General features: G+C 33.2%; 2 protein-coding genes across 2 annotated transcripts; one reads left to right on the top strand and one right to left on the bottom strand.

Moving 5' to 3' along the window:
- Positions 1 to 12643: 12643 nt before the first annotated feature.
- LOC126889302 (uncharacterized) lies at positions 12644 to 72120 on the bottom strand. Its single transcript, XM_050657449.1, has 2 exons — positions 72078 to 72120; positions 12644 to 14098 (listed from the first exon to the last, which is right to left on the bottom strand). The coding sequence occupies exon 2, from the start codon at positions 13706 to 13708 to the stop codon at positions 12719 to 12721; it is 990 nt and encodes a 329-aa protein (XP_050513406.1). The 5' UTR covers positions 13709 to 14098; positions 72078 to 72120; the 3' UTR covers positions 12644 to 12718.
- A 33755-nt stretch (positions 72121 to 105875) lies between these two features.
- Positions 105876 to 270183, top strand: LOC114331529 (putative glucosylceramidase 3). The gene is made up of 10 exons (XM_028281122.2): positions 105876 to 106106; positions 133560 to 133854; positions 179626 to 179790; positions 185189 to 185360; positions 191252 to 191533; positions 207791 to 207904; positions 208944 to 209088; positions 218804 to 218877; positions 236969 to 237246; positions 270047 to 270183. The coding sequence occupies exons 1-10, from the start codon at positions 106052 to 106054 to the stop codon at positions 270144 to 270146; spliced, it is 1680 nt and encodes a 559-aa protein (XP_028136923.1). The 5' UTR covers positions 105876 to 106051; the 3' UTR covers positions 270147 to 270183.
- The last annotated feature ends 18175 nt before the right edge of the window (positions 270184 to 288358 follow it).

Genomic DNA, 288358 nt, shown 5'->3' with positions numbered 1-288358 from the left:
GAGTGTTTAGGTATAGGGAATGCTATATAAAAATGAAAGAGTATCACAAATACAAAATTTTAAAAAAATAAAATATAGGGTGATCCATTTAAAGAAATTAAGAAAATCGTAATTTGGTGTTGTAGTTCACCCTGTATACAAATAGTTGTCAATGGTTTCAATTTAACTTAACATAAAAACTACAGTGTATTGTTAATCTTATTATGTAAAACAAATTATTGTTTACGAATTACTTCTTTATATACATGGTGTTAATCTCATAGGGATTTCGAAATAAAAATGGTCATAACTTCTTAAATACTCTGTATAGTAATGCAAAACCCTATATTATATGAACAAGAATTATGAGAGGAATATAAATATGAAAAAATATATAGGACGTCCCATTTAAAAAATTATATGTTTGATATACCACGCAGTTATTGATCACCCTGTAGAAATGGACATATGTTCCAAGCCTAGACAATATCATTGCCTACATTTTTTCTAAATAACTTTTTTCGATATTCTATACCATAATGGAATTATCGACCGATCCCGCACTAAAAACTCACCCTGTATGTTTCTATTTTGTTTTTGGTTATGCTGAATCCGAATATGGCATTACAATTTGAAAATTCTTATACAGAAGCTCTTATACAGTATGTTTGCGTAGGTAGGAACCACATCGAAAACTTTTTTATTATCAATTTTACGAAAAAAAGTTATTCTTCATAAAATACTTTGGATAGTCTAAAATCTAAAACTCCACCACCAGATATCAAATTTTATCATTTTTATACGAGTTATGTCAAAAATATGAATTTTTTTAAAGAGTAAATTACCCTTTTATTCTAGAATATTAAAAAATGCTATTATAAAAGTTGTTTGAAATAAAAAACTATGTTTTACTATACAATTACATTGTTCTAATCGAAAAAAAAAATCAATTTTTTCTCAAATTACGGACACCCATTATCATTTTATTACAATTATTGTAACTATTTTATTATCAATTTTAAGAAAAAAAGTTGTTCTTCATAAAATGCTCTACCTGGTCTAAAATCTATGATACAACAATCAGATATTAAACTTTTTCAGTTTTATACGAGGTATGTAAAAAATATTAATTTTTCTTAAAAGTGCCTTTATTGTTCACAATATTTTAATTAGAAGGATGTAGTTAAACACTGAAACATATTTTTTAATTTTAAACAACTTTTCTTCATAACAATTTTCGATTTTGTGAAATATAAAGGTACTTTACTCTTGAGTGAAATTCATATTTTTTGACATACCTCGTATAAAATTAACAAAACTTTATATTTTATGGTTGCATTTTAGATTATATACGATGCAGAGTATTTTATAAAGAATAACTTTTTTTCGTAAGACTGATAATACAAAAGTTATCAATAGGTTCCAAGTTACGCAGACATACTGTATAAGAGCTAAAAAAAATTTTTTTTCCGCAAATCGCCAGGAAATTTTGACATTCCTGTCAAAATTTCTTGAAGAAAAAGTCAGGACTTCCTTACTGTAAGGAAATGTCATTTCCTTACTGTAAGGAAATGATATTTCCGTACAGTTGTTAGTGTTCTACATAAATCCATAAAACGTCTGTATGCATTTTCGTACTTTTCTCTTGATTTCTTTGGCTATAATTCTAATGAAGCAGTATTCACTGCCTCAACCAGCTCTGGAGGAGTCCCAGGAATGGAAATTTCATCATCACTTATCATTTTACTTTCGAGAACACCAGCAATTAAATTTATAAGCGTCAAGTTTGACAATTCAACCTCAATACGTTTCCATAGTAACCCAAGTAATTTTATTAGGAATTTCAAAGCACCATTTATTTGGGAATAAAATTATCGCGTTTATTTAAATCAATCAATATCTGTCGAATTTTAAACGATTTGCGGAAAAATAGTATGTTTACCTCGTAGGAAAAGCCACATTCCTGGACTCTGTGTTGCTAAGTCTCGGCTTGCGCCTCGACTTAGCAATCTTCACAGTCGTCCAGGAATGTTAAGCTTTTCCTACCCGGTAAACAATGTACTATTGTTGAACATTTATTATTGCTGAAGCTTATTATTAAATGTATTTAAGATAAGTTTTACAGAAAAAAGTTTTGATTACTTTGTATAAACATTTTTTTAGCTGGTAATTCTCGGTTTTTGTATTACATTTTTGTTATCTTTCTTAATTTTCTCAAAAAGAAATAGTTTATTTCACATTTAACGTAAAATAATTTAGTGCATTTTAAAGACTACATCATGAGCTTTAAAAAAACACCTATAAAACTGTAATCGATCTGTTGAAAAATGGGTAATACCGTCTTAAAGTGGTGTTAATTCTGTAAAACTATGAAGTTTTCAAAAATTATATTTTTTGAGACGTTTTTTCATTTGAACTAAATTTTTGAGATTTTTTTTGAATGTAACATCGTTTAGTTACGATTGAAAGGTAAGTTGTGCAAAATTGAGAGTTTTATAAAAAAAATTGTATTAGTTACACATTTTTAAATCATTTTTAAACAAAATTCATGTAAGTCTCAATTTCAGCCCTCACCGTGCTTATGCCCATTCAGTTTGTTTCTTTTTATTATAACTCTAAGATAGCTTAATTAATCTTCTGTCATGTTCAATTTGTAAAATTTCATTTGATCGATTAGGTAAAGAATTACATTAAAATAACCGTGCCCTTCGCCGTACGCTACTTTACAGTGCGCCAATGTTTGCGAGAAGGGCGACTTTAGCGTTATAAATAAAAAATTATAGAAGCTACAGATTTAATTTTAGAAAAATTTTTGTATAAGGTTTTTTTGTAAAATTTTCTGAATTTTTCAATGGCCAAGTCAGTTTTTTTCAAGAATTTATATTTTCGGAGTTATTTAAAAAAATATATCTTCGCAGTTCATTTGTTTAATAAAAAATGAAGCACCCACTTCACGATTAGAACTTTTTGATATATTGTTTATTAAATATTTTTTAATGAAATTACAAAAAGTTCTATCTTGTTTGATTTTTCCCGAAGTGAAAATCTATATTATGCCCTCGCCTACTAGATCATTTGAGAGATAATGCTATAAAGGCGACCATTAATAACGCTTAACGTGGAATCCAAAAATATTACATTTAACTTCATACATTTAATTTATAAATAACTTTGAAAAAAAAAACTGATACAAGAATAAAAAACCGCAAAACGCCGTAAAAATGAGTGGCGCAAACAATATTCCAGCTACAAAGAGCTGATATGAATATTAGGTACGTAGTGCGAAAAAATATTTTCATTTTGGTGAAAAATAAAATTCTAGTTTTATTTTAAAACTTGTTTCCATAATAATTGCTAAATTTGAAATAAAACGCGCCACAAAACAGTTTCAACACTCAAAAAAATTTAGTTCGTAATATTGATTAACAGTGATTACTGAATACTATTTCGTTGTCACAACAATTTAATTTGTTGTTTCAACGAACTTTTAGACATTGACGAATGTATTTGGTTATTGTCACAATGATTGAATAATAATTGTAAGAATAACTAGAGTACATTAATCAATAACACTCAATTTATTCAGCCAATAACTTAGTTTCGTATATTTAATAAATGCTGTTAATTCTGGCAGAAACTCACGTTCTTGATTTCGTAGATGACAAGCAATTACCTTGGTTTATCGTGACAACGTACATATTTCATTAAAACAATGTACAAATGTTGTTAATATAGAGTAATATATGATTATTTAATAGATGTAAATTAATTGTTGTGACAACGAATGCATTAATCAATCTACTACTGCATTTAATACCCACAATCAATGCGTTCATTGTGACAATAATCATAGTTGTGGAGACAATAAATGTTTTGCTTGACCATTTGAAAGTTAACGGCTTTTCCTTATCGTGATACCCCTAGCTTCTCTATGTTACCGAAGTGCCGAATAATAATTGCATTTCGTTTTCAAGTGTAGTCCGTAGTAGAAGGAAGTTTTTGTGTGTCCATTATCGTGAAATTTTGGTCGAATTATTTTTAAATGTATTCATTTTTTTCGAATCCTGAGAAAATTAATTATTATTCTTGAAAATTTAAATGCAAAATAAAATATTACAGTATTATCGAGGGTCTGAAGTCCCTGAGAACCTCTATAATGATTATTTTAATAAGTCACAGGGGTAAAAAAGACAAAATTTAGTATGATTTTTAATTTCAAATAGGCATACCATTCAACAGAAACTTTTTGTTTATTCTAAGGGACTTTCTGCCCTCGGTAATAATGTAATATTTTATTCTGCGTTTAAATTTTTCAAAAATACTTATTAGTTTTCTCAGAATTCCAAAATAAAATGAATACGTTTAAAAAGAATTGGATCAAAATTTTGCACCTGCGCTCTTAAATAGGACTAAAGTGTTATACATTTGTGAAATCACTATTTCAAACGCTTTTAAATAAGCTGTCACATGACGTACTTTCCCATTAAAAAAAATCAAAGTTACGCCGCGCTTGTCACCTGAAGAGGGATCGTGTAAAATTCGAAACATGGATGTTATAATATACTTTGATTATTTTAAAAATCGACCTGTCCGAGCGTCTTGCTTATGTGTTAAAAATAAATAAGTTAATAGGGGGTGGGGGGAGTGTAACACTTATTCCAGTACACTGTATAAGTTAAATCATATGAAAAATCACACAGTGTAAAGTCCTTTAGGTTAAGGACAAAAAAGGGGGATTTAAAAAATTATTATTAATCAATTAATATCATACATTGGGCTATTGCATTCAGTAATTATTAATATAAAATACGTTCATAGTAGGAATGAACTAAACTGATTGTAAGAATGAATAGAATTGCTTGTAAGAAAAACCGTATTTATTGTGGGAATGAACGGAATTAATTGTAACAATAAACGGAAATAATTGTAGAAATAAACGAAATACGTTAGGAGAAATAACACTGTTATTGACACAACGAATAGTCTTCGTCGGTCAATTAACGACGTTGTTGTTTCAATAAATAGTGTTCGTTGACTCAGTGAACAGAGTTCGTAATATCAATAAATAGTATTTGTTGACTCAGTGAACAGAGTTCGTAATACCAATAAAGTGATATTATGGTATACATAATGAATGTTCATCCATTCAATAAACGTAATACATTGGCTCAACGAACGAAAATAATGAATTGATGAACATCGTTTTGTTGTCCCAATAAAACCAAGAATTGGACAAATTTTAAGTATTGCGTTTGTTGTCTGAATTAACATTTTTATTGATATTACGTACCTTTTTCGTTGAGTGAAAATATACACTCTATCAAAGTTACTCTTTTGTGGCGCGCTTTACTTAAAATTTAGCAAATATATTATGGAAACATCTTTTAAAATAAAACTAGAATTTTATTTTTCACCAAAATGAAAATATATTTTCGCGCCACGTACCTAATATTCATATTAGCTCCTTTGTAGCCGGAATATTGTATGCGCCACTCATTTTTACGGAATTTAGCGGTTTTTTATTCTTGTAACATTTAGACAAATTTATTTATGTTTGACATACGTTATACGTACATACGTCATATGTCAAATTTTCTTTTCCTTGTCATAAACATTTAAAGCTCTCAGAAATAATCTTATAAGTAGCGGAGTGCAATTAGAACGAAAACATGCATTGTTTCGGAATAATTCAAACAAGCTTATATTTTTCTAAAACTTTTTGAAGATATTCTTCTTTAGCGGCGAATCGATTGAGGGTAAAATTGTACATCAACCACGCGCCTGCGCACACTGACAGTATGTAGTTCTGACAGTATGTAGTTCATTGCTAATCTTTCAAGATAGGTATGTATGTATCTGTAACCGTGCAAATAAGTCATTAAAAGAATATATTAGTGGTTTTAGGAAATGTATTATTTATTATACCTAATTCTTGTGTTTTTGGATTTGTGTTTCCCTGTAGTAAAATAATAAAATATGTAGGCATAACATTTTTACAGTTTGTCGCCGTGTTGTGTAATTATATCCGAAACTTACGTATCAATTCAAGTGGCTCGATGGCGTAGTTGGCAGAGCGGTGGGACAGAGAACGGAAGCACACGGAAGGTCGCGGGTTCTAATCCTGGACGATTCATACTTTTTTTATTTTTCGTTATTTTAATAAAAAATTTTTGAAAGTGGTAGATAAGAAAGTTAGTTTAATTTTTAAATAAAATACAAATAACCTGTTAAGTATATTTACTTCGTTTAAATTACCTATATAATAGAAGAATATCTTCTTACGTGCGTACAAAGTACACATACATTCTTTTTTTGTTAGTTTATATACATATTAATTAAAGTAAAAAGTTCTACTCGCAGATTTGGCCGCTAATTATTTATTAATTGTTTAAACAATAACAATTTTTTTTTAATAATTTTAAAAATATCATTGAATTCCTCATTTTACTTTTATCAATTATGTTTCTATTTTGTTTTTGGTTATGCTGAATCCGAATATGGCATTACAATTTGAAAATTTTTATACAGAAGCTCTTATACAGTATGTTTGCGTAGCTAGGAACCACATGGAAAACTTTTTTATTATCAATTTTACAAAAAGAAGTTATTCTTCATAAAATAATCTGGATAATCAAAAATCTAAAACTTAACCAACAGATATCAAATTTTATCAAGTTTATACGAGGTATGTCAAAAATATGAATTTCTTTAAAGAGTAAAGTACCTTTTTATTCCAGAATATCAAAAAATGCTATTATGAAAAGTTGTTTGAAATTAAAAACTATGTTTTAATATACAATTACATTATTCTAATCGAAAAATATATTTCAATTTTTTCTCAAACTACGGATACCCATCATCATTCTATTACAATTATTGTAACTATTTTATTATCAATTTTACGAAAAGAAGTTATTCTTCATAAAACGCTCTACCTGGTCTAAAATCTATGATACAACCATCAGATATCAAACTTTTTCAGTTTTATACGAGGTATGTAAAAAATATGAATTTTTCTTAAGAGTCAAGTGCCTTTATTATTCACAATATTTTAATTAGAAGGATGTAGTTGAACACTGAAATATATTTTTTAAATCCAAACAACTTTTCTTTATAACAATTTTCGATATTGTGAAATATAAAGGTACTTTACTCTTGAGTGAAATTCATATTTTTTGACATACCTCGTATAAAATTAATAAAATTTTATATTTGATGGTTGCATCTTAGATAATATACGATAAAGAGTATTTTATAAAGAATAACTTTTTTTTGTAAGACTGATAATAAAAAAGTTATCAATAGGTCCCAAGTTACGCAGACATACTGTATAAAGGCTAAAAAAAATTTTTTTGTTGAACATTTATTATTGTTGAAGCTTATTATTAAACGTATTTTAGATAAGTTTTACAGAAAAAAGTTTTGATCACTTTGAATAAACATTTTTTTAGATGGTAATTTTCGGTTTTTGTATTACATTTTTGTTATCTTTTTTAATTTTCCCAAAAATAAATAGTTTATTTCATCTGTAATGTAAAATAATTTAGTGAATTTTAAAGAGTACATCCTGAGCTTTAAAAAAACACCTATAAAGCTGTAATAGATCTGTTGAAAATTTAGTAATACCGTCTTAAAATGGTGTTAATTATGTAAAACTATAAAGTTTTGAAAAATTGCATTTTTGAGACGTCGTATCATTTGAATTAAATTTTTGAGATTTTTTTGAATGAAACATCATTTAGTAAGACGATTGAAAGGTAAGTTGTGCAAAATTGAGAGTTTTATAAGAAAAATTGTATTAGTTACACACTTTTAAATCATTTTTAAACAAAATTCATGTCTTATTTTCAGCCCACACCGTACTTATGCCCATACATTTTGTTTCTTTTTATTATAACCCTAAGATAGCTAAATTACTCTTCTTATATGTTCAAGTTGTAAAATTTCATTTGATTGATTAGTTAAAAAATTACATTAAAATAACTCAGCCGTGCACTTCGTAGTACGCTAGTTTACAGTGCGCCAATGTTTGTGAGAATTGCGACTTTAGCGTTATAAATAAAAAATTATAGAAGCTACAGATTTAATTTTAGAAAAATTTTTATATAAGTTTTTTTTGTAGAATTTTCTGAATTTTTTAATGGCAAGTTAGTTTTTTTTTTAATTTATATTTTCGGAGTTATTTAAAAAAAAACCTCTATTTTCGCAGTCCATTTGTTTAATAAAAAATGAAGCACCCACTTCTCGAGTAGAACTTTTTGATATGTTGTTTATTAAACATTTCTTAATGAAATTACAAAAAGTTTTATCTTGTTTGATTTTTCCGAATTGAAAATCTATATGCACTCCCCTAAAGTTTTTTTTAAATACCTGCTACTACATGCGGAAAACATTTAATGTAATTTCCGTGTGTTCAATAAAAACGTTGTTTTCGTTTTTGTGAGAAGTTTTTACACAAAAACTTTTGCACCTCCAAAGCAGTTTTTCGATTCTAAGCTCCAGATATTTATACTCTGTCGAGCTACAGGTAGCTGGTTAGCGAAAACAACAATGGCGTGCATGTGTAGCTTATATAAGAATTTGTTGTGTACTGATATTTAAAATAAAAATATCTGATTCTTCCCAGTATAAGCAAAACACTGGTTTTAGAGTAATAATGCATATATGTATAAATGTCAACGGAAATCTGATTGTTTTACATATAGTCCAGGGCGCATTTGTTTTGAGATGGACGTTGAGAGGTGACTCAAATTGTGGCTTTTTTGGTGACTTTTTTGCAGAAATTGCTTGAAAATAACTCAAATAATAATATTTAAGTTATCCTCCCACTCAGAATGGTCCGGAACATTGTTTAAATAATCAAAATGTCAAAATATGAAGGAAAAATTCGATTTTTTTATTGGTTTTTTGATTATAACTTTAAAACTTTTCATTTTTGAGAAAAGTTGTACTAACATAAAAGTTGCGCAATTAAATTTCCTACAATATAGAATTGGTTACAAATTTAAAAAATAGTCACCCTTGTTGCAAAATAGCAATAATTGTGAAAAAAAAACATACAAAAACAAATATTCGGATTTTACGTTTTTCAACCATTTATGCTACACTTAGGACCTTCATATTTTACCCAGAAAAACTGGTATATTACAAATGATATATTAAAACAACACTGTAAATTTCATTAAGATCGGTTTAATAGATTTTGCAAAATAAATTTTGCAATCTAGCTTTCGCAAAAAAAATTCATTATTTTAAAATGTTGCAGGACTGAAAATAAAGCAGACAGCAAGTTGAATTTTTTTTGCTTATAGAAGTGTATTGTACCTTTCATTTGCAATTTGCAAAATTAAAATCGATTAATTACCACGGCGTCAGGGAATTTTTTAAATAAACATTAATTTTTGGTGCTACGCGCAGGACAGCGGTATTCGATCCCCACAAGTTGATTTTCACCAAAATTTCTTCCAATCTTTATCTAATATATTATTTTCTTACTCTATATTTTGTTGTATTTTAATATTTTAATTCCACAAAAATCAAACTAATTTTATTATTGTTTGTGAAATATTGTTTAAACAATTGCATATGTTTAAAAATAATAAACTTTTATTCTCTAAGTTAAAATATATGAACAAAGAAAGTTTTTGCTAAAAAAAAGTGTTATTTCAAAGGATAGAGTATGTGTTTTTATTTTGAAATAAACAAATTTATTTATTCATATCGAAATGTAATAAAAATTAAAATGTATCAATCATTATCAAAGGTCATTGGAATGACAATTAAAGCAAACTATCCGCTGTCCCGCGCGTAGCACTAATAATTAATGTTTATTTAAAAAAAATTGCTGACACCGCGGTAGTTAATCTATTTTAATTTTGCAAATTGCAAATTAAAGGAACAGTATACTTCTATATGCAAAAAAAAATTCAACTTGCTGTCTGCTTTATTTTCAGTCCTGTAACATTTTTAAAAAATGAATTTTTTTGTGAAAGCTGGATTTCAAAATTTATTTTGCAAAATCTATTAAACCGATCTTAATGAAATTCACAGTATTGTTTTACTGTATCATAAGGTTTTTCGAGGTGAAATGTGAAGGTCCTAAGTGTAGCATAAATGGTTGAAAAACGTAAAATGCGAATACTTGTTTTTGTAAGGTTTTTTCGCAATTATTGCTATTTTGCAACAAGGGTGACTATTTTTTAAATTTTTAACCAATTCTATATTGCAGGAAATTTAATTACGCAACTTTTATGTCAATACAACTTTTCTCGGAAATGAATACTTTTAAATTTATAATCAAAAAACGAAGAAAAATTTTTTTTCCTTCATTTTTTGACATTTTGATTATTTAAACAATGTTCCGGATCTTTTTGAGAGGGAGGATAACTCAAATATTATTATTTGAGCTATTATCAAGCAATTTCTGCAAAAAAATTTGAGTCACCTCTCAACGTCCAAATGTACTAATATTTTTACAGATGCGCCCTGGTCTAATATACGTACTAGTTGCAATACCCCAAAAAAATACATATAGGTACTTTTTTGAATTCTACGTCTCAGACTGTGGTTAAAATAATAGTGACTCTGAAACCTATTAGGTAGTCTAAGATCCGAATAGGACGTCGAAATGTACCCATCTGCTTGCCGGATGAAACATTTTTTTTTATTAAATTTCATACATATACAAATATTTCTGGCATGGGTTGCTAATCAAAATCGTGTCATAGCTATCCTTAAGGGAGGGCGTAGGGGTTGAAATCAACATTTCAAGCAAATTTTGTGATTTTTTTGAAAGTATGATAAAATTATTTTTTTTTTTAATTAAATAAGCGTATTCAGTATAATTCAAAGAAAACTCAAAAAAAAGTTCAAGGAAAAATATTGAAAAATAAGCCAACGGTGGCAAATTTTTAAAGACACCTCGAAAAAAAAATGGATTTTGCGGTAGACATCCGAACTTATCAGTGAATCATGGTAAACAAAAAATTCAAAAAGATTTTATTAGCTTCGATGTTTATTAAGATAACTCTGTCGAGTTTTTTTAGTTATAACTATTTTTGACTTTTTGGTATCACTCAGAAATCAAAACAACGAAATTTTTTGCACAAAAAACGGCAAAAACCAACATATTTATTATTAGAGAGCGGAATATATGCAACACAACATTACCAAAATATGCGCATATACAGGGTGATGCAAATAAAGGGCCTATTAGAAATATCTCGAGAACTAAAGGCAACAGAATCATGAAAATTTGAATAAAGGGGTTTTGAAGGATGATCTATTAAATGAAAATATTTTTATCTCCTTGCAACTTCCGGTTATACCGGAAGTTGCTTATAACTTCGTTTTTTTTAATGGGACACCCTATATATTTTTACATTTTTGGGTTCTCTTTGATGTCTTCTTTCTTAAAATATCAGGTGTTGTAATATTATACAGGGTATTTTAAAAGATAATTACGTTTTTATATTAATTTCGTAGCAAAATTAACACCCTGTAGAATTGTAGTAGTTTGACATCTAAAACTCTACTTACGTTCAAATGATTTTTAATATACTCTACTATTGTTAAGAATCATTAGTATAGCTAAATTTTTAATTTTAGTATACAGGGTTGGTCGAAACTCGGAATGAGTATTTACTGAGTTTTCTTAAATGGAACACCCTGTATTTTAGTATTGTAATGAAATGATATTTTATGGTACTTTTTTATTTCTTAATCATTCCCTATACCTAACTGCTTTAATTTGTGCTTAATTGTTAATCGCACCAACAATCTTAACTACGTAGGTATTTTGATAGCTAAACCATTATTGGTAATTTTAAGGACCAGTCTGGATTAATATGTATTTATTTCTGAAAAATTATTTGGGATTGAGTATTTTTACGGCCAACCTAATAAAATTTTACGTATTTCTTCTTGCAATTAATGTTTAGTTTGAATCACCAATAACTCACAAATTAAAGCAGTTAGGTATAGGGAATGCATAAGAAATAAAAAAGTACTATAAAATATCATTTCACTACAATACAAAAATACAGGGTGTTCTATTTAAGAAAACTCAGAAAATACTCACTCCGAGTTTCGACCAACCCTGTATACTAAAATTAAAAATTTAGCTATACTAATGATTCTTAACAATAGTAGAGTATATTTAAAATCATTTGAACGTAAGTAGAGTTTTAGATGTAAAACTACTACAATTCTACAGGGTGTGAATGTTGCTACGAAATTAATAAAAAAACGTAATTATCTTGTAAAGTACCCTGTATAATATTACCAAACCTCATATTTTAAGAAAGAAGACATCGAAGAGAATCCAAAATGTAAAAATATACAGGGTGTCCCGTTTAAAAAACGAAGTTATAAGCAACTTCCGGTATAACCGGAAGTTGCAAAGAGATGAAAATATTTTCATTTAATAGATCATCCTTCAAAACCCCTTTATTCTAATTTTCATGATTCTGTTACCTTTAGTTCTCGAGATATTTCTAATAGGCCAGTTATCTGCCTCACCCTATAAATATATGCATTACTTTTACTACAAATATGCAGGTATTTTTTCTAAGTTTGTCTAAATATGCAAATGCATATTAAAAATACTCAAAAATAAAACAATATATTAAATATAAACATTTATGTTTGAAAAATTCAACCTACATTTATGTTTAATACATATTTATTTTTCACATAAAAACAAATGAAATGACACACAAAAACTGATATTATAATTAAATTAAGAATCTAAATTATAGTATGAATTTATAATCAAATATTTTTCAAAATTTTCAACTAGCAACTTTTGCCTTCTATCACTAAAAACGTGTGTGGACACAGAAAAAGTTCGTTCTACATCTACTGATGTTATAAGACAATATTTTAATTTAGGCAGTAAACTAATTTGCCAAGTCGTAAGATCTTCAGAAAAGTTGCCTTCAAAAATACTAACAACTTTCCTCAAACAATCGAAGCCCTCATTTTTTTCTAAAACATTTTTTAATTTATTTCTAATTGTAATCCCTGTATTTCCGGGAATTTTTTGACAATGAGCAGAAAAAGTGTTAACAAGATTACCCGAATCACTTAATTGTAAATTCCTTTGTTCTAATGACTTTATTAGATCTGGTAAAAAACTAAAATTAACTTTTATGAACATAAGTTCTTTAGCAATTTGTACGTTACTTAAAAGTTCTTGACTTTCAGTTACACACTGCGAGTCATTTTGAATATCTAAAACAACGTCTTTTATGGCATCAAAATGATTTGCGTAGAAAATTGCTGCTTTAATCCATGTTCCCCATCTTGTAATTACGGGCTCTGGAGGCAAGTTTACACCTGGTAATTTTTCTTTATACATTTGCACACGTAAAGGTGCTTTCAAAAATACTTTTTTAACGTTTGAAATTAATTTATTGACTAAATCAAATTCACCTCTAAGAACTTCTGCTATTCTGTTTATGCCAGGTAGAAGACAAGTGACGTGTACCATATTTGGGTAAAATATTTTCAAATTTTGTTCTACCTTTACCATATACGGAGCGGCATCTGATAAAAATATTAAAAAATGTTCACTTTTTATTTCTGTTGGCAAAAAGAAAGCAGAGAGTGTTTGCTGAATGAAACGGCTTACAGTCACATTATTGGTTTTCTCCAGTTGTTCTGCAGCTATTAAATAAGGTTTCCCTGGTTCATCCTCTTTTAAGGCGCCGATTATAAGATGCACCATATATCGACCACATGCATCTATACTTTCATCGACAATTATCGCTTAAAGAAACTTGAATTTCCTCAATTACTCCATCATACAATGCATTCACATTGCCCTTTCTTAGCGTTGCCTCGTTAGGAATATTGAAGTTACAATATTTTTGCAAAAATTGCCTAAAATGTATATTTTGTAATTTTTTTAACGGAATGTTTGCTGCCAACAAAGCTTTACACAGGTCTTGATTAAACAAACGTTTTTCTTTTTTTTTTATTCATCTTGATCTTGAACATTTTGAAGAGATGTATGAATGGACTGCTGAACGGGTCCTAATTCAATCTTTTTTAGCTTCAACTTATGAGTAGCAGTTTTTAAATGTTGGTCGACTTGAAACTTCTTCTCACAGAAAATCTGTAAAAGAACAAAAATGTTCAAGCACCAAAAAGAATCAATTTTCATACGAGAAGCTGAAGAACAAAAGCGGAATTGTCTACAATTTGATGGATTTTTGTATTTTGATGCTTCTCTCTATGTCCGTCTTTATAGAAGTAAAAGCGAATTTGTCGAATAAAAACACTCTTTCCAGAAAAATTTCTTTTGTGGGACATGACGCTTTTGTTTGTCAGTTCCTCATTTAAAAAATGAAATGTGAAAATGAATGTAATTTACGATTTTGGAACAGGCCTTGCAAAATACTTTGTCTCCACTTAGCTTTAACTCGGGAAAACACTTTATCCAAACACTTTTTTGAATGGTAGACATATTTAAATTTAATATATACCAATCACTTCAAAAACACTAAATACGATACAACGTTTACTTTAAACAAATGTTGGCCGGAAACTGACAAAATAAATATTAGACCCTTAAAAGCAGGTAGGTACCTACGATTTGCTACGCTAATAAAATAATATTTTTCTGGGAACACCCATAATTGTTAAATTCAGGTAGTAATGGGAAAGTCCAGATAGATAATAATGAGCAATAGATAAAGAACGAGCTCGTTCATATCGAAGTTATAAAATTCCAACTAAGAGAGGAAAATTTTAAACTTTTATATAATTTATTTTTAAAATATGCAAAATAAAAGTGTTTAGCTTAAATATGCAATGTTGTGTTTGTTGTCTGAAAATATGCAATATATGCATCTATATGCACTTTGCATATATTCCGCTCTCTATTTATTATTGTTAAATAAAAAATAAGCATAAAACAAATAATACATCGATAGCGTTACCTCAAGGAATGTCTAAAGAAAATATACATAAACAAAATTCCAGGTGGGTCGGTCAAGTAGTTTTTGAGTTATAATGTATATAGCCTATGAAAAAAGCAGTTTTGAGGAAAAAGCGTTTAAAGTGTTGTCAACTTTAATTTTTAATTTCTTTGTTGTCTGTCAAATCGTAAAATCGTCCCGCACACGGGAATATCTTTTTGAATCGCGGAGTAAATTACCAAAGAAAATGAGAACAGCTATTGACCGTTGTTCATTACGTTCAAGCGTGCTGACGCGAACCTGCTGCAAATCGAGTCGAAGATAGGGATAATCAACACTATCTCTCTACCTTCGACTCGCTTTGCAGCATCTTTGCGCCAGCGCGCTTGAGCGTAGTGAGAAGCGGTCAACAGCTGTTCTCATTTTCTTTTGTAAATTACCCCGCGATTCAAAAATATATTCCGGTGTGCATCACTTTACGAGACAGACAGAAAAAAATTGAAAATAAAAGTTGACAATACTTTAAAAGCGTTTTTCTCAAAACCTGTAGACATTGTAACTCAAAAACTACTTGACCAACTCGCCTGTACATATTTTCTTTAGACATTCTTTAAGGTAACACTGTCGAGATAATTTTTGTTTTACGCTTATATTTTGTTTAACACTAATAAATATGTTGATTTTCACCCTTTTTTCTGTAAAAAATTTAGTTGTTGTGACTCCTGAGTGATACTAAAAAGTAAAAGATAATTAAAACTAAGAGAAACTTGACATCGTTACCTCGAGAAACTCATAAGCTAATAAAATCTATTTGAATTTTTTATTTACCATGATCCAATGAGAAATTCTGATGTCCACCGCAAAATTCATTGTTTTTTTGAGGTCTTTAAAAATTTGCCACCGCTGGATTATTTTTCAATATTTTTCTTGAATTTTATTTTGAATATTCTTTGAATTATACTTAACATATTTATTTAATTTAAAAATAAAACTATTCTCTAACACATTCAAAAAAATTCACAAAAATGTGATTAAAATGTTAATTTCAACCCCTACGCCCCCCCTTAAGGATAGCTGTGACACGATTTTGATAGGCAACCCATTCTGCTCGTGTTTGTCTATGTATCAAATTTAATAAAAAAATGTTTCATCCGGCAAACAGATGGGTACATTTCCTTCTCCTATTCGGATCCCGTACTATACAGGGTGTAACAAAAATACAGGTCATAAATTAAACCACATATTCTGGGACCACAAATAGTTCGAATGAACCTAACTTACCTTAGTACAAATATGCACATAAAAGAAGTTACAGCCCTTTGAAGTTACAAAATGAAAATCGATTTTTTTGAATATATCGAGAACCATTAGAGATTTTTTGTTGAAAATGGACATGTGGCATTCTTATGGAAAGAACATGTTAACGAAAAATTATAGTGAAATTTGTGCACCCCATAAAAATTTTATGGGGGTTTTGTTCCCTTAAACCTCCCCAAACTTTTGTGTCCGTTCCAAATAAATTATTATTGTGGTGCCATTAGTTAAATTCAATATTTTTAATACTTTTTTGCCTCTTAGTATTTTTTCGATAAGGCAGTTTTTATCGAGTTGCGGCTTCTTTTTTAATATGTTTACATAAAAATTTTATGAGGGTTTTGTTCCTTTAAACCCCCAAATGTTTGTGTACGTTCCAATTAAACTATTACTGCGGTACATTTAGTTGAACACAGTGTTTTTAAAACTATTATTCCTCTTTGTATTTTTTTGATAAAGCATATTTTATCGAGATGTGGCTTCTTTTTTAATATGGTTCAAAATATACTTAAAAATGTAAATCATAAATAAATTTTCATATTGTTACCAAGTCTCCATAATCGTACTTTACCATATACAAATATGTGGTGGATTTGACAAATATTTAAATATCTCGATAAAAACTGACTTTTGGAAAAAGTACTAAGAGACAAAAAAGTTTTTAAAAACTTGTGTTTAGCTAATGGCGCTACAATAATAATTAAATTGGAACGTACACAAAAGTTTGGGGGGGTTGAAAAGAATTAAACCCCCATAAAAATTTTATGGGGTGTCCAAATTTCATTATCATTTTTTCTTAAAATACTACTGGCATAAGAATACCACATGTCCATTTTCAATAAAAAATCTCTAATAGTTTTCGATATATTGGAAAAAAGCGATTTTCATTTTGTAACTTCAAAGGGCTGTAACTTTTTTTCCGTGCACATTTGTACTAAGGTAAGTTAGGTTCAATCGAAATATTTTTGGTCCCAGAATATGCGATTAAATTTATGACCTGTATTTTTGTTACACCCTGTATAAAACATATTAACATTCTGGTGATGGGTTTACATATTGAGCTAAATAATTACTTCCCTGTAAAAAAATATTTAAAAACTTATAATAGTATGGTATAGTTAGACCCAAACCCAAACATCCAAAGTGAAAGTTATCCTCCAACACCAAATTGTTCTATATGGTCCACATAATGTTCAGAAAAAAGTCACACCATTTTGAGCGTCGGGTTTGGGGGGAGAGGGGGAGAAATCTGCAAATTCGTACTTTTTTAGGTTTTTCGTCAATATTTCTAAAACTAAGCGGTTTAGCATGAACAACCCTCTACACAAAATTGTTCTACATTAAATTTGAAATAAAAAAGGCCCTATGCATAACCCTTCTAAAATGTACGGTTCCAAAGTTACGGAGGTAGTATAATATAATTGGTCCAAAAAAAGGCCTAACCCAGACATCCAAAGTAAAAGTTTTCCTTCAACACCAAATTGTTCTATATGGTCCACATATTGTTCAGTAAAAAGTTACACCATTTTGAGCGTTCGGTTTGGTGGGGAGATGGGGGAGAAGTCGGTAAATTAGTAGTTCTTTTACGTTTTTCGTCAATATTTCTAAAACTGTACTTTAGCGTAAGGAATGTATTATAGAAAAATATTCTACATAAAATTTAAAACAAAAAAGGTTCGATACATAATTGTTATAAAATCAGCGGTTCCAGAGTTACGGAGGGTGAAAAGTGGAGGTTTTCGGTACTTTTTATATTTACCGATTTCTCCCCCCTCTCCCCCCCAAACCCGACGCTAAAAATGGTGTGACTTTTTTCTGAACATTATGTGGACCATATAGAACTATTTGGTGTTGGAGGATAACTTTCACTTTGAATGTCTGGGTTTTTGGTATAGTTATATCATAAATATTGCCCAAAAAATATAAAAAGTTTCGAAAACCTCGACTTTTCACCCTCCGTAACTCTGGAACCGTTGATTTTATAACAATTATGTATAGAACATTTTTTGTTTTAAATTGCATGTAGAACATTTATGTATATAACATTGTTTACGCTAAAGTATAGTTTTAGAAATATTAACGAAAAACTTAAAAAAACTACTAATTTACCGGCTTCTCTCCCATCTCCCTCCCAAACCGGACGCTCAAAATGGTCTAACTTTTTACTGAACGATATGTGGACCATATAGAACATTTTGGTGTTGGAGGAAAACTTTTACTTTGGATCTTTGGGTTAGGCCTTTTTTTGGACCAGTTATACTATACTACCTCCGTAACTTTGGAACCATTCATTTTAGAAAGATTATGAATAGGATCTTTTTTATTTAAAATTTAATGTAGAACAATTTTGTATAGAAGATTGTTCATGCTAAACCGCATAGTTTTAGAAATATTGGCGAAAAACTTAAAAAACTACGAATTTACCGATTTCTCCCCCCTCTCCCCCCCAAACCCGACGCTCAAAATGGTGTGACTTTTTTTGGAGATTGTGTGGACCATATAGAACAATTTGGTGTTGAAGGATAACTTTCACTTTGGATGTCTGGGTTATGCCATCTTTTGGATCAACTATACTATACTATAATCGGAGAGTATATTTACGAGTATTTATCTAGGTCACACGATCAAACTAGGCAAATAGAACCAAACGGCAGAAATAACTAGAAGAATCCGAATGACTTGCGCAGCAGTAGGAAGACTCTGTGTTGTGTTGAAAAACAAAAAGATACCAATAAACCTAAAGAAAAGTGTATTCAACAGTTGTATTCTACCAGTTATGACCTATGAAATGGAGACGATGACACTTACAGAGGTATCAGCCAATAGATTGAGAACGACACGGAGGGCGTAGAACGAGTTATATTAGAAATATAATAGCTATGAGGGAACTTATACGAAATGAGAACGTGCGAAGCAGGACGAAGGTGGAAGATGCAATTGGAAGAACTGCGCAAATGAAATGGAACTTGGTAGGACTTTTAATAAATATACCTTTTATAAAGGATTTTACTTGTTTTGTGTATAAAAATTGCTTTAGATTTTAATAAAATCAATTTCGAGTAAATATATTATGATAAAATAAAAATAAAAATGTATACCATTTTTATTCTTGTAGAAGTCTTGGAGGTGTTACCAGGAAAGTGTACCAATAAGTTTTCAATTTAAAAATCTTTTAGTAATATTTTTAATATTTTCACTATTAATAATTTACTATTAGGATTGAAAACTACTTCGTCTTTCAATGCCAGATGGCGCTAGCCACCTACTATCATCACTTCAGTTGCAATGGGTGGGAAAACCTCTCGATACGAATCAGTTAAAATATGGAGAACAGTGCCTACGTTCCTTCCGATGAAGGCTCCAATAAGAGCCGAAAATCGCGGTTCAAGGGACTGGACTGCACTCCGTATTCTAATTGAAAAGTAAGATTGTTTTGCCTTCGCATTGCAACTGAATAAAAATGGTATACATTTTTATTTTTATTTTTATTTTTATTTTTATTTTATAGTCGTATTACTCCGTAGAGTAACTAGGTGCATTTTTCCGTTGGAACTTTACCAGCTGCAGACGGGGGATGTGAATTGCATAGTGTAGAATTCCTTCCCTCTCGTCTTCACTGCAGCATTCATTTGACTTGCAAATTGTAGAAGTCTTGGAGGTGTTACCAGGAAAGTGTACCAATAAGTTTTCAATTTAAAAATCTTTTAGTAATATTTTTAATATTTCCAATATTAATAATTTACTATTAGGATTGAAAACTACTTCGTCTATATTATGATAAATTTACAGGGTGGGAAAAAGAAAACAGTCCATCTCGATATTTGGCAGTAGTTATTAGATTTTAAGGAACTGCCGAAATAGGTCGATTTTTATTTTTATATTACAACTTTTTGGCATATATTTCATACTATTGACGTCATCCATCTGAGCGCGATGAAGTAATCGATGATTTTTTTTAAAGGGGAACAGGGCCGTGTGGTAGCTCATTTGTAAGGGTGTTCAATTATATATTCAGTTATATAAATATTAATATCATTATTTATACAGGGTGACCAAAAAAATAATTTTTGCATTAAATTAATTGACGCAAAAAGAAGAATGTATTTAATTTATTTAACTCAAAACACATTGTGCTGTTGTCAGAAAATAAAAAAATAGTTATTTTATAAATAAACATTTCTTTTTGCGTAATATAAGTCACAAACATCCTCCCACACCTACCTCTTGGCAGTTTGAACCTCTTGGTAGTTTGAACGTTTAATTTAAGCGAAAATAAATGTTTATTTGTGAAATAAACATTTTTTTCTCTGATTTCTGAGAGCAGTAAAATGTATATTGAGTTAAATAAATTACATATATTCTTCTTTTTGCGTCAATTAATTTAATTTAAAAAAAATTGCCACCCTGTATAAATAATGATACATGTTAATAATGCTTATATTACTGAATAGAGAATTGAACACCCTTTCAGACCAGCTACCACACGAACCCTATTCCTATTTAAAAAAATAGTAATGAAATATATATCAAAAATTTTTATTTAAAAATAAAAATCCGCTGTTTTCGCATTTCTTTAAAATCAAATTACTACTGCCAAATATCGAGATGGACTGTTTTTGGCCCATCCTGTGTAATAAAATATATTAAGTCAACATTGTGTCAATAACTTTACTTAAATGTTCTCTCAACACGAATATACATATAATTTGTAATCATAAGAACACAATGATTTTCTGACCCAGCTTTATTAAGTCGTCAACGTGATTGACACCTAACTCAGTATTGTAATTAATTAAATTACATTCCTGGAAAAAAGAGCCTCAAAATAGAATAGAACCAGTCAAGAGTAAGGAACAGCACAAGAAATTAGTTAATTCAGAATAATACGAGAGCGGAAATAAATTTTGATTGTCTGAGAAGTAGGTTACTTTCAATGAAATTGTGGTTTTGAATGCGAATATTGAATTGTTGCATTGTTTGATATAGTAGAATAGGGTGGGATAAAAGAATAACAGGAAAGCGTTAGATAAAACCATTCGATTTGCTGATAAGTTACACAATTGAATTTTAATTTAGTTTGTAAACGGTTTCTAAATATTCATTAAGAGAATTTATTATTAAAAGTCAGCAGAATAAAACAAAAATTGATCAAAGTTCAAATATAAGTATCAAAAACATATTAAATAGGATGAGTAATAAAATAGTACCAAAGAAATTAAAAGGGAAAATTTCCTATTTCTTTAGGAGCCGTGTCCGTATTCAGACGTTAGCCGTCATGAAGGCTGTTCCAAAGCTTATTAACAAATTATGCGTCAGATGGCCCAAAACCGGGGATTTTAGACAAGAAAAAGTAAAATATGAAACTTGATGGAAAAACGCTACAACTTATATATCAATTATTTATTTCCGTGCCTTACGTGTCTAATAGCCTAGAATACCTAGCTACTGGCCTTCACCCAAGCGACTCGGGTCCAATTCCTGCCGTTGCAATTTTTATTTGTTTTTAAAATTGATATTTTGATTTGAAAAATAATTATTTTCTGATAATACCACGTTTTTATTATTTATAGGACACTATATAAAAAAGTCTGTATGTCTTTTTAGAATCGTAAACTATGCATCTGATCATATTATTATGATTAACCTTAATAAGCAAATTTGTTTTATATTTACCCCTAAAAATTCTTGAGTTGGTAGGACCCCCCCTTTTCACTTAGATTGATCGTACCAACTCAGGAATCTTCAGGGGTTCATGTACAACAAATTAGCGTTTTAAGATCTTCTTCTTCTTCTTCTTCTTCTTCTTTTATATAGGAAGTACTGCCTGTTTTTCTTCAACGGTGCCTTTTATTCTGTCCCTAAGTTGTCATTCCACCTTTTCCTTGGGCGTCCTATACTTCTCCTGCCTAACGGTGACTTGTCCCTGGCTATTCTTACTATCCTTGATTTAGACATCCTGCTTATGTGCTCATTCCACTCTTCTTTTCTGTTCTTTACCCAGGTATTTACATTGTCTACCCCACATATGCGTCTGATTTCCTCAGTTCTTACCCTATCCTGTAGTCCTTTTCCAGCAATCCTTCTTAAGATCTTCATCTCGTTGGTTTCCAGATGTCTTCGTGTTTTGCTTGTATCTGGTCTTGTTTCGGCCGTGTAAGTCATAACTGATGAGATGTAAGTCAGAATAGATGGACAACTTACAGAACCTGTAGATATAGGCAGCGGAATAAGACAGGGAGACTCATTGAGTCCTCTGCTTTTCAATTTAATCATGGATGAAATCATCAAAAACGTCAACAAAAGAAGAGGATATAGAATGGGAAACAAAGAAGTAAAAATACTCTGCTACGCAGACGACGCAATATTGATAGCCCAAGATGAAGATAGTCTGCAAAGATTAGTCCACAGATTTAACATAAGAGCAAAAGAATTCAATATGACAATTTCATCTCAAAAAACTAAAACTTTAGTAATCAGTAAAGAACCAATCAGATGCAAAATAGAAATTGATGGTATCAGTATTGAACAAGTAATGGAAGTAAAATACCTTGGAATTACATTGTCAAGTTACGGAGACCTAGACAAAGAAGTGAGAAATCAAGTACAAAAAGCAAATAGATTGGCAGGATGCCTTAATAACACTATATGGCGAAACCGACATATTAACACTGAGATGAAGTCAAGAATTTATAAAGCCAGTGTAAGACCAATAATGACATATGCATCAGAAACAAGACCCGATACAGCCACAACACAAAGACTACTGGAAACGGCAGAGATGAGAGTACTGAGAAGAATTACAGGAAATACACTGAGAGATCGAAAGAGGAACGAAGATATTAGAAGACAATGTAACGTACAGTGTATAAACGAATGGACACTAAATAGAAAAAAAGAATGGAACAACCATATAACCAGAATGGGGGAGACACGTGTGGTCAAAATAGCACGAGATAAATCACCAATCGGCAGAAGAAGTATCGGCCGACCGCGCAAAAGATAGAGCGACAACCTTCCATAGAGGTATCAATCCGCCAATGAACAAGCAGAATTGCTTATAAAGAGGAAGAAGAAGAAGAAGAAGAAGTCATAACTGGCCTAATAACTGACTTATATATTCGGGCCTTTGTTTCCAATCTTAGGTGTTTGTTTTTCCAAATTGTGTCGTTTAGGCATCCGGCCGTTCTACTGGCTTTAATTATTTGGTATTTTACCTCTTCTTCGATATTGTTGTCAGCTGATAGATTAATTCCCAGATATTTTAAAGTCATTACTTGTTGTATATAATGTTGTATATAATTTGATTATCTAACCCCAATTTGCATCCTATTGGTTCTTTGGCAATTACTAAGCGTTTTGTTTTTTGGGCTGATATTTTCATATTCATTACTTTTGCGTTAATATTGAACTCGTGCAATAATCTTTGTAGGTCGTCTTCGCACTCTGCTACTAACACGGTGTCATCAGCGTAACAGAGTATTTTTACCTCTCTATTGCCCATTTTGTACCCTCTTTTTTCTTCACTTGTTTTATTATTGCATCCAAGATTATGTTAAAGAGTAGAGGGCTTAGAGAATCTCCTTGCCTGATTCTTGTGTTTGTTTCTATGGGTTCTGTTATTATTCCATTGACTTTCATTTCTATTTTATTTCTTACATATATGTTTTCTATCAGTTTTATGATATCCAGTGGTAAATTTTTCTCATATAGTAGGTGTATCACATCTTTTAATTGGATTCTATCAAACGCTTCCTCTAGGTCTATGAAACAGAAAAAGGCTAGTTTGTTATATTCTAATGATTCCTCCGCTATTTGTCTTTTCACAAAAACTGCATCGTTACATGATCTTCCACTTCTAAATCCTTGTTGTTCATCCGATACATTTATGCACGCCATTATTTTCTCCAAAGTATTTTTGTTGTGAGTTTCAGTATAGTGCTCAGTAAATTTATCCCTCTATAGTTACTGGGTTTTTAGATCAGATCTAGTTTTAAGATCAATCATAATAATATGATCAAATGCATAGTTTAGGATTATACAAAAGACATACAGACTTTTTTATATTGTGTCGTATAAATAATAAAAACGTGGTATTATCAAAAAATACTTGTTTTTCAAATCAAAGTGTCAATTTTAAAAAGAATTCCAACGGCAGGAGTTGAACCCGTGTTGCTTGGGTGAAAGCCAGTAGCTATACAAAATTCACAATCAAGATGCAGTAGAAATAAACGAACCAAGACACTTCAATGTTACGAGGAGCATTCTCGAATCATGATTTACAATATATAAACTTTGTAAATCATGATTTGAGATTTATACACTTTATATACATTGAAAATCATAATTTGGGAGTGCTCCTCGTAACATTGAACTGACTTGGATTGTTTATTTCTACTGCATCTTAATTGTGAATTTAGTATAGGTATTCTAGGCTATTATACATGTACGTCACGGAGATGAATATTTGACATAAAAGTTTTAGCGTTTTTCTATCAGGTTTCATATTTTACCTTTTCTTGTATAAAATCCCCGGTTTTGGGCCAGCTGACACATCATTTGTTAATAAGCTTTGGAACATCTAACTAAATAGAAAGAAAACAGCCATGCTAAAATGCTCCGGTCAAATTTGACACTACCTCCCGGGATTTTGGTTTATAATGTTATTCAATAATAAGAATATTATAAGGTCCATAAAGAAATATTTCAAAAAATATTATTTGTCCCCTTGGTGGTGAATTTTTTTTGCCGATCAGTATATATAAAATCAATCTCGCAACCTTTTCTAATTTTCCAATAAATTTTCTACAGACAATCGCATAAATAACTTTATGAGTCACTACCAGATTGTCTTATACATAGTATAACCTCCTATAGAAATGTTTACAGCTTTGGCAGACATTATCCTTAAAATCTTTCCCATCCCGACTATTCAAAACCGCACCCCCGCATCAAAAGAATTATCGTGCAACACGTTACTGGCTGGAGAACGTTGAACGAACGGGAGAATAATGTTCAATTCAACAGGCTGCCTGCCACGTCCCAGACAACGTCCTAATACGATTTCTGGGTTGTTAAATTTCCTTCTCCGTCATAGATGTGGTTTGAGAGAAAGTAAAGGGCACTTTAGTGGTAAATCACGTCATACCCTTAATAATTTATACACTCTGAGGACGAGTATAATATATGTATGAATGAAGGTAAAACTATTTGCGAAACTATTAGCTGAAATTAATATGAGATCGCTAACCAATAAAAAATATAAAATTGAATAAATACATATGCATTTTTATTGCATTTTTGTATTTTTGAAAGAACATTAACATTTTGGACTTTTAAAATATATCATAAATTATAATATTTATTTTTCTGACGAAAATGATGACGAAAATGACGAAAAGCTAGAGAATTTTGGAACCCAGAAAAAATAAAGCCGGGTCCAGACTATGTAACAAAACATGTTAAATAACAAAGCTTTGTAACTTGTTACAGAATTTTAAATAAAATAGTTTTAAAACGCAGTGTTGCATAACATTTTTCTAGTTATATAGCATGTTTTATTTTATCCAACAGATGTCGGTAAACATCAAAGAAAGTTATAAAACATTGTTGTAAAACCGCACCGCGAAAGTCAGCGAACCATCGGAGTCATATTATCGCCTTGTTCGTTCTTGACTGATTTTGCTAGATTTTTCTTTGCTCTGTTCACGTAGAGTTATTTACGCTATGGAACTGTCGAAAGAACTGACTACTCATTTAATTGAGCTATTTCATGAGCAACGAGTATTATGGGATTGCTACGGGATGAGTAACATTTATTGATTTTAACAAGATGAAACATGAAAAGGGAATAGAATTTTGACAAGATGTTGATATGTCATATAAGGGGATGATGTTACACAATGAAAACATGGCCACGGTCGCTCAAGTCTCAGAGATCTAAGGAAGGGGATTCTTAAGGGATATTATAAGGGATATTATTAGCATAAAAAAAATAGAAAAATCAAAATAAAAATGTAAAAAAAAATAAAATAAAATATTGGGCGCCACTGGTTACCTAAAGGGAACCAAAAATTATACAAAAAATAGAAATAAAGCAAAGAAAGATAAATCAAAATAAAACAGAAAAACATAGTCAAATAAAAAATAAATTTCTTCACAAAAAGAAAACTTCTTAACTTCTACTTGCTTGTAAAAAACGATGGTACCAACAGTGGTACAAAGATATCGCGTTCGCTTAAAACGGCGAAAACGCTGTGGTCTGTAGATTGTTTAAGTCATGATGGGGTAAACACTAACTAAACACAATTACTTCTGCAATATAATTGCAGGAAAAAACTTAACTGGAACTTCACTACTAACTTTGCCGGTAACCGCATATTGGCGGCCCGAGGCCCGGCAAGACAGCTCTCTCCTGAACTCTACTCCATGACCTCTACAACAGAACTCCTCTAACAGAACTGCTTAACTCGATCTCTTCAAACTTCAATCTCTAAAAATCAACGCCCTCTCAAAACCAGAAGTCTTCACTCCCATCAAGAACTCCATAACCAATTACAGAATCAAAACACTCAATAAATTTAATCTTTGCCAACAAGATAGCGAGAAAATGATAATCAGAACATCCCACAGATGCTATGACTTTTCTTCCTAGCCAATAAAGAAAACGCTTTTTTTCCATAAACAGATCTCTGTTTCTCATCGAAATCGCTGACTCAATTATAACGGCCAAATCTTGAGAACTCGGGCACTTGACGATTTTATCAACATTCTCCAGACTTCAGTCTGAAAAAACCATTAAAATTCCCTGATGGCAAAAGATAACGTATAAAAAACAATATCGGATGATCCAATTCACCGCTAAAAATCCTAAGAACGGTACGATCAACAAAAACACACATCATGAGAGGAAATAATAATTTATCGACTCGATCAGTGTGAGAACGAAAATAACTCACAAATCCAATTCCACGCAATAACCCGGTCCCAACGATTATGATATATAGGGTATAACAGTGGCGGCCCGTGAGGTAGTGCCATAGAGCCATGGCACTACCTTGCTAACTGTGCAGAAACATATTTTTTATCTTAAAAACATTTTAATGTTTGTTTATTTTTTTTGTGAATATTTCTCTTTATTTTTATAAATTATATCAAATCTGGCAACTGTGTAGCGCAATGCAAATCTACCGACTCTGGCCACCCACAGCTGACCGGATAAAGGATGAAAATCATAAAAATCCCAGTGCCGAACGGCATAGTGGCTCGTGAGAAAAGAGAAAGATTGTATGAGCATCCTGTGTAAGTGACAGAGAGAGAGAGCGGTATTGCACTTTTAACATACGTTTAAATTGGGGTCTCCGTGCCAGGCTCGAAATCTCGAAAAGGAAGTTAGTGGATCTTAAGATACAATGTAGGGATGGCGGTTTTTGACAAAACACCGGTTTTCGGTTATACCGGTTTTTTTTTCTTACGGTTTAACCTGGCGGTTATAACCGACCAAAAAAACCGGTTTTTGGAAAAACCGGTTTTCGGTTTTTTTAATCCAATAGGTTACAAAGTTACATTTACAATACACTTTAGTTTGCGATACTCCATTAGACTCGATATCAATATGATCAAAATTAGTACATACTATCGAAAGTCGAAAGAACATATTACTTTTAACACGTTTGTATATTTGTAGAATAGGTACATTTTAACTCATTTAATACTTCCTGTATGAGTGTATCGTTTTGAAAACGTAGCGAAATTCTTGGAGATTCATATTCGTAATCAGTAATTCGATATTCATAGTCAGAGCATTATTTTTGATAATCAGAAAAAGTCATTCACCCACTTTCAATGTCAAGAGTTAAGTGTGAAAAATAGATGATGTTTGCGTCTAATTCAACCAGATCACTTCTTATGTAAATATTATGATTACAAATACCTTTTCAAGGAAATATTATAATAAAACTTAATAATTTTTCTGGCTGATGTGAGATTGCACTTTCAGTTTGCTGCTGTATTTTATAAAATATAATAAAATTTGAATTATGGTTTTGTTTGGAATAATTACTTAAAAATAATATTTATGATTGGGATCCAAAATAATATCTAACCTAATCCTAATCAACGTAAAAACCTAATAACCGGTTTTTACTTTAAAAAGAAAAACCGGTTATAACCGGGAGAAAAAAACAACCGGTAAAACCGGTTATTGCGAAGTAAAAAAACCGGTTTTAGGTTTAAACCGGTAGGTTTTTCCCATCCCTAATACAATGTTTTAGATCTACATATTTCTAGTTTCTTTACGCGTTCGCTTGACGCTATTGTGTTTATTGTCTACTACTGTATTGTATATTTGTGTTTATACCCTACTATATTTTTTAATTTGTAATTATTAGTTAGTGCGTTGTGATCGTGGGTGTCGTAGGTATAAAAATAATATTTTGATTATTTTCTACGTTTAATTTATTTATTGACAATGAATCAAATTAGTATATTAAAAAACTCTTTTGGTGGCTTTTCGTTAGAAAAAAAACTACAAATTAAAGAACTCGGTCGGCCTTTACCCGATTTAAAAATTGAAAAACAAAGTGGAAATGGACAAAAACTTCGCTGTCGTAAGTTTAATAAAATTATTTATGATAAAAATAGCTGGTTGTGTGGTTGCGAACAAACTAATAAACTCTTCTATTTTGTATGCGTTTTGTTTGGAGGTGACGAGACTTGGGCAAACAAAGGCACCGATGATCTTGTACATATATGGGAGAAATTGAAATCCCATGAAAAATCTAAAGTGCACATGAATAACGTGTTTAGCTTTTCAATGCTTGGTAAGTTAAATATAAAAACCCAATTAAATTCAGCTTATCGTGATACTCTAATTAAACATAATGAACAGGTAGATAAGAATCGATATTTTTTTTTATTTATATTTTATATCCTTTTTGACCATATCGTAAAACCGCCACAAAAAATTTAGGCAGCTGCCCGGATTCTGGCACTACCTTCCTAAAGTTATACGAGCCGCCACTGGGGTATAACGAAAGTGTTACAAATGTAAACTGGATCATAATTGCAAATAACTTCGGTACCATTATAAAGAGAAATAGAGAACACGACGAATGGACTGCAATAGCCGTAATAGTGAAAATAGATACAGAAACTGTAGCTAAAACTAATGCAAGTACAAGTATAACTCAGGCCAACAGAGGAAAAGCAGTAGATACGAAATCTGAGGAAGCATACGCGGTAATGAAACAACTATCAAGTGACATAAAAAAGCCAGATGACTTTGATATGCATATATGTATATGGTGAAAGGTAGTTCCTGGTAGGGTTTCAACATGTTCCCGGAGGTTATATCTTTTAACATCGGCGTTTAGCCTGTTCAATATTGCTTTAACCTAATGTAGATCGAATTATAAATGCAACCATTGTTTGGTTCTGGGGCTATTTAGCAAGTATTCAAGTAAGTAAACATAACCACATTTTTAAAATTTTTTTTCAAAATTTCCACCGTCTTTCAATTTTAATAGTGGGATTACTTATTTTATTGTAGATTCACTGATGATGGACTGATATGTCCGAAAACGTTCTGAATTGGACACATTTTATTCAATCTATTGGGATTTATAAATTTTAATAAATATACCAATTACATAGAAGTGGTTTTTACTTCAGGTTAGAGTTTTTTAAATAATATTCCCTACAGAGCAGAGTCTTCAGACATAGAACCTGTAACATTCACTTCATTCGCTACACAGATGCAGACTGCTTCATCAGCTACTCCAACAGGCACTCTATCATACAGTACATCTGAGCCTTTCCATTCCGTCCACTACACCTATTCTGCATCAATTCAAACATACACTGACACTCAATAATGAACAGGTGCAGAAGATAATACTGAGGAATTAAATTTTACAGAAATGTTAATTCCTCTCTGAAACAATGAATAAAAAGTTTAAAAAATATACTTACTTTGATGCTGTCTCTTAAACAGTCGATGAGAGAGTCACAAACTTCTGGCACAATATTCGAAATACTTTCTTAGAATATTTAAATAAATAGCTTAAACTTTGGTAGGAATCTCCACTTGCTAAGAGTCTTATTGTAACTGCTAATCTTTCTCTTACTGGAATTGCATCTCGAAATGTTGTGTCTCCACTGCCTATTTTATGGCCGATTTCATTTATAAGAAATTCAAAATCAGAACTTTTCATTCTTAAGAAGTTTTTAAAACTGCCATCACATTTAATGTCTCCTGTCGATGGATCTATGTCACCTCTTTTCAGATCAGCTAAAAAAGCTGTACCACTAACTCGAGTTGCTAATGAAGGCCGCACCCAAAATCTTCGTTTAACATGCCAGCGTCGTCTCCACAATATTACACAAGCTGCTGCTGCTATGACGACATCATCTATATATGACGCAATTTTATATACTGCCTAACCTACCAGCTATCCAACTAAAATGCTGCAAAAGTTATGCGCACTTTGTTGTTTTATTTTTTGTTATATAGTCTGGATGCTCATGCTATATTATAACAAGTTACAGAACAACTTGTTGTACAACTTTGTTATTAACATGTTTTGTTACATAGCCTGGACCGGCTTAAGGCGTACACTAACAGTGAGCATAAAGAACACCACAGCAAATATCAGTTTTAACGGAACAACTTCTAAGGAGATCAATGAACCGAAACAAAGACGTGAAACAAGGTGACTCTATCTCACCGACACTATTTACCCTGATAATGGAAGTAATAATAAAGAGGAAACACTTTGCAAACACAAACATTGTTATAGATCAACTTCAACTAGCAGCATATGCAGATGATCTAGTCATCATGGCGAAGACGAGGATGACACTTATACAAGCAGTTGAAAAATTAGATAAGGAAGTGAGAAGAATAGGGCTAGAGATAAATCAGCACAAAACAAAATATATGACTATAGGGAAGAACGACACAACAACTCAAAAATATCTAATAACACAAAACCATAAATTTTAAATTGTATCCAACTTTAGCTACTTGTTCATTGTGCTCTATGAGGGAGGTCTATGTCCATCAGTGGACGCAAAGGGCTGGATGATGATTAGCTACTTGAGAGTAACAATAGGGAAAACCGGAAAAAAGATAACACAGGAAAAAATTCTGAAAGCAAAAAATACATGGAATAAACAGACATCTACTTAGAAGCAAGACTCTAAAAGTAAGAGAACAAAAATAAACCTATATAATACCTTAATAAGACCTGTTGTTACATATAGGATGGGAACAACAGCTATTAACAAGAAATAGCAAAGTAGCCTTCTGCAATCTGAAATAAAAATAATGAGGACAATAATGGGCCCCAAACAAGAGAGAGAGAGAGAGAGAGAGAGAGAGAGAGAGAGAGAGAGAGAGAGAGAGAGAGAGAGAGAGAGAGAGAAATAAGAATAAGAAAAATGCCGAAATTGAAGAAGACTTAAAGAGAGAAAACATAGTCAGATACACAAAACCTTTTCGCTTAGGATAGAATGGATAGGATGTATACAGAGACGCTCACTATCAAATATGTTGAGAAGGTTAACTAACTGGACACCACTCTGGCGCAGGTGTAGAGAAAGACCAAAAATAAGATGGCTAGATGATGTATAAGAAGACATAAGAGTAACTAATGTAAAAGACTGGAAAGTTCAGTTCAAGGATAGGAAGAAATGGAAAAGAGTCACGACAGCAGCAAAGACACACAGCAAGCTATAAAATGACAGAGGAGTAATCCACCTTACCCAAGAATAGGATTTTGAAGGCCATAGCGTTAGCTATAATCCCTAGGGATTGTAGTGCTTTAGGATTGAATGAATATAGTTTTCTATACTGATGGACAGATCAATAAGTAACGGCATCAGAAACACATGTAGGTGGACAGCATAAATTAATGAATGAAATTTTAAAAGGAAGGATGTAACAGTTGCCTTAGTATAATAAAAGAAAATTAAATGACTAGAATGGCTCTAAATAAGGCAACAATCAGAATATAAAGCACAATTCGAAATAGAAAAAGATTAAATGATAATATTGATGAAAGCTGAGACAGATGAGAACACTCTCAGCGCGATAGGTGCCACGTTTGCTCACTCCGGACACACCATAGAAGGTTTGACGCTGTGTACGCGTAATCCAAAAAAGTCTCTACGTTGTTTCGTAACCGTCAACGAAACATGAATGCACTAATACACACCAGAGACCAAGTAACTGTCAAAACTGTGGATCTCCTGAGCTCAACTTGCTCGAAAGAAGGCGAAGACTGTCCTATTGTCCTATTGTCCTCCTATTGTAAGAAAATTAGAAAAAAAACTGACTAGACTATTGAAAAATTCAGGAAATTTTACAAAAAAAAACCTTTTACAAAGATTTTTGTAAAATTAAATCCATAGTTTGTATAATGTTTAATTTATAACGCTAAATTCACCCTTCTCACAAACATTGGCGCACTGTAAACTAGCGTTCGGCGAAGTGCACGGTTGAGTTATTTTAATGTAATTCTTTTACTCATGGATCAAAGGAAATTTTACAAATTGAATATGAAAGAAGAACAATTAAGCTATCTTATGGTTATAATAAAAAGAAATAAAATGTATGGGCATATGTACAGTGTGGGCGGAAAGTGAGACTTACATGAATTGTGTTTAAGAATTATTTAAAAATGTGTAACTAATACAATTTTACTTATAGACCTGGATCCCGCATACACAAAAAAAATAGATTAATAGCAAGCTGAAAATTTGTTAGTAGCTTAACGGTGTCTTGTCGGACAAACTTTAATGTACGGAAAAACTGGAACAGGGGAAGTTTTAATTGTGGAACAGTTTATAAATTTAGAACGTCAGATTACGAAAACGTTCCATGTATTTTGTCGGACAGAACTTCCAATTGATTTGTTACCATTTCATTCAACACTCGTGCAAAAATCAGACTGGTGTTTATCACCAACTGAGCATTTTAATGAGTGGAACACGAAGAACATATTATCAAATGACAAGAATCATTTTGGTTAGTAATAGCAGTCTGATTTTTGCATGAGAGTGTAATGAAAGGCTAACAAATCAATTGGATGTTCTGTCCGACAAAATACCTTGAACTTTTCCATAATCTGACGTTCTAAATTTTTAAACTGTTCCACAATTAAAACTTCCTCTTATCCAGTGTTCCCATACATCAAAGTTTGTCCGACTAGACACCGATAAGATATTAACAAATTTTCAGCTTGCTATTAATTAACTTTTTTTGGTACGCGGGATCCAGGTCTATTATAAAACTCCCAAATTTGCACAACCTACAATTCATACATCTTAATAAACGAGATTTCATTCAAAAAAATCTCAAAAATTTAATTCAAATGATACGGCGTCTCAAAAAATGTAATTTTTGAAAACTTCGTAGTTTTACAGAATTACCACTTTAAGGCGGTATTACTAAACTTTAAACAGATTTATTACAATTTTATGGGTTTTTTTAAGCTTAGAATATAATCTTTAAAACACACTAATAGACTAGGAGCCGCTATAGGTGAAATTTCTTAATCAGTTTAGGCACGACGGGACCCTATAAGTTAAATAGTAGAACCTAAAAGAAAACGTTTGAGCACTGTGCCGTCACTTTTCAGTGACACATGCGTCGACAGTGGCGCATCAAACTTTCCACTTATGGACGGGATACATAAATTAAAAAATACCCTCCCTTATTACCAGAATTTAATTTTTTTCATTTTTTTTAAGTTCTATGTGATTAAGACATAAGATTCATCGTAATTTTAACCCACTACCCCCCTTCTCCCTGCCCCCACCATCAAAAACTTTATTTTTCAATATTATTTTGTTTTTGGTGGGATGCAATCAATTTTACAATTTCAAAAAATTCACAAGCATAGTTAAGGCTTTTATAAAACACGTCTATTTTTATAGACCTGTAGGTTGAGTGTACATAACCTCAAAAAATTTTTAAATTTTTTTTTTTTTTGGAAAAAAGTATATAACTTTTTTTTGGGGATAGCTGCAGATCTAATTTTTTCTTAGTCTTATGTATTTTATCAAACACTATATTTCTAATTTTTTTCAGATTTTTCTTTAACGCTGGTCACCTTTAAAAATCCAAAAAACTGTTTTTTAAGGGGGTTTTGGGGGGTTTGAACGTGTTTTTCTGATTTTTAAATATTCTAAAGGACTCACTTATTTCAAGTTACATATAACCTATAAAATCAAAATTTATTTGATATATTATGAAGTCTATAAAATAGGGAAAATCCCCCAAAACCCCCCAAAAAACAGTTTATCGGATTTTTGAAGGTGGGGAGCCTTACAGAAAAATCTGAAAAAAATTAAAAATATAGTGTTTGATAAAACACACAAAATGAAGAAAAAATTAGACCTGTAGCTATTCCTCAAAAAAAGTTATACGCTTTTTTGAAAAAAGAATTGTTTTTTAATTTTTTGAGGTTATGTACACTTTGCCTATGGGTCCATAAAAAATAGGCATGTTTTATAAAATCCTTAGCTATGCTTGTGAATTTTTTGAAATTTTAAAATTGATTGCATCCCACCAAAAAAAAAATAAAAACGAAAAATGAAGTTTTTGATGGTGGGGGTAGGGGGAAGGGGGTGGTGGGTTAAAATTACGCTGAATTTTATGTGTTAATCACATAGAACTTAAAAAAATAAAAAAATAAATTCTGTTAGTAAGGGAGGGTAACTTTTAATTTATTTATCCCGTCCAGAAGTGGAAAGTTTGATGCGCCACTGTCGACGCATGTGCCACTGAAAAGTGACGGCACAGTGTTCAAACGTTTTCTTTTAGGTTCTACTATTTAAGTTATAGGGTCCCATCGTGCCTAAAATGATTAAGAAATTTCACCTATAGCGGCTCTTAGTCTATAAGTTATTTTACTTTAGAAATGAAATAAACAATTCCTTTTTGAGAAAATTAAGAAAGATAAAAAATGTAACACAAAAACCGAAAATTACCTGCTAAAAAAATGTTTATACAAAGTGATCAAAACTTTTTTCTCTAAAACTTACCTAAAATACATTTAATAATAGCTTCAATAATAATTAATGTTCAACAAAAAAATTTTTTTGTGCTCTTATAGAGTATAACTTTATAACTTTTGTATTATCAGTTTTACGAAAAAAAAAATTATGCTTTATAAAATACTCTGCATCGTATAGAATCTAAGATGCAACCATAAGATATCAAATTTTATTAATGTTATACGAGGTATGTCAAAAAATCAAAATGAATTTCACTCAAGAGTAAAGTACCTTTAAATTTTACAATATCGAAAACTGTTATTAAGAAAAGTTGTTTGTGTTTCAATGTTTAATTACATTCCTCTAATTTAAATATTGTGCACATTCTACCGCATACTTTTAAGCCATACGGACGTGTCTAGTAGTAATCGTATTTGGTTTAATAGCTTGTTAATTAGTTCTAGTTTTTTCTTTTTGTTTTGGTGATTGTTTAAAAATAAATACATAAATTGTGTGTTTTTAAATAAATAGACCCCGTAATGGGGGATAAAAATCTAAAGACGTCCTCTTTGACGAAAGAAATTGATATGGACGTGTCTAGTGGAAATAGTGTATTGGAAACTAGTGGTGAAACAACTCAGGAAAAAGATGATTTGCAGTCCAAGGAAAAGGAGATAAAGCATTTTAATTTGCAGTCAGATAAGTACAATTTAAATAATATCTGGGTATATATTGAAAGAATTGGTGATTTAAGTAATTTATCAAGATTACACCCCATGGTTTTAGGGGATTTATTATTTAAAAAGTTAAAATTTACTCACATACAGCAAATACGCAGTATTGGGAAGAATAGGATAAAAGTCTTATTAAATTCTCGTTTAGATGCTAACAACTTAGTAAATAATAAGTCTCTAAAAGAACATAATTTGCGAGCTTATATACCAAATCACTTGTTAGAAGTGAAAGGGTTGGTAAGAGACGTGGATACGACGTTTGACGTTAATTATCTTTTAGAGAATATTGAATGCACGTCAAAAGTTTTAAATATATACAGAACAAAACGCAGGATTCAAAAAGAAAGTACAATAGAATATGTAGATAAGAAAACTGTAGTCATTACTTTTGAGGGAAATATTCTACCCAGTTTCGTTGCTTTCAATCGTGTTTATTTTCCTGTTGAGCATTTTGTTGGTAGGGTTGTTCAATGTTACCGGTGCCTCAAATTTGGGCACGTCTCTAAGCAGTGTAAAAGCTCACAGGAATCCTGTATACAGTGTGGTGAAATAAAAAATCCAGATCATAAATGTGAGAAAAGTATGTTTTGCATTCACTGTAAAAATAGTAACCATGTAACAATATCTAAAAACTGCCCTTTTTATGAAAAGCAGAAGAAAATCAAGAACATTATGATAGAGCAAAAAACTACCTTTTTAGAAGCAAAATTATATTGCGAAAATTCATTCTCCGGCCAAATCAGTCACAATCCTTTTTCTGTTCTTTCAAGTTATGATAAAGAATTTCCCACACTCCCTGTAAATAACAATAATGTTTCTTTAAATCGGCCTAATATAAGTATGAAACAAACCCAATTTTCAACACACCGTCAAACTATTTCTAGTAGTGAAAACCTTCCTACAGCAAAGAAAAGAAAAGCCAACACCCCTCCTATGCAATCACCAGCACATCAACCACTTTTTCCATTCACATTTGGACCTTCACAACCCTTACCTCCTAACCCATACAAACCAAACTATGGAAAAACTGACAACAAAAATGAATTAGCTAAATGTGTGTCATCTTTTATAATCAATCTTTTAAGTAACATTCGTACATTGGAAGACATAAAAACAATAGACGATAAAACAATAATTTCAGGTTTAGAACAAGTATTGGATAAAGTAGATAATAGTAAATTTTAATGTCTCTTAAAAATACTTTTAAAATAAGTCAATGGAATGCTAGATCTGCGGTTGCCAATAAAGGTAGCTTAATGAATTATTTAAACAAAGAAAAAATAGATATTCTCCTCTTAAGTGAAACATGGTTTAAAAGAAATTTGCAGTATCGATTTAATGGTTACAATCTTATCAGAAATGATCGCCAAGATGGTTTTGGCGGTGTGGGTATATTAATTCATAATTCAATTTCTTTTAGTGAATTCAACTTAAATTGTAATTTTAATAAGGATATTCAAGTTTGTGGTACAAAGATTAAATATGAAAAATGTGAATTAAGCATATTATCTATATACAGATCACCTAAAAGTAAGAGCACAGTAGATGATTGGAAAAATATTTTTTCGGAAGTCAGTAAACCAGCAATTATAGGTGGAGACTTCAACGCACATCATGCAATCTGGGGATCGACTTTTAATGACGCAGTTGGAAAACAACTCATAACAGTTGCAGATGACTTGGATTATATAGTAATGAATAATGGTCAACCAACTATTTGTACCCGACCTGACCAAAATACTTCAGCCATTGATGTAACTTTTGTTTCGCCTGAACTAACTAGTAAAATAAACTGGTCCGTCTATCCTGACACTTTAGGTTCAAACCATTTTATCATCAACATGGAAATAAATTGCCAGAATAAAAATGAGGAGATTAATCCCGCGAGCAAGTGGAACGTAAAAAAGGCCAACTGGTATTTATATACATCTTGTGTAGAACAATTTTTTGATAAGCAATACCAAATGGAAAATATATCAGAAAAATACAATTTCTTAATAGATGGGATCAACCAGGCAGCAGAAATTTCAATTCCACGGTACAAACCTTTTAAAAACAAAATTCGAACCCCTCCCCCCTGGTGGAATAGAGATTGTGACAAAATCATCAGTGAGAGACAAGAATCACTTTCAAATTATAAACACAATTCGAATTTTGAGAACTATTTGAAATGCCAAGAGACCATAGCAAACGGTAAGAAAAAACTGAAAGCAATCGCAAAACAAAGTTGGAAAAATTTTGTCTCCACCCTTAACAAAAATACTCCATCATCATCCTTATGGAATCAAGCCAGGAAAATAAACAGAAAACCAATATCGAATACAAAATGCTTTGACAGTACATTAGAGGAAGAATTTTTTGACCAGATAGCACCACCATCTGTTAAACCACGAGAAATTATAATACCTACTACAAAAAATAATGAAAAGGAATTTTTACTAGAACCATTTAAAATTGCTGAGTTAGAATATGCACTCAAAAACAGATGCAACACAAGCCCAGGACTAGACAATATTAAATATCCTATGATTCAATTTCTTCCTAAAATTGCTAAACTCTTTTTATTAGATATATTTAACGACATAATTATTAATAATTCAGTTATTTATGAATTTAAAGAAGTAATTATTATTCCTATTCTCAAACCAGGTAAAAATTCCAACTTAGCAGATTCGTACAGACCCATTTCCCTTATGTCTTGTTTACTAAAAACATTAGAACGAATGATCAAACATAGACTAGAATGGTGGTTAGATAGGAATAACTTACTTCCAGAATTTCAATTTGGATACAAAAAAGGATGTGGTTCTATAGACGCTATTGCTACATTAGTAACAGACATTCAGGATACATTTACCAATAATACATATCTACCTACAATATGTTTAGATATAGAAGGTGCATATAATAGTGTGTGTCTTGACATCCTAATGGAAAGAATGATTAGAAATTTTCACATACCAGCTGCATTAGCGAAAACCATACTCAACTTTTACACTTGCAGAAAAATTTATCTGAGATCTAATAATAATAGACTGATAGGTCCTCGATATAATAACCTAGGACTTCCACAGGGGTCAGTTTTAAGCCCTCTATTATTTAATCTGTATACAGCTGACTTGCACAATATTTCAATGGTAAATAACAGCTTTAATATAATACAATATGCTGATGATTTTCTGATATACTCATCTTCCAAATCATACGAAAAGTGCATACAAATTTTAGGAAAAATGGACGACTTCTCTAATAGCTGGTTCAAAGAAAATGGATTTGAAATAGCACCGAGCAAATCCAGTATATGTATTTTCACGAGACATAATCTCCCAAAAATAGACAAAATAACAGTAAGCAGTCGTGAGTATAATTTCTGTGCCTCAATTAAATATTTAGGGATGATTCTTGACCGTAAATTAACTTGGAAGCTACACATCGAATTCATGTTAAACAGATGCAACAAGGGATTAAATTTCCTTAAAGCAATTTCTAAAACTTGGTGGGGAGCCGATGTAGAAACGGCATTGCTTTTTTATCGATCGTACATAAGATCAATCATCGATTATGGATGTGTTTTGTATGGTTCAGCAGCTAAGTATATCTTGGGAAAAATAGATGTGTTTCAAAATACAATATTACGTATTTGCCTGGGTACTATGAAGTCAACTCCAACCAATTCATTATATGTTGAATCTCTCGAATTTCCATTGAGATATAGAAGACAATATCTTAGTCAAAAATTTCTGATTAATATTTGTCATAGAAACCCCTCTCTCTACTCCAATATTAGCAAACTTAATAATGCAGATTTAATAAATAAATATTGGATCCACAAGAACTCCCCTCCACTTTGTGAGGCTTTTAGGAATCTCTCATATTCTGATTACACCAACTCACATACATATAACAGCTCAAACTTTGAAGATTTTGATGCTTTTTTTCAAACTATTACGGTAATTAAACCAAGGTACCATGTAAATACTGCAATCAGCTTCAATATTTTAAGAAATTTATTAGAAAACTGGCCCGAATCAACAGTTATTTACACAGATGCATCAAAGTCTTCTTTTGGCACTGGATGCGCTTTTTATATCCCCTCAAAAAGTATAGAAAACATGTTTACACTGGATCATAATTTTTCAATTTTTACTGCTGAAGCCATAGCAATTTATGAAGCACTAAAGTATTTTAAGAGTTCCAATGACAGCTCCGCAACAATTTCGTCTGATTCTTTGTCGGTTCTTTTAGCCATTGAGACCATGTTTTTACCCAGTAAAAACACAAATATTTACATTCTTCTAATTAAAAAAATTATTTTTGAATTACACCATGAGCAAAGAACAGTTAGATTTTTGTGGATTAAAGCTCACATAGGACTCGAGTATAATGAGCATGTAGATATATTAGCTAAGAAAGCCATTGCTTCTGGTGTGAAAACAGATTATAAGCTCTGCATTCCAGATTTATTTATAAAAATCAAGAATGATCTAAAGAAACAGTGGAAACAAGAATATTATGAATATAGTCAACACTCCAAGTCACAATATGCACTGATACAACCCACAATCCCGAGTGAATTTTGGTTTAAAAATTACTCTGTCCCACGTAGATACATTACATCTATTATCAGAATGAGATCTGGACACGCGTGTTATCCAGCCCATCTAGCAAAACTTAGAATTTTAAGTTCCAATTTATGTGAAGATTGTCAAAAAGAAGCAGATTTAAACCATATTTTCTTTGAATGTACAAAATATATACAACAAACTGATGACTTAATAAAAAATTTAATCAAACATAAAATCCTTCCTCCCTATAACATTTGCTACCTTTTGTCATTAAATAATAAAACCGTATATGACTATTTAACAGAATTCATTTCAAAAAGTAACCTTCACTTGTGAGCACAGTTAAACTAGTAACCTTTGTTTTACCCCATTTGTTTAAAACCTTCTTTCCGTGACCCAGTCTAGTTTGTGTATTAATTTAATGTCTTGGTGGGTCCCTAGACGAGAAGCGAGTAACCATGTTATTCCTTACTGATAATCAAATAGGTATAGCGATAATTACTTTCTTTTCTTTGCTTTAGGAAGAACTTAAAAAAGTTGTGACTGGCTGAATGGCAAAAGCCTATGCCAAAAAAAAAAAAAAAAAAAATATTGTGCACTATACGGGCACTTAACTGTTAAACGAAATTCATATTTTATACATACCTCGTATAAAATTAAAAAAGTTTGATATCTGATGGTTGTATCTTAGATTTTAGACCAGATAGAGCATTTTATGAAGAATAGATTTTTTTCGTAAAATTGATAATAAAATAGTTATCATAGTTGAAATAAAATGATATAGCGTAATTTGAGAAAAAATTGAAAAAACATTTTTCCAATTAGAAAGATGTAATTGTATTTAAAATATAGTTTTTAATTCCAAATAACTTTTTATAATATAAATTTTTAATATTCTGGAATATAAGGTACTTTACTCTTTAACGAAATTCATATTTTTCACATACCTCGTATAAAATTGATAAAATTTGAGATCTAATGGTTGAGTTTTAGATTTTAGACTATGCAGAACATTTGATGGAGAATAACTTTTTTTCGTAAAATTGATAATAAAAAAGTTTTGCATGTGGTTCCTAGCTACGCAGACATATTTTATAAGAGCTTCTGTATAATAATTTTGAAATTGTAATGCCATATTCGGATTCAGCATAATCAAAAACAAAATAGAAATATATTTGATCAAAGTAAAATAATAATTTCAACGATATTTTTCAAATTATTTATACAAAACAATTATTGTTATTGTTTAAACAATTAATAAACAATTAGCGGCACAATCTGTGAGTAGAATTTTTTACTTTAACATGTATATACACTAACAAAAAGTTTTAGAAAAATATGAGCTTGTTTGACTTATTCCGAAACAATGCATGTTTTCGTCCTATCTTGACTCCCCTATATAACGACTGGCTAAGATTAAAAACAAAAGTCGAGGATATCTCAACAAAAATTGCCTAAACACAAAAGGAGCTTCGCAGGTCATATTGCTAGACAAAAAGTCCAACGTTGGAATGTCACAATACAATATCGAAGACCTTACGAAGTTAGACGACCAAGAGGAAAACCACCACCGATGAGGTGGGTAAATGACATAAAAATAATAGCCGGAACAAATTAAAAGTATGTTGCTCAGAATAGAGATCGATGGAAGGCGTTGGAAGAGGCATATGTCCATAAATGGACGATAAAAGGCTAAGAAGAAGATCTACATTAACTACCTGAAGAATGACAAAACGGTCACAGTGTTTGACTATGCCGAATTACTGGTCCGACTTGATGCTGAATTGCAAAAAAATGAGGCACTGGTACAATGGTGCTCCAATAAAGGTACCGGCTCCTTCCGTCGTCTTCATGGCCAAATTTTTTGAATTGGGCTACGAACTGCTACCCGATCCACCGTATTCTCCAAATTTGGCCCCGTGTAACTTATTTCTGTTTTCCAAACTTGAAAAATGCACTAACCGCACAGAAATTTAAGACGAATGAGGATGTCATCGGCGCCACAGAAGCCTATTTTTCGACCTCGAGAAAACGTACTGTTCAAGCGGGTTAAAACAGTTGGAGAAACAGTAAAGTGTATCACGCTAAAAGGAGGCAATGTTGAGAAATAAATCGCCACTTTTCCAAAAATTTCGTTTTTCTTCTGTAAGCTAAGTATTTGTCGGATCTCTCTAGTACACATTATCTCTTGTGTTTGTATTTTGAAGTATAAATACATCGATGGTTAAGAGCGCAGATATAGTATGTCCAAATACCTGAATTGTTGAGGAGAACGTTTTGACGTGTTCGCGTTACTTTTTGTTTGATACTGGGTGTTATACCGAAATATCATAATGTTTGCGTAATAAGTTCGGGTATCATTATTAGCTTAATGTAGATATTTTTTAAAATATTATGTATTATTCGGTTTAAAAATATTTTTTTTGAAAATGTGTATGGACATACAACATAAGGGTTCTTACTGTTTGGACATACAACATGTGTAACCTAGATTAATAAAATAATTAGTTTGGTAAAGTTCTCTTTATTCTATGCTATATTTGTTAAAACAAAAAGTGGGTACAAAACAGTAAAACAAAAAAGCAGTATATTTTATTCAGAATCATCTTCTTCATCTTCAGGGGTCCGCCAAGGTACAAGATCTTTATTTTTCTTGATGTCGGAAGACTTTCAAAATACGTTTTATAAACTGTTGGTATGATCTCCTTATTTAGTAAATACAATAAGTCTTTCTTTTTTGCCTCAGATATGAAAAGTCTTTTTTGATATTTGACTTTTAGCTGGACATCTGTCCATGCAACTTGTATAATTTGTTTAGTATGTCTAACTCTAACAATTGTTCATTAGTCAATGAATTATATTGAATAACAAATGGCCTTGTTTATTCGAATTGGAACCACTTAACCTGGAGCCATTTTAGTGCATCACCTAACGTATTTTTCTTATTTTGTATTCTAAGGGAAGCAAGATTCTGCAGGTCATAAAAATATGAATAGTTCAGTCTATCTACTTCGTAGGGTTTTGATTTGTGTCCTGCTAATCACAAGTGCCCATTCTTCGGTCGTAAATATCTTTTTGTGCTTACGAGCACGTTCAATTTTTACATGAACTGAGTCAGCTTCCAAATTAGAATGGCCAGGTTCCATAAACTTTAGGTCGATCTTTTTAAGATTGCCAATCTTTGCAACAGCGTATAGCATCGAAGCACAAAAAAACTGGTTGCGATTTTGCCTACCACATGTGTCTGCGAAAGTGGCTACATGTTTAACGGTTTCTGGCAAACTATACAGGTATTTTAAAAGGCACGTACCTATTTGTGAAGCACCTTTGAAACCCTGGGTTTCATCTTATACATAGCAGTGACTACTCTGATCAAATGAGTCATAAATGGTAAAATTAAAAACTGAAAGTTTTCGTTTGTAATAAATCTGAGAATCTGCAGAAAATGGCACAGTCAAAATTGCTTTTAAGTCAAACGTGATCGCTCTATAATTGACTCCTTTTACTTTAATGGCTATCTTCTTGTCTGCTTTTTTCATTGTCACAGCTTCTTCTTCCCTTTGCTTATGGAGTTTCCAATTATTTTCCAAAGAAGATTTGTCTGAGGCATTATAATAAATATTGCATGTAAGAACATTGATCCTTTTTGAGAATGTGGAAGGACAGCTGTGGAAAAGCACAAATATTGCATGTCCGGACAAACAATATTTACAGCCATGATAAGTTTGATCGCGTGAGCACTAATATTGTATGTCCAAAATATACTATGTTTATGCACTTCCAACGGACATAATATATTTGTGCAAGTCGGTTTTTAGTACAAATGGGATATATACTATATTTTGGTAAGGCAGTTTAACCCATTTACAATCATTCTGGACTTACAATAATTATGCAGAACATTCATATGACCCTACTGAATATATTCTTATGCTGTTATCTTAACATCAGCAAAAAGTAGACATATTATATCTGCGCTTTTAACCATCGATATATTAATTATATATCTATAATATAATAAGCGAGTCTTCTACAGCTGTCGTCGCTTCTCGCATCCTAATTTTCAGCGTTTTCTGTCGAGGCAATCTTCAGTTTTTAGGTCTCTGGCGGTCATTGCATCTTCGACATCTTCTCTCCAGGATCGTCTTAGACTACCTCGTTTTCTTCTAGTGGGTGGAGTCCATTTTTCTATTTTTTCGGCCATCTATTTTCGGGCATTCTCTGAAGGTGTCCATACCAGTTAAGTCTTTTGGTTTCGATTGTGTCTATTATATCTAGATCAATTTCCATTTGTCTCCTAATATCTTCGTTTCTCACCCTATCAAGTCTAGTGAGTCGGCAACATTGTCTCCAATAGTTCATTTCCATGGCCCTAATTTTTGACTTGTTTCTTTGGTTGATTTCCCAGAGTTCAGCGCCGTACAACCCAATACTTTCTATTATTGTTTTATACGTTCTTCTTTTATTTTCTTTTGTTATTTTATTACTCCACAATAGTCCGTGTAGCTGTCTGGTGGCTGATCTTGCTTGGCCAATCCTGGAATGTATTTTATCGTTACTCCTTGCTTTTGAAGTTATTTGGACTCCTAAGTATTTGAAGACTTCTGTTGGGTTTATAGTTCCCATTTCAATTTGTAGGCGTTCTGGTGTTTCTCCTAAAACTGAGTAGTCTGTTTTTTGTATATTAATTGTAAGGCCCCACTTATTGTCTTCCAGTTTTCTGAGCATATAGTCTATATCACTCTCGTCTTCAACTAGAATGGCTTGGTCTTCAGCGAAGTGTATTATGTATAATCTATCATCATCGATTGGCATGCCCGTATTGCAACACTTTCTTCTCCTTAGTGAGAGTGCCTAATTTAAATATATTTTAAAGAGTGTAGTTGCTATGCAGCAGCCCTGCTTTAGGCCCTTACTAATAGGAATTTCTGTCGTTAATTTGTTTTCAGTTTTAATGTTTACCGTCATATTTTTGTAAAGCTGTTGTACTGCTTGTATATTTTTTTGCTTATTCCTTGTTTTTTCATTAATATCCAGAGCATTGAAAGTGGTACATTATCGTATGCCTTTGTCAGATCAATAAAAACTATATGGGTGGAAAGGTTGTGGGCTAATCTTTTCTCAATAACCTGCTTTAGAGAAAATATGCTGTCCATACAGGATCTGCCTGCACGAAAGCCATTTTGTTCTTCTACATCTCTTTTTCAATTTTATTTTTTATTATTTTTCCATAGAGTCTTGAGAGGGGTTTATGATACATTAATTAAAAAAACAAATTCATGCATACGAAAAGTCAAGGATTTAAAAGAGAGCATAAATTACATTCCTAAAGAAAAAACACACACGATAAAAAAGTTCAGTATGTAGCACCTTGCACAACACTAAATTATTGTATTCCGACAAAGTTTCGAAACTAAGCAGTAATCTGTTCATTAAAATGTTCCTTCGTTATGAAGTTTGTTTGAAACGTTAACAAAACAGTCACAACTTTGAAGCATTTCTGCACTCTGCATGCGATGACAAAGCCAATGCTGGTTGCAGTTTCGTCGCGTATTTCTGAAATTATTTTGAGACCTTAATATAAAAGCTTGAGTTCGAGCTTCTGGATTTAACTGGAAGTTTCTCTGTGTTCTCATAATTGTATAATTGTTTTTAATGGTCAGAACTGTCAGACCAAAAAGGGGAAGTTAGATTTTATAATTAATTTAGTAATAACAAGGTGAAATACTATAAAATTAAGTAATTTTTGTAGCCCAGTAACTGCAAATGTCAAATTACTGGAATGATATATATGACATATGTCAATATGGTTGACAAATTATGTCAATAATATAGATAGCCCTTAACCACGGTTATTAGACTTTATTACGGTTGTCTTGTCCGACGGTGGTGGGGAGACTTATATTTTTGACTTTACGTCACAAGAGTTTACATTCCCATATTTTTAAATGATTTTCGATCATTAAATGTGTGTTATTGTGTATATATGTGTATTATTTGTGTTATTATGAAATAATTAGACAAATAGTACACATTTTATCTTATACCGGGTGGTGAATCGTAAAAAGGGCCATAGGAAACTCAATGTAAAATTCTGAATTGTTGAATTCCTGCTTCCCTAATTATTTTACATCAAAAGTCATGAGAGAATACTTGTAGAGAATTAAAATCTGTATTAAAATCAAAAGTTAAAATTGTTCTACGATTTAAATGCATTCCAAAATTTTGAAAAATATGATACATTTGCCACAATAGGTATGCGTGTAAAAGTAAGGCCACACGTTACTATTTAACTGACAGTGCTCACACCATTGACTGAATAAAAAATCTCTATTATTAATCCTTTCTCCGCAACTGACGGTATCTTATCAACTGTATTGTTTTTAAACAATAGATGATAAAATAAAAATATTGACAGTTCAAAAATATGAACATTATTGCATTGTGTGTGGCCTAAGTTTGGGCTGAAAACTAAAATGTATTAAATTTTTACAAAATTTTGGAATATGTTTAATTACGTAGACCAATTTTAACAGTTATTTCCAATACAGATTTCAATCCTCTACAAATAGTTTCTAATGTCTTTTGATGTACAATAATTATTAGGGAAGCTGGAATTCAACAGTTCAGAATTTTACATTGAGTTAATGCAAAATTTTGACGTATGTCAAAATTCTCAGTGTGTTTTAATTGTATTCATTTTTTTCGAATCCTGAGAAAACTAATAAATATTTTTGAATAATTTGAACTCAGAATGAAAGACTACATTATTACCGAGGGCTGAAAGTCCCTGAAAACTTCTATAATGTTTATTTTAATAAGTTACAGGGCTGAAAATAAAAGAGAAGTGTGATATTTAATTTCAAATATATCATTCAATAGAATCTGCTTGTTTATTCTAAGGGGCTTTCCGCCCTGGGTAATAATGTAATCTTGCATCCTGCGTGTAAATTTTTCTAAAATACTTGGTTTTCTCAGAATTCGAAAAAAATCATATTACGATTCAAATGACAGTAAACTCTCGTGACGTAATCTCACCCTTAATGTTCATTGGTTAGTCGATTTAGGCAACCGTAGTAATGTCTAAGAACCGTGGCCCTTAACTACTGACATGGATGTTTCAGGACGTAGATTCTGACATGCGGTATATCACACCCACACCGTTACCTATTCTCTCTTGTTTTCAATATAAATTTACCTTATGTCACTGTGTTTGTTTTTTACATCAACTACGGAATAATTCTTCACACTGATGTAAAATAAAATGCTGTTCGAAATGAAATAAACTTTATTTTTTCAAGAAAATTATGAACGCATGCATATTATTAACAAAACGCTGTAGGTTCTTACAAAATCCTATTAAGGATATATATAGGATATATATTATAAAGGATATATCCCCTATACTAAGGATTTCCACAGTTTTCACTGTATTCCTTCACTCAACCGTTCTCTCCAGCTCTTTCTGTCTTGCCAGTCCCCTTCCTATAGATTTTTTCTCTCCATTGCTTCGTCTACTTCATCTCTGAAGGATCTTCGGGGTCTACCTCTCTTCCTTTTTTATATCGGGCTTCACTCTGTTATTCGGTTTATCCACCGCTTTTGGTCTGCTCTTCTGACATGTCCCTACCAGGTTAATCTCTTCTGTTCGGTGTAGTCTATTATGTCTGAGTTCACTCCCATTCTTCTCTTAATCTCTATGTTATTTATTCTATCTCTCCTTGTTACTCTGCAGGTTCTCCTTAGGAATTCCATCTCTGTTGCTCTTATTTTTCAACTTACCCGTTTTTTGGTTTTAGGACCTAATCTTCGCGACCCAATAGATCCTCATAACGCTCGAGTAAGTGCAAATTTAGCATACCTTCTTCTTAAATTTCCGCTCCTATTGGAGATTGGAAATCATTCTGGCAATTATAATTTTGTTGGTTACGCGCCGGAATAGTTCAATTGAGCTGCATCCAAACCATTCACGGAGATTGCGAAGCCACGAGATTTTACGTCTTCCTACGCTTCTTCTGCCCTTTATTTTGCCCTGCATTATATTCCTTAATAGTTCGTACTTTTCACCTCTCATGATGTGCCCCAAGTATTCCAACTTCCTGATTTTTATGGAATTTAAAACTTCGCATTGTTTTACTAGTTGTTCGAGCACTTGTGCGTTTGTTTTACGATCTGTCCATGATATTTTCAGAATACGTCTATAACACCACATTTCGAATGCTTCCAGATTTTTAATGTTGGATTGTTTTAGTGTCCATGCCTCAACCCCATACAAAAGGATGGAGAAAATATAACAACGAAGCATTCTTATCCGGAGCGTTATATTAATATTGCGATTACAGGAAAGTTTCCTCATTCTGTTAAAAATGGATCTTGCAATTTCAATGCGGCATCTTATTTCTTTTGCCTGATCAGTATCTTCTGTGATCCATGCTCCAAGGTATTTGTACGAAGATATTTGCTCGATTTCTGTATTATCCAGTACTAGTCTAACTCTGTTATTTTGTGCTTTTGTAAATACCATGAACTTGGATCTCTTCAAATTTATTTTTAGTCCGTAATCATTGCAATATATATTTAGTTGTTGAGCAAGGTGTTGCAATTCTTCCATTGTTCCCGCTAGAAGTACGGTATCGTCAGCATATCTTATATTATTAAGTGGCTCACCGTTTATTATTAGGCCCTCATTGACTTCGGCCAACGCTAATTCTGAGATGGCTTCACTATATCAATTAAATAACAATGGTGATAAAATACACCCTTGGCGCACCCCACGGCGAATCTGGATATCCTCAGTCAGTTCATTTTCAACTTTCACTTTTGCTGTTTGCTTCCTCTACTGTCAATGTTTATATTAAACAAAATTTCTTTGAGACGATTATGTTGCACTTTGTCAAATGCCTTCTCAAAATCAATGAAACAGGCATATACTTCCTGATTCATATCTAGGCATCTCTGCGAAAGAACACTTACTACAAACAGTGCGTCCCGTGTTCCCAGACCTTTCCTAAATCCCATTTGTGTATCACTTATGCCTTCGTCTAATTTCTTATGTATTCTATTGTGAATCACTTTTAAAAACAATTTCAAGACATGACTCATTAAGGCTATGGTGTAATGTTCATTGCACTCCTTTGCATTGGCTTTTTTGGGTAGCAGTATAAATGTCGATTGGAGCTATTCTTTAGGTATTATACCTGTTATATATGGTGTTAAATAAATCCAAAAGAAGGTCAATAGATTCAGTATCCAAAATTTTGAGTAATTCGAAAGGAACTTTATCAGGCCCGGGAGATTTACTACTTTTAGCTTGTTTCATTGCATATTCGACTTCTTCTCGTTTAATGTCAGGTCCAGTATCATCTTTAAATTTTTTTGGTGCTTCTGTTCTGTCTTTGTCTTTAAAAAGCTGTACTATATATTGTGTCCATCTCTGCATTTTCTGGTTTATATCTGTCATAAGTACACCACTTTCATCTCTTAGTTGCCTAGTTTGAAGTGTTTTTTTCATTCCTGTTAGTTCTCTAATTCTTTTATGCATGTTAAAAAAGTCATATTTTTTCTCAAATTCTTCCAGTTCTTGGCACTGCTCATGTAACATTCTCTCTTTAAATTCTTTTATTTTCTTTTTAATTAATCTATCGGTTACATTATATTTAATTGGATTTTTTGTTTTGAATGATTTTCTTTCATTCATTAATAATATTGTCTCTTCAGTCATCCAGTCTTTATGTTTTCTTTTCTTTGGTTTTAAGTTTTCACTCGCTGTTTTAATTACTGCTTGTTTTATATTTTCCCATTTCTGATCAATGTTATAGCTACTTTTATTCAGCTCTTGGGCAATATGTAAATTTTTAGTAAGAGTTTTTACAGTTTGTTCCGTTGTCTGTGGTTCCCTTAATCTCTTAACATCAATTCTACTTTGCGTGGGTTTTTTAATCAGCTTTAATTTGATTCGCAATATGACTACTATGGGGTTATGGTCTGAACCGATATCTGCTCCAGGGTAAGTTTTGGCAGAAAGTATAGAATTACGAAATCTTTTTCTAATGAGGACAAAGTCAATTTGATTTCGGATTGTTCTATTGGTTGTGTCTCCGGGAGATTTCCATGTATACAATCTTTTTTTTGGTAGCTTAAAGAGTGTGTTAGCTATTACAAATTCTTCCATCTGACAGAATTGTATTAAACGGTCACCACGTTCATTTCTATTTCCTAGACCATATTCACCCACATATCCATCCACTCTTCCCTGGCCAACTTTGGCATTGAAGTCGCCCATTACTATTGTAGTGTGATGTCTCTTCATTGACTTTAAGACTTGTTACAAATCATGGTAAAATAGTTCAATTTCTTCTTCCTCTTTATCTGCAGTCGGAACATAAACTTGAATAAAATTCAAGCATACCTGTCCCCCTACTATTACAAGAATTTGCAAATATGCAATTGTAAAATAGAAAATAATATATCCGTTGAAACAAGAAAATTCTTTGTTTTGGTTACGTGTTAGTGTCGATTCATTAAAAACCAAATAAGAAAATTGCTATCAGGTCAAAAGCATCAGTGGCCGTAATTTAATTAGCAGTTACGGTTTATGCCATTAACACGCAATCGCTTTAAAAGTATTAAAAGTTTTTTGTAACTCAAAGAGCGCTTTACAATTGACTGAAAGTGTAATTGATTTTATTGATTCCTTAAATTAAATTTCAAATAAATTTCTCTCTCTTTGTATGTCAGTTTGTAAATTGTATATTTTTATTTTCTTTTGTTAATCCTTTAAGAGCAGGACGGTTTAATGGGCATTGTTAACGATGGGTTTTGTCCACGTTTTACCATTTATAAATCTAACTACTGCTTTTAATTATAATTTCGTATAGTAGTATACAAGGGTGGTAGAATCAAAACTCACTTTCTCCAAAGTTTTATCACAAAACACTATAAATTTATTAAAGATAAACCCTAAGTTTCATATTACACAATTTGACCACATAAATTGGTATCTATTACATAATGACAGAAATTCAACTTTCGTCTGTAATAAAATAATTAATTTTTGTATTTTTAGAAACCGGAAATATTTACATTTTCAGGGATTGCTGTTTCTTACTCTTTTTTTGCCACTAATTTCTGTCCTCGTGTTTTTTTCACGTAAACCGTTCTCTCACAATTCTTTTGTCACACAGTCCTTCCATGTTCTTTTAGGTTTTCCTCCACTTCTCTTTCCATCAACTTCTAACAGCTCTATTCTGTGTCTCGCATAGTTTTTACTTCTACATCTCACGTGGCATGTAGAAACTGCACTGCAGTCCACTGCAGTCTTTGCTCTTGTATCTTTTTTGAGACTTCAGTCACCCCAACACTCTTGTATATCTTTATTTCAGTAATTATCCGATTTTTCTATTACAGAGTACCCCACTTATTCGCTTTCAGTTAAACTGGTCTATATCCCGTGGGCAATCCCTCGATTCACTGTACCATTTTCCGTTACGTAGGAGCCAAGGAAACATTGAAGACATGTGGGGAACAATTAAAAATACTGTCCTGGAGGCAGTAAATCAAACTGTACAAAAAAAAACAGTAGACAAAAAAAGCATAGATGACAAATGAAATATCACAAATTATGGAGAGGAGACGGATGGTAAAAAACAAAAACCTAACAAGATACAAAGGACTCAACAGGAAAATTGAGAAAAAGATAAATGTAGTTAAGGAAGAATGGATGAAAGAAAAATGTAAAGAGGTAGAAGATCTGCAAAGGGAGCATAAAGATAGAGAACTACACAAAAAGGTTAAAGGAATCGCTGGAATATGGAAACCCAAATATTAATCTACTGTAACAAACAAAAAAAACCAAATGGAATTAGACCCTGAAAACAGAAAGAAATATGGGAACAATATCTTAAATATTTGTTTGGTGATCAGAGAACAGAAGAGCCTCCACAAATAGAAACAAATGGAAAACTAAATATTCTAAACGAAGAAGTTATGCGGGCAATAAAAGACGCAAAGAACAACAAGGCACCCGGCGAAGATCTAACAACAGCCGAACATTTTAAACACCTAAGTGATAATGCTGTCAGGAAATTAACCTACCTCTTTAACATTATATATGAACATGGCACTCTATCACATGACTGGCTAACATCCACATGTAGCTCTTCCTAAAAAACAAAAAGCAAGGAAATGTGAAGACCATCGAACTGCATCCCTACTGAATCATGTCGCTAAGATTTTTAGGCGAGTAATTTATAACCGCATTCACAATAATTGTGAAGAATACCTGAGTCGTTCTCAATATGGTTTTAGAAATGATACACGCACCAGAGAAGCAATTATGGGATTGACACAAATGGCATTAAGGTATCTCGAGGTTTAAAAACAGCTGTATGTGTGCTTTGTCGATTATAGAAAGGCCTTCGACCGCATTAGACACGAAAAATTGATCGAGATGCTAAAAGAAGTAGGGTTGCACGGACACGACAAAGCTATAATAAATAAGTAATACATACTGGAACCACACAGCATGCGTTCGAACAAACAACGAAAACAACAATTACGTAAACATAGAACGAGGAGTGCGTCAAGGGTACATTCTGTCCCCTCTATTATGCCGAACATATTTTATCATGAGAGCTTCTCTTGAAGATCGCTCTGAAGGTGCCAGAGTCAATGGAATCATTATTAGAGAGTTTTTAGACCCTCTAATTTTTGACGTACGTTAAACGTAAAACGTTATACTTGTCATGCGCATTTAGTAATAAATAAGGGATAACGTGTTTACTTAAAATAGTTTTCGAATCCTTTCAGAAAATACGGTCACAGGTTAACGTTAATTGAGATTTGGCAAACTTAACCTATAAAACGGCAGTTGTATGCTATACCTAACCTATGTTATTCAATTATTTGCCATAATGGAAGAAAATGTATTACGACGTTCACCAAAGACAATTTACTACTAAGAACACACAACATACATCCTAAGTTAGTGTCAGATTTTTCAAGAAATAGTGTAATTTAGAATTGTTCTACCAGGTTTGCCAAGCAGTTTATATTCAATTATATTATACGTTTATTACCTGATAGTTTTTAAGAAAAACAAATTTTGATTACAATTTTATACATCGTTACTATATTTTTTACTCTAGTTGTCTTTGTTTTAGCTCATATGACTTTTTTTTGTTTTTTATGATTTTGATATATGAAATTTGGTAAGCTTACAAATACGTAATCCCTTAATAACGTGTACCTTATTTCTACCTAAATAAGGGGATACCTTATCCACTAATAAAGTAATACGATATTTTTCTGTTAATGCGCATGAGCATAATAACGTATAGCGTTTAACGTTACTGAAATAAGGGGCTTAAAAACTCTCTATTAACAATGTAAGATATGCCGATGGCACCGTACTATTAGCGGAAACAGAAGACCAACTAAAAATATTAATGAACATACTATCAGAAGAAAGTCACAGACTGGGCTTGTATATTGACAACCATTCAACATGTGAACATCTCAATTTGGGGTCAGATGGTACCCTGGGCGTAATATATATGATATTTTGTACATCCATGTTTAATTTCAAAATTATAGTCAATATTTCCATGACTGATCAAGTTTAATGGGTTTTTGCCCTAATATTTTTTATTGTGGTGGTTAGAATGTCAGCATCTTGTCAGCACTAATGATGATCTGTTATCAGATTGAAAACTAATTCTGCTTGTGATGCGGCCTATTTTAGAGAATTTTAATAAATATACCTTTTATAAAGGATTTTACATGTTTTTTGTCATATATGGTATACAGCGAGCTAAATGGAAACCTTTTCCCTCATGGATTTGCAATTCTATATCCTCCCAACCACATATGCTCAGTTTTCGACCTGCTAGCCTTAAGTCTAGAGATGGGAAAACCTACCGGTTTTAACCTAAAACCGGTTTTTTTACTTCGCAATAACCGGTTTTACCGGTTTTTTGTCCCGGTTATAACCGGTTTTTTCTTTTTAAAGTAAAAACCGGTTATTAGGTTTTTACGGTGATTAGGATTAGGTTAGGTATTATTTTGGATCCCAATCATAATTATTATTCTCAAGTAATTATTCCAAACAAAACCATAATTCAAATTTTATTTTATAAATTATACAAATATACAAACGTGTTAAAAGAAATACATACATAATAAATTTTTTTGATAGTAGTAAAAATAAAAGATAAATTATTTAAAGTAAAAATATTGCATTATCCAATTTATTTTTGGGTAAAATATTTATGTTGATATTATTTTTTTTAAATATCATTTGAAAGACTCTGGGAAATTTTTTATAAATTGAAATAAATGGTTGGGTTAAATTGTATATTATGTATATATTAATCTTACGCTATATTATATTTAATAATAATCAATAAATATATAATAATAATAAAATAATAAATAAATTTAATAATTAATAGAATAAAATGGATTAATTAAAAATTGTGTTTTATTTATATTGATATTGATGTTCTTCGATAGTACTAATTTTGATCATATTGATATCGAGTATCGAGTCGAGTGGAGTATCGCAAACTAAAGTGCATTGTAAATGTAACATTGTTACCTCTTGCAATAAAAAACCGAAAACCGGTTTTTGGAAAAACCGGTTTTTTTGGGCAGGTTATAACCGCCAGGTTAAACCGTAAGCAAAAAAAACGGTATAACCGAAAACCGGTGTTTTGTCAAACATACTTAAGTCATCCCGCTTCGACAGCTCTTCTCAAACCCTCCAACTTCACATTCAACGTGTCTTTGCTCTCCTCTACTAACACTATATCACTTTACTCCGAGATATCTAGGTATACGTAAATATCGTTTTCACCCATGGCCATTTTGCATATCGAATTCTGCATATCCTCCGGAATATTTATACCTCTCACTTGTCTAGACTTAACTGCATACTAATCATTTGAGAAGGTTTCTGCAGTTTTTGGAAACTGATTCAGCATCTGATCTAGGTGGCCTCGAGTGGAATATACATCAGATACTTAAGCTTCGCCAATACATTATTGTTATTTTGATGCTAAAACCTGATCTGTTAAGTTTAGTGTCTGGACTAGGGGATTCATCGCTAGACAGAACCATAGTAGACTAATCGAGTCTACTTAGAATAGGCCTTGATTGGTTGCAATATTTTTCGTCTTAGTTTTGTTTTCACCAAGTATTTATGTATATTACTGTAATAAAATTAGTTCTAAGAGAAAAGAACTATACAAACAAATAATTTTTATCAAAAATTGATAGCTGATAAAACTAAACAAACACTGATGTCATTGATTAGACAAATAGGGTGGTTAAATCTGCACCGAATAGCATCGAATCAAACAATTGAAGCTAGTAGAAATAAAATATATTGTAATAATATTAAACAGTGAAGGCAAAATTATAGTTAATATTCATTTATACTATAGAACTACGCGGTTTAAAAAACATAAACAATACATTTGGATCAATGTCAAAAAATGATATAAATGCAGGTCAACGAAGAAGCTTCAGCAACTAAGTTTAGTTCAGCATTACTTAATGGTTTTGTAAGCAATAATCGTTGCCGCAGGTTAGTGTTAACGTGGCTGAAAAATATAAATTACCAGAGAACGGCAGTTGTCGTCAGTGGCGCACAATACCCCTACATGCGACACTATATATACACTAAATTTTCGATTTTCTAAATTTGACTAAATTGAAAATCGTACCAAATCCCATCTTAAAGTTTAGGAAAAGACTCGTCAATCCATATGTCAACTCTCCATTTTGGTCCAAGGGTGTGGTCTGTTTTTCGTTCTCGTCCCTAAAACTCTCAAAAATTTCAATAATTTAAATCCGACCTTTGCGGATTCTGATAGCACCTATCATTACTTTTCCGACGCATGTCTAATATTGAAAATCGGTTATACGATTCAAAAGTTACCGAGCTCAGAAGTATGACTCAATTTTTATTTAAAAATGTTTGTGGATATTATATTGTTTTATAATTTTTTTGTGGGAAAAATTTAGTAAATAAATTTATATCAGAGACCACGAAATTATAGATTTTCATCGCCTTGTATATGACCAAAGATTGTAATAGGATAATTTAGTTGATATCAGTGTTTCCGCGAAAAAGTGAAATCGTTAAGAAGGTGGTTTTTCTTAATGGGTTTTTGAACGGACTTAAATAATGGTGCGGTCAGATTAGACAATACCGTTTATTTCGCTTTGCAATGGACAATAAGAAGAAGGTTAAGCGGTAAACAAATTTATTGCGTTTAGAATGTAAGGTTTTTTGTTTAGCAGTTTGAAACAACGAAAGTAATTTGATGTCTCCGAGAATTTAACAAAATGGAAAGTTTTATACAAATTAAATTGGTTCTTGAAAAATGATAATATGGGTAGTGGGTAGAAAGGATGTTTTGTGATTGGTGGGAAATGATGGATGAAAGGGATGAGAGTGTTGAGTCTGATTTTGACGAGAGAAAAAATAGGCACTGTGAAATGAATATCTGAAGACAGCAGTCCAGTTTTTGAAAAGTGAGAAGTCAGTGTAAAGTGATGAAGTTGGCCTTTGCGAGGAGAATCAAGTTGAAACGAAATCGTTGACCGAGTTGAGAAGTTAATTTTCCTGGGACCGAGGAAGATTCCTGTTTCTATCTAGAACGAGTAGCCGATTGGTATCTATTTGCACAAGATATCGAGCAGAAAGGAAACTGAGTCGAGAATTCGAGCGAGTCCTGTTTGTTTGTTTGTGAAGCAGTTTGGACGAGAGGGACCTTTCGCAACATCTTAAGAGTACGTGTGGGAGAATCGAGGACGACGCAATCAGGGAAAAGAAGTAGAGAAGAAACAAAAAGTTAGTCAAATCATTTGTGAAACGGAGAGGGTTTGTTTATATCCACACCATATTTGCTTAATTTTTGTATTGAACAGTTCTACATATAACATAATTAGTCATTCCAAATTTTAAAGAAGAAATAAGTACTCAATTCAAAAGGAGAAAAGTAAAATTTATTAAATTTTGTAAAAATAAATAACGAATTATTTAAATAATTTTTTTTTTTTGTTAAAACAGAGGAGATATCAGAACTAAAGTTTAATTTATTAGATGATAAATAGCTGCAACAAATCTAAATTTTTAGCATTTTTTAAAATCTTATGTTTATGGTATATTGGATAAATAAATAATATTTTTTAACATTTATATGATATTGAGAGTGTTTAATTTTCCTGTTTTGTCCTGGATGGAGTAAGCAACTAGCGATACCAAAAGCCACAAACCAAAGGTAAAGCATCAAAAATAAAATAGCCCTGAGAAAAAGTTTATTAGAAAATTTAATTTAAATTTTGTTTTGTTTTACATAAGCAGTAATTAAAATAATTGAGTAATTAATTAAATTAAGAATTTGCTCATCAATCTCATAAAAGAGAGAAATACAGAGCATAACAGTATGTATGTGGAAAAGTTACACCGATCTCAATTTTTTTATGTGTTTCAAGAAAAGGTCAGGGCCGATTCAGAACCAGTGTATTTTGTGACTTTTGACCACCCAAAAGCCAGTTATAGGGCTTGGTAGATACAAAATTGCACATTTTTTGGGCATATATATCTTAGGTTCAAGGAAAGTTTTTAAATGGTGCCTAAGCGGTTAGGATCAGACATACACACGGCTCATTATAGCCGAAAAACTGAAAAACCAAACTTTGAAAATTTTTGTTTTTTGACAATTACTCAAAATTGCAACTTACGAATTACGCCAATAACTGAGTGTTTGTAGGATGACTCTAGACGCGTCTAACGCTGTGTACCTAATATCTGGGAAAATTAGAATTTTAAAGTTATAGGCTTCATAAATATGATCAAATCCATTTCTTATGGGGAAAACGGTTTTCCAAGTTCAATAATTCCTGTAATACCTTCAGTTATCATACTTGACCTTGGATGCATCACTATGCATACTACTTGTCAATACGTTTCAAACTCATGTGTAGTGATAAAAATGGGTTAAGCCGTTTAGAAGTTATTAAGCTACAAAATATAATCAAATTAACGATTATTCCCGAAATGGTTTATGTAGTTGTAGTGGTTACGACGCTAAATTTGATCTGGCAACGGGCAATCTGAGTTCATTAACCGGCCATCCCAATATTTTTTTTTTCAATCTATTTCGAATAGAAAAAAATCTAGTGTACATTCGATGGATACTAGATCATTTTGCAGATAATGCTACACCGGCGATCATTTATGAAGCTTAACGTGTAATCGATAAAAATTGCATTCAACTTTATACATTTAATTTATAAAAAAACTTTGAAAAACTCCTGATACAAGAATATAAAACCGCTAAACGCCGTAAAAATGAGTGGCGCATACAATATTCCAGCTACACAAGATATGATATGAATATTACGTGGCTCGAAAATATATTTTCATGTTGATGCAAAATCAAATTTTAGTTTTATTTTAAAAGATTTTTCCATAATATTTGCTAAATTTGAAGTAATCGCGCACAAAAGAGTTTCAAAATTCAAACTGTATCAAAGTTACTCTTTTGTGGCGCGTTTTACTACAAATTTAGCAAATATTATGGAAAAATCTTTTAAATAAAACTAAAATTTTATTTTGCATCAAAATGAAAATACATTTCCGAGCCACGAAATATTCATATCAGATCTTTTGTAGCTGGAATATTGTAGGAGCCACTTGTTTTTTCGGCGTTTAGCGGTTTTTTATTCTTTTAACTACATAGAGATGTAATAAGGTGTTCCATCCTTTTTAAAAAACTAAAAATTTCCCTTTACCTTCTAGCCCTCTATCTTTCTGTCGAGTATCAGTTGCTGAAAAGTGTATCGTTCTCCTCGTAATATGTGCCCCGAGTATGCAGTATTCTTACTTTTAACATTAAACATAACATTTCTTACGTTTTAACATAACTTCATCAACTAGATTAATTCCAACTAAATTTTTTCCGTAAACAGAATTAAAAAATTGTTTGACAACTCAAAGAGCCCCAATTTTAATTCCATATTTAGCAGGCTTGTTGAGAATTTAAAATTTGAATGGATAACTACCGATGAAAGCAATAAATGTAAGAGACCTCTGTGAGAGGTGCTAGTTTATGGCTTTGCTTTCTTTCTGGCCTGATATAGAAATAAATAAATCTTAAAATTTCTTTAAATCTGTTACGACCCATGGCTGTAGAGTACATATAGGCCTGGAAAGGAGATTGTATTGATTCCATAAACAATATTTATCCTCCTTCGATTTACGAGATCGTTCGTTCAAAAATAATATATCAATAAATTCCCTTATTACAGAAAAGAGCTTCCCGAATACCTATACCGTTTCGGAAACCAAACTGTTAGTCACCAGTTATCCCCGCTAAAGATTGTACCTATATGTGAGAATGCAATATACAGGGTGTCCCGGAAAATAGTGCGTTCCTTTAAGGTATGGATAGAATACACAATTTAGAACAAAAAAGTCCTATACCATTTTTTTCTAAAGTTAACCGTTTCCAAAAAAAAGATTACATTGGTTTCCATATACCTGAATTTTAATCTTCAGAAAATTAAATAATCTGGCAACATGTTACGCACTGGTGAATAAGAACTCGTTTGTGTCTTACAGTATTTAAAATAATCCAACCTAATACTTACTATTTTTGTTTACTATAATTTTTTTTTAATTCAGTTGAAATATGGCATAATTTTAAACGAATTATACTTACATATTTTAAGATGAAAACACATATTTTAACTGAACCACCACTTTTGCGAACACATGAATTCATAGGGTAACACTCACTTATACGACAAGAAATTCCAGCAAAACATTTTGAAAGAATTTTAGTAGGTATTATGCCTCTCCATTTATTGATCTGCCATAAATAAACAACATAATATCATAATATTACTCATGAACACATGATTCAAAAACATTTTCGGCGTTGACACTAAACAGGATTCTTCTAAATTATCTGTTTACTAAACATGCGACTATTTACGTTTAGATTTTTGTACTTCACAGAGTTGCCAGATTTGAATTTGCCTTCCAAAATGTTTTATAGTTTTTTGGTCAAACGGTTGAATTTAGAAAGAAATGTTATAAGAGTTTTTTGTTCTACATGGTGCCTTCTACCTATACCTTTAAGGAACGCACTATTTTTCTGGACACCCTGTATAACCTGGAATTTATATATTACAAGTTAATAATATATAGCTATATAAAAAATATATTAATTATTTAAAATTATTTATTATTAAATAATAAAATTAATAAACATTAAATAATTTATTATTAAATTTATAAAAAATATATTATAAATTATAACACTTGTAAAGGAAGTAAATAAAATGTAAAACATTTCAGTATCCTCGCAAGTCGACCTTTTCCTATGCTCCCCGAAACCGGGAATTAAATAACCCAAGCGGATTATAGTATAACCTAAAAACTCGAATGTCTCCAAAAGGCAACAGAATAACATTTATGAGGAATGACTAAAACCTTAAATCATAATAAATAATAATTTTAAAAGAAAATATTTACAAAAAACCAAAACCCGGCTTACTTAAGACTCTGTTTCGGCCGTGCGTCGGAGGAGTAAGGGAAGATTTCCTTATTTTTAATGTTTTTTATTTACATTTCCTGTTCATGTCTGGCTATTTAGCTATAATGCAGTTCTGCCATTTATTTCCAACTGTGGACTGTTTGATAAAAATTCTTCATAGCGTTTTTGAGATTTACGTAATTTCCCGTATCATTTTTCGGGTCGCTTAGAATTATAATATTTTTTCCTTGGGCAGTCAATGAGGTTATTTGGCTCCGAATTCCATCCTACTACATCTATTTACTTGATTTTTTTAAAGTAAGTAGAAGACACCTCAAGAAACAAAGTCTACCCTATGCCGATGTGTGCTTTTATCTAGGGGTGGTTTCCACCCCTTCTCGGGGGTAGACATTTTTTTGGCTAAAATAACCACGGAAGTACCCAGAGGACCCAATTCTAAGGAAAAACTGTGCTATATTTTTTTGAAAACTGAATATTTTTGAGTTATGTGGTTGAAAATTGGCCGTTTTCATTCAAAAATGACACCTTTTCGGACGGTTTTTTTCGAATACCTTAAAAACTATGCAGATTATAAAAAACAGAGAGATTCGTTCCTACATAAATCTTCTACTTATAATACAAAAAGAGATATGGTAGGTGAGAAGAGTTTGTTTGTCTGGTGCATGCTCAAATCGGTGTATTTAACTTGAAATAAAAGAGAAACGGTAGATTTTAGGTGTATAATGCTACCAATACCTTTTGTAACGATTGAAAAGACCTTAAAATGGGGCGATATTAAATGTCGATTACATTCACATTAAGCGAGATATGTTGCAGAAAATTGATGACTAATGCATTTAAAAGAAAAATCAGAAGTATGTTTAATTCCTCATCCATCAGAATTTAAATGCATCGTATTCCTTCTATAATACGTTTTTATATTGATATTTATATGTTCAAAAATTGGTCGGGGTTAAAATCAATAGTTTTTGAAAAAAAATCAGATCAAATTATAGAGCGCATTTTTAAATTTTCTTAAAAATCTTCCTTTTTCTCCATGTAACTTGAAAATGGTACGAGATACGAAAAAACGATAACGCAAAAAATGTAGGGTTTTATCTATTCTATGTCATATTATGTATAAGTTTTTAGTTTGTGAAAACTGTCATTATAGATAGCAGTGCGTGAAGTGTTTAAAGTGTGCGTGAAGTAACAATGTATTTTAAATGGGACTTACTTTTTCGCACTGTTTTTGACACACTTTCATATAATCGAATATCCTAACTTTCGCGTTGTCATGGTGATGACATAATGAGCAATAAATTACTACAAAACTTTTGACAGTTATGTGGTTTGAAAGAAGTTAGAATTTTTAAATGCCAAAGTTCTAAAAATTGTAGAATAGAAATAAATTCCAGTGACGAAGAGTTACAGTTTTTTTATTTGTTCATATAAATATATAAATTCGGGTTCAAAACATCCTCGGACGTTGTTCGATGCCTTGTTGCCAATATCTTCTATCATTGCAGTTTTCATCTTCTAATCCTCGTACACTCATTGATCGTCTTACTCCTTGTATCCATGTCGTTCTTGGCCTTCCTCTTTTTCTGTTTTCTGTGGGTATCGATTTCATAATTTTCTTTGGAAGTCTTACATCCCCCATTCTCTGAACATGTCCGTACCACGTTAATTGATTCTTCTCAATGCATTCTACAACCGTTTCCTGTAAATTCATTCTTCGCTTTACTTCCTCATATCTAACCCGGTCCAATCTCGATGTTCTATTTGCTTTTCTTAGGGCGTCCATCTCAGTAGCTTCTATTTTTCGTTTTAGGTGTTCCTTTATTCTCCATGTTTCGGATCCGTATACCAATGTGCTCTTAATCATGGTGTTGTATATTCGCATTTTTCTTTGTTTCCCTATCTCGGTACTCCACAAAACTCCGTTCAATGATTTAATTGTCGTTCTTGCTTTATTTATTCTGCTCTTAATTTCTGCATCGTCAGTACCTTCCTTGTTGAAATTAATGCCCAAATACTTATATTTATCACAGCTAGTTATTTTCTGATTATTGTCCAATATCATATAAGTTGAATCCTCATCTAGGCATAAATATTGTGTTTTTCTACATTCACCTGCAATCCCCATTTTTCGTATTCTTCAATTTGCGAGTCATATATTCCAAATCTTCTTTATCGTTTGCACATATTATCTGATCGTCTGCAAACTGAAGGGTGTACAGGCAGGTGTTGTCGTCGATTTGAATGCCCATTCCACTGCATTTTCTTTTCCATATATTGCAAGGGCTTTGGCGATATAAATCTTAAACAGACTCGGTGATACGCAACATCCTTGTCGTAGACCTTTGTTGACTGTAAACAAATCTGTTATTTTGTTTCCTAATTTGACTGCAGATTTCATGTCACTGTATAAATTTTGGACAGCTTTTATGAGAGTAAAGTTAATGTTGGAGTTTTGCAGTACTTCCCATAGTTTCGGTATCGGTATATTGTCTTATGCTTTTTGTAAATCTATAAAAAGTAGGTGTATTGGCCTATTCCGTTCTAATTTTTTTGTAGATGATTTGTTTTAACGAAAATACGTTATCCGTACAGGACCTTCCAGCTCTAAACCCGCATTGTTCTTCTTCTTCGTATCCTGATCTTGTTCGATCAGTTCTCTTAAAATTGTTGTATATACTCTGCTTATGGTATTTGTTACTGATATTCCGCGATAATTGCTACATTTTAGTTTATTGCCCTTTTTATGAATCGATGATATTTAAGCTATTTTCCAGTCACTGGTTACATTTTCGCCATTGATGTACTTTGTAAATACATATGCCAGAGATTCGAAAAGTTTTTTATTTCCATTTTTCAGTAGTTCGGCATTGATTCCACCTGGACCCGGAGATCTTCCATTTTTTAGTTGTTTATTAATTGTTCATCATAGATAAAATATTGTATGAAACTGTGCGTGAAGAACTTTTTGCGAACTTACGCGATGTATAGCACTCACTCCGTTGTCGCTCGTGCTCTAAACATCGCGTGCGTTCGCAAAAAGCATACTTCACGAACTGTTTCATAAATAACTATTGTTGGACAAAAATTTTGTTTTTATTTTTCATTAATTATTATTTCTCTCATCATTTTCAAGTTACATGTAGAAAAAGGAAGATTTTTAAGAAAATTTAAAAATGCGCTGTATAAATTGATTTAATTTTTTTTTGAAAAACCATTCATTTCAACCCGTCCAAATTTTTGAACATAGAAATAACACTATAATAAAATGTATTGTAGACCTAAAATGATGCATTAAAATTCTGGTGGATGAGGGGTTAAATATACTTCTCATTTTTTCTTAAAATACATTAGTCACCAATTTTTTTGCAGCATATATCGCTTAGTTTATATGTAATCGACCTTTAATATTGCTCATTTTAAAGGTCTTTTCAAGCACTACAAAAGGTATTGGTAGCATTATACACCTAAAATCGACCGTTTCTCTGTTATGTGAAGTTGAATACACCGATTGGAGCATGCACCAAAAAAAGAAACCATTTTCACCTACCATATCTCTTTTTGTATTATAACTAGAATATTTATGAAAGAACTAACCTCTTTGTTTTCTATAAGCTACAAAAACGTTTTATATAATTTGTTTGTTAGATGCACAATTTTTAAGGTATTCGCAAAAAACCGTTCGAAAAGGTGTTATGTTTCAATGAAAATGGCCAATTTTCAACCACGAATAACTCATAAAGTATTGAGTTTTCAAAAAAAAATTAGGTTCTCTAGCCACTTCCGTGATTAATTTAATCAAGCAATTTTCCACCCCCAAGATAAAAGCACACATGGGCATAGGATAGACTTTAAAATAGGAGATAAGTAGAGGCTATTCCCAAAATTTCATTAAAATTCATGCAGTAGGATAGAATTCGGAGGTAATATCCTATTCTTGTTCCCATTGACTGGCGTATGCTATTTCTTCATGGATCTATTTCTTGTTCAACTTTATTTTTTTTTTAATTCTAATATTAAATTTTAATTTCCTTTCCCAAAATTTTCATTTTCTTCTTTAACTTTTTTATTTCATTTGCATATGATTTTTAATCTTCCCTCATTTGTTTAATCTAATATTTTATATCTGTTTTCATCTATTACATAAGTTTTAGTATTTTTTAAATACTTCCATCACTTATTTTAGTGTGTCTCTTATTGTTTTGGGATATCTGTAATGTTGAATCTCTCTTTTTCCGTTATGAATTTCTGAATGGTCATATGATTTTATGGTTTTTCACGTGATATGTGGTGTTAAAATTTTAAAGTTATATACGTTAAGTGATCCCTGCGCGCTGTGCGTGAGAGACTTTTCAAAATAATGATCCTAGCCCTGCACATGATTACGATTGTGTGAATTATTATAAGGCCCGCTTCGGCAAGCCGTCCCCAGATTGACCATTTGCTTGTAATAACAAGCTATGGAATATTAGCCGATAGGCAACCAATTATACATTCCCCGTATTTATTTGAATGACAAGTACGGCAGATAAACAATCTGCCGAGCGGTGATCTGCAAACGGCAACAAGACACGTACCTATAGACCAGGGCGCATATGTAAAAATATTAGTAACATTAATTTGGACGTTGAGAGGTGAGAGGTGACTCATATTTGTTTGCAGAAATTGCTTGAAAATAACTCATATAATAATATTTGAGTTATCCTCCCACTCAAAAAGGTCCGGAACATTGTTTAAATAATCAAAATGTCAAAAAATGAAGGAAAAATTCGATTTTTTTCTTAATTTTTTGAATATAACTTTAAAAGTATTTATTTTCGAGAAAAGTTGCACCGACATAAAAGTTGCGTAATTAAATTTCCTACACTATAGGATTAGTTAAAAATTTTAAAAATTGTCCCCCTTTTTGCAAAATAGCAATAATTGCGAAAAAATCATAAAAAACAAGTATTCGCATTTTACACTTAGGACCTTCATAATTTTACCCAGAAAAACTATATCATATAATAAAACAATACATTTTTTCAAAATGTTGCAGAACTGAAAATAAAGCAGACAGCAAGTTAAATTTATTTTTACGTATAGAAGAACACTGTACCTTTCTTCTATATGTAAAAAAAAATCAACTTGCTATCTGCTTTATTGTCAATACTGCAACATTTTGAAAAAATTAATTTTTTTTGCAAAAGCTGGATTGCAAAATTTATTTTGCAAAATGTATTGAATCGATCTTAATGAAATTTACAGCATTGTTTTATTATTATCATAAAGGTTTTCGGGTTAACATATGAAGGTCGTAAGTGTAGCATAAATGGTTGAAAAACGTAAAATGCGAACTTATTTTTTATGTTTTTTTGGCAATTATTGCTGTTTTGCAACAAGGATGACACTTTTAAAAATTTTAGGAATCCAACCAATCCTATATTGTAGGAAATTTATTACGCAACTTTTATGTCAGTGTAACTTTTCTCAGAAGTGAATATTTTGAAAGTTAAAATCAAAAAACGAAGAAAAAATCGAAGTTTTTCTTCATTTTTTGACATTTTGATTATTTAAACCATATTCCGGACCTTTTTGAGTGGAAGGATAACTCAATTATTATTTTCAAAGAATTTTCAGAATATCTATTAGACAAGTTTATTAAAAATTATCCATCATTCTTTAATCAAATAAAATAAGAAAATGGAATAACAGTTTTATATGCTGATCTAAATATTTTCGGAAGGTGGGATAAGTTACAAAATATGTTTAATTTTATATACTGCAATTCATTAGGTTCCCGAAATTAATTCCCGAAATTAATAAATTATTGTGCTCAAATGTGGGCAAATTTTGCCTCAAATGAACGGGATTTCTCTTGTCTCAAAAGAGTCAAAACGTATTGTCGAAACACCATGAAACAAGAGAGAATGTCAAATTTGTCTCAAATGTCAATAGAAAAAAACTTTTAAAACCTCTCCAAAACAATAATAAATTTTACAATGATGTTATAACCCATTTTGCTACTTCGAAATTACATAGACCAGAGTTAATTTATAAACAGGTTTAGGTTCTAAATTATAGGAAAAAACAAAAAAAAACAAAAAAAATAAAAAAAAATAAAAAAAACAAAAACCAAAATCTTCTATGAAATTGAAGCCGTTAATTAGATGGCATACCTATCTGAGGAGACATAACCTTGCCGACCCTGCTCCTAAAGCCACGAGCCGCCACTGTTACTGAAAGCACATTGAAAAAACAAACAGAGTCATGTCTATACATAAATAAGGACAAAGAATTGTACAACATATATTCTGAATATATAATGGGAATAATACTAGGAGGAACGGAGTAATCACGATAGTAGACAAAAAAATTAGTAACCTGCGATATGGGTATGACATATACTATACCTCGTTTTTTAAATAGAAGGAGAAATACTTGTTTGTAATTGGTCCAACCACAGGCATGTTTACTCCACTAAATTATAAGTGTCACTAATTATTATGTCAATATTGACATTTATGATAGTTTGACACTAATGACATTTAAATTTCATAGGTTAATTAAGTTCTGTCGGTGATTTTTTGTGCTTCTACCATATTCTTTTAATTTTTATATTTTTAGTCTGCTTTTACATAAAAAAACAGTTGTTTTTAGAACTTTTTGGCGACGTATTATTATAATATAATATTTATGGATTACCATCGAAGACCGACATGATCAACCAAAAAAGAAGTTGGATCTGGTTATTTTTGTAGTGACATTATTGGGTGTGAATCTGTCGTTTAAGTTTACTCCTCCTATTTAAAAAATGAACCATAGCAGCGAATGGCGAATGACGTCGAAATAAGTGCAATCATCGAACAAAGCATTCTCACTTCAGATCAACATCGGAAAAACAAATATATTGATCGTAGACAGATTAAGAGGATGGGTACGTATTATAGGCTGCCATGCTATTCAAATGGGGATTCATTTTTTTCGAATCCTGAGAAAACTAATAAGTATTTTTGAAAAATTTAAACGCAGAATGAAAGATTATGTTATTGGCGAGGGCCTACAGTCCCTGAGAACTTCTATAATGTTTATGTTAATATGTTACAGGGGTGAAAACCTAAGAGAAAATTTAGTGTGATATTTAATTTAAAATATCTCATTCAACATAAACTTTTTATTTATTCTAAGGGACTTTCGGCCCTCGGTAATAATATAGTCTTTCATTCTCCGTTTAAATTTTTTAAAAATATTTATTGGTTTTTTCAGGATTCGAAAAAAATGAACACAATGTCCGTGGTAATATTTCCAAATCTATCTTTGTCATACAACGCACTCGAATAGAATATTGTCAGCATACTGTCAGTCAGACAGTGACAATCAGTGACAATTTTAAATATTTGACATGGCATCGGGAATATTTTGAGTTGTTGATTAAATAATATTGATATATAGTGTATTTGATATAAATAATTGATTTAAGACGTGAACTTAATAAAAAGTTGAAAGATGAAGTAGTTTTCAATCCTAATAGCAATATTAATAATATTTAAAAATATTAAAATATTACTAAAAATTTTTAAATTGAAAACTTATTGGTCCATTTCTTGGTATCACCTCCAAGGCTTCTAAAATTTGCAAGCCAGATGGATGCTGAGGCGAAGAAGACAAGAGGGAATTCAAAAAACTTACAAAAAATTTATTGTGTATTATTTGTGGAAGATTCAAGCAGAGAATACATCAGGATAATATATTCTGTGATCCAAGTATTTTTTTGTTAAAGATGTTCAAAATTGTAAGCGTTCCATAGTAACAATATATTATTAAAAAATCACTTTAACACTTTTCCTCTTTTCTCGATTGAGTATTAGTTTTTGTTGTATATATAAATTATTATAATCACTGAATACATAGTTGGTGAAAAAATTATCACATTTATTAACTGAATTAATAATTTGCAATTATAAAAATAACAGTTATCCAAGAACATTCAAGAGCCATCTCTTTAAATTAATGATGACATTTTCAAGTAGAATGACATTCTAGTAATATTTACATATCCATACCAGTGTGAATTTTACTACACGTAATTTGCCGTGTAAAGACAGAAAAAGTAGGGATACCCATAAAATATTTGCGAATTATGTACCGATGGCCTTAAATAATAATCTACTGCACATACACTAAGTGGCAAATTCCAAGGTATTAGACAGATTTATATACTTGGGCTTCCTTATAACCAACAATGGTGATAGCTCCTCCGAAATCTAGCAATGACATTTACCAAACAGCTATATTAATTAAAATATCGAAATACTGAACAACGATAATGATACATAAATGAAGCGTAAAAATGTCAATTACAAAAATAAAAATTAAAAAATAATCATTTAAAAATGGTTAACAAATTGCATATAAACACAAAAAAAATTGATAAATGGACGATTGTGATTCTCACTAGATAGCTATATGAAAATGGAATTAACTAAAGTTATTCGAAATATTTAAAAACAGATTGGTTAACACTCGAAAAGGGCTTAGCAACCCTAATTCTTAAATGAGTTATAAGAGGCAAAGGCGATATATTTTACCCAAAAAAAACCTATTAAAGGCTCACACTTTGCGTGAGAATCGTATCTATCGATAGCAACACATGTGTTTCTGAGAAAAACACGGCGATAAAGATTCTAAAATCTACAGGCAGTTAAGTCAAAAACCGTGAAGCGATGAAAACTAAATTAAAATCTACACTGGGAAAAATACACGCTACAAATTTACACAAGATCACATTTTTACGTTAAACGATATAATAAAAAATAAAAGATTATCTAGGAAGAAAAAGACGTACCTCAGTTTCCTTGATATGGAGAAAGCATTCGATCAAGTACCTAGATCAAAAGTATGTAAAAGTCTGAAGAACAGAAATATACCAGAGAAACTTATACGGGTAACTAAATCAATATACAGAGACACTAAAAACCATGTGATAAGTAAAAATATGATCTCCGACCAGTTCAGAACAACTGAACGTGTAAGACAAGGGGAAAGCTTGAGCCCGTTATTGTTTATTACGTTTATGGACGGTATAATAAAAGAAACAAAAACAAAAGTCAGACCACTACACATAGGGTATAGAAATCTGAAAAGCAAAGAGATAGCAGATTGCACATTTGCCGACGATGTAGTAATTTTAGCAGCGACTGAAGACGAGTTACAAAGAAGCGTAAAAACATGGAACACAGTTTTAAAAAAGTATGGTATGACTATGAACAAAGAAAAATCGAAGGTAATGGTAATAGCCAAAGAAAGAGAGGATGTACTGTACACGTTCAGATAGATGATACAGAGATTAGACCGGTACAATCATTTGAGTACTTGGGAGTAACCATTGAAGAAACAGGTAAACAGGGAGCTGAGATTAATAAAAGAATTGATAAAGTGAATAGACTGTACCACGCAATAGGAAAAACAATCATTAACAAGATAGAGGTATGGAAACATACGAAAATAAAGGTATTTAAGGCTATATACAGACCATTACTTACACATGGATGTGAATCCTGGTACTAAATAGACAACAAAAAAGTAAGATACAGGCAGCAGAAATGAGGTTTCTGCGCAGTGTTCAAGGAGTCACTAGAAGGGATAGGGTAAGGAATAACTACATAAGAGAAGGACTGAAAATCGAGGCAATGATGGAGTATGTTGAAAAAAGACAATTAAGTTGGTGGGGGCATTTACAACGACTACAGAAAGAAGTACCAGTTAAAAAGATATGGGCAACGAAGGTGCAGAGAAAAAGAAGTTGAGGAAGACCGAGAGAGACATGGAACGGAGTGATGGCATGGATTCTTGACAAAAAAGGAATACCATGGAATGAAGCAAAGGCTATGGCACAGGACAGAAAGCAATGGAAGAGATTTGTGCACATTTAACAGAGCACACGTTAATACCTACACCCTAGAGGGTAGAAGGTCTAAAGACTATATATAATACGTAACAACAACAACAACCACAACAACAAAAACAACAACAAACACCAAGCTCAGGTTGGACAATAGCCTGATTTTTTCCCATTACTACATAAGCAGGTGAAACATGGACTCTCAAAATAATCGATAGAATTTCGATCGAAGCCTTCGAGATGTGATTCGATAGAAGAATTCTACGCATGTATTAAAAAGAACACAGAATTAAACTGTAAATTTGCGGCGAAGAGCTTAATATAAAAGACAGGCTATTACATTAATGAAATCGAGCATACCTAAATTACTTCGGCCACATAGCCACAAAAATGGGACTATGGAACTATTAGTAGGAGAAGGAAAGATAAAACGTGAAGACCAGGAGAAAGATGTCCAACACGATGTGCAGACCAAATGACGACTTTGGTGGAACTCTAAATTTATTGTAAAATATTTCAATAAACAAATACAGTGGAACCTCGGTAAGTCAGATTAATCGGGACCGCGGCCGATCATAGTTAGCCGGAAAATATTGTAAAAATTAATAAAATACATATAAATAATAAACAAATACACATTATAAAAAATAAAAAAAAATAAAAAATAAAAAATGAATAACCATTTTCAATTTAATTAACACATTATAATTGCAAAAACATAAAATACATGTGCACAGTACATCTAAATTACGTACAGTTGTATACAGTATTGTTTATTCGTTGGTAAAAAACTCAGTCAAATTGAAAAAATGTTTGTTTTTTTTTATGAAAATCGGTCCCGGTTAGCCGGACTTCCGGGTTATCGGAGGCCGACTTATCGGGTTTCTACTGTAATGAGAAATGGATCACTCTTTAAAAGCACTATTGTAAGCTCTTGCCCTTTACTTTAGTAACTTTGTAAACCTGGAAATTTTTTGCTCGTAATTCCCACAAAAATTGGAATTTATTTTAAAAATTGCAAGCCGAAATTCCTACTTCAAGAAATACATAATATTATTTACAACGACTATTGTTAACAATAAAAAGAAAACAGTCAATTTTACACTTACCACAATTCCAGTAAAGCAGTAGATTTTATTTCATTTCTAATTATTTAGTCCTGCAATAAAAACAAAGTATATTTATTAAAAAAATAGAGAGACATGAATTATTATGCAAAATAAATTACGAAAGATTAAAATATTCTATTCACAATAAGTGACTAAAAAGATTCCGAGAAAATACTTATTTTTAGTTATAAATATTTTTGGAAAATTTTTTTTAATTTTGAACAAAATCTATCTGATGAATCTAGGGGAGCCCAAGAGGGGATTTTTTCAGTTACTCGAGCGCGTCAGATTATCACATAAGAGAAACCTTGTACCCTGCAGATGTACCTCTACCATATATTGGCTCTTAACACAGGGAAGTTCGTTAAAGGGAGCCCGAAAAAAAACTATCCTTGAAAATACTGAAAATTGTCATATTAATATAAGTTAAGTTATGTACATGCAAAAGAGTGTATTTTTCCAAAATCTGACGATTTCAGCGGGGCGTAAGGAGATGGGTGAGTCAAAAAGTTTCACAAGAATAAAGCGAATATCTCGCGAAATGAACATGAGATCGAAAAACTAAAAAATAGGTCTTTAATATTTTTTCTACGAACGTGCAAAAATGTCTACTTTCGCGCACGCATTTTAGTTTAGAAAGTTTCACTTTTCGGCACGCGTATTACTTTTCCGCACGCGTGTTACTTTTCCGCACGCGGTTTTTACTTTTCCGCACGCGTGTTAATTTAGATATGTTAATATGGCCTTAAAGTAATTATAATACATGCAATAAACTAATAATTAGATATTATTTACTAATTTACTTCAAATATATCTTATTGTGTTCCTGTTTTAATGAAATTAACGCGACAATTCGATGAACTAAAGTTATTTTGACATAATATTCGAAAGTCAAATCGGTAGACAATAACAGTCGTTTTGAATCATCGTTATGGAAACCAAGATCGTCGTCATGCTAACTAATTATATTGAAAGTTTGGTTTTGACAACCTTGTCAAAGAATTAATTTGTGTATGTATTTTCATATTAATTAAATTAATTGATTAAGACTTGGTACTTTTTTAAAGACTCTTAGAAAAAATATTGTTCCTAACTCTTGCACAGAAAATAGGAAAAGAAGAAATATACACACCCACCATAGGAAAATATAGTCTGCATGAAACAACGAATGAAAATGGTCACCTCTTAATAGATTTTGCAAAAGAAAAAAACATGATCGTTATGAGCACGTACTTTCAACACAAAAGAATATATCAAGGAACATGGAGATCACCAGATGGAAAAACCATAAATCAAATAGATCATGTGCTCATCGAAAAAGACATGGAAAAATGTATAAAGAACATAAGAACATATAGAGGACCGGATGCAGACACAGATCACTTTATAGTCGGAATACAACTTAAACAGGTTATACCAGTTCTTAGAAATCAACAGAAAAAAAGGTACAAAGTAACTAAACCTATTAGACTACTGTCAGAAGAAGAACAAAGTAAATATGAAAGACTAGTCACTAGAGAACTGGAAAATATTGCAAAAAATGAAAACATCGAACAAAAATGGACGCAAATAAAAGTATGTATGACCAAAGCAGCGCAAGTCAGTAATAGAAATATAAAAGATGGATTCAAAGAATGGTTTGATGAAGAATGTAAAATAGAACTGGATGAAAGAAATAAGTTAAGACTCAAAATGATGCAAGTGAAAACACCAGAGATGGAGATACAATACAACGAACAAAGAAAACGAACTAAAAGAATCATAAGAGCAAAGAAAAGAAAGTACAACGAAGATAAATTGAAATGCATAGAAGAAAACTATAAAAATGGAGAAGTCAGGAACTTATATCAAGGAGTAAAAAATGAGAAAAAGGGGTTCCAAAGAAAACCTGTACACTACAAAAGCAAAAATGGAAGGAATTTAGTAAGCGACGAAGAAATACTGAGCAGATGGAGAGAATACTTCGAAGAGCTTCTAAATGAAATTCCCACAACAGAATATGCAGAAGAAGAAGAAGAAGGACCGAATGAAAATATTGATCAAGAAGAAATACAGGAAAGACCGCCTAATGAAAAAGAAATAAAAGAAATAATAGAAAAACTAAAGAAAAACAAGAGCCCAGGTAAGGATGAAATAACAGCTGAAATGTTTAAATATGGAGGACCAGTACTAATTAAGCATTTGGAAAAGCTGATAAAAGAAATTTGGGAACAAGAACACATACCAAAAGAATGGACTGAAGCCACACTGTGTCCAATTCACAAAAAAGGCGACAAAAGTTTATGCCATAATTACAGGGGAGTAGCCCTACTAAACGTTGCATATAAAATACTTGCAGTACATATAAAAGACAAGATAACACAAAAGATAGATAATGACATAGGAGAATATCAATGTGGATTCAGAAGAGGACGCAGCACGGTGGATCAAATTTTCCTGCTGCGTGAGATACAAGCGGAAAGCTACGAATACGGAAAATCTACAATGGCCCTATTCATTGACTTTAAACAAGCTTTTGACAGAGTTAAACGAAAAGAAATATACAAAGCACTATGTGAAATTGGAATTAGTAAAAAATTAATAAAGATGGTAAAAATTACACTCAGAGAAACAGAGAACAGGGTTAAAATAAATGGAAAGGAAACAGATAAGTTTAGGGTCGGTGAAGGGGTACGACAAGGAGACCCACTGTCATCACTGTTGTTTAGTATCCTTCTTGAAATAGTCATCAGAGAAGCCGAAATTAACAGGACAGGACTTGTATACCAACGAAAACACCAATGCTTGGCATTCGCTGATGACATAGTAATGATAGCCAGAAGCAAACAAGAATTAAAAGAAATACTAAAAAGACTAGAGGCGATAGGAAGAAAGAAAGGGATATACATAAACGAAGAAAAGACTAAATATATGGAATGGACAGAACGAGAATACACACAAGGACAATACCTGACAATAAACACAGAGGCAAAAATATATAAATTCGAGGAAGTAGAGAGATTCCAATATCTAGGAGCGACATTCACTAGGAGACCAAATATAAAAGAAGAAATCCAAGCGAGAATTATGGCTGGCAATCGTTGTATCTTTGCTCTAAACAACTTATTGAGAAATAAGAACATATCTAGAGGGGCTAAGATAAGAATATACAAGACAGTGATAAGACCTATAGTCTTGTATGCCAGTGAAACATGGACGATGAACAAATCCGAGCAAGTCATGCTTAAAGTATGGGAAAGAAAAGTCCTAAGAAAAATATTTGGCGGAAAGATATGGAATGGAATGTGGATAAGAAGACCAAATGTGGAATTGGAGAGGATGTATGGTGAACCAAACATAGTAGGGATCGTAAAATCACAAAGACTGAGATGGTTGGGACATATCCAAAGGATGCCAAACACGAGACTTCCCAAAAAAATACTAACGGGAGGAATAGGAGGAAAGAAGAAGAAAGGTAGACCGAAAACCAGATGGAAGAAAGATGTTGAAAAAGACATAGAAGAACTGAAAATCACAAATTGGAAAAATAAAGCAGCAAATAGGAGAGATTGGAAAGGAATAGTAAACCAAGCCATGGGCCTTCTAGGCCTGGAGAGCTAAACTATATATATATAACTCTTGCAGAAAGTCTCTTTTCCGCACTCGACTGCTTGCCGAACTCCCGCTTCGCGTCGTTCGGCAAACTGCAGTCGCGTGCGGAAAAGAATGACTTTCTGCACTTGTTAGGAAAATAACTATTTCAAAACTCTATCGAATGATAGACATGACACCTCACGGAGGGGGGTAAATTTAAAATTTTAAGTACAAAACCAGCGATATTTCGCAAAATGAACATCAGATCGAAAAACTGCAATATACACACACGTATTCAATATATTTGAAAAATCTATCGAATGGCAGCAAACACGATCCCCCACGGAGATGAAGTGGGGGGTTACTTTAAAATCTTAAATGGGACCCAAAATTTTTATTTCAGATTTGGATTCTTTACGTAAAAATAAGCAACTTATATTCGAGACAATTTTTCGAATTATGGATAGATGGCGCTATAATCTAAAAACATGATTGTTGGAAATAGAAAATTAAATTAAAAAATGGAAAGTCCCTACTGAAATGGAAAATTTACTTAATGGTTTTACTTAATTTTTGGTTTTTGGACCTAATAATCACAACCCAATAGGTCCCCAAACACTCGAGTGACTGCAAACTTAGCATACTTTGCTCCCCTACCATTAATGAAAAAGCAAAATCAATAGAAATTACCAGTGAAAAAAATGTATTACATAATTCTTTACTCTGCTATATGATTTAATTTGAAAGAAGACTACTGTATGAAACTCAGACATACAGAAAACAAACAAATGTTTGGCATCCGTACAAAACTAGCTTAAGCAACAGATTTATACCAATTTATTCAACTTTTAATTTTGTGTGATTTATTATATTTTTAAAACTATGCACGCGTCTTACTTTGATTTTATCATTTAATTTAGTATAATTTCAAACAACGTAGTTTATTTATTTTATCAAACAAAGTTTTATTTTCATAAATCCCCACAGACCCTCGTGAATATAGATGTGAAAACTTTTGAGCTCCTGCTTTTTACCCATTCTCTTTTATTTGCAGTAAATAACTTTTCTACTTCCGGATATCATAAAAATATTAGTATTTTAGACACGTTTGAACCGGCTGAAATTCTATATTATAATATTTATATATTTAAAATCAAAGAAAGATTTATTTAAATCTAGCTCAATGGCTACAATGGCGATGGAAATAATCTGCTGGAAAAAATTTAAGCAACACTAAGAGGTTCTAACAACACACAGTGAGAAGTCCCTTTGTTATTATTTTTAACGTCTAATTAAAATGTTCCATTATTTCTACCTATTATAAAGCAATAATCATCATCATTATGGCATCTGCACTCTAAGCGGAGTGATTGCCGCTCTTTTTGGCCTCTTCCGATTCAGTTGTCATGGGGAATGAGTCCACATTAACATTTTGGTTTTACAATTTATTGTGTGACTTGGAGCCTTCTACATCTAGAATATTTCTAAATTCGTTCCTATTTTTACGTATGATTTTCCATTCTTTAACTCCCATTTTCTTAAGGTCCGCAATTATCTGGTTCTTCTGAGATCTGCTCTGAGAAAGTGCTTCTGAATTTCTTCTTTCTATATGTCCCATCCATCTCAGTCTCTCTGTCGTCAGAGCAGCTGTAGATATAATAAAGTTAGTGATGATGATATCCAACCTCCGATCGGAAGACGACACTTAAAAAGAAGAAGAGGGAGATATCCAGACTTAGCCATAAGGCTTACACTCCCTCTAAGGGGAAAACTGACTCATCCCAGATACCTATGGTATCAAAAGGATTGAGCTCTGGTGGGACTCTTTCCGTGTTATGGAGCCCTAGGTGACTTGTTATGCAGGTGCATCTCCCAAAATTTTTTGGGAGAAGAGGGGGATATTGTCATTATTGTTATTATTAAACCGTCAACAAACCTCCAGTCTTCTTTGCTAGTTTACTAAAAGCAGCTGCTGAAGCAAATTTTAAGCTTGATATTATAAGTGTTTTTCAATAAGTTGACATAATATGACAAATCTGTTTGTTGAGCCATTACTGAAATTGATATTTTTGGGTTCTAGTCTATGATATGTTATCATAGACATGAGTCTATGAATAGTTTCAATATACTCAGCTCTGCGTTTGGAGAAATGACCACTATTATGCAGCTTCCAGAACTAGGCTAGCAGTATTTCCAAATAATTGCACACAACTTGTGAAAGCCTTATAAAAAGTGTTGTAACTGTAACCTAATTCACGAAAATCAGCCATGCATTCCAGAATTGAATATTGTCGATTAAATCCATATGTCATTATCCAATTACGAAAAAGCCGTATAATTATGTGATTAAAATTCCTTCCTTTTTTTAGTTTTGTGTCGACACGAATCTGTTTTTATCACTGATCGCCTTCCTATTGGGGAACCGTCTGTCTCCGTCTTTACTAACTACTCTATCTCTTGTCATTCGGCTTATGTGGTCGTTCCATTCTACTCTTCTGGTTCTTACAGAGTTTTTAATATCTCCACCTTGCACCTCCGTCGTATATCTGTACTTCTAACTCTGTTAGACCAGGGCGCATCTGTAAAAATTTTAGTACAGTTTGATGTTGAGAGGTGACTCATATCTTTTTCCAGAAATTGCTTGAAAATAACTCATGTAATAATATTTAAGTTATACTTCCACTCAAATAGTTTCGGAACATTGTTTAAATAATCAAAATGTCAAAAAATGAAGGAAAAATTCGATTTTTTTTCTTCGTTTTTTGATTATAACTTTAAAAGTGTTTATTTCCTGGAAAAGTTGCACTGACATAAAAGTTGCGGAATTGAATTTTCTACAATATAGAATTAGTTTTAAATTTTGAAAATTGTCACCCTTGTTGTAAAATAGCAATAATTGCGAAAAAAATATACGAAAACCAGTATTTGAATTTTACGTTTTTTAACCATTTATGCTATACGTAGGACCTTAATGTTCTACCCAGAAAAACTTTATATCATAAAACCATGCGGTAAATTTCATTAAGATCGGTTGAATAGATCTTGCAAAACAAATTTTGAAATCCAGCTTTCGCAAAATATGTTCATTTTTTTAAAATGTTGCAGGATTGAAACTAAAGCAGACGGCAAGTTGAATTTTTTTCTGCATGTAGAAGAATAAAGTAGCTTTCATTTTGAATTTTCAAAATTAAAATACCACGACGTTAACTACCACGACGTCAAGAATTTTTTTAAATAAACATTAATTTTTGGTGCTACGCGCAGGACAGCGGATATGTTTGCTCTGATTGGACATTCCACTGAAAGATACTGATTGATAAATTTTAATTTTTAGTACATTTCGATATAAATAAATAAATTTGTCTATTGCAAAATAAAAAGACATACTCTGTCCTTTGAAATAACCCTTTTTTAGCAAAAATTTTCTTTTTTCATATATTTTAACTTAGACAATAAAAGTTTAATATTTTTAAACATATGCAATTGTTTAAACAATATTTCACAAAGAATAACGAAATTAGTTTGATTTTTGTGAAATTAAAATATTAAAATACAACAAAATATAGAGCAAGAAAATAATATATTAGATAAAGATTGGAAGAAATTTTGGTGGAAATCAACTTGTGTGAATCGAACACCGCTGTCCTGCGCGTACCACCAAAAATTAATCTCTATTTAAAAAAAAATTCTGACTCCGTGGTATTTAACTGATTTTAATTTTGCAAATTACGAATGAAAGCTACAGTATTCTTCTATACGGAAAACAAATTTCAACTTGTTATCTTCTTTATTTTGAGTCCTGCAACATTTTGAAAAAATGATTTTTTTTTTTTTTGAGAAAGCTGGATTGAAAAATTTATTTTGCAAAATCTACTGAACCGGTCTTAATTAAATTTACAGTGTTGTTTTATTATATCATAGAGCTTTTCTGGATAAAATATAAAGGTCCTAAGTCTAGCATAAATGTTTAAAAAACGTAAAATGCAAATCCTTGTTTTTTTAAGGTTTTTTCGCAATTATTGCTATTTTGCAACAAGGGTGACAACTTTTAAAAATTTTATCTAAGGTTGGAAATTTAATTACGCAACTTTTCTGTTTATGCAACTTTTCTCGGAAGTGAATACTTTTAAAGTTATAATCAAAAAATGAAGAAAAAATCGAATTTTTCCTTCATTTTTTGATATTTTGATTATTTAAACAATGTTCCAGACCATTTTGAGTGGGAAGATAAGTCAAATATTAGTATATGAGTTAATTTCAAGCAATTTCTGCAAAACAATATGAGTCACGTACCAACGTCCATCTCAAAACAGATGCGCCCTGGACTATGTCTCATAGTGTCTTACCATCGATGATTCGAAGAGTTTGATCTCTGCTATTTCTAGCAATCCTTTTGTCCTCTCTGTATGGTCGTGTTTGTGCCACATATGCCAGTATTGTTCTGCTGACTGTTTTGTAAATTCTACCTTTTATTTCTTTCCAAATATTTTTATTCCTCCATATCATTTCATTCAGGAAACCTGTTGCTCTGTTTGTTCTATTCACTTCCACTTCTGTTCCTTTTTTAGCTGGATAGTATGATGCCTAGATATTTAAACTCCATCACTCGTTCTATTATCGGCCTTTCTTAGTGTGTGTACTTTCGGATTTCTTTGACTGTGGACTTAATCCATTAGCCCAACTAAAACTACTCTTTTTTGATAATAATAAAAAATAACTATTTTTGAATAGTAATAACCTATTTGATAAAAATGATTTACAAAAATATAAGTACTTCTCTATTTTAGTGATAGCTTTGTTCCTCTTCTATTCTTTTTTTTTCCTCTTTTTATATTTTTTTGTTGTATTTATTTATATATGCCTTTCTTAATTACGATTATTTTCAATGGCTTTGTATAAGTTTCTTCACAGTAATAATATTCTGTATCGAGCATCGAAACAAAACGGACGTGTTGGTTCTCCGTGTTTACAAAGAATTTTTCAGTGCTGCAAATAAATTTATTAATAAACAATTGAAATAGATAAGACACATCATTTTCGAAGCGTCGAGGTGAATGAGGATGTCTTTTTTCGCGTGTTATTAATAAAATCGAAAGCGATAAAATACCAATTAGTGATAAAGTGATCAGTCAATGAAATGAAAAAAATTACCAGATTTTCGACAGTCTGAGTAAGTAGTTAATTTTTATTTGCTAATTATTTTTGTTAAACATTTAAAATTTTTGAATAGAGATTCCATATAAAACTGTGCTCGTGACTCAGTGTAAAATGTAAATTCACGTAGAAACACAATAAAATGTTTCTACAACCAGATTTATCCCAATCGCAAAATGAAGCGATATCATTACAGCAGGATAATGTGCTGTTTCAAGAAAATTATCAACGTTCACAAAATGAACAAATGCTATTTAGCAGTTGGAAATTATCTGAGGCCGAGAAGAACAAGGCCTTGGAAACAACTCATCAACTACAAAACCAGCTAATTAACAAGCAAAAAATGTTTGATGAATTAAATGAAAAATATACACTGCTCGAGAAAAAACTGTCTAACAATATCGATAAAGAGACGGTTGACTATCATACAGACAAAGATGATCTTGCACAGAAAACAGAGTGGATTCGTGCGAAAAACAGGAAAAAGAGGAAAATGGACACTTCCCTAACACCACCACGAGAAGAATATAACAACACAAAAAGTCCTGAAAAGCCTAAAATAATTAAGAAACCCCCACCGATTATAGTAGAAGGGGAGAACAACTTTAACGATCTTCATGATATGGTACTTAGCTATCAAAATGCTCAAATAAAAGTCATCTTGTCGTTGATAACTATAAAAATTAATGTACAAAAAGAGGAAGATTTTAAACTGCTTACCGCAGCATTAAATGATAAGAAATATTCATGGCATTCGAATGTAGCTTCGATTAGCTTGTAGCCACGTCTCCTCATTTCTTGGACAGTATTAGTAGGTTTTACAGAATGATGTAATCCAGTAGCCATTACTTTAATAGGCCCATTTTGCTTGTTTTCATAGGAATGCATTCCTATGAAAACAAGCAAAATGGGCCTATTAAAGTAATGGCTACTGGATTACATCATTCTGTAAAACCTACTAATACTGTCCAAGAAATGAGGAGACGTGGCTACAAGCTAATCGAAGCTACACCCACGCTAAAGTATAATACTAAACAACCTTTTAATATGTTCATATTATCATTTAGACACGATGAAAATACCGATAAAATATTCGGAATTTCTGACATATTACAAGTTACAGTTCAGATTTTGCCGTTAAGAAAATCCAGACTCGTGCCTCAATGCAAAATATGCCAAGCTTTTGGTCATACGGAGAAATATTGCTCAAAGCAACCACGATGTGTTGATGTACCGGGAAGCACCTGATTATCGATTGTGATAAACCTAAAAATGCCCAACCAAAATGTGTCCACTGTGGAGAAAGTCATCTTGCAAACTACAGAGGATGCATGGTAGCAAAAGAAATGCAAAAGTTAAAAGACAATCGAAATAAGAGAACTACAATACCTAAACAACCACAAAGGGTGCAGCAGCAGAATCCGATATACAAAACCAACGAAAACAAAAAAACCTACAGCCAAGCTGCTAGAGGTAATACAGAAATTGAAAGTGCTAACCCAAAACACAGTTCTAACATTGAGAGCACTCTCCAACAAATACTGGAAACATTGACCAAAATGGATGAGCGCATTACTAGATTAGAATATAGCACCAAAGGAGCTATTCCTAAGAATTTTAATGTCAAATAGTCTGAGGATAATGAAATGGAATGCAAATGGACTACTGCAGCATCAACAAGAACTGCAGGCTGTCCTAGACATTGAAAAAATTGACATTTGTCTCATTTCTGAAACACACTTTACAAATGAAACCTACATTCATTTTAAAGGATTTAAAGTATACCATACCTTACATCCGGACAATACAGCCAGAGGTGGTAGTGCTATCATAATAAAAGAAACAATTATACATCATCAAGAAATATGCTACAAAACAGAAATGTTCCAAGCTACTTCAGTAAGTGTTAAAACAAAATCTTTTGAGCTTATCGTTACCGCTGTCAACTCTCCACCAAAACATAACTTCAAAAAAGATCAATATCTAGAATTTTTTAATAGACGTGGCAAAAGATTTATAATTGGTGGTGATTTTAATGCCAAGCACACCCATTGGGGTTCTAGGTTAATTACAACAAAGGGGAAGGAACTCTTACAGCCAGTTAAGCAGTTAAAATGTGAAACACTTTCAACAGGTAAACTGACGTATTGGCCTACTGATCCCAACAAAATTCCAGACCTGATAGATTTTTTTATAACTAGAAATATTTCTGTTAATTATTTACATTTTGAAGAAGCTTGGGACATGAACTCCGATCATTCACCCATCCTTCTCACAGTGAGCGATACTGTTATTCAAAGCCAGCCACCTCCTTAACTGACTAATAGGCTAATAGATTAGCGGAGTTTTCAGCTTCATTTAGAAGAAACAATCAATCTGAAAGTTTCACTAAAAACTAGATATGAACTTAATGAAGAAACGGAATGTTTTGTTAAACAAGTTCAACAAGCCGCTTGGAATAACTCACCTGAACTGATTCATAGAGTTAAAGATAATAATTACCCTAAAGAAATTAGAAAGCTAATCGAAGAGAAAAGAAAACTCAGAAGGATCTGGTAACGCTCTAGAGCTCCATCTGATAAAACAAAATTAAATAATGCTATACAACAGCTTAAAAGAGAAATTATAAAAAATAAAAACGAATCAATTAGTAACTATCTAAGAGAATTGACAAATGATAGCACAACTGATTATTCCCTCTGGAGAGCCACTAAGAAATTAAAACGACCAATAATGCAAAATTCCCCACTAAGAAATACAGATGGAAGCTGGGCAAAAAGTAATTTAGAGAAGGCTAATATATTTGCTGAATATCTCGAAGAAACATTCCAGCCAAATGAAGGTGATAACACACTGCAATGGGAAAATGTCACACAGGAAGAAGGTGAAATTAAACTAGTCACCCCAAAGGAAGTGGCCAACGAAATTAAATCAAACATCAATCCCAGGAAAGCATCTGGGTTTGACTTAATTACTGGGGAAATCTTAAAACAACTTCCTAGAAAAGCCCTAGTAAAACTGACATATCTCATAAATGCCTCGTTCAGATTAAGATATATTCCCAAGATATGGAAAGTGGCTGAGGTCATAATGATCCTTAAACTTGGAAAACAACGAAATAGAGTATCATCGTACAGACCGATTTTATTGCTACCCGTAATTTCAAAGCTGTACGAGAAGCTTTTGCTGAAAATGTTGAAACCTCTCATAGATGCTAAGGCTCTAATTCCATCACACCAGTTTGGGTTTCGAGAAAGTCATTCAACTATCGACCAAGTCCATAGAATAACGGATATAATAGAGAGGTCGCTGGAAGGAAAGAAAGTTTGCTCCGCTGTCTTCCTCGACGTGGCGCAAGCTTTTGATAAGGTATGGCACGAAGGACTTAAGTACAAATTAAGCAGGATTTTGCCAAGACAATACACATAATTATTGGAATCTTATATATCAGAGAGAGTTTTTAGGCTTAAGCAAGAAGAAGCCTACTCGGAACTAAAGGAAATCAATGCAGGGGTACCACAAGGTAGTGTGATAGGACCGGTCCTATACCTATTATACACTAGTGATATCCCTGAAGTAGATCATAACACAATAGCTACCTTTGCTGATGACACTGCCGTCTTAGCCGTAGGCGAAGACCATGAAGAAGCAGCAAGAAAACTACAAATATCTGTTAACAGACTTAACAAGTGGACTAAACGCTGGCGAATTAAATTAAACGAAATGAAGTCAGTGCATATAAATTTTACAAACAAGAAAAATCAATACATTCCTGTTAACGTAAATAATACTCAGATACCATATGCCGATACCGCAAAGTATTTGGGTATTACACTAGACGCTAGGCTACGCTGGAGGGCCCATGTTAAAAAGAAACGAGAACAGCTTAACATGAAGTATAAAAAAATGTATTGGCTATTGGGAAGACAATCCACTCTCTCGATCTACAATGAAATACTTTTGTATAAACAGATTATAAAACCTATATGGACATATGGCATCCAACTATTGGGCTGCGCTAGCAATACAAATTTAATTATCATTCAACGATTCCAAAGCAAAGTGCTAAGGAGCATTGTCAACGCTCCATGGTACTATAGGAAGAGTGACCTCCATAGGGACTTAGACATGGATACTGTTAACAAGACCATAGAAAAATTTGCCAAGAGTCACGAACAACGACTCCTTCAACACGTCAATGTTGAGGCCATCCAGCTCCTCGACAACACGGATCTAGCTAGAAGACTCAAGAGGAAGAAACCCTTCGAGCTTCGAGTTAGTTAAGTGAAAAATAGTGCACGGTGCAAGTGATGGTACAAGTTAACATTTGTGCAATATATTAACAGAACTTAAGGGGTACTATCGAGTTTGTCCTTAGTCTTAAGTTTTTTAGTAGTAATTTAGGTTAGAAATAAGTTGCTCATTGATCACATTATTTGATCAGATTGTAATGCTCTTAATCATCTTATTAGTGTTTAATAAATAAATAAAAAAACAGTAATAATGGAAATCGTAAAAAAAATTTGTGTTATGATGATATTACATATTTAAATAGAGTTTTTGTAAAACAAATACAGGTACTTTCGTTATTGTTATAGAGTGTCACATATTCCTGTAAAATACGGAATGAAACCTTATCAAAAAGTATACGAAACCATTTTCTGCTTTTAAAGAACATCATCGTTGCGACTTGCATAAACCACCTGTTAGAACACAAAGTTTATTCAGAAACTTCACAACAATATCCTAGACAGAAAAGCTCTTAGCTCTATAGAGATATATAGAATTTCAGATGCAATAGTGCATACTTTCAATATAATGTTGCAGTAAATTTATACATCATAAAATTTCATATCACAAGAGAATAATGTTTTTGTCCATAACAACTAGAGGTGGAAAAAGTTTATCAGTTTATTTGGATACGTTATAAAAGCCAGGTTACAAAATTCGATAATAAATATGTAAAAAAATGTTAATTTAGTAAAATCGTTTATAAGAGGTGTATATTTATTAATTAAATGTCCCTTAAAGATCTACATCACAATACCAGAACGTTTTTGATATAAAAAGGGTCGTCGTCAGTGCTGAACAGGATTCGAATATGCGTAGCCACCAAAATAAATATATTTGGGTAAAAACCCCTTAAAAGTATTACAAGTATAAGAAATTAACATTGTTGACTTTAAATATCAGTCGCAGTTGAAATTATCCTAGATTTAGCACTAGGCATCATAGGACTCCAAACAGATCTTGAACAAATCATGGGAACACGATATTGATGTTCACAACGTGTTTGTAGACTTTAAACAGGCATACGACTTAGTCAAGAGGGACAAACTATACTATATATTGGCTGAATTGGCAATGCCACACAAGCTAACAAGACTTAATAAAGCCACAATGGATGAAACTCAGGCATGTGTACGAATACAAAACCACCGGACAGACTTTTTCATAATTTCGCAGGGACCAAAGCAGGGAGATGGGCTGGTCCCAACATTGTTTAACCTGGCAATGGAGTATGCGGTTAGGCAAATGCAAACTGGACGGGGAAACCTACTGAACGGTTCAACCGACCGCTTATCAGTTAAAAACACAAACAAAAATGCTAGGTCTGGAAATTAACAACGAAAAAACATAAATAATGACTCAGACGAGAAGAAATATAGTCCCACAAAACATTGTACATGAAGATGACATTGAAACGGTTGGAAAATTTACATATCTGGAAGTAGAAATATATGCCGACGGATCAGAAGATGGAGAAATACGGAAGAGAATAACGCAGGCAAATAGAGCTTATTTTGCCCTCTTCCATATATTTCGATCTAAAAATATCCACTGGAATATAAAGATGAGAATCTATAAAACTTTAATTTGACCAAAAACATGGCAGTGAAGCCTGGGTCCTGAAAGAAACATCCAAAAACAAACTCGACACATTCGAAAGGAAAGTACTGAGTAGGATATAGAATACTAAGACCTGTGAGGGAAAACGTAATTTTCAGAAGTCGATACAACAACGAACTTTATCAACTTTATAAGGAAGCACCCCTGTCGGACCTCATTAGAATAAAAAATTGCAATGGGCCGGACATGTGATAATAATGGGAGAGGATAGGCTACCAAAAAGAGCACTGAATGCTAGAATGCAGGGAAAGAGACCGGTTAGAAAGCCAAGAAAGCGCTGGGAAGACACAGTAAACAGTGACGCACAAGCCCTTTTAGGAGTCCGTGTATGGAGAAGATCAGCCACAGACAAGCAAGGGTGGAGGCAAAAAATAAAGGAGGCAATGCCCAATTTGGGCTGTAGTGCCGTAGAAGAAGATCATAGGACTCCCCACGTGGGTTGAATTCGTCCTGAGGTTATGTCCTCATTTTAAAGACCGTAGTTAAGAACCTCAAGACAACTTCTGACAATTTCAACCATCACTGATATTTTTAATCGCAACAATGTAAATTTCTTTTAATTTTAATACTTTTAAGGATTTACCCAATTACTTTTTATTTTGGTGGTCCAGCATGTTCGCTTTTCAGATCAAAAACGTTCTACTATTGTGATGTAGTTCTTGAAGGGACTCTTAATGAATTAACATAATACCTTTTATAAAGGATTATAAGATCTGAAGCTATTTCCTTGTGGCATTTTTATGATTAATTATTTAGATGGAAAATAAGCCACCATTAAATTAAAAAAATAGTTTTATTAACGTTTCGACGCCCAAATCGGGTGTCGTGCACACTTACATATAATCAAATATCCTTAACTTTTGCGTTGTCATGGTGATGACAATATGAGCAATGACTTACAACAAAATTTTTGGCAGTTTTGTGGTTTGAAAGTAGTTAGGATTTTTAAATGTCAAAGTTTTAAAAATTGTAGAATAGAAATGAATTCCAGTGACGAATAGTTACAGATTATTTATTTGTTTATCGTAAATAAAATATGGTATGAAACTGTGCATGAAGTCCTTTTTGCGAACTTACGCGATATATAGCACTCGCCCGTTGTCGCTCGTGTTCTAAATATCGCGTGCCTTCGCAAAAAGCATACTTCACGAACTGTTTCATAAATAACTAAAACTATTATCTACTCTATGTCATATTATGTATAAGTTTTTAGTTGGTGAAAACTGTCATTATAGATAGTAGTGCGTGAAGGATTTAAAGTGTGCGTGAAGTAACAATGTATTTTAAATGGGATTTACTTTTTCGCACTGTTTTTAACTTTCGCGTTGTCATGGTGACAATCCTTAACTTTCGCGTTGACAATATGAGCAATGAATTACAACAAAAGTTTTGACAGTTTTGTGGTTTGAAAGTAGTTAGAATTTTTAAATGTCAAAGTTCTTAAAATTGTAGAATAGAAATGAATTCCAGTGACGAAGAGTTACAGCTTTTTTTATTTGTTTATCGTAGATAAAATATTGTATGTAAACTAGGCGTGAAGTACTTTTTGCGAAGCATACTTCACGAACTATTTCAGAAATAACTATTTTCTACAACCGTGTTAAAAATGCAATTTTTAGCACTCCATACGAGCGTTAAAAATGCTACTTGAAGGCACTATTTAAGGCACCTTAATGGCACTTTAAAATATTTTTAAGGCACTGCCGTTCGTATAGACAATTTTGATGTAATGTCAAAAAAATATAAAAATGGAATTTCAGTCAAGTTCAAGTAAAAGCTTTTGTAGAAAATTGTCCTGTAATTACATTTGTAGAAAAAATATTGTATGGTATGCGTGTTAAAAAGTACATTTTTAAGGCACTCATGTGAATTGCAGAAGTCGCTATCGCTCATTCTGCAAACTTTCACATGCGTGCCTTAAACGTGTACTTTTAACACTTATATCATAAGTAATTATTTTCTACAACCCTTTAATAGCGTGCTCATTATTCTCTATTTTTTCATAGATAATAGCACCCATTACTGTACCCTGAGTAATAATTCATTACTCACGGGCTGAAGTTACTCACGGGTCATTACTCACGGGCTGAAGTTAGATTCAATTGGCGCATGCCAATTTTAATACTAATTGTATATAAACTGCAAATAAAATTACTTAAACTTGTTTATTTAATACAATAATTATTGTAATTTATACCAATAATTAACTTCGAAACAAATTTTTTAAAGGAATTTTAACTGTAACAATGTCAGTATATTTTTTACGTTTATATCTTGTTTACTAAAAATTTTGACGTTTATCATTTAATTTAGTGACAGTGACATTAGCGCATTTTGTTTATCTTAATCGGAATTTATAACTAATATTGTGTTTATTTTTCAAGTTATATTGTGTTAAATATGTTATAACATATTATATATAGTAATATATTATTATATTATACAGAGAGAGTCTGTAAAGTGGAATAAATTCAATATCTCAAATACTAATTGTTTTTTTGGAAAATGCTCAGACCCGTCGATTAGTATTTCAAATTGTCCTTTTTGACATTCAATAAAAATGTATACAGGGTGTCCCAATTTAGAGATATGACGTCATCGTCGATTTTCTTAAATGGCAACACTGTCATTTTGATAGCTAATTTGATAGGGTTTGTAAAGTTATACATAACTGCAAAATATCAAATTTTTATTCTCTACCATTTACAAGATAATAGAAAATAACAAAGTTATATCTGTAATTTGGAATATATTCAATAATTAAAATACTAACTGTTTTTTTGAAAAATGCTCAGACCCGTCGATTAGTATATCAAATTGTCATTCTTGACATATAATAATAATGTATACAGGGTGTCCCAATTTAGAGATATGACGTCATCGTTGATTTTCTTAAATGGCAACACTATCATTTTGATAGCTATTTTGATAGCGTGTGTAAAGTTATACACATCTGAAAAATTTCAAAATTTTATTCCCTACCATTTACAAGATAATAAAAAATAACAAAGTTATGAAGAACAAGAAGTAATCAAATAATAATTGAATTTATTTATTTCAATTAAGCAAATGCTCATAACGTTGCCCATTGACAATTTGACAATAATTGAGGGCAACATTATGGGCCGGTTGTTCGAACGCTAATCAACAATGATCATTATTAAATATTTAATTACTGTCACCAAAACTGTCAATGTCAACTTTGTTTGGGTTGCTGAAAACATAATTAATTACAGTTATGAGATTTATTATTAATTATGTTAATAATTATTGTTATATTAATTGATTATAGTCTCAGAATTGTAATTAATTATGTTTTGACAACCCAAACAAAGTTGACATTGACAGTAATTAATTATTTGATAATGATCATTGTTGATTAGCGTTCGAACAACCGGCCCTAAGGGCTGGTTGTTCGAACGCTAATCAACAATGATCATTATCAAATATTTAATTACTGTCACCAAAACTGTCAATGTCAACTTTGTTTGGGTTGCTGAAAACATAATTAATTACAATTATGAGATTTATTATTAATTATGTTAATAATTATTGTTATATTAATTGATTATAGTCTCAGAATTGTAATTAATTATGTTTTAGCAACCCAAACAAAGTTGACATTGACAGTAATTAATTATTTGATAATGATCATTGTTGATTAGCGTTCGAACAACCGGCCCTAAGAGTTTTTGCTTAATTTATTGAAATAATTAAATTCAATTATTAGTTGATTACTTCTTTTTCATAACTTTGTTATTTTTTATTATCATCTAAATGGTAGAGAATAGAAATTTGAAATTTTGCAGTTGTGTATAACTTTACACACCCTATCAAAATAGCTATCAAAATGACAGTGTTGCCATTTAAGAAAATCAACAATGACGTCATATCTCTAAATTAGGACACCCTGTATACATTTTTATTATATGTCAAAAAGGACAATTTGATATACTAATCGACGGGTCTGAGCATTTTTCAAAAAAACAGTTAGTATTTTAATTATTGAATATATTCCAAATTACAGATATAACTTTGTTATTTTCTATTATCTTGTAAATGGTAGAGAATAAAAATTTGATATTTTGCAGTTATGTATAACTTTACAAACCCTATCAAATTAGCTATCAAAATAACAGTGTTGCCATTTAAGAAAATCGACGATGACGTCATATCTCTAAATTGGGACACCCTGTATACATTATTATTGAATGTCAAAAAGGACAATTTGAAATACTAATCGACGGGTCTGAGCATTTTCCAAAAAAACAATTAGTATTTGAGATATTGAATTTATTCCACTTTACAGACTCTCTCTGTATATAGTTAAATGTAAAGATACATTATAACTAAATATATTAAATACGTCCATCGACAACAGCCATTTCCTATTTATTAGATTCACTGACAGTAGGTACAAATTTAAGCTTATAATTTTTCGAAAACGAATGGAACTTATATTGACTATTTCTAGTTCTATTTTTACAATAAATAATAATTTAGTAATAGTGATCAACCAATTATTCAGCCACTTACTAGGGGTAAATATTATTTAGGTATTTTTGTAAATTATTATAATTTAAATCTCGAGTAGTTGATAATTAAATTTTTTACTAATTAAAATAAAAAAAAAGGTAGAAAAGCTCGCATTCTGCTCGCATGTATTGGCTATTACTCACTCTGATGAATTACGACACTCGCCTACGGCTCGTGTTGCAAACTTCATCATCGTGAGTAATAGCCATCATTACATGCTCGTTGAATAATATACTAATTTTCTATTCTCATAGTATAATATATCAATTATGATTTCACTACCTGTATCATAATGAACTTCATTATGATACAGGTTTTCATTACGATACAGATTTTTAATCAATAGAATCGCGATATGACATTCGCAATGAAGGTGACACACGCGCAGTGACCAATGGTGAGTCAAATATGCTTTTTCTCATGAGGATCTTTCGGTGCGTCACAGTTTTTCGATTTCTTTCTAACGCATTAAATTGTATGTGACAGAAAAAAACGCACGTCGGTGATTACATTTCGTCGATGACATTTATAACATTTATTTTAGTTGTCAATAGATGGCGCTATAATCGAAAAAACAATTATTTACTAATTATATAGTATATCTACGAATATAATCTGTACAATTTATAAGACTATACAAATCAAAGGAAATACCATTTTATAAATGCAATAAACTCAATTGACTTGTTTTTATGCCAAATTACAAATAAAATATTACAGGCAGCAAGACTTGCATGTCTTCCACCATGTAATCAAGTCACACTACAGCTCAGATATTACCTGGGGCATTTTGAGAATATTTAAAACATCCATGCTTTATTTGGCATTTTAAGCTGATGTTTCCTTAACGGACCATGTTTATAGGGCTCTGACCCTCATATTTATGTAAAACTATATTTTGGTGGTTAGGATGTATCAACTTTACGTAAGCACTGATGATGACTGGTAAACCAGTCGAAAACTAGTTATGTATTTGTGATGTAGCCCTTTTTAGGGATTTTAAATAGACCTTTTATACAGGATTTGCTGTTTTTGTATTACATGGTATACAGCCAACTGCAGGAAAATTTTTCCTTGTGGATTTTTAAAAAAAATATGCCTTCTTCCAAAAATTTTCCTTAAAAGGTTATATTGTCTTAAGAATAGAATAGAATAGAATAGAAATATGCTTTATTGTCATGAAAAATTGTACAATTTTATCGACAAAGCTTACAAAAAGTCAAGAAAACAAAACAATAACAATTCAGTTTACTAAAATTACTTAAATCGTCATTATAAATTAAAAAAAATAATAATAATGAAGTTAAACAGTTAATCAATTGCAAAATTTAATATACAATATAATCGGAGAATAGAGTAAGCGAATGGGACTAGAGATTAATACCAAAAAGACCAAATTCATGATCATCTCCAGAAACTTGGATGCATTTGAAAACTCCACCATAACACTGAATACTAAGTCCATTGAGAGAGTGAGCAAATTCAAATACCTAGGAACGTGGCTTTTTGAAGACTGGGCATCGGACACGGAAGTAAAATGTCGCATTGAGCAAGCTCGACAAGCTTTCGTAAAATTCAGGAAGGTACTGACCTGCTCAGAGTTCGACCTTACATTGAGACTAAGGTTTACTAAATGCTACGTGTGGTCGGTGCTGCTATATGGCATAGAGGGCTGGACACTCAAAGCGAGGGATATAAACAGATTAGAAGCCTTCGAAATGTGGCTTTATCGCCGTATCCTAAAGATACCATGGACGGCGAAAGTCACAAATGTGGATGTCCTTAAAAGAATCAACCAAGAACGTCAGCTTTTCGAAAACATCAAGAAAAGAAAAACGGCGTATTTGGGTCACATCATGCGAAACGAAAAATACCAGTTCCTTCAACTTATAATCCAGGGTAAAATTGAAGACAGGAGAGGAATAGGACGCAAGAAAATGTCCTGGCTCCGAAACATAAGGCAATGGACAGGGATTAACGACATACAATCTCTGATAAACATTGCAAGAAACAGAGAGTTAATGGAAAACGTGATCGCCAACATCCATTAGTGGATTTGCATTTGAAGAAGAAAGAAGAAAAATTTAAAAAGTTAAATAAATTTCAAATTGCATAGTCTACCTAGTAATTAAGTTTAAAAGTTAAGCAACGAATACTTAGTATATTACATGCTATTTAAAACTAAATATGCATGAAAACAGCCATAAACATTTCCTTTCATGGCCAATTTACTTAGTGTTTTTTTGTAGCTTTACTGGAGGATAAAAGTGACCCAGAAATTAGGTTAGCAGTTTTATTTGCGATAAAACTTATCTTGTTGTGTGCGATTTTTATGAAAAGAACTAAAAAAAGTTTTTAAAGATCATAAAACAACTAAGACAGCTAGTTACCTAGGTAACATCTATAAAGGACTACGTCATTTTGCCTCGTAAATGGAAGACATTATTTTTATTGATTGTCCTAATTTTTCATTTTTACAACTTTTTTGTTCGTAAAGTTGGAGCAAATGAGGTTAGGTTTAATGGTTCGGACATTGAGCAATTTGTTTTAATCAAGTTATATGAAGAACAATATTCTTTATAAACAGTGTGCCTATTAAATGACGTGACTGATGCTGCTACAAGATACATACGCACGCGTCAAATACCAGTGAATTATAACCATTTAGCTTGAAGTCTTTCCTTTCGAACTCAATACCTTTCGTATAATAGACTAAGAGCCGCTATAGGTGAAATTTCTTAATCATTTTAGGCGCCATGGGACCCTATAACTTAAATAGTAGAACCTAAAAGAAAACGTTTGAACACTGTGCCGTCACTTTTCAGTGGCACATGCGTCGACAGTGGCGCATCAAACTTTCCACTTATGGACGGGATACATAAATTTAAAAATACCCTCCCTCATTACCAGAATTCAATTATTTTCATTTTTTTAAGTTCTATGTGATTAAGACATAAGATTCATCGTAATTTTAACCCACCACCCCCTTCTCCCTGCCCCCACCATCAAAAACTTTATTTTTCGATTTTATTTTTTTGGTGGGATGCAATCAATTTTAAAATTTCAAAAAATTCACGCGCATAGTTAAGGCTTTTATAAAACACGTATATTTTGTATAGACCTGTAAGCTGAGTGTACATAACCTCAAAAAAATTAAAAAATTTTTTTTTGGAAAAAAGTATATAACTTTTTTTTGGGGATAGCTGCAGATCTAATTTTTTCTTAGTCTTGTGTATTTTATCAGACACTATATTTCTAATTTTTTTCAGATTTTTCTGTAACGCTAGTCACCTTCACAAATCAAAAAAACTGTTTTTAAGGGTTTTGGGGGGTTTGAACGTGTTTCTCTCATTTTTAAATATTCTAAAGGACTCAGTTACTTCAAGTTACATATAACCTATAAAAACGAAATTTATTTGATATATTATAAAGTTTATAAAATAGGGAAAATCCCCAAAAACCCCCTAAAAAACAGTTTTTCAGATTTTTGAAGGGGGCGAGCCGTACGGAAAAATCTGAAAAAAATGAGAAATATAGTGTTTGATAAAACACACAAGATTAAGAAAAAATTAAACCTGCAGTTATTCCCCAAAAAATTTTATACGCTTTTTTGGAAAAAAATTTTCCTTTTATTTTTTTGAGGTTATGTACACTCTACCTACGGGTCTGTAAAAAATAGACGTGTTTTATAAAAGCCTCAGCTATGCGTGTGAATTTTTTGAAATTCTAAAATTGATTGCATCCCACAAAAAAAAAATAAAAACGAAAAATGAAGTTTTTGATCGTGGGGGCAGGGGGAAGGAGGTGGTGGGTTAAAATTACGCTGAATCGTATGTGTTGATCACATAGCACTTTAAAAAATAAAAAAAATTTAATTCTGTTAGTAAGGGAGGCTTTTAATTTATTTTTCCCGTCCATAAGTGGAACGTTTGATGCGCCACTGTCGACGCATGTGCCACTGAAAAGTGACGGCACAGTGTTTAAACGTTTTCTTTTAGGTTCTACTATTTAAGTTATAGGGTCCCATCGTGCCTAAAATGATTAAGAAATTTCACCTATAGCGGCTCTTAGTCTATAAATAAATGCGTATAATCGCAGTAGAAGTTTTCATTAGATTCAATTTTTTTTTTTGATGGACAAATAGTAGAATCGTATAATGGGGCACTAGACTTTTTTAAATTAAAAGAAAAGAAAAGAAAAGAAAAGAAAAGAAAAGAAAAGAAAAGAAAAGAAAAGAAAAGAAAAGAAAAGAAAAGAAAAGAAAAGAAAAGAAAAGAAAAGAAAAGAAAAGAAAAGAAAAGAAAAGAAAAGAAAAGATGGTTCAAATTTGATTACAGTACAGAACTTCTACTGTGTGCTTATACGTATTTCGGAATAACCGTTTCCTCATCGAAGCACCTGGGTAGAGGCACTGAACTGAAATCAAATTCTTTCATCCTTTCCGGGTAATTATCAAAATAATTACCAAATATGCTACTAGCACCATCTATGAATCAAAAGTCTAATAAGTCAGGAAACAAAATTCGAAATTATTTTTCCTCTGAGCTTTTTAACTTGGAAAAATAAAGCATAACAGAGTCGCGAAATACTCGACAAGGGAAATCTAAATTTCATTTCACGTCCTGTCATTCACCGTGATAATAATTTTAGCGAACTATTTCCTTTAATATCTACCAAAGGTGAATAAAGTATAAACTAGAAGAAAAGAGAGATATATAGAAAGATATAGGTAGTTTATACTTTATTCTGATTTATTAGACTTTTGATTCATAGATGGTGCTAGTAGCATCTTTGGTAATTATTGTGATAATTACCCAGAAAGGATGAAAGGATTTGATTTCAGTTCAGTGCCTCTACCCAGGTGCTCCGATGAGGAAACGGTTATTCCGAAATACGTATAAGTACATAATAGAGGCTCTGTACTGTAATCAAATCTGAATTATCTTTTCTTTTCTTTTAGTTTATACATTATTCACCTTTGGTGGATATTAAAGGAAACAGTTCGCTAAAATTATTATCACGGTGAATGACAGGACGTGAAATGCAATTTAGGTTTCTCTTGTCCAGTATGTCGCCACTCTGTTATGCTTTATTTTTTCAACTTAAAAAGCTCAGAGGATAAATAACTTCGAATTTAATTTCCAGACTTATTAGACTTTTGATTCTTTAAATTACTTTATTTGAACACCAACGAGTCTATAAGAGAAAAATGGGTGAAAATGCATAAGAACGATACCTGAAGCACCTGATGTCAAGAATCACGTTATCTTCTGGAGTTTCGAGTAGATTTCGGCACCAAATTGATGCAAACAGATTACACGGGATATTTTTGGGGCACATTCGTACTCAACATGAATACAGCATCAAAACCGACACCTGGATCAATTGGTTCCCAGGTTCACTGCCAAGGAACGCCATTTTCTGGAGTTTAGAAAGTTTTCGGCACTGAATGCATGGAAATACATTACTAGGTAATTTTTTGGGTCGCTGAATACGAATACCTCATCTGAACCGACCCACTAGATCCTGGTACGTATACATTACTGGTAATACTGTCCGACCATACGCAGCGCCCCCCTGGCGAAAATTTTCCGAAATAGAAAAGTTGTCAGACTCCACATGCAAATACACTAAGCATCAAAATTATCACACCACCTTAAAAATGGGACATTTTTGATGTCTCGTATTTCCTAAACCTGTTGTCCGATTTGAGTTTTTTTAGTTTATTATAGCTTTATTATTCAAGAAAATAGATGTAATAATATTATTGTTTAAGGGGTAACTGTCATTGTATAACGAGTGTAACAATAATAGTCTGCTTTTTCCTCAAAGTTTGGGACACCCTATGGAATATTCTAGGGTATATAAAATATTTAAAATAAAACTCAAATGTAGCCTTAGGATCTCTTAATATTTTGCTTTTTGATTCATTCGCTTGTGTGGGATAATAAAAAAGTTAGGTACTTTAACAACTAGCCATGTTGTTCATGAATGCAGGGTGTTTCTAAATAAGTTCGATAAACTTTAAGGGGTAATTCTGCATAAAAAAATAACGACCGTTTGTTTTATAAACATATATCCACAAATGCTTCGTTTCCGAGATAAGGGAAGCTGAATTTTTTCTCACAAACTGACGATTTATTTATTGCTCTAAAACCGGTTGAGATAGGAATAGAAATTTGGTAGGTTTTAAGAGGTAGTTATTGCGCATTTTTTGACATACAATTAAGAATTTTGTATTCACCATTGGCGTGCATATGGGTGTAAATATTTTAGATACATCCCGTATGCACGCCAATGGTGAATATAAAATTCTTAATTGTATGTCAAAAAATGCGCAAGTACTACCTCTTAAAACATACCAAATTCCATTTGCATATCTCAACCGGTTTTAGAGCAATAAATAAATCGTCAATTTGTAACAAAAAATTCAACGTCCCTTATCTCGGACACAAAGCATTTGTGGACATATGTTTATAAAGCAAACGGTCATTATTTTTTCATGCAGAATTGCCCCTTAAAGTTTATCGCACTTATTTAGAAACACCCTGTACTGATGAATAACATAGCTAGTTGTTAAAGTACCTAACTTTTTGATTATCCCACAAAAGCGAATGAATCAAAAAGCAAAATCTTAAGAGAGCCTAAGGCTACAGTTGAGTTTTAATAAATTCAATATTTTATATACTCTAGAACATTCCATAGAGTGTTCCAAACTTTGAGGAAAAAACACACTATCATCGTTACACCCGGTATACAATGACATTTACCTCTTTAGCAATAATATTATTACATCGATATTCTTGAAGAGCAAGGCTATAATATACTAAAAAAATCACTAAAATCGGACAATAGGTTTAGTAAATACGAGACATCAAAAATATCCCATTTTTAAAGTGCGCTAATTTTGATGCTTAGAGTATAAAAAAAGGTCTCATGAGGAACGTGACAATTTTTATCGCCAACCGTCACTAAAGTCATTCATTATTGTACTTATTTGACCTAATTTGCGGCAGTAAAGTAACACTTTATTGTACTGAAAGAAGAATTTTACTTTACCTGCCGCGATTAATCGAGATTGAATGTAAGTGGTCGATGACAGTAATCGGTAATTTATTTGAGTTAAGTTACAATTTATTTACATTAATTATAAAAAATATTTTACAAAATTTACGACATTATTAATATTAAACTTATGACAAAAAGTGAAATTCTGTAGTATGTATTTTGTTGTTAAAAATGTAGTGAAACTGTAGTAAAATATGTAGTAAAAATGTAGTTAAAAATGTATTCACGTATATTGTCAGTGGGGGTAGTTAGACAAACCAAATTACACAAATGTTTGTATTCGAAAACTAAAGTCAGTAAACAAATCTTGTTGTCAAAAGACCTAAGATTTAAAAAAGTAATTTTGTGTTGATTTAAAGTTATCGAATTTATTTAACTTATTGGTGGCTGTTGGAATTTGTGTAAGTTTAAAAAGAGGTCACAATGGAGGTGACTGAGATGTAAAAAAAGTCTTAAATAATTTAGGGGGATGTATCATTAAGAAAGCACAAGCTCAAACTTAGGCGACTAATTCCTAAAGCCCACGCAGGCTGCCCGGATCCCTAACAGTTTAAAAACCGAACCCATAAGATGAAGATGACAGTAGAGGGGAAGGGAATGGGTATGAAATTTCTATGAGAAGGTTAATGAGACTGGAACAAGAACGGGACTCAGAAAGACAATTAGACTTTTGATTTGGTTTTACTATAGATGAGTGTTATATGTTGGTAATGACAGATTGAATAGATAGGGTAAGAATAGTCATATGTAGAATAATATGGTGGTGGGTTGTATATATTGATAAAAATTTATATAATGTGGATGTGTGTGGATAATATCAGTAATTTATATGTATGTTATGGATAGATGAAAATGGCTTGATGGGTGAAGATGAAAAGAAGATTATTGTAAATTGTACCAGATAAACTATAAGTGTGAATGTGAACATGTGAATGAAGCAGTAGAAGGGGGTGAGAAGTAATATTGTAACTATGTTAAGCAAAAAGTTGTAGATGGAGTGGTTGGATGTCTCGATTGAACGAAACATGGCGGTTGGCACAATTCGGACTTTTTGTTTTTTTTTATTATTTCTAGTTCCTCGTGCAAGTCTAGTTTTAAGAACTCTTTCTGTGGGATGTTGTGAAGTAGAGAGACATCATCTGGGGTATTCGAAGTATGATTTTCATGTTTAAGATGTTGAGAAAAGTAGAGGTGTTCTCTCTTTTGGTGTGTTCTAGAGAGCGAGAAGCAAGTGATCTACAAGTTCATCCTATGTAAGTAGCATCACAGTCAGAACATTGTAGTCTATTAACACCACTACGATTCTTGTAATTCATACGATCTTTGGAATTGGATAGAGATATATTCTTAATTTTTGTCGATACTTGCCATAACCGAAAACAGCATTTTATATCAGATCAAGAGTAGGGAAAGCCCGTTCAACTTTTAATAATATGAAAAAAGTACGAACACTGAGGTGCTATGTGTTTTTGGTGTATATAATGGAAGCACGAACGCTAAAAAAGGGCCTTAGCAACAGAAAGAAGTGTTTGAGATGGAGACTTATAGAAGAATATTAAAAATAAGCTAGTTTGATAAGTTTACCAACAACGGCATTTTGAAAAAAATGAAAAAGGAGAAGAAGGTTTTGAATACAACTAAAGCAAGAAAATTGCAGTGTTTGAGCCATCGTGGAAAAAATCGTGAGGAAAATATGTATTGCTGCAGATTATTAGACAGGTGAAGAGACAGTAAAAGATTCATAGGAAGACGACTTATATACTGGATAAATAACATAAGACAACGGTACAAGTATAATGTGCCTCATCCTTTAAGGACATGGCCCATCTAACTCTGTCTGTAACGGTTCTAAAGAGTTCTATTGTTGTTTTCCCACCAAACTGTTTTAAATTTCTCAACCAGGATGTGTGTCGTCTCCCGGTTCTCTTTTTTTAACTATTTATAATGGGAAATAAGCCACAATATTATTAAAAAATGATTTTTATTAACGTTTCGACGCCCAAATCGGGTGCCGTTGTCAAAATACAAAATACTAATAACATAAACAAAAATGTTGTTGCTTAGTAAAAAAATTCTTCTAATAATTTATTTAATTTGACTCATTTATATCGGCAATTCAGATACATATGATATATTTTAAAGCAGAAGACTTTAAAATGACATTGCCAATATTTATCAGTTGCGTTCCTGGGACGACTTTACTGAAAGAGAGTTCATTCTATTGCATGAAATCAACCCCAACTCAAGAATATCCGTCACAAAAAAATCATAACATGTGATCCGTCTTTAAAAAGACAACCACATGCAATGGTAACATTAAAATTCTCGCGTTAGAGATCTCATAGTAAATCACGAGGGAAAACCAGGAAAAACCGCATGATACTATCCCGACATCGTAAGTATTTGGTCTTACATTTAATTTAATCTCAAAATTAATACAAAATTCTGACTTTACTATAATTTTGTTTAAATTATAAATAATATCAGTAATACATGGATATATAAGTAATACTAAAATATAAAATATGTACTAACTCGACTATTGACTTACTAATTGTGGTATTTTCTTTCTATTGACTTCCTTTTTCAGTATGGGTATCCACATCCTACTGCATTCCACCGAGGAATTTGCGACACAATTGGTTTCGTTTAGCATAATTAGAGCCGCTTCTTTGATTTTTCTCTTTTTACTATCTGTTTCTTTCAGGACTATACTTAATTTTATAGATTATTTTCCTCGTATTATTTCTTGTGAATGTTGCAGGATCCCGTTCTATGTTGTTCTTTTCCATTCGATCCAATCTTGACAATTCCTTATTTATAAACGATAAAGGATAATCATTTTTTAATAAAACAGATGTTAAGAATTGTTTTTCTTCTAAAAATAAATTTTCGTTTGAACAAGTAATTTTGGCTCTATCATATAACGATTTTATGATTCCCTTTTTAACGTTGATGTTGTGATTTGATTTGTAATTGAGATATCTGTTGGTATGTGTTGGTTTTCTATACACTTGAGTCTCATATCCAGTATCCTTCTTTGAGACTAAAACATCGAGGAAAGGCAGGGTGTTATTATATTCCTTTTCCATTGTAAATTTTATTGTCTCTTCTTGATCGTTTATAATATTCAGGAATGTATCCAACAATTCTGATCTATGAGGCCATATTGAAAACACATCATCTACATATCTCCACCGTACAGTGGGTTTTAAATTTTGTTTAGAAATGATATTAGTTTCGAAATCCTCCATAAATATATTAGCCAATAATGGAGATAAAGAGGAGCCCATTGCTAGACCAAAATTTTGTTTATAAAATTCATTATTTAGTTGAAAATAGGTATTATTAGTACATAATGTCAATAACTCCATTATAGCTGATACATTAAGTTTTGTCCTAGTTGTCAATGTATCATCATTCTCTAATTTCGTTTTGATTATGTTTAAAGTTTTATCTAAAGGTACATTTGTAAATAAACTGTTTATGTCAAAACTTACTAAAATATTATTTGGATTAAACTCAATAGTTGATAATTTGTTTAAAAAATGTTTTGTATGTTTTATAAATGTGTCATCATTATTAGCAAATGGATTTATAATGTTTAATAAAAATTTTCATAGATCACTACAAGGAGAACTAATGGTACTACAAATGGATCTAAGTGGTATGTTCGCTTTATGAATTTTCGGCACTCCATAAAAATGTGGTGACTTATTGTAATGAGGTGTCATTATAGTATGGTATAGTTAGACCCAAACCCAGACATCCAAAGTGAAAGTTATCCTCCAACACCAAATTGTTCTATATGGTCCACATAATGTTCAGAAAAAAGTCACACCATTTTGAGCGTCGGGTTTGGGGGGGAGAGGGGGGAGAAATCTGCAAATTCGTAGTTTTTTAAGTTGTTCGTCAATATTTCTAAAACTAAGCGGTTTAGCATGAACAAACTTCTACACAAAAATGTTCTACATTAAATTTGAAATAAAAAAGGCCCTATGCATAACCCTTCTAAAATGAACGGTTCCAAAGTTACGGAGGTAGTATAGTATAATTGGTCCAAAAAAAGGCCTAACCCAGACATTAAAAGTAAAAGTTTTCCTTCAACACCAAATTGTTCTATATGGTCCACATATTGTTCAGTAAAAAGTTACACCATTTTGAGCGTCCGGTTGGGGGGAGATGGGGAGAAGACGGTAATTAGTAGTTTTTTTACGTTTTTCGTCAATATTTCTAAAACTATGCTTTAGCGTAAGGAATGTTCTATAGAAAAATGTTCTACATAAAATTTAAACCAAAAAGGTTCTATACATAACTGTTAAAAATCAACGGTTCCAGAGTTACGGAGGGTGAAAAGTGAAGGTTTTGGATACTTTTTATATTCACCGATTTCTCCCCCCTCTCCCCCCCAAACCCGTCGCTCAAAATGGTGTGACTTTTTTCTGAACATTATGTGGACCATATAGAACAATTTGGTGTTGGAGAATAACTTTCACTTTGGATGTCTGGGTTTTTGGTATAGTTATATCATAAATATTGCCCAAAAAATATAGATAGTATCGAAAACCTCGACATTTCACCCTCCGTAACTCTGGAACCGTTGCTTTTATAACAATTATGTATAGGACATTTTTTGTTTTAAATTTTATGTAGAAAATTTTTGTATGTAATATTTTTTACGCTAAAGCATAGTTTTAGAAATAATGACGAAAAACGTAAAAAAAAACTACTAATTTACCGGCTTCTCTCCCATCTCCCTCCCAAACCGGACACTCAAAATGGTGTAACTTTTTACTGAACAATATGTGGACTATATAGAACATTTTGGTCTTTAAGGAAAACTTTTACTTTCGATGTTTGGGTTAGGCCTTTTTTTGGACCAGTTATACTATTCTACCTCCGTAACTTTGGAACCATTCATTTTAGAAAGATTATGCATAGGGCCTTTTTTATTTCAAATTTAATGTAGAACAATTTTGTATAGATGGTTGTTCATGCTAAAGGGCATAGTTTTAGAAATATTAACGAAAAACTTAAAAAACTACGAATTTACCGATTTCTCCCCCTCACCCCCCCCCCCCCCAAACCCGACGCTCAAAATGGTGTTACTTTTTTCTGGACATTGTGTGGACCATATAGAACAATTTGGTGTTGAAGGATAACTTTCACTTTGGATGTCTGGGTTTTGCCATCTTTTGGATCAACTATACTATATTATTAATTTTCTTTGATAGTATGTTAGATCATTTTTAAATTTGAATAAAGTTCTATAGATTTTGTTTTCCAGTGTTTTCGTTGGATCCTTCGTTAATTTGGTATAAGGTCCATTTGTAATTTGATCTGTAATTTTGTCCTCATATTGTATTTTATCCATTATTACAGTTGCATTTCCTTTATCCGCTGGTAGGATCGTTATGGAGTCAAAAAGGGAATAATAAAATCCTTATATGATAGAGCCAAAATTACTTGTTCTAACGAAAATTTATTTTTAGAAGAAAAACAATTCTTAACATCTGTTTTATTAAAAAATGATTATCCTTTATCGTTTATAAATAAGGAATTGTCAAGATTGGATCGAATGGAACAGAACAACATAGAACGGGATCCTACAACATTCACAAGAAATAATACGAGGAAAATATCAATACCATACATAAAAGGACTATCCGAGAAACTTAAAACAATAGGAAATAAATTCAACATTTCAACAACGTTCAAAACAACCAACACATTGAGATCTATTCTATCTAAAACTAAACCTAACAATGAACAAGAAAGGACAAAGAATTGTATTTATAAAATACCTTGTGAATGCGAACAGTTTTATATAGGTGAAACATCAAGTCCATTAAACGTCAGAATAAGTGAACATCAATCTTATATTAAAAATAGAGAATTTGATAGATCTCAAATATGTCAACACGCATGGGATAATGAACATAGAGTTCAGTGGAGAGATTCAAGTATAGTCCTGAAAGAAACAGATAGTAAAAAGAGAAAAATCAAAGAAGCGTCTCTAATTATGCTAAACGAAACCAATTATGTCGCAAATTCCTCGGTGGAATGCAGTAGGATGTGGATACCCATACTGAAAGAGGAAGTCAATAGAAAGAAAATACCACAATTAGTAAGTCAATAGTCGAGTGAGTACATATTTTATATTTTAGTATTACTTATATATCCATGTATTATTGATATTATTTATAATTTAAACAAAATTATAGTAAAGTCAGAATTTGGTAATAATTTTGAGATTAAATTAAATGTAAGACCAAATACTTACGATGTCGGGATAGTATCACGAGGTTTTTCCAGGTCTTCCCTCGTGATTTACTATGAGATCTCTAACGCGAGAATTTTAATGTCACCGTTGCATGTGGTTGTCTTTTTAAACACAGATCACATGCTATGATTTTTTTGTGACGGATATTCTTGAGTTGGGGTTGATTTCACGTAATCGAATGAACTATCTTTCAGTAAAGTCGTCCCAGGAACGCAACTCATAAATATGAACAATATCATTTTAAAGTCTTCTACTTTAAAATGTATCATATGTGTCTGAATTGCTGATATAAATGAGTCAAATTAAATAAATTATTAGAAGAATTTTTTTACTAAGCAACAACATTTTTGTTTATGTTATTAGTATTTTGTATTTTGACAACGGCACCCGATTTGGGCGTCGAAACGTTAATAAAAATCATTTTTTAATAATATTGTGGCTTATTTCTCATTATAAATATTTAAAATTGTAAAAATGCCACAAGAAAATACCTTCAGGTTCTCTTTTTGCTTTTATTTTCCCTCGTATAACCAATCGCATCAACTTATGTTTTTCATTTCTTAGTATGTGACCAAAATAGCTCATCTTTATTTCCTTCATATTGTTGAGTATTTCTTTTTTCTTTTTGTCATTCTTAATTTTTCCGTTGTTACCTGTTTTGTCCATAATATTTTTCACATTTCACATAACACCACATCTGAAAGCTGGTGAGTATTTTTTTAGTTGCGTCCGTAATTGTCCAGGATTCAACTCCATATAAAAGGAGAGAGAATACATAACATATTTATACTATAGTTCTAATTTCTATTCCCAGTCTTCCATCCCATCATACTGATTTCGTTTTACTGCAAGGCTGCTGCTCCATTGTTCATTTAGCTCAAATCCTAAATAATTGTAGCTTAGTATTTTCTCTAAAGTTTTTCCTTTAACGTAGATTGTTTTGTCTTTAATCATGTTCTTACTGGCAATCATGATTTTTGTTTTTTTGTGTTTAATGAAATTCCGTACCTCTCTTATAATACATACCATAAACCTTTTTAAATGGTCAATCCAAAAAATTACCGGTAATTATTTTTACACTATCAACTATATATTAATTAGCTGGCCCTATTTATTATATCTTGGGTTTTTCGTTTATTACATACCTACATAACAAACGATACTTACAAAAAATTATGTATAATTATACATTTTCACAACAGCATTATTAGCTAAGTAAATTATTACGTACTACTTAAAGTTAAAAACAGTTAAAAGCATTTTATTCATTTTTAATTTCGCACTTGCGACCACCCCGTTTAATATAATCGTCGTGTTAAATATGTATATGTCTATCTTGTCGTAAATCACAAAATATAAATTTTAAATGTCTCTATAAATAAGAGATAAATATTTAGCAATAATTTAGACCGCAGTTAGTGTATTGAGTAGTAACCACACATTCTGTCCAATGTCTCAATCGTTCGCAGCCATGAGATTGATTTTACTTTTTTCGCTTTTACTGCGTAAGTATTTATATTATAGTTTTTAGTAATAATTCATAATTCATAAAACTTGTAACCAGTAAGTAGAGTTTTTAGAGAAGATATTTATATATTTATATTAGGGGAGTGCATATAGATTTTCACTTCTAAAAAAATCAAAAAATATAGAACTTTTTGTAATTTCATTAAGAAATGTTTAATAAATAACATATCAAAAAGTTCTACTCGAGAAGTGGGTGCTTCATTTTTTATTAAACAAAAGAACTATGAAATTAGATGTTTTTTAAATAACTCCGAAAATATAAATTTTAGAAAAAAACTGACTTGACCATTGAAAATTCAGAAAATTTTACAAAAAAAAATTATAAAGAATTTTCTAAAATTAAATCTGTATCTTCTATAATTTTTTATTTATAACGCTAAAGTCACCCTTCTCACAAACATTGACGCACTCGCAGTGAACTAACCTACGGCGAAGTGCACGGTTGAGTTATTTTAATCTAATTCTTTAATTTATCGATCAAATAAAATTTTACAAATTTAACATGAAAGAAGAATAATTTAAGCTATCTTATGGTTATAATAGAAAGAAATAAAACGTATGGGCATAAGTACGGTGTGGGCGGAAAGTGAGCATTACATGAATTTTGTTTAAAAATGATTTAATAATGTGTAACTCATACAATGTTTCTTATAAAACTCTCAATTTTGCACAACTTACCTTTCAAGTATCTTACTAAATGATGTTTCATTCAAAAAAAATATCAAAAATTTAATTCAGATGATATGACGTCTCAAAAATTGTAACTTTTGAAATCTTCGTAATTTTATAAAATTACCACCATTTTAAGACGGTATTACTCAAGTTTGAACAGATCTATTACAGTTTTATAAGTGCTTTTTTAAAGCTTAGGATTCTTTAAAATGAACTAAACTATTTTACTTTAGAAATGAAGCAAACCATTTCTTTTTAAAAAAAATTAAGAAAGATAACAAAAATGTAATAAAAAAACCGAAAACTTTTTTTCTGTAAAACTTACCTAAAATACATTTAATAATAAGCTTCAACAATAATAAATGTTTTTGGCTGCTATACAGTATGTCTGCGTAACTTGTAACCTATTGATAACTTTTTTATTGTCAGTTTTACGAAAAAAAGTTATTCTTCATAAAATACTCTGCATCGTATATAATCTAAGATGCAATCATCAAATATCAAATTTAATTAATGTTATACGAGGTATGTCAAAAAATATGAATTTCACTCAGTAGTAAAGTACCTTTAGGTTTCAAAATATCAAAAATTTTTATTAGGAAAAGTTGTTTGGAATTAAAAAATTTGTTTTAGTGTTCAATTACATCCTTCTTATTAATTATTGTGAATAACAAAGGCACTTAACTCTTAAGAAAAATTCATATTTTTTACATACCTCGTATAAAATTTAAAAAAATTGATACTTGATGATTGTATCTTAGATTTTAGACCAGAGAGAGCATTTTATGAAGAATAACTTTTTTTCGTAAAAGTGATAATTAGGGAGCGGAGTTATATGTGATCAATTTCGATGAAATATGCGCATATATATGCAGTAAAAAATTTCGAAATATGCGCAAGATATGCACAAAAATTTAAAAAATGCGAATTTCGAGAAACCACAAATTTTCTGTTCTATTCTATTCTAGAGGGTTCTTTTATAGGGGGGCGGCAATCTTATGTATTATCTTTCAAATAAAATCATTATTTTTTATATATGCAATTTATTCACATTTTTTACAAAAACTGATACTAATAGTTACCCATTTAAAATAAAATAACAATATCACTATATATATCTTGGATTATAATTCACTACAATATAAAAGCCTTTTTAACCAGTAACACCGTGACATTCCCTCTTCTTCTCCTGTATAGGTATTTTATTATTCCTGTTATCTCATGACATAACAATTTTTAACTAGTGTTATTTACATATAATAAAGTTCAGAATATAACCTGTCTAATGAATTATTAAAACAAAAATTTAAAATTTCTGACATTCCTTTGTTTTCTCCTGTACCCTTCAATTATGAACGGAAAAATTGAAAAATAAACATTTAAAAATATTTGTTTTAATTGATGCACTTTTAATTTATTTTGTTGACAAAATACACGTAATAATAATTGTTTACTTTAAAGTACAATAATAATAATTAGTAGCTATGAGCACGTGTGTTTGTTTGTACAGTAAATAATAGGTTTGTTCTAGCATCAGTTTCAAACGGTTTGAAACCATCAGCGAATAGTGGACCAGCGCGAGTCGAGGGGATAGCACTGGTGACTGTATTATGTTCTCTCACTGACCAACTGTTTGCATTAGGTTTGTTCTAGCATCAGTTTCAAACGGTTTGAAACCATCAGCGAATAGTGGACCAGCGCGAGTAGAGGGGATAGCACTGGTGACTGTATTATGTTCTCTCACTGACCAACTGTTTGCTGACGGTTTCTGATTAGTTTGACTGTTTGCTAGCACAAACCTAATATCGCAGTAAAATAGTAACGCAGTAAAACAATATCGCAGTAGACAACTACTATACCTACTATTAAAAGTGTGGATGTCTTTGGACACATTTATCTGAGCGCAGAAAGCAATTAGAAAAATTTCGTAAATAGCGAAGTTAAAGCACGTTTTTCCATTGGAAATCGTACATACAACGCTAATAAAAGATTGATGACATCGAAATATTACTAAACAAAAGAACCAAAATGACTACCTACAGAAGATTGATTAGACCAATAGTAACTTATGGTTGTGAAACCTGGGTAGACGACAAAGATTAAGCCCAACTCAAGACATTAGAGAGAAAGGTACTGAGAAAAGTATATAGCCCGGTGCAACAGAAAGACGGCCCATAGAGAATCTGGAAAATTCTACGAGGTTAATGAATTGACTGAAGGCTGTGATATTGTAAGATTTGTGATAAGTCAAAGACTGGCATGGCTAGGATATGTCCAGAGACAAGTAGTTACAGAAAAAGAAAGAAAATATTATAACCGAAGCCGGAAGGAAGGTTAAAAAAAGAAGGCTCAGAATGAGATAGTTGGATATCGTGTAGAAGGCGACCTGAAAACCATGAATATACGACAATGGAGGAGAACGGTACAAGAGAGACCTGCAAGGTCTCAAAAGGAGACAAGATGCCAAAAGAAGGAGAAGAAGAAGAAACAATTACCGATAAGTTTAAAAATTAGTTAGAACAGGAGCAGTTAACCCAGTTTATCACATAAATAATAACAAGAGTTCTTTCTATAACCATTTGATAGTAATTTCAACCAATCTCTAGTTGTTTGATTTGGTCCGCTGGCTTTATTTTTTTTTATTTTGGTTTATGTCTTTTGCTACTTTTAATACACAACTTTCTAAATTAATGGTCCTGTATTTGAGCTTAAATATAAAATTGGGAATTGGGCAGGTCACATAGCGCGACTGAAAGACTCAAGATGAATCAGAAAACTAATCTACTGGCCCCCAAGAGAAGACAAACGCAGCAGAGGACAACCACCAACACACTGGATGGACAATATTAACCGAATATCCAAGAAATGGCAACAAGAAGCACAGAGCCGTGAAGAGTGGCGAAGAATGGGAGAGACCTATGTCCAGCAGTGGACAAAAGAGGTTGCATGATGATGATGATGATGATGATGATTTGAACTTAAGATAATGGTTGTCTAGCGTCGAACATTTATGTCCGATCTGTGCGGCTTCTGATAGCAATGTGTCTACGTGGTCAGGATCTGACATACTCAAGGTTCAGTATATTCAAAAAACTGAAAAATTGAACTTTGAAATTTTTTTTTCCAACACTTACTCAAAATTTCCACCAACGAATTACGCCAATAACTGAGCGAAGTTTCAAGTTATAATTTATATAAAAACGGTTTTTTAGGTCACTAAATCATATAATACCTTTAGATATCATATTCGATCTTAGGTGCATAAGTGCGATGTCACATTATGCGTTTTGACCGGATACAGTGAAAACGCATCCGTTTCCAACGCAACCGGACCGACCTGTCACACTATGCGTTTAGTCTGGTGCAGTCTGTAAGCGCGTACCGTCCGTACCTCTGTCTCAAAACGCATCCGTTTCCAACGCAACCGAACCGACCTGTCACACTATGCGTTTGACTGGATGCGGTGGAAACGCATCCGGTCAAAACGCATAATGTGGCATCGCACTAAGACACTACTTGTAAATACTTGTCAAACTCATGTTTAGTGATCAAAATCGGTTAAACCGTTTAGAAGTTAACGAGCTTCAAAACATAATCAAATTATTAGGTCTGGATCCCGCGTATGAAAAAAAAGTTGATTAATAGCACGCTGAAAATTTGATAATAGCTTAAGGGTGTCTAGTCGGATAAACTTTTATATATGGTAACACTGGAACAGGGGCAGTTTTATTTGTGAAAGAGGTTAAAAATTTGGAACGGTCAGACCACGAAAACGGCACATTTATTTTGTCCGACAGAACAGAGTTGAACTCTCCGAACAGAGATTAAACTCTCATGCAAAAGTCAGACTGCTATTTATCACCTGTCATAATTCCTGTCATTTGACATATTCTACATGTTCCACTCATTAAAACGCCCATTTGGTGATAAATAGCAGTCTGATTTTTGCATGAGAGTTTAATCTCTCTTCGGAGAGTTTAAGTCTGTTCTGTTGGGCAAAATACGTGTGCCGTTTTCGTGGTCTGACCGTTCCAAATTTTTAACCTGTTCCACAATTAAAACTTCCCCTGTTCCAATGTTCCCATATATCAAAGTTTGTCCGACTAGACACCCTTAAGCTATTAACAAATTTTCAGCTTGCTATTAATCAACTTTTTTTTCATACGCGGGATCCAGACCTATAACCATTATCGCCGAAATGGTCTATAAGGTTGTAGTGGTTACGACGCTACTGACTTATCGGGTAATTTGAGTTCATTTTCCAACCATCTTATTATTGTTTTTCAATCTATTCTGAATAGAAAAAATCTACGATAAAAACAAAGAATCATATATTGAAAAAATAAATATTGGGATGACTGGGATATATGAACTTGGACTACCCTATCACAAGTTTAGTGTCGTTACCACTAGCTCATTAGTGCGATAATCCGGGAAATGCATTTATAACACTTATCGTGTAATCGAGAAATATTACAAGTTCATACATTTAATTTATAAGAAAAACTTTGAAAAACTCCTGATACAACAATAAAAAACCGCTAAGACGTAAAAAGCAGTGGCGCATACAATATTCGAGCTACCAAAGAGCGGATATGAATATTACGAGGCGCAAAAATGTATTTTCCTTTTGATGGAAAATAGTAGGACAAAAGAATACCTTTGATAAAGTTTGCAGTTTGAGGCTCTTTTGTGGCGCGTTTAACTTCAAATTTAGGAAATGCTACGGAAAAATCTTACAAAATAAAACTATAGTTTTATTTTCTATCAAAATGAAAATAACCTGCGCGTCATAGAAAACGGGCACCCTAAAAAATGGGTCATTTTTGATGTCACCTATCTCCTTAACCTGTTGTACGATTTAAGTGATTTTTTGAATATGTTATAGCCTTATTCTTTGTCAATATCCTTGTAATAATATTTTTGCTAAACAGGTAAATTTTCATTGTATACCGGGTGTACGAATCAAACTGTGTTCTTTTCTCAAAGTTCGCAACACCGTGTGGAATATTCTAGGCTTTATAAAATACTGAAATGAAATCCCGACTATATCCTCAGGTTTTCTGAACATTCTGTTTTTTGATTCATTCTCTTATGTTGGATAATACAAAAGTTATGTACATTAACAACTAGTCATGTTCTTCATCAGTATAGATTGTTTGTAAATAAGTGCGACAAACTTTAAGGGGCAATTTTGCATGAAAAATAATGACAGTTTGCTTTATAAACTTATGTCCGCAAATGCTTCTTTTACAAGATACGGGATGTTAAATTTTTTTTACAAACTGACGATTTATTTTATTACCCTAAAACCAGTTGAGATATGCAAATGAAATTTGGTAGATTTTAAGAGATAGTTATTGCGAATTATGTGACCGATCATATTACCCGTATGCACGCCAATAGTGAATATGAAATTCTTAATTGTATGTCAAAAAATGTGCAATAACTACGTCTTAAAACCCACCAAATTCAATTTTCATATCTCAACCGGTTTTAAAGCAATAAATAAATCGTCAGTTTGTAGGAAAAAATTCAACATCCCGTATCTCGCAAACGAAGCATTTGCGGACATACGATTATAAAGCAAACTGTCATTATTTTTTAATGCAGAATTACCTCTTAAAGTTTGTCGCACTTGTTTAGAAACACCCTGTACTGAAAAAGAACATGACTAATTGTGAAAGCACCTAACTTTTGTATTATCCAACATAAGCGAATGAATCAAAAAACAAAATGTTGAGAAAACCTGAGGCTATAGTTGAGTTTTAATTTTAGTATTTTATAAATGCTAGGATATTCCACAGGGTGTTGCGAACTTTGAGAAAAAAATACAGTTTGATTCGTACACCTGGTATACAATGAAAATTTACCTGTTTAGCAAAAATATTATTACAGAGATATTGACAAAGAACAAGGCTATAACATATTCAAAAAATCACTTAAATCGGACAACAGATTTAGGAGATCCGCAACCTCAAAAATTACCGCAGTGTACATTTTTGCGCCACGTAATATTCATATCAGCTCTTTTGTAGCTGAAATATTGTATGGGCCAATCCTTTTTATGGCATTTAGCGGTTCTTTATTCTTGTTTGAATGTGCCGGGCATTCGAGTAAGTTATTATTCTGTACAACTGTTAAAACATTTAGTACACATCGGATTAACACTTCCATTAATTAATTCCATTAATAACACATGAATACCATTAATCTGATGTATTCATGTGTTAAGCGTGAATGTCCTAATATAATCTCAATAAATTTATTATAGTTTGGACTTTCCTTTTGCTACAATTTTCTTCCATGTTGTAACAATTATTTTTATGTCTCGTAATTTTTATTGAGATTGATTCTTATTGACATTTTTTATCTCGAGTTCATCAAATGATGTAAATCCTTCTTTTATGGAATTGCTGTTAACTATTTGTTATTAATTGAAGATTTGCCAGCAGCATCTACTTTTTCATTACCATGCACCATGCATTCCTACATGCGACAGAATTCACATGAATTTTTTTCAGCGTCCATGACTCATTCCGTAGAACAGCACAAAAAGTACGTAACATCTCATCAGGTGAAGTTTCATTTCAAGGCTCAAACCTCTTCCACAGAACACTCTCTTCATTTTAGTGAATATGGATCTGGCTTTTTCTATTCTTATTTTGATTTCTGCTGAGCTATCGTTGTCTTCATTTATTAAAGTTCCTAAATATTTGTATTTGCCAACTAGATCGATAATTTCATTGTGTAAATATAAATTTTGGACATTTCGTGTTGTTTTCGATATTCCCATAAATTTATATTTTTTATGTTCAAAGATAGTCCACATTCTTCGCTGCAGTCTGCTATCTTATTCACCAATGTCTGTAGCTCTTCAAGTGTTTCTGCGATCAGAACGGTGTCGTCGGAAAATTTCAGATTGTTTATTCTAACACCATTTATTTTAATACCTATGGATTGCTCAGAGAGTGTTCTATTCATTACGTCTTCGGAATAGAGATTAAACAGGGTTGGTGACAGTATACACCCTTGTCTCACACCTCGCTTTATTTCAATTTCTTCAGTGGTATTATTTTCTACTCTCACTACTGCTTCCTGATTGTAGTACATATTTGCTATTAGTCTGATGTCTCGTTTATCTAAATTCTTTTCTGCCAGGAGTCTGATTAGATGATCATGCTGCACTTTATCAAAGGCCTTGTTATAATCTATGAAACACATGAATACATCTTGATTTATGTCAAGACATCTTTGAGACATAACGTTCAGTAGGGATGGCGGTTTTTGACAAAACACCGGTTTTCGGTTAAACCGGTTTTTTGCTTACGGTTTAACCTGGCGGTTATAACCGTCCAAAAAAACCGGTTTTTGGAAAAACTGGTTACGGTTTTTTTAATCCAATAGGTTACAAAGTTACATTTACAATACAGTTTAGTTTGCGATACTCCATTCGACTCGATATCAATATGATCAAAATTAGTACTATCGAAAGAACATGTATTACTTTTAACACGTTTGTATATTTGTAGAATAGGTACATTTTAACTCATTTAATACTTCCTGTATGAGTGTATCGTTTTGAAAACGTAGCGAAATTCTTGGAGATTCGTATTCGTAATCAGTAATTCGATATTCATAGTCAGAGCATTATTTTTGATAATCAGAAAAAGTCATTCACCCACTTTCAATGTCAAGAGTTAAGTGTGAAAAATAGATGATGTTTGCGTCTAATTCAACCAGATCACTTCTTATGTAAATATTATGATTACAAATACCTTTTCAAGGAAATATTATAATAAAACTTAATAATTGTTTCTGGCTGATGTGAGATTGCACTTTCAGTTTGCTTCTGTATTTTATAAAATAAAATAAAATTTGAATTATTGTTTTATTTGGAGTAATTACTTGAGAATAATAATTATGATTGGGATCCAAAATAATACCTAACCTAATCCTAATCACCGTAAAAACCTAATAACCGGTTTTTACTTTAAAAAGAAAAAACCGGTTATAACCGGGACAAAAAAACCGGTAAAACCAGTTATTGCGGAGTAAAAAAACCGGTTTTAGGTTTAAACCGGTAGGTTTTTCCCATCCCTAACGTTCAGTGCAAACAACGCCTCTCTTGTTCCGAGTCCATTTCGGAATCCAAACTGGGTATCATTGATGTCCATTTCCAGTTTTCTGTGTACTCTAGTGTGTATAATTTTCAGGAATATTTTCAGTACGTGTCTCATCAAACTGACTGTACGGTAATCACTACATTGTTTGGCATTCATCTTTTTTGGTATAATAACAAAGGTGGATAAAAGCCATTCTTGTGGTATTTTTCCTGATGTATAAATGCTATTGAAAAGTTCAACTAAAATGTTGATCCAGTCTTCTTCTATCATTTAAGGATTTCCGTTGGTATTTCATCTGGACCGTTTTTCATTATTTCTAGTACGTACATTACTTCCCCTTTGGTTATTTCTGGACCTTCGTCTCCTTGTATGTTACTTAGTTCAGATTGTTGTCTATCATCTGAAAAGAGTTCTTCAACATAGTTTTTCCATGTCTTCAATTGTTCTTCTAGTTCTAGTTATATTATTATGTTTCCGTTGACATTATACCTACAGGATATTTGGCTGCCTACGTTTTTGTGTACCTGCAAGTTCTTTCACTTTTTATGTACATAAAAAATATCATGTTTTGCCTGCAATTGCTCTATTTCTTCACATTTTCTTTTATAAAAATCCTTTGCTATTCTGATTTCTTTTTTGATTTATTTTATGTATTTTATGTATGATATATTTTATTTGTTTATACCTTTGTTCGTTTTTTCCTTTCATTATTCTCCGATTGCCCATGAGAAGAAGGATTTTATCAGTCATCCACCTTTGCTTTATTTTTGGTTTTTCTTTAGTCAGAATTTTCTTCGCAGGCCGATCCACAGAGGGGGGTAAATATGAAGTTAAATGAGTTTTTACTTAGCGGTTTATCATGTAAATTGTAGTACACTAAGCGGCAAAATTAACGGAACACCTTAAAAATGGGACACGTTAGATGTCTCGAATTTCCTAAACATGTTGTCCGATTTGGGTTATTTTTTAATATGTTATAGCTTTTCTATTTAAGAAAATCGATGTAATAATATTGTTGCTAAACAGGTAAATGTCATTTTATACCGGGTGTAACCACGATACTGTGTTTTTTCCTTAAAGTTGGTAAAGTCCTGTGAAATATTCTAGCATATTATATAAAATATTGAAATTGAAACTCAATTGTAGCCTATTGTATCCTTAAGGTTTTTTAACATTTTATTTTTTGATTCATTTGCTTTTGTTCAATAATAGAAGAGATACATATTATGTAATTTCATATTACAAATGGGGTATGCTATTTTTTCTTAATCAATATCATTCCAAATCTCGAGAGCTACTGTTTCTACCTCTTGTAAGGTTCTAGGAGGTGGCAAACGCTGTCGTAGTCTTCTGCCAATTATGTCCCACAAATATTCGATCGTGTTAAGATCTGGACTATGTGATAGTCAATTCAAAGTCCAAAAATTTACCTGTTGTAAATATTCGGTTACAGTTCCTAAACGTGAGGTCTTGTATTATCATGAATTAGCAAATAATTGTTATCAATATACGGAGCCGACAGAATGTAAGACCACTATGTAAGACCACCTCCGCTATGTAAGACCACTGCTTGAACACACTCATCACCAAACACAAAAGAAAATCCGGACTTAATTGAAACTTTAAATAATAAATTTACTATTTATTTTCACAACAAACGACACTTTTGACTCTTAGCAATTTGCCATCTATTAAACTGTTAAATTCTCGTAGTCTAATTTAGGCTTGTTTATTAAACTAAGCAGAAAATGAGGATTTATTGATGAAAAACATGGCTAGTTGTTAACGTACCTAACTTATTATCCAACATAAGTAAATGATTTAAAAAAGAATGTGTGTGTACTTTGTACGCACGTAAGAAGATATTCTTCTATTATATAGGTAATTTAAACGAAGTAAATATACTTAACAGGTTATTTGTATTTTATTTAAAAATTAAACTAACTTTATTATCTACCACTTCCAAAAATTTTTTATTAAAACAACCAAAAATAAAAAAAATATGAATCACCCAAGATTCGAACCCGCGTCCTTCCAATCTCGGAGCTGACGCCCTACCAACTCTCCAGCGAGGCCCTTGTAATTGACATGTAAGTTTCGGATATAATTACACAACACGGCGACAGATAGTGTAAAAATGTTATGCCTACATAATATTTTATTATTTTACTTCAGAGAAACACAAATTCAAAAACACAAGAATTATAATAAATAATACATTTACTAAAAACACTAATATATTCTTTTAATGACTTATTTGCACGGTTACAGATACATACATACCTATCTTGAAAGATTAGCAGCGAACTACATACTGTCGGTGTGCGCAGGCGCGCAGATTTATGTACAATTTTACCCTCAATCGAATCGCGCCTAAAGAAGAATATCTTCAAAAAGGAAATGTTAATAAAGCCTAAGGCTCAATTGAGTTTTACTTTCAATATTTTATATTATGCTAGAATATTCCACAGGGTGGTCCGAACTTTAAGGAAAAACAGAGTATCATTGTTACCCCCGGTACAAAATGACATTTACCTCTCTAGCAACAATACTATTCCATTGATTTTCTTTAGTAATAACTCTATAACATACTTAAAAATCACTCAAATCTGACAGCAGGTTTAGGAAACTCGATACATCTAACATGTCCCATTTTAAGGTATTCCGTTAATTTTGCCGCTTAGTGTATTTTTATTCTTAAATTTATTGGTTGATGTAAATAATATATTTCTTACATTTAAAATCATATTTTAAATGTAAAAGTTTATCTTGACAATATTGCCAGATTTCATATTAAATACTTTTAATTATGCGTGACTGTCAAAAAACATTTAAACATTATTTGTTCTTGAAGAAATTACACAAGATAATACAGACATTAATAATAATATGCATATGTTGATTGTTGTTATAGACGATTACAAATATAAGGAAATCATTGGGGTCAATGTTACTCGGTTTTTTGTATAATAGTTTTCAAAAACCATGTACTTGTTAACTTTAGTTGATTGTGCAATATTATCTTGAAAATAGAAAATAATTTGTGTGGCAATATTGTTATTTGTACTTCCTGTTACTTATAAATAAAATATTGACACCGTTTTTACAAATAAACACTTTTTACAATTATACCTATACATATATAGAGTTGACCAAAAATCTGGAATCTCTTAAATAGATGGTCCAGATTGTACAAAAACCGGAATACGCCTATTCTGTAATATGGAGATTCCAAATTTTATATTTGCAATATTGCCATATTTACCATTTTTTGAGATCACTAATAACTTTGGTTTTTTAAACATAGCACTTTGTATATTTTATTATAATTAAAACCCTAACTTCAATACGAATTTGGCCATATGTAACACTTGGAGTTTTATGTAGTCATGCATGTCTTAAACAAATAAAAATAGTGTCAAATAGTTTTGAATATTATGAAATTAAATATAGAATGCTGTGATTTTGACATTAACTCATAAAACAAACGATAGCTTGATGATTATTGAAAAGATTTGTAAAATAAATTGTAGTAATAACCAAAGCTGACAAGTTTTTTTTATGTTGTTGGGAGCTCCACAATAAAGATGTTTTTTTTACTGAAAAAACCGAATTACTGTTTTAAAGGCTAAGGTGATATAGAAAGATCTTACAGTGAAGTTCAACCAACTTGTTCAATGATACTTTCCCAAACCATTCTCGTATCCATAAGACGACGGTACTAAAGCGCTTTGAGGAAATTGGACGAACAGAAGATGGCATTCGAAAAGATGGACCAAAAATTGGTTATAAATAATTATAATAAAATTTTAGACTTAATGCAGAGTTCAGTTGAAGATCCAATTACATCCTCACGCAGAGCTGCACAAATACATGGTCTAGATCTAGTGTGCATTACATAAGAATTCATTTAGACCCTATAAAATCCAACTGTTGCAACAACTAAATGGAGATGACTACGGCCGTAGATCACAGTTTAGTGAGGTAATGATGAAGATAGGTTTTTTCAACGAAGCAATATTTACACTGTGTCAATCTGTAAACCGTCAAAATAAGGTATTGGAGTTGAAAATAGGAAAACTTGGATACTTAGTTAAAGGCGCCGATTTATATACATAGCAATTTAACAAGCAATAATTATGAATTTTAATGGTATATGCTTTCAGCAAGACGAAACCCCAGCTCATTTTGTGTAAATGTTCGGCCTTATTTAGATCAGATATTTCCCGGACGATGGATTGGTAAATTGAGTAGTATCCTCGTTCGCCCGATTTGAATCGTGAAAATTATTATTACAACGGATACGTAGAAAATAAAATTTCTTCTTCTTCTTCTTCTTTTTGTACCGACATAACTCTGTCTGATTTTCAAGTAAGTCGTCGTTCCATGTTTTTCGTGGTCCTCCCACTGATCGTCTTCCTATTGGAGAATCGTCTCCAGCTGTCCTTACTACTCTATTTGTCGTCATTCGGCTTTTGTGGTCATTCCATTCTACTCTTCTGTTTCTTATCCAGTTATTAATGTTCTCCACCTTGCATCTGCATCGTATATCTGTACTTCTAGCTCTGTCCCATAGTGTCTTACCATCTATTTTTCGAAGGGTTCTCATTTCCGCTGTTTCGAGCAATCTTTTTATCCTCTCTGTGTCAGATCGTGTTTCTGCCGCGTATGTTAATAATACCGCGTATCAAAAATAGAATTTCACATTGCTTCTTTGAGCAGTATTTGGCTAACCTTGCCAATCAACCCTCCACATTTTATCTCCAAAAGAGGACAGAACTATCGAACAGGACAGGAGAGGAATATCGAACGAACTCCTAAAGTACGGACAAGATCTAACTAAACAAATATTAAAACTAATACAAAAAATAACTCCGCCTGTGGTGACAAATGGGTGAATCGAGTAGCTCAGGAGTCACCACTGCCGGTCCTAAGCCCGGATAAAGGAGGAAGGTTGGGCAGTGGGCTGACAACCCACTCCCGGAAAAAACACACTGTTACGAAACCTGAACATTTGCCTCGGAATACAGGACGGAACTTTCGGAAACGACTCAAGCTACGAAACATGGACTATGCATTTGGAAACTGGAATGTGAGGACGCTAAATAGACCAGGAGCTCAAACCGTACTTCTGCAAGAACTAAAAAGATATAAGATCATGATTACTGCTCTTCAAGAGACGAGATGGCTGGGGAAAGGTGTCAGGGACACTAAAACGCACACAATTCTATATAGTGGGAAGGAACAAGGAAGCAAAGAATGTGGAGTCGCATTTGTGGTGGATAATGATTTTAAGTCAAAAATCATCGACTTCCAGGCAGTCAGTGAAAGGATATGTAAGTTGAGAATTCGCACCCACTTCTTCAACCTAACAATGATAAACATTCACTGTCCAACAGAAGATCAAGAGCAACATACAAAGGAAAGCTTTTACCAACAGCTGGAGATAGTATATGATAATGCGCCAAAAAATGACATCAAGATTATAATGGGTGATATGAATGCTAAAATAGGCAAGGAACCGCAGTTCTATGGCACAATAGGAAAACACTCTCTGCACAATGAAACAAGCGAGAATGGGGAGTTTTTGATAAATTTTGCCACCAGTAAAAACATGGTTATAAGTTCCACATGCTTCCCACATAAAGGCATACACAAAATGACATGGATTTCACCAGATGGAACCACAACCAATCAAATTGACCATGTGCTGATAGACAAAAGGGCAGCCAGTAGTATCTCCGATGTGAGAACACGACGAGGAGCATGCTGTGGATCAGACCATCTTTTAGTACAAACCAAATTTAGATGCAGAGTTAACAGCAAAAGAAACGAAAGACAACAAAGAACAAACAAACTGGACCTGGAAAAACTGAAGATTCAGGAATGTAAAGAGAAGTTCGAACAAGAAGTCGCAAATGAGTTAAGGACGCTAGAACTGCACTCCATAGAGGGCAAATGGACTAATATCAAAACAGCAGTACTGACAGCAGCAGCGTCCACCCTGGGAAACAAGAAAAAGGAGAGAAGAGCAGCATGGTTTGATGACGAGTGCAGACAAGCAATCGAGGAAAGAAATGAAGCACACAAAATGTACATAACAAGAAGAACACGGGAAAGACGAACATTATTTGAAGTCGCAAGACGGAAAGCAGACAAGACATGTAGAAATAAAAAGAGAGCCTATGAAAATGGACAAATAGAAAAAATGGAAGAACATTTCAAAAATAACGAAATTAGAGGGGCTTACGAATACCTAAAAAAGATAAAAAGTGGGTATAAACCTCAAACAAGTCTATGTAAAGATGAAAGTGGGCAAATAATCAGTGACCAACAGAAAGTCACAGAAACCTGGAAGCATTATTTTCAGACACTACTTGGAACTCAAGTAGACATGGAAGATGAAATGGGTATGATCTACGTAGAAGAGAATGGAGTAGAAGCTCCAACCATAGAGGAAGTTTTCGAAGCCATTAAGGCCCAGAAAAACAATAAAGCTCCGGGAGTTGATGAAATACCAGCAGAACTATATAAGGTAGGTGGCGACCACCTAGCAAGTCACATCCACGCGCTCATCAGAGACGTATGGCAAGAAGAGAAAATACCCGACGACTGGAAGAAAAGTATAGTATGCCCGATCTATAAAAAAGGAGACAAACTCCAGTGCAAAAACTACCGTGGAATCTCTCTACTATGTACAGCATATAAAGTCCTCACGTATATTATAAACCAGCGGCTCCAACCACTAGCAGAAAATATTATTGGAGAGTATCAGACGGGCTTCCGACGGGGAAGATCGACACTGGATCAAATATTCACAGTAAAACAGATCTTGAGCAAAGCATGGGAACACGATATTGATGTTCACAACGTGTTTGTAGACTTCAAACAGGCATACGACTCAGTCAAAAGGAACAAACTATACTATATATTGGCTGAATTGGCAATACCACACAAGTTAATAAGACTCATTAAAGCCACAATGGATGAAACTCAGGCATGTGTACGAATACAAAACCACCGGACAGACTTTTTTAACATTTCGCAGGGACTAAAACAGGGAGATGGGCTGGCCCCAACATTGTTTAACCTGGCACTGGAGTATGCGGTTAGGCAAATGCAAACTGGACGAGGAAATCTACTGATCAACCGAACGGTTCAACTGGCCGCTTATGCTGATGATATTAATATTATGAGTAGAACATCAACAGGAGCACAGGAAACATATGCAGAGTTAAAAACACAAACAAAAATGCTAGGTCTGGAAATTAACACAGAAAAAACAAAAATAATGACTCAGACGAGAAGAAATATAGTCCCAGAAAACATTATACATGAAGATGACATTGAAACGGTTGAAAAGTTTACATACCTGGGAGTAGAAATATATGCCGACGGATCAGAAGATGGAGAAATAAGGAAGAGAATAACGCAGGCAAACAGAGCTTATTTTGCCCTCTCCCATATATTTCGGTCAAAAAGTGTCCACCGAAATACAAAGATGAGAATCTATAAAACCTTAATTCGACCAATAACATGCTATGGCAGTGAAGTCTGGGTGCTGAAAGAAACATCCAAAAACAAACTCGACACATTCGAAAGGAAAGTACTTAGGAGAATACTAGGACCTGTGAGGGAAAACGGAATCTTCAGAAGTCGATACAACAACGAGCTTTATCAACTTTATAAGGAAACGTCCCTGTCAGACTTCATTAGATTACAAAGATTGCAATGGGCCGGACATGTGATAAGAATGGGAGAGGATAGGCTACCAAAACGAGCACTGAATGCTAGAATGCAAGGAAAGAGACCGGTTGGGAAGCCACGAAAGCGCTGGGAAGACACAGTAAACAGCGACGCACAAGCCCTTTTAGGAGTCCGTGTATGGAGAAGAGCAGCCACAGACAGGCAAGGGTGGAGGCAAAAAATAAAGGAGGCCAAGGCTCAATTTGGGCTGTAGTGCCGTAGAAGAAGAAGAATACAAAAAATAATAGAACAAAACAGAATACCACAAGAATGAAGATCAAGCATCCTAATACCTCTCTTCAAGAAAGGAGACAAAACGGACCCGGAGAATTACAGAGGAATTAACTTATTAAACACAACATTAAAATTAACAACCAAAGTTATAAAAAACAAATTGAATGAAATTATACCATTAGCAGAAAAACCACAAAGTTTTAGGTCGGGAAGGTACTGACACTATATTGGTAATGAGGCAAGTTCAAGAGAAATCGTTGGAATACAACAAGACAGCATATTTATGTTTCGTGTACCCTAAGAAAGCATTTGACAGGGTCACATTGAAGGACGTTATCCATTTATTATACTCGAGAGAGGTACCTCTAGGAATAATTAAAACGATCAAAAACATTTACCAGAACAACACAATAAAATTAAAATGGAAAATGAACTAACTGACCCAATTGAAGCCAGCAATGGGATAAGACAGGGGGATTACTTGAGTCCTTTATTGTTCAACCTGATCATGGACGAAATAACAAAAAAAGTAAGAATTTTAAAAAGATATCAAATGGGAGAAAAACAACTTAAAATAATATGCTATGCAGACGATTAATCTGTCAAAGTGAAGATGATTGACAACGTATGCTGCACGGATTAATCTCTCAAAGTGAAGATGATTTACAACGTATGCTAACCGCCAGAAAATTTAACATGTTAATTTCCCCAAAAAAGACAAAATGCATGGTTATAACAGCAGATCCAATGAGATGTAAATGGGAGCTGAAAGGTCAGATAATAGAACAAGTGATGGAGTTTAACTACCTAGGCATCACAATATCTAGCTATATACGGAAGGCTCGAAACAGAAGTGGAAGATCAAGTGAATAGAGCAAACAGAGCCGCAGGTTGCCTGAATGACACAAGATGGAGAAATAAAAATATCGGAAAAGAAATGAAAGGCAGAATTTACAAAACAGTCATCAGACCAATAATGAAGACGCGGCCGAAACACGACCCGACACAGAGAGAATAAAAAGATTGCCCGAAACAGCGGAGATGAAAACCCTTCGAAAAATCGATAGTAAGACTCTATGGGACAGAGCTAGAAGTACAGATATACGACGGAGATGCACGGTGGATAATATTAATAACTGGGTCAGAAAGAGAAGAATAGAATAGAATGACCTTCTTCTTCTTTTTCACGTGCCATATCAGAATTATCCGACGTTGGCGATCACCATTGCGAAGGCTCCTCGGTCTTCTGCAATATGGATTAATTGTCCAGCATTTGGTGTCTGAGTCCATTCTCGAATGTTTTTTAATGTTGGAATGACCACATAAGCCGAATGGCAACAAATATAGTAGTCAGGACAGCGATAGATGGTTCCCCAATAGGAAAACAATCAGTGGGAAGACCACAAAAACGATGGAACGACAACTTACTAGAGGCACATTGAAAAAACGGACTGAGTCATGTCTATACAAAAAGAAGAAGAAGAAGAAGAAAGAAAAATAGAATTTATAAAACTAAACCAGAAAAATGTTGCAGACCTAAGGCAAAGATGTATATTATCGAGTCATATTAATTTCCAGAGAAAAATGAAGAAATATAATAGACGCATTCAATCATAGTTTAGGATAATGTCAAATTAACACAGGAGAACATTCTGAATACACATAGCCAGATATGATAATAACGAGCGATCCAAAATTATTGGGATCAAAGCTATCCGTGCAAAAAATTACGTATGTCTTGTTTTAATCTGAAGGACCGCCGGAGTGTGACGTCACGGCTAACTGCGGCTATATTCAGTGCTGTTATGATCACTTTTCCAAACAAAGAATAAAGATTGAAAACACATTGAAAAAATACCCAATCTCTAGACCTTTTAGTTCGTGTAAAGTTAAAATTTTGCTTCTTCTGCTACTTTTTATGTTCAATTATAGTGTTTTTTAAGTTGACGTACGTACACTGAGAAGTATCTGTCAAAGATGGCGTAAACTGGAAAGTATATCTGAATTAATAATAGACATGCACTGTATCGCTATATTTGTCGTTCAGAGCCACCTATGGTGACAATAATTTCGGATCACACGTTATAATAGGTAGACATGAAGAATCCTAGAATGGAAACCAATAGGGTGGACAAGAAGTATATGAAGACCTCCAAAAGATGGATGAGTGACACATGAGCAATAGCAGGTAAACGGTGGATTAGATTGGCGCAAAATAGAGAAAGAAGGAAGTAATTGGGAGACACCCTCCATCAAGAGTGGATGGAATATTATTGACGACGAAAAATAAGAACATTTTAAGGTTTTCTTTAATGAAAGACGCTACTTTGTAATATTGTTTGTTCTGTAATTTTTTGATAGGGTTCATTTACAGTTGACTGTTTTATATAGTCAAAAAATTTTGTTGTATACATAAGATGTGATTTCTATGCAAGGATCGTTCTAGTGAAACACTGATTCGTAGGTCAAAATTCTATAGAATCGATAGAGAAAAAGAATACTAGTATTTCTCATGTATTTTTGGCTGCTGATTACAAATGTGGAGGGTGGATATTGATCCGAGAGGTCAAAAAATTGTTATAAACAATTTAATTGTTTATAAATGTTTTATAGGACTCTAGCTACTAAAGTAAACAAGTAAAATATGTTCCTCAATAAAAAACGAAGAAAATATCGTTCAATAAATTTAAATTCAATAATTAGAACTCAAGATATTATAAAATTAGTACATAATGCAAATTGAAAATTGTACAGTTGAGTCCGGGAATCTTTACGAGTGCGTCATCATTTAAAGCATACCTACGAAATAAGTCGATTATAAGTCGGAAATTGAAATTTACTAAACGCAACAGCAAGTCACTTACTGTCACTTGCTGTTGCGTTTAGTAAATTTCAATTTCCGACTTATCATCGGCTTATTTCGTATGCTTTAAATGATGACGCACGGGTAAAGATTCACGGACTCAACTGTAAAATAAGTATTTTTCAAAGCTTTTTTCTACGCATGCAAATGAGCTTAACATTGTTTTATTTTAAAGATTAGTTCATAGAATTTTAAACAAATTTTGTTAAATTACTTTATCTTCATTTGTATTAAAGTTATGCCCGTTTGAAGTTATAATTTTCTTAAATCATTTTTACAGTAATTTATTTATAAGGATTTTAAGCAAATTTAAGAATACACATTTATACTTTAATTAACAGTAATGATAGAATAACTCAATCGGAACATTTTGATCTTGGGAAAATGATCGTAGGTTCACTTTTGGCAAAGATATAGATATATTAATAACGCGCTCTGAGGCGCATGATCGGCTCACAGCGAAAAGGCTCGCGCGCAAACTTCTCGACACAAAGTATAATAATTTATATATGTATCAATTATCATCATTTTTCATTTTTGAAGGTGAAAAATTGTTTAAAACAATTTTTTGACCACTAGGATCGAAATCCACTCTCGAATTTCGTAATCCGCAGCCAACAATATATAAGACATACTTGGGTTTGCCCATCAGAATTGAAAAGACCCCGGTGACCTCTATTTGGCGCCTAGACTAATATACTGCCGTGTTAAGGTAAAAGGCAGTAAGTGACATTTTTGTCAAAAATGAGATATTAATGTATCCTACCAAAGTAGTAACTGCTCTTACTTTTACAAAGGGTTTGGTGCACATTTATAGTCAATTTATACCAGAACTAGCAATGGCAAAAAGCAGTAACTAACAAAGTATATCTCAATGTGATGGTAACAGGCATATACAACGTAATAACTAATTACTGCTGTTTGCCTACACAGAGATCTGGAACATAATTTTTAATGTGAGTGTATCTAATTAGTAAAGTAGATACTGCTATTTTCCTTCACATTTGTATTCAAAGTTTGTATTATATCATGACATAAGGCAGTATCTTCTCTGATACTGCCATTTGCGTGAACATCACCTGATTTAACATCCGTTAAAATAAAGATATGACATCGCGCAGAAAGGGTAATTTGCAGTTCCTGCCCGTACTTAGATTTGTCTAGTCTACTTTTTGAAGTGTACAGTTGAGTCCGCGAGTCTTTACCCGTGCGTCATAATTTAAAGCATACGAAATAAGTCGGAAATTTATTTCACGCAACAACAGCTGACATAAAGTGGCTACTGTTCCGATTACGGGTTTTATTATAAAGTTTGACGTTATCAAATATATAGAATGTCAAATGTAAGTTTTGCTTCAAAATTTTTGTGCAGAATTACAGCTACATTTTAAGTAGCTTAATAAATTCTTTTATTATTATTGATTAATAAATAAATAAACAATTTATAAAAAAATTCAATAACATATTTTATTTTTGTTATTTTATTCACTTTGACGGAAATCTAAACACAATCATTTCTTTACTATGTGAATGACGTTAGCTTTGTACGTTTTAAATATTAATTGCCAAAATATAATTATTTACCTTATTATTTCAAAGCCTAATCTAAAATTAGTTGTGAAAACAACTGTTTGTGTAATAAAAGAAACTTCAAAACGCAAAAACTCGACAAAAACCGCAAAAAATTCAACTGACTGACAGCCACAAAAGTAAACAAAGCAGAAACGTCAAACAAATTGTGCTTAACCCAGATATTACTACCGTCCTTTTAAAAGGCAGTGTAAATTATGCGTAATTTAGGTTAGTACAGCTACCAACTGATAGATGGCTCTAGATGGAGTGTTTTCAAGAGCCAGCATTCGACAAGTTTTAACGATTTTAGTGCGCGCACATGCTGTAATTGTGAGGTTATCTGTGTAAATTGCCAGGTTTTGGACTACAAAATGGATGCTTATAATTGGAGGTAAGTCTAGAATCAAAAAACTGTTATTTCACGGCATTGGCATGTGGATTATTGTATAATAGGGACTTATGTACGTATATTCTTGGCTCGAATAGTTGTCACGTTGTTTCAAAGGCTCGCCGCTTGGGATTTCATTTTGTTCTTTTAAAAGGACGGTAGTAATTAGTACTACCAACGTGCGTATTGTTTTAGGAGGCCTCTCAAATTGCATGAGCTATTAGAAGAGCTTGATTCTGATGAAATCCCAGTCCCTCCAGATGGTTTGATCATATTTCCCCCAGAAAATGCCAATGATGATGTCACCGATTGCGACTCCGGCGATGAAGAACTAACTACAATAAATAATTTACCGGGTAGTCAGTTGAGAAACGATGTAGAACTTGTTTTTGACAACGCGACTGAATTACCACAAGATTCTGTGAATTCCAACCTACCAGAAGAAGATTCGGATGATGACAATATACCATTGGCTTTGTTTCTTTCCAAGGAAAAGCTGCCCCATCAATTAGAGAAGAGAATATCTGCACACTGGATTCAAGGAGACTTGTATCAACACCCTGATTGTACTTACTGGAAAACTCAATTTGGACCGAAAATGACTCAGTCGCCGATGGAAATTTTCAATTTGTTTTTTGATGATGAAGTCATCAATTTGGTTACCGAATACACTAACAATCTACGCAGGACAAAGAAATCTTTTGAACGACATTACTCAAAATGAGATTCGATGTTTTATAGGCGTTCTTGTATTGAGTGGTTATGTGGTTGTGCCGAAAAGGTACATGTACTGGGAAAATCGTGACGATTCGCACAACGCAATGGTGGTAGCTGCTATATCTAGGGATAGATTTTCCCACATAATGAAAGTTTTGCATGTTTGCAATAACTTGTCATTAGATAAATTTGATAGATTTGCCAAGATGCGACCCCTGTTCGACGTAATAAACAAAAAATTTATACAATTTTCCCCTTTAGAACAACATCACAGCATAGATGAGGCAATGGTTCCGTATTTTGGTCGCCATCCCACAAAACAATTCATCAGGGGAAAACCAATCCGTTGGGGGTACAAAATGTGGGTAGGAGCCCTTCGTCTGGGATACATAGTTTGGTTTTCTCCTTACCAAGGTAATTCCACTACAATACCTGAACAATATAAAGTCCTTGGATTGGGTGCATCAGTAGTTCTATCCTATGCAGACAGATTGAATGAAGTATGGCCTCAAAGGCGATTCCATCTTATTTTTGATAATTATTTTACTTCTATTCATTTACTGCATGAGCTAAAACAAAGAGGCATATTTGGTACAGGCACTGTAAGGGAAAATCGCACCATGAAATGCCCTTTACCCTGTTCATCTATTATGAAAAAAACTGAACGTGGTAAATACGAGTATCGTCTTGATAAAAATACAGGAATAGTGGTTTGCCGCTGGCATGATAATAATATCGTTTCTATTGCTTCCAATTTTGTACCAGTCATGCCTTGCTTCTCTGTAAAGAGATTTTCACAAGCAGAAAAAAAAACGTATTCAAGTTCCTCAACCAAATATTGTTAGAATATACAACAACTTCATGGGCGGCGTTGATCGCAGTGACCAGAACATCAGTTTATATCGAGTGTCCATAAGAGGAAAGAAATGGTATTTTCCCCTTTTTGCTCATTGCGTTGATATGGCTATTCAAAATGCGTGGCAGATTCACAAAACTCAAGACGGTAAACTGGATCAACTCGAATTTAGAAGATCTATTGCAACTAATATTTTGGAAACTTTTAAAAAAGAGTGTGTGTACTTTGTACGCAGGTAAGAAGTTATATTTCTATTATATGATTTCAACGAAATCAATTATCTTTATTACATATTTATACAGTTTATGTATGTTTTATTTAAATATTAAACTAATTTTGATAGTTACTACTTTCCAAAAAATTTTATTAAAACAATAACAAAAATTAAAAAAAATAGAGGAATAAAACACAAAATGACACATTGAAAATTGCCACAAAGAAATTATTTCTGAACAATAATTGTTGCCATAAATTTTAACTAAATACGTATTTTCTGAAAAAAGTTATATAATAATATACTTACAATCATAACATGTTAAAAAAAATAAAACTTGCATTGGGATCGAACTCGCGTAGTATAGGGCTGTTTAATTGGAAATCAAAGCGCTTTACCATTTAGCCACCTAGACGTATGATTTATGTGGGAAGAGACACCAACTGAACGTTTACACCATAAACTTTTTGACAGTTGCTTATTACTTATATGAATTTAATCAAATTAGTTTGATTTTTGTGAAATTAAAATATTAAAATACGACAAAATAAGAAAATATATTAGATGAAGATTATACTAAACAAAACATAGAGTAAGAAAACAATATATTAGATGAAGATTGGTAGACATTTTTTTCGTAATCAAATTTTGTAAATTAAAGCATTACCTACTAATAGGTAAGTAGGTAAGTATGTAGATAATTTTTTATTACAATATTGAAACATTTACAATTACGTACCTGTTGCCTTTAAAAACTATTTAAAAAGTCACTACAATTATAAACTTGATTTTGTTTCAGTCCTCACAACAATAAAATCTAAAATATAGGTACACATTTTTTAATATACACAACATTTGTTTACCCATAACCTCCATATTGAACAATTATTGACACATCATTTTAACACCCAATCAGAGCCCGTAATGTTTGAGCTGCGCCCAGGACCAAGACTTTTGATGAATTCGCGCACATATACATTTACTCCCAAACGCGGCTAAAGAAGTATAACTTCAAAAAAAACGGATAGACCTTCGCTTTGTGAAATATCTGTGGTACAGTTCAGACGAGGCAGTCGATTACTTTTTTATAAAAATAATATCAACGACGAAAATTTCAAAGAATATAATTTTCTTAAGAGGACGGGTACGTATTTTCGGCTGCAATGCTATTCAAATGGGGATGTATTTTTTTCGAATCCTAAGAAAACTAATAAGTATTTTTGAAAAATTTAAACGCAGAATGAAAGATTGCGTTATTGGTGAGGGCCGAAACTCTGAGAACTTCTATAATGTTTATTTTAATAAATTACAGGGGTGAAAATCTAAGACAAAATTTAGTGTGATATTTAATTTAAAATATCTCATTCAAAATAAACTTTTTATTTATTCTAAGGGACTTTCGGCCCTCGGTAATAATATAGTCTGCGTTTAAATTTTTCAAAAATATTTATTGGTTTTCTCATGATTCGAAAAAAATGAACACAATGTCCGTGGTAATATTTCCAAATTTATCTTTGTCATACAACGCACTCAGTCGAATAGAATATTGTCAGCATACTGTCAGTCAGACAGTGACAATCAGTGACAATTTTAAATATTTGACATGGCATCGGGAATATTTTGAGTGGTTGATTATATGATAATATGATATATAGTGTATTTGATAAATAATTGATTTAAGACGTGAACTTAATAAAAAGTTATTTATTGTGTATTATTTGTGGAAGATCCAAGCAGAGAATACATCAGGATAATATATTCTGTGATCCAAGTATTTTGTTGTTAAAGATGTTCAAAATTGTAAGCGTTCCATAGTAACAATATAATATTAAAAAATCACATTGACACTTTTCCTCTTTTCTCGATTGAGTATTAGTTTTTGTTGTACTTACATATAAATTATTAAAATCACTGAATATATAGTTAGTGAAAAAATTATCACATTTATTAACTGAATTAACAATTTGCAATTATAAAAATAACAGTTATCCAAGAACATTCAAAAGCCATCTCTTTAAATTAGTGATGACACTTTCAAGTAGAATGACATTCTAGTAATGTTTACATATCCATACCAGTGTGAATTTTACTACACGTAATTTGCCTTGTCGAGACAGAAAAAGTAGGGATAACCGTAAAATATTTGCGAATTATGTACCGATGGCCTTAAAGCAAATTTTAAACTAGATATTTCTAGTAAATTACGAGAGATAATTGTAGAGGTGTCCCTACGCAAAAGAAACAAAATATAATTTCGCAACTGTGCCCTCTCATACCTGAAAACACACGGCATTTTTGGCTTTCATTAAAAGAAGATGACGTAGAAGACTTAATAAATTTCGTATAGTTTTTTCAATACATATTTAGTCCTGTGATGGATGACCGAAGTTAAGTTTAACGTTTGAGTTAAAGTTAAGATAACTCTCAGGAATAACGTGCCCATAACTATATAGGTAAAATTTGGTGTGATGTATCGCTCGCAGTTATGAGATAGTTATATCATCAACGTTATATTAGAAAGAAGTTTTGAGGAACAAATTTTGAAGTAACAAAGAGGACCTTATGTACAAATAGTACAAATTGGAGTGAGCGCGAGAGATTGTTCCGAACATACCCGTCGAACAGCAAACAGCTGTTTGGGTTCCTTGGTGTTTCTAAGTTGCTTTCAAACGGTAGATAGAAACAGGGTTGCCATATTGGTGTATTTTCTCAAAATTTTGGGTTAATTTGAAAGCGTCTATTGAAATTTTTCTAAGCAGAAATTGTAGTGGGATTTTTGGGGGCGGAAAATTATGGATGATTTTAAGGGGTCATGGTAAATTAAATTTGCGAATGTACATAGAACTGTATATTATACTCCCATATAATCGAAGACGATAGGAACTATGAATTATTTCCATGGCCCTCGTTGATAATGTAGTATGAATTTTGCTTTACTGTTCTCTTCATTTGACTAATAATTTATTAAAACTCGGCAAAAATTTAAATTTGGGGACTTTGGGATATTTGAGCTTCAATTTCAGGGAATTTTAGTTTCTAAGTGGGGGATTTATAAAATATCATCTGGCAACTCTGGATAGAAAGCTCAGTAGGTACTTAAAATAAAATTTCAACTTATATCGCTCGATTTGATTTTTGTATAATTTTTAAAATTGTATTACCCTTCTATTCTTAATTATTAAATTACTAGCTTCTAAATTCACTTGATTTCTGTCTAAAAACAAGTCAAAAGATGAACCTAACCTTGCCTAACTACAGAGTTATCTCATAACTTGAGGTTTAACGTCGCGTTATAAAGTGACCAGATAACTCAAGAACTGTCAAGAAATAACGCAAATAGTTAAGTTAAGTATGATACATCACACCAATTCGATGGTTATAACATAACTACAGGATAACTTTACGTTAACGATAATTTCGGTCATCCATCACAGGGCTGATTATGTAATTAATAAAGACTTTTTTCTTTTTCAAATGTTAATTATATTTGATTTTTTATTTTATTACACTACCGCTTTATTTTTCATTTTTGTTTTATTTTTAAAACCGATATTTACATAAAGCTGACAATTCTACATTTCTGCTTAAGAAAACAACTTTATTATTTGGGCCAACAGCAGTAACTGCTGATTTTTCAGTCAAAAAACAAGTAACACAATTGTTTGATTTGTCAAAAATTAAGAGATATTTTGTAATGTTTTTAACGTTTTTCTGCTTAAAATTAAAGAAATATTTAATTGTGTGAAATAAAAAATCTTAAATTACAAATAAATCAAAACCAATATTTTTGCACTTACTGCTTTTTACCTTATCACGGCAGTATAAATAATTCTCCGAAACAATTTTTACCTTGAAAATTTAAAAAAATTTAGCATTATATAAAATTCTTCTAATTCCTAGAAATAGCCTTACTATTTTTCAGAAAATTGCATCAATTTTTATATCAAATATCAAAAGAAACTCTCTTTATAAAATCTCATCATTCAATCTTGCATCTTTTACAAAAACCCTGGTTCTAAGAAAATTTATTTTTTATTTTCCAGAATATTCCTACACAACAGGAAGCGAATGTTTGAAAAGAAATTACGGAAAGGGAAATATCGTTTGTGTATGCAACGAACAGCACTGCGACACTACACCGACCATCAAGGAGCCATCCTGTTCTCGTGTAACGATATACACGTCAAATAAAAATGGAAAGAGATTTGCACAAAGTTACGGAACGTTTAGAGCTGGATCAGGGCCCAAAGAGACGATTGGGGAGCAGGTTTGCAAACGGAACTACGAAAAGGAGTGGGGAGCTTGTATAAAACGTAAACCGACCTACAAGGAATATACGTGAGTTTTTTATTATTAGTTATATTAACGTAAGTTAGGTAAAGATAACTTTGACGATATAAACATAAAATATAACATTAAAAAAGAATTTAACAATAGAATAAAAAACATCGGAGAACAACTAGAAGATCCAGAAGAACTATGGAGCGAATTTAAAAATCAAGTTAACGAAATCTCCACAAACAATGATTATAGAAAAAACTTAATCAAAAAAAAATAAATGGATGACAGACGACATCTTGAAATTGATGGAACAACGACGACTGATCAAATCTAATGAAACATAATATAGACACCTGCAGAGAAGAATAAAAAAAAGGAAATTATTGTAAATGAGCACGAAATAAGAAAAGAATGGCAACTGTATATATCAGAATTATTTGAAAATGACAGGAATAATATTGCCGAATTCTACCAAAACTGTACTGACGGCCCAGAAATTATGAAATGTGAAGTAGAACACGCTATAAATAGTGCTAAAATTAGAAAAGCTTGTGGTCCAGATGATACACCAACTGAGTTGCTGAAACTAATAGAGGATGATAACATAAAAGTAGTAGTAAGACTTTTTAATTCAGTATATAACACCGGAGTGATTCCCACAGATTGGCTCAAATCCATCTTTGTCGCAATACCTAAAAAACACAATGCGAGAAAATGCTCAGAATATCGATTAATTAGCCTAATGAGCCACACTCTTAAGATTTTCTTAAGATTAAATGAGATCATTTTTTGCAATAATCATCTCAGTTTAGAACTAAGACAAAGAATGGTCAAGTGCTATGTTTGGTCCGTACTTTTGTATAGTGCAGAAGTGTGGACGCTGAAAGTATCGATCATGAACAGAAATGAAGCATTGGAAATATGGATTCATAGACGGTTGCTGAGGATACCCTGGACAGCAAGAAAAACTAATGAAGAAGTACTAAGGAAGGTCAACAAAGATAGAGAACTGCTAAAGACTGTTGAACATCGAAAAATGTCTTATTTGGGACATATAGTGAGGGGAAGTCGATATAAAATATTACAACTGATCCTTAAAAGCAAAATAGAGGGCCATAGAGGTGTAGGAAGAAAACAGGTTTCTTGGTTAAAAAACATTCGTGAATGGACTCAGATATCAAATGCAGGACAATTATTCCATATTGCAGAAGATCGAGAAGCCTTCGCAATGGTGATCGCCAACGTCGGACTGATATGACACGCAAAGAAGAAGAAGGTAAAGATACTCGTAATAAAAGTCCGTCTGATGCTTAACAGTTTTAACCCTTATCCGGGCAACATATTTTACTTACGTAACCGGGCAACTCGGGTCCGTTGGGCCCACCACTGTTCTTGAATGTACTATTCATATTTACCCATATGTTTCTAATATTCTTTTTTGATTGTTTATTAAAGTTAAATTTAAATTGTCTAGATTAAAATAAAAGGTGCTACTATAGTATGCGGTCTACCTCGAGGGTGCCATCTACCTGAAGGATTTGCACAAAATAAAGAAATGCAAGAAAACTTTTGTAGAAAAAAATATTTATTCACAAGTAATAATAATAATCTTTATTGTTATTCCTAAATAAACATCATTATTATTATTATTATTAATAAACAACGGAACAAGTTGCTCATCCATCGTTATGTTTTTTACTGATAAATAGTATTTTTGAAAGTTTTGGTTGACTTGATTGATTCCACACATCGCGTATGGCTGCTACTTTGTCGTTCCTTCTTCGTTCAGAGCTCGTGTCCTTATATAACAAATCTTAGCATATTTTTGAATCGTTTTAATCCCATAGTAGCTTTAAATATAGTAGGTCCATAAAACTTACTCCAAACTATATCTACATTATGGATGTTGGCACTCAGGTGCCCTGCAGTTAGTAGTACCTAGTCCAATAATAGGCATATATAGCTCTCTAAAGTCGCAATATTTCCAGTTCTCTATCCCCAAGACTTATTCGGCTTCTTTATTTGTACACTTTACTATTTCGTTCACAATTTTTTCGTCCACAAACAAGCAAAAGGAATCAACAAGATCATCTACACTTTGACTAGGGGCTAACAACATTACTTTGTGCACTTTGCTGTTTATTATGTCGCAGGATCGCATACGTCCTGTCGGTTGTGGTTGATTCGTCCAGTTAATTCCATCCATACTTAGTTTCAACAATTATATAGTCTGAAATCTGGGAACTTGTAGCTACACACTACACATTCTTCTTCATTATCACTCAATACTACCTGCTGATCATCCTCTTCACTTGCTTCCGAAATATAATCTTCAATTTTAAAGTCACTTTCAATGCCACCTATTTCAGGAGATTCTTCATCATCGGAATCCCATAAATTATAAAAAATATCTTGCAGTTCTGCAGCTGTTAATGGTTTTTGGGATCTTTTATTCGCACTATCTATTTTCACTGTAATCCAATATAATTTTAGGAGCTTATTTGTCGACACTAACATCGATGTCAAACTACTGATAGCAGATTGATGCATTTTTTATTTTAAAATATGTATAAGTACCTACCTAACAATATTATTGCATTCCAACAATGATTACCAGTTTTTAAAATTTCACCACATCAAAGAAACGTTCACGCTGTTTGTTACAGTTAAAGTATAACTTTATTATTGGATTTCTGGAGTCATAAAAGTCGTTTAGATAATCCACAAAAACATTACCTGACTGCCAGATTAACTTCTGTAACAAAGATTTAGACTTTAGGTATAAACACAAATAGGGTCCAACGGGCCCGTGTTGCCCCTTTACGTGACAAAATTATTTCTACGCAATAATTTCAAAAATGATAATGAATATTTTGAATAGCTCATGACTATGTTGAAGGAAACATACTTCTAAACAAATTCAGTGATGCATAAAATTCAACAAAAATTTTTCTATCAGTTTATGATAAAAGAATTGGCGTCTCGGGCCCGTTGGACCCACCTTGCGCGGATAAGTGTTAAATGAGTAAAATAGACTTTATTATTATCCCGGTTATTTATAGCGTTCTTCGCCTTCCGGTTTCCAGCTTCGTCGGACGTTCCATTCGCCAGGGTGAAGATTCCTTTCCGACATTGCCTTCTGAATGCCGCCTAGACATGATTGTTTCGGCCTTCCTCTCTTTCTTCTCTCCCTTGGCGTCCATTTTAGAATTTGCTCTGGCAGTCTGTCGTCGTCCATTTTTCTACATGGCCATACCATATCAGTTGTCCCCTTTGAATTTGGTCTATGATGGTTGACTTGATTCCCATTATATTTCTGATTTGGTCATTTTGTATTCTTTCAAGCCTTGATTTTCTAGCCGATCTTCTCTAGAATTCCATTTCCAATGCAAGTAGGCGTCGTTCCAGAAATTTAGTAAGTTACCATGTTTCGCATCCATAGAGCACTATACTTTTAAAGATGGAGTTAAAAATAAGATGTTTTCTTTGATTAGATAGTTCTTTTGACCATAGCATCGGGTTTAGGCATCCAATCACCCTTTTTTCTTTTACGATCCTTTGTTCTATCTCTTTTTCGGTGCGCCCACTCTTGTTGATTGTTGTTACCAAATATACATATTCCTCACAGTCCTTGATTGTTTCTTGTTCGTTAACTATTAGATCTTCTACTTCAGTCCCGATGCATAAGTATTGCGTTTTGTTTCTATTTACAGAAAGGCACCACTCTTCATATGTTTGAAATAACCGTCTCGTCATGAATGATAAATCTTCCTTATCCGCTGCTACTACGACTTGGTCGTCCGCGAAATGTAGAGTATACAATGTTGTATCATCGTCAAGTTGAATCCCTATCCCTGAACAAGATCTCCTCCAGTGTTTTAGTGCTTCATTTAAATAGATCTTAAATCGTACTGGAGAGAGGCAGCATCCTTGTCGTAATCCTTTTGATACTGGAAATTCATCTGATAATGTGTTGTTTAGTTTGATTTTTGATGTGGCTTTATTGTAGGTATAGTTGTTTGACCGCGGCGATGATCGTGTTATTTAAGGAAGATTGTTCAAGAAACTTTCACAGATTTCTCACAGGGATCGCGTCATATGCTTTTGTGAGATCCACAAACAAAAGATGTATTTCCTGGCTTCTTGCATCTTTCTTTTCAGTAAGTTGTGTTACGGTAAATATGTGGTCTACGCAAGATCTTCCAGCTTTAAAACCTGCTTACTGTTCAATTTCATGAGGTTCGTACTATTGCTCAATCATGTTTTTTAAGATTTTACCAAACAGCCTGCTAAAGGTGCTAGTGACCGAGATACACCTGTAGTGTCCGCAGCTATCTTTTGGATCTTTTTTGTGAATTGGAGTAATCCATGTTTCTTTCCAAATATTCGGGATTTCTTCCCCATTCAAATATCTTGTGAAGATACCTTATTAGTTTTGGTGTTCCGTGTTTTAGAAGTTCTGCTGGTATGTTCTCCGGCCCGGATGCTTTGTTGTTCTTCATGGATTTAAGTGCTTGTTGTATTGGTTCTTCTTCCACGTTTACATATTCGCCATGTACTCGTATACGTTGGGGTAAATCAGTCTTATAGATATCTCTGTCTTCATTTAATTCCCTTGCGTAATGCTCCTTCCATGCATCTATCTGGATGGGCTGTATTCAACTTTTGTTTGATGTGTCGGTTTTCAAGGTTTTTATTAATTTCCAAGCCGCTGATTATCGCGCTCCTCTGATGTAACAGTCAACTTCTTTACATTTTGTTATAAAATGTAAAATAGGCAACTACTGATAAACTAACAGAATGTAAAGTGATTTGTATAATTGCAACCAAAATTTACTTGTTCTTGCCATGTATGTATTTTAAAATAATCGCGTCTATTCGATATTATAACCAGCTTGTCACAATATTCGTCTTAAAGTGTCTCTTTAAGTTGCGTCTTTGTAATTATACCAAACACACGTCCTTCTGCGTTGAGATCTTAATATCGACTGCCTGTATCCGCTGTCCCGTTATGAAAAAATAACTTAAAATTATTTGATTTCATCCCCCTAACTTAATTCTTAAGTTAGCTTCCAATGTGCACGAAGGCCATAAAAAGCTTAAGAGTGCTTAAGCTTCTCTAAATCTATTATTCAAAATTGGAATATAGCCCAGTAAATGAACGGGAAATCCGGCGATACCGTGTAATTTTCAGGGGCAACTCCGAATTGCATGAAAATTTGGATTTAGGTTCTACTTATCCTCCACTTCAAAGTTGAAATTGTGCCGTTGGTTGCTTTTACTTAAGGGGGTGACAGTCACCCCTTCTCGGGGGTGAAAAAACATACGTTCAGGATAAGACCGGAAATTGATAAATTTACTGATTTTAAGACACTTTTGTTCTATAGAGTTTTTTACGTAAGTCAATACATTTCGAGTTATTTGCCATTGAAAATGTTGATTTTTCGACAAAAAAAACTACGTTTTCAGACGGTTTTTCGCAAATAACTCAAAAAGTTAATATTTTACCGAAAAAAATATCCATAGCTAAAGAGTAGCTTATAAAAAACCCAAAAAAATGGTGTATCAGTAAAGTCTATCAATCAAATAAAAACAAAGTTTTAGCTCATGAAAAATACGTTCTTATTCGTCTAATTCCAAATCGAATATTTCAAGGTGAAATCACCGAAAAATTAAGCACTTTTCGGGAAAAACCGATTTAAACTTTTTTAAAGTGTTTATAAAAAGCTTTGTTTTAATTGTTAACAAAAGTTTTAGCATTAAGAATAAGCGAGTTACGCTCAAAATAAAGTTGGCCCTCTTTTTTTTTGTTAAAAATCATGAAAATCTCGCCGTGTTTAGCTCCCCAAATGAAATTAATCGCTACCGCTCTACAAACAATTTACTTACCTATCTATTTTTTATATGATCTGTCAGTCTCACCGGTTTAAAGTGTTTATTTTTGAAAGAGTTATAATTGAGAAAGCTTGAATGGGTCACTAATCACGAGTGTATGCAAATTTTGAACAACCATATCTTAACCAATTTTTGTCTTACGGAGAAACAAAATAAAACTAGCATATTTATAATAGCAAAACCTACATTTTTTTACTCTTTAAGATTTTTCTTATCACTAATACTTTTTAAGTTATTTTGAAAAAATTAAATTTTTCAAAAATTTTTAGAAAATTTTTTTTTTAATATAAAACCAAATGTTTTCAAAAATAAGCACTTCAAACCAATCAAACTTACAGATCATATAAACCATACACATATAGTTAAAATAGATGGTAAAGCCAAACGATTAATTTCCTTGAAGGTGCTAAATAGAAGGAGGTTTTCACGATTTTTTTTTTACCAAAAAAAGGGGCCAACTTTTTTTCAGTGTAACTCGTTTATTTTTGATGCTGTAAACTTTTGTAAAAAACAAATAATAAGCTCCTTTTCGATACATTAAAAATGTTAATAAGGTTTTCCTGAAAAACGCTTCTTTTTTCGGTGATTTTGCGTTGAATTATTCGATTTGGAATTAGACGAATAATAACGTATTTTTCATGAGCTACAACTTTGCTTCTACTCAATTTGTAGACTTTACTGGTACACCATTTTTTTCGTTTTTTATAGGCTACACATTCACTAAAAATATTTTTTTTGATAAAATATTTACTTTTTAAGTTATTTGGGAAAAACGGTCTGAAAACGTAGTTTTTTGTCTAAAAATCAACATTTTAAATCGCGAATAACTCGAAAAGTATCGACTTACGTAAAAAACTTTATAGAACAAAAGGTGCTTAAAATAAGTCAATTTATCCATTTCCGGCCTTATTTTAAACACGCGTTTTTCATCCCCCGAGAAGGCGTAAATGTCACCCCCCAAGTAAAAGCAACCAACGGCACAAATTCAACTTTGAAGTGGAGGGCAAGTAGAACCTAAATCCAAATTTTCATGCAATTCGGAGTTGCCCCTGGAAATTACACTCCAAAATGTTCATTTATTGGGCTAATAAACGGCGGCGAGTATTTAGTTCACCCCGCTAGAGTAGTAGTATCTCAATTCGTTCCACATATACATACATATATGTTTGTATGCGTGGGACCTCGTTTCGTGTTCATTGTTCATACTACTAATTAAAACATTTTTACAAGAAATTTATAAATCTAATACAACATTTTAAATCCGGCATTAATAATGAATTAAAGAATTTAAAAATGTGAAGGATAGATAAGCTGCACGTAAAGACAGGATGTCAAATAAACTGCTTAAATATTGTGGAGCAGTTATGACCGAATAACTAACAAAATTAATTGGCAAATTATTTTATTTGTAATGTAAAGTGCATTTCTGCGTAGGCGTCCACGGTACATTGTCTTGTCAGGTGAGATGTTAGACAGTCAGGATTAAATTATTCTGTTTTAAGTATTATTGCGAAGCATTTCATAGCTGTGGATTCCTGTCTATTGGAGAATATTACGCAGCCATGATATCTTTTTACGTCCTAGACCGCTCTTACACCCTATCTTTCCTTCGAGTACCAATAAAATTGCTGAAAAGTGTATCGTTCTCCTCCTAATATGCGCCTTAAATATGCAATCTTCTTACTTTTTACATAATCAAAAAGTTCCCCATCCTGGAAGCCCGGTCGTCTTAAAACTTCCTCATTTTTGATTCTGTCCGTCCATAATATTCTAACCATTCAGCACAGCCACATGTCAAAGACAGTTGTTAATTTGGCTCTCCGTTAACGCCCATACATCCATTCTCTATAATAGACCAGAATTTCTATATCAGATCAACTTCAACAGAGTAAGACTTGAAGACTTAATTAATCTTGTGTATATTAGACAATTTCCCTTGGATATCATAAACACTATGGAGAACCAAATATAATATAAAAAAAATAAGTTTGAGGTCGGAACAGATGGATAATTTACGAAACCTGTTAATATAGACAACAGTAACTGACAGCGGGACTTACTAATTCCTATGCTCTTTAATTTAATTGTGGATGGACTCATCTAAAGCATCAGAAAAAAAAAGTATCCAGAAAGGGAGACAAAGAAGTCAAAATATACTGTTATGTCGAGTACCTACCCAATATTGTTAGCCTAAGATGAAGATAGTCTACAAAGATAAGTTCGTAGATTCAGTACAAAAGCTTCTTCTTCTTATGGTGCTTATCCGTTCCGGATGTTGGCCATCAACATTAAGATACAACAAGAAAATAGCTTTAGAACTCTTGTTGTTCATATATGTCTTATCCTTGTTTATTGTTAACTTATAATATTCCTTGTTCCTGTCTTCAACTTTAATTTGAGAAAGTTTAGGCTTTTGATTTTGTTCTAAGGTATTAGTTGTTACTTTTATTTTTTCCTAATGGCTTTTAAAATAATTTTGTTAAAAGTCCTTATCTCTTCCAAAGTCCACTTTCCTTGGGCTTTCCCAGATTAGGTAAATTCCAACGAATCATCATGCTATAGAATAGAATAGAAATATGCTTTATTGTCACTGAAAATTATACAATTTTATGGACAAAGCTTAACATAGATTCACGAAAAAGACATACATAACAATAATAAATACAATTTTATAAAATTAGATAAATCGTCAATAAAAAAAAAATATAAACAATTTAAAAAAGTGAAGTAAAAAAACAAAAACCAATATATTGCAAAATTACTATAAATTGCAAAATTTAACATACAACATAATATAATAAAACACAAACAAAGGAACTAATAAGTTTAAGCTGCTGTATGTGACACCCAAATATATATATAAATACACTTTTGTTACTTGTACATTACTGTGATTTCTTAGTTAGTCATTAAGAAACTCTTCTACTGAATAATATGGTCTTTTAGATAAATGAGCTTTTGTCATTTTACGGAACTTGAGAAAGGATGTTGCAGATTTGAGTTGTAAAGGGGGATGGTTGTATAGTTTTTTTGCGGAATATAGTATAGATTTCTTTACTAACTCAGAAGACCGGATCGGTAAATAGACATCAAAAGTTGAATTTCTGGTGGAGTAGTCATGATGAGGCCTTGCTGGAAAGACATGCATGTGTTTACGAATTAAGCAAACAGTTTCTAAAATATACAAAGATGGAAGAGTTAAAATTTCGTGATCTTTAAAGTAACTTCTGCAATGGGTTGTTCTACTGAGGCCAAACAGATATCTTATTGGTCTTTTTTGTAATTTGAAAATAACATCAAATTGGGCAGCTGTACTAGACCCCCAAAAAGGAAGACCATATCGAAGATGAGACTCGAATAAAGAAAAATATGTTATTTTAGAAGATGCTAAATTGAGTTCCTTCGAAACAGATCTTATGGCATAGCAGGCCGAGGCGAGTTTCTTACTTAACAAATCGATATGAAGGGACCATTTGAGGTTGCTGTCTAAAAGAATACCAAGAAATTTTACAGAATCAACGGTAGAGATCTGGCTGCTATTCACAAGCAGGGGTTGAAGAGCACCTTTATATGATAATGCTACCGTTTTATCCACGTTAAAGGAGAGTAAATTAGAGTCATACCAGGTTTTTATCGTAAGAAGGTCAGAAGTTATAGTTGCATGAAGAGTTGCAATAGTTGAGTTGCTCCAAGTGATACTGGTATCATCAGCAAAAAGAAAAATTTTTCCATCGATTTTTAAAATAGTGATGTCATTTATAAAGATCAGGAAAAGTAGAGGACCCAATACTGAACCTTGTGGTACTCCACATATAATGTTTTTGAGACTAGAGTCAGTATCATTTGCTCTAACCAATTGTTTCCTATTATCTAAGTAAGATTTGAACCAATTCAAAGAAATACCTCGAATTCCATAGTAATTAAGTTTTTTAATAAAAATGTTGTGATTTACACAATCAAAAGCTTTGGAATAGTCACAGAAAACAGTGGCAGTATAAAGATTATTGTTTAGTGCTTGGTAAACCTCGTGAAGTACAGAAAACATGGCATCAGTTGTACATTTATTAGTTAAGAAGCCGAACTGATTTTGTGATAAAATATTGTTATCAAAGAGAAAGGACATAAGTCGGGTTTTTATGAGCCTCTCAATAATTTTGGAGAGTACCGGTAGTAGGGCAATAGGTCTATAGTTGCAGGCATTAGATTTTTCGCCACCTTTATGAAGAGGAATAATAATGGCTGTCTTTAGGCAATCTGGAAATTTACCGTTTTCAAAGGAATCATTAATTAGTGACACGAGGAGTTCTAACACATTATCTGTGAGATTTGAGAAGATTTTTATGGATAGTCCATCAGTACTACAAGATGATTTGCTTTTGATACTATTGATCGTTTGGATTTATTCAGATTTATAAATTGGTCTTATAAAGAATGAATTCGAGACAATTTCTGAATTAGGGAGATCACTGAAATTATAGTCCACGTCCGTAGAAGGAAAATGCCAGTCAGAAGTTAAACATAAATTTTGAAATTTATGAAAATTCCGAGCGGAAAAATCCTACCTAAACGTCGGGTTTTCGAGGAGGGTTTGCTGAAGATGTTAAATTTCGTATATACTGCTTCATGATCCGATAGTTCCGCATTAATAACTGTAGAGCAAACATTAAGGGGTGAGAAATCGGAGACAATATAATCAATTATGGTAGATGTAGTTTTTGTAATCCTTGTAGGAGAATTAACGTGCATTGAGAGACCATATGATTCAAATATGTTGACCAAGAACATTTGGGTAGCACAAGCAGCAGCATAATTTATGTTGAAGTCTCCGCATAGAATTTTTCTGCTCTTGTGAGGCAAGTCATCTAACAAATTTAACAGGTTCTGAAAAAATAGTTCCACGGAAGAGTCAGGTGATCTATAGATGCAAATAATGTAAAGATTAAGATTTTTATTAAAAACTAAGGAAAATTCAAAGAAGGCTTCATTCAACAAAAAGTCATATTTTGTTATCAGAGAAAAATCATTGTTTGCAGAAAGAATTAGGGTGCCTCCATGAGCTGAGCTTGGACGATCATACCTAGCAATTGTGGTATATTTCTCTACAAAAAAAGGCTCGTTGACTGCAAGCCAGTGTTCTGTAACAGCAACTATCTGGGGAAATCCTAATTCCTCTAGAAACAAAAACAATTCGTCAGTTTTATAACTGCTTGTAGCCAATTTTGCCATTTAAGTCACCCATCAGTATAGTATAAATGGTGGTTACCTCTAGAGCCATTCAACTTCTTCGTCTGTGTGGAAATTAGTAGGTGCGTATACCTAGATGATCTTTACTCAAATTTGTTCGTTTGCTTTGTTGATAAGATATGTAAGTCTGTTATTTGTGTGTTTTTTATTTCCCGTAAATCCAAAAAAATAATTTTAGGAAAAAACCCTAATCTTTCCCCTCGCCTGGCAAGGTCTTATACTGTTCAGAATCGCCTGTCGTTGTACCACATTTCTTCTAAATGACTTACTCAAACACATACTTAGATTTAAACTTTACAGGAGAAAGTTTATTTTTCTCCTAAACTATAAACTTTTCGATTCACCTGGTAGATACACGTGCAGAGCTGATGCCTGCCAGGTCATGGTTTTTAGCCTTGGTGTGCTATGAATTATCACTATATAAATTTCTAGCCTTACAGGAAGACCGTTAGTCGGAGGGTTCACTAGCTCTTAGACTATTATCGTAATTTATTGAAATTACTGCAACAATTAACTTGAAAATAGTGGTGAAGAAAAAAACTTGTGTGAGATGTGGAGTATGGAGTATCTGCCACTAATACGATATTGCTTTGTCGTGATCGATAAGGCTGATACGAGATATCTGGACACGTATGTATAAATCAACAAGGTTACAAACCATCCCAATGCATAACCATCGACAAACAATTGTTTCTGTAGAGCTGGTATAAATTTTACACAATATTTACCTTCCAAAGCCGCTAAATAGGTATCAAGGTATTTTTGGATTGTGATGCACCAAACGCTTATCCCATACAAGGTCACCTTAATGTTGGAAAAACAGCATATGGTTCCCGACAAGTTAACGTTGGCGAACGAACAGTTTTGGATCTGGTCACATCTTATAAAGGTTCTGAATGGAATAACACCACAGATAACTTTTATACCAGTTTTTAACTCGCTAATGTCTTGAATTCGTGGCAAAAACAATCATGATGCTACACTATGCTCTTATATGTGACAAAGAAAAGCAAAGCAGTGGTGTTACTCTTGTCCATTCAAATGACAGAACAAGTAGCAGACAGAGAAGTAGCGAAGTCGGAAATAATTAAGTATTGCATAAGCATATGGTTAGGCGTCGATTGACGTCACTGGCTTAGCATCCTACATTATAAATATTATATATGGACCGTTTACTCTTGTTAGAGTATAGATCACTCAACTACTATGAACTCTTTTAATCCATTTCACGCGGTGGATTAGTCCGCAATTTCCTTTAGGTCGTCGTTCATAGGTTGTGGTGTTTTTTGCCTTCTCTACTATCTTCTTCCACTCTCTCCGGGCCTGAATCTTCTTCCCAGTTTGCAATTTCCATCTTTGATATATCGTCTAGCAGTTGATCTTCCCATCTTATTTTTGGTCTTCCTCTTGGTCTATTTTTTACTAGTTTCCAGTTCATTATCTTCCTAATCAGTTCTTCTACCCCTCTTATTTGTGTGTACCCAAACCATCTAAACCTTTGTGCTTTAATGAATTTTACTATATCTTTCCTTCGGTTATACTTATTAGTTCATGGTTCATCAGCTTTCTATATTCCCCTTTTTCTGTTTTTACTGGGCCATGTATTCTTCACATAATTTTTCTTTTAATTATTCTTAACTTTTCTTCGTCTTTTTCGTAAGGCACATTACTTCTGCTCCATAGGCTATCACTGGTCTAATTGGTGCTGTATATATTTTTGATTTTGTTTTTTTTTTGCTGAGGTTTTTGTCCTTGAGTAGTCGGTGATATTTCCAATATACTCTGTTACCTGCTTTAATTCTTTCGTTTATCTCTATACTCCTTCAGTTTTTGCCGTCCACCATCACCTCCAGGTATTTGAAGCAATCTACTCTCTGGAATGTATTTTCACCTATCTTTACTGTGTTTACATTGTCTCTTGTGCTAATAAGCTATTTCGTTTTATTCTGATTGATTATTAATCCTCTCGTCTTTGCTTCTCTTACCGGGGTTAAAAGTGCCTCTTCTAGTATTTTTTATCTCGTGCTACCAGTCCCAGGTCATCTGCATATCCTATGATCTGTGCTGAGCTTTGAATAATTGTCTTTTTCAGCCCTGTGTCCCTAATTACTCCTTCTAGAGCGATATTAAATAGTTTCGTTGACAGACTCTCTCCTTGTCTTACCCTAAGTTCAATTTTGATGTCGTTTGTATCTCCCTCATTTGTTTTAACTGCTGCTGTTGAGTCTTTCATTGTCATTCTAGTTAGTCTTTTTAGTTTTGCCGGTATCAACATTTTTTTCATTTCCTTTAATAATTGTTGTCTGTATATGCTGTCGAAGGCCTGTTGGAAGTCGATGAATAGTATGTGTAATTCTATGTCATGTTCATAGCTTTTTTCAACTGCTTGTGTTAGTATGTGTATTGCATCTATTGTTGATCTTCCTTTTCTAAAGCCCTGTTGGTATGATCCTATAATTTTTTCTGTGTACTGATTTAGTCGGTTTCTTATAATTGTGGTCAATCCACAGAGAACGACAGTTCTCACCAGTGGCGCACAACACCCCTACAAGCGACACTATATATACACGAAATTTTCGATTTTCTAAACCTGACTGAATTGAAAATTGGGCCAAATCCCATCTTAAAGTTTAGGAAAAGACTCGTCCATCCATATGTTACCTCTCCATTTTGGTCCAAGGGTGTAAATTTTACGGCCCTTCCCATTTAAAGCCTGTTTTTCGTTGTCGTCCCCAAAACTCCCAAAAATTTCAAAAATTTAAGCCCGACCTTTGCGGCTTCTGATAGCACAGATTATTACCTTTCCAACGCATGTTTAATTTTGAAAATCGGTTATACCATTCGAAAGTTATCGAGCTCAGAAATATGACTCAATTTTTATTTAAAAAATGGAAAATGTTTGTGGATATGTATGTATGTATGTATGTACAAGAATAAAAAACCGCTAAACGCCGTAAAAATGAGTGGCGCATAAAATATTCCAGCTACAAAAGATCTGATATGAATATTACGTGGCGCGAAAATGGATTTTCATTTGATGCAAAACAAAATTCTAGTTTTATTTTAAAAGATTTTTCCATAATATTTGCTAAATTTGAAGTAAACGCGCCACAAAAGAGTAACTTTGATACAGTTTGCATTTTAAAACTCTTTTGTGGCGCGTTTACTTCAAATTTAGCAAATATTATGGAAAAATCTTTTAAAATAAAACTAGAATTTTGTTTTGCATCAAATGAAAATCCATTTTCGCGCCACGTAATATTCATATCAGATCTTTTGTAGCTGGAATATTTTATGCGCCACTCATTTTTACGGCGTTTAGCGGTTTTTTATTCTTGTATCTTATACGTTCCCTAATAGCACAAGGACGTCCAATGGACGTCCATTGGACGTCCTTCACGGACTTTAGGGACGTCCATTGGACGTCCGTTTTCGTCCGAGGAACGTCCTTTATACGTCCTATTTTGGTCCAAATGTCGCGCTACCGAACGTCCATTGGACGTCCATCTAAGGTCCGAGGGGACGTATATTGGACCTTAATCGGACGTAATTTGGACCTTGATCGGACGTCCTAGGGGACGTAAATTGGACCTTAATCGGACGTAAATTGGACCTTAATCGGACATAAATTGGACCTTAATCGGACGTAAATTGGACCTTAATCGGACATAAATTGGACCTTAATCGGACGTAAATTGGACCTTAATCGGACGTAAATTGGACCTTAATAGGACGTAAATTGGACCTTAATGGGACGTAAATGGGACCTTAATCGGACGTAAATTGGACCTTAACCGGACGTAAATTGGACTTTAATAGGACGTAAATTGGACCTTAATCGGACGTAAATGGGACCTTAATCGGACGTAAATTGGACCTTAATCGGACGTAAATTGGACCTTAATCGGACGTAAATTGGACCTTAATAGGACGTAAATTGGACCTTAATTGGACGTAAATGGGACCTTAATCGGACGTAAATTGGACCTTAATCGGAAGTAAATTGGACCTTAACCGGACGTTCTAGGGGACGTGAATTGGACCTTAACAGGACGTCCAATTTTGGTCCAAATGCCACGTTGCCAAACGTCCAATGGAGTCCTTAACATCCGAAGGGACGTTCGGTGGACGTCAATTGGGCCTTCATAGGACGTCCCAGTTTGGTCCAATGTCTTGCTGCCGAACATCCATCTAATGTCGTGGGAAATAAAAAATATATTTTTTAAGGAACTTATATTACATCTTATATTAAATTACAATTATTGGATATTACATTATTTACATTAAATTACAATACACTTCTCCAAGAAATTAACGCACCACCTTAAATATGGGGTATTTTTGATGTCTCGTATTTCCTAAACCTGTTGTTTCATCTAAGTGATTTTTTTATAATATTATAGCCTAGGCTATAGGTTACCTCCTTAAGCTTGTCATGCACAGGGAGCTATGCTGTAATATATGTACATTATATCATATCGCTCTCTATAGTAATGAGTGAGCCTGCAGACAGAAAACAAATGGTTCCATATGTGCAGGCTCACTCATTACTATAGAGTGCGATGTGATATAATATATATTACAGTATAGCTCCCCGTGCATGACAAGCATAAGGAGGTACTTAACCTATAGCCTAGGGCCTAGGCTAGAATATTATAAAAAAATCACTTAGATGCAACAACAGGTTTAGGAAATTCGAGACATCAAAAATGCCCAATTTTTAAGGTGGTGCGTAATCGGCTGTATATACAGGGTGTAACAAAAATACACGTCATAAATTAAATCACATATTCTGGGACCAAAAATAGTTTGAATGAACCTAACTTACCTTAGTACAAATATGCACATAAAAAAAGTTACAGCCCTTTGAAATTACAAAATGAAAATCGATTTTTTCGATTATATCGAAAACTATTAGCGATTTTTTATTGAAAATGGACATGTGGCAGTATTATGGCAGGAATATCTTAAAGAAAAATTATGGTGAAATTTGTGCACCCCATAAAAATTTTATGGGGGTTTTGATCCCTTAGATCCTCCCAAACTTTTGTGTATGTTCCAATTCAATTTTATTATTGTGGTACCATTAGTTAAATTCAATATTTTTGTTTCTTAGTATTTTTCAGATAAGGCAGTTTTTATCGAGTTGTGACTTCTTTTTTAACATGTCTACATAAAAATTTTATGGGGGTTTTGTTCCTTTAAACCCCCCAAATGTTTGTGTACGTTCCAATTAAACTATTACTGAGGTACCATTAGTTAAACAGAATGTTTTTAAAACTTTTTTGCCTCTTTGTATTTTTTCGATAAGGCACATTTTATCGAGATCTGGCTTCTTTTTTAATATGGTTCAAAATATCCCTAAAAATGTAAAGCATAAATAAGTCTGCATATTATTACCAAGTCTCCATAATCGTACTTAACCATATACAAATATGTGGTGGATTTGACAAATATTCAAAATATTTCGATAAAAATTGACTTTTCGAAAAAGCAATAAGAGGCAAAAAAGTTTTTAAAACGTTGTGTTTAAATGGTACTACAATAATAATTAAATTGAAACGTGCACAAAAGTTTGGGGGCGTTTAAAGGAACAAAACCCCCATAAAATTTTTATGGGGTGTCCAAATTTTACTATAGTTTTTTCGTAAGATACTGCTGCCATAATAATGCCACATGTCCATTTTCAATAAAAAATCTCTAATAGTTTTCGATATATTGGAAAAAATCACTTCATCTTGTAACTTCAAATGAGTGATAAAGGCACAGAGACTTAGATGGCGAGGTCACATTGAAAGGATGCCAAACACGAGGACTCCAAAAATGGTACTAAACTACACTACAGCTTCAAGAAAGAGAAGAGGAAGGCCGAAAAATAGATGGAAGCAAGAGGTCGAAAAAGATTTGGAAAGAATGGTGCTACAGGGTCAGAAAAGAAAAATGAATAACAGGAAGGAATGGAGAAAAATCACATATCAAGCCAGAGAAGATCTCAGTACATAAAGAAACGTGAAAATGAAGAAAAAAAACAAACTTTTCAAGCCATGGGCCTCTAAGACCCTTGGTGCTATTATATATATATATATATATATATAACTTCAAAGGGCTGTAACTTTTCTTGTGTGCACATTTGTACTAAGGTAAGTTAGGTCCAATCAAACTATTTTTGGTCCCAGAATATGTGATTAAATTTATGACCTGTATTTTTGTTACACCCTGTATATATCTACATACTTCGTCTAATTTACTAACTGTTGCGCGTCATCCGCGTCGTAGCCTGTGAGGTCGCATGATACCAACACGAAATATTTAGGCGGTAGGTGTGTTTTTTTTTTAGAATCACTTTGCCGAGTACACTGGAATTACAGCCACTAGACATATTTTATTATATACGCGTAGAAATAATATTTGAAGATTTCTATTAATGTTAACCTAAAGAAATACACAATAATATGTTTCATTTAATTTGTATAAATGGATTATAAAGCGTTTTTATGAAGCAGATTTGTTCGGATCACACTGTAACTGTAATCGAACGAAGGTGACATTTTAGAATAAATTGGTAACATTTATTTGACAGTTACGGTGATGACACTTCATATTTGTTTATATTCTTTACTATAAGTATCTGTTTTATTTATTATATTTACTGTTTTTATTATTTACTTTACTATAAAAAGATCCTCTACTATAAAAATATAAATTTCACCTAATTTTATAACGACTTGGAATAATCGAGGTATCTGACAACTTTTTTAGTTGTTATTGTAGACATACTTATACAAAGAAACCTACCGGCTTTTTGCCAAGAGTTCGGAGCCGTTTTTTAATTATTAACAGTACAGTGCAAAAACGCTTGCACTGCAAATCTTAAAAGATTATAACTTAATTCTTGTTCTCTATTTCTTACGTTTTTACTTATTTACATTGAATATTAATTTGTTTTGTTGTATAATCCACGTTTACAATAATTATGTGATATATTTGATTTAAAATGGATTCAGGATCTTTTTATACTTTGGCAACTATGTCAACTTAGATCTCTGGCGTAGATAATGACGTGGAACAGTAAGTAAATTAGATGGACTGTAGGTTATATTTGGTTCTTGGGACATCAAAGTATATTTTTTAGACATTCTTAGTCACTAATGTGACATACCTCCGATTTGTTTTTTCATGAGTTTTGTAAGAGAGACTAAAAACTTTTTTTATAGTCACCTCCTGTTTTCATATATTTTTTGACATGTTTTGTAGTAAATTCAACTATCTATTTACTACAAAACATGTCAAAATTTACATGTGAAAGCAGATGATCCTAAAAATGGTTTTTCGTCTCCTACAAAATTCATGAAAAAGCAGATAGGAGAATTATTGTACATTACAATTCTCTGATGTTTGGGAAAAGGGCTTAAGTCAGAATTGCACATCGATAATGTTTTGATGATTTCTACAGTACTGTAGTAGATTCTACTGTACATACAGTTTACATCTACAACAGTTTTTTTCTGGTCCAGAAATCATCAAAACATTATCAATGTGCAATTCTGACTTAAGTCCTTTTTGCCAAACATAAAAAAACAATCTGGTCATAACTGACCAATGAGCAATTTTAATTTAACCTAAATTACTACTGTTTCTTAAAATGAAGAGCTTACCCCATAGCGTCTCTTATCTAATCTAACAAGATCGTGCACTATTATTCTAACATACACAGGCACAGCACACAAGCACTATGCTCCGTTTTTCACTATCACCTATCACTCAAACTAGTTCAAAAGGATTTGTCCTCTTCAATCTTCTAGTTTGCCCAGTAGTATCGAGGAGCTGGATTTCCTCCATATTCTTGAACTTATGAAGTTGATGCTCGTGACCCTGCTATCTTCTTGATATTTGTTGATAAAGTAATAACTTATTATGCATGGACAATGTGGACTTTCTTCCAACTAGCCAATACACTTTTTATATCTCTCTTTTGCCTTTCATAGCCACAAGGCTATACATTTCCTTCTTGGTTTTTTTTTGTAGGCCACTTTCAGCTGATTCTAAAAAAAATTAAAATGAACGGTAATTTTTCTATTCTTTACAATTAAAAATCAAAAGAAATAGGTACCTATTTACAGGTAATACTATGCATGTATAAATGATTCGTTTCATAAAGAATAAAGAAAATTGAAAACGGATTTTATAATACTTACAAAATTGTTTAAACAAGAGATCTAGCCAGAGCCCAGAGCAAAAACTAGCAGACAGTACAGCAAAAAAGCCACTAATTTCCATTTCCCACACCCCCTTATCGATGCACTTTTTTCCAATCAAAATTTTTACTTTACTAAATTTTTAGGTTATCGGTTATGTTATGAAAATGAAATGTGATGACCAATGACCACGAGACGCTACATAGATACTCGCGCGGCAAATTTGAAAATGAACGCAAATTGAACAGTACAATAAATGGCCTCTCTTAAAATCTTGTAATGGAAAATTTTACCCCTCCAGGAAGACATTGTACTATGTTCATAGAATATCTTGTGGTAACTTTCCACCCATAATTTAATCAGATAGATGTTCACGGAATAGAACGGTAGTACCTACATTCCTGGAATGTTTTGTGTTGTTAGGATTAAACTTTTATTTTATTTATTCTTGAATATTTCCTATTGTTAAACATTGTAACCAATAATTTACAAATAAGATTTTCATTACATTACATAAAATCAAAAACATTTTTTGGATATTAAACTATATAGTTTGTTTATAATTGTAATAATTGTATATACAATTTTGAATTAAGATTTAATCTTTTCGATTTAAACTACAGTAAAACCTGTGTTACCGGCCCCCTGCAAACACCGGCCACCTGTACTAACGGTCAGTTTAAAAATTCCCCAAACCAATTACAGTAAAACCTGTCAGTAACGGCCACTAAAAATGAAAAAGCTATTGGCCGATATAGAAAGGTGACCGGTATTGCCAGTTTTTGTAGTCTAGATATAATTGGTTTGGGGAATATTTAAACTGGCCGTTAGTACAGGTGGCCGATTTTATCAGGTGGCCAGTAACACAAGTTTTACTGTATATCTAGACTACAAAAACTGGCAATAACGGCCACCTTTCTATATCGGCCAATAGTTCTTTCATTTTAGTGGCCGTTACTGACAGGTTTGACTGTATTTCATTAACGTAAAGTTAACGCGTAAGTTAATATTTTATTGAATTATTTTGCTATTTGATCCCGTAATTGGTATAATGTGTCCAATATAATATATAAGCGTTCATAAAACGTCCGTATTTCGTCCAGTATGGACGTCCAAAGGACGTTCAACGTCGGACATCCAAAGGACGTCCATATTTATTCCGTCCGAAGGACGTCCAACGTCGGACGTCCAAAGGACGTCCATATTTATTCCTTCCGAAGGACGTCCAAAATGGGACGTCCAAAGGACGTCCGTTTATAGTCCATGGACGTAAGGACCAAAAATGGACCTATTTTGGACGTCCAAAGGACGTCGTGTGCTATTAGGGTTGTATTTAGTATCATAATTGCTCTGTAGTTGCAACACTTAGTTGGATCTCCTTACTTAAAGATTGGTGCGATATGTCCGTTTTTCCATTCTATGGGCATGCTTTCATCCTTTCAAATTCTAACCATTAACTTGTGCATTCGCTTCGTGAGCTCCTCTCCTCCGTTGACGATCAGTTCGTTGTTGATTTTATCTGGCCCTGGTGTTTTGTTTACTTTTAGTTGTTTTAACACCTCCATGAATTCCTGATAAGTAGGTGCGCCTTCCTCTTCATCTCTGTTATCTCTTATATCCTCATCCTCTGAATCTGCCTTATTGTTGTTTTGTATAGGTCCGTGAAATGTTTTTCCCAATCTTTTTTGTTTATTTTGGAACAGTTTTTTTGGTACTGTATTGTTGTTTTAAGTATTCGAACAATTTCTTGTTGTCTTTATTATTCGTTTTTAATTCTTGCATTGGTTCAGAGATCCATGTGTTCTTCTTTCTTCTATAGAGTTTAAATGCTTCCTGTTTTTCTTTTCTATATTGGTAAAGTTATTCCTGTTCGTCACTATGTAGCCATTTGTTTCTTGCGAGGTGCTTCTGTTGACTTTTTTAGTAACATTCCTCGTCAAACCATTCTTTGTTTTTTTGGAATCCTATTATTTGTTCTGCTGTCTCTGTTATGTTGTTCTTTACGTTTTTCCATTCCTTTTTATTTCTATGTTCTCGTACCTACCCAGTTTCTGTTCCAGTTGTTCTTTATATTGTTGCTTCGTTTCTTGCGTTTTTAGTTTGGCTATATTCCATTTCCTCTTTTTCCTTTTCTTATGATTATTTTCTTTGATTATTTTCATCAAGTTTTGCTATCAACAATATGTCACCAGTGTCCGCATTTGCTCCTCTATGTGACCTTACGTCTTGTACTATTTGTGTCCACTTTTTCGAAATTAGAATATGATCTATTTGGTTTCCATCCATTCTTCCTGGTATCATCCATGTTATTTTGTGTTCTTTTTTATGTTTATGTCCAGTACTAACAACACATGTGTTTGTTGCTGCTGCTAGGTTGCAGATTTTTTCTCCATTGTCATTCGTAGTTTTATGAATAGTTTCTTTGTCCGCTACATTACGATTATAGTCCTCCTTTCCGATCTTTGCATTAAAATCACCCAATATTATTAATATGTCATTCCTTGGAATATTTTCACAGGTTTCTTCCAGAATGTCGTAGAATTCTGCTTTATCTTCTTGGCTTGATTCTTCCGTGGGTGCATAGCAATTGACTATCGAGATGTTGGCTTGTTTATTTTCTATTCTTATGTAAGGTATCCTTCCATTAACTGCTTTGAATTGTATCACTTTTTCCCTCATTCTTTTGTTCACCATAAATGCCGTACCATTCGTTTCCTGTTTGTTTTCTCCCGAATAATATATGCTAAAGTTTTTCTTCTCAATTTTTCCTTCTTTCTTCCATCGTATTTCCTGTAGGGCTAGGATTTCTAGTTCGTATTTTCTCATTTCAAGGGCCATTTCTTGCATCTTACCTACTGCTAGCATGGTTCTAATATCCCAGGATCCCATTCTAATGGGTTTTGTTCTTTTCTTCTTATTGAGCTTCTTTCTTTCTTTTGTGTGCGTTATTTTGTTTTCGTTAACTGTTTGCATTGCCAAGTTTGTTTCCAGTGGTACTATCTTTTGATTTTCATCAGTTAGTTTTTTGGGAATGTTTCTACTTTACCGTCTTTTCTCCCACTCCATTTTTCATTACCATCCACGGTTAATCAATTGTAGTCCCTTTTGACATTTCTCCCCATGTCTCTTAATTCCTTACAATTTGCCCCTATTTCCTTCTGAATATTTCTTTCTAAGGCTGTCATATCCTGGCTTATGAAAATCTTCTCCCCTTTGATATGTCTTAATTTACTTTTCTTCTTCATCACCTTATTTTTTTCTTCTACACTTTCCATTTTCAATAGGCAGGTTCTATCTCGCAGTTTAACTGCTTTCTCTATTTTTATGTTCTCTTCCAAGCGCTGTTTGATGAAGTTTGTCATTTTTTCTTTTAGTGCAGCTTCATCATTCGTATCTATTTTTAGACCTGTTATTACTAGATTATTTTGCTTCATTTCCTTTTCACAGCGTTCTACCCTAATTTCCAAAATATTTAGCTTTTTCTTTGTTTCCTCGAGTTCTGTCTTTACCTTATTGTTTTCTTTCCTTAATTCTAGTATTTCATCTCTAAAAACCTTGTTTTCTTCCCTCGTTTGTCTCATTTCATTCAAAACTTGGTTCAGTAAGCTATTTGTTGTTTCTTGTTCTGTGTCCATTGTTTTCTCATCCTGGCTATCTGTTGTTTTTTGTGAAGTCTTGGAGAGTTTTCGACTCTTCGTTGACCTTTCTTCTTCGTTCTCTGAACCCTCATCTCTTGTCCTCCTTTTGGTGCCATCATCCGTTGTTTCATCACTGTCCAGACATGTTCCCTTTTCCAGGTATCTGTCCATTTTCGGCTTCAAGCACTGTTTTCCACCTCAACGGTTCAGAGAAAACGATGCTTACCGTTTTACAGTGATACTGTTATTGTTTTTATTCTAGGTATATTCAGAAATTTTTGTCAGTTTGGCAACGTCGCTTTAAAATCGGACAAGAATTAGATCTAATTACCGGTTCAATTGTTTATACTTTACTAATAATTATCATTTAACCTTGTTTATTTGTTTTTAAGTCATTTAAATGTTTTTTAAAGTTTTACGGCCAAACCTTATCACTGTCATTAACGTATTATTTTAATTATACAGATCGGCTTATTGCACTAAATTATTTTTCGTTGCAACTCTTGAATTTTAGGGATTATCGCGGACGAAATGTAACAAAGTATTTTACCAGTCACTACCACGTTGCCACTCCATTATAAATATTACGATATATTTTTGTCTTGTCTTCAGTTCTTGTCTTTGTTTGTCTTCAGTTCAATCTCGAAATAAAAACCGAATGATGATGAGGAGTAATTTTCTTCGTAGTGCTGTAAAAATGGTCCTGTGTCGAAAAATAGTATTTGCTGTAGATACTCCTACTCAAGTATCTCACAGAACTCGTTAATCTACTTCAATAACCGGAAGTTGCCATGTTTGTCAAAACGAACGAAAAAAACAGCGTAAAACAAGTAATAATAAAAACAAACAAAAAATAAGAAAAAGCGACAAAAATTTATTTTTTCTACCTGTACGTGAAGAAAATTCTTTGTATAAAATGACATGTATGTGGTGCGAAAATCCAGACTAACGTTAATTTGTGTATTTTGATTTAAATAAACTATGATTTAAATACAAATTATTTTTTTTTATTAAGAAAAAGTCGCATCCACCTAATGGTTATTAACGACGGAACAATACATAATAGGTTAAACAAAAATGTGGTACAATATAAGTATAGTACAAAGGTAAGGTTACATGTATTATCTACAAAAACTTGTTAGATTTTATTGAGTACACCAATTGTTTTTAAAAAGTCAATTAAATTTTTTGGTTCTTCATTTTTGGCACCCAGAACTGACATATTTGACACGATATTAAAATCAATTCGTTCTTGTGTATGTTTTGGTATTCAATGTTTGACAGTTAGTTGTGTGTTACACGATTCACAAATAGGTGGTTCAGATCTTGAGAACAAATATGAGTGAGTAAGCCTGGTAAGACCTAGTCGTAGGCGGTTGAAACTGCTTGCTCATAACAACTTTTATAAACTGTTTTGACTTTTTTTACTGTGTCTTTAATTTGCCTGAGTTTTGAATTTGAATTTTGGCATTCATCGAGCCAGTCATTTAACACAGATTGTTTTATCAACACTTTCAAGTCATTGTGGGCACATTTTAATATCGTTTCTGAATCCGTACTAGTCACTGCACTACACGCACCTGAGTCTGCATCTTCATTTCCACTAATGCCCACGTGGGAAGGAATCCAATTGAAGTTGACTATTCTACCATTTTTGAGATAATTGAAGCTCCAACTTGATCATTTTTTCAATTGGATGATTTGGATATATCTTTTGTACCGATGTTATCGCACTAGCGAATCAGAAAGAATCACTACTCTAGTTACGTTATTGCCGTTAGAAAATTCAAGCGCTCTATAGAGAGCGAATAATTCGGCTGTGTATATACTGCAATGCGGGAAAGTCGAAATAAGTGGTACTAAAATGGTACTAGTAAAAGTTTATGTTCCATGGATCTCTTTTGGCATGTAAAATGTTTTGGCGAATATGGGTTAGAAGATACAAGATTATTTCCTGTAGACATATAATTTCGGGACACTGTTCTGATTTAATGATATTGAGCATTGGTAAGCGATGGAAAAGTCCATCAATATTCCACTGTAATATTGAGTTGAATGTTATGTTTCAGTTGAAGAGAGGTCACTCTCAGTAGTAGCTTCTTCACCGAGAAAATGTATCAGTAGGGTTTTTAGCCTTGTAAAACGATGTTTTGTGGCTCTGTCTGGAATATATTGATAAGAGACGGTAAGCAAATTTATGAGGCCAAAGAAATCAGATGTGAATTCTTTAACAATTTCGATAGGAGATTGGCTGCCTTGAATGTTTTCAATAAGCATCATTAATTGGTCATAGCTTAAAATGGACGGTGTTGATTGTTTACTTATATGATATGATTCAAGCGATTCCGGGATAGGTAAGAAGCGTTTAGGTTTTTTATTCTTTTGAGTTTTGGTTTTGTGAGGCTCAGCAGGAAGAAGAAATGTTTGATTATCAACAATATTTTCGACAGGTGGAGATAATGTTTCCTCTATGGTTCGTTTGGTGGAGGGACAGGGTGATTTTTTCGTGATCGCTAGTGAAGTCTGTGAAATTATCTCTGTATTTTCGGCTGAAGCAGATATATTTTCGGCTGAAGTAGAAGATTCCAGTGGAGTGTTTTCGTTAGTTTTTAAATCTTGGGTTGCTCCAGAAACGGGCTGTATAATTTCCACTGATGTAGAGTTAGAGGTGTTTGGTGTAGATACATGTGGAAGTATTTCGGTATTTTTATTTTGATCATTATTAGAAGTTTGGTCTACTTGATTACCAGCATTGGTAGGAGAGTCAGAAGATTGAACAGTATGGGGGGCTAAGGGTCCTGAAGTCTGAGAAGAAGAATTTTTATTGCTTGAACAGTTACTAGCAATGTGATCGATTTGTTTACAGATGTAGCATGTCATACTATCCTGGGAAATGAATATTCTATTCGTGTTATGCGGACTAATAAACACTTGCCTTCTAAAACTTTTTATATGGCTATATTCTGGAAGAGAGGCACTGATCTTTAAGAAAGTGATTGGAGAAACTAAGTTTAGGCCGAAATGTTTTAATTCTTGGACGATTACTTCGTGTGGGATACTTGGACAAACATTTGATAGCACTATTCTTTCTGCAGGCGTTATGAGCCTCCTGGCCCTGACTGTTTCCCATTTACCTCTATAGAACCATAGTTTGTCATAAAATCCTCAACAGCTTGCTTGCTACTTAAATACATGCATATTCGATTATTAGATAGGCGAGACGAGAATAAGATATTTTTGGGATTTATTAAATTACCTAAAGAAATAAGGTAATCTTGCAGTGGTATATTATTAATAGCACTAAAAAGTATGTATTGCGTTTTCTTTTCCTGGGAAGAAATTTTGCTGTGAAGCTGCGGTAGAATAAGATTTATTCGCTGGGACATTCTGTATAGTAACATCTGATGACATATTGATAATTTATTTACGGTACTACCGAAACTAATTACTTTCGTTTCCCGCAAAAAAACAAACTGGTAAATTGTTTATAATCCATAAACCTGTATCTATTTACAATAACTGCTGTAGTAGATAGGAATATAAACTAACAAAACTGGTTCAAATACGCAAATATATGATTAAATAATATATGTGGTATAAAACTTACAGTTTAAAGTTAGTTTGATCATTTTAACTATAATTAAAAACTGGTAGTTTCACTGGTAATAGACAAAATATCAAGAGCCGAGATACTACGTGTTTACAGCTCATTAACTTTTTCGGTACTCAATACAAATTATTACATTTACTTACTTAAAAAAAAAGGTATAAGGTACAAATAATGTACCTATGCCGTCGTTTATGGGGGCCGAAACAATTTAAGCCTCTTTTTGGGAACTAAATAAATATTGTTTTATTGCATTTGGCTCACATAATCTACTGGATAAATGTAGAGATGTCACAAAATTTCCCGTCTCTACCTCTTTTAAAACAAGTTATCACAATTTCAAAACTCAAAAGGTACAATAATTTGTATCTATGCCGCTCGACGAAGGTTAAGGAAAATTTTATTCGCGTTTTACCTATTTAAGATCCTTTTACTTTTCTTTCGATAAAATTTACATAGTAAGTAATTCCGTCTGCTAATGGATGGTAATGACATTTGATAATGAAAATAAATTAATGCATATATGCAATCATATCTTGACGTCTAAATTTACCTTTCAGTTTGTTAACCTTGGGCTTGTTATTTATTATTGCATTTTGGCAGCATAAATGAAATACTAATTGTTTAATTATTGGTTTTAATTATTGGTAAAGTCTTACGTCAGTTATTTTTAATCTTGGAATATTAACAGCAATTTAAAAAACGAACAATATGTTCCAAAAAGTGATAAAAAATATTAAAAAAAAAAAGTAAATTTTCATTTATGATTAAGTAAGCTTGAGCTCGAGTGTAATTCGGTAAGATTATTTCATGTATTAAATTATTCAAAACAATGTTTCAATTACTGATATCTTCGTCTGAATATTTACTAAACCTGCTCATGTTGTTCAATTCGACCAGCTGTAAAGAACATCTGGAAATAATCCTAATAATTCGTTTTTATTGTAACAGGTGATTCAGTGAAACGGTACGATTTGGCAATGCTGCTGACGATAAAATAGAGGTGCCGCAAGCTTGCGACGTAAACGTTGTAGTCCAGGAAGCCACTGCTCATCCGCTAGGAAAAATATTCCGATTCGGATTTTTTGCACAATCTTACTCAAAAAGGACCCCTTTTAACAAATTTGCATGTTGCCAGGACCAAAAGTTGGTCAAAAATTTTTTTCGTTTTTTTTTGTTTTTTTTTCCTAAAATTATTTTTTTTTGCATGGAAAAAAGTTTTTTATGTTTTTTGGATCATTCCAAACAGAAAAGGTCTTTAGCGACCTTTTCTCTAAAGTTGATAGTTTTTGACATATAAGCGATTAAAAATTGAAAAATTGCGAATTCGGCCATTTTTAACCTTCAAAAACTATGTGAAAAACTTAAAATTTGAATGTTGCCAAGGTAGGTAGATATTCTTTAAACATCGATTGATGAAATCCCGAAGAGTTTTTTGCAATATAGTATTCAAAACTCCTTTGTTTTTTAATTTCTAATCACGCCTGCGCGACACTATTTTCCACCGTTGCATGTGTATACAGTATGGTGCGAATGAAAGGAATAAATTCGTTATTTCGTAAACCGGCGACTTTAAGGAAAAACCCGAAACAGGTCAATTTTTATTTTTAAGTTATGATATTATGGCATATGTGGTATACTAGTGACGTCATCCGTCTGGGCGTGATGACCTAATCGATGATTTTTTTAAATGAGAATAGGGGTCGTGTGGTAGCTCATTTGAAAGGTTCTTCAATTCTCTATTCATTACTGTAATAAAATTTTTTTATTAAATTAAATTATTTGACAAAAAAAGAAGTAGAAGGGCACCCTGTATAAATAATTATATAAATGTTTATATTACTGAATAGAGAATTGAAGAACTTTTCAAATGAGCTAGCCCACCACCTTTATTCTCATTTAAAAAATCATCGATTACGTCATCACGCCCAGATGGATGACGTCACTAATATACCAAATATGCCACAATATCATAACCTAAAAATAAAAATCGACCTGTTTCGGGATTTTTCCTTAAAGTCGCCGGTTTAGGAAATAACGAATTTATTTCTTTCATTTGCACCATACAGTGCCGGCAAAAAAAAATCTACATTGACAAATAAATCACCAAATTTGAAGACAATTTGCATGCGTTCTGTCTGCGCTTGGAGGGGAGGGTAAGGGAGGGGGATAGCGTACTGGCGACGCCAATTATTATCTGTAGTTTACGGACCGCTTGGCTTATTTAGGGTATTCTGCGCGTTTGCACTGTAAACAGTTGGCTTTGTGTGGGTAGTCAGTGTTAAACTTCTTCTCATCTACCGCGTAAAGTTTGAGATCGTCAAATTCTAAATTGGACTGACAAACATGGGTCAAAAGAGACTCACAAAAGAGGAGAAGGTTCGTGCTTTAACATTACTGGAGAAATTAGACTCTGCAATTACCGTAGCACGTGATATTGGTGCTTTAAGAGGGGCTATTTATCAACTGAAACGTTGCAGCCGAACTTTTCAGTTGATAAATAGCTCCTCTTGAAGCACCAATATCACGTGCTACTTTGTGAGTCTCTTTCGACCCATATTTGTCAGTTTAATTTAGAATTTGACGATCTCAAACTTTACGCGGTAAATGAGAAGAAGTTTAACATTGACTACCCACACAAAGCCAACTGTTTACAGTGGAAACGCGCAGAATACCCTAAATAAGCCAAGCGGTCCGTAAACTACAGATAATTGCCATCGCAAGTACGCTACCCCCTCCCCAACCCTCCCCTCCAAGCGTAGACAGAACGCATGCAAATTGTCTTCAAATTTGGTGATTTATTTGGCAATGTAAAGATTTTTTTTTGCCGGCACTGTACTGTCGGTGGAAAATAGTGTCGCGCACGCTTCATTAGCAATTAAAAAACAAAGGAGTTTTGTATATTGTATTGCAAAAAACTCTTCGGGATTTCATCAATCGATGTTTAAAGGATATCTACCTACCTTGGCAGCATTCAAATTTTCAGTTTTTTACATAGTATGTGAGTTTTAAAAATGGCCGATTTCGCAATTTTTCAATTTTTAATCGCTTATATGTCAAAAACTATCAACTTTAGAGAAATGTCACTAAAGACCTGTTCTGTTTGGAATGATCCAAAGAACCTAAAAAAAACTTTTTCTACGAGCGTGCAAAAATGTCTACTTTCGCGCACGCATTTTAGTTTAGAAAGTTTCACTTTTCCGCACGCGTGTTACTTTTTCGCACGCGTGTTACTTTTCCGCACGCGTGTTAATTTAGATATGTTAATATGGCTTTAAAGTAATTATAATACATGCAATAAACTAATATTTAGATATTATTTATTAATTTATTTCAAATATATCTTATTGTGTTCCTGTCTTAATGAAATTAACGCGACAATTCGATGAAGTAAAATTATTTTGACATAATATTCGAAAGTCAAATCGGTAGACAATAACAGTCGTTTTGAATCATCGTCATGGAAACCAAGATCGTCGTCATGCTAACTAATTATATTGAAAGTTTGGTTTTGACAACCTTGACAAAGAATTAATTTGTGTATGTATTTTCATATTAATTAAATTAATTGATTAAGATTTGGTAATTTTTTAAAGACTCTTAGAAAAAATATTGTTCCTAACTCTTGCAGAAAGTCTCTTTCCCGCACTCGACTACTACGACTATCATTGTTTGATTTGCGTGTATAGATATAATGCTATGTGGAAATGCGATCAATGATTGTCCCCGTTTAGGATTTTGTCCTCTTCAGGGTTTGTAGTGAATGTGTAGTGTTGGCAGCAAAAGCAAACAGTCCGAAAAACACACTGGGGCAAGCGCCGTGTCCTGGTGATTTTGGACCCTGGGTTATGCCGGACGGTGGTGTCCAGAAGGCTAAGAAGTCAACAGAGAAGAAAGTTTGATGGATTGTTGTTGGTTCCATAGACATTTACGTGTACTGTCCGTGCTTTGCTCTCGACCAGTCTCCCTAGAAACCATTTTACAACGACAGGCGAACCTGCGTCCCTCGTCGGCGGTCAGGAGGTGGCTTTGAGCGCGGCGTGGACAGTGTGCGTTCGAGTGGAGAAAATAGTTGTGGCTATTTTCTTGGGACGAACAGGTATAATTGTGCAATGAAGTTGGGAAACCGCAAAAAACCAACTTCTCCCTGTTCGGGGTAGGGAAGAGGAGATGATAAAGGTGGGTACGGTAGGCTAACGGGGTAGCCTCGAGGATGTTTTCGTACTCCACCGGGAGTTCGTCAATGCATGTTTGCATTAGAGCGGACGGTAAATGAATCTTTTTGCGTTTGGGCTTTCGGTAGAGTACGTGGCCGGAAGATGAACAGGAACATTTGAGAGATTCTTGTGTGTCGGAGGGGGGGCCGTTGATTACTTTGATTGTGAAGTTCCTGTTCAGAGAGTTTATTCTCTCGGTGATTTTGGGGATGTTCGAGATGTTATGGATTTCGTTTGAGGGATATCGCCAGTGCTCATAGTTACATCTACGCAAGATTCTACGTTCAGCTCTCAACAACCACTCTTGTTTTGCTCCAGCGCATAGAGAGTAGAGGCAAGATTTGTACTCCATGACGGGTCGAATAAAGGTCTTGTAAGTGTAAATAAGAGTTTTCTTGTGTGTCTTGCCAATTCGTCCAGAGAGAGAGTTGAGAAGTCTGGCCCTGTTCCTTACCCTATCTAAAGTTGACTTTAGATCTGCGTTCCAGTTAAGAGTCCTGGTGAACAGAACTCCTAAATAGTTCGCAGTCGGACTAATAACAAGCCTTTCTCCCAACAGTCTCAGAGGATATTGGTCGTCTTCATTAATTATGATTCTATGTGACACAGAAGGGGCGCGAAACACAATTGTTGTTGTTTTGTTCGCGTTCAGCGTGACTCTCCACTTACAACACCATTCACCGACACCGTCTAACAGAGCCTGGGCTCTTCTGAAGAGGAGTCTTGGGTTGTATCGAGAGGTTGTTGTGAGCAGAGCCGTGTCGTCTGCATAGAGAAACAGCCGAGTGCCTGGGATATTTTGGTTAGTGATATCGCTGTTGTAGATGATGTACAACAGCCGCACTCGACTGCTTGCCGAACTTCCGCTTCGCGTCGTTCGGCAAACTGCAGTCGCGTGCGGAAAAGAATGACTTTCTGCACTTGTTAGGAAAATAACTATTTTTCCATGCAAAAAAAAATAATTTTAGGAAAAAACAAAAAAACGTTTAAAAAATTTTTGACCCACTTTTGGTCTTGGCAACATGCAAATTTGTTAGAAGGGATCCTTTTTGAGTAAGATTGTGCAAAAAATCCGAATCGGAATATTTTTCGTAGAGGATGCGCAGTGGCTTTCTGGACTATTGTGAATCTAGATATTAGGAAGTTTGAAGTTTAATTATCATGGAGACGTGGTCGAGTGAACAACGCTATTTGCTGTAAAAGCTTATCACAAAAATGGTGAAAATTTTGTGCAGTACAACGAGCGTTTCGTTTAGACTACTATTAGCCGCCCCGCGCTGCAGTTCCGTCTAGCATGGTTATTAATACTTGGGTTAGGAACTATGAAAGTAGTTAGTGGTTTAACATCACAGAAAAGAGGTGGCAGTGTCAGAACTACTCGCACGCCACAGAACATTGCAGCGGTGCGAAATTCATTACAAGCAAGTTCTCGAAGATCCCTGCGACGACTCGCGTGTAATGAATTTCGCACCGCTTCAATATTCTGTGGAGTGCGAGCAATTCTGACACTGCTACTTCTTTTCCGTGATGTTAAACCACTACTTTCAGAGTTCCTAACCCAAATCTTAGGCTAAGGCTCCACGGGCCAGAAATTGACGCTAGCAGTAGCAGTAAAATGAGCTTAAGGTTCCGCGGAACGGAATAGGAATAGCCGAACTGTACCGACTACAGGACTTGTGCGTAGTCGGTTCAATTCTGCTATTCCCATTCCGTTCCGCGGAACCTTAAGCTCATTTTACTGCTACTGCTTGCGTCAATTTCTCGCCCGTGGAGCCGTAGCCTTAATAGCCATGTAAGACGGAAAAGCAGAGCGGGGCGGCAAATAGTAGTCTAAACAAAACGCTTGTTGTACACGCACAAAGTTTTTACCATTTTTGTGATAAGCTTTCACAGCCAATGCGCGTTGTTCTCCCAACCACGTCTCCATGATAACATGATAACTAAACTTCCCAATCTCTAGATTCACGACGTTCACTTCGCAAGCTTGCAGCACCTCTATTTTATCGTCAGCACCCTGTATGTATAGTAAGGCTCTGACGTTCGTGGCAGTTCCAAAAATCAAATATTTTAGACCAGGGCATTTAGCACTAAAAACACCCGAATAAATAATTTTTTAAATACAGCACCTAGAGACTTGCAGTTTTTTACATTATGTTCAGGATGACGCCAGGAAAAAAGTCTACTATTCAAAAATGGGTGGAAATGCATAATTGCACTGTAAAGTGCATAAAATGCATCCAAAATTACATAAATATAAAAATAAAGTCAAAATCAGTATACTAAGGAACAAAATTTATTATTAGTGGGTTTTTATGGTCACTGAATACGATTACGCCATCAGAATTGACCTCCGGATCACCTGGTGCCCAAGGTTACGGCAAGAGTCGTCATCTTCTGGAGTTTCGATGGTTTTCTGCATTAAATCGATGCAAATGGATTACTCGCGGGTTTAAGGGGTCCCTAAATACAAATATGCCATCAGAATTGACCTCCTCAGTACCTGGTGCCCAGGGTCGTTACTAAGGCACATCATCTTCTGGAGTTTCGGGGGATTTCGGCACTAAATTGATGCAACTGGACTATTCGGGGGGTTATTGAGGTGGCTAAACACGAATATGCCATCAGAACAGACCTTTGGATAACCTGGTGCCCAAGGTCACTGCAAGAGACGTCATCTTCTGGGGTTTCGAGGGATTTCGGTATCAAATTGATGCAAACGGATTCCTTACGGGTTTTTGAGGTCGCTAAACACGAATATGCCATCAGAATTGGCCTCCGGGGTACCTGGTGCCCAGGGTCGCTAATAAGTCACGTCATCTTCTGGGGTTTCGAGGGTTCTCGGCATTTAATTGATTCAAATGGATTACTCACGGGTTTTTGTTGTCGCTAAACACGAATATGTTATCAGAATTGACCTTCGTAGTACCTGGTGCCCAGGGTCGCTACAAAGGCAAGTCAGCTTCTGGAGTTTCGAGGGATTTCGGCACTAAATTGGTGTAATTGGACGGACTACTCGGGGGGTTTTTGAGGTGGTTAAACACGAAGATGCCATCATGACAGACCTTTGCACCATAATCCGTTTGCATCAATTTAATACCGAAAGCCCTAGAAACTCCAGAAGATGACGTCCCTTGCAGTGACATTGGGCAGCAGGTGATCCGGTGGTCTATTCTGATGACATATTCGTGTTTAACGACTTAAAAGCCCCGAGTAATCCACTTTTATCAATTTAATGCCGAAATTTCTCAAACTCCAGAACAGGACGCCCCTTGCTGTGAGCTTGGGATCCAGGTGCACAGGGAGTCGGTTTCGATAGCATATTTGTGTTTAGTGACCTCAAAATCCCGTAAGTAATCCGTTTGCATCAATTTGATACCGAAAGCCCTCGAAACTCTAGAAGATGACGTGCCTTTGTAGCGACCCTGGGCACCAGGTACTACGAAGATCAATTCTGATGACATATTCGTGTTTAGCGACACCAAAAACCCGTGAGTAATCCATTTGCATCAATTAAATGCCGAAAACCCCCGAAACCCCAGAAGATGACGTGACTTATTAGCGACCCTGGGCACCAGGTACCCCGGAGGCCAATTCTGATGGCATATTCGTGTTTAGCGACCTCAAAAACACGTAAGTAATCCGTTTGCATCAATTTGATACCGAAATCCCTCGAAACTCCAAAAGATGACGTCTCTTGCAGTGACCTTGGGCACCAGGTGATCCAGAAGTCTCTTCTGATGACGTATTCGTATTCGTGTTTAACCACCTCAAAAACCCCCCGAATAGTCCAGTTGCATCAATTTAGTGCCGAATTCCCTCGAAACTCCAGAAAATGATGTGCCTTAGTAACGACCCTGGGCACCAGGTACTGCGGAGGTCAATTCTGATAGCATATTCGTATTTATGGACCCCTAAAACTCGCGAGTAATCCATTTGCATTGTCTCTTGCCGTGACCTTGGGCACCAGGTGATCCCGAGGTCAGTTCTGATGGCGTAAGCGTATTCAGTGTCCCCAAAAACCCCCTAATAATAAATTTTGTTCCTTAGTATACTGATTTTCACTTTATTTTTATATTTATGCAATTTTGGATGCATTTTAGGCACTTTACATTGGAGTTATGCATTTCCACCCATTTTTGAATAGTAGGCTTTTTTCCTGACGTCATCCTGAACATAATGCAAAAAATTGCAAGTCTCTAGGTGCTGTATTTAAAAAATTATTTATTTTATGCTAAATGCCCTGGTCTATTTAGTACCTCCTGATCTCCAATTTTGACGGTGTTTCTGGATCCTTTTTAGTGTAGGAAACAGAAATTGAACCTCGCAAAATGAACACAAGTCCGGCTTTATGTTTTTTTTTTATAGTATATCAAGGGGTTCTTATTATAAGACCAACATTTTCTTAAAAAATTTCGCCCCGGAACCGCCCGTTTCATCCCTTTAAAGGGGGTAATTTGTGGTTTTTGCGAAACTTCCTGTACATTTTCTAGAGAAGAGGTCTATATTTCCTACTATTTATTTCCCGACATCATATGTCTATCACCCACCGTTTAGCGAGGGTGGCGCCCCAAAGTTGACAAGATTTTAAAAAAGATGTTTTAAAAAAAAATATTTTTCCTAACTGTAATGAAAATTAAGAATAACCTCTGGGAAGATTAATCACAAATAAGTGGCTAATTTTTTGGTATAAGTTTCATTTGAAAATTTACAAGGTGTTACATTTCTGGCTAAATAGCTACGTGCTAAAGCCACAAATATAAAAAAAAGGTGTTACATTTTAAAAAAACCCCATCTGAACCATCTATGCTAGAGTAAAAAAACTTTTAGCGATTATCCATGTACTGGTGTTAGTTACAAATTTTTATAATGCACCCATTTTTTTTTCAGAACCACCCAAAATAAGGAGAATTAATAAAGAAAGTGATTTTCTTGGAATCCTTCACACACAATGCCCTTTTGCCTTTTGACCCATATGGACATATGTTCCATCAGTAGCGTTTTTCAAAAATATATATGATTATTGCAACATCTCTGCTGAAACTACCCCTAACCTTGAATATAAACTGCAGAAACTACCCCTACCCCTTGGAAGGAATATTTTGACGATTTTCTCATTACCTATGCATTTTTTAAAACAAAACTTACACAGAATTAAAGACCACTATTTTCTCTACAACAAAGGTCTTACGCATTTTTTTAGTATAAGCAACCTTTACGGCATAGTGGCTCCGTAAACCTCAGAAATGCTTTGGCAGACTCCAGTTTTTGTTTTTTTTTTTCGTCACATTCATTTTAAGGATAACGTACTTATGGAAAATAAAAGAACACGCTGTTTGCTACACATTATGAACTATGCATATTTTATTCTCTTTGCGCCCTAAAGCCACAGTGGTGGCCCAAATTTGATTTTTTATTATTTTCTTTATTAATTCTCCTTTTTTTGGGTGGTTCCGGGCAAAATATGGGGGTGCATTATACAAATTTGTAAATAACACTAGTACATGGATAATCGCTAAAAGTTTTTTTACTCTAGCATAGGCGGTTCAGATGGTATAAAAAGGGTTTTTTTAATATAACACGTAATTAAAAAATTTGCAATTGCCCTTAAATGAGGCCTACACCAAAAAATCAGCCACGTCTTTGTTATTAATTGCCGCAGGGTTTCTTCTTAATTTTCATTACAGTCAAGGGAAAAATAATTTTTTTAAAACATTCTTTTTAAAAATTTGTCAACTTTGGGACGCCACCCCCGCTAAACGGTGGGTGATATACATATGTTGTCGGGAAATAAATAACAGGAAATATAGGTCTTCTTCATTTTACTATTAAGTATTTTTTGCAAAACGTACAGGAATGGCTACGTTTCGCAAAAACCACAAATTACCACCTCTAACGGGATGAAAAGGGGGGTTCCGGGGCGAAATTTTTTAAGAAAAAGTTAGTCTCATAATAAGCACCCCTTGATATACAAGAAAAAAAATAAAACTGGAGTTGTGTCCATTTTGCGAACTTCAACCTCTGTTTCCTGCACTATTTCTCATTGTATATTTGCAAACATTGTGTTGAACCACATTATCTTCCATTGTATTTATATTTCTCGAAAAATCCACGAGGAAAATAAAATTCCTGTGTATAGCATAAATCACAAAAAGTACTGAATATTTTTTGGTATTTTTTTAAATTTTTTTCTCATATTTTTCGCTCATAAAAACGTTTCAATGACACAAAATATTAATTAAAATAATGTTTTACGTCAGGGTTAATAATTTAATGGACTAAACTCGTATTATAAGTTTTTATTATTGTTTTTACACAACGTTTTTTCATCATAATTTCATTGTTACTAAAAAAAATATTTTAACATAATATCCTGCTAAAATTTCGCTTATTATGCCCTAAAAATCAATGACTGCAACCTCGAAATAAAACTATAGTTCATCTAAAAACAAGTTTTTCCTAACATATTCATAGCAGTCTTAATGGTGCGAAGGTTGCTACTCTCCCAAATCAATTATTTTTTTCAATCTCATCCGTTTTCCTTTCGTCTTAATCTATATGCTTTTACTCTATTAGAACCGGATTTAAACATTTTACTCATCTTTTTTATTCGTGGCTTTTGTTACTTGATGTTACTTTTGCATCTTTTGTAACTTAATATTCCGGTTTTTTTACCAATCTCTTTTTGCAAATATTCAGATATTTTTCAGCTAATGGATTAGTTTACGGTAAAAAAAGAGACAGCGACATTTTAGTATTGATTTTCTTCCAATATTTATAGCAAATAAATATATAGCATAAAATTTAAAATTAATTATAAGTGGAAAAGGCTGTTAGTCTAACAAATTAATTATTAATAATTTTAATGGATTCCTTGTTTGATATTTATATATTTTTACGCCATTTGAATGTTTTTTCTACTATTTGCAGTATTGTTTATTTCTTGGTAAAAAACTCAGTCAAAGTGAAAAAATGTTTGTTGTGTCTAATGAAAATCGGTCCTGGTTAGCCGGACTTTCGTGTTATCGGAGGCCGACTTATCGAGGTTCCACTGTATGTTTAATTATCCTCATATACAGGGTGTTTCATTAATAATTGTCCATATAGTAACTGGAGAAACCTTAGCACAAAATACGCAGATTTAACCTAAAACACTTAAATAAAATGTGGTTCTTTACTGAGTTACAGGGTGTTTTATCTAAAAATTTTAAAATTATTTTTGCTCAGCATTTTAAAACTATCCGACGTATCCTTTTCATACTTGGCAGGAAGTATAGGTACTGTAAAAGCTACTAAATTATGTTAAACAAAAGTTTCTGGCTATTACCAGAGGCGTGCAAAGGGGGAATGTGAATGGTTGACCCTTTCCAAATTCTACGCCACTAGTGAAATTGATATTTTAGTTCCATTTTTGGATTCTCCGATACTTTCTATAAAAATAATATGCTCTTTATTCGTAACGATAAAGTCATTAGTTTTCGAGATCTTTGAAGTTAAAGATGAAACGACACGGATATTTTAATCAGTGTATTGTGTCGCATCATTTTAATTTCAAATACCTCTAAAACTAATCATTGTATCGTTACGAATGAAGAGTATATTATTTACATAAAAAATATTGCAAAATCAACTTATCTATCACCAAATCTTACACTAAAATAGCAATTTCGTCAGTGGCGTAGAATTTGGGAAGGGTCAACCAGCCACTATCCCCTGTCGTACGTTTCTGGTAGTAGCTAGAAACTTTTATTTATCCTAATTTAATAGGGTGTACAGTACCTACACTTTCTGCCAAGTATGATAAGGATACGCCAAATAGTTTTAAGGTACTGGGTACAAAATTTTTTTAAATTTTAATCATATGAATTATAATATCATGAATTAATCAAAATAACTGTGCCGTTTCATATTTAACTTCAAATATCTCGAAAACTAATGACATTATCGTTACCAATGAAGAGTATGTTATTTATGTAGAAAGTATTGAGGAATCTAAAAATGGCACTAAAATAGTAATTCCTCCAGTGACGTAGCATTTGAGAAGGGTCAACCATCCACTATCCCCTGTCGTACGCCTTTGGTAGTAGTTAGAAACGTTTATTTATCATAATTTAGTAGGGTGTCTAGTAGTCGCACTTTCTGTTAAGTATGAAAAGGACACGTTGAATAGATTTAAAATGCTAAGCAAAAATACTTTTTAAATTTTTAGATAAAACACCCTGTAACTCAGTAAGGAACCACATTTTATTTAAGTGTTTTAGGTTAAATCATCGTATTTTGTGCTAAAGTTTCTTCAGTTACTATATGGACAATTATTAATGAAACACCCTGTATAGTATGCAGTGTTTCGTATGTCTTTTTATTGGGATAAAAGTATAAATAAATTCTCATTTTGAGAAGTCTTAATAATTTTTTATGATCTGATAGTTTCTTCGTTTCGTGGTACTCGTCATAGATCATTATGTTCCTTTGTTAAGTACAATGTTCTTTTTGAGCATTGGATACCAACATTATTTTGCACTATATCTGTGACTTTTTAAACGGAGAAGTTATGTTCAAGTATTGCAGATCAGTTTACAGGTAGATTCTGTTGTTTAACTTAACGGTACTAAAATAAAAAGTGGGCTCAACCTGGATTTAAACTCAAGGTCTTTCACATCCAAAACAATAATTTCGTAAAGATAAACTATATTCCATATATCTAATAAGAATGTTCGAGATATATGTAAGTTGAACATCTCAAGTACTTGCTCAAACTATTCTTTTAGATGAGAGCTTTCATATCTACATTTTTAAAGTATGCCATTCTTCATTCCTTTCTTTATACGTTACTGTTAAAGGCTTGGATCCCGCGTACCTCCACAAAAAGTTAATTATTAGCAAGCTGAAAATTTGTTAAAGGCTTAACGGTGTCTAGTCGGACAAACTTCGATGTACGGGAACAGTGGAACAGGGCAAGTTTTAATTGCGGAACAGTTTAAAAATTTGGAACGTCAGATTACAAAAACGTCCCATATATTTGGTCGGACAGAACATCCAATTGATTTGTTACCCTTTCATTAAACTCTCATGCAAAAATAAGACTGCTAATATTACCAACCAATATGATTCCTGTCATTTGACATGTTCTTCGTGTTCGAATCATTAAAATTCCCAGTGGGTGATAAACACTAGTTTGATTTTTCATGAAAGTTTAATGAAATGGTAACAAATCAATTATTGGAAGTCCTGTTCGATAAAATACATGGAACGTTTTCGTAGCTTGGCGTTCCAAATTTTAACCTGTTTCACAATTAAGTATTTCCCTGTTGCAGTGTTCCCAGACATCAAAGTTTGTCCGACTAGACACCGTTAAGCTATTAAAAAATTTTCAGCTTGCTATTAATCAACTTTTTTTTGGTACGCGGGATCCAGGTCTGTTATAAAGGAGAAGGAAACAAGGATTTGTATTAAGCGTGCTTTGTCAGTCTAAACAACGAATGTGGGTGCCTTTCGTTCCAAGAATTAATTATTACGTTCCTTCTAATGTACATTTCAAACAGTTTTCAGAATAGATGGAGACTTATGAAACAGATAGATACAGGCAATGAAATAAAATAGGAGGATTCACTAAGCCCAATCTCCAATAGCAGCAAATTAGCAAGAAATGTTTGCGAAGAGTAGAGTATGAAAGCAATAAAGTCGGTCTGAAAATCAATAAAGCTAAGACAAAAATAATGGTGGTCGACAGATTCGACACTATTCAACTGACTAACATGTTACAGGAATACCAGATAGTAAACACCTTTACCTATCTCGGGTCTAGTATAACTAAGGATGGTAACTGTGAAGCAGAAGTTCGGAGACGTATTGGTATGGCAAAAAATGCAATGAGTCGCCTAACTAAAGTTCGGAAAGACAGATCTATCTCTAAAATTATCAAGATGAGACTGGTGAATACCCTTATATTCTCAATATTTGTATACGGAGTAGAGACTTGGACTCTTCGCGCATGCGCGCGCCAAAAAATTTATGCCTTTGAGCTGTGGTGCTGGAGAAGAATGCTGCGCATACCTTGGACAGCTCATAGGACAAACGTTTCCATTCTAAACCAACTCAATATTAAAAAAAGGCTATCCACAATATGTCTGCAACGAATTCTGCAATTCTTTGGTCACGCGGTTCGCAGAGGTGACGACAGTTTGGAGAGATTAATTGCTTCTGGAAACGTACCGGGAAGAAGATCAAGAGGACGATCACCAACTAGATGGTCTGACCAAATAAAGCATTCAGCTGGAAACTCATTCTGCGAAGCTCTTAGAGCAGCTGAAGATAGAGACCAATGGAGAAACATTGTTAGAAATATTGGAAGAAATCGCGATCCTGAGTAATGGAGAAACGACAAGAGAGAGAGAGAGACTGCTATGCAATCTAATCATTGATAAAAGATAAAAGATTAGATTAGATCATAAAGAGCGACAATAAATACAAATGAAGAAAAACAGAACGGTGAAGAGTTAAATTAAAATTCTCTACTACCCAGACGATGCAATATTGACAGCCTGAAGATAAAGATACCATTCAAAGACTACCTCTTACATTTAACACAAGAGCAAAAGAATTTAACTTGACGATTTCAACTTCCAAAACTAGAACAATAATTGTTACAATTATTGTAATCAGTAAATAACCAATAAGATGTAAACTCGACATCAATGGAGTTAGCATTGAACAAGGAATGGAAATAAAGTACCTAGGGGTTACACTGTCAACTACAGAGATGTTGCAAAAGAAGAGATCAAGTATAACTGAAGAGATTTAACTGAAATCCTCAAGGTCAATTTCACCGCATCAACGAACATCTGTCGTGTCTTTTCGTCGAGGTTTCAGATAAATGGGTTTCACTGTACAAAGAGCAAATAAATTATCGGGATACTTAAGATGACATCAAGAATCAATGAGACCAGTATGGAACCAATACTGACGTATGCATTAGAAACATGACCCGATAGATCCCAAACTCAAAGAATGATGAAAATGGCAGAAATAAGAATACTCAGAATTACAGGAAACCCACTGAAACAAAATGTAATATACAGGGTATAAACGAACGGACACTGGATTGAAAAAAATGATGAAACAATCATATCAGTACAATGGCGGACACAAGAGTCGTTAGAATAGCAAGAGGCAAATCATCAAGTGGTTGAAGCAGTATAGGCTTACTGCACACGAGGCGTAGTGATAATTTTCCATAGAGGCAACAACCACCCAGTCAACAATTAAAGTTGCTTATATAAAGAAAAAAGAAAAAAGTTTTTCAGGAAATCATGTTTCTTCTTCTCTTCCTTGTTAGTGCATTATGTCTGTGCTGTGCAGCCTTCGTCTTAAACCACTTAGTAATTTTTTATTTACGGTTTTTTTACTTGTCTATACCTTCATGTATTTAATCTCTATTTATTTCTATTTGCTACATAGAAAACTATAATATCTGTCTAGTTATCCTTATACCTTAGTGCCTTTAACTTTTTATTCCTTAGTCACTCTATCTATATTTCGATATGAACTTCGCGTTCATCATACTCTGGTCTATATAGCTACATCAGCCATTACATATATGTTTAAAGGCGGGTTGACACTACTAGTGAACTCTAGCAGTACATTTGTATTTTACTCTGGGCTAATTAGCAAAATACAAGGAAAAGTTATTTACCAGCAATTGTATATACCTATTAATAATATAGGTATGCAAAGTCCGCAGATAGTGTGCTAATTTTTTTATAAACAAAATGGCGCCCAAAAATCGTGTTTTTTCAATTTTTGCTCTATAACTCAAAAGATTTTAAATTTATGCCGAAAACACTTTAATAAAAATTCACAGTAATTACATTCTGCATAGAGATGCGCTTTTTCCGATTTACTAAGACGAAAATTTTCCCCGGAAAATGCGGGATTCTCCAACAAAGTCTTTAATTTTTAACAAAAATTTTAGATAAGTAATTGTTTATCAATAATTAAATAGCTTGGTAATATAAAAGCCCTTTTCGTATAGAATATAATTCCAGATGCCGATGGAAAACGAATGAACAGTTTAGCAACAATTGAATTGTTAATTAAAAATTTACGGTCGCTATAATAACCACAATAATTATGATACATAGGAATAACTACGATTTTTGTATAAAAAGACACTACACCTATCTAATATACTTCACAGAATTAAAATTGGACTATTCAAGCGGCCTCGGGAATATTTTAAAATTATAAACAATTTTTTTTGGCTTACAAACAAACAAAATATCTCGGGAAATATTAAATTAAATTAAATCATGAAAACTGTAATGGAAAAAAGCGGTAGGATGCTTCTTCTAAAAGAAGAAACGTTTAGTTGTGATGAGTGGTTCCTGAGATACAACCAGTCAAAATTGACCGACATTTACGGCAAAGATATAATCAATATGATAATATTTTTTAACCATTACCTTTTTATTTTTATCCTCTTTCTCCTTTCCAATTTTCATATCGTTAAAATACTCATAGCATATATTATGATAATAAAAACTATCGATATTACGAGTGAAAATTGCCAAAAATAACAAAATTCAAAAGGGACCGCAGCCGTTCGGATACAATTAGCGTCTCTTTGCAAAGACAATGACGTCGACTTGCAAAGTAACAAGACACTTACTCAACCCACACACTACACATTACACTTGAGTTAGTGATAAGTTTTATAATTACGTGGCTAAAGGTTCTAGTTCTAAACAAAGGCCAGAATCAGAGAAAAAAAAAACAAACTCCAACCAAAAATTAGGTTGGAGAAAATGTAATCTCAAAATTCAAAATCGGTATACGTGAAAAAAATGCATTTTTTCGGCTTCCCATGGAGCAATTTTCTTCATTCTTTTTTTGTTCCCAAGTAACTCGAGTAGAGCCATCTAACTAATGCATTATTAAATGTCAAACTTACTACAAGTGTACCGTGTACCATTTAACGTTAAAAATACATATATTCTCATTTGAAAGCTGTATAATTATTTAAACAATCTTTATTTAAACAAATTAAAAATTGTTGTTATAATAAATAAATAAATTTATTATAACAAAATAAAAGCAATTTTGACATTTAATAATGTATTAGTCAGATGGCTCTACTCAAGTTACTTGGGAACAAAAAAAGAATGAAGAAAATTGCTCCATGGGAAGCCGAGAAAATGCATTTTTTTAACGTATACCGATTTTGAACTTTGAGATTACATTTTCTCCAACCTAATTTTTGATTGGAATTTGGCTATTTTTGGCAATTTTCACTCGTAATATCGATAGTTTTTATTATAATAATATATGTTATGGGTAATTTAAAGATATGAAAATAGGTGTAGAAAAGGAGGACAAAAATAAAAAGGTGATGGTTCAAAAATTATGATCCTATTGATTATATCTTTGTCGTAAATGCCGTTCAACTTTGACTGGTTGTATCTCAGGAACCACTCATCACATTTAAACGTTTTTTCTTTTAAAAGAAGTGTTCTACCGCTTTTTTCCAATACCATTTTCACCATTTCGTTTAATTTAATATTTCCCGAGATATTCTATTTATTTATAAGCCAAAAAATTGTTTATAATTTTAAAATATTCCTGAAGCCGCTAAGATAGTGAAATTTCAATTCTGTAAAATACATTAGATAGGTACAGTGTCTTTTTATTCAAAAATCGTTGTTATTCTTGCGTATCATAATTATTGTGGTTTTTATAGCGACCGTAAATTTTTAATTAACAATACAATTGTTGCTAAACTGTTCATTCAATTTCCGTCGGCTTCTGGAAAAGTTATATTCTATAGGAAAAGGGCTTTTATATTACCAAGTTATTTAATTATTGATAAACAATTACTTATCTAAAATTTTTGTAGAAAATTAAATATTTTATTGGAAAACCCGCATTTTCCGTGGAAAATTTTTGTCGAAGTAAATCGGGAAAAACACGTCTCTATGCAGAATTTAATTATGATGAATTTTTATTTGGGTGTTTTTGGTGTAAATTTAAAATCTTTGGAGATATAGAGCAAAAATTAAAAAAAAAAAAACACGATTTTCGGGGGCCATTTTGTTTTTAAAAAAAGTAGCACACTATCTGCGGACTTTGCGCATATCTATATTATTAATATATACACTCACTTAATCATAAGATTCGATTCCAGCAATAAAATTGCTGGTAAATAACTTTTTCCAAAAATGGCCTATTCTCCGATAAGCTGCCCAAACTATTTATGCAATGCAATGCATATAATGTAACACAACGTCTATAGACGTTGCATTTTTCCCTATTCTACTTTGCAAAATACATATAGTGTCACAACACTTGCTTATACATTTGACGCACTGTCCGTCAACGTGTTAAGATTGATTTTAGCAAAAAAAATTAAAAAGGTCACTTCTCTCCATTTTTGTTTATATAGAATTATGCCGTAAAAGTAATAATAAATGAGATTCAATTCGATAATTATGCTTCCCCCTCCATTCCACCATTTTCCTCCTTAACTCAGAAAATATCGACAAAACGAAAAAAATTGTAACAAAGAAGATGTAGGAAATTTGGAATAATTTCAGTTCGTACCATTTTTGTCGAAAAGTTGAAAATGGCGAAGATATTGAGCAATAAAGGTTTTTTTTTTAATCAAGATGGCGGCTGACATAACGGCAGAATTCATGTAATTTACACTACTATTGAACCCCTCTAAAGGTTAGAATCATAAAATTTGGAGCAGGTCGCCATGCAAGATCAAATGCTATCCCAACTGGACTAACGTAAATAAATATTCCTTTACTTTATTTCCGTTGTCACAATCCGTGCCACCAGTCACCCAAAAATTCGCATTCACATACTTTTACTAAATATATTTGTGAAGCGAATTTACCTTAAGCACCTACCATATTTGCTGCCAATTCAGCCATATTTGCCGGTCGGGAAAATATATTGCCCCCATTTTTTAGCATAATCTGCCAATAAAATCCGTTCACTACATTTAACAAATTATTCGCCCATCCATTTTTCAGCGAACTGAATAAATCAGCAGAAATTAACAAAAATGAGATTAAGAGGATCGTGATCGACCAAAATAGGATTTTCCAGAGAATTATTGGCTGGGGAGGAGCTTTCACTGATGCCACGGGAATTAATATAAAAAGTTTAAGCAAGAATTTACAGGAGAAACTGATAAGGTGGGTATTAAAAAAATATTTTGTTTTGTTAAAAAGGTATATTGATTTTTATTTTTATTAATGAAATTAAATTCACTATTGAATTGACGATTGACGTAATGGTAGGGGAGCCCAAGCGGGGATTTTTGCAGTTACTCGAGCGCGTCAGATTATCATATGGGGAGAAACCTGGTAATCTGCAGATCTACCTCTACCATATATTGGCTCTTAACACAGGGAAGTTCGTTAAGGTGGGCCCGAAAAAAAAAACTATCCTTCAAATTACTCTAAATTGTCAGATTAAGATAGGTTAGTTAATTAGGTCATATTTCAATAGGTGTATATTTCAAAAATCTGACGATTAGGGCGAAGCGTAAGGAAATGGGTGAGTCAAAAAGTTTCACAAAAAATGCAAGTATTTCGCGAAATAAACATCAGATCAAAAAACTAAAAAATACGTCTTCAATATTTTTCAAAAATCTATCGAATGATACTAAACATGACCACCCACGGAGAGGGGTGGGGGTCAATTTAAAATTTTAAATACAAACCCCGCGATATTTCGCTGCAAACTGCAAAATACACTTCCAAAATATTTTTGAAAAATGTATCGAATGGTACCAAGCACGACACCCCCCCCCCCCCACGGAGGTGGTGTGGGGGTTACTTTAAAATCTTAAATGGGACCCCAAATTTTTATTGCAGATTTGGATTATTTACATAAAAATAAGCAACTTTTATTCGAGACATTTTCTCGAATTATGGATAGATGGCGCTATAATCGGAAAAAACCATTGTTGGAAATGGAAAATTAAATAAAAAAATGGAAAATCCCCACTAAAATGGAAAATTTTACCTAACATTTTTTGGTTCTAGGACCTAATAATCACAACCCAATAGGTCCCCATAACGCTCGAGTGACTTCAAATTTAGCATACTTTGCTCCCCTACCATTTATAACATATGGTGATAAAAAATATGTGCTTATTATTCTGAGAGGTAAAACTAGGCCTACCTGAAAACTTACTAAAATTACAATTTGAAGGATCTATACATTTATAGGGGTTAAGTTAAAGTAGTATTACAAAATACAGTTAAGATTTTATTTCAATACAGAGCACCACCATTCGCTTATACGCATTTCATCCTTTCGAAATCATCCGAGCGAACTGCACTAATAGTATAATCTTTCACGGTTTTTGCTGTAAATTTTAAAGAACCGCTTGGATTGACATGAAATTTGTCATAGGCATAGCTAACATGTCAAACAAAAAAAGTGATATTGTGCCGATGTGTGCTTTTGCCCTAGGGGTGAGTTTCACCCCCTCTCGGGGGCTAAAACATTTATGTCCAAAATAAGTACGGAAGTGAATAAAGCGACTAATTCTAAGCACTTTTTTCTATAGAGTTTTTTCGCCAAGTCAACACTTTTAGTTATTTGCGAGTGAATATGTTTATTTTTCAACAAAATAACCACATTTTTAGACGATTTTTCGCAAATAATTTAAAAAGTATTTTATCGAAAACAATATTCTTAACAAAAATGTAGCCTGTAAAAAAGTAAAAAAAAAAGGTGTATGCATGAGGTCTCTAGGCCTAGTAGAACCAGAGTTGTAGGTAATGAAAAATAGGTACATATTAGTAAAATTCCAAAGAGAATATTTCAACGTGAAATATCCAAAAAATGAAGCACTTTTTGAGGAAAACTCATTACAATTTTTTTAAAGTATATAAAAAAAGATTTATTTCTGTTTTTATAAAAAAAGTTTCTAGCATCAAATGTTAGCAAGTTACGCTCAAAATAAAGTTGGTCCCTCTTGTTTTGGCAAAAAAACGGGAAGATCACACCCTAATTAGCTTAAATTAATAAACTTAAATGAAATTAATCGTTGCCGCTTCTCCAGTTATTTTACTTATGTTGTGTTTATATGATCTGTAAGTTTCATCGATTTAAGTTGCTTATTTCTGAAAAAATTTAGTTTTAAAATAAAATTATTAAAATTTTTAATTTTGAAAAAAATGCTTTTTCTCAAAATAACTTAAAAATTGTTAGAGATACAAAAATCTCAAAAAATATAAAAAGTCGGCTTTGCTTTGTGAATATTTTGCATATTTTTGTTTTTCTGTGAGACAAAAATTGTTTAAGATTTGTTGTTTCTAAATTTGCATACACTCGTGATTAGTTTCTCGTCCAAGCCCTTTTAACTGAGGCCTTTTCAAAAATAATTACTTTGAACCGATGAAACTTACAGATCATATAATCAATATATGCACGAGTAAAGAAACTTGTAAAGTGGTAACGACTAAGTTCATTTGCGATGCTAATTAGGAGGTGATATTCGCGCTTTTTTACCAAAAAAAAGGGACTAACTTTATTTTGAACGTAACTTGTTTACTTTTGTTGATAGAAATTTTTTTATAAACCAAAATAAAACTTTTTCCAAACACCTTAAAAAAGTTAATATGAGTTATCCCCAAAAAGTGCTTCATTTTTTGGTTATTTCAGGTTAAAATATTCGATTTGGAACGAATATGAAAATATTTTTATTTAGCTACAACTCTGCTTCTGCTAGATATAGAGACATAATATCCACACGGTCTTTTTTACTTATTTACGGGCTATATTTTCTTTAAGAATATTTTTTTCGACAAAATACTTACTTTTTGAGTTATTTGAGAAATACCGTCGAAAAACGTGGTTATTTTGTTGAAAAATAAACATATTCATTCGCAAATAACTCTTAGAATTGTATTTATTATCGGACTTATTTTGGACATATATTTTTTCATCCCAAGACGGGCTGAAACTCACCCCTAGGTCAAAGTACACGTCCGTCGGCACGATATCACTTTTTTTCTTTGACTTGTTAGCTACGTTTATGCCAAATTCCATGTCAATCCAAGCAGTTCTTTAAAATTTAGAGGCTTTGCAATATTTTACCGTTAAAGAACGTACTATATTTCTTAAGGAAGTATTTCTTAAGGACTTCAAAACGCAAAAATATGCAGGGTATTCTATTTGAAATAAGAAAGTTCATTAGACTTACAGAAAAACGGAAGATATGACAACAATATAATTAGCACTATAATATCGGTCGTATAAGAAAACCCCTATCTACCAAAATCTATCAGAATCGTGCAAGCCGTTTTTGATATAATTGAGTGTTTCCATACATAAAACTCACTCTGTATATTTATAAATGTGTACTTTTTAAACATAAATTTAAATATACTGGGTGATTCTCCCAGTGAGCATTTGATTGAGCAGTGATTTAATTGAACACCCTGTATATTTTTATATTTTGAACGTTGCTTAAAAACCTGATTTCAAATAACTATATCATTTATGTTGTATTATGAATAATGCAGGGTGAAATTTTGAAATTATAAAGTATGGAACTACTTGTGGAATACAATTTTTTATGTTCTTATTTTAGAAAATTATAAAACACGCTAGGATAATATAAGTCAATTTTTAAAATGGACGGTTTATAAATTTAAATTTAGGTTGATTCACACAAGTCTAGCATAGCCCATGATCTTTAGTTTTAATAAAACACCCTGTATATTTTTCTTTAGAAGCTACTTAACAACATCATCTTAAAAAGTATATTATGTAGGATCTATCATGAATAACACAAGGTGGAATTTTTCAATTATGTATAATTTTCGTTAAGATATTAAATACATAAAATTTTTAAATTAATAATTTATCACACTTTAAATAAGGGCATCATTTTTTTAAATTAGGTAAATAGTCAGTATTAATAACAATAAGAAATATCAATATATTGGGTTTTGTATTTAATATCTTGACGGAATTTTCAAATAAAAAATTTCACCTTGTATATTCATGATAGTCCCTACGTAATTATAGTTTGTTAAGAACAGGTTGTTAAATAACTTTTAGGAACTTAAAATATAGAGAGTGTTTCATTAAAAACATAGATGATGGACTATGCCAGATTTGCGTGGATCACCCTGTATACATAAATGTATGTTTAGAAAGCGCACATTTACATTTAAAACTTGACGTAAACCAGCGTATACGTAAACCAGCGTTTTTTCTTTATCTGTTATATTAATAATGGAACCATATAATTACCTATTATATAGACAAGACGAAAACGGCGGGTTCTTTGGGAAAAATATTCTCATGAGATTTTTTTGCATAATTACATTCGTGAGACATCCCAGAATAAGGTTCAAGAAGTCGCCCACGTGAAAAGTGGGCCAAATTTTTTTTAACAATGTTTTTTAATCAAATTTCAAAAATCAATATTTTTGGCCCGGACAATTTTTTTGTAGGTTTTTTGGACCAATCTGGATAAAAAAGTTTTCTTATAATTTTTCTCTAAAGTTGATCGTTTTCGAGTTATAAACAATTTAAAATTGAAAAAAAAAAACGAAAAATGTCGATTTTCAAGGCTTAATAACTCGGTTAAAAGTTATTATTATGAAAGTCAAAAAGTGACTAATTCAAAGTTTAATGCCCCCCCTACAAGATCCCGAAGAAATTTTTATCATTATTTTATTACTAAGCTATCTTTAAGTAATAATATTGAGCGCCATGCACGTGGTAGGCAGCCGTAAATGTGAGTGCAAGTAAGATGCACAATTGGACTGCCGGAGTGGCATCTCTCTCGCACTCAGCATTTACGGCCGGCTACCACGTGCATGTCGCTTAATATTATTACTTAAAAATAACAGCTTAGTAATAAAATAATGACAAAAATTTCTTCCGGATCTTGTGGGGGGCATTAAACTTTGATTTAGTCACTTTCTGACTTTCATAATAATAACTTTTAACCTAGTTATTAAGCCTTGAAAATCGCCATTTTTCGTTTTTTTTTAATTTTAAATTGATTATAACTCGATAACGATCAACTTTAGAGAACAATTATAAGAGGCCTTTTTTATCCAAAATGGTCCAAAAAACCTAGAAAAAATTGTTCGGGCCAAAAATATTGATTTTTGCAATTTGAATAAAAAAAATTGTTAAAAAAATTTGGCCCACTTTTCACGTGGGCGACTTCTTGAACCTTATTCTGGGATGTCTCACGAATGTAATTATGCAAAAAAATCTCATGGGAATATTTTTCCCAACGAACCCGCCGTTTTCGTCTTGTCTATTAGTTCATTGAGATTAGGTTGTTAGGGTGCTTTCAAAAATATAAAAATATTGCTCCATTAAAAATAAGCCTTATGAACTATGCTACACTTGCGGGAATTATCCGGTACATTGAACTTTATAGTTAACTAGTGCACATTTATATAGTTTAAAAATCGAAGATTCTCAGCGTTTTTATAATTATTTAAAACAAGGACAGAAATAATTTACACTATTCACACTGAAGAATTATTATATTGGTATTCTTCAATATCTTTTTCTTACTAATAAATAAATATATTTTTTAAGATCCTATTATTCTAAGGACGGGATTGAATACAGCTTGGGCAGAGTTCCAATCGGTGGTACTGACTTTTCAACACGTGGATATACATATATGGATTCAGAATTTGATGGTAACTACTGTGAAGACCCTTTACTAACTAAATTTAAGCTAGCAAAAGAAGACTATGCATATAAGGTAAGTATTTTCGTTATTATAATAATTATATATGAATTCAGGCCCGGCCCCAGGGGTGGGCGAACTGGGCGGCCGCCCAGGGCGGCAAAATTTAGGGACGGCGAATTTTAGAGCACAGCCAATTTTTGAAATTAAAGAAATAATAAATTGTGTTTTAAATATTATAAAAAATCAATATTATGAAAAGAGGCGGCAAAAATGAAACTGTAAAAACGAGAATTAAATAAGTGAAACAATATTGCAAGGTTAATTCGACGGGAAATTGACAACACCTCCTTCTCCTTCAACGCATAAGAATAGTGGGATCAGAACTAAAGTAAATTCACTTAAAATTATATTTACTGAAAATGGAAATAATAATTTGAAACATATGGCTGAAGCTTTCTCCAGCCACGCTAAGTCTCCAGCTCATCTACAGTCAGAGCGACAGTGGGTAGAACTAGCAATTAGACAAAAATCGGTTAAAACCATAGAGAGGAAGAAACACAAAAAATTCTAAATTGAGAAACTCGTCATTGGAAAAATGTAATAGAACAACTAATATCAATGATACAGTTCTTAACACAACAGTGTCTTCCATTGAGGAGCGATTCTGATCAACTTTTTTATCATATATTTTTTCATCATAACAATGGTAATTTTTAAAAGCTTGTTGAGCTCTGTGGAAAATTTGATTCTGTTTTGCAAGAGCACATTAAAAGAACAACGAATGGTAGTAACAAGCAGCATCACTACTTGAGAACACGTATTCAAAACGAAATTATTCAGTTTCTCCATAACCAAATCAAAAATAAAATTTTTAAACTTTTTGAAATCAGCAAAGTATTACAGCATAATTTTAGATTGTACACATAATGGATTCCCAATATTTCTGGAGTGAAACAGGTGACTATTGTTGTACGTTTTGTCGATTTAGGTTCCTCTCAAGTGTTAAAATTGCAGAATATTTTCTTGGATTTGTGTCTGTATTGGAAACCACTGGCTTGGGACTTACAGAAGTTATTTTGCAAAAACGGAAAGAACTGGGAATACCGTTGTAAGATATGAGAGGACAAGGGTATGATAATGGGGCAAATATGAAAGGGAAGAACTTTTTGTCGCATGTTTTGCCATTCACTTAACTTAGTCGTGAACGATGCTGCTAAAGCCTCAGTTTGCAATTTCTTTCTTTTATTTAGTGACAAAAATTTATAACTTTCTCTTAGCATCTCTTCATCGTTGGGCTAAACTGAAAAATCATATTTCTAGCATAACATTGAAGCCTTTGTCCGAAACTAGATGGGAAAGTAGAATTACTCCGGTCAGATACCAAATTGAAGAAATCTACGATGCTCCTGTAGAAATCATTGTTAGGCAAGGCGGCAGTCGCCGATCTTGCCCAGGGCAGCATAATCCCGAGGGCCGGGCCTGTGAATTGTAGTGTAGGAAACAGAGATTGAACCTCGCAAAATGGACACAAGTCCGGTTTTTTTCTGGTATATCAAGGGGTGCTTATTATGAGACTAACAATTTCTTAAAAAATTTCTCCCCGAAACCCGCCTTTTCATCACTTTAAATGGGGTAATTTGTGGTTTTTGCGAAACGTAGGCATTCCTGTGCGTTTTACAAAAAATTTATTTTATAGTAAAATCAAGAGGACTATATTTCCTTCTATTTATATCCCGACAGCATATATCTGTCACACACCTTTTAGCGGGGATGACGCCCCAAAGTTGACAAATTAAAAAAAAAAGATATTTTTAAAAAAATATTTTTCCCTAACTGTACTGAAATTAAAAATAAACCCTGCGGCAATTAATCACAAATAAGTGGCTGATTTTCTGGTATATAAGGGCAATATCAAATTTTTTAATTACAGTGTGTTACATTTTAAAAAACCCCTTTTTATACCATCTGAACCGCCTATGCTAGAGTAAAAAAACTTTCAGCGATTATCCATGTACTGGTGTTATTTACAAATTTCTATAATGCACTCCCATTTTTTTCCGGAACCACCCAAAAAAAAAAAGGAGATTTAATCAAGAAAGTGATTTTCTTGGAATCCTTCACACACGTTCTTTTGTGCACGTTCTTATTACCTATGCATGGACAGCAAAAGCGATTTCTTGATGCAACCCCTGTAGCCAAAAAAAAAAATAAATAAAGAGGGGGTTGATAAAATTTTTTTTTTTGCTTTTTGGCCCATATGGACATATGCTCCATCAATAGGGTTTTTCATAAATATAATATGATTATTGCAACATCCCTGCGGAAAGTACCCCTATGCTTGAAAATATACTGCAGAAACTACCCCTATCCCTTGAAGAGCATGTTTTTACGATTTTCTCATTACCTATGCATTTTTTTAAAACAAAACTTATACAAAATTAAAGACCACTATTTTCTCTACAAATAAGGTCCTATGCATTTTTTTCGTATGGGCAACCGTTACGGCATAGTGGCGCCGTAAACCTCAGAAATGCTTTGGCGGGCTCTAGTTTTGTTTTATTTTTCGTCACCCATTCATTTTATTGATAACATACTTATGGAAAATAAAAGAACACACTGTCTGCTACACATTATGACCTATGCATATTTTATTTTCTTTGCACCCTAAACCCACAGTGGTGGCCCAAAATCAATTTTTGATTATTTTCTTTATTAATTCTCCTTTTTTGGGGTGGTTCCGGGGAAAATATGGGGGTGTAATATACAAATTTGTAAATAACACCAGTACATGGATAATCGCTGAAAGTTTTTTTACTCTAGCATAGGCGGTTCAGATGGTATAAAAAGGGGTCTTTTAAAATGTATCACCCTGTAATTAAAAAAATTGCAATTGCCCTTAAATGAAACCTATACAAAAAAATCAGCCACTTATTTGTGATTAATTTCCGCAGGGTTTCTTCTTAATTTTTTTTTAAAACATCGTTTTTAAAAATTTGTCAACTTAGGGGCGTCACCTCCGCTTAACGGTGGCTGATAGCTGTCAAGAAATAAATATGTAGTAGGAAATATAGCCCTCTTTATTTTACTATTAAGTAAATTTTTTGTAAAACGTACAGGAAGGGCGACGTTTCGCAAAAACCAAAAATTACCCCCCTTTTAAGGGATGAAAAGGGGGGTTCCGGGGCAAATATTGTAAGAAAATGTTTGTCTCATAATAAACACCCCTTGATATACCAGAAAAAAAAAAATAAAACCGGACTTGTGTCTATTTTGCGAGGTTCATCCTCTGTTTGCTACACTATTTCTCATTGTATATTTGCAAACATTGTGTTGAACCACATTATTATAACATATTTAGCCACTATTATGCGACATTCCGGCAATGTTTATAAGTTTTGTATAATTTATGTTATTTTGTTCTAAGCAACGATCTGAAAAATCATTGACAAATTGCTACACTAAACTCGGCTTTGGAAACGAAAGATAGTCGAAATTAGTATGCAATTAAAAATAAAGGAAAGAAAGTGTAGAATAGACAAGAAGGAAGGAAGAAAAATAGAATAGACCACCGGCTAAGTAAGCTCGAGAAACAAGAGACCCATAGGAAAGTGGAATTGAGAACCAGAAAAAGGAATAAAATTAAAACAGATTTCTTTCTGAACTAATTTGGGTGTGAAAGAAGGAGGGCTGGAAGAATAAAACAGAAAGTTAGATAAATAAAACCAGACAGAGATCCTAAACAAACTAAAACGAGTGCGCCACTCTTACTCTTCAGCAAATTAACAAATTTCTATGTTAACTAAACTTTCCTAATATAAAATTCATGTTGTTTCCTCCTAAACCAACTACCCTATGAAGTGAAACTGGAAATTATTTATTACAATTTTCATAAATCTAATATAATTTACATAAAAATATATACAATGTTACAATGTGATACATATAGTTAATAAATAATTGAAAATAAAAAAATCCTAGTAGGATTTGATGGCTTAAAAATGGAATAACCTATCAATTTTTGTGTTTGTACTGTTCATCCAAAGTTAAATAAATAAATCCAAAAATAACATACGGGAATATTTAAAATATAATATATTTTACCGCTCTTTGACTAGCAGCGGTAGAAAATCCTGGATAAAGTCTCCACTGAAGACTTTAGTTGGCTGAAAGTCACATCAGCGATCAGAACACCGTGGCGCAGTATATAGAGGTTCCACAGTAAAATCACTCCTCTGTCGGCGCTTTGATCTCAAGAAGTAATACCGGCAGTACGCAATTGGTAATTCACCAGTGGTTGATGCGGGTTTTCCTTGTTAAAATCCGTACGTTTCTATGCGACTTGCAATGCGAGAGTGGGGCAAAAGCGACTGCCAACATTGCGCGGTCGCCATGCGCGACTACAGACTTTACTTCCAATTTTTCGGAGAGTGGTTCTACTGTCCCTCTTTATACTGTGACCGTGGTATAGACGAAGTTCAATGGTACGTGACCCATATATTCACGTACGATATGAAGGAAACATTTCGATTTTCGGAAACGTCTTGCCATAGACCATTGTGGTGACAATGATGGATGGAGAAAATCACAGCATCCAAAATAAACCTATTTACTATGAAGAAACGGAAAGTTTTCAGGTACGGAAAATAGGCCGAAAAGCCAACAAAATTAGAACCAAAACCATAAGACTAAAATCCAAAATATAAACTCCAAAACTCTGAAACAGTAGAATATTGTTTAGGATTTAGAAAACTAAAGTGACAATTTTTACCGGGATAAAAAGAAACCATAATTACCTTGTACAATGGATCTTCTCACAAACGACTGCTTGTCACAACATAAAAATGAAGACAAATTAGATATTAGTGGTCTTTCAAAATAACAAACTTACCACTTTTTACAAATACTAAACGATGTATAGAGGTGGGAACTGATATATTTTTGTAGAGGCTTTGTAACTGTAACCAAAGACTGACAGATTTGAACACAAGAGATAGAATATTCGAAGGTTAATATAAATTAACGATAGAGCAAGAAAAAGATAATAAATAATAAAAACAAAGCACAAAATAAAACAATCAAAATCAAAGAGGAGAATTGGATATATTAGAAACATGATTCCTTAGGAAATTAATTGCTAATGACAGAAACATATATTTAGATATAGCAAAAAGGAAAAGGAAGCAACTAATATATTGTAGTATTTATTTTAATTTATTTACAACCTTCTAACAATTATATTGTGCGCCTATGATTCCAGAAATCTCTCGACGGCGGTAAGTCTTGCTTTAGGCCGGCCACACACGAGTGAATGTGGCCGGTCACAGACGAGTGACTGTGGCCGGCCACAGTCGCTATTCGCGGTGTGCAAGTAATTGGAAGGGATACGCGAAACGATCGTGCGCGAATAGCGGAGAAATATTGCAACTTTCTTAAATAATTCATGTCAATTGAAATTGTCAAATGGACGTACATTTCATAACTACTGTCACTGAAGGACAAAAATTATATATTGCTCCACAATATTGATATGATATGCAATTATTATATAAAGGTAAATTTAATTAATTGTATTTTGATTGCAGTACTGCATGTTAATAACTAATTTTACTTACTACATACAATTGTTTACGTTTTAATAACAACCTAAATCCTATTTTTTCTTCTTATTATTTTTTTTGGACTATGGCCTTGACAATTATCCAGTAACCAGGACCATACGATTGGCCAATATAATTAAAAGTGCGAATAAAAGTGTAGAACGTAGAAACCAGGTGTCGCTTTTCCGAACTTGCACGGTCTCAATAGTAAATTTTATAGTACATAATATATATAATATATAATATTATATAATAGTATATTTTCATACTATCCCATTATTTTCACATTTTATCCAACAAAACCAGCAGTACCTAGTTATTTTACAAATGATTTGTAGTTTTTGACTAAAATCATCCTCTTTTTAGATACCTATAATAAAAGAAGCCAAAGCCCTCAACAATAACTTATTACTTGTCGCTTCTGCATGGATGCCACCGAAATGGATGAAAGAATCTCTGCAATACCCGGGAATATTCGGTTTCTTAAAGAAAAACATGTACAAGCCTTGGGCCAATTACTTTGTAAAATTTTTGGATAACTATCTTAATAATAATATAACTTTCTGGGGAATAACTACAGGAAATGAAGTCTATTTCAATGCGGCTCAGACACTACTTCCAGGGATTTTGTGGACGCCTGGGGAAATGGTAAGTTTTATCTAAGTTACGAAAACAGAATAAATCGGTAATGAAAAGAGTATTCCAAACATTTATGTTAACAAAGTGCTTAATAATTATTAAAAGTTTAGTTCAACTGTAAAGTTAATTCTGAAGAAAGAAAGTTCTCTTAGATAAAAAAAATACTGAAATCTTTACATTTTTAGATTTATCACCAAAATATAAATACATCAAACTTTATTAATATTAAATGGATCCCTCTTTTACACATTTTCGCTAATCTCTTTTCATTGTGTTGACTTAAAACTTACCAAGCTATTTTTAGACTGCTTTATTAATTTCAAAAATTCATAATACATTTAAAGCTTATCTAAACAATTAAAGTATCTACTTATTTAAAAAATTAAAGAGAACAAAATATTAATAATTAATTGAAGGGTGAAGGAAAAAAACAGGGAATGTCACACTTTATAAGAAATTGAGATAGTGACACTATCTAACAGATATTTTATGTATTTACTATTTACAGTAGACTAGTAGATAATAACTTGGACCGTCCGATAAATATGCCTACTTAAAATAGTACTGTGAAGGATAAAAACTGGAAATGTCCACGCATGAAAGGTAAAAACAAGGAGAGTCCACTTGAACAAAAACAAAAATTATCTACTACACTTTTTGATTTCAAGTTTAATCGTTTAGTTTCCTTTGTTTATGTTTGTTAGAAACTTTTTCTTCTTCTTAGGGTGCCTGTTCGTTCCGAACTTTGACAATCATTCTGGCGATGATGACCTTGTTGGTTGTTATACGAAATAGTTGTGCTAAGATCTTTCTATACCATGCTCTCAGGTTAGCAAGGCAGGATATTCTTCTTCGTCCTGGAGCCCTTTTTCCTTCAATTTTACTTTGTAAACTGCATTGGAGTAGCTCGTATCTGCCTTGATTTCGCAAGTCCCAAGTACGGCCTTTCACGATGTTGACTAAATCTGCAGTTGTGTTCATCCTCCGTAGCCGTAGTTCTTCTTCATTGGTGACTTTGTCTATGCATGGTATCTTCAGGTTCCTTCTGTACAACCATAGTTTCAAAGCCTGAAGTGTTAGAAACGGCACGGCCAATAAAGTTAGAGTTAAGCGTAATGGAGTTTCCCAAGAAATTAATGTGTGTTTTAAAGCATTCATGTCAATACATGGTGTAACTAAGGGCAAAATTGAACACCTTTAAAAAAATTTAAAAGGCTACAGGAACATCTGGACAAGAAAAACGTGGTAAGCATAGTTCTCAGCATAGAATCCAGAATCGCGTGAAGCAATATACATATTAACCACAAAGTCTTTTAAAACTAGAAGATTATCCCATTACAGTTTACACAAATCTAAGAAAAAGTATTTACCAAAGAGTTTGAACGTTACAAAGAAAAACATCCTACTATTAAAGTATCTTACGTTACATATCGGCAAATTTTTAACACGGAATTTAATTTGTCCTTTGGTTACCGAAGATCAGATACATGTTTAGCATGTGATGAATTCCAGGCGAAATTAAAATCATTAAATTATGACCAGGTTGCTGCAGAGATTCGTAAATTAACAATTTAAAATGAGTTACACAAACATAAGGCACAGAAATTCTATAATTTTAAAAAGGCTGCACTCAAAAAGTCAAAAAAATCAGGCGACCATTGCATTAGACTATCAAAAAATATTGCATTGCCTTTTGTTATAACTTTTATTGCCATTTTTGTTGCCATAATTTTGTTTTCAGCCTTTCTATCAGCTGGTGCAACTAATGTTTTTAACGTAAAATAATATTGTAATGTAAAGTACAACGTGACGTTTGGACATGGTCCTTGTTTTTTCAGTTTTTATTTGTAGTTAGGTATTTTTTAATTTTTTACCACGGTTCTTTAAAAATCTGGTTAAAATGAGTTTGTGTATTAAATACAATGTAGTTTAAGTTTACTAAATAAAAATAAATACTATTTCTTCAGTGCAATGGTTTAAAGATATGTAGTTTCAAACATTAAATTTTCTTTTTTCTCAAAACAAAGATAACGTGGCATTCATTGTTTTTCCCTTAACTTTTCAATTCATACAATTACTTTTTTGTGTACATACATAATATATTAGATACCTAATAAGGTCCGGTTTCACCAACAACAAATAAATCAATGAATAATTATTCGTCGAATAAAATTTATTAGACGTTTATATTTTTATTTTGTTTCAATATCATTTTGATAATTTAAAGTTAAACTAACGAATTTACTTTCTTATAGATATTTACAGCGAGATTAACTTGCCAATTTATTCGAATAGTAAATAGTTATTTGATAAATAAATAAAGTAAGTCTTATTTGACGTTAGTAAAATAGAGAAATGTCAGTTTATTGGTCCAATAACTTTATTCGTAGAATAAACTACCATTTGTCGTCGGTGAAACCGGCCAGACCTGTATAATAAAAAAGGGGACAGACATAACAACAGGATTTGTAACAGCAACAGGATTTTAACATCAAAAGGAATTAATTAAGGATGTTGCCTTTCCCCCACTTTACTTAAGGTATACCAAAACAAAAATGTAGAACTATGGAAATACCAGTCATCAACACTATGGTATGTATGCTCAACTTTGCAGCCGATCAAGAATTAATGGTGCAAGATTATGACGATTTAAACTATATGGCCCGAAAATTAATTGATAGTTATATATATGGGGTCCAGAAATAAACAAGAAGAAAACTGAATACTTGTGTATTGAAAGAGAACAAAAAGATCTCATATTAAGCAACATAAGCACGATAAAACACTGCTTCGACTACAAATATTTAGGTACTTATCAATATTTCTCACGATGGAACATTAGACAAAGCCATAAGAGAAGCAAATACGTCCGGTAGAAAGCTACCACAATGTTACACAGTGTTTTATGGAACCAATCCATGTGCAAAGAAAATAAAAAGAGGATATATGACAGTATAGTGAAAAGTATCACTTTATACAGCTGTGAGGTATGACCACTGAAAGAAAGAACACTGGCAACGCTGAGAGCAACGGAAATGGATTTTTGGAGAAGAGCAGCAGGAATATGACGAAGAGAAAGGATTACCAACGAACGCGTTATAGAACTAATGGGTATCAAACTAACAATCACGGATGACTTATTAACAAAACATTTTATCTGGTTACATAATATACATAGAATGGATGAACAACTAATTACAAAGGAAATACTAAAATGGCAACCAGAGGGAGAGAGAAAACGTGGTAGACCGAGAAAAAGTTGGAGCAAAGGAATTGACAAGGAGCTGCGAAAAAGTAACATAAAAGAGGACCTGTGGAACAATCGGACGAAGTGGTGATTGGAATGTTGGACGTTATAAAACGACATGTATGTAGTAGTCGTACACCTGTAGAGCTTAATACGAAAATGGAGGCCCAAACCACGTTAAACAAGCCTGCGGTTAGAGACGAATAGAATTAAGAACAAAATATCAAACAGATTACAGAAATATTTCAAAAGGTAAAAGAAAAACACTTCAGGTGGATAAATGAATCAAGAAAAATCATGGACGAAAAAAAAAGCCATAAATGACAGACATATGTATCGTTCTATAAAAATAATAAGAAGGCGAATAGTAGAAGCAGAACAGAACAGGAAGAAATGAGAATGCGAAGAAATTGAGACTTAGTTAAGATTACAGTTACTGTGCGATAGTCGCAAGTACATAGAAAAGTTAAAGAACTACCAGGTAGCTAAAAACGAAGACAGAAAGGAAATCTAAGTGATTGACGGAAACATCATCTTAGATAAACATAAAAAATAACTACATGGAAACGATACCTAGAGAAACTGTTTGAAGATGAGGAAAAAGATAAACCAAGAATATTGCAACAGAAAATTTTTCTCGACAATAACACAGCAAAATGCTGGAAAACCAATCCTCGGTAATATACAAGCAAAACTACTCAAAGTAATGGACAACTAATCAATAACATTCAATGACGTATAATAAGTAGACTACTCAACTGCTGTAAAAGGTGGGAGTTTTGTTTGTACATGCATCACTGGTCGTTTGTGTTGTGTTTTGTCTTTGTTTACGCCTTCTTCTTCTGATTCTTCCTCTTCTTTCTTGTATGTAGGCTTTAAAGCCTGTTTCTTCTTCAATATTAACCTCCTAAATTGTTTAAATTATCGCACCATTTTTTCTTGAACTCCCAATACGTTACTTATCTCGTGCTATTCTTATTATCCTATCCTCTGCCATTCTAATAATGTGTTCGTTTCACTTCTGTTTCCGTTTTATCACCCATCCATTTATGTCTTCTACATTGCATGATGTTTTTATGTTTTCGCTTCTCTCCTTATCCTACAAACTTTTTCCTGATATTCGTCGAAGTACTTTCATCTCTGTTATCTCCAGTAGTCGTCTCGTTTTAGATGTGTCAGGTCTTGACTCCGCCGTGTATGTCAATATAGGTCCAATTGCTGCTTTATAGTTTCTTGTTTTTGTCTTATCTTAGGGGTTTGTTCTTCCAGATTATGTCATTAAGAGATCCCGCCGCTTTACTTGCTTTTAAGCTTTGTTGTCCTACTTAACTTCCTCTTCAACTTCTCCATAACTGATTATATCTATTCCCAAATATCTAGACATTGCTTCTGGCTTTATTATTTTTCCATTAACTTCGATTTTATGTCGTAGTGAGTATTTAGATGTTGTCGTACATTTGGTTTTTTCTGCTGATATTACCATATTGTATGACTTTGCTGTTAAAGGTGTGTGTTAATTTTTGGAGATCGTCTTTTGTCTCGGCGAGTAATGCGGCGTCGTCAGCATAATATAATAATTGAATTTCTTTGTTCCCCATTCTGTAATTATGACATTTACGTACTGTTTCTATTATTTCATTCATTATTATATTAAAGAGTAGTGGGCTTAACGAGTCACCTTGTCTGACTTCGCTTTGTACTGGTATAAACTGTGTTGGTTTTTTATTGTTTTTAATTGTTTAAGTGAAAATCAAATTTTATTTTAAATTTTTCGGAGCTATTTACTTCATATATTAGTAAAATGCCTTTTAATGGTCTCATTTGTGGTCGCAGAAGTTTGAAAACTCTTTTCAAGTAAGTTATTCTTGAAATGTAGATTGTTAGGCTATATCAATGTAAATAAAATACACCAGGCGATAGATCTTGCTGATACCCGATTATGCATATGGTATAGCCGAATTCTCTGTCCAGGTGTTTATATGTCAGTGATAACAATAATATATTCAACAAGATATACAACTAGCTAAAGTCTGAGTTTATTGCACTCTCTAGCCAAGCCGCACACCAAAGAAACATGAAACGAAAAACATGATACATGAAACGAAAAACATGTTTCATGAAAAGAAAACATTGCTAAACAAATCTCAAAGTCCACCTACCAATGAAACGAGTGTGATTCATGCTCATGACACATTTTTATTTTCGGAGAGTTTCATAAATGGCCGGACATATATTTGTTTAGCAGTGGTTTATTTCCATGAAACGTAATTTACGTTTCATGTTTCTTTGATGTGCGGCCTGCTTAATAGTTCCAGCTGATCGTAAACTGAAGTTGCGGGAAATGACAGAGGCCGTAATTGAATTAGTAAAAAGCACACTATGAAAGACACTAACAAAATTATTTTTTAAGTTAAATTGTGGCTTATTTCCCATTTAAAATAATAAATTATGTAAACGCCACAAAGAAATAGCTTCAGAACAATATTTTAGGTTAAATTATATGTTTTAAATACATATCCATAAACTATAAACTTATAGGTTTGTTCCAACACGACTGAGAACCGTCATGTAACGATCACGTTACTATATAATTGACGTTTCATGGGTTCCATGGGAACGAAATAATACGTTCCGTGGTACTGCGCAGGACGGTGATCGTTATATGGACGGTTCTCAGTCGTGTTGGAACAAACCTTATAAAAATAATAACCCACTCGTACCGCGTATGCGTAGAAAGCTAGAAGGATCTTCAATTGTCTTGTGCATGATGTAGTCGCAGTCGATTCGGTTCTATTCCTTGGCGCAGTGCGGGCCCTTAAGTCACTCGAGTCTAGATCCTGACCCGAGGATTAGCGGCGTGTAATTTGTGTTGCCTATATAAACTTGAATCGCGAAACGGACCTGTTTATTATTCAAAAAATATTACAACTGTCATAGCCACCTTTACTTAAGGTGGCTATGCAACTGTACAAATCAATGTACTGGAAATCATGATTGGAAAACTCTATTGTATCGTATTGTATAGGAATGCTATGAGAAGTTTCATAATGTTTAATAAAGTCCTTTTTAAAAGTTGCATGATAATTATACACAGAGAACATTTATGTTGAAATGTTTTAGTTTCTGCAGAAACTGATACATTTGTGTGCATTTTTTTGACATGAAAGTTTATACTTGACTTATGTCTAAATTGTTTATCACAATGTGTGCACTTATAGCCGTTGCCTTTAAGCACTTTTAAAGGGGCAATTGCATCTAATTTGTCAGGATGTGAACTTTTTACATGTCTTTTTAAATCAGGTTTACGTTTATACGCGTTTCCGCATTCCACGCATTTATTAATTCTTTCCACACCGAACATTTTCGTTGTCAAGAAAATGAAATACCTACTCAAAAGCAAACACAAACACAGAACTGTGAATAGTAGAAATGATTGAATCGGAAAATTGATCTAACAGCTTCACTGTTTAATTGGTAATTATACAAAGAGTCTACATTCTACCACATCCAATACTATTTTAATATTAAATATCATGCAACCGCAGTAAATATCGATTTTTATTATCACTCAATGGTCTTTTCAGCGTTTTAAATAACTCAAAAGGCCCATTTCGTTGATTCAAGTTTATATAGGCAACCCAAATTACACGCCGCTTATCCTCGGGTCAAGATTTAGACAGAATACCTTAAGTCCGATTACCTACTTTCGGCGGTGCTTTCAGTTCTTTCGGCTGGGCTCGCTATTTTAGTAAACTCGTAAAAAGAGAGATAGAAGGTGGAGGTTCTAGTTCAAAGATATTTTCTACATGCCAATGTTAATGTTGCTATGCTTGCTGGTGTTAATGTCTGGAATTTTATATTGGTCCACTATTTCAAATGCAGTTCAAACGCAGTGTTTTAAAGTGTATGATCCGTTTTTCTTTGATTTATACTGCATATGTCCAATTTATGATATATTCGGTTATGGATGACGTTCAGTGGAAACTTTAGCACACGAGACATCAAGCTAATGGTGCCTTAATCGCCACACTCTCTTGCGTTTTTCTTTTTAAGGAGACAAATAAAGATCGACGTTAACCATTCTTTGGGTAGTACGCCTGTGCTATAGATTTTATTCAAGAATATCACTAAAGCATCAGTATTCTGCCAGTCTATAATTTTTAGTAGTTCAATAGGAAGCATGTCATGTCCAGGGCTGTTTCCGCTCTTCATTATTTTTAACGGGTGTATTATTATTTTTTTTAATATCGGGACCTATTTGGGCATACTGCATGCATATTTTGTTTGTTAGTCCGTACAAGCCGATAAGTTAGGAACCAGATAGACTGCATTATGATAAACGAAAAACACCGTAATGCTGCTAAAGCCGTGAAAGCATATCCCGGAGCAGACGTGGCCTCAGATCACAACACACTTATCGCCAAAATTACACTCACACTTAAAAATATTAAAAGACATCCAAGAATTGCTAAAATAGACACAAAAAACTTAAAGAAACCTACGTAAAAAAATTCCTTTAACACGAACTGGATAATATAAACTGCAGAAAGCTAAACATAGATACCAATGATATTGACGATCACTGGGAGCGACTAAAACATTGCCTACTAGAAACTTGTAAAGAAATACTCAAAACTTCTACAAGGAGAAAAGAGGAATGGATGAACGACGAGATATGATGGAACAACGGAGAAAATAATATAAGAACAAAGATAACAATAAATACAGGGAGATTAACCACGAGATAAGGAAGATGATAAAGCAGGCAAAAGAAAAAAAACTTTGAAGAGAATAGCAAAGAGATTGAACACCTCCAAAAAAGATACGATCTATTTAATCTACATAAGAAAGTCAAAGGAATGGCTGGACTAAGAAAACAAAATCTCACTGGTGCACTTCTGTATAGGCACGGGGTTGCTATAACACAGACCGATGAGAAAGTACAACGTTGGACAGAATACATTTACGAACTGTTCGAGAATGAAAAGGGAGACCTGGAACACATAGACCTTACTTTAGGAGAAATAAAATCAGATATTATAAAAGAAGAAGTAATACACGTACTAAAAACGATGAAGAAAGGAAAAAGCCCAGGACCTGACATGCTTCTTGGATCTTATAAAAATTATAGATGAGCAGCATATTGATGTTTTTAGTGATACTCTTGAACACTAGCTCAGCACATTGCCCAAAGAATGGTTTGCGTCAACATTTATTTGTTTCCCTAAAAAGAAAAACGCAAGAAAAACGGCGACTACCGCACCATTAGCTTGATGTCTCATGTGCTAAAGTTGCTACTGAAAGTCATCTATACCCGAGTATATCATAAACTGGACATAGATATTAATGATATGCAATTTGGGTTTCGCAAAGGCCTAGGAACTCGTGAAGCTTTTTTTTTCACTTAACATGCCTATACAAAGGTGCCTGGACGTCAATCAAAATATATATGCGTGTTTTATTGACTATAATAAAGCATTGGATAAAGTAAAATATGAACAATTATTAACCCTTAAACGCCCAACCTTTTTTAGGTTCCATGTACGCCCAAGGGTGGGTAAAAAATGTCCACCTCGAAAATAGCTAATATATTTATTGAGAGTTGTTAAAAATGGATTAAACTTAAGAATATTATGCTTAATAAACACAATATCTTCTAAAATATTAATATAAACAATTTACAAACCTTACAACAAAATTGCAATGTACATCAAAATCAACATACCAGTAAAAGCCAGTAATTCAGATTTGTCGATTTTCTCCATATTCTTTCTTTCAGCCTCCTCATTGGCGAATAATTATGTAGATTATGTAATTATACATCGATAATTATATGGATTATCCTCCTACTAACGAGAAATTATATAGAAACCTTTAGTAACAAGTTTTGCCAAGGGTGTACTTTTTATGCTCATCCATATTTAACTCAAGATGCTGCTTTTATTTTCAAAAATGTTGGTAGAGCCAAATTAACATTGGATAATGGGCTGTCTTTTTAACAATAAATAATTTTTAAAAAAAATTTTTACACGTAATAAATATGTTACAAGGGAATACGCATTAGGTGGACATTTTTTACCCACCCTTGGGCGTTTAAGGGTTAATGCATGTTCTGGAATCAAAGAAAATGAACTACAGTAACCTCAGGATTATATCGAATTTATACTATAAGCAACGAGCAAAAGTACGTGTTTACGATCAGCTGTCAGAGGAAATTGAAATCAGACGTGGAGTGTGACAGGGATGCGTGTTGTCGCCAATTCTTTTTAATGCCTACTCGGAAAATATCTTGAAAAAAGCTCTTGAGGACGAAACAGCTGGAATATAGGTAAATGGAGTTCCGATTAACAACATTAGATATCCGTATGACACTGTCATCTTAGCTGAAAATATTGGGGATCTTCAGAGACTAGTAACCAGAATAGCGGAGTTTTGACAAGAATACGGTATAAAGATGAGCGTCAAAAAGATAAAGCTTATCAGAAAATCGAAAACTCAAAGAAATAACGAGAATCTCTTCATAAATGGATCCAATATCGAACGAGTCGAATAATATGCATACCTTGAAACAATTATCATCAACTCCACAGGAGATTACTTACAGGAAATCAAAATCAGAATAGAAAAGGCTAGAGAAAATTTTAACAAAATGAGAAAAGTGATCTGCACAAGAGATTTGAAGTTAAAGCTAAGAGTTAGGTTGGCTAGGTGCTACGTTTTCTCGACTTTTTTAATGGAATGGAAGCTTGGACCTTGAAGGCTGCATCAATGGAAAAACCAGAATCATTCAAGCTGTGTGTGTACAGAAGAATTCTGAAAATATCGTGGACAGAACATGTCACAAACACAGGTTCTGAGAAAGATGAATAAAGAAACGGAAATCTTAAATACCATCAAAACAAGAAAATTGGATTATCTCAAACATATTACACGCGAAGATAGATATAGCTTGCTCCAATTGATTATACAGGGCAATATTCAAGGAAAAAGAAGCATAGGAAGACGCAGAATATCGTGGCTGAGCAACCCGAGAGAATGGTACGGATGTACATCAAATGAACTTTTCAGAGCAGCCGTATCTAAAATCCGAATAGCTATGATGATTGCCGACCTCCGTCGCGGAGATGGCGCTTAAAGAAGATAATCCGATGTCTAAATGATTCAGTTGAATCATAGCCGATTCCACATAATATTATTTCTTCAGAAACTTCTAAACGCTAGGGAGGAAAGAGTAGTACCTTATTTATATAATTTGAAAAAATTCTTCAATACAAGTAGCGCTACGACTCACCCTACAAAAAAAAATTGTACACCACTGGAAGACCTAGAATAACCCAGAATGGTCATCACCATTTGCTAGAATTTAGTGTCTCCAATTTTGATACTCACGTATAGTACATTCGACGCTATTATTCGATTGCTATTTTATTGCGGGGACAGATGGTTATGGCGTGGGAAATTTTTACAACGTTTATCAGTTAAAAGAGAAAATTGCTACTTTTCTACAAAAAGAAAAGCGTCTTTTATTTCCAATAAAATTAAGTTACGTGGTTGACATATTAGAGAAATTAAATAGTGTGAATTTAGAACTCCAAGGACCAAACTCACATAATATGTTGGATGTTGCATAGAAGTGATAAAGTTAGTGCGTTTTATTGAAAGTTGTAGTCCAGAGTAATAAGGTTTTTTCCATGACACTTGAACAGCCAGAACACTGATGCGTTTTTTCGGCTGGTAATATACCTATAAGAGCAGATTGTAACTATTTCCTGCGTAGGATCTGGCGGCCATTTTTATTTACAAACAATTAAGTGTCAAAAAATGGCATTTTTCACTTTTTTTTTCAAATCAATGGAAAACAGGAAAACTTATGGTTTCTTTAGTACAAATATCTTCGAGATTATGGAAAAAGCTTTTAAATGACGTATTACAAAGTTTGATATACTCATTTATTGTTAATATAATTGCAAAAAAAGGTCGGAATTGCAAAAAAAAATTATTTTCGCAATAACTGTTGTAAAAATTAGTGTACAGCTTTGAAATTTTTGTCAAATAAGGGTTCTTTGGTGCTTAATATGTGATAAAAATTTCAATTTTTATTCATATTAAGATTTTAATCATTGAAGAATTTGATTTTATTCAAATTGTTTATCCCAGAGAGCATTTTAATAACAAAGTCAGAAGAAAATGACGTTAGAACCATTCCACAGGTGTTAAATGAAAGGGTATGAGCTATGTTTTCAACCTGGTTTAAAAAAGTGAATAAAAATGCATTTATTAGTACTAAATAATTATGCAAAAGTATCGTAAATCTTTCCTTATAAACTTTTTTTTGTTATATAAGAAATTATACCCATTTATTACAATTGTTTATCAATTATGATATAGATAACATTACTTGGTAGTTGTGCACTTAAAACAGGGTAAAAAAGTTAATTTTTTTGGAAAAAGTTATTCAAAAAGTTTATAAAAAAATTGATACCTTTGCATAATTATTTATTACTAATAAATACATTTTTTATTCACTTTTTTAAACCATGTTAAAACTGTAGCTCATGCTCTTTCATTTGAAACCTGTGGAATGGTTCTAAGGTCATTTTTTTCTGACTCATGTTATTGCAAAAAAATGCTCTCTGTGATAAACAATTTGAATAAAATTTAAACAATTGAATGAATCGCTTTGAAATTTTTGTCACATATTAAGCACCAAAGAACCCTCATTTGACAAAAATCCAAAGCTGTACACTATTTTTTGCAAGAGTTATTGAGAAAATATATTATTTTGCAATTCCGACTTTTTTCGCAATTATATTAACAATAAATGAGTATATCAAACTTTGCAATACCTCATTTTAGAGCTTTTTCCATAATCTCGAAGATATTTTTACTAATCAATGTTTCACTGTTTTCCGTTGATTTGAAAAAAAAAAGGGGAAAATGCCATTTTTTGACAGTTAATTGTTTATAAATAAAAATGGCCGCCAGGCTACGCAGGAAATAGTTATAATTTGTTCCTATAGGTATTACCTTTTGAAAAAACGATTCAGTACCCTGGCTGCTGAAGTGTCACGAACAGGTTATATTTTTGTCTTATTACCCTGGCCTATTGGAGTTATGGAAGAATGGAGTTATGGAGAAAACTGAAACAAAAAAACTAGAAACGATTTCAAATACGAGTGAGTGTGTCTAAACATACAATGGAAGAAGGAAATTATACGAAATTTGTTTGTGTGATAATAGAAAGTGATTTATTCATTTTAATGTTGGCACATAATTTTAAAATTGCTTTTCTTGCTGACGACAAATTGGGAGCAAGTTTCGAGTAGATTAGGGATCAATTTCGAACTACTAGTGAAGTTCTCTTAAATCCAAAAGAAGAAATATTCATAGATTCTATTTCAAAATCAAGAGAAAATTTACCAAGAAATCTCTGTTTGACTTTTTAGAGGGAGTGAATCACGCCTTTTGTCTCCTAAAAACAAAGAGTATTTCGTATAATATTGCCATTTCAACTCCAGTGTTGAGCTTCCCCTCCCCCCACTTGCACAAATTAAAAAACAAATAGCGTGATTTATGAGCTATTTATGAGCTCTCATATTCCGTAAATTAAAAATTTTGAGCTCGTTACCCTGAACAGGAATTTAATATTTTAGTGGGATACACTACTTACAAATAGGGATATTAAATCGATCTTTGCCACAGAATTACGAGCTATTTATAAGCTCTCAAAGTGACATAGTTTCAATTTTTGAGCTCATCCCCTTCACCCCCAAACAACCCTTTAATTGATTTAACTTAAGAGAAAAATGCTGAGAAAAATTAAAATACGTCGTATCGCGGATATAATTGGTATAACTTATATATTCTAAGAATAAACTTTTAAATTACGCGCATTTCGACTATTGAGCTACAACCCCTTCGCAAGAAAACCACCCCATCTTCCCGGCTTAAGAGAGAGTTGTACTTAAAATTATTTAAATTCCTTATTTGGCAACTACAAATCGTTTAATAATTTATGAGCCCCCAAAATACGAGCATTTAGATCATTAAATTGCAACTTCATTTGTATAGTGCAGTCACTGAAGATAAAAATCAATTATTACCTTTAATTTCGGTGAACCTTCATCAATTTTCACGAAAATTTGTGAGTGGGTAGAGGATACCTCAAGAAATAAAGGTGACTTGGTGTCACCTTGCGCTTTTACCCTGAGGGTGAATACCACCCCTTCTCGGAGGTGAAAATTATTTTAATAAAATAACTTCAAAAATCGATCGAAGGACAAATTATAAGCAAAATTTGTTATATAAAGTTATTAAAATAAATCAAAACTTTGAGTTATTAAAGATCAAATATTTTAATTTTCATAAAAAAATGCATGCTTTTAAGCGATTTTTCCCAAAAAATTTTCCCAAAAAAGTTTTCATTACCAAAATTGAAGCCAATAAAAATATAATAAATTTCTTACTTGTAAAACCTTTTAATATTAATTTAACGTAAGTTATAGGTAACTGAATGTTTTTTTTTTCTGCGAGTACTCAAATCTAAGAATCCAAACTTAAATAATGGGAAAATTATGCATTTTAACATTTTAACGTTTAAACACATACTTACTAAATACTTGTCAAAGTACTTAGAAATACCTATGAAATGAGCTCCAGAAGAAGTTGATAGCATCAAAACCTATACTTCAAAAATTTGTCCAAAAAATATTGTATTTTTTTAAAATTAATTTTTGTGATATCAGGTACATCCAACTATTTGAAAAGTAGTTTAAAGAGATATAAAACTGTATTACATCTAGTCTTTCAAATATGTACTTTATTTTTTTTAGGATACTATGTTAAAGGGCTCCAGTTACATTGTTTTCGCACTAAAATTTAGTCTTAAATATTTCTATATTGGTTATTTTGATTCATACAGAAATAAAAAGACAAGACAATAAAAAACTCAAATTTCGTTCTCTATCATTTTTACGTGTATCGAGTATTGTTGGAGTTATTATCAAAAGAAAATAATTTAAGAAAATTTAAAAAATTTTGATTTTTTTTTAAATCATATATACATCTTTTAAAAATATGCATTCTTAATCGGTCAAAATGTTTCTAAAGTAAATAAAGTCTTATAGGGATTACCAAAGATTTTATTTTTTGTGGAAATGGCGAACGTCTTATTTTTCACTTTTTCCTAAAAAATTCGAATATCAGTGATTGCACTATACAAAAGAAATTACAATTTAATGATCTAAATGAGCGTATTTTGGGTGCTCATAAATTATTAAACGATATGTAGTCGCCAAATAATGAATTTAAATCATTTTAAGTACAACTCTCTCTTAAACCGGGAAGATGGGGTGGTTTTCTTGCGAAGGGGTCCCCCCCTAAAATATTAAATTCCTGCCCAGGGTAACGAGCTCAAAATTTTTAATTTGCGGAATATGAGAGCTCATAAATCAGCGCTATTTGTTTTTTAATTTTTGCAAGTGGGGGGCAGCTCAACACGGGTATTTTTGACAGCCTACCTTTGCGAAACTGGATTTTCTACGGTGGCTGATTTAATTACAAAATGTAGGTATCGGCTGAATGTGAACATAGACAAAGAACTGAGAGAGGCTATTTGTCGTATAAAACGTTCTTTTGGACAAATTTTAATTTAGAACTGATGAGTTTAGGATTAGTTTCATTTGGCAATCTGACAGTACCTACGTCACCTACGCTATCTACGTTTAACACGTAGATTTATTACTCCACCTAAGAGAGGCACGCCCTACAGGTTGAGAAACGCTGCATGATATTCTTAAAATGCTTGCAAGAAAATAATTTTCTGATCTTCAGAAACAAAAATAGATCATAAGGTTCCAGCTATAGTCATTGAAAGAAATCCATCCATAGTTGTAGTGTCAATATAAGCTTTTGCAAGAATATATTGTTTTTCTGAATTTTTGAAAAATTTGGGCAAAGGAAACTTTGGAACTTCAATGGTATTTTATTATTCTTTATTATAAATTACTTTTAGTATAACTTTCTAGAGAGATTCGATCAAATCTTTTTTAAATTGAAGAGATAAAATGTAAATATAAAAATATTCAACTTAAAAAAAACATGATATCCTAAATCACTTAATTCCAAACACGTGTTAAGGAATTATTAGTTTTATAACTAATTCGATTGGATTTATAACGATTCCAACTGAATACACATTTTTTGTATAATAATATGTCGCACCTCGACATCATTAGTGCCATAACCCTGAAATCACAAACTGTTCAGGAGAGCTAAATGTTTTTTTCTGCAACTTATTTTTCTTTTAACCAAATTTTCTTTTATTTAACCAAATTCTGCACATGTGTTGGTTATGTGTGTAGCTATCTAATGCTAGTATGTATTTTTATTTGACATTACTTTACCCTGAAATTCACCCTTAAATTATGATGAGGAGTTATGGCTAAGGCAACTACATTCAAAATTTAAGAATTAGAGCGTATCGACCTGCCATATTACAGGTTATGGCACTTGAGTAATTGTTCTTGGCTAACAAATGCATTATCACAAATAATGTTGCGCTGTTTCTAATGCTGACAGAGCCAATACCGGAAATTATAATAACGACACAGGGCCTCGATTCTTGACCCTTCGCTTCGTTGTCGAACGTATTCGCTTCGTATCTGTTTAGTATACGTAGCGAATACGTTCAATAACGAAGGAAAGGATAAAAAATCGAGGCCCTGGCGCACTATTTAGATTCTAAGATAACTAAATTATATGACATTATTAGGCCAAAAAAAGATTTTTATTTTTTATGGTTATTGCAGTATTAAAGTCGAATTTAGTGTGCGATATAATTAAAATTGGATCAACTCACTGGCTTTTCGGATTTTTTTTAAGTCATTACATAATAGTAACCAACTTTCGAAGTAAATTAATGTATAATTCAATTATATTTTATATGTTTATTGACGAACTTAAAGAGTTTTTTGTTTTTGATCATTTTTGGCTCTAAATACACAACAATTATTTTTCAGTCAACATGGATTAAAGATTTCCTGGGGCCCACACTAAGAGATTCACAGTATAACGATATAAACATTCTAGCTATTGATGACAACAGGCCGTTTTTGACGCATGCCATTCATGAGGTAAGAAAAATCGTTTTAATATATTAATATGGAAAAACTGCCTTTCATACTAAAATCACAATAAACATGTACTAGTGGAAATAATAAACAAGCCAAGACACGTTGAATGTGACGAGGAGCACTCCCGAATCATGATTTACAATGTATAAACTTTTTAAATCATGATTTGGGATTTACAATATACAGTGGAACCCCGATAAGTCGGCCCCGATAACCCGGAAGTCCGGCTAACCCGGACCAATTTTCATCAGACAAAACAAACATTTTGTCACTTTGACTGAGTTTTTTACCAAGAAATAAACAATACTATAACAACTGTACATAATTTAGATGTACTGTGCATATGTATTTCATGTTTATGCAATTATAATGTGTATTTGTTTATTATTTATATGTATTTTACTAATTTGTAACGTGTTCTCCGGCTAACCCGGATTTTAGATAACCCGGATCGGCTGCGGTCCCGATTAATCCGACTTATCGAGGTTCCACTGTATAGGTATAGACTGTAAATCATGATTTGGGAGTGCTCTTCCTAACATTCAAGTGTCTTGGTTTGTTTATTTCTAATAGGACATTTTTATTGTAATTTCAATACGGTATACATTATATTCGATTGATAAAGTTTAGAACATTAACAACCTGCTTTTATATTTTGAACTTCTAAATTATGTTTATACATATACATTTTCCTCGGATGTTGTATTTTGCAGTATTTTTTATTTGGTATTTATGACGTACATGATTAATAAATGAAGGCTCATAAAGACTCATAAATGTAAGCCAACCATAATATCTAAATGTTTTAGTTAATAGTGTTCGTATATAAAAATAAACAGGAGTACATCTCTTAAGCCGTGAGCAGAAGGTAACGACGAACCGCTCCATTAAAAGCTCGTAGAGTAGCCCCAGAAAAATCACCTTGCATTAAAACCTTATAGAGTACCCCCAGTGAATTATACAATTGTCCAAATTTAACCAAAAACATTTGATTTCGTGGTATTTTGGCAATCAATGATTAATTATAATACATTTATAGATTTTGTCAGAACCAGCAAACAAGGAATTTATTGATGGTATTGCAATACACTGGTATTTTGACAACGAGACAAATGCCTATATGTTAAATGAAGTAAATGAGGCTTATCCAGAGAAGTATATGCTTTATACTGAAGCTTGCCTTGGTATGTATAGTTTATTTTAATATCTTTTATATTATTGTTCTTCACTGATTATGTATTTTTCATTTTTTATTGGCATATATCCTTGTTATCATTTTAAGAGTTGTGTTGTTCCGGGTGTCCCAATAAGAATGGCTCTCGGCCATATCTCGGGAACCGTTTATAGTAGAGCTTTGAAATAAAAAATTTTATAACAAAAGTTGCCTCAGGAAAAGCCTGGAAATTATTTTCATAATTGTGGGTCCACCGCTAGAGGGCGTAATTGAATATCAAAAATAAAAAAATCAAAATGTTACAAAATTTTCCTAATGAAGGGGCACTGGAAATCCAATGATTGTATTCTTCATCAAATTCTGCGCATATTTAATTTAACAAGTTTAACTCTACCTTTGCAAATAAGAGGTGGGAGTGAGTGGGAACCTTGTTATGAAAAAATGGCTGTAAGTCCGGTTCTGCTAAATCAAATTTTGAAAACTGGGTCTTGTTGAAGACAGATCTTTTTTTTCAATGTAAGCGTGATAACTTTGAACCATCCTAATAAGTAATAAGCCAGCTGGGAGGCGTTATTTAATTTTTTTCAGAAATCTAGTTTTCTTTGGAAAATATTAAATACAAGTATGTATTTTTAATCATACTTTATAAAATTAAATTAAATTAGCAATAGAATAGCGAAAACCGTATGTCGATACCTTTTTTCTATCTCAAGATATCTCGAGAAACGTGTAAATTTTATACATAACTGTTACTATCACCGGTAACCTAAGTTATTGAAAAGTAGTGTGCTGTGGGAAAAAACAAAATAACATTTTCCAGATGTCAACGTATAAAAATATAATTAATTAAAACAACAATATAAAGAGAGACAATACTATTAAAATTAAATATAACACAGAACAAAAAGAACTACTTAGTGACGACCTAAATATTCAAATTGTTGCCCATCATACACTACTCTAGGATACATTATCCAGAGAATACTAAATGCCATTCAAAGCATATCGAAAGCAGAAATTGAGACTGCTGTTCAATCTACTCTTGAAAGAGTAAATGTTTGCAACGAAAATGATGGGCAAAAATTTGAACGTTTATGTCATCACTAAATAGTTATTTTTATTTCTTTGTAATAGGGCTTTTCAACGCTTCTCATTTGTTTCGAACCTCTGTCATATGCCGTATAATCCGTGTATAATATTAATATACGAGATATGAACGAGGCTCGAAACAAATGAGAAGCGTTGAAAAGACCTAATATACGTTGACAGCTGGAAAATGTTTCTTTGTTGTTTCCATAGCACACTACTTTTAATTAATTTCGTTTACCGGTGACAGTAACAGTTATGTTTTTAAATTTACACGTTTTGTAAGATATCTCGAGATAGAAAAAAGGTATTAACATGCGGTTTTCGCTATTCTGTTGCTAATTTTGTCTAATTTTGTAATATGGTATTAAAAATGCATGTTTGTATTTAATATTTTCCAAGGAACACTAGATTTCTGAAAAAAATAAAATAACGCCTTCTAGATGGCATATTACTCAGTAAGTTGGTTGGAAATCATAACTTTTACATTGACGAAAAAGATCTGTCTTCAACAAGACCAAGTTTGCAAAATTTGATTAAGCAGAACCGGACTCACAGCCCGTTTTTCATAACAAGGTTCCCACTCACCCCCACCTCTTATTTCCAAAGGTAGACCTAAACTTGTCAAGTCAAATATGCGTAGAATTTTATGAAGAATACGACGATTAGATTTCCAGTGCCCCTTCATTAGGGAAATTTTGTAAAATTTAGATTTTTTAATTTTTGATATTCAATTACGCCCTCGGTGGTCCCACAATTATGAAAATAATTTCCAGGCTTTTCCTGAGGCAACTTTTGTTATACAATTTTTTATTTCAAAGCTCTACTATAAACGGTTCCTGAGATATGGCCGAGAGCCATTCTTATTGGGACACCCGGTACAAGATGGTTGTAAGATAATTGGTAGGTTTCTTACTATTTCCTTTCTTGTGTATTGTTATGCTAATACTAGTCATCTACTAGTGTACAGTATGCTTGAGCTTTTAAGAGTTCCTAAAAAAGTACCTGTTATGTTTTCAATTCTCGTTTTTTACCATATTTTAGGGAATTAATTTTGTATGTTCTCTGGCCCTAAAACTTTTCTGCTCTTTGATTTACATAATCTACCACTGATTTCTCTTTTTGTGATTTATATATTATCGCAATCATGAATTTTTTCTTTTTCTGTTTTTGTAGGTCTAATAGTGTCTAAGATATCTAATTTTCGATTTCTATTCTACACAGCGCGTCAGATAAAACGGGCAACCCATAAAATTTAAGAAATTCTTGATCTTTTTCAATTGTTTCTTATTTATATCAAATTAAACCTATTGTGCATTGATTCATTTACTCTTGTAGCACGTAACTCGATATTATCATTAGTAATAAATGGAAAAGAACGCAATATTTGAGAAAATAATAAATGTATTGAAAATTTAGATGTAGGTACAATTCCAGTTACAGTTATAACAATAATTGAATTATATAGTCAAGAAACGGCAAGTATCACTCGTTTCAATATTGTGTTCAGAATCGCGAATCTTAATGACGTTTATCTTTCGATTTAGCATAGAACTGCTGAACTTACCGGAACCGGAAGTATTGGGACCGTGCAAGTTCGGCAAAGCGACCTCTATTTCTACGCTCTGTACTTTTATTCGCCTTTTAATTATATTGGCCAATTATGTTAGTCCTGGTTGCTGAATAATGATCAAGGCCATAGTCCAAAAAAATAATAAGAAGAAAAAATAAGATGCAGGTTATGTTATGCAAACGTAAACAATTGTATGTAGTAAATAAAATTAGTTATTAAAATGCAGTACTGAAAGCAAAATACAATTAATTAAATTTACCTTTATATAATAATTGCATATCATATCAATATTGTGGAGCAATATATAATTTTTCTGCTTCAATGACAGAAGGTATGAAATATACGTCAATTTGACAATTTGAATTGACAATATGAATTATTTAAGATAGTTGCAATATTTGTCCGCGACTCGCGCACGGTCGTTTCTCGTTTCCCTTCCAAGTACTTGCACACCGCGAATAAATTTTCTCTCGTATTACTAATGCGCGTCGAATAATATATCACTTGTACTATTCCAGCGACTTTAAATCAGTACTTCTGGTTACTTCTGGAAGTGCTAGGTCAAATTTCTCACCTTTAATACCATCGTAAGTATTCATTCAGATCATAAGTCTTCAGTCGACACCTCATTTGTCATTCTACCTGGTATAATGAGGGAGGAGTTGTGTTTGCGGACGGACGGACAGACGGACAATATTAATATTTTTATTAAAAGAAAAAAATTATTTTTTAAATACCTGCTAGCAGACTAAATAGCGGACGAAGAAATGTTAGAAATGTCAAGTGCTCCAAGATTAGAAAAACATGCAATATAAAGAAGACAAGAAGAAAGATACTTTAAAATTGTGATAAACAATCATTTATTAAGAAATGATCAAATAAGACATACTTCAAACTACTAAAAATCTCTCAAATAAAAAACTCCGAAACATTTCACAAACTGCTAAAAGTCTCTCAAATAAAAAAATTGAACGAGAAATACGAAACGAGAAAATAAAAGAACCGACGAAACACGCCACTATAACCGCCCAGTGTCTACGACTGTGTCTGCTCTCAGACCAGTCGCCAAAAATCGAGGTTGGTTACTCCTAAAGATCTTATACACATAGATTTGGCCAACTCCGAAAAATAGCGTCGAACGCGGAGCAGTTCGAGTCGGTGGTCTATCTATCTCTCTCTCTACTGGCGTTTAGCTTTCTCTCGCTAGCATATGATGGCTGCCGTCTCTGTGTAACTGTCGTTCCATTACTGCCACCTCTTGGTAGATACGCTCACACTCGCACGACAGACAAAGATAGCTAGACCACCGTACCACAGTATAAAGAGGGACAGTAGAACCACTCCCCGAAAAATTGGAAGTAAAATCTGTAGTCGCGCATGGCAACCGCGCAATGTTCTTAGTCGCTTTTGCCCCACTCTCGCATTGCTAGTCGCATAGAAACGTACGGATTTTAACAGGGAAAACCCGCATCCACCACTGGTGAATTACCAATTGCGTACTGCCGGTATTACTTCTTGAGATCAAAGCGCCGACAGAGGAGTGGTTTTACTGTGGAACCTCTATATACTGTGACCGTACTTGATATCGACGTTACACCCCGATGCATTGTTTAGCATATCCCTAGCCAGATCTATTCTTGACATATCTCTGGTTACTCCACGGTACAACGGCCATAGACGCTTCATTCAAAACAGCTCCTTAAAGCCGGCACCCACTTATATGGAACAACCCGCTACGGAACGGACCACGACCATCGGCATTTTAATATTTGCGTGTATTCGAATGGCTCAGCGCGATATGCTACGATTCCGTAAAGTAGGCGCTGAGCCATTTGAATACATGAAAATATTAAAATGCCGATCGTCGCGGTCCGTTCCGTAGCGGGCTGTATAAGTGGGCGCCGTCCTTTAGAAACCACACAAGCAGTACACCGCAATCACCGCTCAGTCACGGACGATCTTTCAGCGATGAATGAGCCAGCTGCTTAATTAAAAACGTACCCTTAGTCTACGGTTCCACGGGCGAGAAATTGACGCTAGCAGTAGCCGTAAAACTAACTTAAGGTTCCGCGGAACGGAATAGGAGTAGCCAAACTGTACCGACTACAGGACTTGTGCGTAGTCGGTTCAGTTCGGATATTCCTATTCCGTTCCGTGGAACCTTAAGTTAGTTTTACGGCTACTGCTAGCGTCAATTTCTCGCCCGTGGAGCCGTTCGCTTAGGTATTTAGTTCCTGGCTGTAGCGGTCCGTTCCGTTGCCGACTGATTCGATCTAATGAGCGCAGACCTTTAACCTTCGTCGAATAATAAAAATGCTGATCACTCGTCTCTGTGCTTGCTGAATATACCTTTGGAGCATTCAAGTCGTTTGCGTCCTATTCCTCAATGCAGCAAAAGTGAGAGCACGATTTTCTCTGACTGTTATCTTCATTTTGACATCCATAAATGGTCACTGGTAATGAGATCGGGTCTCAAGAAATCGTTGGTAAGCGAAAGGCCACACGGGCGATAATTTACGGCGCCGTAAGAGCAGTAAACCTGGCTAGGCATTGTACGAATCAATTGTAGATAAAATATGAGTTAGTCAACCAATGCCTCGTCAGGTTTACTGCTCTTACGGCGCCGTAAATTATCGCCCGTGTGGCCTTTCGCTAAGTTTGCTGTACAGTTGAACCACTGACATTCAATAATTGTTTTGCCATATGCATCCCTTTGGCAGGAAGTGTTATATTCGGTATGGGTACAACAAGTAACCACTATCCCTAAAAATTTTCCAAATATACAAACTCTCATCTCACATTCAAAATCATAAATTACCACATATTTAAATAAAGGCGTTCTTAATATTATGTGGTTAATATTCAACGCGTTTATACACACACACACACATTTTTAAACTTAACTACAGTTGAGTCCGCGAGTCTTTACCCCAGCGTCATCATTTAAAGCATACGAAATAAGTCGAAAATCTATTTTACGCAACAACAACTGACAGAAAGTGGCTACTGTTCCGATTAGGGGTTTTATTATAAAATTTGACGTTATCAAATATATAGAATGTCAAATGTAAGTTTTGCTTCAAAAATTTTGTGCAGAATTACAGCTACATTTGAAGTAGCTTAATAAATTCTTTTATTATTATTGATTAATAAATAAATAAACAATTTATAAAAAAGTCAATAACATATTATATTTTTGTTATTTTATTCACTTTGACGGAAATCTAAACACAATCATTTCTTTACTGTGTGAATGACGTTAGCTTTGTATCTTTTAAATATTAATTGCCAAAATATAATTATTTACCTTAAAATTTCAGAGCCCAATATAAAATTAGTTGTGAAAACAACTGTTGGTGTAATATAAAGAAACTTCAAAACGCAAAAATTCGACAAAAACCGCAAAAAATTCAACTGACTGACAGCCACAAATGTAAACAAAGCAGAAACGTCAAACAAATTGTGCTTAAAATATGAAAACATACCGAATCGTCTTTTTTTGTACCTCTCTTTTCAATGCACTTAGTCTAGATGGTTCATAAAAATAACATGTGTTTTTAATTAATAACAAACGGCAGCTGGTTTGTCATGAGTTTCATGCGTGGAAGAGAATGATGCTAGATAAAAAGTATGTGTTTTATCTCGCCAAGTATAGGGCTTTTCATTCACAGTCATTTGTTTCGAGCTTCTGTCATGTGTCACATAATATTAATATATCTACGTCATACGTTATTGATATATACCAATGGTACAAACCAAAGACGTATGGCGTAGATATATTAATATTATGTGACACATGACAGAAGCTCGAAACAAATGACAGTCGATGAAAAGCCCTATTAATGACGCACGGGTAAAGACTCGCGGACTCAACTGTAAGTAAAGTGTTCTACAGCAGCGTTTCCCAACCGGTGGGTCGCCGCGTGGCTCTTACGATAGCTGAGTAGCGTACATTATATTATCATATTGGGTGAGGGATGGGTCGCGAATATGAAAAAGCATCAGAAGGTGGGTCGCCAGACATAAAAGGTTGGGAACCACTGTTCTACAGCATAATTTTATTTTAGCTACACTGCGAGGCATAAGTTAGGGATATAAGAAATTATGTTCATTTTCATAGTTGATTTTTTCGTGAACAGATTAACGGATTCCGCTAGTTTTTTTATTCTTTTAGATTTTTCTTTAGTCTTTTCAGAAATGTGTAAAGGTTTACTCAAACTTCTATTTTGTATTTATACCGGGTGGAAGAAAAGAAATGTTTATCTTATGTTATGTTTGAGACACCCTGTAGGGAGAATGAGCTACAATTGTCAGTATACATCGAAATTGTATTGTAGTCTTATGATTTGTGAACATTTTGTTTTTTCAATGTCCCTGATATCTTTAGAAATAAAGGAAATAGCTGATTTTACTCTTTAACATGTGTTTCTATTGAAACAAAACTAAATTAACAATAAAACATAACAGTTAGCAGAACTGTAAAAACAGAAAGGAACCTAACATAAACAGTTCTTAGCGACACTCATAAGAGGTATTTGTCGACCAGGTAACTGGTATGCACAGCGTAACCTAAGAGAGACGAGATTGTTTAATGGAGACTCTGTGATGTTTTGGAGTGTAATTTCCTTGATAGTAAGTATGTATTTGGTATCTAGGTGGAGGCTCTTTAAATAGCAAGAGGTACATTACACAGATAATTTTTTTGAACACTCTGTTTTTTTCATACTAGATATAGGAAATAATTTCATCCTAGTGGTATGATTAGACAAGGCCTAATCATCGCATGTCGTCAGTTAAAACACATATTAAAGAGAAAAACCGTCTAGGATCTCTGACATTAAAGATATCAGAGACATTTAGAAAATAAAATGTTCACAAAGTATGAGACTACAACACGATATCGATGGATACCATCCTTTGTACATTTTCCTCCCTACAGGGTGTCTCAAACTTTTGTTTCCGTTAAAACACATGTTAAACTACAAAACCGTATATTGTTTTTGTTTCTAAAGACATCAAGGACATTTAAAAAAAATGTTCAAAATATAAGACTACAATATGGTTCCACTGTATACTCATATTTTGTGTACCTCGTCCTCCCTACAGGGTGTCTCAAACTTAACATAAGAAAAACATTTTTTTCTTCCACCCGGTATAAGTAAAAAAAGAAATTTAAGTAAACCTTTGCACATATCTGGAAAGACTAAAAAAATCTAAAATAATAAAAAAAAATTAGCGGAATCCGTTAATCCGTTCACGAAAAAATCAAATATGTGTGTGTGTTTTGTGTTTTATTGGCACTGGTTTTCACAACCAACTCACCAGTCAATTTCATAATAATTTTTTAGACTATAACTTATCACTAACTCAGGGGAGTAATGTGTAGTGTGTGTGTTGAGTAAGTGTCTTGTTACTTTGCAAAGTCGACGTCATTGTCTTTGCAAAGAGACGTCTGCGGTCCCTCCGGTGAGTACCGATCCCACAAGGACAGTAACTATTTTCATTTATTAAATTATAATAAACGAAAAATCTCTGACCCTGGTGAGATTCGAACTCACGACCATTCGGACCTTTCGATCCAAAGGTAGGCGCTCTTACAAATCAAATATGAAAATGAACATAGTTTTTTAAGTCCCGAGTTTATACGCAGTATACATAAATAATTCCTTGGTTTTATCAACAATTTTTCGCACCCTGTATCTGTGAAACAAGCTTTCCAAAAATTATTAAGTTCTACGGAAGAAATAGAACTAGTTCCACTAAGAAATATTTAATAAACATCCTGTACATAATAAAAAGTTAGCAGGGCGATAATAAAGAAACGAGTTTAAGGTTAAAAAAATTTAAAAAACAAATTTATGATTTTCTTCTTCGGTATATTCCTCATTAAGTTCAATAAGCTATTTCCAGGGATTCTCGAATTTAAGCATTCCATGCATAAATGCGTAGTTCTCGAGAACACCTTTGAAATACTCATCTAGAGCTGTAGTAAAACGGTTGATGAAAAACGGTTTCCACCTAGACATTTATTAAAGTTTGGAAACAGATAAAGGACTGGGATCGCAGATTTGGTAAATAGGATGGATTTTTCAAGCATTCGTTCTTTACTTTGACAAATTTATGCTTTACTACATCGCAGTGCTTTACGAGTATTACTGTGATAAACTATTTTTTCTGCGACAAACCAGGTCTTTTATTACCATATTTGTTAACCAGTGAGTTTTAAGTTACTAGAATACTCAGATGTTATTGTTTGAGTATTGTTTGTATTGTTCGAAGGTAATCGATTAACATTATCTATTTGCATTTGTTCAATTGTCTTAAAGTTAAATAGCTTGAAGCAGTCTATTCTGTAGTTTGTTGTTATGATTGATATACTTGTTGATATACTTCTCGTTTTTTCTTAAAATAAATAAGTCATCATTTTTGGAACCAAGGAACCAATATCTTTATTTTTTTATTAACTACAAAAATGTTTAATATCGTTTTTTAGTTAGATGTACAGTTTTTAAGGATTTCGCAAAAAGCCGTTAGGAATGGGGTCATGTTTCAACGAAAATGGCCCATTTTCAACCACAGATAACTCAAAAAGTATCGAGTTAAAATTCAAAAAAAAAATACAGTACAGTTTTTTCTCAGAATTAGGTTCTCTAGCCACTTCCGTGGATATTTTGACCAAAAAATTCTCCACCCTCTTGAAGGGGTGAGAACCACCCCAAGACAAAGCGCAATATTATATAGGGTAGACTTTGTTTATTGAGCTATTACCTACTTACTGTAAAAATATCAAATAAATCGATGTAGTAGGATAGAATTCGGAGCCAAATACCCTCATTGACTGCCCTATATGCCATATTTGTTATTTGTATCGTTAATTTTAAGCAAATATCTACGACATTCTGGGATATCTTCCTTTGTGACGAAATGCTCCTGATGATGCTTTGAAAGCAAGAGTGTACTTGGGCAAGATTTAAGAAATAACAGGGCTGGATATCTACTTTTTATTTCTAAATTCATATATTCGAGCAATCAACCGTATTTTATTTTAATATATAATTGATTTTAGGCGTCGAGGAGGAGTTCAATGTGTTGCTTGGTTCTTGGGAGAGGGGAGAGGCTTATGCAAATAATATAATTCAGGTTAGTAAACTCTTTTGATAAAACCACCGCATTCAAGCAAGATTTATATGTGTCCTGGTATCTTAAAAGTACCACAGAGATGGAATTTCCGAAGTAAAAATCAGTTTATTCTTGTTTTATTTAAAGTAAATGCATAATACAAGAAGATTTGATTGGATAAATACTAAATGTAGGTACTATATCGACACCCCCATCGAACAAGGTTGTAACTCATTTTTAGCGATTTTACAGGAGAGGCAAAAAACGAAAACATGAAATTTTAAAAATTTGTAGCGAAATAATTAAACCCTTTTACACTAATGTGATATGATATTTATAACATAATAAGGGATTACTGTGAGATATATGCTTTGTAATTTTATTAGCTATTGAGAATCTTGAGTTTGATTGAGATACAACCTTGAGAATAAACATTCATAAGTATTCGTAGAAAAAGGTTGTAACTCGCGTAACAACCATTTTACACTATCCGTGTTAATTATTTTTCCCATTTAGCTATTAAAAGGTTGCATGTTTTGAGTTATTTGCAAGATAGCTGGGAGAAAATTAGTTTTTATGGTATGTATATTTAAACAAAATAACAACTCACAGTTTACAAAGTTTTAATTAGAAATTCTAAATTTTACAATAACAATAATATTCTATCACTATGAAAAAATCATTATATAAAATATCTCAGATATTTCGCATTTTTATTGCGTATCTGTAAATATTTAATTTTAAACCATTTTACTTTATTACTTTACTCTTTTACTATTAATTTCTACTTCAAAATTGACATGGGTGTCCTTAAATGGGTTAAAATTTAGAATTTGCTTCTGATTTATTTCAATTACGGATTTAGGCTTGCCTGATGCTTTGGCGTATCATATCATGTTTATCCACTGGTGTGGAGCATATGCGACTCAATGCTTTTCCCTTTTTCTAGGGCATGCATTGAATCACCCTCGTTTTGTGAATGTGCTGTTTTTAAAATACATGTGTAATGTTAATATTAAACTTTTTCACTACATAGAAGTACGTAGCAAACACTATTCGATACTTAGTTTTGTCCACCGCAACTATCAAAAAGGAAAAACATTCCGTAAATCCGTTTTTACTTTTATTTCGATAATTTGATTTATGAGATGCACCATACGTTTGACTATGTTATAAATTAAACATACGTGCAACAAAGTTGTAACTCATTTAAAAACCTTGTTAATCGTCAAGTATAAAGAACGTAAATATTTTACATAGGGAGTATCCACTGTTACTGCCTTTTTCGCGCTAAAATGGCACGTGTAAGTTGTTGTTTATTTGGGTTTATATGACTGCGGACACTAAATCCATTCGCCAATTATTTTACTATTTTTTATTTTATTAGTCATTTTTTCGTATCTTATCCTTAAACTAATACTAATATTAAACTCTAATAAACAATTCTACTAATAAATAATTATTTTTGTATTTTTTTTTAATAATTTTTTATATTATATTTTTTTTTCTAAATGATATTCTCAGAGTTACACAGCAAAAACTGCAACATTCTTCTTTAGCCCTCTACTTAATTCGAAAGCTTTTTACTATGGACTGTCCAAGTTCGTCATTCATTTTTATTTACATATTTTTTTTTATTATATATATTTTTTTCTATTATTGTTTTTTATATTATTTTTTATATATATTTTTTTATATTTTTTTTCATTTCTTTTTTCTTTTAATATATAACAATTTACAAAAAATACTTACTCTATATTTTACAATTACAATTTAAGTTTAATATCTAAAATATGTTTATACAATAGTCGGTATACCAACTCAATATTTTCTAGTGTTAATAAATAATTTAAATTAATGGGATGGTGGACATCAGTCAAAGAATACAGTGAATTTAAAAACATATTAACTTTATTAGAAATAAGAGAACAGGTCAAAATTTTGTGTTGTAGGTTACCAAACTGACCACAAATACATTGAGGGCTATTAAATATATATTATGGTGTAAGTTAAATCTCATTCTGCATAATATGGTTCTTGTCATATCCTTTGTCGACTCCATTTTAGAAAATCAAGGTTTATCTGTTATATAGTTCCTGATTGATCTGTAGTGGTTTCCTGTATTTATGTTCTGTTCAATATACCTTTCTTTCCATTCTTTCTTAAGCTCCTTGACTAAATCTAATTAAATTTCTCCAGACGTACAAAGAGAATGTGTTAGTACTCCTTTTGTCACCGCTTTTTTAGCCAATTCATCTACCATTTCATTTCCAGTTATTCCACAGTGGCTTTTAACCAATGCTAACTTAACAGACTTTCCTTGTTGCTAAAGTTCTTTAATTTTATTTATTATATATAATTCAATGTAGTTCACTTTTGATTTAGGATTTATAACACTAATTTTACTTAGAGAACTTTTACTGTCACTATAAATTATAAACTTTGAATGATTTATATTAGATAAATATTTTAGTGCTTCCATTATCGCTATTAATTCAGCTATGTATATACTCATAATAGAATTTAGTTTGAACATTTTACTAATTTTATTACTGCTATCCCAATAGGCACACCCCACACCTTCAATATTTTTTGATGCATCTGTATATACCATACAACAATCTTTGAACATTTGTGAACTGTCGGAGATAAACACTAATTTTCTTAAAAATAGAGGCAAATTGCTATAGTCCCTTAAAAAGTATACCTGAACTTGTTCCATAGTATTAAAGTCAATATTATAATTTGGGTTTATGTCATATTTATAAAGTTGTTTATCATATATTGTCATTTTTGAATATAAATCTACTATATTTAGAGTTTTCTTTTTTATCCAATATTTTTCTGCCAAGTCTGCTAAAAACAGTTGATGTATTTTGGAAATTAAATTTGCCTTTTTTTCATACAATCTAACTAAAATGCTGATGCCAAGTTTTTTTCGTCTTATATCCATCGGCATTTCACAGCATTCAACTTGTGGATTATTTATCGGTGTACTTCATAGGGCTCCTATACACAATCTAAGGGATTTATTAATGATTTTTTGTATTTTATTTAAATGACACTGTGATGCGTCACTGTATAATATTGACCCGTATTCGAATATAGCTCTTATATTATTTTTAAATAACAACAAAGCAATATTTGGATCTGCTCCCCAACGTAAATGTGATAAGAATCGAAGAAGGTTTATTCCTCTTTGTGTTTTTTAACTATATGATCTATATGTTCTTTCCAGAGAAGCTGTCTATCCAGAGTAATACCCAAATATTTAACATAACTTTGTGCTGGATAGGAGATATTGTTTATTAAGATGTGATTAGGTATTTCTTTTCGTTTTCTTGTAAAAATACATAATTTGGTTTTGGAATCAGGTATATTTAGTCCATGTAATTCACTCTATATTTTAATATGTTTGTCTCCTTCTTCAATGGATTTGACTGCATTTTCTATTTTAAAGTTTTCTTGATAAATAACTATATCATCTGCAAATTTTAAAATTTTTGTTGAGTTTAAATTTTTTTCTATATCAGAAATGTAAATTAAATATAAAAAAGGGCTTAATATTCCTCCTTGAGGTAAACCACCCATCGCTACTATTGGGCCAAATGTGTTATTATTTACCGATATATAAATTTTTCTACAGTCATACAATTTTATTATTTTTTGGCAGAAATATTCTGGCAGACCTATTTGTATCATTTTGTTATATAGTATATTTAAATTAACGTTGTCGTATGCTGCTTCAACATCTAATAAAAGAGCTATTACTGAAGAATTTTTCGTAAACGCTAAATTTATATCTGTTACCAAATTGCTCACTGCTTCCACAGTAGAATGATTTTTTCGAAATCCAAATTGTGTTTGTGATAATTTATTGGTTATTTCTAGCCAACTTTCGAGCCTAAGTTTTATCACGCGTAAGTTAAAATACAACTTTTTGAAGTTATACTTCTTTACGGGCGTAATGACGGTGAAATTTTATATGGGAAAACCTAGCGACCGGGCGCATGCGCATTATAACTTTGTTCTGATTGGATGTTCAAATGACATGACAAAAATTATCCAATATGGCAGCTGTGGCACAGCTGCGGGACTGTGTTTGGTTATAATGTATGCTTGTTGCGTTTTAAAATTTGTAGGAAGAGAAACAACAAACAAAAGTTAGTTAATGGTTATACTGCCTTTTTAAATAGTTTTCATATTATATTTTTGGACTTATTTACATAGAAGAGATGATTGTTGCATGCCAATGTGAAAGCTCATCAAACTGTGCCTAGTATGAGTGCCGCAGATCTCGCTTATTCAAAGCTAAAGAATCTTTCACTGGTAAGTGTTTTATAAATAGTTGATCAAATTTTGTTATGATATTTGAACATAGCCACTTTGCACGACGCAAGTGATTGCGAAATTTATTAGTCGTTATACGGGCTCCGATACCTACCTTGAACCTACAAAAATACATAAGTAGTAGGTAATACTTTTATTTACATAATTTGATTCTTCTTACTCTATGTTTTGTTGTATTTTTTCAATTCTAAATCATTTCAGTTCAAAATCAAAATAATTTGATTTACATAAGTTAAAAATGTCAAAAGGTTAATCTGTTTAGTTAGACGATCTTCGCACGTAATGACAAGCTGTCTCTGTGGCGAAGTTTTAATGCGAGGGAATCCCAATACAACGCAAATACCAGCCGCGTGGTAAGTTGGTTCGAATCCCAATAGAAACTTTTATTTTTTTATTTTTTTTATACATTTTATGATTGTAAGTATATTTATTATATAATTTTATTTTCAGAAAATACTTATTTAGTTAAAAATTTTTCCGACAATTAATGTTCAGAAATCATTTGTGGCATTTTTAATGTGTTTGTGTGTGTTTTATTTTTTTATTATTTTAGTTTTTGGCACTGTTTTAATAAAAATGTTTGAGAAGTAGTAAGTATAAATTAATTTAATATTTAAATAAAATATAAATAAAAAGTATATTAATTTCGTTTATAATCATATAATATAAGTATAACTTCTTACGTGCGTACAAAGTACACACACATTCTTTTTTTCAATGGAGTATTAGCTAAACTATTGAAAATTAAACTATGTCGTTTATATTGACGTGTACGTAATTTTTTGCTGAATTCGCCTGTGTTGAAATCTGAAAATGATGTAACTTGAGTTACAACCTTGTTCGATGGGGGTGTCGATATTACCGACATGGGTAAACACTATAAAGCAGCAACACAAGTCACTAATATTAAATTAGTAAAGTAGCTTCTAAATTTGTTTTGTTTATTATTTATAGCTAAATTTACTGCACATTTTAAAAATTATAAATTAAGAATAAAATTTCAAAGACAAAATGAAAAAATAAAAATTAACATTTCTCCAAAAACAAAAATAAAAAAATTTAAAATTGTGTGTTATTAATAGCACTTTCTCGGGGTTGTTAAAATTTAGGATAACAATAATAAATAAGTCCATCATGCTACATCAAAAACGCAGCAGAAATTGACCTTTGCAATATGACTACGTTGGTAGCCACAAAGGGTGTGTAGAAGCTCAAGCTCTATTAAACTTCAAACTCATGTTTACCAGAGATTTACAGCAATTTATCTCAGGTATTATTAAAATAAGATGTGGCCTTAGAGGATAGCTTAATATATTTTTTATTAGAGTTTCGTAGTTGGGTTATCAGGCGATAACATAAACTGATCGAGATATTTTTAAACTGAAATCACAAAAAGGAATTTGTACAAATACCAGTATAGAAAGAATATCAAAATAGTATAATTTTGTAATTCCTGTAAACAATAATAGTCGAGGAAATGAAGCTGAAAAAATGGCAAAACCTCGCAATTTTTTCGCCCAGCATCGATTTGTACAAAAATTTGGAATTAGTCTCATTACACCCTCTAGTTCATTTTCTATATTGAGCCGTTGTACGTTTGGATTTTTAAAGGTGAAAATTACCCCTAATTGTAAAAAATTATAAAATAACATTTTAAACTTTAATATTGTCAACATTTGATTCTACTTAGTTACATAATGATTGTTTAATTCTTTAAGATATACTATCATAATATTTCAACCCTTAAAACCTCCCTTGTTGGAGCTATATATAAAAAATTTACTTATCCTAAAAGAATAATTTCGGCTTGCGTCGATTTACATAATAATTTGGGATTAGGATCATCTCACCCTTTACTTCATATTCTATATCATGCTTAAGGGCGTTGATTATTTTTAGGGGTGTAAACTACCCCTTACTGTCAAAAATTATCTAAAAACATTGTAAACTTTAATATGGGTAAAATTTGGTTTTGATTGGTTAAATAATGATTGTTTTATACTTTAGGATGTCATGATATTTTAACCCTTAAAAACCACCCTTAATAACATTACAGTTTTTACAGGTAGATATTTTAATAGATTATACAGAAAAAAGTAGAATTAAAGAATTACAAAAACATTTCCACAAAAATACGAATTTACAAATATGTACAAATACAAATACAAATAGTTTTTAAGTCATCTTCCAGTATACGAACCTTTTCTGTGGTATTATACATACATTGAAAATTATCCATAAGCGGACTATCCGAATTTTTCGAAAAAAAAATTCGTTTTATAAACATAGCTCCTTCATTTTTAGCGATAAAAAGTTTTTTCACAAAACGACTTTGTAGAGGTTTTGAAGAGTTATAAGACTGTGTAAGCTAAATTCCGTAAGATCCCTTAGTTTTTAATTAGGGTGGGTTTAAAGGGCTCGAATAAGGGGGTGTTTGCTCGTAAATAGAGGTTTTAAATAGCTCTATCTCGCTAACTGTTCACTGTAATGAAAATATATGCACAAGTGAATTTTAGTTAATAAAAAATCTACGATTAATAGTTTATCATTTTTTTCGTATCTCCAGTATTTTCGGAGATATTTTGAAGTAAAAGGTAAAAAATGGGAAATTCCAAAAAAATTATTTTTTTTAAACTCCAATTTTTCTAAAATTAGCCCTTTTAAATAGGTCAAACTTCTTGAGTGTATTGATAATATAAATATAAAATGAATTACAGAAAAGTGAAGACCAATTTTTAATTAGGCGGGTAGTTAGGGGGTTGTTTTCACTAATTTTTTCATAGAGAAACCGACCTTTTTTTTGATCATAAGTTGCTTAATTTTCAGGCTAGAAACCTTTAATTATTATTTTTTAAAAGGCATAACTGTATAATTGAAAAAATATTAATTAAGTTTTCCTCGAAAAATGCAAAGTTTTTCCGTTATTCTACTTTGAATATTTCAAATTATGCATTTGACGAAAAAAGCTAACTTTTAACATGCCGTATCTCGGTTTGTATTGGTCTTAAAGATATAACAGAAAAATAATTTGGTTTGTGTTACTAAAAGATACAATTTTGATATCCACAGTTTTTTGACTAAATGCATATTTTTCGAGGTATTCTCAAAAACCGTCTAAAAGTCGATTTTTTCATCGAAAAACTATTACTTTCAAGCGCGAATAACTCGAAAAATATTAGTTTTACGAAGAAAAATTTTCGGCAGATTGTGTACGTTAACTCTCTTATTTTCGAAGTGTCCAAGAATAGATAATATACCAAATTAATGATAATTCTTTTATGTGACTTTCCTAAAATGCGCAACGCTAAGTCTGTATGCAATACAAATAGTGATTATTTTAAACAATTTTATTACAGTAGACTCGCGATTATCCGAGGTAACTGGGACCGTGACTGCCTCGGATACGGAAAAACTCGGTTAACACTGAGATTGGTTATATTGATAGAAAAACACGTAAATAATCATAACTGTGGATATTTTAATGACAAAATTAATACAGTACTGTCTATAAAAGATAAAAACATTTACCTTATCAATATTACTGTTTAAAAAAGTCTTTGATTTTGCATAAGCTTTATTCCTCTTTTTGATATTCAGGCGCCGATGTTGCGCCAAGGTTGAAAATTGTAACTCACCAGTTATGACTTTTGCCTCGGTTAACCGAGGGGCTCGGATGATCGAGTCTCGGATAATCGCGAGTCTACTGTATTTCTAAATTGGACTAGAAATATTATAGTCCAGGAAATGAAGCATTTTGGCTCGCAATTTTTTCGTCCAACATGGATTTACTTGAAATTTTCATAGAAGGTAGGGAATAGTCCAAGGATCATTTTCTATATCATGCCGCTGTACGCTAAAACCTTGGGGGTGGTTGCCACCCCATCACGGGGGCGGGAATTTTTTATTACTTTTTAACCATGTAAATCGATGTAATAAGTAATTCTAAGAAAAAAATGTAAAAAACATTCCCACCATCACAATTCCCGCCCCCGTGATGAGGTGGCAACCACCCCCAAGGTTTTAGCTTACAGCGGCATGATATAGAAAATGATCCTTGGACTGTTTCCTACCTTCTGTGAAAATTTCAAGTAAATCCATGCTGGACGAAAAAATTGCGAGCCAAAATGCTTCATTTCCTCGACTATAATATTTCTAGTCCAATTTAGAAATAATAAAATTGTTTCAAATAATCACTATTTGTGTTAAACATTGCATACAGACTTAGCGTTACGCATTTTAGGGAAAGTCATATAAAAGAATTAACATTAATTTGGTATATCTATTACTTGGACACTTCGAAAATAAGATAGTTAACGTATACAATCTGCCGAAAAAAAATTGTTTACAAGAACAACAGGTTGCTCTCTGGGATTACATAAGAGATGACGACATAAAAGCTGAATTGAAAAGCTCCTCAATTAACGACAGAATAAATTTTAAAAAAAATTTAAAATGGAGAGAACACTTTGAAAGATTGACCGTAGACAGATTGGTCAAACAAGTAGTTAACTACAGACCACGAGAGAGAATAGATGTGGGTAGGACCAGAAGAACGTTAGAATGGTAAGATGGTATCAAAATAATAAAAAAAAAATAAAATGAATAACACAAATTCGGAATGTGCCTTAGGTATATTCATTATTATCTTTACAATTATTATATGCATTTATTTTTATATTAGTAAATATAAGTACTGAATAGAATAAAAATATTAAAAAGTAACCCTGTTAAAATGATATATCCCTTAAAACACTTCACTGGCCACCATACACTTTCAAATTAAGAAAATTTCAGCTCTGTGATTAGATTTATATTGTAGCAGGATATTGAAAAGATAAAACTGTAACAGTGAATTTGTGGTTGTTTCACTCTCCTCAGAGAGGGTTGACATGGAGAGGATATGACATTTCGACAGCGATTCTCATGGTGGCGTAAATTGTAACCATGGGGGACAGTTGTACATACATTCATACATTATAATTACGTTTATTTTTTTAAAATGCATTATCATGGTTCTTGTGTCGCTATTGATTATTTACTTACGTGGAGAAATAGTGGAGTGTAAGTCTTTCGTTTCTCTACGTACAAAAATAGGTTAGATCAAAGAAAAAAATTGATAAAATGACAAAGTACGTCACAGTGTAGCCATATGAATGTTTAAAATATAAATATAGACTTTTACGAAATTATATTTTTTGTTATGAGAAGCTACAATTTTTGAATTTGTACAGTGGCGTAACTAACGCCAATGCAACCAATGCGGTGCATTGGGGCGCAGGCCTTAGGGGGGCGTAAAAAACTGATATTCTGGAAAAACTTAAGCAAAAAAAATATGTTGAAGCAAAACTCCCTGTAGCTTCCCGAAAATAAATAATGTAAAAAAGTATTCGTGGTATTTTGTTCCGTTAGCTCCATAACACACGGTCGACTGTGGCCGGGCACTCTGTGGATCCACTAAAATAGTTTCCGATGATTGACCGTGGGTTCTTATGTGGCGTGGACGTTGCATCACAGACGAGCAACTGTGGCTGGCCACAAATACCCCTATAGTTGATGGCTTGATGGTATATAAAATAACTTATATTTCAATGATAACTTTGAAATTTCATGTTTCAGGGTCTCTATTATTCCCAATTACTGCCAAGGGCGAATCCAGGACAGATTTTCGGGAGGGGCCATGAACTTTTTTTGGGAGAGATACCGGGGTATGGGCGAAATTTTTTAAAAATTGGGGTGAAAGTGGTGTGTTTTAAGGCACTTTTCACACAGTTTTGAGTGCCATAAAGACATTCAAAACTTATCGTTATTAAAGTATTTTTATTTGTCTAGCTCAGTCTGCAAATATTTACATTTACATTTATGGTTTTTAAATTCTCGGAGGGGGCCATGGCCCCATGGTCCCCTCGCTGGATCCGCCCTTGATTACTGCAGCATGTACTTATTTTACATGCACAATTATTTTACATGTACTTATTTTTATAATAAATGCTCATGCAAATTTTCAAAACAATTGGTACAGTTCTTTTTACTTTAGAAATTAACAAAAAAGTATGTGAATTTCGTACTTTTATCCTAGGATCTCCCCTTAATTTTACTTTCAATTAAATTTTGAATTATAATGTTTTTTAATAATTAACTTTAAAATTGCTGTTATCCCGCGAGTAGTCGCGCCGTTAGATAGAATCTCACATTTTATCCTTTTCCGCGATAACTTGATGAAAAAATTTTCAATTTTGAAAAAATTTCGTAAGTGCCTCGAGGAAGGGTGTAGTAATACGCAGGATTTTTTTTATTTTTTTTTTCTTCTTCTTCTTCTTTTTGTGGAATGTATGGCTATGAGGAGAGCCAATTAGCTTAAATAATTGTTCGAAATAATATTTCTAACTTAACAAGTAAATAAAAATACTATAAAACAAAAATTTGTTGTAAATCCGTATTTAAATTCGTATTGTGAGATAGAATCTAACACGCGACTATTCACGTTACAGAAGTGAGCGCGACTACTCCCGGGTTAAATTTCTTGGAATAATTGCTGTCTGATTGGATATTGCTTGTACAATGTCGTGTGTACTGAAATAGTATCCCCTGAAAGTACGGAGCAATATCGTTAGTTTCGTAGGAGGTTGGGTGGGGGGGATTAGTCTGGGAATAGGGGCGCACGAGGAATACTTGCATTGTGGCGCAGGTCAGACTAGTTACGCCACTGAATTTGTATAAAACAGCATCAATAAATTATTTTGTTGTAGGAACTTTAAATGCAACTAATGTTCTAAATTATTTTTGTCAATTCACCTTTGAATTATACATTAGCAGAATAATTGGCATTTAATGTGAGAGTATGAAATAATTGACGATACGACAATATTGAGGATATGTAAAGCTTACATTGAACGTCAAATACAGTGATGAGCGCGCTAATAACCGGCAAAATAACGCAAACGATGGAAAACATATTAAATTGTGAGATAAAAGAAATAAAACTAGTAGAGGTGTTAAATTTAGCGATAGTAATAAACAAATTGGCATTATGTTGATTGTTTACCACCTTTAGACGTATCAGAGCAGTATGTCAACAAAAAAACTATCACTGTGACAGTGGTAGTTGCCAAACTCGTACGATACGTCTAAAGGTGTATAACAATCAATAATGTCAATTAATAGGTTACCATCGCTAAATTTAATACCTCTACTATACTGCGTTCCACGGTCACCTTTCAGTACAGACTCTTATGAAGAACAGTACTGCCAAGAGATATTAATATTTATATTAAATTAATTTTAAAGTATTTTTATACCTCACTTGGTCTATTAAATTTGTCAGTATGTATGAGAAATCTTATAAGCTGTCAAAGCAAAGGGAGTTTAGCTCGGTGGTAGCGCGTTCGACCGGAGATCGAGAAGTTCGAATCCGTGTGTTATCTAACTTTTTTATTTTTAGTATTGTTTTAATAAAAATTTTTGGAAAGTAGTAAGTAGAAATTAGTTTAATCTTTAAATACAATTAACCTGTTGAAAGTATATTTATTTCGTGGAAATCATATAATAGAAGTATAACTTCTTACAAAGTTCGTACAAAGTACACGTGTTAAAAAGTACATTTTTAAGGCCCTCGTGTGAATTGCAGAATTCGCTTCGCTCATTCTGCAAACTTTCACATGCGTGCCTTAAAATTGTACTTTTAACATTTATATCATAAATAACTATTAAATATAATATTAATCACAGGCTAATTATAATTAATATTCAAATGATATATCTTTAATATCGTATAAATATCTTTCATAGTACCTATCTATGAATTATTTAAAAATAATAAAACCCACAGATTTTCAAATCAAGATGTTTTGAACTTCTGGAATATTCTATTTAGACGGACATTAAGTTCGTCTGCTTAAAACCGGCAACCCTTGAGATGCAAGGTTCTATAAGTTTTATATTGCGATATACTGCCCACACTGCAAAGTGACTGCGGAACGCAGAATAGGTTCATCTCTTTTTATCTCACAACTTAATATGTTTTCCATCTTTTGCGTTATTTTGCCGGTTATTAGTGCGCTCGTCACTATATATCTTGGATTATGTTCACTGCCCTAAACTAGACGCAAGTTAACCATATCTAACATATTCGTGTTTTTCTATATTTAAACTATATTTGTGTATTATAACAAAACATTTTCTACTATATTACCATAGAACGGCAGTTCTCGCCAGTGGCGCACACCCAAACCCCCCTACATGCGACACTATATATACACGAAATTGTCGATTTTCTAAATCTGACTTAATTGAAAATTGGGCCAACTCCCATCTTAAAGTTTAGCAAAAGACTCACCCATTCATATGCCAACCATCCATTTTGGTCTAAGGATGTGGATTTTACGGCCATTCCCATTTAAGGTCTGTTTTTCCTTCTCGTCCCCAAAACTCCCAAAAACTTCAATAATTTAAGTCCAGCCTTTACGACTTTTGATAGTACTGATCATTACCTTTCCAACGCATGGTTAATTTTGAAAATCGTTATACCATTGAAAAGTTACCGAGCTCAGAAACATGACTCAATTTTTATTTAAAAAAGGGAAAATTTTTGTGGATATTATGTGTATGTATTATGTATGTATGTGTGTGGAAAAGTTAAACCGATTTGAATTTTTTTTCTGTTTTGAAGAGGGGGTCAGGGCCGATTCAGAACCGGTGTAGTTTGTGGCTTTTGACCACCCGTAAGCCAGCTATAGGACTTGGTAGGTACAAAACGGCATATTTTTGGAGGTATATATCTTCGGATCAAGAAGAGATAGGAGAACTACAAAAACATCAAATCAATAGCGTTGAGTTAAACTTGCAAACGGTGTTTAAGCCGTCAAGCTCAGATATACACACGGCTTAGTATAGCCGAAAAACTGAAGAACTGATCTTTGGAAATTTTGGTTTTTCGACAATTACTCAAAATTTCAACCTACAAATTGCACCAATAACTGAGCGTTTGTAGAAGGACTCTAGAGGAATCTAACGGTGTATACCTCATGACCGATAAAATTCTAATTTTAAGTTATAGGCTTCAAAAATATGATCAAATCTATTTCCTATGGGAAAAACGGTTTCTCAAGCTCAATAATTTCTGTAATAGCTTCAGTTATCATACTTGACCTTAGATCTATCAGATACTACTGATCAATACGTTTCAAACTCATGTTCACTGATCAAAATCGGTTAAGCCGTTTAGAAGTTATTAAGCTATAAAAGTATAATCCAATTAACGATCATTCCTGAAATGGTTTATGTAGTTGTAGTGGTTACGACGCTAAATTTGATCTGGCAACGGGCAATCAGACTTCATTTACCGGCCATCTCAATATTTTATTCAATCTATTTCGAAAAAAAAATCTAGTGTACATTCGATGGACACCAGATCATTTGAGAGATCATGCAACAAAGATGACCATTTATAAAGCTTGCATTATAAAACTTTGCATTTAACTTCATACATTTAATTTATAAATAACTTTGAAAAACTCCTGATACAAGAATAAAAAACCGCTAAACGCCGTAAAAATGAGTGGCGCATGCAATATTCCAACTACAAAAGATCTGATATGAATACTACGTGGCGCGAAAATGTATTTTTATTTTGATGCAAAACAAAATTCTAGTTTTATTTTAAAAGATTTTTCGCGTAATCGCGCCACAAAATAATTTCAAAATTCTGTAACTGTATCAAAGTTACTCTTTTGTGGCGCATGTACTTCAAATTTAGCAAATATTATGGAAAAATATTTTAAAATAAAATTAGAATTTTGTTTTGCATCAAAATGAAAATACGTTTTTGCGCCACGTAATATTCATATCAGATCTTTTGTAGCTGGAATATTGTATGCGCCACTCATTTTTAAGGCGTTTAGCGGTTTTTTATTCTTGTAGAGTACTTACAGCCAATTTCTAATAATGTATCTATAAACTAATAGAGAATTAATAGCAAAACTTTAAAAAATAATCTCTTGTTTCTGTAAACGACACATAAAGCATACACATAATATCGTCCCTCAACTCGCGAGAGATTACCACGTGACTTATAATGTCAGTTCACTCTCTTAGCGGATACACTTGACTTCAGACTTTGGGATCCTTTTAATAACGAACAGCAGTAGAAACTGCCTCCCAGCGAACAGTTATGAATTACGGACACTGCTTCAACTCCACTCCCATAAGCAGGCAATTGGAAATGTTTTATCACCTTGTGACCAATAGAAAAATCGGAAATTACAGAAATCATGGTAGGTCTCTCAAAAATCAAATCACACAAACTTCTAATATACATATAATGGATTTCTACGGCTGTCGCCGCCTCTCCATACCCAGCTTCCAATTTTTTCTATCGTAACACATATCTTCATCTAATTGTCTCGAATCCATTGCCTACTGAATATTGTCCCTCCAGCTTCTCCGTGGTCGTCCTCTTTTTCTTCTCTCCGGTGGGACCCACCCTAATATTTTTCTCGGCCAGGGAGTCTCATTCATTCTTTTAACATGACCGAACCATGTCAGCTGTCTCTTTTCAATATCGTCTATTATAGTTTTTTCCACCTTCATATGTTATCTAATTGTTTCATTTCTTACATGTTCTAATCTCGAAACCTGACAACTTCTCCTCAATAAGTCCATTTCTGTACTAAGTAGCTTCTTTTTATTTCTTGCACTTATGTCCCAAACTTCTCCACCGTAGATTGTAGCGCTCTTCATTATACTTTCATGTATTCTTCTCTTTGTTTTCTTCCTGATATCTTTGTCCATAAAATTGAATTGAGGGATCTAGTGATGCTTCTACCTTTATTGATCCTATGTTGTATTTCATCTTCACTATTTCCTCGATTGTTAAATATAGCTCCCAAATATTTGCATTCTTTCACACCAACAATATGTCCTTGTTCCAATGGTAGGTTTTCAATGTCTTCGTTTCCCACTATGAAGTATTCTGACTTGTCCATATTTATTACTAATCCTGCCTGTTAGTAATGTTAATTTAGCTTCCGTATCATATAGCTTAGGTCATCTTGATCTTAGGCTATAACAACTTGGTCGTCCGCAAAGTATAATGTAAATAGTGAGTCGTGTCCCACTTTCAGTCCCATCGGATTTACTGCTTTTGTCCACCTCTGTAAGGATTGGTCAAGGTATATTTTAAAGAGAGTAGGAGATATACAACCTCCTTTTCGGAGTCCTTTTGAAGTATTAAATGCCTCAGTGAAATTTTTGCCGTTTTTGATTCTGGTATTAGTGGTCTCATAATATAACATTTTAGTTGCTTGTATGAGTTTTCCATCGATGCCGATGTCTTTCATTGACTTCCATAGTTCTATTATGGGGACACTATCATAGGCTTTTTCTAGGTCGATAAGACCGAAGTGGGTTTCCTGATTTCTCTGTATTCTTTTTTCTAGTGCTATTTTTTAAGTGAAGAGATTGTCTACCGTTGAATGTCCCGCAAGAAAACCAGCTTGTTCTTCAGCTTGCTTTCCTTGAATTTCTTGTTCTATTTTTTTTCTGAATATCCTGGAGTATAATCTTCCAATGGTGCTGATGACTGCGATTCCCCTATAGTTTTTGGGGTTATTTTTAGGTCCCTTCTTATGTATGGGAGTAATATGTGATGTTAGCCATTCATCTGGTACTTTTTCTCCATTTAGACATCTTTCGAAAAGTTTTGTAAGCGTATCCCATAGTTTGGTTGGTCCATATTTTATTAATCAGTATTAATTCCTCCAGCCCCGGGTGCTTTCCGGGATTTAATAGTTTTAATAGCTTCTTCCATTTTGCTTTTATCTAGTCCTATTTCGTGTTCTCTCTGTATACCATTCTCTTTTTCCTGTATTCTTGTTATATATTGTGGTCGTTTTTCTACTAATAATTTCTTAAAATGTTGCTCCCACTCGGCATCAGATATACTCTTAATTGTGTGCCCACCTTTTTGTGATGTTCTGACATTCATTATCATCTTCCATGCTTCTAAACTCCTAGTTCCTCCTAATTGTTGATCCATGTATTCACATTTTTTGATCCAGGTTGCATTTTTCCTTTTAATCACTTCTCTTTTTACTTCTCTATTTAGGTCCCTGTATTGTTGTTGAATCTCAATGTTGTCCTGATTTTGTAGACGTTGTAGGTGAAGTAGTTTTTTCTTCTCTATTTTCTTCTCGATATCTTTATCCCACCATTCTGGTTTCTTTCCGTTTTCTAAGTTTCCTAGTGCTTCTTGTGCTGCTTGTTTTATGCATGTTTTTATGTAATTATATTCTTCTTCGGTTGTTCTTTGTTCTTAATTAATTTCTGTTCAGGTTTGTTACGGTACAGATATTGTGTAGTTTCATGATGTAAGCTGTTAATATTATATTTTTCTATTTCTAGATCATATGAATTCCATTTGTGTTCTCTTTCTTCGGAGTTATTTTGTTTCGGTATAAATGGAACATAAATTTTACCGATTATTAAGCAGTGGTCTGATCCGCAATCAGCCCCTCCTCTGAAAGTTCTAACATCCTGGATGCTAAATTTTGCATTTGGTCTCGAAATTAGATAGTCAATGATTTACTTAAGTCTACGTGTATGTTGGTACCAAGTAAATTTATGGATATACTTATGTTCAAAGAACGTGTTTTATATTTTAAGTTCATACTCCCCGCATAGATTAATCAACCTTATCCCATTGTCTTTAATTATCTCTTCTCCATATTTTCCCACCACATTGTTATGGTCCTGTTTGCCTACTCTGGAATTCAAATCTCGTGCTATAATCAATTCGTGCATATTCGGAACCTGTTCTATTTGATCTTTCTTCAAAATTATTTTTTACTGCTATCTGGGCATCATCATTGGGAGCATAATATACGCCTAGAATTGTAATCGTTCTTCCTCTAATTGGGATGGTCAATTTTATTATTCTTTTCTTTATAGCTTCCCATGATTTTATTTGATTTTTCCATCGTTTGTTAATCAATACTGATATCCTTGCTTTCGCTCTTTCACTTTTTGATACTCCCGTGTAGCAGTGTACATAATTCTTAAGATCTTCACAGGCGTTTTCCTTCTTTGTTAGGATAATCAGGTCCAAGTTTCTTTCTTTTCTTTTTTCTACTTCCATAAGAATTTGTCTTTGTTTATTTCTAATTCCTTGTATATTCCTAAAACCAATATTCAATGTCCATTTTTGTTGCCGTGTTCGTATTTGGTTAAAACAGTCCCGTTTCCGAGGCCAATTTCTGGGTGTTTTAGCTTTTGTTTATTTTTTACAGACAAACTTCTAATTCCACTCCTATTTCGGGGGAGCAAATGAAGACCGAATTTTTTACTTGACACCCAGAGGCGCTTAGCGGGAATTAAAAGTAATGGGACAATCCGAGCACCACTTAACTGAAAAAATTCCAGACCAAGACACTTCACTCCCCGATGATGTAAATGAGTCTAAAACGAAAAAATCCGTAACCGCGATGCTAATTCTCCTAACATTAGATCTCAAGATTCATCGGCTACCTTAACGTCTCTTGTCTATGTAAATAAACAGTTGGATTTTGTTTTTTCTACTTGAAGAGGCACTAAAGTAATTTTCTTTCAATATTTTAAGACGCAATGCTTAAGTGTTTCTCTTTCGAATCTTTGTAAGAGGCCAATTAAAACATTGTACAAGGTGGAAGAAAAAAGTGTTAAGACACTTAAGCTTAGGATTGTTTCACTTATGCAAATCATCTTCATATTATGTATTATTGGATATTTTTAGGTGATCAACCGATGGGTCATCGGCTGGATCGATTGGAATATGGCTCTTGACTTAAAGGGTGGACCAACGTACATCGACAACTTTGTTGATTCCCCAATCATCGTCAATTCAACAGGTCAAGAATTTTATAAACAGCCCATGTATTATGCCCTTGGACACTTCTCTAAATTTGTTCCCAGATATTCAGCCAGAATATATTCCAGCCAGTGTGACGAAGATGTAAAGGTGGTTGCTTTTAAACGACTAGATAATGCAGTTATAGTTGTTGTTATGAATCCGTAAGTATAAAAGTTTAACTAAAAAAGGGTTATATTTATTTATCGTATGGCATAGATTCAACAAGAACACATAATTTAAAAAAGTATATAAAACGTTACATGAAGTATCACAAACGAACATCTAATGTATATGTGTAATGTTCAAAAACATTTTCGGTCGCATTCAGGAATTCATCACAAACTATAGGGTACCGCCTTCGGGGGCATTCCTCAATAATGTGACGGACGGTCTGCCGTTGCGCACCACAGTCACACTCAGGAGTAAGTGCCTTTCCCCATCTATGCAAGCTGTCAACACATCTACCGGTACCTGTTCTTATTCTGTTCAGCGCCGTCCATGTATTGCGGGGCAGTTCAAAGCCTGGCGGTTTCTGATCGATACAGTCCATCTGGTGTGCTTCCTGTGGTGAGTCGCTCTCCCATTGTCTTCTCCAAGCGTTGATGAGGTCGAAATTTTCCTGATGTAAGGAGGTGGCCCTTAGTAATGGAGGATATCTGGAGCGCAGTCTGTACATTTCGATATTAAGCTTATCATGGTGGACGGGTAGTTGATGGTTAGCCTCGATTTTTCGATATTCTCTGAGAAGAGAATGACTTCTTCTTCGTTTCGGCGGTAGAATGTGACTCAGAATGGGAAGCCAGTAGTTAGGCGTCGGTCAAATTGTACCTGAGATCATTCGCATTGTCTGGTTCAATTGGGTGTCAATAATCTTTGTGTGTTTGCTAGTGAGGCATACCGGCGAAGCATATTCAGCCGCCGAGTATACGACTCCGAGAGTGGATGATCTGAATACGGAGGCTGAGGACCCCCATGTGGTGCCACATAGCTTTTGGATTATATTATTTCGCGTCTTCAGTTTTTCTGCCGTTCTTTGTAGGTGTTCCTTAAAACTTAAAGTTCTATCAAGAGTCACTCCAAGAAATTTTGGTGTTGAGTTATGAGTGAGTAGTCTGTTTTCAAAGTGAACGAAGAGTTTTTTGTTGGCTTGGTCATTATTCAGATGGAAACAGCACACTTCAGTTTTTGTTGCATTGGGCCGTAGCCTCTATTTGCGAAAGTATTCACCCATAACAGCAAGGTCATCCGTCAGTATTGTTTCTGTAATATCCATGTTATTATGTCTTGCTGCAATGGCCCAATCGTCAGCGTAGCCAAATTTTTGCGAAGTGGTCCTAGGTAGGTCCGCGATGTATAGATTAAAGAGTAAGGGTGCCAAAACACATACTTTTGGCAGTCCATTGCTAAGCTTCATTTGGACACTTTCTAAGTTGCCCATTGTGACGTGAAAAGGTCTGTCGGTGAGCATGCTATCAATGAGTTTGGTTACCTTTTGGCACGGGATGGCACGGATCAGTTTTCAGATTAGTCCTTGTCTCCAGACGGTGTCGTATGCAGCTGATAGGTCAATGAAAGCAACGGATGTTTTTTGCTTTCGTTGAAACCTGCTTCAGTATGTGTTGTTAGAGATAGAATCTGATATGTACAGCTGCGGTTAGGTCTGAACCCTGCTTGCTCAATAGGTATCAACCCAAATATGTTGTTTCTAATTCTGTTGTGGATTAAGCGTTCCATCAGTTTATAAACACAGCTCAGCAGTGCAGTCGGTCGGTAGTTTTCGGGTTGATCATTTGCTTTCCCTGGTTTTAATATGGCTATAATCGAGGCCTTTTTTAGTGAATGGGGTATTTCTCCTGATTTTAACATATCTGTGTAGAAATCAGCCAACCATTTCCTAGCATATCTGCCACAATGGAGTAAAAATTCTGGATGTATTATATCGAAGCCGGTTGCCTTTCCCTACTTAATTTCTGATATTGCTGAGGTAAGCTCTTCTGGAGTAAACTCGTCAGAGTATTCAGATGTAGGCGGGTATGCAGACTTTAGTATTTTTAGTTCTTGTTTTACTTTGGTGGTGTGGTCACAATCTCTAAGTGCCCTTGAGTTTGCTACAATGTGGGAGGCCACTCTGTTGGGAACTACTGGTACTTTGTCTCTAGATAAGTGTCTGCTACTACCAAGTAAGGACCATGCTTTTCTGCTTGATTTACTAAAGTCTAGTTTTTTCACAGTTTCCATCCATTTTTGTCGTCTGGCTGCATCCAAACTGTGCAGTAGTTCGTCCGCCATTTCTCGGTCTTGGCTTTCGTTGTATTCTTGATACAATTTCTCGCATTTTTCATCCCATCCTGGGACATAATCTCTACGATATCCTCTGGGTATAGTTTTCTTCGCTGTAGACATAACCGCGCCAACAAGTCTCATATAGTTTGCACGTGTTGGGGTTATCCATCCCAGACATATGTCCAATCTGGCAGTAAAAGTCGCCCAGTCTGCTTTTTTAAAGTTCCACCTAGGTCGAGGGAAAGATGTTATTATTGGTATTTTGATTCCAACTTCTATTACAACTGGCCTATGTTGACTATGTGCACTTTACTGTGCACTATGTGCACGAACTTTACACCTCAAAAAGGGTTATAACATTAACTCTAGTAAATTATTGATTTCGTTCGATGCTGAAGACAACAATAAAATGTAATAAGTATAATTAGTAGAGTCGGCAGAGATTTTATCTCTAAAAACTTGACTAACAAGCTGAATTTTTCTGAGAATGTAAATTTTGTGACTCCAAAAAGATGCTCCAAAAAGTTTGCTACTCCTACCCCCTTCCTTTCCCTTTCATAGAGGGGGGAATGGGGAAACATCGATTTAACCAGAATCTGTATGCCGTAGAAAAAAATGGTGTAAACAAAAAAAATGCACGTGAGACAATTTTGAACAAAAATGTTTATTAGCACTTTTTTTCTAGAATGAACTGTACTGTTAGAAACAACGCTTGAAGCGACCGGCCATTTTGAATGTTAGTTACACGCGCAAAATAAATAAATTAAATTAAATTTGTATCAATACGATGATAAAAATTCGATATTTTTTGATCACAGTGTCCTATCGACAAAAATCAAAATGCGTTTAAAAGGTGAAGTCGTACGAAATTTTTGAATTTAGCTGCAAATGAAGTCAGTTTCTATAAAACTGTTAAATAAATACAAGAATGCTCAATTGTTGCGATTTGTTACGATTTTCATGAGATTAATAAAATGTATCACTTTCGTTGACAGATCTATTCAGAACTATTATTATAAATGAAGCTTCAGAATTTTTTTTACTTGCATTTAAGTTTTCATTATTTAAATCTAACTGTATTTGATGAGAGAATATGATCTATTTTGCTTCTCCTTCCTCTTCTTCTGTGAAGAAGATTTTTTACCGAACGAACATTATGGCTAATCTTCTTTATTGACACCAGCGCGGAACAGCTCTGTAGAATTTAATTAAAACCATGTCCTCAGGTTCTTTACCCAAAAGTATCTTCTTCTTCCAGATCTCCGTCTGGGTCTCTTTTTGTATTATTAGTTTTAATATTTCACATTTTCATAACTTCTGTCACTTAAAATTATGTGATCGAGAATTTCTCAGCTCTTTGAAAAACTTATTTTTCTTTAATGAATATACAGGGTGTAACAAAAAGGCAGGTCATAAATTAAATCACGCATTCTGGGACAAAAATAGTTCAATTAAACCTTACTTACCTTACTACAATTGTGCAAAAAAAAAGTTATAGCCCTTTGAAGTGACAAAATGAAAATAGATTTTTTCCAATATGTCGAAAACTATTATAGACTTTTTATTAAAAATAGACATGCGGCATTTTTATGGCAGGAACATCTTTAAAAAAATTTTAGTGAAATTTGGCACCCCATAAAAATTTTATGTAGGTTTTGTTCCCCTAAACCCCCCAAACTTTTGTCTACGTTCCAATTAAATTATTATTTTGGTACCGTTAGTTAAACACAATGTTTTTAAAACTAATTTTTGGCCTCTTAGTACTTTTTCGATAAGCCAGTGTTTATCGAGATATTTTAAATATTTGTCGAATCCACCACATATTTGTATACCTATATGGTTAATTACGAATATAGAAACATGTTAATAATCTGAAAATTTATTTATAATTTACATTTTTAGGTATATTTGGAAACATATTAAAAAATATATCACATCTCCAAAAAATGTGTCCTATCGAAAAAATACTAAGGGCAAAAAGTTTTAAAAACACTGTGTTTAACTAATGGTGGCACCACAACAATAGTTTAATTGGAACGTACACAAACATTTTAGGGGTTTAAAGGTACAAAACTCTTTAAAATTTTTATGTAAATATATTAAAAAAGAAGCCCCATCTCGATAAAAACTGGCTTATCGAAAAAATACTAAGAGGTAAAAAAGTTTTAAAAACATTTTGTTTAACTAATGGTACCATAATAATAATTTAATTGGAAAATACACGAAAGCTTGGGATGGGGTTTAAGGGAACAAAACCCTATACATTTTTTATGGAGTGTACAAATTTCACTGCTGAAATCAACTATGAAAATGAGCATACATTTTTTATATCATTAACTTATCCTCGCAGTGTATTACAATATTTGTATGCAATAAGAATTTTCGTACATTTTATGTTTAAAATTATTCAAAAATATATTATGGTAAATAATACTCTTTACTTTGTAGTTGAACTAAATCAGTAAATGAAAGAAATCTTTGATGTAAAACGTGTATTCAAAATTGAAGTCTTTTTACGGCAACACTCGAAAAAATATTAAATTTCAAAATGTAATATCGGCACTCTTACGAAATGCTTACAAAATTCCGAAGAAAAAATTATACTCTTACTGCGGTAGAGAAGAGGAATCTTATATAAGCTGTAGAATTTAGGGATTTGTCAAGTAGATTGAAAACGACTTTGTAATCGAGAAAGAGACAATCTAAAGGGATTTCCAACTCGAACGGTTCTAAAATTAGGTAAGTATTGTTATTTCGCGAATAATGAAGGGAGATAAAAAATATAAACTCAAATAATTTGTTATTATGGGAATCCTGCTCTTTCGGTAATGTATTCAGGTAAATATAGATCGAATTGGAATCAAATGAGATGAGAATAAGTAAAGATTAGACGGATACATATTCTTCCAAGTGCTGTTTAATCTATTCTTCAAATAGATGGCCTAGATGAATGTATATGTAGATAAAGGTGTGTGTTTAAATGGGGAAAATTGAAATACTGTGAAGTAAGCGGATTAAAAGGTGAAAGATAGTTACGAAATTCTCCTATCTTTCTCCTCCTCTTGTTCTTTAAAACATTCTGACCATTACCGCCAATGCTGAATATAAAATTTATAATTGTATGTCAAAAAATGCACAATAATTACCTCTTAATACCCACCAAATTTCATTACTCCAGTAATTTTAAGATTTTACCAGTAATTTCTGCAAAATCTTAAAAAATGTGTAATTTTTTTTCTTCAACGCCCTGTATCTTGAAAACGGGTGGCATTACCAAATTGCTTTACTAAGCAAACCTCAAATATTTTTCAGTTTTTTACCTATCCTAGAAACTGTGTAACTTTTTTCAAACACCCTGTAGACGCTAAGAGCGACACTGTATAAACTTTAACCACGGATGTAAACAGAATATAACGTTACTCAGAATGAGGTAGTCAACTGTGCAGAAAAGAACTTTATCTACTCTATGTCATATTATGTAAAAGTTTTTAGTTTGTGAAAACTGTCATTATACATAGCAGTGTGGTAAAGTGTGCGTGAAGTAACAATGTATTTTAAATTGGACTTACTTTTTCGCACTGTTTTTGACACACTTTCATATACTCAAATATCCTTAACTTTCGCGTTATCATGGTGATGACAAGACATAATGAGCAATAAATTACGACAAAAGTTTTGACAGTTTTGTGGTTTGAAAGAAGTTAGAATTTTTAAATGTCAAAGTTCTAAAAATTGTAGAATAGAAATTAATTCCAGTGACGAAGAGGTACAGTTTTTATATTTGTTCATCATAGATAAAATATTGTATGAAACTGTGCGTGAAGTACTTCTTGCGAACTTACGCGGTGTATAGCACTCGCTCCGATCGTCGCTCGTGCTCTAAACATCGCGTGCGTTCGCAAAAAGCATACTTCACGAACTGTTTCATAATAGTATATTGTGCAACAAGTGCAGAAAGGTACTAATTTCTCACGAGTTTGAAAAGTTGCGGTACGAGCGCAAGCGAGTGCCGCAATTCAAACGAGTGAGAAATTACCTTTCTGCACGTGTTTCACACTATACTTTTTCTACAAGCACAGTTTTTCCTAAAAAATAAAAATCACAATTTCCAAACGACGATTAATTATAATAGGTACCTATGTGATAAATTTTAAACTGTATTTAATTAATACCTACTAATCAATTTAAATTCCTTATACCTAAATAAATTGCACAGAAATCAGTTAAAAAATTAATGCACTGCCTTAATTTGTTTAAATTTAAACAATTATTACACATTATTGACATTTTATTTATGCAGTCACGGATTTACACAAAACCTACTTCATTCGACGTCTCTTGCACAGGTTGCTAAATCCTTATTGGTTATTTGATAATTATAAAATGTTTAATAAGAATAAAATTGTAAAATAAAATAGTTGTAACATCCATAATTTAGTTTCTATGCTATAGTTAAATATAATAATTGTCTTATAGGTTATATATTTGTCTAAAGTTTAACCACGGATATAAACAGAATATAACGTTACTCAGAATGCGGTAGTCCACGGATGTAAACAGAATATAACGTTACTCAGAATGAGGTAGTCAACTGTGCAGAAAAGAACTTTGCGGCACAGAAACGTCACTTTGCGGCACAGAAACGTCACTTTTCTGCACACTAATGTCAAATATCTTATACTGTGAGAAAATATCAAGTTTGCTAACATAAAACCGTGCAGAAAAGTGCACTTTGAATAGTGGTTGTAGAAAAATAACTATTCCGGCACAGAAACGTCACTTTTATGCACAGTCATGTCATATATCTTATACTGTCAGAAAATATCAAGTTTGTTAACATAAAACTGTGCAGAAAAGTGCATTTTGAGTAGTGGTTGTAGAAAAAATACTATTATTCAAGGCGTGATAAATTATTAATTTCAATATCCACAAAGAAAATAATTTCCATATATCTAACTGTATACCATTAATCACCAAAAATTAGTAAAACCTTTTATAAACGATATATTTTATTTAAAAATCCCTTAAATGGCTACATCACAGAAAGTTTTTGAACGAAAAGGTTCATCATCAGTGTTGTTAACTTGAAATGAGTTTTACCATTTTAATGAAAGAAACGTTAAATTGAAATTTTGACTAAGGTTGAAAAATACAAAGTTGGTTATACTTAACGTATATCCAACGTGTTAACGTTGGTTATAAAGGGTTAACCCTTTAAATATTGTACAGTAATTTAAACATCACAATCAAATTAACATAAACATGTAAACTTTCTATGATAGAAACTTTATTATCTAGAATCTAGATCGTTGAGATTGTTAAGAACCTTTTAACAATACGAAAGTATACCTGGTGTTTCATTAAAAATAAAGATGATGGACTATGCGAGACTTAGGTGAATCACCCTGTCCATTTAAATTTTATGGATGATGGGTTTCAACGCTTTTATAATGTTCTAAAATTAGGACACAAACAGTTTTATTTCAAAGTGGTTTCCACACTGGGTATAGATGGTGTTACTAAAATAATTGTGACAAACTTTAAGTGGTTAACTACACATGACAAATAAAGACAGTTTGCTTTATATATCCGCAAATGCTTCGTGTCCGAGATACAGGCTGTTTCAATTTTTCTCACAAACTGACAATTCTAACGTGCTATGTACTAAGTGTATAAGTCATAAAAAAGATTTTTCGTTATTCTTTTATATTTTGAATTATACCGGGTGTCCACCTTACATTTTCCCCCATTTTAACTGCCTATAACTTCTAAACGGCTCAAGATAGAAATATGCGGTTTTCACTGAAATGTTTTATTTTAGTAAAAGTTTTTTCTGAATGGTTTTTTATATCGCTTTCAAATACGAAATAAAAAATGGCGGATTTTTGAAAAAAACTTTGTTGACTTTTTTTTAATGGAACACCCAGTATATTCTTCTGTAAATTGAAAGAAAGGTCATTCACCTATTTAGTGATATAAAGATTTTCAAAATCGGTTTTCAAATCACTGAGTAATTAATTTTTAAAATGAGAGGTGCAACGTGGATATCACATACCTAAATAACATAACTAAGCAAGTTATGTGATTTCCACAATGCATCTCTCAAAACCGATTTTAAAAAATTTTATATCGCTAGATAGATAAATGACCGTTTTTTCAAGTTTTTAGGTAAATGACCATTTTTTATATCGCTTTTAAACAAAAAATGGCGGATTTTTGAAAAAAAAAAAACGTTGTTGACTTTTTTTATTAAAACACCCAGTATATTTTTGGTGTTTTAAAAAAACGGTCATTTACCTATCCAGCGATATAAAATTTTTAAAATCGGTTGCCAAATGACTGAGCAATTAATTTTTAAAATGAGAGATGCAATGTGGAAATCACATAAAATAATATCATTTTGCTCAGTTATGTTATTTAGGTATGTGATATCCACGTTGCACCCCTCATTTTAAAAATTAATTACTCAGTCATTTGACAACCGATTTTGAAAAACTTTATATCGCTGGATAGGTGAATGGTCTTTCTTTCAATTTACAAAAAAATATACTGGGTGTTCCATTAAAAAAAAGTCAACAAAGTTTTTTTCAAAAATCCGCCATTTTTTATTTTGTATTTGAAAGCGACATAAAAAATTCAATCCATTCAGACAAAACTTTTACTAAAATAAAACATTTCAGCGAAAACCGTATATTTCTATCTTGAACCGTTTAGAAGTTATAGGCAGTTAAAATGGGGGAAAATATAAGTGGACACCCGGTATAATTAATAAGGTATTACCAAAGTAGAAAGTAAAATAGTTAATTACTAATTTATGAATCATACTTCATTACCGTTTTGATATTTAGTTGTAATAGTTATTTCGTCAGTGGTAAAAAAGACTTTGAAAAGTCCTAATGAAAAATTTTCATTTTTGACTTTGACTTATACTCTTAATACATAGCACCCTAGAATTTATTTATTGCTCTAAAACATGTGCAACGCGAGATATGCAAATAAAATTTAAAAGGTACCTATTTATTGCGCACTTTTTGACATAGCTTAAAGGTGTCTAGTCGGACAAACTTTGATATATGGGAACACTGGAATAGGGGAAGTTTTAATTGTGGAACAGGTTAAAAATTTGGAACGTCAGACTACGAAAACGGTCCATGTATTTTGTCGGACAGAACTTCCAATTGATTTGTTACCATTTCATTAAACTCTCATGCAAAAATCAGACTGGTGTTTATGACCAACTGGACATTTTAATGAGTGGAACACGAAGAATATGTCAAATGACAGGAATCATGTTGGCTAGTAATAGCAGTCTGATTTTTTCATGGGAGTTTAATGAAAGGGTAACAAATCAATTGGATGTTCTGTCCGACAAAATACATGGGACGTTTTCCTAATCTGACGTTCCAAATTTTTAAAACTGTTCCACAATTAAAACTTCCCCTGTTCCAGTATTCCCGTACATCAAAGTTTGTCCGGCTAGACACCGTTAAACTATTAACAAATTTTCAGCTTGCTATTAGTCAATTTTTTTTGGTACGCGGGATCCAGGCCTAAAACACTTTTCTGTAAATCAGATTCTGTCGTTTGTTGTCTGATTGATCACATATAAATTTCTACACTTCCGTTCGTAGTAAGTTTTCAACAGCCATCTGCTATTTTTTAGGCTGGTTGTTTAAGATACATATTAAAACCTCTGTAATAATCAATAATTATTGATGTTTTTAAATTTGTTACGATTCGAATCTATAGATTTTGATTCAAATAATTTAAACTGAGAGTAAAGAGTGTAACTTCCGTTTGCAAGTTTTGCAATTTACCTCAAATACAGTCAGTTATATATACAGGGTGTTTGGTAAATAATGGGCCATAGCCTAACCTTAGAGTCATGATCTTAAAATAGGTCGATTTAAGCTAAATTACCTTAGTAAGTAATACAGGTAAAGTAGTAATAGTCAAAGTTAAACTTTTATTTTGTTTATTCTTGAATATTTCCTGGCAGACACGGGATATCAACACGAAATTTGGTTAACCGGGGTTTTTTGGGTTGAGAAATCTAAATTCACTACCAAAAATGATATTTTATCCCCCATTCTATATAGTTTTTGAATCAAAACTTTTATTCTCTTAATATTTTTACTAAAAAAAGGTATACTACATTCATCTCACTAAAGTCAACGGTTTTCGAGATACACGCATTTTAAATCTGCGATACAACATAATTTTTTGCATAATATCATTGTAGTTAGACACGAAAAATAAACTTGAAACCATAATAACTGTGCCAGTTCTCATATTTATCTCATTACATGGCAAATTCCATTTGAAGAAATTTGCGATATATTTTTGGAAATGTTTATGCTTTTAAGTTGTTCCATTAAAAAAAAGTCAACAAAGTTTTTTTCAAAAATCCGCCATTTTTTATTTCGTATTTGAAAGCGATATAAAAAACCATTCAGAAAAAACTTTTACTAAAATAAAACATTTCAGTGAAAACCGCATATTTCTATCTTGAGCCGTTTAGAAGTTATAGGCAGTTAAAATGGGGGAAAATGTAAGGTGGACACCCGGTATAATTAATAAGGTATTACCAAAGTAGAAAGTAAAATAGTTAATTACTAATTTATGAATCATACTTCATTACCGTTTTGATATTTAGTTGTAATAGTTATTTCGTCAGTGGTAAAAAAGACTTTGAAAAGTCCTAATGAAAAATTTTCATTTTTGACTTTGACTTATACTCTTAATACATAGCACCCTAGAATTTATTTATTGCTCTAAAACATGTGCAACGCGAGATATGCAAATAAAATTTAAAAGGTACCTATTTATTGCGCACTTTTTGACATAGCTTAAAGGTGTCTAGTCGGACAAACTTTGATATATGGGAACACTGGAATAGGGGAAGTTTTAATTGTGGAACAGGTTAAAAATTTGGAACGTCAGACTACGAAAACGGTCCATGTATTTTGTCGGACAGAACTTCCAATTGATTTGTTACCATTTCATTAAACTCTCATGCAAAAATCAGACTGGTGTTTATGACCAACTGGACATTTTAATGAGTGGAACACGAAGAATATGTCAAATGACAGGAATCATGTTGGCTAGTAATAGCAGTCTGATTTTTTCATGGGAGTTTAATGAAAGGGTAACAAATCAATTGGATGTTCTGTCCGACAAAATACATGGGACGTTTTCCTAATCTGACGTTCCAAATTTTTAAAACTGTTCCACAATTAAAACTTCCCCTGTTCCAGTATTCCCGTACATCAAAGTTTGTCCGGCTAGACACCGTTAAACTATTAACAAATTTTCAGCTTGCTATTAGTCAATTTTTTTTGGTACGCGGGATCCAGGCCTAAAACACTTTTCTGTAAATCAGATTCTGTCGTTTGTTGTCTGATTGATCACATATAAATTTCTACACTTCCGTTCGTAGTAAGTTTTCAACAGCCATCTGCTATTTTTTAGGCTGGTTGTTTAAGATACATATTAAAACCTCTGTAATAATCAATAATTATTGATGTTTTTAAATTTGTTACGATTCGAATCTATAGATTTTGATTCAAATAATTTAAACTGAGAGTAAAGAGTGTAACTTCCGTTTGCAAGTTTTGCAATTTACCTCAAATACAGTCAGTTATATATACAGGGTGTTTGGTAAATAATGGGCCATAGCCTAACCTTAGAGTCATGATCTTAAAATAGGTCGATTTAAGCTAAATTACCTTAGTAAGTAATACAGGTAAAGTAGTAATAGTCAAAGTTAAACTTTTATTTTGTTTATTCTTGAATATTTCCTGGCAGACACGGGATATCAACACGAAATTTGGTTAACCGGGGTTTTTTGGGTTGAGAAATCTAAATTCACTACCAAAAATGATATTTTATCCCCCATTCTATATAGTTTTTGAATCAAAACTTTTATTCTCTTAATATTTTTACTAAAAAAAGGTATACTACATTCATCTCACTAAAGTCAACGGTTTTCGAGATACACGCATTTTAAATCTGCGATACAACATAATTTTTTGCATAATATCATTGTAGTTAGACACGAAAAATAAACTTGAAACCATAATAACTGTGCCAGTTCTCATATTTATCTCATTACATGGCAAATTCCATTTGAAGAAATTTGCGATATATTTTTGGAAATGTTTATGCTTTTAAGTTGTTTTTCGGGTGTAACTACAATGATATGATGCAAAAAATTTTGTTGCCTCGCAGATTTGAAATGCGTTTATCTCAAAAACGGTTGAGTTTAGCAAGATGAATGTTAGGTCTGGATCCTGCGTAGGAAAAAAAAGTTGATTAATAGCAAGCTGAAAATTTGTTAATAGCTTAAGGGTGTCTAGTCGGATAAACTTTGATATATGGGAACACTGGAACAGGGACAGTTTTAATTGTGGAACAGGTTGAAAATTTGGAACGGTCAGACCACGAAGACGGCACATTTATTTTGTTCGACAGAACAGACTTAAACTCTCCGAACAGAGATTAAACTCTCATGCAAAAATCAGACTGCTATTTATCACCTGTCATAATTCCTGTCATTTGACATGTTCTACATCTTCCACTCATTAAAACGCCCATTTGGTGATAAATAGCAATCTGATTTTTGCATGGGAGTTTAATCTCTGTTCGGAGAGTTCAAGTCTGTTCTGTCGGACAAAATACATGTGCCGTTTTCGTGGTCTGACCGTTCCAAATTTTTAACCTGTTCCACAACTAAAACTTCCCCTGTTCCAGTGTTCCCATATATCAAAGTTTGTCCGACTAGACACCCTTAAGCTATTAACAAATTTTCAGCTTGCTATTAATCAACTTTTTTTTCATACGCAGGATCCAGACCTATGTAGTATACCTTTTTTAAGTAAAAATATTAAGAGAATAAAAGTTTTGATTTAAGAAGTATATAAAGTGGGTAATAAAAAAATTGAACCTATTAAATGAGCGCTGAAATTTTTTGGTGGTGAATTTAGATTTCTTGTCCCAAGAAACCCCCGCTTACCTAGTTTCTTGTTATTATCCCATGCATGTTAGGAAATATTCAAGAATAAATAAAATAAAAGTTTTACTTTGACACCCTGTATTTCGGTTATTATCAACTTTTGTTCCAAGGTAAGTTAGCTTAAATCGACCTATTTTTACCTCAGCAATCTGTGGGCCATTCTTTACCAAACACCGTGTATAGCTGTCAAATAAAATCGTTGCGCGATTTACGCCATTTTTTACAATTTCGTGAGATTAATAAAATTTACCACTTCCACCCTAATAGCACACGACGTCCAATGGACGTCCAAAATAGGTCCATTTTTGGTCCTAACGTCCATGGACTATAAATGGACGTCCTTTGGATGTCCCATGTTGGACGTCCTTCGGAAGGAATAAATATGGACGTCCTTTGGACGTCCGACGTTGGACGTCCTTCGGACGGAATAAAAATGGACGTCCATTGGACGTCCGACGTTGGACGTCCTTCGGAAGGAATAAATATGGACGTCCTTTGGACGTCCGACGTTGGACGTCCTTCGGACGGAATAAAAATGGACGTCCTTTGGACGTCCGACGTTGGACGTCCTTCGGAAGGAATAAATATGGACGTCCGACGTTGGACGTCCTTCGGAAGGAATAAATATGGACGTCCTTTGGACGTCCGACGTTGGACATTCTTCGGACGGAATAAAAATGGACGTCCGACGTTGGACGTCCTTCGGATGGAACAAATATGGACGTATATATACTGGACGAAATACGGACAATTCCCTAATAGCACACGACGTCATTTGGACGTCCAAAATAGGTCCATTTTTGGTCCTAACGTCCATGGACTATAAACGGACGTCCCATGTTGGACGTCCTTCGGAAGGAATAAATATGGACGTCCGACTTTGGACGTCCATACTGGACGAAATACGGACGTTTTATGAACGCTTATATTGGACACATTATACCAATTACGAGATCAAATAGCAAAATAATTCAATAAAATATTAACTTGCGTTAACTTTACGTTAATGAAATACAGTCAAACCTGTCACTAACGGCCACTAAAATGAAAGAACTATTGGCCGATATAGAAAAGTGGTCGTTATTGCCAGTTTTTGTAGCCTAGATATACAGTACAACCTGTGTTACTGGCCACCTGTACTAACGGCCAGTTTAAAAATTCCCCAAACCAATTATATCTAGACTACAAAAACTGGCAATACCGGTCACCTTTCTATATCGGCCAATAGCTTTTTCATTTTTAGCGGCCGTTACTGACAGGTTTTACTGTAATTAGTGTGGGGAATTTTTAAACTGGCCGTTAGTACAGGTGGCCGGTGTTGGCAGGGGGCCGGTAACACAAGTTTTACTGTAGTTTAAATCGATTAGATCGAAAGATTAAATCTTAATTCAAAATTGTATATTAAATTATTACAATTATAAAACTATATAGTTTAATATCCAAAACATGTTTTGATTTCATGTAATGTAATGAAAATCTTATTTGTAAATTATTGGTTACAATGTTTAACAACAGGAAATATTCAAGAATAAATAAAATAAAAGTTTCCCCTAACAACAAAACATTCCAGGAATTCTACTATCAAAGTTCTATTCCGTGAACATCTGATTAAATTATGGCTGGAAAGTTACCACAAGATATTCTATGAAAAGAGTACAATGTCCTCCTGGAGGGGTAAAATTTTCCATACTCTAAAGAGAGGCCATTTACTATTCAATTTGCGTTCATTTTCAAATTTGCCGCGCGAGTATCTATGTAGCGTCGCGTGGTCATTGGTCATCAAGTCATCAATTATTTCATTTTCATCATAAGATAACCTAAAAATTTAGTAAAAATTTTGATTGGAAAAAAATGCATCGATAAGGGGGTGAAAAATGGAAATTAGTGGCTTTTTTTTGCTGTACTCAACTGTACTGTTTAGTATGCTAGTTTTGGCTATGGCTGGATCTCTTAAACAATTATGTAAGTGACTAAGTTTTCACTCTAATGGCATATAGCATATCCCACCAGAATGAAAACAATGGGAACCTTCTCTGGTTACACCTCCGAGGCTTCTACAATTTGCAAGCCATACGGATGCTGAGACTAAGGAAGATGAGGGAATTCTACAATTTACAATTCACGTCCCATCTGCTCAGCGCGGTAAAGTTCCAACGAGACTGGTTCCCTTCATACTCCACACAGAGTAAATGTAAATCAAAAATGAATAACCATTCTCAATTTCGTTGCAAAACGAAAATACAGCCGAACCATATTCCAGTCCAATCAGAGAGTGCTGCAAGCACCTCTACCGGTTTCGAAACTTATTAGTCTCTCATCAGGAGGCACATATGCTGCTCTCCCTGATCCAACCAAAACAAACCTCAGCGTGCAGTCCCGAATTGCAACGAACGAAATGGCATAGATGCCCTAGCGGCAACTGCTAGCAAAAGACTAAGTTTTCACTCTAATGGCATATAGCATATCCCACCAGAATGAAAACAATGGGAACCTTCTCTGGTTACACCTCCGAGGCTTCTACAATTTGCAAGCCATACGGATGCTGAGACTAAGGAAGATGAGGGAATTCTACAATTTACAATTCACGTCCCATCTGCTCAGCGCGGTAAAGTTCCAACGAGACTGGTTCCCTTCATACTCCACACAGAGTAAATGTAAATCAAAAATGAATAACCATTCTCAATTTCGTTGCAAAACGAAAATACAGCCGAACCATATTCCAGTCCAATCAGAGAGTGCTGCAAGCACCTCTACCGGTTTCGAAACTTATTAGTCTCTCATCAGGAGGCACATATGCTGCTCTCCCTGATCCAACCAAAACAAACCTCAGCGTGCAGTCCCGAATTGCAACGAACGAAATGGCATAGATGCCCTAGCGGCAACTGCTAGCAAAAGACTAAGTTTTCACTCTAATGGCATATAGCATATCCCACCAGAATGAAAACAATGGGAACCTTCTCTGGTTACACCTCCGAGGCTTCTACAATTTGCAAGCCATACGGATGCTGAGACTAAGGAAGATGAGGGAATTCTACAATTTACAATTCACGTCCCATCTGCTCAGCGCGGTAAAGTTCCAACGAGACTGGTTCCCTTCATACTCCACACAGAGTAAATGTAAATCAAAAATGAATAACCATTCTCAATTTCGTTGCAAAACGAAAATACAGCCGAACCATATTCCAGTCCAATCAGAGAGTGCTGCAAGCACCTCTACCGGTTTCGAAACTTATTAGTCTCTCATCAGGAGGCACATATGCTGCTCTCCCTGATCCAACCAAAACAAACCTCAGCGTGCAGTCCCGAATTGCAACGAACGAAATGGCATAGATGCCCTAGCGGCAACTGCTAGCAAAAGACTAAGTTTTCACTCTAATGGCATATAGCATATCCCACCAGAATGAAAACAATGGGAACCTTCTCTGGTTACACCTCCGAGGCTTCTACAATTTGCAAGCCATACGGATGCTGAGACTAAGGAAGATGAGGGAATTCTACAATTTACAATTCACGTCCCATCTGCTCAGCGCGGTAAAGTTCCAACGAGACTGGTTCCCTTCATACTCCACACAGAGTAAATGTAAATCAAAAATGAATAACCATTCTCAATTTCGTTGCAAAACGAAAATACAGCCGAACCATATTCCAGTCCAATCAGAGAGTGCTGCAAGCACCTCTACCGGTTTCGAAACTTATTAGTCTCTCATCAGGAGGCACATATGCTGCTCTCCCTGATCCAACCAAAACAAACCTCAGCGTGCAGTCCCGAATTGCAACGAACGAAATGGCATAGATGCCCTAGCGGCAACTGCTAGCAAAAGACTAAGTTTTCACTCTAATGGCATATAGCATATCCCACCAGAATGAAAACAATGGGAACCTTCTCTGGTTACACCTCCGAGGCTTCTACAATTTGCAAGCCATACGGATGCTGAGACTAAGGAAGATGAGGGAATTCTACAATTTACAATTCACGTCCCATCTGCTCAGCGCGGTAAAGTTCCAACGAGACTGGTTCCCTTCATACTCCACACAGAGTAAATGTAAATCAAAAATGAATAACCATTCTCAATTTCGTTGCAAAACGAAAATACAGCCGAACCATATTCCAGTCCAATCAGAGAGTGCTGCAAGCACCTCTACCGGTTTCGAAACTTATTAGTCTCTCATCAGGAGGCACATATGCTGCTCTCCCTGATCCAACCAAAACAAACCTCAGCGTGCAGTCCCGAATTGCAACGAACGAAATGGCATAGATGCCCTAGCGGCAACTGCTAGCAAAAGACTAAGTTTTCACTCTAATGGCATATAGCATATCCCACCAGAATGAAAACAATGGGAACCTTCTCTGGTTACACCTCCGAGGCTTCTACAATTTGCAAGCCATACGGATGCTGAGACTAAGGAAGATGAGGGAATTCTACAATTTACAATTCACGTCCCATCTGCTCAGCGCGGTAAAGTTCCAACGAGACTGGTTCCCTTCATACTCCACACAGAGTAAATGTAAATCAAAAATGAATAACCATTCTCAATTTCGTTGCAAAACGAAAATACAGCCGAACCATATTCCAGTCCAATCAGAGAGTGCTGCAAGCACCTCTACCGGTTTCGAAACTTATTAGTCTCTCATCAGGAGGCACATATGCTGCTCTCCCTGATCCAACCAAAACAAACCTCAGCGTGCAGTCCCGAATTGCAACGAACGAAATGGCATAGATGCCCTAGCGGCAACTGCTAGCAAAAGACTAAGTTTTCACTCTAATGGCATATAGCATATCCCACCAGAATGAAAACAATGGGAACCTTCTCTGGTTACACCTCCGAGGCTTCTACAATTTGCAAGCCATACGGATGCTGAGACTAAGGAAGATGAGGGAATTCTACAATTTACAATTCACGTCCCATCTGCTCAGCGCGGTAAAGTTCCAACGAGACTGGTTCCCTTCATACTCCACACAGAGTAAATGTAAATCAAAAATGAATAACCATTCTCAATTTCGTTGCAAAACGAAAATACAGCCGAACCATATTCCAGTCCAATCAGAGAGTGCTGCAAGCACCTCTACCGGTTTCGAAACTTATTAGTCTCTCATCAGGAGGCACATATGCTGCTCTCCCTGATCCAACCAAAACAAACCTCAGCGTGCAGTCCCGAATTGCAACGAACGAAATGGCATAGATGCCCTAGCGGCAACTGCTAGCAAAAGACTAAGTTTTCACTCTAATGGCATATAGCATATCCCACCAGAATGAAAACAATGGGAACCTTCTCTGGTTACACCTCCGAGGCTTCTACAATTTGCAAGCCATACGGATGCTGAGACTAAGGAAGATGAGGGAATTCTACAATTTACAATTCACGTCCCATCTGCTCAGCGCGGTAAAGTTCCAACGAGACTGGTTCCCTTCATACTCCACACAGAGTAAATGTAAATCAAAAATGAATAACCATTCTCAATTTCGTTGCAAAACGAAAATACAGCCGAACCATATTCCAGTCCAATCAGAGAGTGCTGCAAGCACCTCTACCGGTTTCGAAACTTATTAGTCTCTCATCAGGAGGCACATATGCTGCTCTCCCTGATCCAACCAAAACAAACCTCAGCGTGCAGTCCCGAATTGCAACGAACGAAATGGCATAGATGCCCTAGCGGCAACTGCTAGCAAAAGACTAAGTTTTCACTCTAATGGCATATAGCATATCCCACCAGAATGAAAACAATGGGAACCTTCTCTGGTTACACCTCCGAGGCTTCTACAATTTGCAAGCCATACGGATGCTGAGACTAAGGAAGATGAGGGAATTCTACAATTTACAATTCACGTCCCATCTGCTCAGCGCGGTAAAGTTCCAACGAGACTGGTTCCCTTCATACTCCACACAGAGTAAATGTAAATCAAAAATGAATAACCATTCTCAATTTCGTTGCAAAACGAAAATACAGCCGAACCATATTCCAGTCCAATCAGAGAGTGCTGCAAGCACCTCTACCGGTTTCGAAACTTATTAGTCTCTCATCAGGAGGCACATATGCTGCTCTCCCTGATCCAACCAAAACAAACCTCAGCGTGCAGTCCCGAATTGCAACGAACGAAATGGCATAGATGCCCTAGCGGCAACTGCTAGCAAAAGACTAAGTTTTCACTCTAATGGCATATAGCATATCCCACCAGAATGAAAACAATGGGAACCTTCTCTGGTTACACCTCCGAGGCTTCTACAATTTGCATGCCATTTCGTTCGTTGCAATTCGGGACTGCACGCTGAGGTTTGTTTTGGTTGGATCAGGGAGAGCAGCATATGTGCCTCCTGATGAGAGACTAATAAGTTTCGAAACCGGTAGAGGTGCTTGCAGCACTCTCTGATTGGACTGGAATATGGTTCGGCTGTATTTTCGTTTTGCAACGAAATTGAGAATGGTTATTCATTTTTGATTTACATTTACTCTGTGTGGAGTATGAAGGGAACCAGTCTCGTTGGAACTTTACCGCGCTGAGCAGATGGGACGTGAATTGTAAATTGTAGAATTCCCTCATCTTCCTTAGTCTCAGCATCCGTATGGCTTGCAAATTGTAGAAGCCTCGGAGGTGTAACCAGAGAAGGTTCCCATTGTTTTCATTCTGGTGGGATATGCTATATGCCATTAGAGTGAAAACTTAGTCTTTTGCTAGCAGTTGCCGCTAGGGCATCTATGCCATTTCGTTCGTTGCAATTCGGGACTGCACGCTGAGGTTTGTTTTGGTTGGATCAGGGAGAGCAGCATATGTGCCTCCTGATGAGAGACTAATAAGTTTCGAAACCGGTAGAGGTGCTTGCAGCACTCTCTGATTGGACTGGAATATGGTTCGGCTGTATTTTCGTTTTGCAACGAAATTGAGAATGGTTATTCATTTTTGATTTACATTTACTCTGTGTGGAGTATGAAGGGAACCAGTCTCGTTGGAACTTTACCGCGCTGAGCAGATGGGACGTGAATTGTAAATTGTAGAATTCCCTCATCTTCCTTAGTCTCAGCATCCGTATGGCTTGCAAATTGTAGAAGCCTCGGAGGTGTAACCAGAGAAGGTTCCCATTGTTTTCATTCTGGTGGGATATGCTATATGCCATTAGAGTGAAAACTTAGTCTTTTGCTAGCAGTTGCCGCTAGGGCATCTATGCCATTTCGTTCGTTGCAATTCGGGACTGCACGCTGAGGTTTGTTTTGGTTGGATCAGGGAGAGCAGCATATGTGCCTCCTGATGAGAGACTAATAAGTTTCGAAACCGGTAGAGGTGCTTGCAGCACTCTCTGATTGGACTGGAATATGGTTCGGCTGTATTTTCGTTTTGCAACGAAATTGAGAATGGTTATTCATTTTTGATTTACATTTACTCTGTGTGGAGTATGAAGGGAACCAGTCTCGTTGGAACTTTACCGCGCTGAGCAGATGGGACGTGAATTGTAAATTGTAGAATTCCCTCATCTTCCTTAGTCTCAGCATCCGTATGGCTTGCAAATTGTAGAAGCCTCGGAGGTGTAACCAGAGAAGGTTCCCATTGTTTTCATTCTGGTGGGATATGCTATATGCCATTAGAGTGAAAACTTAGTCTTTTGCTAGCAGTTGCCGCTAGGGCATCTATGCCATTTCGTTCGTTGCAATTCGGGACTGCACGCTGAGGTTTGTTTTGGTTGGATCAGGGAGAGCAGCATATGTGCCTCCTGATGAGAGACTAATAAGTTTCGAAACCGGTAGAGGTGCTTGCAGCACTCTCTGATTGGACTGGAATATGGTTCGGCTGTATTTTCGTTTTGCAACGAAATTGAGAATGGTTATTCATTTTTGATTTACATTTACTCTGTGTGGAGTATGAAGGGAACCAGTCTCGTTGGAACTTTACCGCGCTGAGCAGATGGGACGTGAATTGTAAATTGTAGAATTCCCTCATCTTCCTTAGTCTCAGCATCCGTATGGCTTGCAAATTGTAGAAGCCTCGGAGGTGTAACCAGAGAAGGTTCCCATTGTTTTCATTCTGGTGGGATATGCTATATGCCATTAGAGTGAAAACTTAGTCTTTTGCTAGCAGTTGCCGCTAGGGCATCTATGCCATTTCGTTCGTTGCAATTCGGGACTGCACGCTGAGGTTTGTTTTGGTTGGATCAGGGAGAGCAGCATATGTGCCTCCTGATGAGAGACTAATAAGTTTCGAAACCGGTAGAGGTGCTTGCAGCACTCTCTGATTGGACTGGAATATGGTTCGGCTGTATTTTCGTTTTGCAACGAAATTGAGAATGGTTATTCATTTTTGATTTACATTTACTCTGTGTGGAGTATGAAGGGAACCAGTCTCGTTGGAACTTTACCGCGCTGAGCAGATGGGACGTGAATTGTAAATTGTAGAATTCCCTCATCTTCCTTAGTCTCAGCATCCGTATGGCTTGCAAATTGTAGAAGCCTCGGAGGTGTAACCAGAGAAGGTTCCCATTGTTTTCATTCTGGTGGGATATGCTATATGCCATTAGAGTGAAAACTTAGTCTTTTGCTAGCAGTTGCCGCTAGGGCATCTATGCCATTTCGTTCGTTGCAATTCGGGACTGCACGCTGAGGTTTGTTTTGGTTGGATCAGGGAGAGCAGCATATGTGCCTCCTGATGAGAGACTAATAAGTTTCGAAACCGGTAGAGGTGCTTGCAGCACTCTCTGATTGGACTGGAATATGGTTCGGCTGTATTTTCGTTTTGCAACGAAATTGAGAATGGTTATTCATTTTTGATTTACATTTACTCTGTGTGGAGTATGAAGGGAACCAGTCTCGTTGGAACTTTACCGCGCTGAGCAGATGGGACGTGAATTGTAAATTGTAGAATTCCCTCATCTTCCTTAGTCTCAGCATCCGTATGGCTTGCAAATTGTAGAAGCCTCGGAGGTGTAACCAGAGAAGGTTCCCATTGTTTTCATTCTGGTGGGATATGCTATATGCCATTAGAGTGAAAACTTAGTCTTTTGCTAGCAGTTGCCGCTAGGGCATCTATGCCATTTCGTTCGTTGCAATTCGGGACTGCACGCTGAGGTTTGTTTTGGTTGGATCAGGGAGAGCAGCATATGTGCCTCCTGATGAGAGACTAATAAGTTTCGAAACCGGTAGAGGTGCTTGCAGCACTCTCTGATTGGACTGGAATATGGTTCGGCTGTATTTTCGTTTTGCAACGAAATTGAGAATGGTTATTCATTTTTGATTTACATTTACTCTGTGTGGAGTATGAAGGGAACCAGTCTCGTTGGAACTTTACCGCGCTGAGCAGATGGGACGTGAATTGTAAATTGTAGAATTCCCTCATCTTCCTTAGTCTCAGCATCCGTATGGCTTGCAAATTGTAGAAGCCTCGGAGGTGTAACCAGAGAAGGTTCCCATTGTTTTCATTCTGGTGGGATATGCTATATGCCATTAGAGTGAAAACTTAGTCTTTTGCTAGCAGTTGCCGCTAGGGCATCTATGCCATTTCGTTCGTTGCAATTCGGGACTGCACGCTGAGGTTTGTTTTGGTTGGATCAGGGAGAGCAGCATATGTGCCTCCTGATGAGAGACTAATAAGTTTCGAAACCGGTAGAGGTGCTTGCAGCACTCTCTGATTGGACTGGAATATGGTTCGGCTGTATTTTCGTTTTGCAACGAAATTGAGAATGGTTATTCATTTTTAATTATGTAAGTATTATAAAATCCGTTTTCAATTTTCTTTATGAAACGAATCATTTATGCATGTATTACCTGTAAATATTTTGATTTTTAATTGTAAAGAATAGAAAAATTACCGTTCATTTTAATTTTTTTTAGAATCAGCTGAAAGTGGTCTACAAAAAACCAGATATAACCAAAATAAAGATATAAAAAGTGTATTGGCTAATTGGAAGAAACAACATTGTCCATGCATAATAAGTTATTACTTTATAAACAAATATTAATACCTAGGAATGGAACCTGGATATAATCATCAAGAAGATAGCAGGAATCCCGACAAACAACTTAAATAAGTACAAGAATATTGAGGAAATCCTCCTCGATACTACTGGGCAAACTAGAAGATTGAAGAGGACAAAGCCTTTTGAACTAGTTTGAGTGATAGGTGATAGTGAAAAGCAGAGCATAGTGCGTGATGTGGCTGTGTATGTTAGAATAGTGCACGATCTTGTTAGATTAGATAAGAGACGCTATCGGGTAAGCTCTTCATTTTAAGAAACATTAGTAATTTAGGTTAAATTAAAATTGCTCATTGGTCAGTTATGACCAGATTGCTTTTTTATGTTTGGCAAAAAGGGCGTAAGTCAGAATTGCACATTGCTAATGTTTTGATGATTTCTGGACCAGCAAAAAACTGTTGTAGACGTAAACTGTATGTACCAATAAAAAGAGCCGATTTTTCTGGTCCAGAAATCATCAAAACATTATCGATGTGCATTTCTGACTTAAGCCCTTTTTCCCAAACATCAGAGAATTGTAATGTACAAATTCTCCTATCTGATTTTTCATGAATTTTGTAGGAGACGAAAAACCATTTTTAGGATCATCTCCTGCTTTCACATGTAAATTTTGACATGTCTTGTAGTAAATAGATAGTTGAATTTACTACAAAACATGTCAAAAAATATATGAAAACAGGAGGTAACCATAAAAAAGTTTTTAGTCTCTCTTACAAAACTCATGAAAAAACAAATCGGAGGTATGTCACATCAGTGACTATATCCAGGGAATGTCTAAAAAATATACTTTGATGTCCCAAGAACCAAATATAACCTTTATATATATACAGGGTGTAACAAAAATACAGGTCATAAATTTAATCACATATCCTGGGACCAAAAATAGTTTGATTGGACCTAACTTACCTTAGTACAAATGTGCACAAAAGAAAAGTTACAGCCCTTTGAAGTTATATATTAATAGCACCAAGGGCCTTAGAGGCCCATGGCTTGAAAAGTTTGTTTTTTCTTCATTTTCACGTTTCTTTATGTACTGAGATCTTCTCTGGCTTGATATGTGATTTTTCTCCATTCCTTCCTCTTATTCATTTTTCTTTTCTGACCCTGTAACACCATTCTTTCCAAATCTTTTTCGACCTCTTGCTTCCATCTATTTTCCGGTCTTCCTCTTCTCTTTCTTGAAGCTATAGTGTAGTTTAGTACCCTTTTCGGAGTCCTCGTTTTTGGCATCCTTTCAATGTGACCTCGTGATCTAAGTCTCTGTGCCTTTATCACTCATTTGAAGTTACAAAATGAAAAGTGATTTTTTCCAATGTATCGAAAACAATGTGCTTTTGTGCACGTTTCAATTTAATTATTATTGTAGTACCTACCATTTAAACAACGTTTTAAAAACTTTTTTGCCTCTTATTGCTTTTTCGAAAAGTCAATTTTTATCGAAATATTGTGAATATTTGTCAAATCCACCACATATTTGTATATGGTTAAGTACGATTATGGAGACTTGGTAATAATATGCAAACTTATTTATGCTTTACATTTTTAGGTATATTTTGAACCATATTAAAAAAGAAGCCAGACTCGATAAAACGTGCCTTATCGAAAAAATACAATGAGGCAAAAAAGTTTTGAAAACACTCTGTTTAACTAATGGTACCTCAGTAATAGTTTAATTGGAACATACAACATTTGGGGGGTTTAAAGGAACAAAACCCCCATAAAATTTTTATGGGGTGCACAAATTTCCCCTAATAGCACAAGGACGTCCAATGGACGTCCATTGGACGTCCTTCACGGACTTTAGGGACGTCCTTTGGACGTCCGTTTTCGTCCGAGGAACGTCCTTTATACGTCCTATTTTGGTCCAAATGTCGCGCTACCGAACGTCCATTGGACGTCCATCTAAGGTCCGAGGGGACGTATATTGGAACTTAATCGGACGCAAATTGGACCTTAATCGGACGTCCTAGGGGACGTAAATTGGACCTTAATCGGACGTAAATTGGACCTTAATCGGACATAAATTGGACCTTAATCGGACGTCCTAGGGGACGTAAATTGGACCTTAATCGGACGTAAATTGGACCTTAATCGGACGTAAATTGGACCTTAATCGGACATAAATTGGACCTTAATAGGACGTAAATTTGACCTTAATCGGACGTAAATTGGACCTTAATCGGACGTAAATTGGACCTTAATCGGACGTAAATTGGACCTTAATCGGACGTAAATTGGACTTTAATCGGACGTAAATGGGACCTTAAGCGGACGTAAATTGTACCTTAATCGGACGTAAATTGGACCTTAATCGGACGTCCTAGGGGACGTGAATTGGACCTTAATCGGACGTCCTAGGGGACGTGAATTGGACCTTAATCGGACGTCCTAGGGGACGTGAATTGGACCTTAACAGGACGTCCAATTTTGGTCCAAAGGCCAAGTTGTTAAACGTCCAATGGAGGTCCACCTAACGTCGGAGGGGACGTTCGGTGGACGTCATTTGGGCATTCATAGGATGTCCCAGTTTGGTCCAATGTCTTGCTGCTGAACATCCATCTAACGTCCTGGAAGGTCATTCGGTGGACGTCTAGCGACGATATTTAGACCTGTGGAGAATGTATTGTGGGAAATAAAAAATATATTTTTTAAGGAACTTATATTTCATCTTATATCAAATTACAATTATTGGATATTACAGTATTTACATTAAATTACAATACACTTCTCCAAGAAATTAACGCACCACCTTAAATATGGGGTATATTTGATGTCTCGTATTTCCTAAACCTGTTGTCCCATCTAAGTGATGTTTTTATAATATTATAGCCTAGGCTATAGGTTACCTCCTTAAGCTTGTCATGCTGTAATATATGTATATTATATCATATCGCTCTCTATAGTAATGTGATATAATATATATTACAGTATAGCTCCCTGTGCATGACAAGCATAAGGAGGTAACATATTCTAGGGCCTAGGCTAGAATATTATAAAAAAAATCACCTAGATGCAACAACAGGTTTAGGAAATTCGAGACATAAAAATGCCCAATTTTTAAGGTGGTGCGTAATGGGCTGTATATACAGGGTGTAACAAAAATACAGGTCATAAATTAAATCACATTATTCTGGGACCAAAAATAGTTCAAATGAACCTAACTTACCTTGTACAAATATGCACATAAAAAGTTACAGCCCTTTGAAATTACAAAATGAAAATGGATTTTTTCGATTATATCGAAAACTATTAGCGATTTTTTATTGAAAATGGACATGTGACATGTGGCATTATTATGGCAGGAATATCTTAAAGAAAAATTATGGTGAAATTTGTGCACCCCATAAAAATTTTATGGGGGTTTTGATCCCTTAAATCCTCCCAAACTTTTGTGTATGTTCCAATTCAATTTTATTATTGTGGTACCATTAGTTAAATTCAATATTTTTGTTTCTTAGTATTTTTCAGATAAGGCAGTTTTTATCGAGTTGCGACTTCTTTTTTAATATGTCCACGTAAAAATTTTATGGGGGTTTTGTTCCTTTAAACCCCCCAAATGTTGTATGTTCCAATTAAACTATTACTGAGGTACCATTAGTTAAACAGAGTGTTTTCAAAACTTTTTTGCCTCTTTGTATTTTTTCGATAAGGCACGTTTTATCGAGTCTGGCTTCTTTTTTAATATGGTTCAAAATATACCTAAAAATGTAAAGCATAAATAAGTTTGCATATTATTACCAAGTCTCCATAATCGTACTTAACCATATACAAATATGTGGTGGATTTGACAAATATTCACAATATTTCGATAAAAATTGACTTTTCGAAAAAGCAATAAGAGGCAAAAAAGTTTTTAAAACGTTGTTTAAATGGTAGGTACTACAATAATAATTAAATTGAAACGTGCACAAAAGCACATTGTTTTCGATACATTGGAAAAAATCACTTTTCATTTTGTAACTTCAAATGAGTGATAAAGGCACAGAGACTTAGATCACGAGGTCACATTGAAAGGATGCCAAAAACGAGGACTCCGAAAAGGGTACTAAACTACACTATAGCTTCAAGAAAGAGAAGAGGAAGACCGGAAAATAGATGGAAGCAAGAGGTCGAAAAAGATTTGGAAAGAATGGTGTTACAGGGTCAGAAAAGAAAAATGAATAAGAGGAAGGAATGGAGAAAAATCACATATCAAGCCAGAGAAGATCTCAGTACATAAAGAAACGTGAAAATGAAGAAAAAACAAACTTTTCAAGCCATGGGCCTCTAAGGCCCTTGGTGCTATTAATATATAACTTCAAAGGGCTGTAACTTTTCTTTTGTGCACATTTGTACTAAGGTAAGTTAGGTCCAATCAAACTATTTTTGGTCCCAGGATATGTGATTAAATTTATGACCTGTATTTTTGTTACACCCTGTATATATATAAAGGTTATATTTGGTTCTTGGGACATCAAAGTATATTTTTTAGACATTCCCTGGATAAAGTCACTGATGTGACATACCTCCTATTTGTTTTTTCATGAGTTTTGTAAGAGAGACTAAAAACTTTTTTATGGTTACCTCCTGTTTTCATATATTTTTGACATGTTTTGTAGTAAATTCAACTATCTATTTACTACAAGACATGTCAAAATTTACATGTGAAAGCAGGAGATGATCCTAAAAATGGTTTTTCGTCTCGTACAAAATTCATGAAAAATCAGATAGGAGAATTTGTACATTACAATTCTCTGATGTTTGGGAAAAAGGGCTTAAGTCAGAAATGCACATCGATAATGTTTTGATGATTTCTGGACCAGAAAAATCGGCTCTTTTTATTGGTACATACAGTTTACGTCTACAACAGTTTTTTGCTGGTCCAGAAATCATCAAAACATTAGCAATGTGCAATTCTGACTTCCGCCCTTTTTGCCAAACATAAAAAAAGCAATCTGGTCATAACTGACCAATGAGCAATTTTAATTTAACCTAAATTACTAATGTTTCTTAAAATGAAGAGCTTACCCGATAGCGTCTCTTATCTAATCTAACAAGATCGTGCACTATTCTAACATACACAGCCACATCACGCACTATGCTCTGCTTTTCACTATCACCTATCACTCAAACTAGTTCAAAAGGCTTTGTCCTCTTCAATCTTCTAGTTTGCCCAGTAGTATCGAGGAGGATTTCCTCAATATTCTTGTACTTATTTAAGTTGTTTGTCGGGATTCCTGCTATCTTCTTGATGATTATATCCAGGTTCCATTCCTAGGTATTAATATTTGTTTATAAAGTAATAACTTATTATGCATGGACAATGTTGTTTCTTCCAATTAGCCAATACACTTTTTATATCTTTATTTTGGTTATATCTGGTTTTTTGTAGACCACTTTCAGCTGATTCTAAAAAAATTAAAATGAACGGTAATTTTTCTATTCTTTACAATTAAAAATCAAAATATTTACAGGTAATACATGCATAAATGATTACATAGTTTCATAAAGAAAATTGAAAACGGATTTTATAATACTTACATAATTGTTTAAGAGATCCAGCCATAGCCAAAACTAGCATACTAAACAGGACAGTTGAGTACAGCAAAAAAAGCCACTAATTTCCATTTTTCACCCCCTTATCGATGCATTTTTTTCCAATCAAAATTTTTACTAAATTTTTAGGTTATCTTATGATGAAAATGAAATAATTGATGACTTGATGACCAATGACCACGCGACGCTACATAGATACTCGCGCGGCAAATTTGAAAATGAACGCAAATTGAATAGTAAATGGCCTCTCTTTAGAGTATGGAAAATTTTACCCCTCCAGGAGGACATTGTACTCTTTTCATAGAATATCTTGTGGTAACTTTCCAGCCATAATTTAATCAGATGTTCACGGAATAGAACTTTGATAGTAGAATTCCTGGAATGTTTTGTTGTTAGGGGAAACTTTTATTTTATTTATTCTTGAATATTTCCTGTTGTTAAACATTGTAACCAATAATTTACAAATAAGATTTTCATTACATTACATGAAATCAAAACATGTTTTGGATATTAAACTATATAGTTTTATAATTGTAATAATTTAATATACAATTTTGAATTAAGATTTAATCTTTCGATCTAATCGATTTAAACTACAGTAAAACTTGTGTTACCGGCCCCCTGCCAACACCGGCCACCTGTACTAACGGCCAGTTTAAAAATTCCCCACACTAATTACAGTAAAACCTGTCAGTAACGGCCGCTAAAAATGAAAAAGCTATTGGCCGATATAGAAAGGTGACCGGTATTGCCAGTTTTTGTAGTCTAGATATAATTGGTTTGGGGAATTTTTAAACTGGCCGTTAGTACAGGTGACCAGTAACACAGGTTGTACTGTATATCTAGGCTACAAAAACTGGCAATAACGACCACTTTTCTATATCGGCCAATAGTTCTTTCATTTTAGTGGCCGTTAGTGACAGGTTTGACTGTATTTCATTAACGTAAAGTTAACGCAAGTTAATATTTTATTGAATTATTTTGCTATTTGATCTCGTAATTGGTATAATGTGTCCAATATAAGCGTTCATAAAACGTCCGTATTTCGTCCAGTATGGACGTCCAAAGTCGGACGTCCAAAGGACGTCCATATTTATTCCGTCCGAAGGACGTCCATATTTATTCCTTCCGAAGGACGTCCAACATGGGACGTCCGTTTATAGTCCATGGACGTTAGGACCAAAAATGGACCTATTTTGGACGTCCAAATGACGTCGTGTGCTATTAGGGAATTGTCCGTATTTCGTCCAGTATATATACGTCCATATTTGTTCCATCCGAAGGACGTCCAACGTCGGACGTCCATTTTTATTCCGTCCGAAGAATGTCCAACGTCGGACGTCCAAAGGACGTCCATATTTATTCCTTCCGAAGGACGTCCAACGTCGGACGTCCATATTTATTCCTTCCGAAGGACGTCCAAAGGACGTCCATTTTTATTCCGTCCGAAGGACGTCCAACGTCGGACGTCCAAAGGACGTCCATATTTATTCCTTCCGAAGGACGTCCAACGTCGGACGTCCAAAGGACGTCCATTTTTATTCCGTCCGAAGGACGTCCAACGTCGGACGTCCAAAGGACGTCCATATTTATTCCTTCCGAAGGACGTCCAACATGGGACGTCCAAAGGACGTCCATTTATAGTCCATGGACGTTAGGACCAAAAATGGACCTATTTTGGACGTCCATTGGACGTCGTGTGCTATTAGGGTCACCATAATTTTTCTTTAAGATATTCCTGCCATAATAATGCCACATGTCACATGTCCATTTTCAATAAAAAATCGCTAATAGTTTTCGATATAATCGAAAAAATCCATTTTCATTTTGTAATTTCAAAGGGCTGTAACTTTTTATGTGCATATTTGTACAAGGTAAGTTAGGTTCATTTGAACTATTTTTGGTCCCAGAATAATGTGATTTAATTTATGACCTGTATTTTTGTTACACCCTGTATATACAGCCCATTACGCACCACCTTAAAAATTGGGCATTTTTGATGTCTCGAATTTCCTAAACCTGTTGTTGCATCTAAGTGATTTTTTTTATAATATTCTAGCCTAGGCCCTAGAATATGTTACCTCCTTATGCTTGTCATGCACAGGGAGCTATACTGTAATATATATTATATCACATTACTATAGAGAGCGATATGATATAATATACATATATTACAGCATGACAAGCTTAAGGAGGTAACCTATAGCCTAGGCTATAATATTATAAAAACATCACTTAGATGGGACAACAGGTTTAGGAAATACGAGACATCAAATATACCCCATATTTAAGGTGGTGCGTTAATTTCTTGGAGAAGTGTATTGTAATTTAATGTAAATACTGTAATATCCAATAATTGTAATTTGATATAAGATGAAATATAAGTTCCTTAAAAAATATATTTTTTATTTCCCACAATACATTCTCCACAGGTCTAAATATCGTCGCTAGACGTCCACCGAATGACCTTCCAGGACGTTAGATGGATGTTCAGCAGCAAGACATTGGACCAAACTGGGACATCCTATGAATGCCCAAATGACGTCCACCGAACGTCCCCTCCGACGTTAGGTGGACCTCCATTGGACGTTTAACAACTTGGCCTTTGGACCAAAATTGGACGTCCTGTTAAGGTCCAATTCACGTCCCCTAGGACGTCCGATTAAGGTCCAATTCACGTCCCCTAGGACGTCCGATTAAGGTCCAATTTACGTCCGATTAAGGTACAATTTACGTCCGCTTAAGGTCCCATTTACGTCCGATTAAAGTCCAATTTACGTCCGATTAAGGTCCAATTTACGTCCGATTAAGGTCCAATTTACGTCCGATTAAGGTCCAATTTACGTCCGATTAAGGTCAAATTTACGTCCTATTAAGGTCCAATTTATGTCCGATTAAGGTCCAATTTACGTCCGATTAAGGTCCAATTTACGTCCGATTAAGGTCCAATTTACGTCCCCTAGGACGTCCGATTAAGGTCCAATTTATGTCCGATTAAGGTCCAATTTACGTCCGATTAAGGTCCAATTTACGTCCCCTAGGACGTCCGATTAAGGTCCAATTTGCGTCCGATTAAGTTCCAATATACGTCCCCTCGGACCTTAGATGGACGTCCAATGGACGTTCGGTAGCGCGACATTTGGACCAAAATAGGACGTATAAAGGACGTTCCTCGGACGAAAACGGACGTCCAAAGGACGTCCCTAAAGTCCGTGAAGGACGTCCAATGGACGTCCATTGGACGTCCTTGTGCTATTAGGGCATTGACCCTCACTATGAAATTTCCATTGTTGGAGCATAATCTTTAAAATATATAACATAAAATTTAGATTTTGAGTTGTGATAATAAACATGAGGAATTTGAATTAGCCTGAATTGAAACTTCCACATTACAAACGATTTAAACATTTAAAACTGCTCCGTCTCGATTGCAGTTTTGATTGCAGATTGAAGTACGTTTTTCGAACTACAGTAAAAGTATTCTCGTTGATGTGAGATCGTTTGTAATGTGAAAGTTTAAATTGAGCGTTTATTAGGCATATTTCAAATACCTCATATTTGTTGCCAAAACTTTAACAATAGAAATTCCTTAGCGATCGGTCAGTGGAAGGTATCAATTTTATTTACCTTATGAGAATCGTAAAAAATTGCAAAAATCGCGCTAGGTTTATTTATTGAATAGCTTTATAGAAACTACTTTCATCTGCGGCAAAATTCCAAAAGCACATATATAAAAGTTGCACTCTTCGCCTTTAAAATGCTTTCTGATTTTTGTCAATAGCACACTCTTATAAAAAGGTATCGAATTTTTACCGTCGAGTTGATATAAATTTTATTTAAAAAAAAAATTATCGCGCGCATAACTCAATTCAAAATCGTCGTTCGCCTCAAGCGTTATTTCTGAGAAAACGGTTCATTCTACAAGAAAAGTGCTAATTATCTCAGTTACATTTTTTTGTTTTGGGGGTATTATGGGGAAGCTCGCGGTAGGAGTGCCAATTTTTTTATCTTCTTTGGTTTCTAAAATTTACATTGTAAGGAAAATACAACTTATTCGTATGATTTTTAGAGATCAAATCTCTGACCGATAGCTGCCCTATAATTTTGATTTGATTTTATTTATTCATAAAATATTTCTTTATATATTTAAAAGCGAAACATTTTAATTTTTTAGGACAAACGATACCCAACAAAGAAGCTTTTATGACACAATCAAAGGAGAACTAGTTTTGAATTTAACACCTCGCTCAATAACTACATTTTTGTACAAATAATGTAAATATTTATATTTTATTAAACTCTTATTAATAATAGGTAATTTTATTTTCAAATTTATGTACCAATTTGATAAATCAAGTAGGTTTATTAAATCAGTAATTGCCATCTTGTGGAATAATAGGAAGACCTAGCCGTGCACTGCAAATAATATAAGTAGGAAATATAAATATGTAGTAGAAAAAAATATAAATGGGCTTAAATATAAAAAACACACAACACATGACTACAACAGGAAACATATACCCCAGGCTGTGGGTGAAAAATAGGTCGATTTCAGGATATAATTCAGGAATTTTTGAAACATATCAGGTGTTGTAAAGGCCGATGTCAGGAATAATTTCTACTAAAATGTAAGCAAAAATATTGTGCGCTTTTTTTATTGCGATTTTCATTTGTTAAAGGACATCGCACACATCTTATGGAAAATATAATGTCACTCAAATTCAATAAAATTTATACGAATAGATTCGTTTTAAATTAACGATCAAATCTTATCATTGCGCCAACTCTTAATTATGATTAATTACGGCGCAAATTGCAATTAAAGTTTATCAAAATCATATTTTGGGAGTTCATAAAAATGTCAGATACAATCACTATTACTCAGGGTGCTATTCAAAGTAGCTTAAACCCAGCGGGTCCTAAAAGCGGATTAGTGAAACTATTTATACTTTCCTACTTCTCACCAAATGTTTAATTATTACATAGGCGTTCGTTAAAAATTATCAATGGTGAGTGGTTCGCCTGTTTAAATCTTGTGGAATACTAATCAATTTTTTATTATTTATGTATGGTAAGTATACATAAAATCTGTAACTAATTTCGATTAAATAATGCATTCATTAGTGAGTGGTTCGTCTGTGTAAATGTTGTGCAATACTAATCATTTTTTATTATTTATGTATGGTAAGTATACATAAAATCTGTAACTAATTTCGATTAAATAATGCATTTCATTTCCCCACCAACATTGAGGTAAAATGCAAGGCGCGTTTTTTTTGCATGGTTTCCCCATTAGGCCTAATCCATGTTGTCATTAATTATTAAAAATATATATAAAAAAATTGAAAACCAAGTTGTGGTATTCAAAAAGTCAACAATTACTGATTCAAATGCATGTCTCTATTAGGAGCGTCTAAGACAGAATGTAATAACTGTGTTGATGGATACCTTACATTTGCGTCATGCCTTGCATACCCTAGATACCATAATACACTTGCAACATGAGCACAGCATCCAACAGTTCGTGCACCAGTTTTGCAAGTGCAGTTGTAGCCGTCGATTGGTATATTGTCACCGTCATTTTCTAGATGGAGTGGTTGAAAAGCTATCCATAATTGATGTTTAGTCGCCTGACGAAATCTAGAGTAAACACGAGCTCTAAGAAGACCCTGTTCTTCTAAAAGTGCTTGAAATGTAAAATGTTCAATGTTTTCTCTCTGTAATTTATCTTGAATATAACTGGGTGCAAGTTTTACTTGGTAGATTCCAATAGTCAACTATCTAATCTGTTGTAACGACAAAATGGGAAATTCTGGTAAAACAAGTTCATCTAAATTCATCCATGCATCGTCTTGAATACGTTGTAAGTCCAAACGGTCAACTTCAACACGAGCTTTTACGACATTTTCATATGCAGCCAATTCCTGCATTGTTTCTCCCAATTCTGCAGTTGCACATTGCATTTGAATAGGTGGAAAATATTTATTAATTAAACTGCACCCAATTTTTAAAGACATTCTAATATTAGGCACATGATGGACCGGTATTAATCCACAAAACAATTTAAAAATACTTTTTAAATGTCCATTCCGAGCTTCAACTATCCATCTTGTTTTAGTAATTAATCGCGCTTTATTAGCATCTTCAGTAGACAACTGTCTTTGTCCTCTTGGTAGAAGTGGTGGCATATGACATTCTAGGCCTAAATAATTTAATAAATGAATAGAATCACGATCGCCTCTATCTACAACTACAATATCATTTGGTTGCAGCCAGTTACGCAAGTTATTTACTTCGTTTTGTTCCTCATCTTCAAGGTGATGTTGTAAAATTGCAGCATCGTTATTTCTTGAATCAGAAAAATAGGGGCCTTGTACGTCCAAAATATATCCGTCAGGTCCGACTATTAAAACAGGTTTGATTAAATGATAACCCTTATGTAGACAGTAAGTTTGGCGAAGACTTCGAAAATTAGACAATTTGGGAATTTTGAGATAGGTTCCATCTATGTAAATAATGGCTTGAGGATTGTCAGGATTCGGATTATACAAAGAGTTAGCAAAATCTGTAACATGGGTTCTAATAAATTCTTGGCGACCAATTGCTTCTAAACCCAGATTTTCTCTAACAAATCGTTGACAAAGACTTGTACGTACTGCAGTTATTGTCAGGCTAACGTTGGATCTGCTAGAATATGAGCACAAAATTTTTAATAAATCGTCACTTAAATTTTATTTTAATTTCATAAGAAATGTAATTAAATCCTTTTTAGTAATAACTCTAGTTCTATCATAAACTACGACCTCATCGCAATAAGTATAAAGATCTTGAAAATTATTTTTGCTTAAGTTTGTCAATGCTTTGAAGTCGTCCTCTTGAATACCCGTGTCTGTCTCGAAACGATTAGTAGTATTTTCAATTGCTGTCAGACGTAACGCTTGAAACCACTCTGAAACTTCTTTTGGACTTAAGTTAACATTACGCATATTACCACGCAAATTCTCTATTATATTATGATCTAGCATACTGTCATCATTTATGTGATCACTGCAACATAAAGCACCCTTTCCTACAAAAATCTCTCGTTTCATGTAGATGTTTACTCTAGCTTCTAATGACAAACGTTCAAGATTTCTAGCTCTATCACATACAAAACATAAATTATTTCTTTGTAATACACACTTGAATCTACAAGCATTCACATTATCATCATTACCTTGTTCAATTTCTTCAATGATGTATCTGTAGCAGTTTATGTGAATCACAATCCCAATATCAAAATTGGCTTCCGGTAGATTGTTGTTCATGCGGCGACTCAATGCAATCTCCTGAAATCTTGGTGGAAGATTATCCAAGTTCTCAACTCGACGAAAACCTCTAGCACGAACTCGAACATCACAAATATAACACTGCATTTTCACTAATTAAAACAGTTAATAGTAGAACAACAGTTCGACAAAAACTAACCATTTGGCGGAATGTAACGACCCTTTATAATAATTACTAGTTTACAATAATTACCAGATAAAGTTGACTAGTGACAAAAACTTTTAATTCTTTTTAAAGCAAACGATTTGCCTAATTTTCTTTTAATTGATCGATAATGTTAAAACACAGTAGAATGCAATTTAAGTCGTAATTCAATAGTGTTAATTAAATACAATTCTGTTAAATTCTCATTAGTGCGTTAAATACCCTTGTTTTACGGTGCGTCACTGGAAGTGCGTTGTCATTTATGATTTACAAAGTAAGAGGCTTAATAATCTTAGAAGATTTATGAACTCCCGATAATTTGGATATCTTAAAATATTTTTTCTCTCTAACTTATGTACCTACCCATTTTATTTCAGATTAATTTATATCAATTCCTGCTCTTATTTCTGAAAATTCAGAGTAGGCGCAATGATAATAAGTGACCGTAATATTGAAACGAATCTATTCATGTAAGTTTTATTGAATTTGAGTGACATTATATGTTCCATAAGATGTGTGCGATGTCCTTTGCAATTTTTAAAGATTTTTAATTTTGCAGCTTAGGATATTGATTTTAGAGAAAAACTGTTTAATAGAAAGTTATAGTAAATTAAAAAAACCTACAATTTTAGCTATGGTAAGTTTAATTTCGTTTATTAGTTATTGCAAAACAGCCTGCGAAAAGTCCAAAATGGCCGTTTTTTACAATTGCATTATTTATTGTACAAATATTTTTTTTATTTTTTAAATCTTTAAAATGAAGATCTTTCAATTTCGAATATAAAAAAAAATGTAAAGCCAGATTAACGAATTTGTTGCTTAGATGTTATAAATTGTTTATCCCAAGAGGTCAAATGTCGAAGGCTATAACTGTTTAAAAAAATCGTAGAGAGTTGGTGAAAAATCCAATCTCTTTCTAAAGAGTTATATTTTCATACTCTGATGTAAATAAATGCGTAAAACATTTTTAAACCTCTAATTTTTGGGTTTGAAAATAAGGGGGCAAATTTCGTTATAAACATTTAGAGCTGAAGCGGCCCTGTACATTCTATGAGTTTTTAACTTACAGATTATTGTTTCTGAAGACGAAACGAAGATTTATAAAAAAATAAAAAATTTATACGACCAACTGAAGCCGAAATAATTTTTTGGTTTGAAAATTAGGGGACAAATTTCGTTATAAACATTTAGATCTGAAGCGGTCCTGTACATCCTATGAGTTTCTAACTTGCAGAATATTATTGCTGAAGACGAAACGAAGATTTATAAAAAAAATAAAAATTTTCTACAACCAACTGAAGCGGAGATAATTGTTTTTATTTTTTCTTAAATCGTAGTGCCTTTATTGATAACAATTAAGAAATTATTTTAGAGTCATTGACTAAAAAAAGACTTATATGATCTTAAAATAAAAATTATTATAAAATATAATTACATTTAATTATTACAAATTATTTTTAAGATCGGTGCTTTTGCGAGCGGCCGAATTTTGCAAATCTCCCGGCTCGCTTCATGTCAAATCCGCGCGCTCGGAAAATTTTTACTCAACTTGTATTAAATTTTGACAGAAAACAATTTAATAATATTACCATTATAATATACAGTCTATTTACCACTCTATTTGTTTTTCTTGATAAACTTTTATATGTGAAATCTCATTTCTGAAGAAATAATATTAAAAAATGATACATATATGAAATATATAACTATATTTTTAATTTTTTCATTGTTATATAAATATAATAATAATAATGTTACTTCTTATTATACAATATAAAACTTTTTCTTCTTGTAGTGACTATATGCATAAGTTTCTGGGCAAAATCCCTCTTTTTCCATGGCGTCCTTCACCCTGTACTAATTTAGCCTTCTTCGCGTCGTAAATCTGTCACTTTTAAACCAATAAATCTCTTAGCAATTTTTCACAGATTTTTTTAAAACCCCACTTCTGACATCAATATAATATTTATTCTAATGTATAAGTTTTCTAATACACTCTGCTCCTAACCCCATGACCATGCCCAAGATCTACAAAGGGAAGCATATTCTTGACAGCCATCCAAGACTAGTTTACGAAGTACGTAAGATCCGACAAAGACCTCACTGCTGATAAGATCACGCCGTGTAGGCTACACGTCACAAAAAAATGTTTACTGCAATTTTTTTCTAACGAGAAGGGGGTGTAACGATTTTGCCTCTAGCTCGCGCATTCGGCTCTCCAGCGCATTGAACGCACGCCGTCTCACCAGACTTCTCACTACTACCAATGAATGTTAGGAAATGGATTCGCCGGAATTGAATAAAAGAGGCAAGTCAGAAAGACTCAACTAGTTCCTCGACTCAACAGCTAGAGAACTGATCTAGCAAGCAACTCAACTGGTCACCAGAAATTGTCTGGTGGCCAACCGTACATTAACGTATTGAGTTAAATCCAAACCGGTGTTGATGAAGGACTGATCTGAAGACTTAACTGGTTCGACCCGAAGAACTGATCTGGCAAGAATCGGGCTTTAACGAGTTAAAGCCAAATCGTGTAGCGGTTCCGAATTGATGAATCGCTGGCGCTCAGCTGTTACTCTCGGAACCTTGAATCGAACGGTTGCTCCCATCTTTTATTTTTTCAGTATTAGTATTTTTCATGAATAGTAATTATATTTATTTTTATGTTCTCTGTTGTCTAACAGAGCTACCCGTCACATTGTTGCATAACACGACAAATGCTTTCAGATACCTCGTATTTGGAGACCAAGAATTTTTCAAACAAATATTTTATACATTCTCGTCATAAATAACCCGTAAGTAGAAGCTAAAAAAGGTAACACATACCACAGTTTTCTTTCTAAAATATAGTAGGCAGCATGTGGGAAGATCGATGGTGTACGTGATCCTGCTAGAAATTAAGGAAAGCTAACGACTTTTAGGACACCGATGTGCAACGTTGAGCGTGCGGATCGAAATAAATGAAACCGGTTGGGCTTACGAGTTGGGTTGAGTTTAAAATGGAAAACTAAGCGACGGAATTAATGGAAAAGGACTGCAGTTTTACGAGATGAATAGAAATGCATGTCATAACATTTTTCTAGTATAATTTTACTCTTGACGCTATTACTATGACATTTGTTTAATATTCATGCTCTTTTAATAATAACAGACCAAACTAAATTTATTCCGGACCATCAATTTATATTTTGCATTACTATGTAATATTAAATATTATCTTAAGGCCATCGGTAAATAATTCGCAAATATTTTACGGCTATCCCTACTTTTTCTGTCTTTAAAGACGGCAAATTACGTGTAGTAAAATTCTCACTGGTATAGATATGTAATCTTTACTTGAAAATGTAATCATTAACTTTAAAGATGGCTTTGAATGTTCTTGGATAACTGTTACTTGTATAATTAATTGCCTTAATTATTAATTCAGTTACTTAATATGATAATTTTTTTACTAACTATGTATTCAGTGATTGTAATAATTTATCTACTGTACAACAAAAACTAATAATCAATCGAGAAAACAGGAAAGGTGATAAAGTAATTTTTTAATAATACAGTGATATGCGCGCTAATAACCCGCAAAATAGCGCATAATGTTATTCAATTTGTTTATCGCAAAGAGCTTTTTTTCACAATGTTATTGTTCAGAAAATAATAACGATATGCAATTCTGTAAAAACCACATGAAATAAGAATAGTTATGTTTTCAAAGTAAAAAAAATATTAAAAACTCGTTTTTTCACTCCTAAAACAGTTTACTATTATAGAGTTATTTTTGGCTTATAAACAATTTGAAGAGCTTTGTTAATATTGACTGTAGAGTAAATCTACTTTGGGATTTCAAAAGCTGATATTTTTACACGAATTTTCAAAAAAAACTTTTTGCCTAGGTTAATTAGGGTCAAAGTTAGCAACTTTTATTATTTAATTCACAGTTACTTCTTTATACATAAAATTCTCTTGTAACAGTGTTAGTTACCATACTACTCCGAAACGGCTTGGCCGATTTTTATGAGATTTTACACGTGTATTCTATAGGACTGAGAATAGGTTTTAATTTATTTTTCATATCCATAAGTTATGAGCCCCCCTGACATTTTGTTTATTTTTTTTTTGACAAAATTATCTACCTTAATTTTATATGATGTAGAAATAAAAAATACATAGAACCCTCAATTTTCACTCTTCTATCACCAACCCCCATTTGGTAATAGCCATCTATATATTTATATCTATAAAATTCTTCTATCACAGTGTTAGTTGCCATACTCCTCCGAAACGGCTTGACCGATTTTTATGAAATTATATATGTATATTCGGTAGGTCTTATAATCTATTTTTCATATCCCTGATTGATAAGGATGGTTCCCCCTAACATTTTGTGATGTTAGGTTGAATGTGTGTACATAACGTACTCTACAGTGCTAGTCAAAAGTCCGTACCTCCCTCGTATCTTTTGAACGGTTACACCTATAATAGTGAAATTTGGAGGAAGGAAATAAACGGACGTAAGCTTCTTAACTAGTTATGACAGGTGACGTAATAGTGACAGATGACGTTACAGAGCCACTGTGACCGATAATTTTAAATGGGACCTTATGGCAAGTGACACCTCATTTGAAAGGTATTTAAAATACCTATTCAGTCACAAAAATTTTTTTGGGTTTAAGTTAATTTTGATTTTGGTGAATAAATTAAATAAATATAATATTGTAGTTTTGAATTTAATTAATAAAAATTCAAATGTCCGCCTATGGATTTTTTGTCAAAAAAGTTGACGTTTTTGAATTCTCTAGTAGTTTTTACGTCAACGTCAATCTGTTTGACAAGTAATCATAGGCGGAATTTTGAATTTTTATTAATTAAATGCGAAAGTTCAATTTTATATTTATTTCATTTATTCATCAAAATCAAATAAAACCCAAAAAAATTAGTATAACTGAATAGGTATTTTCAATACCTTTCAAACGAGGTATCACTTGCCATAAGGTCCCATTTAAAATTATCGGTCACAGTGGCTCTGTAACGTCATCTGTCACTATTACGTCACCTGTCATAACTAGTTAAGAAGCTTACGCCCGTTTATTTCCTCAATCCAAATTTCACTATTATAGGTATAACCGTTCAAAAGATACGAGGGGGGGTACGGACTTTTGACTAGCACTGTATAAGACTATGAGTACATACAAATTTAAAAAATTATTATCAAAATCCATCAACAAGCTCAGGCGATATTAATCGCAGCATATGTTGGAAGAATCAGTTTCATTTTTTGAGTGCGCGGATTTTAATATTCCCCTCCACCGACCACGGATCGATTTCGTGAGGACGTCATTTTTAAAGCTCTATTAACCACTCTGTTGAGATTCAAAGTTTACTCAAACTTTTACACTTAAACTACATAGCTTCAACTTCAAAATGGCTCTAGTTAGATTGCTTAATTGTTATAAACAAAGCAGTCGTCAATTAAATAAAAAAAAGTGGATAACTTTGACCGTAATCAAAACAGGCGAAAAGTATTTTTGAGAATTCGTGTAAAATACCAGTTTTTCAAATCCCACTGTAGTTTTAGCCTGCAGTCAATATTAACAAATTTATTCAAATTGTTTATAAGCCAAAAATGACTCTATTTTAGTAAAATGTTTTCGGAGTGACAAAAATGACTTTTTAATATTTTTTTTAAATACCTTGAAAATATGACTATTCTCCTTTCATGTAATTTCCACGGAACTGCTATATCTTTATTATTTTCTGAACAATAATTTTGCGAAAAAAAAGCTCTTTGAGATAAACAAAATGAATAAAATTTAAACTAATTGACGAATCGTCTTAAAATTTTTTGTGCATTATATGTTCTATTTGAATCACCATTTTGTGCAATATGAAAGTCTTAAATTCATTTTCACAAAAGTTATAGCAAATTTTTTATTTTCAAAATTTTAGTTTTATTTTGAAATTTTCGAAGCAACAAATGATCGGATCAAAATTCAAAAGCTGACATTTAAAACCTTGGCTCATCTATTAAAAGAAGAATACTATAAATGAGATATGTAATTACCCTATTTTTATCTGTAGCGATTTAAACTAAAAAACTGCCATTTTGACCCTTATTTGTTAATAACTAAATTCCTCGTCCGAACTGCGACGGGCATTTTTGTATTTATAATGTATTAGGAATATAGTACCCAAAAAAATTATTTGCAACCTGGCTGCTCAAGTGTCCCGAACATGGTATATTTTTGCCTTATTTCCCTGGCGTATTGTTCATTGTGGGGAAATAACACCTTTTTCTTCTGCATATGAAGTCGTTTCTCACTGAGTTCCTACTTCAATTTGTGCAATAATGCAAAATAATATTTTCTATTGATATTTTTACTTTTTTCAAAATAGTCATATCTACTCAAAAAGAAGAAGAAGAGGAAAAATATAGGTATAAAAATACAAAACTTAAAAACATTTATTAACTTATTCAAATATTGAGAAAAAAACAATTTATACTCTAGCTAAAATAAAAAACGTTCATAAACTCACAGTTCACCATAATATGGTGAACTGTGTGGTATTATTATAGGGCAATATTCACCCTGCAGATAAAACCAATTATAACAGAGCAGCGAAACATTTAAAAGACTACCTATCGAGCATTAAAAATGACAGCTTCCAAAACTATGTCGAAAACCTAACGACAACAAAGGATACAAATTACAGCTTATGGAAAGCAACTAAAAAATTAAAGCATCCCAAAGAACATATTCCACTGATAAGGAAACCTGATGGAAGTTGGGCAAAAACAAATAAAGAGAAAGCAGAAATTTTCGCTACACATCTTGAAACAGTTTTCAAACCTCTCTCAACAAGAGAAGACACAGATGACGAAATTATAGCATTTCTTGATGCACAAATACCATCAGATGAGCAAATACAACATATTACACCAAATGAGGTACGGTGCATTATAGAAACAGAGCTAGACCCTAAAAAAGCTCCAGGACACGACCTAATCACTGGAAGAATTATGAAAGAACTACCGCGAAAAGGAATACTTATGTTAACCTACCTTACTAACGCTGTCATAAGATTCAAATATTTTCCTGCGCAATGGAAGGTAGCGCAAATAATACTAATCCCTAAACCTGGTAAACCTCAACACGAAACAACTTCATACCGACCAATAAGTTTACTGCCTGTCATGTCGAAAATTATGGAAAAATTACTAGCTAAGAGACTAATGAAAATTATTGCAGAAAAAGAACTTCTACCGATACACCAATTTGGATTTAGAATTAAACATTCAACAATTGAACAAATCCATCGACTGGTAGAATTAATCCAAAACTCTTTTGAAAGTAAGGAATATTGCTCAACTGCATTCATCGATGTGAGTCAAGCTTTTGACAAGGTATGGCATCAGGGACTACTCTATAAACTAAAAAGGGACTTACACCAGAACATGTATGACATACTATACTCATACTTAAAAGAAAGATATTTCCAGGTAAAATATGAAGACGAGATAACCGGTCTACATCTCATAAAGGCAGGCGTTCCTCAAGGTAGCGTTCTTGGGCCGATCCTGTATCTACTATTTACCTCCGATTTGCCTACGGACAATAAAGTATATACAGCCACATTTGCAGACGATACTGCAATAATGGCGGTACATTCAGATCCCGTTGTTGCAGCAGACCAACTCCAAGAAAACCTAAATAAAGTCCAGAAATGGACTAAGAAATGGAAGATAAAACTTAACGAATCCAAATCAAGCCACATAGTATTCACTAAATGTCATAGCGATTCTCCTCAAATATCACTCAACAATGCTCCCCTTACAACGGTAGATACTGTAAAGTACTTAGGCCTACATATGGACAAGAGACTCACTTGGAAAACTCATATATGGAAAAAAAGAAAACATCTTGATACCATATATAGAAAATACTATTGGTTGCTCGGAAGAAAATCCCAGTTGTCGTTGAGAAATAAATTACTAGCATACAATGCCATACTCAAGCCAATTTGGACGTACGGAATACAGTTGTGGGGCACTGCTTCAAAATCCAATCTAGCAATCATGGACCGGTTTCAAAACAAGGTGTTACGAGCAATAACTGATGCGCGGTGGTTTGTAAGCAACAAAGACATCCTACAAGACCTTCAAGTGCCAACTGTGAGTGAAGTGATAGTGTCACACAGTGACAAATATTTACAGCGACTAGAAAACCACCCAAATGTGTTAGCGCTAAATTTATTAGACAATAGTCAACAAATAAGACGCCTTAAGCAAAAATTTCCATTAGATTTACCATTTTTAACTTAAGAAACACTAATTGTAAACGTAATTGTAATACTCATGTAGAGTAAATATTTATTGAAATATTTCTCTTCAGGCCATTGTAAAATTCAACAAATGTGTTTATGGTCTGTTTTTTTTAGACTGATTGCACAGTAAACAAACAAACAAAAAATATCGACAAAATATAACTTAACCTAAACTAATCTTTTAATAATAATCCGGCAAATAGAATTATGTAGCCTCGGAAGTCAATAATGCGAAGCACATACATATGGATAATAACGTTTATAAACAATATTTATGTTGAAAATACCCAATCATACACCTCATGAAATGACATTTATAATTTGTGAAAATGGCCGAGTTCATAACCAGGCTTATTTAAATATAAATTTAACAACACACTGTAGTGAGAATTTTTCTTAACGGTTCAGGACTACTAAAGCTGTAGCGTTGTCCGAGTATCAAAAAAAAAATAATTCGTCTATCTTATACAACCAAAAAGAGCCTTCTTAAAGTGTAGTAGTAGGGATAACTTAGACTGCATTGTGTGTAACTTCTGTCTAATGTTAATGGAAAAAAAAGATCTCTGGGAGAAATATTGATAAAAAGGTTTTGAGGGTTAGATAAATACCCTAATACCCAACTTTTAGTGAAGTAGCTAGTAGCTAAGTTCTAGGTTAGTTTTAATAATAGTCCAGGGTAATAAGGTTTTTTTCATGACACTTGAACAGCCGGGGTACTGAAGCGCTTTTCCGACAGGTAATACCTATAAGAGCAAATTGTAACTATTTCCTGCGTAGGATCTGGCGGCCATTTTTATTTATAAACAATTAAGTGTCCAAAATGACATTTTCTACTTTTTTTTCAAATCAATGGAAAACAGGGAATCTTATAGTTTTTTTAGTACACATATTTTCGAGATTATGGAAAAAACTTTAAAATGACGTATTACAAAGTTTAATATACTCATTTATTGTTAATATAATTGAGAAAAAAGGTCGGAATTGCAAAAAAAATTATTTTCGCAATAACTGTTGTAAAAATTAGCGTACAGCTTTGAAATTTTTGTCAAATAAGGGTTCTTTGGTGCTTAATATGTGATAAAAATTTCAATGCGATTCATACAGTTGTTTAAATTTTATTCAAATTGTTTATCCCAGCGAGCATTCTTTTGCAATAACATAAGTCAGAAAAAATGACTTTAGAACCATTCCACAGATGTCAAATGAGAGAGCATGAGCTATATTTTCAACTTGGTTTAAAAAAAGTGAATAAAAAATGCATTTATTAGTAATAAATAATTATGCAAAAGTATCGTAAATCTTTCGTTATAAACTTTTTATTTTGTTATATAAGAAATTATATATATATTTATTACAATTTTTTGTCAATTATGATATAAATAACATTACTTGGTAGTTGTACACTTAAAACAGGGTAAAAAAGTTAATTTTTTTGGAAAAAAAATATTCAAAAAAATTATAAATAAAAATTGACGACACATTTGCATAATTATTTATTATTAATAAATGCATTTTTTATTCACTTTTATAAACCATGTTGAAACTGTAGCTCATGATCTTTCATTTCACATCTGTGGAATGGTTCTAACGTCATTTTTTCTTACTTATGTTATTGCAAAAAATGCTCTTAGTCCAGAGAAATAAGATTTTTCTCGTGACACACCCCCCTCCAGGCTGAAACCAAATTTTTTGAGTAGTATGGACATCTATAATAATAACCTATATGTTTCCTGCAGCCAATTTTGATGATATACATGGTTATAAACAAATGAAGATCAAAAAACGGTAAATTTTCGGTTTTTTCGTCTATTACTAAAAAATTGGGCATTTTAAACAAATTTGAGAGTAATAAACTCATAAACCGTATAAAAAACTTCAATATGGCGTTCGCTGAATATGTCTATCCTTATTGGTTGCTTAGAAAATTGCCAAATAAATAATAAATTTAGAGTTTTTATAAATATTCATAACTTAGGTAAAAATTAACTTAGAATCTTCTTATTACACGAAATGCCTATACTTCTTGTACTTAAATTATATTTTAAATTTCAAAGCAATTGGTCAAATAGTTTAAACGTTATTTAATTTGTTTATCCCAAATTCATTTTTTTTGCAACACTGTAAGTCAGAAAATTACGAGGTTACAATAATACTTCAGACAGTTTATAAAAGAAGAACATGTATACTATTACCTTAATTAAAAATAAATGACAAAAAATAATTTTAAACAGTGTAAAATTATTTTGCAAAAACATGTCGATTTTTTGCTTACTTATAAACAATTAGAATAACTTTTTAACCGTTACCCGTAGAAAAATTATTTTTTCACATTTAGAAAGACTGAATTTTTATACACATTTTGAAAGAAAAACAACTGTTCTAGGACATTTAGGGACAAAGTTAGCCCCCCCCCCCATTTTTTTAATTCACATGTTTTTGCAAAATTATTTTGCAATATTTATAATTATTTTTTGTCATTTTTTTAAATTAAATAAATACTGTAAATTTTCTTCTTTCATAAACTATCCAAAATATTACTGTAACTTCATCATTTTCTGACTTACAGTGTTGCAAAAAAAATTAATTTTGGATAAACAAAGTAAATAACTTTCAAACTATTTGACCAATTGCTTTGAAATTTAGGGTATGATTTAAGCACCATAGGTCTCAGCATTCCGTTTAATAAGAAGGTTCTAAGTTGATTTTTACATAAGTTATGAATATTTATAAAAACTCAAAATTTATTATTTATTTGGCAATTTTCTAAGCAACCAATAAGGATAGACATATTCAGCGAACGCCATATTGAAGTTTTTTATACGGTTTATGAGTTTATTACTCTCAAATTTGTTTAAAATGCCCAATTTTTTAGTAATAGACGAAAAAAGCGAAAATTTACCGTTTTTTGATCTTCATTTGTTTATAACTATGTATATCATCAAAATCGGCTGCAGGAAAAATATAGGTTATTATTATAGATAACCATATTACTCGAAAAATTTGGTTTCGGCCTGGAGGGGGTTGTGTCACCAACACGATATTTTTTTTCCTTATTTCTCTGAACTATCTCTGGGATAAACAATTTGAATAAAATTTAAACAATTGAATCAATCGCTTTGAAATTTTTATCACATATTAAGTACCAAAAAACCCTCATTTGACAAAAATTTCAAAGCTGTACACTAATTTTTTCAACAGTTACTGCGAATTTTTTTTGCAATTCCGACCTATTTTTGCAATTATATTAACAATAAATGAGTACATCAAACTTTGTGATACGTCATTTTAAAGCTTTTTCCATAATCTCGAAGATATTTGTACTAAAAAATCATAAGTTTTGCTGTTTTCCATTGATTTGGGAAAAAAGGGGGAAACGCTATTTTTTGACAGTTAATTGTTTATAAATAAAAATAGCCGCCAGATCCTACGCAGGAAATAGTTACAATTTGTTCCTATAGGTATTACCTGTCGAAAAAACGCTTCAATACCCTGACTGCTGAAGTGTCACGAACAGGGTATATTTTTGTCTTATTACCCTGGCCTATAATAGTTATTAACAAATACAAGCTTACCTTATTTTGGAATTTACGAACCTACAAATTAATTTTTAAATTTCAAAAATCGCCATTTTGAAGCCTTTTCAATGTTCTAACAAATCAAAGTTTGTAATTTTATGTCACTACATATTTAGCTTTTTAATGAGGTGCAAGAAATCGAAAAAATGTAGTTTTTTGCACTAAATTCTTCTTCTTATACTTGTTGTAGACATGTCGATCTGTTAATTCCGACTGTGAAGTATTTCTTGAGAGGTAGACTGCCAGCATCTTTCCATCTTTTTGGTGGTCTCCCCGGTGGACGCTCGCCAGCTGGTGTTCCTTCTAGCGCAATTCTTGGTAGTCTGTGCTGCTCCATTCTTTTTACATTACTAAACCATTCTCTTCGTCTTTGCCTACCCCATCTTTCTACATATTGCACGCCACATTGTTCCCTGATGATGTTGTTTCTTATTCTATTCTAGTTGTTCTAACTAAATTGTTAATAATTAAAAAACGGCTCCGAATTCTTTGCAGAAAACATATAGATGTTCTATCTATAGGTCATCAATAACTAAAAAAGTCCTAAGAAAATCTTCCTTTGCTGGACTAACAAGCTGTAGCGCTGTCCGAGTATCCAAGCAAAAAAGTAATGCGTATACCTTCTACTACTAAAAAGAGGCTTCTGAAAAAATTTCATTTGTTCTGCTATCTTCCATTATGCTTTACTAACATACCAAAAATTGTTTTCATTATAAGCTTAATATAAACCCCGTTATCTTAGGGCGACGGTGTTGATTATTGAGGGACAGGCCTCAATAAGATATTTATCAAGAAAACTAGTTCTAAAACAGCTAGAAAATTATTTATTTAAAAAACTTTGCTAAAAAAGACTCAATTAATGATTATCTCGTGACGAAGAATATTTCAAAAGAAAATCAAATAATATACCAGGCAGGGAAGACTGGAAGGAAGGTGTACCCATACAAGCTGCTACTACCTGGCGCACTGATGGCTCAAAAACATCGAAAGGTGTGGAAGCCGGCATAGTAGGGACAAATCAAGGGATACATTTCCCTTAAGTATAGGGACATAAGTCTATATAAGGGTATCACAGTTTTCCAGGCTGAAATAACGACAATCCATCACTGCGTGGAAGATATAAGCCAGGAAAGAACGCTCCGTTCAGTTGCCATCTTCACAGATAGTCAGGCAGCGCTTAAGGCACTCAATTCTGTAAAGTTCAATTCTAAGGTAGGATGAGATTGTGTGTGTGCCCTAAATAAACTAGGAGACCGTAGTAAGGTTACGGTAGCCTGGGTAATGGGGCACAAGAGTCATAAGGACAATGAAAAATCAGATGAAATGGCCAGACAAGACTCTCAATGCCATTCGTTGTACCGAAACCCTTCTGAGTCGTTGCAAAGACAGTAACAAAAACGGCTATAAGAAAGTGGGTAGCTCACAAATCATTGATGGTGGAGGAGTTCATGGTGGAGGAATTCACCAGGAAAGAAACAGTCAAAACAGTTAATTACAGAACGTTCGCCAAAATTTACGGCATATCTAATGAACAAAGACAGGAAAACAGTCAAACCCATAGTACGTCAGTTAACAGGGCACTGTAAGCTCAATAGGCACTTGAAGCTGATGGGATTGTCAGATAATGACCTATGCAGATTCTGTCACCTGAAAGAAGAAACAGCAGAGCACATTCTATGTCAGGCAAATGTGCGGTTCTTTGCATTGGGAGAAGAAACTGCAAATAGTTCATGTTCTGAAAAATCAAATTTTGGAATATTATGTCAACTATTTACCCTTTTGGAGTGCAAAAATCGAAAAAAGTCGCGTTTTTTGCACTAAATTCAAATAATATACCAGGAAGGAAGACTGGAAGGAAGGTGTACCCGTACAAGCTCTACAAGCTGCTGCTAGCTGGCACAATGATGGCTCAAACACATCGGAAGGTGTGGGAGCCGGCGTAGTAGAGACAAATCAAGGAATACATTTCCCGGTAAGTCTATCTGAGCATATCACGGATTTCCAGGCGGAAATAACAGGTCCATGTCACCAGCCCCCCTTTTTCAATTTGAGGGTCAAAAAAAAAGCTCAATAGTTTGTATTGCGTTAGTACTGGATTGTATCACCCTTCATTCGTTTGTACTGCCCCCAGCCTTTTAAATCTGCCTGGAGGGGCTGGTGACATGCCATCCCCCCTTTTTCGATCTGGGGGCCCGGGACGAGTATCTTCGTTTGTACTGCGTTAGTATCGGATTGTATCGTCCTTATTTTGTTTGTACTGCCCCCACCCGTCTAGATTGGCCTGGGGGGGCCAGTGACATGCTACCCTCTACTCTGCACTTTTTGCCTTCTGAATGTCGAAAATAGGCTATTTCGTTTGTACTGCGTTAGTACTGGATTGTATCACCCTTCATTCCTTTGTACTGCCTCCACCCTTTTAAATCTGCCTGGAGGGGCTGGTGACATGCCATCCCCCCTTTTTCGATATGGGGGTCCGGGATGGGTATGTTCGTTTGTACTACGTTAGTATCGGATTGTATCGCCCTTATTTTGTTTGTACCGCCCCCACCCGTCTAGATTGGCCTGGGGGGCCAGTGACATGCTACCCCTCTAATCTGCACTTTTTGCCATCTGACGTCGAAAGTAGGCTATTTCGTTTGTACTGCGTTAGTACTGGATTGTATCACCCTTCATCCGTTTGTACTGCCCCACGCTTTTAAATCTCACTGGAGAGGGATCCCTTTTTTCGATCACGGGGTCCGGGATGGGTATGTTCGTTTGTACTGCGTTAGTATCGGATTGTATCGCCCTTATTTTGTTTGTACCGCCCCCATCCGTCTAGATTGGCCTGGGGGGGCCAGCGACATGCTACCCTCTACTCTGCACTCTTTGCCTTCTGAACGTCGAAAATAGGCTATTTCGTTTGTACTGCGTTAGTACTGGATTGTATCACTCTTCATTCGTTTGTACTGCCTCCACCCTTTTAAATCTGTCTGGAGGGGCTGGTGATATGCCATCCCCCCTTTTTCGATATGGTGGTCCGGGATGGGTATGTTCGTTTGTACTGCGTTAGTATCGGATTGTATCGCCCTTATTTTGTTTGTACCGCCCCACCCGTCTAGATTGGCCTGGGGGGCCAG

Source organism: Diabrotica virgifera, chromosome 1, assembly GCF_917563875.1.
Source record: "Diabrotica virgifera virgifera chromosome 1, PGI_DIABVI_V3a".
NCBI lineage: Eukaryota > Metazoa > Arthropoda > Insecta > Coleoptera > Chrysomelidae > Diabrotica > Diabrotica virgifera.
This window is presented reverse-complemented; position numbering and strand designations above follow the sequence as displayed.

Excerpts from the sequence above, each read along its gene's own strand:
- LOC126889302 (XM_050657449.1), bottom strand. The coding sequence starts at position 13,708 with ATGGTGCATCTTATAATCGGCGCCTTAAAAGAGGATGAACCAGGGAAA.
- LOC114331529 (XM_028281122.2), top strand. The coding sequence starts at position 106,052 with ATGTCTCAATCGTTCGCAGCCATGAGATTGATTTTACTTTTTTCGCTT. Across the intron at positions 218,878-236,968 it reads ATGCAAATAATATAATTCAG|GTGATCAACCGATGGGTCAT; the intron begins GTTAGTAAACTC and ends GGATATTTTTAG. Across the intron at positions 237,247-270,046 it reads ATAGTTGTTGTTATGAATCC|GACAAACGATACCCAACAAA; the intron begins GTAAGTATAAAA and ends TTAATTTTTTAG.